This window comes from Anomalospiza imberbis, chromosome 3 (genome assembly GCF_031753505.1).
Source record: "Anomalospiza imberbis isolate Cuckoo-Finch-1a 21T00152 chromosome 3, ASM3175350v1, whole genome shotgun sequence".
Taxonomy (NCBI): Eukaryota; Metazoa; Chordata; class Aves; order Passeriformes; family Viduidae; genus Anomalospiza; species Anomalospiza imberbis.
Genome location: NC_089683.1, coordinates 32,333,000 through 32,621,357, shown reverse-complemented (window position 1 = coordinate 32,621,357; position 288,358 = coordinate 32,333,000). Strand labels below are relative to the sequence as shown.

General features: G+C 38.4%; 2 protein-coding genes and 2 long non-coding RNA genes across 5 annotated transcripts; 3 read left to right on the top strand and 1 right to left on the bottom strand.

Annotated features, from left to right (window-relative positions):
- Positions 1-81,304: 81,304 nt before the first annotated feature.
- Positions 81,305-212,104, bottom strand: MEI4 (meiotic double-stranded break formation protein 4). The gene is made up of 7 exons (XM_068183891.1): positions 211,702-212,104; positions 181,797-181,894; positions 174,648-174,860; positions 142,598-142,846; positions 129,920-130,479; positions 119,078-119,209; positions 81,305-81,777 (listed from the first exon to the last, which is right to left on the bottom strand). Exons 3-7 carry the CDS (start codon positions 174,682-174,684, stop codon positions 81,526-81,528), a joined length of 1,230 nt encoding a protein of 409 aa, XP_068039992.1. The 5' UTR covers positions 174,685-174,860; positions 181,797-181,894; positions 211,702-212,104; the 3' UTR covers positions 81,305-81,525.
- LOC137469873 (uncharacterized) lies at positions 197,420-208,245 on the top strand. 2 transcript variants are annotated; one of them, XR_010996738.1, is made up of 5 exons: positions 197,420-197,745; positions 198,327-198,410; positions 198,500-198,635; positions 203,056-203,133; positions 208,042-208,245. It is a non-coding gene; the product is annotated as an uncharacterized lncRNA (long non-coding RNA). The 2 variants fall into 2 exon arrangements; XR_010996737.1 differs by lacking the exons at positions 203,056-203,133; positions 208,042-208,245 and having other exon boundaries at positions 197,424-197,745; positions 198,500-198,702.
- Positions 212,105-230,534: 18,430 nt separating the features above from the next.
- On the top strand, positions 230,535-234,373 carry HTR1B (5-hydroxytryptamine receptor 1B). Its single transcript, XM_068183890.1, has 2 exons — positions 230,535-232,344; positions 233,227-234,373. Exon 1 carries the CDS (start codon positions 231,149-231,151, stop codon positions 232,280-232,282), a length of 1,134 nt encoding a protein of 377 aa, XP_068039991.1. The 5' UTR covers positions 230,535-231,148; the 3' UTR covers positions 232,283-232,344; positions 233,227-234,373.
- Positions 234,374-275,590: 41,217 nt separating this feature from the next.
- LOC137470470 (uncharacterized) lies at positions 275,591-280,053 on the top strand. Its single transcript, XR_010997077.1, has 3 exons — positions 275,591-276,319; positions 277,307-277,499; positions 280,013-280,053. It is a non-coding gene; the product is annotated as an uncharacterized lncRNA (long non-coding RNA).
- The last annotated feature ends 8,305 nt before the right edge of the window (positions 280,054-288,358 follow it).

Genomic DNA, 288,358 nt, shown 5'->3' with positions numbered 1-288,358 from the left:
CAACATATTCAATATGTCCATCCCAATTTTTGGACCTAAAACTGCTGATAAGCAGCCCACTGCTCTCATACTGCTATAAAAGTTGTATCAACAATTAAAGTCTATTCTAAAAAAAGGAAAAATCTGAAAATTACATACATCCCTTGATGACAGCCAGCCATGGCTATCTCCTCCTTGCCCTACATGGAGCTCAAAGCCACAGAGGCCAACAGCAGAAGTTAGTTAGGCTAGATCTGAAATGTGAATGGAAGTCACCTACAAAGGTAGCTTTTATATCTCTCTTTGAACTTCTTAAGGCAGTCTAACACTGCTTTGTAGGGGAAGGAACTCACATTTGCAAGTGCTGGACCCAGATGTGCAGAAAAAGGACTTAAACTTTCAGTCAAGTGCTTTCATAGAAGTGACTTATAATGTTAAAATAGAGGATTTGTTTTGCCAGAGATGTAATGTGAACACTAAAAAACATTCCCAATGAAGACTGATGAAAGAAGGAGAAGGACAAGGAGGGAATGTCACCCTCTATGCCAGTGACCAGCATGAAGCTTCACTTGGAGTTGGACAAGGAGTTGGACCTGGAGTTGGATCAAGAGTTTATAGGTCAGGATTAATGGGAGGAAGGGCAGGGACAGGTAATATTGTAGTGAGGGTAATGGCATCCCTGCCATGGCAAGTGGGTTGAAACAAGATCTTTAAGGTCCCTTCCAACAAAAATATTCTATGATTCTATGACCTAATTCAAAGAAGGAAACTAATATTATTCTTGAAGCCTCTCTAGGTTCATGGATCAGTTTTAGTCCAGAGTCATGGCTAGACTTCTAATGCTCACATTGCTGCGCTGAAACAGACTCTGCTCATATTCTTTTTCAGTAAGAATAAAACTCAGCTGTCAGCCTGGAACCAAAAGGTAAGAACTTTCCATTGTTCTCAGTATTTTGACAAAGCACTGATGTAGTTTTATGCATTTCTGATATACAGCTTAAGGAGTCTCCTCAGACTTTTGAGCAGTGCTAGCAAATACCATTAGCTAAGGCATACTTAAAAGTGGCTTACAGACATTCAGGAACTTTAGGGGATTTACTTTTAATACCAAGGGAGGAATGAAGCTTTTTCTGGCATGGAAGAACTCAAGAGAGTCCCTGCTCCATTCACCTCCTAATTGTCAAACTGTTGGGTTTTGTTCGTATCATAATTGCATCCAAGGACCACAATCAGGCCTGCTCTCTTGTGTCAGGAACAACATTAACAGGCAAGAATAAACAACCTGGGAATTATTATTTTAGTCGAAGTTACAACACAGCTCTGTGCTCTAGCTTACATGGTAGGTGCAGTGTAGGTGGAATATTGCTGTCTGTCCAAACACCTCAAATGAATACTCTGGACTGTAGCCACACAGTTAAGTTCTGTACACTAAAGTGAAGCACCTAAATACAGCAGGGTCTTTCTCTTGAGAACTAGAGTCACTTCTCTACCTGTGCATTTAAAACATCTGTTTTAGAAAAGCATTATATAGGTCTTTAGAGATAGGACATGTGATGATCTTAAATCAGAAGTGACTCCCAGTGTATGTTTCTGATGTATCTTACTTGTAAGGGATACGTTCATGTGTCTTAATGAACCACAGTTTATCCCATCTTTACACTAAAGTAGAATTCTCTATCCACTTGGGGTTAATACATCACAAATGCTGCACTGTGAATCTACTTTGCTGTGGCTAAACGCTTATTACTGTCCAAGAAATGAAATCCTTATGGAAATAAAGAACAATAATGAAGGAAAGGAAAAAAATAATTAGGTTAACTGTTCATGTGAGCAGGATAAACACAGCCTAGGAGAGTAAGATTCCATTCAAAATTAACACATCCAATTCCACATCTTTGTGTTTACAGACACATTAGGGAGCTGAACTCCCACTTTATTGAATGGAGATCCACTCAGTAGAAAAGTGCTTCTACTAGAACCAGAGCAAATGGCTGGCCAGATTGAAAAATCCCTAAATATGCTTAGGACCCAGTGGCGTGTTTCATAGAGTAAACACAAGTAAATTATAGAATCAAGGAATATCTTGAATTGAAAGGGACCTCAATGATCATCAAGTCCAATTTCTGGCTCTGCACATGACAACCCCGAAAATCACACCATGTATCTGAAAGTATTATTCAAACACTTGAACTTCAAATTCAGGCAATATGGAACTCACCTCTTTCTAATTGCCTGGCCTGGGAAAACAAACTGGCACATTTCCCAACACTTTACCTGCCTCTGTCAGAAACTTATCCTGTAATGGAAGTAATAAAACAGCATTTGTTTTATTTAGCTGACAACAGCTTACTTTTTCATTTTGTAAATAACCTCTTCAAAATCTCCTGCTCTGAGGCATCTTTTTCCATGAGTTTTATCATGCATTTATCATCCATTTCTGATGGCATTTGTATTCATTTTCCCCCACATCTTTTGTGCTCTTAAATCTTTACTTTATTTGACTTCCTGTACCATTCTTCTCCTAAAACTCCTTTTCTATTTGTTTCTGTAATCACTGTCTCTCACACATACCCTCTTACATGTCCCAAAATACTTTTCACTGCTCACGCCTTCCCAAGGGCCTTCCTCTCCTCCTGCACTTCCCCCATTTATGCAGGGAAACAATGCTCAGACTAACATCCAGGAGATCTTATCCTCCAGCAATTCGATTGGGTCGGCTACCCTCTTCTCTGAAGCGACTATCAGATAAGAAGCTCTCCTTCCAAGAGACTGCTTAAGTAGTGAACAATACCAGCAGAAATGAATTTACAGTACATTTTCTACTTTGACTAACACCCACCTGTGTCAGATACTTATCTTTGGAGAGGATGAGTCATCCCCCATCCCCGGAGAGTCTCTTTGCTCTCTGCTGCCTGTAGGTGGGAAACCAGATGATTAGCTAAGAACAGCTGTCTCACAGAAGAAAAGGGAAAAAATCAGCAGGCACAGCCCAATCAATGCCATAGGTCAGGAGTTCCTTGCCCAAATTGAAGCTCTTCACTCCCAATTTTGCTCTTAGAGAGAATAGCAATGCCAGTGAAACAGTTTGTCTCACCTGTTATAACCACCATCTGAGGATGAGTGGGATTGCCTTCTGAAGCAGTTTTGTCGCTGGCTACAGAGGGAGGGTAAGGTGCTAAGCTTAGGTCCCCAAGGCTGACTTTTAAACAGGGTATAAATAAAGCAGGTGTGCTACCACGCAGTTTATGTGAGGGTGAAAACATAATTAAGGAGCAATTTGGCATTTATTGCACATCGGAGGCCCTAGTAAATTTGGGTACTGGAAGTTCTCCTAAGGGTGACAGCAGAGTGACTACATTTTTGGGACTAGACTGGCCAGTCCTCATCACAGACAGCTCCAGAGTGAAGATGATCTCTGAGCTCTCAATCTATTTGCTACTGCTTGCATTACTTATGTTCAAGATTCAGGAGCTATTAAAATTCAGATAATGATGACAAACATATAATCAATTAGAGAAGTTTATTACTTTTTTCTAATACACGATATTAAGGATAAGAATTATTTATGACCAGCATGCATGCAAATCAGTAAAAGGAAGCATTTGATTCCCTCATGAGTGACTGAAGTGACAAAAATGCACTTTGAAATATGTTCGAAACAATATATGCTGTTACTGCATGTTTTCACCACACTCAAGAGGTTAATTGCAGGCAGGCTGGAAAATAATGAGATAGCATCACCATTTACAAATGGTGACAACTGTAATATGGTAAATAAGTATGACAACTGAATGAGTAATATGCTATTTCACTCTGAACCCTGCACAAGGTCTTTTTCTTGCAGCCTAAGATCATTTCTCACTCTATAACAGAATATGGTATCTTTATCCAAAGGAAGCATTGTAATGTGTAAGAAAAGCAGGTATCAGAGTATCAAAAAGAAGACTTGTGTTTTCTTTTAACAAGAAGATATGTTTGGGACTCAGGGGAAAAACTGCACATGTAAATGCCATCACTATCTCAAAAGCAATTGCTCACTCTGCTACACAGGATACAGAGGAGCCTGTAGATCCAGCTTTAAGCACCCAAACTTCTCCTGATACTAGTGTTTGAATTTTCTGTATTTTTACCCTTATTTCTGAATGATGCATAACTTTTTAAATTACCAGTTCATAGACAGAGTTCTTCCATCATTTTCACCAGAGATAGTCTTCTCAAATATGCAAGTTTATGCTTTAATTCACTATGAGAGACAGCTAAACCCCAAGAATTTTCTATTTTCACTGAGGAGGAAAGACACAAAATGGTTGATTACACTTAACTTGCCATGTGTACAATGTGAATGTTTACACCATCTAGCAATAGCATGAACAACCAAAGTGTGTCTGATTTAAAACTCAGTTCCAGATGGTTTTCAAATTGAACATATTATGAAGAAAATTAGAAGCGAAAAAAAGAGAATTGTTCTTATGTCTATCATGCATTTGAATAAGGAAAATCCCTCAAAAAGATAATCTGTTACCAGTGACAGTTTTTACTATCTGCATAAGCATGACCTTGATTAATGAGCATAGAATGATATGCATCATGTGAGCTGTCAAAACAGGAGGCGGATATCTAGTAAGTGTTCAATGTCACTAAAGTTTTGGCAAAGACTACCACTTTGGAACTGTTCAGTGGATGAGACAGTGAGAGGAATCCTAGCATCAAAAAAAAAGGCAAAATATTTCTCCTTTATTCAAGCATATAAAGAGCTTGGCTTGCACATGACCCACAGTAAACACAACTCTTTGATGAATATCTATTGGCACTGCAATAGCACTGAACTTTCTTAATGACCATTATGGTTTCAAAACCAAAAATGCTTAGTAGCAATATAGTCATTGTCATATAAAGGGGTAAAAGCACCCAGAAAGGATTGAAGGAATATTTTCTCTTATTTTGCATAGGATAGGTGAGGCAAAGAGGAATTAAATTACTCAGGCAGTGATTGTTGTAAATACAACCCATGAATGGAAGCTTCATCTTTTCACAATTCTGACCAGATCCAGAAGAACAAATATCCTCCCGGAAGACTTCAGAACAGTTAGGCACATTTCACTGATAGATAAGGAAGCGGCATTCAGCTGAAGGAAGAGTGTTTCAGCAGAAAACCAAAGCTACAGCTCTGAGCTAGGTATCTCAGCAGACTAAATCTAACCCGTGGTATCCTAAGGAAAAGACTGATGAAATCCCCTGTTGCTAGATGTGGTCAGGAGGGCTGTGATTGTCTTGATTGATAGGAAGAGGATCTAGGCCATCCTTTCTTGTGGCAGGGCATGCTGTAGTACACAAATCCTCTCTTTACCTGCTGCAGAGAAGTGTGCCGTGTCCCGAGCCACTGGGGACATCTGTCCCTGAGTCAAGGATTGTTGCACTCACCTGACAGCTGCTCTGGGCAGCTTTCCTCATATTCTTCAGAATAATATATTCTGCAGTATGGCTTAAAATATTTCCTGAAATATGGATATGTTATGACTTTTACACTCATTGTAACATGTACAAAAATATTCAAGCAAATTTCTGAAGTTTGGGCTTCCAGTAATGGATCTATGCTGATTAGCTTTTATTAAATTATATATTTTTGAGCTCTTCTGTCTCAAAGAAGACTGAAGTCAGAGTTTTAGTATTATATTCAGTGACAGTTTGGGGTTTTGTTATTTTCTTCTTGTCTTACACTTGGGAAACTTCATTTGCAGTCTTCCCTGTTGTATTGTCCTTCATGCTTAATGAATTATCAAAATCTTCCTCAATGGTATTTAAATTCCCTCAGTGCTTCCTTCTATGTAGCCATTGATATACCCAGCCTTGCAAATATGTATTATTCTCTGATTGTGATGTCTTTGGACTTCAGTGTTTATTCAATGTTAAATTACAGCACTGTGTTCTGCTTCACATTAGAGAATCCAAATTTATGTTGCAATAGAGTAGCTCATTTATGTTTTGTTATTCTCACTTATTAAGTAAAGGAACAGAACAGTACTCCCACCTTAGGAAACTGAGTCATGAAGATTATAAGATTATATGTATTATAAAACATAAACTTCATGAAAACCCATTTCACTGTATGAACAGGCTGAACTTAACGGGATTTGTTTTCCTTTGACAACTTTGTGTCTGCCCTACTTCTGGTTGCTAGAAATGCCATGTCATGTCATGGTGCCTCGTGCTCCTTCCTCTCTTTCAACTGTTAAAAAATTAGCATAACAAGATTACTTTGAAAAATCACTATGGATGACATATGTTAATCTGAAATGTGACCTCTACCTACCACCACCTTGATCAGACTGGAAGGAGTGGAAAAACAAGAGCACCAGAAATGAAGCAGATAACTGAGCTCCAGACACAGGTGCTGAGGCACTGCATGTGGAGAGTCACTGAGCCCCAGTTTGATTTCCGTGCTTGTGGATATTTTACCCCAATACTCATTCCCCCAGAGCTTATTGACAGGGCTGTGCTTACCCTGCTTTGGGACAAAGCTCATCCCATGGCATCGGAAGAGTTCAAGCCATGATGGCTCAAACCAGGGAGGTCTCAGCAGGATGTAAAAAAGGTGTTTACTTTTAATTCATAAGAATGTGGTACTAATTCTAAGATAAATTTCTCTTCAAAGTAGCTAAGCAGACTAGTACCTCTTATCTCAAGGACTCTGTGGAGGTAAAAATGATTTATAAGTTTTACATAGCAATTTTTTTCTTCTCTTTGCTATAGTTTTCTCCTATTTTCTGTCATCTATCTTTTCGTTCAACTAAATGGCATGTAATTATTTGCACTTACTACCTGGACAAAGAATGAGTTCTCTGTACAAAGAAAAAAGCTTATAATGTTTCCCTTGAACAGCACTAGCTTTTTATCATGCCCAAGTGGATACAAAAAGTTTCTCTGGTCAATTACTCACTCACCATCAGCAACTACCACAATTGTGCTCTTTCAGAAACACATGAAGCTAACATCTTCTGGGTAATAGAAAATGGATTTCCTTGTTCTGAAAAATGACCATAATGAATTTGAAATCTTAGTAGAATGGATAGCCTGTGGACAGCACTTTCAACTAACCACTGGAAGAGGTGTTATAAAAACAATAAAAATCAGAATCATTTCTGCAGGAACTAACCAAAGCTGTCACTTAAGGGCATATGTGCCAGGCTACCAAATGCACAGGATAATAAATTGCTTTTCCAGATTGTGCCTTTATACACCACTGAAAGTCTTTCAATGACCTCTCTAGTGAACCACCTTTTCTCAGTATTTATTTTCAGTAGATTTTTCTGATATTCCATTCGTTATGATACCTTGGAGGAGACAGTGTATCAGGGTGATTCTAGGGGTCCACCATCTCACAAAAATATGCTGCTCAGAGTTATCAGAGTATATATGCTGCTCACAATTATTAGTGAGTGCCAAAGACAGTGCTTCCATTAGAATACATCTGTGGTATCCCTTTGCCTCTGCTCCCTATTTCTTGAATTTCCCCTAAGGAATGCCAAAGGAAAAAAAATTGCAAATGTGTGAGTAGCAAGACATTGAGCTTTATGTGAAACCACAATCAGCAAAGGGGGTGCAAGGACATCTGCTTTAATGCCCTGACAATGATCTCTTTTAACACTTTGATTGCTCATGCCTATGTGAAATTAGCACCTGTATACTAATATATGCCACTACCTCAAGACAGAGATAGAAATCTTATTTTTTCTGGAAAATTTTTACTATGCATTTCATTAAAGGAGTAAAAGGCAGTTTGAGACGTTATAACTGGGAATAACTTAGAAATATATGTGTGATCTTAGAAATACCTACACAAGGTTAACTTGAAAAGAATATGATAATGATTCAGAAAGCCTAACAATTTAAGAAAAAATAAGTTAGACATTTGAACGGATGTGAATCACCCGAGTGAACTGCTGATAAGACATTAGACAAGCTAGCTGTTTACAAGGATTTACAAGCTAATATGCTTCACAGCAAGTACAATATACAAAATCATAAACAACGTTTGTATCAAAACTTGAATTACCACATTCCAGAGAAGCAAGAGAAAAGTGATGTAAATCGGAAAGTTAAGTCCTTTCATGCTAATGTATAATGTTAGTCAAATTCTCAGATATGTGAACACTCTGAATTTACTAACAAAACAAAAATAAATCTTAAGACTCAGTGGAGAAAAAGTGGTGTCAACACTCTACCCAAAAATAGTACACTCTAACTTCCCATTTTGCTAGAGGTGCAGCTAGGAAAAAAATAGCTTCGTTCATGGCAAATAAAGAAAGATGTTAAAGGAGAAAATATAAAGGGAGAATGAAAATAGATGGACTTATAAAGAGCTCAAAAAGAGGTTTAGAAAGGCATCTCTACTTGGTGGATGATGACAAACAAAGGGATTTTGCAGGCTGGTCAGTTTTCTGGGCTGGTCAGCCTGCCAAGAGCTGGCACAGTATATTAGTCATTGCTGTTCTCTCTTTCAGCAGAAATTACTTTCCAGAATAAATAATCAGATACATTATTTTGTAGCTTACTCTGTGTGATTAGTATTGTAAAGGGCACATGCAATACTCTGAGGGCTGTGACAAATGGTTTATAAAGCAATGATCATGCTGGCCAGGCTGGTTATATTTACAGTGAGGCACATAGCAGCTCTCAAAGAAGGAAGAGCTATCTGGCAGGCAGACCAGCTGCAGGCTTTGTGCACAGAAAGGTAAGGGCTCAGGTGGAGAGCTGAACAAAAACATGTGTTCCTTCCTAGGAACTAACTGCAGCAAAAATGTGGTGACCAGTCCAAAGAAATGGAAGTAGCAGAAAATACTGTAATCCCAGTTAAGCTTTAAGACTCTTAAATAGGTGTGAAACTCAGCAGGTCACATGTCCTCTTTGTGCCATGACTAAGTGCACCAAAGAAGGAGAAAGTAATAATTTGGTTTTAATTAGAGTGTAAGTGATGAATCTCTTCATGGCACAGCATGGGCTGACCTCCCAGTACATCTCCCTTGGGGAGATGTGCTTTGAGATAGATGACCTTATACAGATGAAGGGGAGTTCTTTGGCTTATCTGTTTAATCAACTGATGCTAATTATTGTTTGCCTAGGCTTATGGTAAAGCACACAAAGGCTTTAAACACACACACAGAAAAGCCTTTTCCTTGCCATACATGACAGCATAGTACTGGAAACTAATTAGAAGTATGAGATGGGTATGAAAAACAATAAGAGCAAATTCTAAAAGAAAGCCTTAGAAACACGAAACACCATCTTATAACCATGGTGATGCAATTCACAGATATTTGTCACTAACATCACCTACCTATTTTATTCCCAGAAGAATTGGGAACCCAGCTGATGAGCAATAACAAATGGCACAAAGGGACTGGGTACTGGTGCTGTCATTGAGTATAAAGGAGGATAGCAGAAAATGATGATAGCTCAGTTGTTGCTAAACCTTTATTTTGTTATGATTACATCTGGCTTGATCATACCCACTCATCAGAGACAAAAATCAGTCTAACTTTGAACTTCAGAGGAAAAAAGAAGAGTGATAAAGTCAATACACAGTATTAGAATCATGTACACTGCAGAGCCCTCTGTGGTGATCTAGTCCTTACCCCTTTCAAAACAGGGCCAGCTTCGACATTTTTCCATGTTACCCAGATAGAAACTTCACAACCTCACTAAGAAACCTGTTCAAGTGCTTATGAGAACTCTTGCTGTGATTTTTTTTTCCCCATTTGTCTAAGTGCAACCTGTACCTGTTTTCTCTTGTCTTTTTCTTCCACACCTCTGATTCTACCTAAGGTGCAGACTTCAAAATTGGCTAAGACTGATAAGCCTCATGGTAAAGCATTTAGAGAACTGACTGAAACAATCTCAAACAAAACCCACCAGCAATTTTCAGAGCTCACGGAGAACAGATGTGGTCCAAAAGACTGCAAATGAGCAAATATTTTACAAGTTTTAAAGAAAGGATAAAGGAAGTACTGGGAGTTAGATACTAGCAAGGATGGGGTTTCAGGAAAAAAATATAGTAATAAATAATCAAACTGTAATTTACAGACACCTGGATGATGACAAGTAGACCAGCCAGTTAAGAGTTTGCAAATTTAATTTAAGTGTTCCATAAGAGATAAAAAGCAGGAGCAGTGTATGTCATATCCTCACTTTAGAAAGGTTTGACAGTTTTATATAATATTTTTGAAAACAAGTTAGGAGAAAAACCTGTCATACAAAGATTTTTTTATTAAAGAGTATAAATCTTGAGCATTTGGTAACCACTAAAAGTGTTTATTAATGGTTGGTGTCAAAATTGAAGACATGCCAATCGACTTTTGAAGATGTCTCTCTTGAGATGGCTACTACTCAATTTTTCTAAGAACTTTCACAGCAGAATATGAAGTTTGCAGATAGTACTGAACTGGAGGGAGGGTGAAAGAACAGGGAAAAACAGGGTTAGAACTTAGGACAATTGTGTCTTAAGAAATAATGCACAGCCAATAAAGACATGAAAGATGTTATACTGTAGGTAGATAGGCTGCATGTGCAGAAGGCTGGGTAGTATTTCTGAAGGAAAGGATTTAAGTTTGAGAGGAAGGTTTGATTCTAAGCTGAATATTAATTAATCTAGTCATGTTAGGAAAAAAAGACAAGCACTCCACTAGGATACAAAAACACACACGCACACACATACCAATGTATATGTGTACACACAAGAATATAATCTACCAAATACAGCAGGATGTTCTCTGGGGATTTTTTTTTTTGCCTCAGCCATTAATGAGTAGTGTCTCCAGCAGTAATAAATATGGAAAAGCAAAAAAAAAAAAAAAAAAAAAAAAAAAAAAAAAGGGAACAAGAGTAGAGAGTTCAAAGTAATAAAACTGATCTCATAGAGAAAGACTGGATAATTTCAAATGGCTTAGATTACAGTGAAAGAATTTCAAGACCATATATCAAAACATGACCAAAATATTCCCAGTTCCCCATACCTTTGAGTGGATATGATATGAGGTAGCTTAAAAAACTGAAGCATTATGAGGAAAATCTCATAAAATGGATAATGAAGCATAGGACTAGGCTTGGAAGGGTCGTGAGATAGACAGTTCTGAAAGTTTTTGAGAATAGGTTAGAAAAACATCAATCAAGAATAACAAAGGCATGAAAAAAGCTGGGAAAGGAGAAGGACAAGGTAACATCCAAAGGTATCATGTCACCATTTGCCTTAATGACTGAGGAAACCAAAAACTAATGAGACATTTCTCACATGCAAATTGTTTCAGACTATTAAATATTAAAATTCTGAATTTGATTATGGTGTTACTCCTCAGTGTTTACTACACCGAACTAGCAGAATAAGGTATTAGCAAACAGGGACCCAAGCCTGGTTTCACTTGTTCAGACAGAGAGTACAAACAGCCAGGAATCTGGTATCTGAGTATTTTACTTTAAGCCATCTATACATTTAATGAGTACAGGAGCTAGTCCATAGTATTTGGGCTCATTTTCTCCTGTCTGACCTGTACTTTATTCTTTCATGAATAAAACACAGCTGTGGGTCTGAGATCAGCTCCACATTCCAGAATATGCTATCAGCTGGTAGCATCAATCCAATCTCAGAACATACAGCTGTAGTTTCTGCTTCAACTAAAATTTTTTTAGGCATAGAAGGAGTTGAATGTCCAATCCACAGAGGATCTGGATAAGGAGGGAAGGGTCTAGAACTTGCTCTGTCATGAGTGACAGTTCTTGGTAAAATAGACTCCTGGGCAAAAGGGGACTGTAAGGCATCTCCTTTTCCCCTGTGTGTCTCCCTTTGTGGTGTCTTAGTGTTGTGCTGGGTTGGTTCAGTTAGGGGTTTTAATAAATGTTAGTTATGTTGATTCTCTGTACCCCTATTTCCCCCTCACAATGGTCTGCTCCAAGCTGTCTACCATAGGAGCTCTTACATGTCCATCTTATAGCCACCCCCTGTTTATTCCTGAAAGTTCTGTGTCAGTCACCCCACCCTTGCAATCCCATTTGTCCCAGAACCCTGTACCCACCTCTGTAAAGTTCCCATATGTTGCCGTGGTCCGCGTCACTCCCCTGTCGTCTGTCCCCATTGGGTGAGGGAGGCTTCCGCCCCTGTCTGTCCACCCCCTATTTAACCCCATGCTTCCTTTGTTCAGAACCCCATTTTGTCCATGTGCGCGGTTGAGGACAGCCGCTCCAACCACCACTGCAGCCACGCGGGAAATAAACAGTTCTCAGCCACACAGGACAAGGTGTGCCTTCTCTCATCCCTTCACTTCCTCTCAGCTCGTACGGCTACGAAAGCTGCATTACCCACCCCAAAGCACTCAGCCTTAGAGCCTCCGAGCACGCGGCAGCCTCGGTCTCATCAGAAGGCAGTGCCTAGCCGGGCGCCCCAGCTGCCCAAGACCGGGGCGAGAAAAACAAAAGCCGCATCTTAGGGTAGATAGAAACACCAGCCAGAGCTAATCACATGGCTTGGAGAAGTCCCTGGTTTCCATAGTCTTTTAAGGGTGTGTATAAGCTGCATGTCAAGTCACAGTCAACACCAGCTAAACAGTGGTGCTTTGGAGTATATTGAGATAGAACTTTGTTGCTGTCCGGTTGTGGCCACAGTATGGAGATCTCCCGTCTAGCAAGCTCCCTATGGCCGGAGGGTGAAAGAGGAAGGGCTGCCCCCAGATCTCTCCTGAGACCTCTAGGGTGGCAGTGCTCAAAGGGAGTTGCTGCTCCCTGTGGTTGGCTGTGGTGTGGGTAGCACAGCTCTGAAGCAGGAACGAAGGACTGAGGCGAAGAAATAAGAACGGGCCACTTGTATGAATTCCAAGGTACTTTATTCCCCAGGAGAGAACAGGGACAAGTAAGCATGGGAGGGGGGGCGGGGGGGGGAGGTAGCACATTTTAAAGAGGGGAGGGGATAAGGGGTGGAAACAGCTCACATCCAATGGGGAAGTAGTGAGGGAGGAGAACACAACTGGCGCAATCCAATGAAGACAGCACAGGGGAGGGAGCAGGCTTAATAGTCCAGTGGGAAACTGTGCAAGGGGTAACAGACAGGGAACTTTCCAGAACAAACAGGGTGTGTTCAACTTAACAGACGGGGGCAAGGGGCGGTGCGCTGGGGATTGACATGGACATATAAGGGGACAAGGGGCAGTGCACTGGGGATTGACATGGACATATAAGGGGACAAGGGGCAGTGCACTGGGGATTGACATGGACATATAAGGGGACAAGGGAAGTACAAAGGAGGCACTGGGGAGACTGACATGGGGATTGACGGGCACTTGGGGGGAAAATACTGAAGTAAACAACTTAGGGCTAAACCATTAGGGGGACAGAACGGGGTACATGGAACAAACCATTACAAACTGATTAACAAAGAACACTTACAAAACAGCAAACCACCACAGAACTTGGGCAATTATGTTCTCATCTGAGATTTCAGTTATGTTTCCCACCTGAGAACCCAAAAGAACAGCTTAGTAGCAGTACTGACAACTCAGATTTTACACTTAGAATTATATTTTATTAAAACTTGGGCTCCTTTAACCTTTGGTTGATTTTTTCCAACTCCAGTTGTACCACAATATATTTTATTCTCCTTTGAGTAGCTATCCTGCAAGGATATTTCAATATCACTAATTCAGTGCAGGTTATGAGAAATACCGTAAATAACAGATGATACATAAAAATGAATTTTTTTCATATTTTGCAGTTTTATTAGTGTATATTAGTTGACCTTTAGGTACAACCTAATTCTTTAGCTCAACAAGCTTCTTTTATTATTAATTTAGAATAAAAAAATACTCTTAATGTTATAAAGGCTCAGAAGTGTTCAATGGATATAAAATATTAAGACAACTATGTATTCTGATATAGACAAAAAAATTCAAGGTTACATTTTCTTCACAGGTGACCCCTTTCCACTTCAACACAAGAGATTATTTGGTTTTGCTTCATATACAGAATTTCCATATTTTGCAGTGTCCTTTTATTATTCTGTGGTGCTTGTTTCAGTGTCTGAGGGTTTCACAAACTGTAGTCAGGCTTCTTAGCAATCTCTGGCATGAGCACAACCTAGCAGAAAGACCAGAAACAAGGCACAAATAATTTAAAAAATAACAATATATCCTCTGGCTGTGGATATTATTGCAATAAGCTGGCCTCATTTTAAAACAATTTTTTGGAAACCTCAATAAATAAAATCTCCTTTATTCAAAGTAAGTTACCGGATTTCAGCTGTTCCAAGGAGTTACCAAAACTTCTGCAAATGAGAACACGACTTAAGACCATAAACTTGTTAAAAGGGTTATGTTATTTACTCCTGGTACTCTTGGGAACTGTGTTTACAGGAACAGACAGTAAATACTCTGGAACCATGATTTAACCATGATACTATGGGAAAATGTTAGTTCCCTCTATTCAGCTTTTGTGAAGACACACTTGGAGTATTGTAACCAGGCTTTCCAGAGCAAGAGGGAGACTGGCAAATAGGGTGAGGCCAGTGAAAGGCTACTAAATTATCAGGGACGGGGGGACATGATATGTTAAGAGAGGCTGAGGTAACTGCATTTAATAAGTCTGGAGAAGAGAAGGCTAAAGGGAAAGTATACCCAGTCACTATCTTGAAGAGTGTGTCTTGCATTAGGAAGAGTGTCCCCAGCAGGTCACAGGTTTTCCTTCCCCCTGTGCTATGCAGGAACCCTGAAGAGAAAATTTCAATCCAAGTATTTGTCACTAGTAAGAAGTAGCTGCAAACTGATGATTCTAAACAAAATGTCAGGTTAAGAGGAAATTTGTTCCAAATTATGCAAAGAAACCAAATGCAGAGCCTTTTTGCAAGTGTTTTGTTCTCCACCTACATTTTCTGTGGCCATGGCATGCTCTTGCATGCAAGGATGAAGTCACTATTACCAGATTACTACAAGGAGGACTGAGACAACCTGTGGTGTTTACATTTGTTCCCCAGGCAAATTCCAGAAGGCAGACTAGTGAATGAGGTGGATCTTTTCCTGATACAATCTACACCTGTTAGATGTATACAAATTGCGATCACACTTTGTGTCAGCTTCTTGTCATGCCTAAAGCAATAAAAAAGATATAGAAAAAGCCCTTAATCTCCTGCGAAAAGGAAATGGCATGTGCAGTCACATTTCTGAAGATATCAATTCCTTAGCCCAAGTCACAAGCATTGACAGTGAAAAGCTTCAGAATTAATAAAGCCCTTCTCAATTTCAAACTTGCAGTCTCACTGAGCATTTAGACATTCTTTTATTTTCAGTGAGGGATTTAAAAAAAAAAAACAAATAATTTCCCCATAATTATGGAAAAACTATTGTTCAGTCCTTAGAAACCTGGAAAAACCTTGGTGTCCTACATGCACTGGTATAGAAACTTCCAAATTGCATGTGCAGAAAGTTTTGATTCTACCTGTGTTTTCCACATATGAACAAATCCAAACATTTTAGCCTATTTTTTCTGTCCAAAAATTTATTTTTTTTTTATGCACGAGGGAACTTAAGCCAGTACTGTCATTGAGGAACGTGGATTTTATGCCATCTTTTCCAAAATACCTTCTTCATCCACCATCCTAAATGCTCCCATTGTATTCAGAGGTACTTTTCTTCTTAGAGCTTTGTGCTGTGTAATTGTGTAGTAAATCTTGTGCAGCATATTTGTTGCCGTGCCTCAGGCAAAATTCCTGGAGTACTGAGATGACTTCACCTGGATTGCTAAATAGAGCGGTCTCTCAATGACAATAGTGCAGCAGTTGAAACGGATTAATGAGCTCCAGGTTTATTTACACCCCCCAGAGTGTTGTTTTGGGTTGTTTATAGACAGAATTAGCAATGCTCGATCCAATTCTGAAAGGCTGTTCTCACAATCCACGGACTAGAAAACAACGGAGATTTTGCAAACCTCATTGTCACATAAATCAAATAAATACTGCAGTGAGCAGGGTGTAGGGCTGTATACACAATTTCTTCATAGGACCTAAAAATTGATGCTTCAGCACTCTGAAATATCTATCCAAGCAAGAGTATTTGTGATGAAGAAAGGGGAAAACATTTGCAAAATTGATAACTCCTAAAAGTACAAGGTCCAATCCCATCAGGGACTGAAAAATGGAACCTACAATGCAGACTTTGAGCCACTAGCAAGTATAATGTTATATAGTCTGTCAACTGCGCAGAGCTAGGATCCTAAAGCTAGCATAGCCTAGGGTTTCCAAGGGCCATTATACTCGAGCCACAGGGAGGTGATCAAAAATATAGTTACAACACTTCATGGAAATGGTCTTTGCTTGACTCTCCTCAGATGGAAGTCAATATTCCTTGTCTTATTTCTCCCCTTGTGCATTGCTCCTCTCAGGATGGCTCGTAGTGCAATGACAATGTACAGCTGTTGCCATTTTGGTTCTTAGGAATTTGCAAGGCAGGTGATAGGTCTCCTGGTAAAACTTACATGGAGAGCTAGAGTCAAGAGAAAACCCAGAAATATCTAGAGATATAAGTGGATGTGTACATTATTTTGTCTCAAATTTGCTATTCTGAATTAAAAATATTGTGAAAATAAACTAACACATAGCTTGAAAATCAATGAACAAATCAACAATTACAATGCCTAGTAATGTGTCTCAAATAAAGCTGACAAAACATTTTCCATAGAAAAATAGTGTCAGCAGAAATAAACTGGTTATAAACTTATATTCAGAAAAATGAAAAATTCACTGTGCATTGTTTCAGCCATTCAATTTCTTTTTGACAATATGGAATTCAGTTCATGAAATAAACACTCAAGTAAATTTTGTAAATGGCAGATATAAATGCAGGGTGCAAAAATATCAATGCAAAGTGAATTAATGGAAAATAATTACATCACAAGATTATAAAATAAAACTTATATTTGAAAGATATGTCTTAGTTATCCACAGAAACAGAGATGTAACAATATTATAATACTATTTCTGATAATTTTAATCTGTCAGATTAAAATGATCAGAATCATAACCATGGGATTTTTCTTATTCTTTGAAGATGTGAAGTCTCAGAGTTAATTCTGGTAGGGATTTCCCCCCAGCTCCTTCCTACTTTTTCTATTTTACAACTTTGTGGAGAGAACTTCTGACTTGTTCCTGAAACAATGTCCAGCATAGAAGGGTCATATTGCTCAGGAAAACAGAGGTTTTTAGAAAACCATGTCAATATACACCAGATCTCCTTGCCACCTGCACTTCCCAACATTTCTGGGTATATACCTTAAGCCCTCTTCTTCTACACATTTAATTTCCCTCTCTTTATAAACACAGGTACAGGCAACCCCCATGTCCCAGCCTCAGACAGTCTTCTAATTCCTCTGAATAGGCCTTATAGAATAAATTGTTTTCATTTTTAATAGGTTTTTCCTTAAGCTTGTGACATACTAAGGAAAGCCAGAGTGAAGGGCTTACAGTTTGTCCTCTTCGCAGCTTTAACTGAGATCAAACATGTGGCTCTAGAGAAAGGGAGCTGGGGCCTGAGTGAGAAATTAGGGAAACAAAAGAGATGGACTGACATCCATTTAGGTATATCAGAACATCTATAGCTCTGTCTCTACAACCACCACCAAGGACAAGATAGAATTATACATTTGTAGTAAAACCAGAAAAGTAGGTACAAGTAGATGCAGATAACTGGTTTGGTTTTGTTGGTTTATTTGTTGTTGTTTTTGTAAGGAGAAGGGAGTATAAATGGCAGATAAACCACAAAAATTACAAAAGGGGGAAAAAGGAAAAATAGGAGGTGGATTTTGATCTGAACAACCCTTTTCTTTCCTAATAAATTCTTTCTTTGCAATAAGCAGCAAGCAGCTGGAGACACAGAAAACTATCTCTAACGCCCTTTTCTTCCCCAACACGCAGGCATGTTCCTAGGGCTAAGGTATATACCCCATTCATAAGGCAGAGACCGCACCTCTGCTGCTTCAGACAGACTGCACTGAAAACTGTGGGCTGTTCTCAGCTCTGTCTTCAAGGACGTGGAATCTGTCTCTCTCTCTTTTTTTAATTTTTTTTTTTCATTCAGTCACAGTTTCATTTATTAAAACTACAGGTGTTGACATCTCCTCCCAGTCCTTAACACTCTGCAGGTACCACTGCTCTCCCTGTACCAAGCCACATGCATTTCCAAGCATGAAAAGGATCTGAAAAGGATCACATAACAGGAAAGGAGTGGTGGTTTATGACTCCTGAGACCCTGTTTTGGGTGTGGGGATTGATATTTACAGGCTAGGATTATCTGGACCTCCATATCCTTGACCTTTTTCATAAGTGAGAATATTTTGACTTTTCATAAAGGGAAAAGCTTTAAAAGGAAATCAGAAGGCTCAAACAATTTTCATCTGTGATTTCAGCTTAAAGTGTTTGCTAAATTCGGGACACATTTGAAAATTATTTTAATGGTTGCAAAATTATGGAATGGGAACAAAATACTTCCCAAAACATATTATGTCACAAGGCTCCACCTTCTCTTCAGCATTGTGAGGCTCACAGGCTGTCAAAGCTGTTGGGGAGCATAAATGGGCTAAAATCTAAAAAACTGTTCTAGAAGTGTGATAAATTCCCACAAAGGACTTAACAATGGCTCTGCCTTCAAAAAAAAAAAAGGCACTGGGGAAAAAAAAAAGATGCCAGAGACACATATTTTTCTGGGAGTAAAGAGTCTGGGGCAAGGTCTTCAGGAGCAGAAAGAGGAAACCCACTCATCCAAACAAGGATTTTCATATTAAATGTCTGAGGGGCCTATGTATCTAAACAGGTACTACTACGCATTTAATTTCATGTATAAAACAGACATTTGTTAATTTCTACTCCTTGTTCAGACGGAAAGTATTTATTTACTCTCATTATAAAATAAGAATATGTGTTAAACTCAAGCAGTTTTCTGAGGTGGTCTAGACATTTTAAGGAACTTGAAGGCAGTTTTCTCTTGTCCAGGAGTACCTGTAAGTGCATTAAAGCATTGTAAAAATTATTTTTTAATAAAAATATAAAGTGGATGTTTTAATCACATGAAATGGAATACCATTGTTCCTTACAAGTTCATAGAAAACAATTATCTGAGACTGACTGGTGTGAAATAAAAAGGATTTTCACTACACTTTCACTCATATTAGCACTGCTGAGATGTTTACATACACAATAGTTTGTCTTTATAGGAGGTCTCAATTATCCACTACCTATGGTTCATATATATTATTTTTCTTCCTGAAACTCTGCCAAAGATAACCACCTGGAAAGCTGAAAACAAATTTCAAATACAAGATGATTTGTTGAAAGTGGTAGACATTTTAAATTTTTTTTTGCCTCTAGTCAAGTAACTACAATTTTGAATGCAATTATTTTTCCCTGAGATCATACTTGCAGATATGAGCTACATGCAGCCTCTTTTAAAAGTCTTGCTTTGAATACGGATGAGTGAGAACAATTTATGCAACAAGTATCTGAAGGTCATTTAATTTTTTCAGAACTAACCCATAACTCCTGGGAAATGACACTACATTCTAAATTAATGTCAAACATCCTGGAGTGCTATCAAGAGAAGATTCAGCTCTGTATGTTATCCCAGGCTATATAGTATTACATATCAGAAGCCATTTTCTGTTATAGCACAGGAACATGGCAGGAAAAAATACTATCAGAGTAGCTATAAGTATGTAAAAATGTGTATGGGAATGGCACCAGTTAAATTAAAACACTCCATCTGAGTATTTTTTTTACTAACAGGATTTTACTATTGCTAAGCTGGTGAATGTACTTGATTTGTTTAATTCATGGACCCTTGAAAGTTTGGTCTGATTTTCCTTTTTGTATTAACATTATATTTACAAAAATTCCCTAATGAGCCCTGCTACAGCTTCTGGTCTTTGAGTTCTGTTTGGATAGCTAGTCTCACATTGCAGTTATGCACTACAGAGCATATTTTCTGGCTGAAAACAAAACAAAAAAAACTTAGTAAAAACTACATTATTCTCTGTTTCAAAATTAACAATGGCAAAAGGAAACAGCTCTAAAAACCACATCCATCTCCTTGGGGCAAAAATAATAATGAAAAATATCAAACCAAAGGTGTTTTGCAGAATCACTGTAAGATGTAACAGAAGGAAGATGTGAATGAACTAGTTAATTGAACCCAGATATTTTCTGCTTCCTCTCCCTGCATATAGTTGTTGAAGCTTAATGTTTTTCCTGAGATATCCTTAATTTCAAGTTGTTAACATCTTGAATTGTTTTGCAAAGGCTGGTATACTCTGAATTATTAGGAATTGCAAAGACAGGTAAGATTAGATCTGTGCCTTCATTTCACTTCATAAAAATTCACTTCACAGCGGTGAGAACAAGGGTCATTGAAGAGCTTTGTTGAGTATTTTAAAGAACTGTAACAGAAGTATTAAGATTGGCAGGAACAGAGACTGTGTGGGTAGGTCTGGCTGCAGGAGGACCCAAGGGAAGAGAAGGGCCACAAGGCTGATGCATCTGGTGGTGCTCAGATGAACAGGTATCTTAGGTTGGAAGATGTAGCTGGGGATGTGTATTCTAACCCCATCTGTTAGAGGTGTGGCAGTTATCTTCTCATAAGTGGGCAGTTTTCTTTATCTCTTCCACAACAAATCCTCCCTCCGGGGAGACATCTGCTGTTAATGGGCTATTAAGTGTTACTAAATGACTGATAAAATTACATCATCCCTTTGTGAGGTGCTCCGCCCAGGGGGAGGAGCCAAGCATTCCTACCTGGATATAATCTGAGAATTGTCACAGGCACACCAATCCATTTCCCTACTGGATTCTCAGAGGAAGACCAGGCCCATCTACACCACCACTGGACCTTCAGAGGAAAACTATACCCTTCCACAGGATCACTGCTTCAACAGAACCACACCTGTCACTCCAGGAGGACTGCAGCCACCATCTAATCCAGACTGCCACAACCACCCTGACCAACAGGGTGTCAGATTGTATTCTGACTCTGTCAGTGTTCTGTATAACTGCATTTTTTATTTTACTTTTATTTTCTTCCCTAATAAAGAGCTGTTATTCCTACTCCCATATCTTTGCCTGAGAGCCCCTTAATTTCAGAATTATAATAATTTAGATGGAAGGGGTTTAAATTTTCCATTTCAGGGGAGGCTCCTGCCTTCCTTAGCAATCACCTGTCTTTTCAAACCGAGGCAACAGGTCACAGACTTCCCAGTGCAGCACAGCTACTTGCAATTTCTCAGGACAACTAGAGAACCAGGAAAAGCCTATACCCAAACTAAAATACACGAAAAGTAACAGCTCCCATCAAAGTGGGAAGATAAAGAACACACTAGAGTCCTAGGCTGCCAAAAGGAAGGGATAAAGGACGGTGAGGAAAACCCATGGACTCACAAAGGTGGCATGGGATGGGATAAGATGGAGAGGCAAAATCCATCATGTGCTCCTAAAGAGGACAAAGAAAGTCAAAGGTCAGTCACCCTCCCTAACCTAGGCAGCATGGCAAGGTCTCAGATTTGGTGTTCACCTAGAGGCACCTGTCCTGGTGCTTATGAGAAGCACAGCAGGAAAAAGTGAGTGAAGTAAGATTTCTTCTAAAACAAAACGAGATTTTCCTCCCATAGCAGCATTATTTTTTACAGCAAAGACAAAGTGATCCTTCAGGTGCCCAGAGCAGTAAGATGAACTCCCTCATGGAAACAACAGCAATGAACACTGTCACTGAAAATGCTTAAGTTTGCAGGGGGAAAAGACAGGTAAAGAAATCAAATGGTTACCTGAGAATTATCTCCCCAAGAACAATACACACCTTTAAAAATGCTGTGCTCTCCTAGGGAAAAAAGTGTATAATCAGTGTCCAGCTATTCATAGTGCAGCTAATGTTATGGACTTGGCTGGAAAACAGCTGATGAAGAGTGCTCATCTCCATCAACTGCAGGACTTAAGGTCCCTGGACCACCCCTGCACTGCAAACGAGCTGAAGAACTGCCCGCAGCCTTGTTACATTTTGCCTTGCTCTTGCTTTGCACTTAACAACTTTGTGTACACTAATTACCTTAGTTTTGGGTGCTAAAGAAATAACGACTTCTTCTTAGAGCATTTATTTGACAGATATAATTATAGCATTCAGGCTGATTCATCAGAAAGGATCTTGTGCTATTTGTCTATGGCGTGCTTCACAAAACTTCATATCAGTAAGTAGAAATAGTCTTTAATTTGGGGCTAGTGAGACTCAAGCCAATCTGGGAGGTACCTAGTGCAGTAACAGCAAAAGAAAGAAGATTTTTGTGCCAGGAAGCATTGGACCTATCACAATTCCAAGGCTGCTGTGCTTGAGAATGGTTTCTCCTCCCTGCTGCTGCTGGTGAGCCTGTCACGGCAGCAACAAGCAGTGATTCTGTCAGTGACTTTGGAACATGAGGTGAAACCTCTTCCTTGCAGCCTTTCCCATGCCACCCCCATTGCCCCTTCCCTCCAGTCCATCACTCCATCCACCTCCTTCCTCCACCTGAGTGGCCACTGCCTGCTGCAGAGCTGTGCTGGTACACAGCATGCTCTGAGGCAATTTATGGGCCAATTGGTTGTTAATGGGCCTAGTGTGATGGCCCCATTCCTTTTCAATCAAAACATTTGATTCCTTCAGGGGGTTTGCACTTAATGTGATAGGGAGTTCAGTTGCTCTGCAGTTTATAAATGTATCCTAGCAGTCACTGCTGTACTGAAGAATTATACTTTGGTTGTTTTACATTTCAAGGCACACATTTTGCTTAAATTCACCAGTACTTATTTCCTCAAGCCTGTTCTATATTCATTACGTGCTTCTGTTTTCCCTACTTCTATGCATTATAGGGATGCTTGCCATGAGATTGCCATATATTTCTTTGGATTCTGGTATCTTCAAAACACCTCAGGTATTTTCACAGAAATAATTTTATTTTCTTCCAAGTGAAGTTTATTAAAATATCCATTGCTACAGGCTGTAGTATGTGGAATGGAGCCATAACTCATACTTAACAACCTTTTACCAGTCTTGCTACTGATGGCCGAATAAATTTAAACTCTCCTTTTGACTGTGCTGATTTTTGGATGTGGCATTTCTCTTACTAACTGGGGTAATTTTTTTCAATGGCCATCGATGTTCTTACAGGACAGGTGATTAAGGATCATTTCTGGCCTCTCACAAGCATAGAATTCTTAGTGCCTGTTAGGTAGCAGCAATTGTGCTTCTGAAATACACACTATTTTTCTATTAAATTCCCCAGCACTTTATCTTAATTACTTCTATTTTCTCTATTCTATTTTCCCATTACTTACCAACACAGAAACGATGACCTGAGGTGCTTGGAGACTGCCATAAGTGCTGCCATATGTGCTGCCATCCAAGGTTAATTGATCTGTAACTCTGGACATCACCTCCAAGGCACACTTCTTGCCTCTTCTGTAGTGAAAGAGCTGTGAACCAAGCACTGCACGTGTGTCTCATAGGGATAATACTCAGTTGATTTCCTGTTTTTTCAAACCCTGTGACTGACCAGTCTGGGTTTTGTGATCTCTTTCCTCCACGCCCTGCATGGCACCAAAGCACCACGTGGCTGTCACTCTATGTCCACTTGGCTTCTTGGGGAAGAATACCTCTGTGTCAGCTTCGTGCTCTGCATTTCACCCCTTTGGCTGTGCTTCAGTCTGTGCAGTCAGTAACAGAGGATGAGATTACCATTACAGATACAAAGTAGTATTATATTAAAGATTCTAATCTCTTAGGAGAAGAGCATACAAAACAGTACCCCAACCAGATAAATTACAACTGAATTTCTCTGTGCATTCTGGAACAGAAAAGGTAGCTCACTGAGTAAGTGGGTTTTCCATCTCTAGATGCCTCCACATCAGGATGGGATGCCTCCTGAAAGACTGTTTTAAATGGGGCTAAAACTGTGTGGATCAGCATGAGGCAAAATGCATGGATTGCTCTGACTTCTGCAGTGAGGAAGCTATACCAGACTAACAGCTGCTTCTTTCTTTAAAATCTTGAACCTATGTTAATTTTCTACACTTTTAGCCTTTTTCAAATTTCTCGTTATTATGAGCCCTCAAACTTGCACATCACTTGGCCAAAAAAAATTGTTTTGTTTAAAAGAAATAGGTAGGGACAACAGCTAAGAAACTAAATTGCCAGTTTCTTATATGTCTGCTGATTGTGAAAGCCTGGCAAGAGGACACTGAAGAACCTCCATAACTGTAACTGGAAAGGCTGAAAAATGCTTGTCCCTTACTGTATTTGAAAATACTTCTCAGTATGATTTTGAAGACGGCATTAAAATCTGTAAGAAATAGAAGGGAAATGAAGGACAGAGTTTAAGCACTGAAAATTTTGCTTTTGCTTTGTTTCCCTTTCCCGTTATTTGTATTAACTACAATATTAATGTGAAACAGCAGTGGCTAGGACACTTCTTGAAGACTGTTCAGAAGAACTTTTCATTTTTGCTTCCAAGGACAGAAAGTTGAAGCAAATGAAATATGACTTGTATGAGAGTTGGATGGAAATAAACATATCTTGTATTCCCAGTACCTACTGACTAGGTAATATTATAAGACACAGAGAAAGAAGATCCTTAAAGCAAGAAAATAAGAAACAGAAGCCAAAGGAAGAAAAGAAATTAAAACCCCTCAAAATCTGATATTGTTTCATGAGTACATCAGTCTATTTAGCTTTGCAAATTACAGTTTTGATCTGATTGTTAATTTTGCTGAACAATTTGCAATGCATGTCATCTTTTTTTTGTGTTTGTGGAAACTGCCAATGAATCAAGACACCGTGTCAAGGCAAATCACGGCATTTGTATTAGGTATTTCACTTGTTTTAGTCCAAATAACTTTAGTGTATACTGACATCCAATATTCAAATATGCAATATAAATTTAATTTGCAGTCTCTTGCATTTCTAATGCATAGGGAATTTTTAACAGAGTGCAACCATTTTAAATATTTATAAAAACTCACAGGACTGCAAATTTATTGGATATTATAATTTGCTTCATACATAAACATGACAGTAAAAAGATAGGAAAAAAAGTAAGAGGGTTCTACCTCATGGCTTTATTATTAAAGGTTGTTTGAAAGAAGTTTCAATATTAAACAAAAAAGAGTTTATCAGAAAGGCACCTGGAAGTTCACAGAAGACAGGATGTACAAGCAATAAAGGAGAAGTGAGCTCTGGGAATCCTCTTCAGAGAGCAGTGATTTGGGACATGAAGTTGCACCTCAAGGGCTGCTCATTCCCTAAAGCATGACAAGTAAAGTGAATGTGGCTTTTTTCATGCCCTTGTTGTGGTTCACCCCAGCCTACAGCCATGCCTCACATAACCACTGACTCACTCACTCCCCTGCCAAAAAGATTGGGAAGAAAAGGGAAAAGGCAAAAGCAAAAAAACTCGTGGGATGAGGTAGGGACATTTTAATAGCCTAAAGCCATGCAGACAAGCAAAGCAATGCAAGGAATTAATTCCCTGCTTTCTATGTTCAGGCATGGGTTCAGCCATCCCCAGGAGAGAGGGCTCTATCATCTGTAACACTGACTTGGGAAGACAAACACCGTCACTCCAAATGTCCCCTCCTTCCTCCTTTTCCCCTCCACTTTACATATGGAGCATGATGTCACGTGGTCTGGAATATCCCTTTGGTCAGTTTGGATCACCTGTCCTGGCTGTGTCCCTTCCCAACATCATGAGCATTCCTAGCCCACTCCCCAGTGTGGCAGTACAAAAGGCAGAGGCCTTGGCTCTGTGCAAGCCCTGCTCAGCAATAACAAAAACATCTCTCTATTATCACCTCTGTGTTCAGCACAAATTCAGCCACTGTGAAGAAAAAAAAACCTCTACCCCAGCCAAAGTCAGCCCAGCCCAACAAACCAAACCAAACCAAACCAAACCAAACCAAACCAAACCAAACCAAACCACTCCTGGCTGTCCACCTGGCACTGTGCACCCTCCCAGACAGAGGGAGTCAGAATAGTAGATGGATGACCATGGCTACCCTCCTTGGCTCCAACTAAATTCTCTTTGAGCTTTGCCAAGTACCATTAAAGAATTGATCGAATATATGGATAATTTTAAATCAGCAGAGCTATATGTGGTTTCTAGCTGTAATCACAGCCCAGCAGTGGGTATAATGCCATTGGGTTTTTCCTGACTTGAGTTATTTATATAAAGACAGCAGTTCTCACTTCCTTTAAAATTTTTGGAAGAACTAAATGGTAATTCCCCTGGCTCCCTCCTTTAAGAGAATAGAGCTAGATTGGGGCACCAAGTGGTGGTCATGCAGCCTAATAGAAATGGAAGAGGAACAGGGTTTCTTTTTCAGCAACTAAAGCACAGGCTAATAAGTAAGAGACTCATGGAACACAGCCAAGTTCTGATAAGTTGCCTGGTTCTTATGCTCAGCCTAATGCTTTGTGATTTCAGGAGATAGTAAAAAACAACAAAAACATTTTAAGAGTTAATCTTTTACCCTAAGAGTTAGTGTTTTACCCTAAGAAATAGTAACACAAAAATGACTGCACTGAGTCAGAGCAATGGTGCATGTATCCAACAGTAAACCCCATTTTAACTAAGACTAGAGCAGGAATACAATTGTTTACATACCAGATCTTTAAATACCATGGTACTACAATGTAATTTAGCAAAATGAGTGGCTAATAATCCAATATCCAGTTCTGCATACCACCTCAGAGTACAATGTTGGTAATGTGCAAGTGCACTGAGGCCACAGTCAAAAAAACCCGAAATCACAGAAATTGATTGAAACAAGCATAAGAAATAGGCTGTTAAGCAGGGGTAAAATGCAAATAAGTGCTCCCCCTAAAAAAACCCAACAAGTCAACAAACAGAAAAGGTCATAATTAATCCAGAGGATAACTGAAATTTCTTTGTAGCAGAAATTCCATAATTATCATAATGCTAGAAAATGAGTTCCCTAGTGTTCGTACTAAAATGAACAACAAGAAAAGGAGTGTTAAGAACTTATTTTCTCCACCATTAGACAATTATCAATTGTTTTATTCAGCAGTTAAATTACCTGATACATTGAAACATAATATAAGAATACACAAGATATGTTGCATTACCCAGGAATGAGTCTCTGAAGGACAAGGAAAGGGGCAGGCACCTGGAACTACCTGCTTTTTTTTTTTTTTCTAGCAGACCTTGTTGTAGTTCAATTACAATTAGGAATGCTGTTTTATGTTACTTGTGGGCTAAGAAGTAAAACAGTAGAAGGTAAGGTTGTGTTTACTACTACTCCATTAGTGAGCTGCAGCATTGGCTACACACTGCTTGACTGGGCTCAAGGCAACAGGAAAATATTGAACCATTTTGTTCAGAACCAGGAGATGAATGATGCAGGACGGGGCCAGGTGTCTGCACAGGGCATGGATGAAACACTCAAAATCATGTCAGGGAAGCCCTAGATCCAGAGTTTCCATCTCAGCCAAGAAAGCCTTGGGGAATTTGTTAAGCCTTTGATAACTTTAAATACAATGCCTAGGAAAATAAATGCAAGCTTATATTTAATTTTGGCCTGGAAGTTGGCGATTGACCCAGCAATTCATAAAAAGTCAGTTAAATAGACTGGAATGCTGCTAAACACTCCAGTCTAACAAGTTTAGAGATTTTAATTACAAGTGAAAAAAACACAGTTACAGTTACCTGAGCAGTGGAATTTGGCTGACAGAAATAAAAGGAAAACTTAAGACCTGGCATCACATTCAAAGAAGGACATAGATAACAAAGTGTCTGCCTTCTTCTCCTTTACCACAGTATCATTGATCTCTTCAAAAAATACAGAACAATATGAATCTTTCACAATATCATCACTGCGGCTTCTTGCTCAGTGGTAATTCAACTTGAAGTTTGTGAAGAAAAGCCAATATATGAACTGAAGCAGTCCTGTACTTCGACATTTTTATCAGTTTTCAGAAACAGACCTTTTCAGCTTCAGCGACAGGAAGTATCACTTAGATACGAATTTTATCCCACAACAAATATAAATGATACAGAAGAACACAATGCAGTGCTCTAAAAATGGAAGCAATATAGTCCTCAGCAATAGAAAATTCTTCTGTAATGAACAAAATAAAGAGAAAAATTAACTATATCTGAAAGCAGGGGGCAGAGGCTGTACCACCCCACATTCCACCTCAGCTGGAAAATTATAGATTTTAGTTGTCATGATATGATATAAGGTTTATGCAAGAAATTCAGAAATACTTCCACAGACTTATACAAGAATTTCAGAAATATTTCTCAGACTTATCTGTTTTTTTGTCACAATCCTCCCACATTTAGTACGCAAACATATAAAGTTAAGTGAAAAAATACATTGTAAGGAACCAAGAAATGTAAGTATACATTCCACTATATATTACTAATTTTACAGCCCACAGCCTTATAAGAGTTATCACTCTAAGCGAAAGACACTCCACTGAGTACAAAATCAAGAACCTAAAACCATAAAGCCTTCAGTTAAAGAATTTTGTTTGCATTTATAATAGTTTCTCCTTCATTTGCTCCATCTGCCTGTGGGACAGGATTTTTGGCTTGTCCCTATGGGGTATAACAATACTGAGATACTTGTGAAAAAATAATTGTGAGTAATTGTTTGGGTAATAAAATAAACACCTTGAATTTACAAAGTTCACTTCTAGTTAAATGAAAACTGCCTACCACATTGTGTCTGCAGGTGCTGCAAGACCTATTTCTGGCAGCATTACGGCAGCTCAGCCCGCCTGAAACAAATGCAGGGAGCACAGCAGCCCTCGGGTGACCTCGCTGAGCACCCTGGGGTTTTCCTGCCAAGAAAAGCTTCACTGCCAGGGCCATGTGGCTTGGCAGCATACACACTGGAGCTGCTGATGGGAGCAGGAGGAAGCAAGCAGCACATTTGTCTCAGGAAAGCAAGGTCTTTGCTGGGACACGAGAACTCCAGGAGCACAATGGTGAGGTGCCCCAGCTTTTGTCACTAGCAGATCATTACTGCAGATCCACCAAGCCAAGAGGAGCATGACTTTTAAACAACTTGGTGCCTTTACAGTTTGTACAGTGTTTGGGTACCTTTAATGCTGCAAGACCTGGTCAGAGATTTCTTGGAATCTGAGTGGATCCATTTGGCTCCAAAGTGACTAAGGCTGCTTCCTCTTCGCATCGATCCATGCCCTTTTTAAAACACGATGACTTGGGAGATGTGCAAGCTCCTATTTGCAGTCTTTTGCATACTTCCTACAGAAGCAGAATGGATTATTTTCAGTTCCTTTTTGCATTTTTAATTCTCGCCTGTCTCTGTTTTTTCCCTCTGAAGGTTTGTAGGCATATGTTACTATAGCAGGGGAAGTTAGTTGCTGACTTTTTAGGAAGAGTGAAGTCATCCACAAGGCAGTACTGATGAAGTTTATGATTTTTTATTTATTTCCCTTACTGGACGTTCAAAGTTTCCTTTGGTAAGAGGTGCTTGGCTGAGGCCTGATAAAGTCTCCTGGGCTTCTGGGGTACTATGTGGCTCTGTCATTGACAGAGGTGTTCTTCAGTGCTTCCTTGAGGAGTTTCTTTTCCATCCTTTGATGCAAATCAACACATTCCAATTTTAAGCAGATCAGGTGATTAACATCAGGTGAGAATCTGCTATCCTCCAATTTAACTTCCTGGAAAACAGCTAGTAATTCAAGGCTTTTCTGCCTAGCAGTCAGCAGTCAGTCATATAAACACTTCTTTAATTAGATGCAAGCTCATGATCAAAATTTAAAAGTCCACCAAAAAGACCCAACTATGAAAAGAGATTTCAGAATGATAATCCTTATGTTGAAGTGAATAATGCTACTGAAATATGTATTCAAAGACCATCCCTGCATAAGTACAATAGCTGCTCAAATTCCCAGGGAAGAAAATTATTTGTATAAGAGTTTGTTATCCATTGGCAGCAACATTTTTTTTGCATTTTTCTCTCAAATAGCGTATACTGGCCATCACTGTCATTAAAAACATACATTTCTAAAATCCCTTAAGCCACTGTTTCTACTTACTCTCTTTGAGGATGTACTAGCTGGTAGCATGGGAACTTTCATCATATATCAATTAGTAAGTGAAAGAGAACTACCGCACATGTTAATTTACTGTTTTCATTAGATGGAGCTGAACAGTATTAACACTGATGAGCCTAATGAAATGAATATTATATCTCAGTGGATACTCTGACTCAAAGACAGAAAACTACCTGCAGGAATTTTCCACATTGAATTCTGAGTGGAAAACCAGGTCATACAGCTCACACACTCACACACAAATCCACAAAAAATCTTATAAATATAAAATTTAATTTCTTAAAATAATGTGTTTGGGAGAGATAAAATTTATTTTCTGAACAGAATGAAAGTGCTGCTTTTCTGGTAAATTTTTCATTACCTGCTTTGTATCACTTGTCCCAGAGCCTTGCTGTCACAGGACTTGTGTCTGTTCCCAGTGCCCCCAGCTGTCAGGCTGTGATTATGCAGCCATCCGTGGGAACACTAAATAATGTCACAAGACATGAAAACTGTATTAACTGTATTAACTTTGTGAGGGGAAACAGGAGGGACACTTCTTTTAGCTTATCATCACTTTTTCCTCCAGTTTGCATGAATTAAACAGTGATGTCTGCAAAAGGACTTGGGAGCTTCAGCTGGTATTTAAGTGGGACACTTCTGATTCAGCTTGTGGGCTCATGAAAACCAAAGGATGTCTGTATTTTCAAATTAATACAACAGAATGGAATCCTTTATTACTTACTCAAAATCCAAATTATTGAAATTTATTTTCTTTTGTCACTGTAGAAGGCAGAGCAGTATCAGCCAGAAATATATGTATATAAGGTAAACGATATTTAACTCTTTCTGAGCAGGGGCCATCATAAGAAAATTTGAGTTAATTGAGAGAGATAGAGGGAAAGACTGTTAAAAGGGGTAAAAAAAAGTAAGAAAAAAACCTCCTCACTGCCTAAAAACTGAGAAGCAAGAGAAAGCAGAAAAGAGGTGAAAACCAGAGAGGTCGGAGTGTGTCTTCAGCCAGATTTGGAGAATCATTCTTAACTCTACACTATGAATTCCAAGCAGTCATGAAAAAATGCAAATTCCTTGCCCTAAAGGAAAAGGTAAAGCAGAACAGTTCTGCCTAGTAATATCAAAAGACAGTTCAGGAAAAAGAGTAAGAATTCCACCATTTACTTGCAAATTAATCTTGCCCATCAGCCACCTTCAGCAGATGCATGACTCGGAGTATTTCTGACCGATCTGAGGCATGGGCTAGAAGCTGTCAGGGTTGCCTTTGGCGGGATGCCAGGTGCCCACCAAGTTGCTCTATTACTCCCCTTCTCAGCAGGACAGGACAGGGAGAAAATAAGATAGGAAAAAACCCTCGTGTGTCAAGATTAAGGCAGTTTATTAAAGCAAAAGCAAAGGCTGTGTACAGAAGCAAAGGAAAATGAAATTATTTTTTCTCTACTTCCCATCAGCGGATGATGTCCAACTACCTTGCAGAAGGTAGGCTTTCAGCAAGTGCTCTGGAAGACAAATGTCATAACAACAAATGTTGCCCTTCTCCTCCTTTCCCCTAGATTCTATTGTTGAACACATTTCATATGGCACAGAATGTCCCTTTGTTTAGTTTGGATCAGCTGTCCTGGCTAGGTTCTCTTTCAAGTTCTTGCCCCGCCCCAGGCCTACTGTTGAGGGGAGAAATTTGGGGAGACAGCCTTGGTGCAGCAATAGCCAAACCACTGGTGTTTTATCAGCACCTTTCTAGATACCCATACAACCCACAGCACTGTGAGGGCTGCAATGGGGAAAATTAACTCTGAGCCAGAACTCCATCCAGCCACATTGTCATCACCAGGAGATCTGCAGAGGAGTTGCTAAGAGAGAGAAGCTCAGCTGATTAACTAATGCAAATTAGTATAGCTTCATTACCTTTACAGAGCCCTGACACATGTATATCAGCTGAAGATCTGGCTTATTCCATCTTGTTCAGCTTCAAGCAAACACACTCCTTTTATCTCTATTTTAATGCAAAGCACCTAATAAAACCTTCATTTTGACGCAAATGGGATGCATGAGTGAAAAAGAGAGCTGATAAGTTTCCCAACAGTTGGCAACAAGATCCTCAACTAATGAGTAAAAAATCTGAATCATGGTCTTACTCTTCCGATGATGAATATTTCTAGTAATTGATGTCAGGAACACAGGCCCTGGAGAGGGACTGGTTTGGGTGGGAGATATAATTCTGCTGGAAGGAATTACAGACTCTAAGTCCATCTTCAAATAGCCATACAGAGAGACAAAGGCGTTTCAATCAAAGCTTTCACCTGGACTGATGTGAGCTGCACAGCTACAACTGTTTAATACTGTGCTATTCTTTGCTGCATTCCAACAGTACAAACCTACCCTCTTCTTGATCCACATGCCTCTTCCTGAGAAGCAGAATGCCTTGCTGAGAACTAAGATAAGGAGGGCTGTGCAATGTGGTCCCAAGTGGGGTCTACGTGACCTCCTGGCAACTACCAGGAAGCTTCATATTGACAATACAGCACATCAAAATGAGTTCCCTGGATATCCAATAAGAATAACTTTGCAGTAAGGTGTGTTCCCAAAACAGTTAATTTCCCTGTGAACCATATATGACATGCCAACATCCCATTCACATTCAGTATTTAATTCTAGGGCTCAGGCTGGGCTATCAGACAATGAGATAATGATTCAGATGCCATGGGTAAAACACCAAGTGTTTTCTTACATCCTCAGGTTCCTAAATATCTTCAAAATTTGGGCTCTAAATCCCCTTTTCTGCTTTTGGGAGAGGTCTCATCCTTTTCTCCTTGTCAGAGACAATCTGCCACACTGACAGTTCACTTTGCAGTCCATTCTGGGCACAAGTAATGGCCTGCTGAACCTAAAAAGCCATCATGCTAATTGCCACCATGGGCATGGGGAAAAAAGATCTAAGAGGCTGGCTTCACCCTTCTCAATTTCAACAAACATTGCTGTCCATTGTGTTGGTCAATGTTAAAAAAAAAAATTAAATGCTTACTATTAAGAGCCACTTCAGCTTCACATTTTCTTCTGTATTCCCAAAGTGGCACAAGCAAATGCTCAGCTGGTTCAGCTCAGCTGGTTCTAAACACCTGCTGCAACCCCTCTGGTGCCCTAATTCCTAGCACAAGACTTGGCAAAACACGGGAGGCAACCAGCTCTTCCCCCACTGCAGAAAGCCAGGTGGTGATTGCTGAAGCAGCATCGATGCTGACGGAAGAGTGAGTAAGGCTTCAGATAAATAAAATCTATGTTGGGATTTCAAGCATCCCACACTATAGAAGGATCCAGGAATCCTGCTAAAATGACACCATCCAGTTGATATTTTGCAGATATTTTTGAACTCCATTTCCTTATCACTTTTTTAAAGGCCAATTTCTTTGTTAACATGTAAAAGAGGATTTGAAAAGGTCTCACATCTATGTCCTATATGATAAAACAGCTAGTGGTTTGCATGACTGATTTAGAGATTGCTTCCATCTGCAGTATTCTAAATACCATGTCTCATTTCAGAAGAGAAGTGGCATAAATATGTGACTAAGTGACATAAAAAATTTGACACCTAAGGAATAGCATTTTCTGCATGATCTCAAACTCGATAGAAATGGAGCATATATTTTTCATGCTAAAAGATACTAATCTGAACATTCTGCACAAATGCGGCCCATTGACATTTACCTGAGAAAAAATGATACACAAATTCTATGTGAGGACAAAATAAATGCATATTCCCTTCAAACATTGTCAGTGATCTAAAATTAGTCTGGAATTTATTTTAATTGTAATTGGAAACAGAAATTGGTTCCAGTTAAACCAAAATATTTTTTATGAACCCAATGTATGCAATAGGAGTTTTCTTTCCAAGAAAGTAGATGAGTAGAAAAGATCCAGGAGAAATTTTCACAGCAAAACTTTGTAAACAGAAGAAAACAGTAATTTGCTGTCTCACAGCCAAAGGGAGTCCTATGAGAAAGGGGATTATCCTAAAATTTGTTACAATCCAGAAATCTCGGTTTTGACCCCTCAAGTTGATGGCAGTATGTTATTAAGAATAAACCTGTATTTGTTGAAGAAACTACCACAACAACAAAACCTAAGCAGAAATAACTGTGAGTGTATCCAATATGCATATATATTTGATTTTGTTGTTCACAAGCACCATCTGGAAAACCTCATCCACAAAAATGAAAGAACAAGGAAAAAAAAAAGTGTTTTCTTTGTATTTCATTAACATCTGAACTTCATGAGGAGATGGGTCAAACTGAAAGGCAAGTTAAATTTTGCAGCAGCCACACAAAACAAACACACACGAAGCTAAAATTGTGAATGTATTGTATCATCTCCTGTGTTTTGGTTTTGTTCGGAAAAGCCTGGAATAGTATTGCTGGATAGATTCTCAAATGTGCATCTGCATGCCTTATGGTTCTCTGGAGAGGTGCTTTTCCAGCCTGTTCAGAAACATTTCCTCTCTTTCCTGGAAATGCTGCTGAAAACCTGACTGAGGATTACAACAGGGATCTTGGCATTACTAACCAGGACTTCTCTATGTGCTGGTTGTACTTGTAGTTTATACATCCCGGAATGGTACTTCCCTTTCCTTCAGACCCATATGCAGCTCAAAATACAATATATTGTCAGGATATTCCCTGGAGAATGGCTCTGTAGAACAGAATAGTCCAGCTGGTGATGCTGAGCTTGATGTGTGCCTGGATGTGGGTGGCCCTCTGGGTTTCCAGGGGACACTGTTGTTTTGTGCAGGGATTGCTGCCAACCAGCACCCCCAGATTCCCTCCTGCAGGGCTGCTCTCCAGCCACTTCTCTCCCTATTTGTACCTGTACCCAGCGTTACTTCATCTCAGGTGCAGAATCCAATATTTGGACTTGTTAACTATCACGCCATTAATGATTGCTCAAGGCTCCAATCTCTCTAGATTGGAGACTAGAATCCTGTGCTCCCCAGTCCCTATTGGTTCACTAGACTATATCTGGTTGTGTGTAGCACTTTCCAGTTGTTCCTATTGAACGTGCAGATTGTTTCAGATTATTTCTCCATTTCCTTTCTTTCTGCCTTGCAGCATAACTATAGTCATACTCTCTTTGTTTATTTATTTATTTATTTATTTATTTTTTTAAAATATAAGCATCCTATCTGTTACTTCATGGAGACCACCAATGAAAGCAAACTAGAAGGCAAAATCCTGCAGAGTTGCATAAATATATCTTCCCCTTTTGTAAAGAATGTGCTGAAATGTATTTCTTGAGCTCAATTTTGCTTGCAGGTTAGAGTTCTTTCATCTAAACTATGATCCTGTAGCTGACTTGTGAATATAATGTTAAACATTGTGAAAAGCCTTACTAAGAACCAGGTGTAAAATATTCACACTCCCATTCTACCCACAAATGCCATTATTCCACTGTAAAAATAGTTTCTTGGATCTGCAAAGAACAAGTTACATGCTATAAGTCAGACAAGAAGAGAGTTTATGCAACTATTCTCATAATTTTCCAGTTACTTATGAATGTGTTGCTGAATTATCTGTTCCAGAGTTTTTCTGGGTGTTTAAGTTATGCTAAGTGCTATGTAGCTCCCTTGCTTCCCCTCACCTTTATTCCTTTTAAAGAAAGGGGGGAAAGCAAAAATTATGAGATCAATTTATGATGCTTCATCTATTTCCTCTTTGAATCCCCAGAGCTGGTTGCTGCTCGCTCCCACATCTTTTTAGCAAGTGCTTTTTCTGTCAAAGAATGGAGGTCATCAGGTCTAGAAGAGCTACAAACATCTTATCCACCTAAGTATCTTATTTACCTCTGAGACAGAGGGTTTATTGCTGGTATTAACTTTGCTAATCTCTCTTTCTTGCTGCCTCTTCTATTAATGATTGAAAGGTAACACTGCCTACCTTGCTTAATAGTTAATTAAAAAAACCTGAACCTTCTGCAACACTTCTTATCCTTTATAAAATGTAATGAAGGCAAATGTTTCCTGAAATTCAATTAGAAATTCAGTTTACAAAAATGCAATACCATTCATAATTGCAAATGGTTCAGGCATGCAATGGAATAAATTATTGTCTATTGTATTTCCTTTAAATCCTGGTTAACCTCTTGCTACTTCTAAATTGGAATAAAAGCAGAGAGATGTAGAATGAGAGTACCCTCAGAATACCAATACAAATTGACTGAAATACGTTGCTGAGGATGCAACTTGCATGTTAAAAAAGTCACTTCAGTTGTGATGCAGAACTTGAAAGTGGGGGAATAATTCAATAACGGTAATGAAATTTCATCTTCTTAAAATGTTATTAAATGTTATGTAAATCATTGTTAATTATATTCAGTGCTGAAAATATTGCTGTGTAGATACTGTTTCAGTGGCAATGAGCACAAGAAAGACAAAATGATGTTTTTTCTTGCTATACTTGTTCTGGAAAAGGGGAACTTTGACACCTTTTGATGAGTAGAAAGATATTAAATCTGAAGGGAAAAGTCAGCCCTAGATAAAACAAATTTTTGATCTGGCAACTTCTAAAAGGCAATTTGCACTTGATCTGACTCACATATTAAAAATATACAGTAGACAATTAATTCAAAGAGTAGTGCTTTCCAAAGTCTTATTTCTGAAAGAACTAACATTCCCAGAATTAAATTAAAATGCACTTCTAGAAATATGCAAGTTGAAAGCGCTTTTATCTTTAATATTGGAGGCCATGCTACTCTCCTTCCTTAATTTTTTGCAAAAATTCTTGTTTAAAGGTCTGGAGGAAAAGTTTAATTCGATTGATGGGGCATTATTTTAGCCTTTATTCATAAAGGCATTTATTTGAGCATGTCCTCAATTCTCATTTAAATCAATGAGAGTTAAGTGTTTTGGTCCAGGGCAGATCTGTGTTTACTTCCTTTCATGAGTCACCCTCAGTCTTCAATAAAAAAAGAACTCTAGAAGTAACTATTTCATATTTTTAAAAAATAGAGAAAACAGTCTGTAGCTGTATAAACACTTATTTTTTTTCCTGAAGATTTTGTGTAATTAGAGTTTGCAGTACTTGGTGAACATGGTGTAAGACGGGAGTAGGAGAAAGAGTGTTTCCTTATTATTGGAGGTGTGATAGAAAAATTGTTGCAAATACTGGTTGTGAGGACTGCAGGGCTGTGCAGTGCTCTGCTGAGGCACCTGTAGGGCCTCTGCTTCCATCTGGAGGGGAATCAACTACCAAACAAATACTGTCCCCAGAAAGAAACCAAAATGCTCTCCCACAACACTACATAAGTCTTCAATACACCAAGAGGCAAAACAAATAAGGCATGAAAAAGTGCAGTATTTTAAGGAGAGTTGCAGTAGGAGGAGATATTAACAGTAAAGGTTAGGAAAGTAGAATAGAAACTTTTAAGGGCACTTCAAATATTCACTGAAGCTGGAAGGTTGAGGCTGCTCAAGTTGCATCTCTCATTAAAGCTTCCACCGAACGCAATGAGCTCAGAATTGGAGTGGAGGGCCCCAGTTGAAGAGAGCACTCAGTCAAATTCTTAAGTGTTTTGTTGACAAGGGCTAGGTTGAAGGATGTGCTTAATGTGCAGGTGCCAGTGCTCACAGGAACAGAATTGAAAATGCATGTCTCATAAGGACTGCAGTGCCACGTTTCACATTTGCAGAGGTTCTGCTGGAAGAACCTTCTGCAAATATGGTTTGCAGAAAAGCAACATAAGCAGTGGCATGACAGTGACAGGAAAAATGATGTATCATTTAAATAAATACATAAAGCCACTTATCATCTGCTCTACCTGAAATCTCAATTGAGAGAAATTCAATGGAATACTGGCATCATGTGGCAAGTTGAAAACACTTTAAGTTGACTATTCTTTTTTGTCCTTGGACTAATACAGAACATGCTGTACTGTAGGGCAGGAAAATAACCCTTGCCTTGAGCTTATAAACAAATCATGAGGAACAGATAGTTTAAAAAGTATCTGTTGGACAGAAGAGATGGTGAAGGAAAATTGATGTAAACTATGTCTTGGCACAGAAGTACATGGGCCACTTTAGCATGTGTGAGGTTATTTAACCTTCTCAGCTTTCTCTATGACAAGAACTGACCCAGTGGCACAAACAAAATGTGTCCTTAAAGTGTTGAACATGCATAGCAAAGAGTAAGCAGAGCCTGCATCCTTAAAAGAATTTAAACTAAGCCTTCTAAACAATCACTTTTCAGGAGCTATTGGCTAAAAAACACAAAGTGTCCAGGGATCTGCAGCCATAGGAATGTCCCCACTGATCTTTGAATACCTACAGCACTGCACTGCAGTTGAACACCCTACTTCCTCTCCTCTCCTCTCCTCTCCTCTCCTCTCCTCTCCTCTCCTCTCCTCTCCTCTCCTCTCCTCTCCTCTCCTCTCCTCTCCTCTCCTCTCCTCTCCTCTCCTCTCCTCTCCTCTCCTCTCCTCTCCTCTCCTCTCCTCTCCTCTCCTCTCCTCTCCTCTCCTCTCCTCTCCTCTCCTCTCCTCTCCTCTCCTCTCCTCTCCTCTCCTCTCCTCTCCTCTCCTCTCCTCTCCTCTCCTCTCCTCTCCTCTCCTCTCCTCTCCTCTCCTCTCCTCTCCTCTCCTCTCCTCTCCTCTCCTCTCCTCTCCCACCACACACACGCTCAGAGTGAATCCTGCACTCAGCATCATCCTGACTTCAAGACAAGTGCTGTCACAAAAGAACTAGTGCTGCTCAGGGTCTTCAGTCGTTTGCTGAAAAAAAGGGAGTTGTTTATGAATGAGAAATATAAAATCAAATGGATTCCGACCTTCTCTGTAGTGTGGACTCCAGCCATTAGTTTGTTATATAAAATACTGGCATTGCATTACATTTGTTCCAGCACCATGTATGGGAAGAGTGAAAAGGACTTTTTTAATGGAAATGCAAGACTAAGAGTCAATTTTTAGCCTTTGCATTTGCAGTATGAAGCTTTTCCAACTAAGTACCAGGATTATCAAGTTCCTTGAAGGAATTTATTTCAAGAAATCAGCTGCCAGTAGTTAAAATCTAATAGCATAGTTTTTTAACTTGGAAGATACATGATGCCTTTCTACAGCTTAAGGGAAGTACAAGTGTTTCAAATTCATATTTTTGGATCCATTAATTTATCTTAGATCAAAGAAGTCAGCTAGCAATATGCCCTTTGGTACTAAGTAATCACTTCTGCATCTTTGTAATATTAGATAGGATGCTGTACTTGGAAAAAACACATTTCATACACTACTGATGCTATAAAGCTGGTGAATCCTGATAAGAAGTATTATTGTTTCCTTTTTTTTTTTTTGTCTTGGTATGAATGAAAAGCCATTTTACATTCACTTAAAAATACCTACCAGTTCAGAAAGAAATGCATTCACTTTTGGCTACCTTCTTTAGATCTGTGATTAGGTGATAAGGCAGAGACATACAAGCTAATATATCATATGTTTTCAATTAGGGCGACATTAATTTTTCAGCACTCTTTTTTAGTGAGAGCACAGCTTCAAACTTCTCAGCTTGATGACAGTAAAGCAGTGATACAGACTCCCAGCTATTCATCTTTCAAGGATTACCTATGAGAAACCATGCTGAGGCAAAATATCAGTATCTAGTTTCAAAATTCATCCCCCAGCTTTCAGATTTTGGTTGGGCATGGTTCTATCATTTCTACAACTCAGTAGGTCTTCACAGTAGTCTCCAAAGAGTAAGCATGTCAAATTACACAGCAGTTGGAGTTTAAGCCGACATTGTTCTGTTAGGGACCAACAGCCTCTTTAAATTCCTGGGAAATGTACCATCATAGTGTTCCATCTTACCTTTTCCAGACAAAAGCTTTTTGGAGATTTGCTTTTTAATGTAGATACAATTCCAGTTTCATGAAATTGTTTTAAAAGCCCTAAATGAAACAAAACCCATGTGTGAAATTTCATCACTGGTACAAAACTGAGCTGTGCTGAGATGGACTCTTGGCTGCAGTTACTATATTGAATCTAGATAGTCTCCTGTGAGAAAATGAGGATAGATACTGCCAATAAAAAGAAAATGTGAATTGTGCTTTAGCATGTTTAAAAGCAATCAGCACAGCTGGGGGGTTTGGTACAATATAAATGGTAACAGTGGCTATAAACCACAGTTCAAAGAGATACATCTTCAAGAAAATCAAGCACCTGCAAAAGGATATGAAAATCTAATTAAATGCTTATATTTTTTTCTTTATTTAGGTGTTCACTAGCCTGCTTGGGGTACTTCTGCAGTCAGTTCAGGTTTGCCTTAGCTGCTGCTGTCATCAGCATTAATTACAGAGATGCTAATTTTGCTCCTACTCAGCAAAACCACAATGAAGTGTAGTCTAAGATATGTCTCCACAACTGCAATTGTGCACACTTTGGTACAGTGATATTAACAGTGTGCAGCTGCTGTGGGCTGCAAGATGCCTTTGTCCCAATAAGTTTCTGATTAGATGGCCATGCATGATTAACTGAAGTCTGAAGTGTCCACCAGGAAAGGCAGAGCAGACACTTCCTTGAGATACGTTTGTGTCACTTGGTGTTAATAATCATATCCTTGGTATTTACACATCCAGTTTGTCTTTACAGCTTTTATCAAAGCTTTAATCTCATTTCCCAGCCTAAACCATATTTCTTCCCCTCTGGAAGATTGAATGAGGACAGGGACATTGCAGAACAGCTACTTGATTTGCTTACATCAGTGTCCTCAAAGCCATCACTTGAGGAACAGCCTGGTCCTTTATGTGACAAAACTAGGGGGTTTGCCCCCCTTTTTTGGAGGATTTGGAGAAGGGTCAAAGATTTGTAGAGATTCTGCTATAAGGTGACAGAATTCTGTGGGCTGTTATCAGAAAAGCAGCTTCCTGCTGCTGCTAACACACATTTGTAATAGAAAAATGTCCTTGCCTTCAGCTAAACTATAGAGCATTGCACACTGGGAGTAAAGAGAAGATTACTCTAGAGGAAGAAAAACAAGAAGAAAAAATATAAGAGTTAATTATCCAAACACAAAAGAATAATACAAACTTATTTTTTATTAGAATCACCAGCAAGCTGAGCTCTGAACTGAGTAAACCAGGGCTTCAGTCAGGGGCTGCAGAAGGCAGAAATTAAGCTTGACTGCTGCTCATGCCATAGGATGCAGCTGCAGGAAAATCGACTGAGCACTGTGATGCTCTCATGTGGGTGAAGATGGACCTGTTTCTACCCAAGTTAACTAGATGGCTGGAGCTAGAGACACAGGGTGGGACCTCTACAGCAGAACCTCCACAGAGAGGTACCACGTGGAAATGGGATGAGGCATTGCTGCAGACACAAAACGGTGGAAACCAGGAAACACAGCAGGAACACGTGGACAGCATTCAGCATGGCAGTGATTGCGAGCGAGCTGGAGATGTGTGCTGATGTGAACAGGCACGTTCCCCTAAGCCACCAAATTAACAGGATACACAAAACTTGAGGAATTTCAAAGGAGTGGAAAATGTTGCATGCCCTTGCTAGAAAGCAATGAAGACCAAAAGCAGACATGCTGTTCAGACATTAAAACATCTAGAAAGCTGTAGCTTTAAGTTTTCCTTTTTTCCACAAGGCTGAAGTTTTAGACAATGCAACGAGAATGCAAACTTACACACAGTTCAGCTACAGAGAATTTTTTATCAGTTCCAGCTCCAGCAGAAATGTTTCAATACACACCCACAAGGAAATGCTTGGAGCAGTAAGAATTCAGGCTGTCATTCAAAAAATCTCTCACTGCCAATTCTGTTGAATACCTTCACGTGATTGGGAAAAAACACCACAGGAACTGCTAAAGATAGAGTGTTGGGAAAGACAAAGACCTTCACAAGAAGGCAGAGCAGATGGATGGACTTTAAAACAATCTTCATTTCCTACTGCTGAGAAATGTTAAAACTTGAAAATCACTCCTCCACCTCTGCTCAAGGCTTTAATTTTTTTTTTTCTACAGAAGGAATGAATTTTACTGACTTATGCAATTACTTGTTTGCTGAAGAAGGTTAATGGGACCTCTCAGCTTTTCTTCTCCCTGTCACATCTGCTGACGTCACTGAGAAAAGGAGCCTGCAAGATCTAACACCTCTGTTTTGAACCACAGCGACAACGGGCACACAGAGACATCCCTGTTCCCACATCACTTTGTTTATGCTAAGCAACAGGTCTCCAGGGGTGGTCTGGACATTTGCCTTGCTGTCCAGGAGAGGAAATTATAGTCCCAAACAGTTCCATTGAAGAAAAAAGGTGTGGCAGAGGTGCACTGCTGAAAAATGGACAGAAGGAATATTTTGAATCCTGACAGTTCTCAGCTAAATAGAAACCTGACAACTCGTTTTGGGAAAATTATAAAAATCATCATAAAATACTCAGGCTGGGAAGGACTCTCAGAGGCATCTAGTGCTACCCACTGCACAAAGCAAGGCAAACTTCAGCGTTAGATCAGCTTCTTCAAGGCCTTTTTGAGTTTGGAAAATTTCTGGGATTGGAGGCACTACAGTGTCCCTAAGGAATGTGTTCCTGTGTTTAGCTAAGATTAGAGTGAATTTTTTTGTGGTGGTGGTGGGGATTTTTATTTCTGTTTTTTGGTTTTTTTTGTTTTTTTTTTTTTTTGCAAATTATAACAAATGGGGCCTTTTTCCTTTTTTAAATATGAGGGAGTAACCTGGAAAATCAATTTAACACTGACACAGGCCATAATGTAAGAGCTAATAAGTTAACCATCTGTGTTCCTCACTGCATACAGAAAGAATTCAGTTTCTCAAGAGGACTGTGGAAAGGTTATGGAGGACCTCTTGTAAGCTAAGGAGAAATTCTACCCCTTTGTGGTGGGATTTTCCAAATACACTACAGTGTTACATATCAACAAAAGGCCTCTGCGTTCTTGTGCACAAGCCAGCATAGCTGCTGTCAAATCATACAAGCTTCCTTAGGAAAAGCTTGGGAAAAGCCTGTCCTAGCAACCAGTTTAACATACCAAGAGACACAACCTCTGCTCAGGCATCGGGTCTGGATGGGCAACAATCAGGTGCTGAAGAACGACCTCAGACTTTCTGTTCTCTGTTAGCCAAGGATCCTCACCCAGCAGCACAAGCTGACCCTTACAGTCAGGCCTATTTCCTTTTCTTTTGAAGCAGGATGATGCCAGCACAGTCTAAATAAGTCAGTTCTTAAACTTTTTGTAAATCACAAAGGAATTCAGCTATTGTGTAAACAATAACTTAACAGTTAGAGAACACAATGAGATTGATGGCAGGGAAGCCCAAATGGTCTTGATGCGAGAGAAACCCAAAAAACCCCACCCAATTCATCACAGTGAAAGGACAAATATATCATTGGGCTAAGCAGACCTAGGGTTAACAGATGTCAAAATGTCCTGCCTCTGATAGGACTTTCATACTTACAGCTCTGACTTGGGTCCAGAGTGTCTGGCAAACACAGGTAAAACAGACGTAACAGGTACTAAACAACTGAGTCACAGAGCAGAGAGCTCAGAACACTGTGGTCACCTCAGCACACTGATGCTACCACACAAAAGGACATTCAGTACTTTTTCTTCTCTTTTTATGACTTGCTACAGAATAACAAAATTTATTTTATAATGCAGCGTCCTAATAGCCTTGGAGGCTGATTAAATGTTTTATTTCTGTGTCAGCTATTAATTTATCCCAGGGTTACCCATGGCTTTATGGGTTTCAAATCAATAGAGATTATCTGTTAAATAACCTTTAAGGAGATGAGCAAGCAATGCAGCACTACAGCTCCCAGAGAATGGTTTTATCTCTTATTTACTCAGCAAAATCACAACAGGCTTTCAAGGTATGCAGGGGTGAACTTTTTAAACCACAAGGGGAGCATTGATTATCTGAAGGCATTTTATTATGAACACAATGATAACTAACATCATATCAGTGACCTCTGGAAAGAACACAGAAACTGAATGTCACAAAAACAAAGGCTTCCAGAAGGGTACTCTTCTTCCTCCACTCTCATCACCCAACATTTGGGATTTGTACAGAGCCTTTCATGCAAGAGCAGATATGGAGGCCTGTCATAGGGGTCTTGGAAAAGAAAAGATATAGATAACAAAGCCACTCCAGGACTAGATCCACTCAGAATAAAGAAAATTTTACAAGGAAATGGAATGGAAGGAGGGGTTGCAAAGGTCTGACCCATCTTTATAGTCTTTGCGGTGCCTACACAGAATATCTGAAACTTTTGCTCAGGGAATGAAAAAGTCTTGTGAGATCAACTAATACACAACTATCACACTTCCTTTCCCCCTAAATAGTTCAGCTGTGGCTGTTTAAAAAATATAATGTGAAAGATAAAATAAGTCAGATATTATTATACTTTTATGATACTATATAATATGTGCTGTTCAAAAGCTTTCTGGACTTCCATTGTGCTCCCGTGATGTTAGTGCTGCATAGTTCTACAAGAAAGTTGCAGACAAGCAGCTATTTTGGTACAATAATATGTAAAAGAACCCATCTTCTCATTCTCTTCATCCTTTTCCTCTTAGATCTGTTCCTGGCTCATCATTCCCTAACCTAAATTCCCATGAAGTCTATATAAAACCACAGAATAATATCACAAGTTCTGATAAATACCAGATTTGAGGGGGTACTGCTTCACCCTCAGAATTTCCAAAAGTGGTGAAGAAACACATTTGTTATAACTATGATGTCATCCACTGCTTCTGTAGGCAGTAGCAAAGGCCTTAATGAAGAATCCAAAATATTTTTTTTATTGTTAACGGTACCTTAGACATGTTCAGCTTTCACACTTTAAAGATGTATTTATACTCAGTTTGCAAACAAAGCCACACTGTTAGAAAGATCAGGAGGGTAGGAATGGTCTGAATAAATGAGAATGGGCAAAAGTCACAGGAATGACAATTTAAGGACATTCAGTGAGAATTATGTCAGACTGCAGGACTTTGTGCATGCATTGCGTACATAAACCCAAGACCTGGGGCATGTAGGGAAATCCTTCCTCTGAAAATTTCTTTTTTTATTGTGTATGAATATAATAGCCAAGACACTTAGGTAGCAGCTTGTGAATGATTTGTCTTGTTTCTAATTATTGACAACTTCAATCAGACATTTTGCTATTATTTAACATGGTATTTGCTAATAATTAGTGCCAAGTTTTTTTTTCTTTCCTGAGCACAAGCAACATCAGCTCCTCAGCAACCAGAGCAGTCAGACTGATATTTCCTCCCCTTCCCACCCCCTTTAGGAGTAACCTGTCACACAAAAAACAATTATGCCAGAGGACTGATGATACAACCTCACAGCAGTGTAAAGGTCACTGCAGGGGAGCCAAGGCACCACAGACTCTGGAGACTGACTTTCAGCTCTGATGAGACAACAGAACCTGTAACAAAGAACGAGCAGGAGATGGATGGAGACGGACTGCTGGGAAGGTGACAGTGTGATGTCTGTACCTGCTGCACTAACAAGCTGGTGCCTGACTAGGATATCAATGAGTTTGTAGATAAAGGTGATCCAGCAGGTGTGATTTATTTGGATTCTCCACAACTGACAAGGCTCTTCCAGAGAATTTATTATAGGAACTAACAAGACCTAAAGAATGTCCTTTTACAAATTTTTATGTTCCTATTGTTTTAAAAACCAAGCTTGCTGGAAATCCCTGAAGACCTATCCCATCAAATCTGCTGCTCTTTACAACATGCTGAAGACAGAAGTTCCACTATTTGCCTTTAGACCATATGGAAAACCCTAAAAAACCCCCACATCTTCTATGAGGAAAACCAAGGCCCTGCAAAGTAAAGGAACATCAGCTACAATCTCAAATCTAAATTTCTGGAAAATCTAAATGCCTTCCCTAGGTACCTCTAATAGACCATGTTTTCAGATTAACATTTCTGTAAACTGTGAGTCTACATGAAAACTCAGCATCAGCTTAGGGAAAATAAGGTGTAACTCTCCATGGCAAAATCCAACTTTCCTCTTGTAAATGCCAACGGTAAGCAGTCCAACTCTCCAGCTCCTCACCCAGCTGCACATGTACTTGGTAAGTAAATACTCTTTTACTGCTCAATTTCCTTCCTTCTCTCTAACCATATTCCATTCACTCACAGCTTTAGTATTGGTGGGTATTGCCCTACCTACCTTTTGCATTTTTCCTGAGAAACTACCCAATCTTATGACTTCATTTATTCAGTTGTAGGAACCTCAGTTCATAAAGCTGCTTAGTAGATGGATGCTCAGCAGGACTCAGTCCTGCTGCTGTCACCCATAGCTTTTGTGAGTATTTAGCTGTAGACATAGCATTTTAACATAACATTTCTAAACACCTTGTAGAAACACCTTGTAGAAACACTGTGGGGTGAGGAGAACAGGAACACTAATGAGACTTGAGCTTCCTTCTTAGCCCATGAGCCTAAGTTACAGCAGCTTCAAATGATTGGTAGGGAAAAAAAATTATGAAACCCTCATATTCTTCAAGGATGAATCTTTAGGATGTTCAACAATAGGTAGGGCCACAGAGCTCTTTATATGCCCAGCCTGGTTGAATCCAGTCCTAAAGTGGTCTCCCTATGCCAAAAGCCCACAGAGGACCTTACAGCATGGAGGATGTGTAATTCCCTATTCCCTTTCAGAAACCCAACTCCCATACAATTCATGTAAGAGGAGGTGAGGAGGTGCAGTTTCAGCCTCAGGTCTTGGGCTTAGATTCCTCCATTTTCAGCTTGCCCTTTGACGAGAGCACCAATCCTGTGCTCTCAATCACGCTTTCTTCAGCTCTTCTCAGGCCTAATATTGCAGATGGCAGCAGGCAGGGCAGGGACTGGGGCTCAGGAAGCCACATGACAGCACATGGAGAGCAGGGAAAGAACTGATTTGGGAAGTGGGAGGACCCAGAAACACACAAGTGTCTGTCAGCACCGACACAGCAGTTGCAGAGATGGATTCACCACAGCGTGAGAAGAATGATTTCCTATGACAGGGGGTAGTTAAGCAACATGCACAAATTTTGGGTGGGGAAAGAGCCTGAACACTAAACAATGTGAAGTATTGGAATGAAAATTTGCAGTGGTATAAAACCAAAATGCTATTTGCCAAAGCTGTTCTGATTTTCTCTACTTATCTCAGGAAAAAACTTAAGGAGTCCACTATTGCTCCAGCATGAGAACTCTGGCAGCCTTCAATACTTTCAGGTGATTGTTTGGCAGCTTGACTAATATTGACTTTCTTCTGCCTTCTACAAGCAAATAGACGTTATTTTCCACTTATCTCTCTTCATTGCTCTTTTAGAATCTCTTTTCAAATAGAAATCTGTCATTTTTTTCCTAGCAAATTAAGAACTCATACATAAAAGTTATTTTGACAAGAACAAACCTACCACAAAAATCTTATTTGCAAGAATTACTGCTCTGAGATACAGTGCCTCAAATTTTTATGAGAAGTGAATGTTCAGCTATCACAAGGCCATTGCAATGTGCCAGAAACCTACTGACAAATAAACCTGATGTGGGTTCCCAGCCACACAGGCATAAATCCTTTGTAAATGACAGAAACTAGACAAGCATCTCAGGTGGAGCCCATTTTACCTAATATAGACATTCAAATTAGTAGTTACATAAGACTGCTAGCAGTTCCATCCTTTGCAGTCAGTAAAAAGAAATAACAAGTGAAAAATCCATGTAAAACACACCAGACAAACTTCCCTGTAGGTGTGCTTGTTACCCAGTCATCTAGAAAACTCAGGCTGACTAGAGAACTAAATGTGGAGTAAACTAAACCTATGAATCCCAACAGGAAAGGGGAAGGCAACCACCAAGCAATATACTCTAATTATAGAGATCTTCTGTCTATTTGTTGCATATCTTTGTGAGAGCTGAGCTGCAAAGGGAAGGAAGTTTCAACATCCTCCATGTTTAGGATCCTGGAGGATGTGTGGGACTGCAATGAAAATTATTATTTTAGACAATCAGAGATCTATTCTGGAGCTAGCAGCATTCATTGATAAATTATTTTTTTGGAGCTGAATGGCAAAATTGGGTCTTCACTCTTGCACAGAGGCAGGCACATTCCCTTGCCCACAGTGTGCTTCTTGTATGTGATTGTCAATAAACACATTAAAAAAAGTGTCCCCTGAAAAACAATTAACTTGTGCCAAAAGGCAAAGGATGTCACTTATAGAGCTGCCTTTATGACACAGAGCAGGGGCAGAGTAGCTAGAAGTCCCAGCACTACTCACACTGAGAGATGTCAGTCACCCCTCCTGGACAGCACCACTGTCAGGCTGGGCCCCATCAGAAACATGGAGGGAACACTGCTCACTTCTGACATCTGAGAGAAGGCATTTTATAAACTATCTTATTTCTCCTTGTCCTCCAAAGGAGCAAGAGAATTAGCAAGATCATCCTCTGAAACAAGCCAAACTCTGAAATATGTGGTCTTTCAGAGCCCTCCAGGTTGGTGAGGGCTGGCATTTAGGAGCAAGGCTGAGCTTTGAATGAGAGCTATTTACTGTCCCATGGGGAGACACAGACTGGTCTTCTCTGCTGTAACTTAGAAGCACGAACAATTTTTTATATTTAACTTCATGTTCAGAACACATCAAAAGCTGCATCTCATCCCTGGGACTAACACACAAAAGTCTCGATTCCAGGGATACTTCTAGAAGTACTACCCAGGCAATCCTCTGGTTGTAGAGCAGTATCAGAAGCTGCTATTGAGGTACTCACTTCCTAAGCTCTGCAGTCTCCTCCTGCCTCTCCTCTTTCCCAGCTTGCCCCAGCCATGATTTCCCTCTGCAGACTTGTGAGAAGCAGTAACAAGATTAGTGCTGCTTGAAAAGAGTGTAACTACAGAGACAAAGGATCATTTCACTGATCAGTGGGCTGTAATTTAGAAACAAAGCTAGTAATATCATACCAAAAAAACCCCAAACAATCCAAACCAAAGCTCTTTTGCTATGACACATATTAATTTATTATAAGATTACCATTTAAAAGCTGGGATTTCACACTGACCAAATTACATTAAAACTAAATAAATTACCCCAGGAAAAAGATAGTAAACACATTTATATTCAACTTATTTGTCTGGTTTTTATGGCAACTAAGATACAAAATTTGTAGACAAAGGATAATAAAATATTTTTTCAAAGCCTCAAAATAGAGCCTTAAGCTTTATACACACATGATTTTACAAAAACAGATCTTGCTATTAAATTCTGAATTTGAAAAAGTGCCACTTCTGTGTCTAGATGGCACAGAATCACAGAATAAGCTGAGTTGGAAGGGATCCACAAGGATCACTGAGTCCATCAATGTTCTGCACAGCACCATCACCAAGAGTCACACCCTGTCCAAATGCTTCTCAAACTCTGTCAGGCTGGTGCTGTGACCACTTCCCTGGGGAGCCTGTTCCAGTGCCCAACCACACTCTGGGTGAAGAAACTTTTCCTGATATCCAACCTAAACCTTCTGTGACACAACTTCAGGACATTCCCTTGGGTCCTGTCACTGGTCACCAGAGGGAAGAGATCAGTGCCTGCCCCCTCCCCTCATGAGGAAGTTGTAACTGCAGTGAGGTCTCCCCTCAGTCTCCTCCAGGCTGAACAGACCCAGTGCCCTCAGCTGCTTCTCACACAGCTTCCCCTCAGGGCCCTTCACCATCTTTGTTGCCCTCCTTTGGACACTCTCTAATAGTTTAATGTCTCTCTTACATTGTGGCACCCAAAACTACCCCAGCACTCGAGGTGAGGCTGCCCCAGTGCAGAGCAGAGCAGGACAATGCCCTCCCTTGCCCAGCTGGTGATGCTGAGCCTGATGCCGCCCAGGAGAGGGTTGGGCCTCCTGGCTCCAGGGCACTGCTGACTCATGTTCAACTTGCCATTGACCAGGACTCCCGGGTGCTGCTTTCCAGCATCTCATTCCCCAGTCGCTCCATACATCCAGGGTTGCCCTTCTCCAAGTGCAGAATCTGGCACTTTCCCTCGTTGAACTACATGTGGTTGGTGGTTGCCCAGCCTTTCAGTTGTCAAGGTCTCTGCAGAGCCTCCCTGCCCTGGAGGGAGCCAGCATCTCCTCCCAGTTTTGTATCATCTGTGAACTTACTCAGTATCTCTTCCAGTCCTGCCTCCACGTCATTTATGAAGATGTTGAAGAGCACAAGTCTGAGGAGCCCTGTGGAACACCCCCAGTAAGTGACAGGTCACCAGTCTGATGTCACCCCATTCAGAATAACCCTTCGTGCCTGACCTGTAGGCCAGTTGCTCACCCATGATGTGTTTATCATGGGCTGGACATTTTGTCCAGAACGATCCTGTGAGAGACAGCAGCAAGATATTTATGACACTTGCTTTAAGGTGAATGCTTTAAGTGGTATTAAGAAGAGAAAAAAAATATCGAAAAGTTTAAGTTCCATTAGAAGTTATAAGGCTTGATTGTTTGACTCTATTTTGCAGAAATCACATTTTCTACTAATCCTTTGCTTTCTATTAAAAATATTGAGCATTTCCAGATTGTTACTTAGATATTTTAACTAAATGTGAAGAAACCCACTGATGCTGCCTCAAAACCAGCAGGAAAGGATTTTTCCCTGGTTTCTAAGGCAATTAATACTTAGATCACAATCCAAAATCTAAAACAAAACTGTAAACCATTTTGAATAATAAGAATACTGAACTGCTGCAGTTCCACTCCAGCACACAAATTATATTGGCCATTTAGTGCAGCTTTGATGCAGGAGCTCAGCTCCAAGTCGAGATTATTAACAATCCCAGCAACTGCAATGTAATGCAATTTCAGGAAATATCAGGCAATTTCTCTCCAGCCAAGAAGCCCATCACATGTCCTACCTCAAGCTGTGCTCATGAGGTCCCTGCAAACAGAATTTGGGCGCTTGTGCACCCAAAGGGCCATGCAGATCTGAGGCTTAGGGGTACAGACACACTGTCTCAGTGGGGTTCAGCTGTTACACACACTAAAATGGGGCTGTTCAGCTTGGCTGCTGTGCAGTGAAATTACTTCAGTACAAAATAGATGAGCTTTGAGGGCCAGAATTGTGAGCAAGCAATGATTTGTATTTCTTCTCAAGGATAGAGAATAGTTATCAGTTTTTCAGCTCAAAGTAGTTGCTGTCATATAGGAAGTCATTAATTGTTGAGGAGATCAAATAGTTTCCTAAATATCTGCTAAATCTATCTTTCTTTCTTTCTTTCTTTTCTTTCTTTCTTTCTTTCTTTCTTTCTTTCTTTCTTTCTTTCTTTCTTTTCTTTCTTTTCTTTCTTTTCTTTCTTTTCTTTTCTTTCTTTTCTTTCTTTTCTTTCTTTTCTTTCTTTCTTTCTCTCTCTCTCTCTCTCTCTCTCCAGGGATTTAATCCATTTGATATATTAATTCATTATATAGAAGTAAAGCACTTGTTAATGGTGAACAAAGATGACAGAATACAATTTTTATCTAATAACACTAAAGTGAAGGGACTTAAACATGCTTTTGAAGCTGAAATATCTACTAAAAAATTTATAGTGAAAAATTCTCACTAATTCAATGCTGCTTTTTTAGTACACTGCAGTTTTTGTTTATTTATTTATTTATTGTAGAAAGAATGGGTTCACAAATAGATAGCAAATCTCAGAAAATTTTTAGGAACAGGTGAGAGAAATAATATTCATAAAATATCTGGTGAGCTTGCACAAGTTGGATGAGATGACTCTTGGGGAATCTTTTCAATACTCCATCTCTTTATTAATGTACTTAAAAAATTGGCACATCATAAGAAATTCTTTTAGCCCTTACAAAGGACGTAGTAAGATGACTCTAATCAATAACACTATATTCTAGCAATGCCAGACAGAATATTACAAGAGAATGAAACCAAGGAACATGGTTTATTTAAAAAAAAAAAAATTGAACTAACAGCACAGGAAGACACTTGAATTAATAAAACTATTTTACTTTTTCTTCCAGCAAGACCAGAATGATGAGATAGACCAAAAAATCCATAAATGTGTCGAAAAACAAGAGGGGAAACAAACCCTACAGATATTTTAGGGAGCTCCTAAAACTTTTATCATCTAAATGTACACAGCTTGCCATACTAGGTTTCTTTTCAGTTGTGTTTTAATTCACATTTGTGGATCCATCCCTCCAAAAAGGACTCAGTGTACCTTAGTTCACTTCCCTGGATCCCTGCCAAATCTTGTCAACCTCATCTCAGGTTTTCAGTCAAAACTACCATACAACTCATGTCTTCTGGTCTGTATTCTGATCACATCTATCATGCAAGTTTCAATTAGATGAATTATGAATTAACCTTTGGGCACCTTCTCCTTGTTCAGGAGTCAGAGCTTTGATCTTGGACCCAAAAAATCTGATCCTTATTACAGTTTTTTCCGATGTTTGCTTTCCTACTGGAGGGAAAAAAGTACTTCTTCAAAAATGACACACTGGCTACGTCTCTCAGTGGTGACATAAGATGTCTTGTGAATCTTCTAAAAGCCAAGGTGGTCAGAATCAGAAGTCTTGGGTCATGATTTTTGAAATTTTCTTTACTGCTTCTTGATGAACAAGATTAAAGCTGATGCACTAATCATTAATCTGGGAACAAACATAAACAACCCTGTTTAGATTACAGATAGAAAGGACACATCCCCTGTGTGACACCTTCAATGACACCTTTCAATAGCTGAGCACAACTTGGAACATGAAAATACCTCTGTATTGCCATTTATTCCTTCTTGTATGTGTCAAATTAACATTTTAAAGCATTAATATACTTTAAAATAGGTCAACAACCAGTTGACAGGGACTTCAAGTGAGATTCTCATTGTCCCTATGATCAAAATCAGAATAAAAAAAAGTCTTACCCTAAGTTCTTAGATAAGAAAATTGAGACCAGAATGAGTATTTGGCAATCATTTTTAAAATAATAAATAAGCTAAACAAGCTGACAAAAAAAGATTACGAGGGAGGGAAAGTGGAAACATATCTCAGTGATAGTCCTTCACAGCAACACTAGCTGGTGTGATTGAGACTCTCTTGAATGTTTTCTGCCATGTGTAAGGCAAATTATCCTTCCATCTCTGTAATCATTACTTTAGTCCTCTTTGTCAGAGAACTAGCTACATAAGCCTTGAGATTTTCAAGTCTTATTCAAAGATTTTTGGTTGGCAGAATCCTCTGTTGCCTGTATAAATTCTGTGTGCAAGAAAGCTTTAGCAGTCTTGATAGCACCAGCACTAGAGGGAAATGGACTCTCCATGCTGCTATGCAATATATGTTCACCTTCGTCATTAAAAACAGACAGGCAGAACTATCTGCACTTTGTACCATAGCTCCTCTGATGAGTTTGGATGACAAACACTACCAAAGAATGCATTTCAACCCATGGATTGCCTCATTGAGAAGGATCCTGGATTGGCTCCTCACGTGGTGCAAGTGACAGTACCACCTGGCCCATGGATAACAAGCCCCAGAACACCATGCACCAATCTCCTCAACAGAATAAGCAAACAGTGCATGGGTACATATAAAGTTCACAAAAGTAACTTTTTCATGTATTATTTTCAATAAGCTGAATTATTTTTCACTAGGTGCCTCCAGCTGAAAACCCTAACAACAAGAAATCACATCTAATACTTTTACATGTATCTATGACAAAGGATGACATTCAATATTAAGCACATTCCTTGCTGTTATTTTATTTGCTTTTTCCACTTGATAATAACCATGGTAGGTTACAGGGAAAAAGAGATTTAAGGTAAAAAAAAATCTATAGCTCTGCTGCCCAGAAGTTCCTACTTCTAACCACATGACTCTTAATATTAAATATTCTTTCATTCATCTTTCAAAAGATTTTAATCTGTTTATATTTTTCTAACTTGATTAGATTGTGTTGCCTGAAAATCCTGACTTGTATGTTAAATTGAACTGTCAGAGACAGTTTCTAGGTGGTGTGTGATAACTTTAATCAAGGAGGTGGCTATTTCACTTCAAAAGCAAGATTTATTTCCCAAAAAACAGAAGCACGTGTATTTTCCATTGGTATTATATAGCACTTATACCAGTATTCACAACACAAAAATTCTGAATTCCTCAGGTAACTTAATCTTCTTGTTAGTGTCCATTCTTGCCATACAAGCACTGGCTTGCCTGTTAGACAATCTTATTTTTTAGACAAATTGTATTGTCCAAAGAATGTAACATTTCTACTAATGTGAATTAGTAGAGATGTTATGTGAATAACAGTGACAAGAATAATGGGTTATGTGAAAAAACAGTGACAAGAGATTATACTCAGTACAGCAAACATGGACTGCATTTCATTTGCCAGGACTCCTTGTATCAGCACAGTACAGGTGCTCCTTTGGAGTTGCCCAGCTGTGGCTGTTACCTGCTCAGCTCTTACTTGCTTGGCATCATCAGTATTAACCACAAAGCTGATATTCCACTTATTTTGTAATGTTCTTTTTTGAAGTACACCATATGCCAACTAACATCTCATAAATTACCTTGTTATTTTCAATCTGTATTCGCCATTGTGGCTTAAATTTTGAATATTATACACTCCCAGCGAAGTGAGTTTGAGTCAGCAGAGCTGCTCTGCTGTGATTGCACCTGATGGACTCTGCAGAATGGTTCTTCTCCTAGAAAAGGGTGACTGCCTTGGCTACCATGACAACCGTTGTGGTGTCTGACAATGAATTTCCTACTCCTTTCAGTTTTAAAGAAGTACCTCTCTACCCTGTCTACTGTAACCTCTGAATTGGTAGTTAAGATAATCTTCATGACTACAGCCAGGAATACAGGGACTATGGAGAATTTTGAACCCAAGGCTTCTTTCTTTGAATATAAAACTTTTTGAATGTATATAAGAAGTAAGCAGTACAACCAAATATCTATTCTTTAAAAGAAAAGGGTAAGCCTTGTCCCCTATTAATACATAATCATACTCATGCTCTGAGAAGAGGGCTACAGATGGGGTGGCCAGACCAGAAAGAAGGGCTTCCATATAGGTATTTGTAAGCTGTCTGCTCTGGAATATCAGTGTGGGTCTTCAAACTACATTTAGGCTTCTTCTTAACCTTCCTAGATATCCAGCTTCAAACAACCACTCATCCAGTGTTCTACCTATTTAGATCTCATTCTGACATGCCTGGTAGTCCTCACACAAAGATTACTATGACTGTGTACTGAAGTGAGCTTAGGGTTGCTTTGACAGAAACAAAATCTAGACTAAGTGATTACAGTATCTTCATACAGCACATCAATATTTAAGTATTTTATTTGGTCTGTTTCTAATTTAGAGACATCTGGCTTAAAGGGAGCTGATTCTACTTCTGCCATAGTGCTATTGGCTTCCACAGAAAGCAGCTGTTCCATTTTATTCCAGTAATCTCCAACTTTTTCTTAAATAACTGTGTAATTCCTAGATCCTTTTGTCATCTTATTTCAGATGGTGAATGAAGAAACATCTGTGATAGCAGTGTGTCTGCCTTTAGCACCTACTCCAGACACATGGAGAAAAGACTCTCTTTAAAATGCAAGGCAAAAGATAGTACAAATTACTCGTGCTGCTGAGACTGGAAAAACTCTTAGCAACTAGAACACTGGGGAGAGATAGTAAAAGGGGCTGGACAAATTAAACATTCTTTGGGAAAATCTGAATTCTTGTTCTGTTCCAATTATTCTGCATGAAACTTAAAAGATAATAAAAAAGACACCTCAAACTCCACAGCTGAGACAGAGTTATCCAGCATGGCAAAAGTTTGAAGTTTGCCTGGTGTTGGTGTAGAATAGCATTCATGAATCTGAGGGATCCCTCCTCAGTTCTTTGAAAAAAGGACATATAGGATCAAGATAGCATTCAAGCCATGTATCCCAAAATGATGGATGGATCAGCAGCACCGAGCTTCCAGATTTTTATTTACATCATCTCCCTGTTTTATTCAGCTGTGCTTTCTTCTAACTCTTGGTGACTCCACACCTCACCTGCTTAAATTTTAAAACTGTGTTCCCCTTGCACTGCATTTGGGAGTGAACTGTCTAAATCTAGGTCTATTTTGAGTGGCAGGAACTTGCAGAGACCAGAGAGCTTTTATTTTATCTTCTATAGGCCAGATTTACTCTGTTATATCTCCTTCCCAACTAAACTTTGTTCTTGTTTATGCATCTCAACCAGATGAACTAGAGGGCTAGTCAGTCATAGGATATTATTATGACTTTTTCTTTGCTGGGCACCTTGATTATGCACTGAATTTCAGGCTATGACTTTCTTCTTAGAGCCCAATTATTAGGAAAATATTGAGAGTCTTTCACAGCTAATATATGCTCTTCCTTCATGTCATTTTTGCTATGAGAAAGCCTGTCCTCATCCTTGAAACCTTACTACAATTCATTCCTGCATTCCCATTGTCTGCTTTAACCATCTCCTGGAACACTTTCAGATTTGAAGTCCTCTTGTCTTGACTGTTGCTCTTCATCTCTCTAAGTCTTTGCAGTAGGTACGCCCCTCATGTCAGGTGGCGTATATTTTATATTCCAGAAGCTGCACTTTATCAATCGCTTTCCTTAGCCTTTGTGGTATTTTTAAATCAAATTAAAACTTTTCCCTCTTCTCTTAAGAATCTCAGTAGACTTTCTGACCTTCCTTCTATACTCTCCTCCATGCTTATTCTACACCTCTGATCTTGCCCTGCCCTCCCTCTTCTCTATTTGCACCATCCTGTATATCCTGAAGATTTTTCTCCTTATCTGAACCTCTGGTTTGTATTAGAAACCTGCTTTACAATTTAGCCTTTGATACTGAAACACTTTTTACTTTCCCTTTTGTTTCTCATCATGCAAGTCCACTCTCACTAGCTCACTCCTGAAAGTTTCCACCACTGACTCAGAAGTTGTTAAATTCCATCCTACTGTTCTGCTCCTCGCTGTGTCCCTATACTGCCAGAACCTTTCTGCTGGCATAGGGCTCCTACACAGCACACATTTAAACACACAATGTATGTTGCTCTACACACACAACACAAGGGCAATATGTCACTAACACAACACATACTTTCTTCTCATTGCTCAGATAATTTTGTCTGATTTTCTCTTCCTCATTATCCAGAGAGAAAAATCATAGCATGGGACAGTAAATCCTCTCACTATGGCTACTGGAATGATATCCATAAATAATTATGCTGGAACAAGTGACATTCACATAGAAAACCTGTATGAATTCTACATACTTCTGCAGACAAAAGCAAGCAAACAAAAAAACCCCAACAAACCAAACAAAATGAAATGAAAAAAAAAAAAAAAGCACTAGCTTTTTCAGCACAGGAAAATCTATTTCTCTGTAGCAGCTCATCAATTTTACAGAAATGCAAGCTCTCTTTACCTTACTAGACTTCCACGATACACTATGTGGTATACCCAATATTATTTTAAAACTCACCAGAGAGCCAATGCGCAAGTCCCTGGGGTCTGATGTAATTTCTTAACCAATTTGCCCCTTTAGTGAGAGTTTTAGTGAGAGTTTGGAACATGCAATAAACATAAAGTGGGTCTTCTAAAGCACAGTGATTTTTTTACCTACAGAATTTGGCAGTAATTCTCAAACATAACTAGGTGAGCTCTTGTTACATGCACAATTCACTGTAATTTGCATGCATGCTTCATATTGAATCTCAGTTTCCATTGCCACATAGGACAGTATTTCTGTAATAAAACAATGGCCTTTTATGATTTATAAAACAAAATAAGCCTCACATACATAGACTGGCATCTGTGCAGACACAATTAGAATAAAACCAAGAAAAAATACTATCCAAGGAAACTGAGTTGTAAAACAATCCTGTTGGTGAACGTATTGCAGTTTTACTCTGTATTTTAAGACGACAAATAGATTTTAGTAACGTTTTTAAAAGCACATTTGTTTATCCTGTGGGAGATTAAAGTTATTTTTTTGGTTGTTCCTTTGATTTTGTACAATTGAGCTATGTACAATTGAGCTCCCTCCTGTGACTCACTAGTGGGCTCTGGAGATACTTTACAGAAGTCTGTTCAGATCCATTGCAAAGCCCTGGCAGAGCAGCAGCAGGGGTTCAAGGGAGGGCTGGTGGGCTGGGCTCCCCACTTCCCTCCTCTGCCAGGGGCAAGGAGCCAGCAGCAAAAGCAGCAGAAGGGTGCATGGCAAATCAGTACATGACTGCCTGTGACTTCTTTTTCTTTACCGTCCATCAACAGGTGATTCTTTACATCTTTTTCTTGGCTCAGAAGACGGTAACTAGCTGTGATGCCAAGCACTGCAATAGGCTGCCCAGGGAAGTGGTGGAGCACCATCCCTGAGGGTATTTAGACGACGTGTAGACCATGGTGCTCAGGGAATGGTTTAGTGGTGGACTTGGCAGTGTCAGGCTCATGGTTGGTCTTGATCTTAAAGGTCTTTTCCAGTCTAAATTATTCCATTATTTGCTGTGGCTTCTGGGGCTTGAAAAGGTCTGGAAGAGAAGTTTGCAGTTAGATGCAGATGCTGCTGCCTCCACAAGTTCATTATAGACCAAAGACACCTCCATTTTAATTTACCAACAAATTTGCTGCAGCATTATCATCTCCACTGTCTCCAAAAATCATCTCTTCTCTATTTTTAAAACACAGCTTCCACAGAGGCATTAATGATAACAGAAAAGGAAATATCTATTGGTATGTGCCGCTAAGTCACAGGCAAAACACAGACTTAGTTAAATGATAGCATTTGAAATTGTTTCAAATTATAGCATTTGAAATTTGCAAATGCAGTCACTAGAAAACTAAGACTAATGAAGTAGGGCTACAGTAATTATGAATTCTGAAACAGCTCTACTAAAAATTTTGAAAAAAAGACATAATGTTTATTTGCTTTCCTTTGTAAGCCTGATCATATTTCATCTTACGTCAAAAAGGCAAATATATACAATTTCCCGTGATGAGGAAGAAAGGGTAAATGAAGTTATATGAATCAATAAGTTTCCCTATTGAAAATCCCATAATTAATCTAGTGGAAATAATTAAGAATATGGTGGTTTAAAAAAATTATATATTTGCTGTTGGAATGTAAAAAAGGCAGAGATATATGTTGAGATTCTGCATTATATAGAAAGGTTTGGGAATTGAGTGTGTTTGGAGTTTTTCCCCCTCTTCCTATGGTATTCAACCTATTGACTCAGTAACAAGACAGTTTTCCAGGTGACAAGCATACTAGATATCATTCCCTAGAAGAGTGGCTGTAGCTGTATCATTAATTGTGAATTAATTTCTGAAGTAATAGAGCTTATTAAGCTACTCATCAGATACCAGTCTATCCAATTCTCAACTCCTGCGTCACTGCAGTTTCTGACATCAGTCACAAAATCCATGTGGCTCTTGCAAGGGACACAAATAACAATAGCTTTGTTTTGCAATGTTTCCTAATGTGCACATTTACATGAAGCATAATTTAAGGGTTTTGTTCTTTTTGTCTCTTAATTCAATGCCTTTCAGAAATAGAATGTCTTCTGTGTAAAATACTAACACCAGTTTGGCAACCATTCTAAAGCACTTCATGCGTAACATTGTATAGAACACTTAGAAAAGCCTATTTGTTCTACTAAAAAACCTTTTTACTGCAGAAAGAAGGGGAAATTGGTTAAGCTTTTGTGATTTCTGCCATTAAGATTGCTCCTATCAAAGTCTGCTAAATAAAATATGTCAGTGTTCCAACACAAATGAGTTTTGCTCCAATAATCACAACACATCCCAGGTGGAACATGCTGGAAATGCTTAGAACCAAAAATTATCCAAACCTTTTGAAGATTACTATTTGCCCTAGGTTTGCCACATAAAAGATTAAGAAATAAGTTGATATTGGCAGGTGCATTTTTCTAAGACTGGAAGGAAAGAAAGTTTCTGAGAGAAAGTAACTTTTTCTTACTTCAGACAGAAGTAACCTATTTCAATTTTATCAAGAACCTATTTCAATATTATCAAGAAAAAAGAAAATCTTAACTAGTGTTTCCCAGAAATGCCCAGAGGAATTAGAATTTATAAATGAACACATGGCTTGATTACCACTTCTAAACCAAAAATCATTAAAACTTAAATTTAGATCCAGTTTTTTTAAATTCAGTTGTTAGTTTTGGGACCGGAAAAAGAAACATTACAGTTATCTTTGTTACGTGAACTTAACCATGTAAAGTTATTTCAAACCCAGCCTAGTAGGAGTAAATTTATGCTATTTAAATAGAGTTTAAACCATATAATCAATTACAAGCTTTTGAAACACTTGTGTATGTTTATGTCAAATTTATTCCAAATCCCTCAACCATCACACTAATAGAGAAACTTAATGCCCTATAATGTCTCCAGAAAACATTTCCTTATTCCCTCCAAGTTAATAACCACACCTATCCTTACAGAACACCCTGCACCATAACATCCCTTCCTTTCTCAAGGCAAGATTTTTGATTTCAGCCTATTGGAGATCTTATTCCCCAATCATATGGACATTTATGGTGTTTAGTATAAATTGTTGTTTTTTTTTTTTTTTTTTTTTTTTTTTAATTTTCTGAGGCCCTTGCAGAGTTGCAGTGTCTCATTTTCTCTGTAGGCACATAGTGCTGACTGGTAATGAGAAGGACAGGTTTGGCCCTTCTTAACATTAATAATTAGAGCTTTGCTTAAAATACCTCATCACCAGATGACGTTAAGAGGAGACAAGATGAACTTCTCATTTCTTATTTCACACAGAACATGAAATGTATTGTTAATTTTAGGTGCATACCCTCCTATAACAGGTTTACAATCCACCAAATGTAACGCAAAAAATCCCAGTGCTTAAAATTCCTGTTTTTTCAAACACATAGAAATGTGATTGAAATATTAAGAAGAAGACATCAGAGGTGGAAAAGGCTGTACAATTGATACAATAGTAAAGAATAAAAGAACACATTAAAATAAACTACCAAAATGCTTTTGCATGCATAATTGAATGAAAATCCTATTCAATTTCACTGAATTTTTATGCATTCAGTAAATCTACCATGGAAAGGCCATAAGTCAAGACATTTTACCTGAATGTTTCCAATAAACTTGTCATATAAAGGCAGGAATAATATGCCTAGAGAATATCACAGTATTGTTTCAGTGCTCAGTTTTGAGGCAGGCCAGATCTCCAGGTTTATTTATTTTCTCAGGGGGAAAGAAAAAAAAAAGCAATTCAGCATTTCTCAGAAATCATAAATAAGTAAATATCCTTGCATAATAACAGTAAAAAAGTAGTTAATGTATATATGAAGTTGGGTTCCCATGGTATTTCTTTAAAGTAAAGCCACAGCTATTGACCATTGCTCTTCCCTAATTATGAACGTTGAAAAATGGGAATTAGGAACAATGTCATATTTTTTGAAACACATGTAGTAAAACAAGCACAGTTGTGTGCAATTCAAATAAGCCATCAACAGCTGGGTAGAAGAAAATAATTGCAGTTGGACTAAAAGGACAGGTGAAGATTTCCTCTGAAGGTTGCTTTCTGGACAAAAGTTACTTGAGGGTTAGACTAGATGTTAAAGGATTTGTTAAAAGTCCCTTCCAACCCAAACTATTCTACGATTATTTAAGAATAGAAGTATTTTTCACAGATAATGAAAGGTGAAATAAATCAACAACAGACACAATGTTGGGAAGCATTGTCACAACAGAGGAACGTACCAAAATTAGAAGAACAGAGGCAGCCTTACACTTGGAATACTGTGCTAAAATGCAACTAAACCAGCTAGAAACCACAGAGGAGGCCCAGACATTAATTCATGATGACTTTATTTGGCCCAAATGTGGAGTATCTTACTTCCACATCTTCCTCAAGACACCTCACACCACTCAGCAGGCACGAAGAGACTCTGACTGACACAAAGACATGGTCTCTCAGCTTGGTATTCACCTATGGTATAGCTTTCCTTCAAAACATACTCCTTATTTGCTTTTAATTGCTGATTTATATTTCATTTGTGAGGGACACAGTATTAATTTAGAAAAAATGGCTTAAGTAACTGAAGTTATTTGCCAATTATTGACAAACTTGGAGTTAATGATGTAATTTGAAAGACCAAATCTCTTCTCTGTGTAGGGATTATGATTAAAGGAAGAAGTGAATAACAATAACAATGACTGGGCCTAAATGACTGTAAATAGTTCCACTAATTAAAAATAAACAATGAATATATCAAATCAAAGACTGAGTGAATCAACCAATGAATCAATAATAATTTACTCCTGAATTTTGAAATTATCAAGTCACTGAATTAAAACAAAGAATAAATCATGAAGCTGACATAAGGAAAAAATGTCTTTTTAAAAACCCCAGCAATTCATGCATAGAGATACTTCTGGAAGATGAATTACATACCTTGCTTCAGAAAACATAAAAGCCAAAGACCTGTCCATCTGTCTCCTTTCTGCCCAATAACTAATGCCTTGTCTGCTACTATGGCCTTGACTTAATAGTAGAAAAACTTGAATGTTCATTCTTAATGTAGCTCTTTTACTCAGGGAGTTCACCTAAACGGTCAGCTAATTGCAGAGAAATAATGAGACTTAAGTACTTTCTCTTCATTCAAATGCTAAAATCTCACTGCTGCTAAAATGAGTTTTTCCTCCTGTTTCCTTCACAGAAATTACCAGAAGTCTTAAAAAATAGAAGTAACTACAGAAAAATTAACAACTTTCAAGATTCTTTCATCTTAACTACATGAATTTAGATAGCAGACAATATAAAATTGTAAAAAAACCTCAAACCAATAAAAGAACAGGACAAGTAGATGTTTAAGATCTGAGATCCTGCTTCTTGTTGTTCATGGGAGTTGTTAGGTACAGGTTCATGGGATCCTGTGATGTTCTTCATGGGAGTTGTTAGGTACAAATAGGAGGAAGACCTTGAGGCCAAGATGAGAGTGGAGCCAGAAGAGGCAAAGAACATAGGAGATGCATGATCAAGCAGGAGTCTAGGCCAAGACAGTGAGAAAAGAAGGCACTAGCCTAAAGACTAAGGCAAGAGAGGATCTAGAGGCTGAGATGAAGATTGGCCAACTTTCTACCAGTCTAAATTCTACCGGGAAAGAGTGTGGGCCAAAACCCAGACATGATTAATGGAACAGAACCCAGAGATACACTGTAAAAAAGCATCAGACACCTTTATAGATGTGTGTTGCATCCCAGGTTACAGTAAAGTTCTCCAGCCAACCACGCGGACAGAGTGGACAATTCTCTTTGCCTCTTTGCCTTGCCCCTTGTGTGAGGCAGCAGAATGCGGCCAGCACATCCCGGTGCGCAGAACGCCACAGCACCCAGACCACGCGGTGCCCTGGGTCCCGCCGAGAAACAGCACCCTTAGCCGGGCTCTCCGTGGCTGCGCAGGACCGAGGGAAAGAACGCAATGCCACAGACGTGGATAAGAAATTTACTGCAATTATTGCTTAGGAATTTACACTGCAAACTATAACCTCACTCAGACTGCCTTCTTATTGTCTATCAAAATTGTTGCTCCCTTAAATCAAACTTGAGAAATATATTACCAGTGGAGCAGTCCACAGAGACACACACGACTGTGTCTTCACTGTGCATGCTCTAATACTCACTCAAGCACAATTCAGTTTTTTAAAAGTCTGTAAGGAAAAGAACAGAAGGGCATATGATCATGAATGTGCCAAATAACCTTTTTGCTGTACCTTGGAGTCATTGCTTGTAGGCAACTCTTCCCTGACATGTCAGGCTCAGAGTTGAACCAAAAGAAAGCACAAAGTACAGCTACAAAGTAGGTCACCCAAGGTCCTGAGGGATTATAATGCCTGATAAACTGCACTTGGGTGGAAGCAGCATCTTGGTATGTGTCAGTAATACACGTCCTGCATCATAAATACCCATGGCTATCTCTTAATGGAAACAGAGCTTTTATTGAATTCCAGGGAGTGCTGAGGATAGCCCTCATCCTGCTAGTCTTATATCGGACCTTGACATAACTCATTTATCTAGTTTAAGAACCTCTAGTTGGAGATAATCCTACATTTAGTGTTCCAAATTACCAGCAGAAACAATCTTGGAGACTGACTTCTGTGGTGAAAAGCAATGTGCTTTTGACAAAGGAGGTGCTGAAGAATGAGCCACTTTTGGGATAAGAAGTTCTCAATAGAATACAGGTAGATTAGCCCTCTGAATTAGATAAATCTCAGAAATTGCAGGGAACCGATGTATTTGCAGAGAGAGAGGATGAACAACAGAACTCAAACCTTTTCTCCCTTCCTGATGATAATACCAAAAATAAAAAGACACTTAAAAATCAGATGCAATGTTAACCTTGCCAAGGGATAGAAAAATGGGCTCTCAGAGTCCCCTATGTCTTGAAAGAGTCCCCAGAAATGGGAAGGCTGCCAGACAGCAAAATAACAATATAGATAATACATCCCCAGGCCATGGGATTTGTGAATTCATGGGACTATGCTGAAATAGCTCTGGCTAGAGTGTTACTCAGAAAAACTGAAGGGGTCCTGTTGCAAAGTCATTAAGCAAATGGCCTCTCAGGGGCTCACAGGACTTGGAACTTGGCTGTTGCTCAAAAGTACGACACATTCCAGACAAGGAGCTGAGGACTCATGGTCTCTAGCCATTTTCAGTCAGAGGAAAACTCCAAAAGCTGCTTGTGCAGCGTTTTTTTGAGTTTAGTCACATTTTCCTGAGAAAATGTTCTTTGGCAAAACATGCATAACACAGTGGATATGTTCAGCCATTGTACATGGAGGCTGGTGGTTGATGACAACACAACACAACAAAAAAAGATGATCAGTGAAACTTTTATGGCCAAGGCAAACCAGTAAGTGATGAAACAGAAACTACATTGACAAGAACAGAAGTGCTACATAGGAAATGTTACATCTGTCTTGAGCCACTGCTGACCAAAGGAAATGAGAATCACCACACAGTTTTTGAATGGCAGTCTTACACAGAGCATTAGAGAAAGGAATATTTGAAAAATAAACTAAAATATCACAGAAGTCAACAATCCTTCAGTCAGGCATGATTTGGCATATGCATTATCCAGAAATTTAATGAGAGTAGAAGGTTCACCCTGCAGAATTGAGAATGTCACTTTAAGTAATTTTAATACTGCGAAACTGAAGTTTTTTTGATTCTGAACATGTACATACTACATCATATCTTCCCTCTGGACATTTTTCAAACAATTTTTAATTCTAAAAATCTGAAAAAAACCCCCACTTTTTATTATGTCATCTGCTGTTATAACTGGTCCTCCAGCATTGGCATACTGTTGTATTAAATTTAATTTAAATTCAGAATTATTTAAGGCAGAAACGTACATTTCTATTTTTCTTTAAATTCAATGTTAACTTGCAGTGAAGTCTAGCAAGAGATGGTGATACAATTAAGAAGAAGAAATTGAATTTCTGAGTGAAGTTGTGTAGAAATCTATTACCCAAGTTATTGTCTGCTGACCTGGGGTTTTTCATATTTTACTTCTCTTGTAGCTGCAAAGGTTAAAAGAAGAAGTGGTGTTTTTCACTCCTATAGGAAAACAGTGTCAGCCAAAATATTAGACTACTCAGTTGAAGTCTGAAATGAGAAATTAAGTACACTTTCAACATGGACATCTGGGAATTGAGTGTACTGCTACAGAGATGAATTACTTCTGTTTCTCTCAGGAATGCAGCAAGAAAAAAAAATTACACAAATGCTACCATTCTTGAATAGCCTGTTCAGTAGACAGAGAGGTCTTCTCTTCCAGCCTTCACTTTCTCACTAAAACATGAAGATGCCAAACATAAATAAGAAGTTTGGATATTTTCTCTGAACAGACCTTATTCTCCTTCAATTTTTCTCTCTTTTAAAAACATTGGATTAAACAGAACAAATACCTCAAACTACTTTCTGCTTTTTTCCTTTTTTTTTTTTTTTATTTCAGCTGAAAGATCAAGTTCCTGACAGAGAGTAATGCATGACTTAGTCCTGTCTGTAGTTTAAACCAATCCTTTTTAAGCTGGAGTTCAGCTAGTGTATGCTACATCTGACAACTCTGTTCTGCCATGCTGATTCTTGCAAGCCACTTTATAAGTTTCAATGTACATATGAACCAGAAATTCAGAATCAGATGTAATAGTTAAATACACTTTTATGTACTTTAAAGCCTCTATTAATTGCTCCCCTAAATTTACTCTTTATTAGGCTAAAGAATTCTTCTTTTCCAGTGTTCCCACAAACATCACGGTAGACATCATGGTAGATGTCTAATCATGAAGTGTAAAAAACAAACAACCCCACCACCAATTCTTTGCCTACAGAGATTAACAAGAGGCCAAAGCCAGGCTTTTCACAGTGATTCTTGAAAAGAAGAGGGATAACAAGAATAAAATAAATAATAGTAATAAATAAGAATAATAGAAATAAAAGGCATTAAGACTGAGTAAGGAGAAACATTCTTACCATGAGGCCAAGCAAATAGCAGAATGTGCTGACCAGAGTGGTCATGCTTCCAACTGAGCATCCTTGGAATTTTTCAAAACTAAACTGGATAAATCACTGACCAACCTGGTTTATCCTTCTAGTTGATGCTGCTTTGAGCGGGAGGCAGGACTAGACATTTTGAGATCCTTTCCAACCCAAATTTTCCTAAAGTCCTAAAAATCACAAGCTTACCTTTTGGAGAGTCACTAAAACTCTGAAAAAAAACAGGTGTATCCAAAGCTATTTTGAGATGTTCGCAAGTTTAGCACATACTGCTTTTTTACTTAACTATGACCCAGTATATTTACCACTCATGCATGAAGTTGCATTTAAACTGTCAGCCAACTATATGAATGAAATGGGTTTTCTGAGCTCTTATTTTTGTTCCAAGGAAGGCTAGAAAAACAAGAGCTGAGTAAACAAAAAAAGCCCTACTCATAAAGAACTCTTTGGACATCTTATTTGTCCCTTAATCTGTCCTTTATTGCTTGCCAGTTGCATTTTTCTTTACATTTAACAAGCTCACTTGCAAGGGCAAACAAGTATTCTCCTAATGATGTTCTGATGGAAGAAACATAATTGCGCACCATAAAACCTTAGTAGCTACTTTAATTGCTCCACAAATTATCTTTAAGTGCTGTGGATGATTTATAAAAGCAAAGCGTTCCGCTTTTCAGCAGCTAAATAGAGCTGACTGGAAACTCTCAAGAAACCTTTTTTTTGTAGAAAAATGCCCACCAGACAAACCTATTTTTCAAGACAATTCTAATTAAAAAATAACTTTTGCTGAGTAAGTTTTCTTAAATTTAAGTAGAATTTTTAATCAGATTTAAAAATACCAGGTAAATGAGATTTTAATCACACCAAGAATATCCACGTTGTAAGAGACAAGTAAGAGACAGAGATGGAAAATTTGTAAGCTAAGGCAGAAAAAATGATAGAAACAGATTCAAGATCTTTATTCAACCGGACTGCAGAGAAGAAAAATCTTGAAATTGGGTCCAGGTGAGGGATTTCTCTTGGTTGAAAGTTTGTCTTTTCTACTGTACTGGAAGGAATTTAATGTGAAAGAAAAAAAAATCAGTAAATCAAGTTTTTGTTTGCTGATGAGCCCTATCTTCAAATAACACTTAGGCAGCTGTGAGACAATAAGAAAACACAAATACTTGCATAATTACAGCAATTTCCACAGTTCTTATTACCTCAGCATTTTATAACAGTAAATGAAGTGGCAACTTTGATACAGAGCTGCATCATTTTTAGACAGAAAATACTGATGAAAGAACTATGAAAAGATCAATATTTTAAAAAGTGAAAACTGTTTCTCTACAACAAAGCTCTACACTAATTAGGCCATAATTTAATGAGTAGGAAATAGAAATCAATGAGGCATCAGGAAAGCTTTTAGAAAGAGACAAACTTTCTAACTGTTCCATCAGAGGACTACATACTGCTATAATTGCAGCTTATGTTTTCAAAGAGGTGTATACTAGTGGGTTCCAGCTCATTAATGAAAAATGTTTGTTTCTATAGAATTAATTGTTGACATGTCTAAACAACTTTGAGCTGAACTTAATGCAATCTGATATGCTGAATGAAATCCACTTGCAGTCTAAAACCTTTTCAAACACAAAGTACTAGAACAATCTTGCTGTATACTTAGGTTAGATATAATTATTCTCTGAATGAGACAAAAATCGAATGTGATGTGAAACACACCTGCAGAGTTTAAGCTGAAACTATATACTAATGCTAAAACAAAACAATCCTGAAAGGTAACAGGTAACAGGAAATCTAGAAATCCAAGTAAGCTGTGCAAACTTTGTGAGCATAAACTTTATGTGAGAGCTACTGAAAAAAAAAATCATACTTACAGACTTTTCTTCTGTGCCCCAGGCCTGTCTTAGGAGACAGACTGCAGAAACATCTCGAGTTTCAAACTGGAGGCACCAAAGACAAAATGATAAACATATTTTAAGAAGAACTGAGAAACAGCTGCTTGTAAGGTTTAAACCAAAGATGAAGCAACAATTCAAATCATAGAAGTTTCAGTTGCTATGGCATGTCAATAGCCATTAATATGTTTGCATAATTTATTACAAAATTACAGCACATGAAATAAGTCTAAAACAAAATTAAATATACAAGTAAGGTGTATATATAAAGCATAAGTATATATGCATATACATTTCAAAACAGAAATAAACCCAGTCTATAATTAAAAAGTGAATTTCAAAACTAAGTTTCCAATACAAAAAAAAAAAAAAAAAAAAAAAAAAAAAAGAAAAAAAAGAAACTGGGGAATTGCAGAAATTGCATTTCATGTAAAGTAAATACTGTCAAAATTTCATAATTTACAAAATCAGAGAATCACTGGGTTGGAAGAGACCTTCAAGATTTTTGAGTCCAACCCATGCTCTAACACCTCAACTAAACCATGGCACCCAGTGCCACATCCAGTCTTTTTTTAAACACATCCAGGGATGGTGACTCCACCACCTCCCCAGGCAGACCATTCCAGTACTTTATCACCCTTTCTGTAAAAAACTTTTTCCTAATATCCAGCCAATATTTCCCTTGGTGCAGCTTAAGACTGTGTCCTCTTGTTCTGTCAGTTGCTGCCTGGTGAAAGAGACCAAACCCCACCTGAGTACAGCCACCTTTCAGGGAGTTGTAGAGAGCGATAAGGTCACCCCTGAGTCTCCTTTTCTCCAGGCTAAACAACCCCAGCTCCCTCAGTCGTTCCTCACAGGGCTTGTGTTCCAAGCCCCTCACCAGCCTCGTTGCTCTCCTCTGGACGTGCTCAAGCGTTTCAATGCCCTTCCCAAACTGAGGGGCCCAGAACTAAAAACAGTACTCAAGTTTACAACTCTAAAGCAAATTTTTATATCAGCACTTTCAATTCATTCCAGATTCATTTTATGCTCATCTTTTCTTCTTTCATATCATTCACAAGTCAAGTTAATGTGTTCACAATTTTTGTCTTTGTAATTTACAGAGTTTCTGTGCTAGAGGAGGATTATCTTTAAAATTTTGGGCAATCTGAAGACTTCAATATATGAAAGTTGTTACTGGGTATAGCTGACCTCAATTTTTAGAACTTGAAATTTTCAAAATCTGCTTAGTTCCATCTCCTAATTTTATGAAGCTAATTGGTTTTGAAAAAAAATCTATAAAACCAGATAAAAATAGAAACAGAATGCTTCTAATAAAGTCTAGATAATTCTAATGAAGTCCAGAATACATTAGTTTCATTACAAGAAATACACTACTAACTCTAATGTATCTACCTTAATCTCCACATCTGTAAATGATAATTTGCCCCTCCTGATTTCCTGATATCAGCACTGTAAAGGTTAATCTTGACAGTGCTGTGAAGAGAAATCTGCACTAACATAAATTCACAACAATCAGAATCACAATTTTATCAAAACCCTAATGAACGAATTAAAGCTGAAGAAGTCAATATTAGTTACACTAATATACATTTTATTTTTTTATTGTTTATTTACTTTCTTAATTTCTTGCACACTACTGAATCCATCTTCACTTTCAGCTTCTCTTTTTTGTAATAATTCAGCTGCAGCTATTTCAGGAGAAAGCTTTTATTGAAAAACAGGTATCTCCTATTGTAACTTTTTGAATTGTTACAGATTTTAATAAAAGTTTCTTTTTTCCATCATACACTTTGAGGCTCTATTCCCACTAAAGCTATTTTTCTGAAGGTCAAACCAAGATACTCTTATTTTCTGAGTGATTTACCCTCCCCTGAGTCTTAATTTCTTTACTGTCAGCTGCCCCCCCTTACATTTACTATTTCCTTCAGGATGATAAACACTGGAGTTGATAAATGGGTAAGATCAGTGGTGTTATCAAAGATTTAAACAGCTGCTGGAGATGGAATCTGAATATATAACAGGACTCTTAGCATTGATAATCCCCTCTTCTTAAGCTTGGCTTGTTGTCCTCTACCTTGGGGACCTTATGTGGACTGTCATTTAAATTTCCCCTTGGAAGCTTGCACATGGTTCAGACATGCTACTACTTGAGCAAAAAAAAAACGACAGAAGCAGCATTAGCATTTCTCTCTGCAGAGAGCTATCCTGGAGCGTATTGTGGAGGACGGTGATAGGACTGACAGTGTTTGATACTGTCAGAAGTGATCTGCAAGAAGGAGCAGAGATTTTATTAGTGACACTCTCAAACACAGAGAGGGCATAAGGAGAGACCTTGCAAATCACAAATGTGGCAGAAATCAATCAGAGGAATAAATAAAACACAGAAAATTTCAGTTAACAGAAAAAAATAATGTCCCCAGGAAGAAAATAATCTCATATATACTAGCAATTTCAGCCCATGACGGTATCTTGTCTCCAGCTGCTGATTTATGATCTAGCTGTCACATGCTACCTGCTTCAGAATTACAGGGACTAGCTCTACTTTTCAGGAATAATTTTACTCTGACTTCCCTTTGTTCTCCTTCCTGGAAGTGCAGGCCCCATGGCTTGTTACCCATCTAATGCTCTACTCTCCTGCTTCCTCTAGGACTTTTCCTGACACCCTCTGCAGATCTGAGAACCTCTGGTGACATTTCCTTCAGGGTAAGGTGATATTTAAAACAAAGGGCACAAACTCTGCTGGGGAATTGGTAAGCACACATAAGTAAATATTAGGCAAAGCATAACACATCTACACAAATTTCTGGCAACATCTGTGCAAAAAACATATTTCAGTTTCTGCATGACCTTTGAAACCTGAGGACTTTGTCTGTACTGGTGAATTAGAGAGTGTCAGGACAGAGAGGTTAAATCACCTATTGCTGAAATGTCAGACTGAACAGGGATCACTGATTTTCCACACTTGGATGGGTGACCCACCTGGATACCGCATAAGAAGAACAAACGAATATCCTCACTGCTGCCTTCTGGGGCCACCTTTTGAACCAGGAGACTGCAAATGCATTTTGTGAGAATGTCAGGTCGTTCTCACAGGTCATGTTGGCTTAAGATAATTCTTTGATAAATCTGTGTGGTGAGTGATGCAAATAGTACAGGATCTATAACAAGAAGAAAATTAAAAAGAGGAAGGGGGAAAGAGAAAACTGTTAAGCATGCAAGGAGGAAAGGAGAGCCCAGGAATCAGTAAGGTTGCAGACACACTTACTTTTTCCTGCCTGCAACTGAACTGACTGAAAAGGCCACTTCCAAAAATTACTTCTGGACTGCAGTTGCCTGGGATCATGACAGCCTACTGAACTGATCTTCTTCATACATCAAAACCATCTCAGTTGAAATGAAGAGTACATTTGTACCAGACTGAGCCGTCCTAACCAAACACCTATACCAGTGTGATCAGAGACTGGTTAGAAGAGTTTAGCCACTTCTTCCACTGAAAAAAAAAAACCAAACAAACCTCCATGTCTAAATCCTAATATACAGACCTGTCCAGTAGAGTTAGTGCACTTAAGTGTCTAATGTATCTAGCACAATGTACGGTGTTTTTGTAGAAGCAGCTGCAACATACTGAAGGAAGATTGCAATTACACAAAGCAGACCAAGTACAGTCTCAGCTAGAATTACTACCCTCCAAGCAGAATAATGTTATCAGAGAGTTATTATCAAATCAGTTCAGGATATCAACACAAATAATGCTGCCTGGAAAGACTGAATCATAGGGGAGAGCATAGAGAGTTAAACGAAAGCCACTGAAGAATATAAATCTGTTAGGGACATGGAATATTAAATGGATGTATTCCTGTTTATCAACACTTCGTAGCACATTACCAAGACAACATGTAAAATGTTCTGATATATTTATCAGTCTGGAAATCAGTAAGATATTTTTTCACTTATAATTTCTCATCTTCCTTTAAAGTGCTACTGATGTGAATTCAGTCACTGAGCTTTAAAGTGGATTTGATAGTTTGGTTATGATAAGCCCTTTTCCTCAAATGTTTATGAAAATAACCTGTCCAGAAGAAATACATAAAGCCCCCCTAAAAACTACACAGGCTTCTTCATCAGCATAATTTATAAGGTTTTTGTCTTTTCTGCACTTTGGGACAAGAGTGCTATGGGAGCTTAGGATTCATGTTTCTGCTTTTCTATGATTTCCTGCATCGTGGGTGCACCCTGAAGTTAAAATTAATAAACCAGGAACGGGAGCAAAAAACCCACTCTAAGTTACCCTGAGTAAAGAATGTAGAATCTAACCCTTAATTAGGTCTATGTGGCTGCAGCCACCAAAACAGAAGTGAAGATCTTGCAAAAATAAAATAGGTAAAAAGACCGTTGGGATTGTTTAATTTTAAAGGTGATCACACAATTTCAGAATTTCTTCCTTCTTATTAAATGCCAAACAGATACCGCTAACTCGCACTGTATGGGCTGCCTAAGCAAGGCTGAAGACATGAGGGAAGGTGTTAACAGTAAGAGTAGATGTGGTATTGGTGTGCAGTCTAGACACAGAACACAACAAAGCCTTTCAGCCATCAATATTTTCCCTTGTTAAAAATGAAACCCCTTAGTTTATTTCAAAATAGCCATAAGGGAACTTAGTGTGGAACAGGATCATTAACTTAGCAGTGAAATGATTTGAGTACAACCTGCCTCCAGTACCTTTTTCAACTTTACTAAAAACTAATGAATGGAAAAACCAGAAAGTGTCAAAAATAATTCCGGTGAGATACATGACTGGTGCATATTTCTTTAGATTATTTGTTTCACTTACTGCCTTAAGTGATTTTAATACTACAGCATAAACACTGTTAAGTAGATTTTCTTTCTACTTTGGAGCAAAAACTAGAAATGCCAAACAGAATCCTAAAGTTTTAGTCTGTTTACTTCTTACAGTTTGGGATGTCAGTTTTGGTTTATATAATCATTAGGAAGAAAAAAGTGTAGTTGAGTATGCTCCTCAGGAGTATACAATAATGTCACATGCTGGTGTTTGCAATCATACCTTAGTCCAACAAGGAATTTGTAGTAGTATCAACTTGGAACAGGCTTCCTTTGTGCTTCTATTAGCTTCTAATATATGAGTAGACTTTTGACAGCTCAAAGAGTACAATTTGTTTTCGGAAAAGTAGAACAAATTGCTGCACTAAAAACCTACCAAAAATCTATTACATTCTAATGGTGGTGGCCTAACATTTAAAGTGTTGCATAGTTTCTTATAAATTCTCTCTACTCACAAGAGCATTTTACATAAAAACAAAAAGAGAAAAACAAAGTCTCCTTTGAAATAGCATGTTTGCCTTAAGAAGTGATAGCTAACAGAAAAAAAATAATATCAAATGGGACATTAGCAATTTACATTGCCTCATTGCCTAGTTCTGAGGGGTTCCTTGATTTTTATTATTTTTTTTTTTTTTTACAAAACACACATGAAAAACCTGCAACTGGCTCTTTATTTAGGAAACAGACTATGCTTAGTTTTATAAAGAAGACCTATAGTGAATTACCTGCTAAGTGTCCAGGTGCCTGCCCTGGTGATCCAAACCAGCTGGGGGAAACTATTTTCTTACTGACCATGCTCCCTCCAGCCTAACAGCAAGGACCCTGAAAGGCATGATTTGTTCATGCTGCTTGGACCTTAGAAGGATGGCATGCCGCTGAAGGATTTTAGAAAATTTCACTGGCACTTGCACTTTCTGGGAGGTCTCATCAAAGTTTATCTTTTTGTTTCTTTTTCTCATCTGTCTCATTTCCATGTATTGCGAGGATAAGACAGACTCAGAATAGAGTTAATGTGGAATTATCTCAGCCCTTAGAATTGTTTTTGTGGATGGCTACTAAAATAAATTGAAAGATCAGCTGAAAAACGCTCAGTTTTTTTAAGGCCTGAAGAACCTTGATCTTGATAGGACTCATTACCACATGAATGAGGAGTACCAGTGAGGTGCCAGTGAGGTATCTTGAAATCCTGTAAAAGTCCTGAAAACAGGTATTGAGAACTCCCTTGTGCTGTCTTCTTTCCACCCTCATCCTATTCCCTCCAAAAGAAAAAAGAGTTCAAAGGAATCAGTCTCTAAGAAAAATAGTAAGCTACAAGATTAATCTTCCTTTCTTTCTTTTTCCAGCTCAAGATGTATTTCCTGATCTCTGGTTCAAAAGACAAAGCTCAGAATACACAATGGCCAAAAGTAACAACTTTGCAGAGGAAGGCAGAATGAAGAGCTGTAAAGGTCAGAAATGACCTGGTATCTTCATCAGAAAACAAAAGGTGTAGTACGGAAGTGTGTTCACAGCCTTCTGTGGTTTACAGCTCTCCTTCTTGTCAATTCTTTATGTCAAAAAGATAATAAAAAATTAGGCTGACACAATTTTTTCTTGCATTCAGCAGAAACATAGAGTAAATGCTTCACTAAAGCAATGGAGCACATTTATGTTGCAAGAAAACAGATTGGGCTCTGTATTTGCCTTGTAATAGTTCCTTTGCTTTCAATGTTTTATCTTCTTTCAGAACACAGAAGTCATTTACAGGAGTTTAAATTTCTGTTGTTTTCTCCAGAGATTTTACTTCATAATATTCCTCTGACTGTACAAGCTCAGCTGAATATATCAGAGAGTACACTTATGAAATTCATAGGTGTCATCATGCTGGGGTCCAGGGAGGTCAGCTACTCTGGAGGACAGAAATGAATTTCAGTCTCCACAGCCTGGAAAGAAAGTCTTCAAAGAATATAACTATATCCAGTAATTATAACTGCAAAAAAAAAAAAAAAAAAAAAAAACAACAAAGAAACCCTATGCTTTAGTAGAAGAAAACCAGAAACAGCAGCTAACAGAAGAAAGCAAGAAATTGCTGAGACATCTAGAGGAGTAACTAGCATCATTGCTAAAATCTGTAGCATACAGTTTCTCCTGTATGTACCAGAGAAATTCTTAATGAATGCGTGGGTGCTGCTTTTTAAACTGAATGTACTGAACAGCTGAATTCTGTAAGTGCCAGAATTGGCCTAAGTCACATGAATCGCTGGCATTTATGAGAATAAGCAAAGAAAAAAGGTTGTTCTCTTTTAAAGAACCCCAAACAAAGATCTTGTCTGGAAAATATTTCTGTTCACTGGGGGATGTTACTGGTTTGCAGGGAATGTTTCCTTAAGTATAATTTGGAAGACTGTCTCAAACATGAACTCAAGTCTGGTAAGCAGGTGATATGCAAACAGTGCTCTCAAGGATGAGCCTCTCTTCAGTATAACTATTTTAAGGGTGGCATAGCCCTTAAAAATTCAAGATGAATTTGAAATCAGCAAGTTTAGAAGAAACCATACTGAAAGAATGGCTTAATTAAAGCAAGGCTGTAAACTAACTTTGTTTTTTTAATTAAAGAAGCAGGTGCAGACTAAGTAAATTTACTTATATGCAAAACAGGGAAAACTAAAAGATAAAGAAGGTGAAACAATTTACATAAGGGGGAGCTGATTTAATAACGGCCTAAGTGAAACAGACCATCTGGATGAGTTGCAGAAATTGTCGCAAATCAAGGCAATTAAGAACTGCAGAACAGAAAAAAACCCTTACTGGCATGTGACAGACAAAAAAAGCACAATCCAGGAAAGCTAGAAGTAGATAGTTACTGAAGCAAAACAATAAAACTTCTTTGAGTTCTAAACGGAAACATACATACATGGACAGCTGCTCAGGGAACGAAAACAAACACAACAAACGTCCTTTGCTTTTCCTGTGTTCGTGCTTAGCATTATGAATAATTAAAAATACTTTAAAACTCACCCTTCTTTTCATTATTAAACTGAAATACAATAAGATGCTAATGTTAATTTAGTCCTCTGATTTTAACTGACTGTAATTTTTAAATACTTCTCTCTCAAGCTGATCACTGAGACTTGCACCTCAGGAAGGACCAATGCAGAGTGTCCAGCCTGGGAAAGAAATCTCCTTTTCAGTGATACAGTTTGGGAACACCTGGCTGGACAGCATTTGTGCAGGCAAAGCTCTTGGGGCCCTGGTGGGCAGTGAGCTGACTGTGAGCCTGCAGTGCCCGTGGCAGTGATGAGCACCAAGGGTATCCTGGGCTGTGTGAGCAGGAGCACAGTTTAAGGGAAGGGATTACGTCCCTCTAATCAGCACCTGTTAATCTGCAGTTATATTACTGCCCATTTTGGGCCCCCAGTAAAAAGATGTGGATAAACTGAAGCATATTCAGCACAGGGCTACTGAAACGCCTGGGGCTCGAGCATCTGTGCTGCCAGGGGGGTTAAGGGGGCTGGGCCTGATCAGCTGGGACCCAACAGCAGCCTCCAGTGCCTATGGGAAAGATATCAAGTGGACAGATCCAGGCTCTGGGTGGCAAAAAGACTTAAGACACTGATCATAAATGAAGTAACTGTATACCAGTTCAGACTGTACACAAGGGAACATTTATTCACTGTAGCGAGCACGGGACTCCAGGACGGTTTGCATGGATGAGAGATCTCTGAAGTCAGGTCTTAGAAAATGTGGTTTATTAAAAGGGGGAAAGGCCCTGCTTGGAGTTGCCAGGCGCAACTCGTGGCAGGCCCAGGGGGAGAGGGAGAGAGAGAGAGAGAGAGGGAACAAGGGTTCCAGGTGAGGGTCCCAGGGGAAGGTCCTAGAGAGGAAGGTCCAAGAGAGGAAGGTCCAAGAGAGCGTCCGGTCCCTCGGGCACACCTTATCAGAGGGCTTCAAGGTGGGCTGGAACAGGACTTGGGCCAATGGGGTCACAGATACCTGATACTTCAGGGGAGGGTTACAGGTGTGGGATGAACCATACATTGGGGGTGAGACAGAGCATTCCTTTTGACCTTTGGACCTATCTGCAGGTAAAGGGCATTGTTTAATCAGAAAGGGGGATTGCTTTCAACCTGGCTATACTATTGTTTTCTAGTTATTCAGTAGTCAAGGTTTGCTATTTCAAATCTAGTTCTCATCTCAATGTCTGTATTTTCCAAATCTTTTGCCAGGCAATCATATTTATAAGGTTTTCCTATTTCATCTTCCCCAACAATTCACCATGAAGATGGCCAAGCAAAAGAGCAGATCCAGGCTCCGTCTCCTAGCAGAGAGTTTTCAATACCTGACTGAATGCTGAAATAGCATCAGACAACATTGATTTAACCAACATTGATTTGATCCCACAATTAATGTTGATTGAAGCGGGAAGTTGGTCTAGAGACCTTGAAGTCTCCTTCAACCCAAATTTTCCTATGATCCTGTGAACATCAACTAATGTTGCACCACAGTAAACTACAAACTGTATCAGACAGTAATGCTGATAACTGAATGAAAAAAAAATTACAGGATTAAAATAAGCTACAACTTCACTTTCACTGTTACCAACATATATAAGCAATAACTTGTAAAATCAATAAATTATAAACAGATTATGAAAAGATTCCAAACTAAGTTTACAATAACATTATGAGACAGTCCACTTCAAAATCCCACCCACTGCTGCCATTTAGTAGGCATGCAAAACTCTTCAGGGAATATAACAGTCAACAGAGCAGCAATAGAATAAAAATTTATTTTCTTAGTCTCATAATTTTTTCATAAAATGAGACACTCTACCACAAAATTCTTTTTAAAACAGATAGAGACAGGCATGAAAGTCAGTAACCCAGAAAGCTACAAATGTGGCAGGACAACAAATTATAAAATCATTATTTGTTATTAGGCTAGTAATAAATAAGCATTGCTAATTCAACCATATAAATATATAATTTAACTGTGTGTGCATATATGTTGCATATATATGCATTTGTTTTTATAAGGCTGAACAATTTGCATTTGCAGAACAATAACATTTTTGCCAACATCTAAAGTACATGTATTTACAGAAAAAGATGTGCAAGACAAAAGAAATATCCTTGAACTGTTCATTTTAAAACTCCAAGGGTAAATAATGTAAAACACTCCAGAGAACAATGACAGGTCAGACCAAATTATTTTCAGTGCTTCCTATTTAAGTCTATGAGATGTTATGCTCAGCACATTGGACCTTGAGTTTGTTCTTTTGAGGCATCCTATAGTCTACACTCAGCAAAGAGCACTTTCTCTGGATTTGGTATTCCTCTCTGGAGGCCAGACAGGTAAAACTTGGACATGGTCAAACCTACTTAGTAAGTACTTGAAGACTTAGTTTAAACCTGCAGGCAGGTTTCTTGTAACCTGGTTGCAAATCCCCCAGGGACTATCTCAGTCATCCAGGTAACTTCAAAACCAAAGACAGTGATGTTTACTTAAATTATATCTAATAGTCATTGGATAAGAGCAGAAATTGTCTGAAGAGCAGGGATTTAAACCTACAATTTCCTACTCTAAAACATATAAGGTATCGCAAATGCAGGGTTTAGTTTTCAGATTAAGACACCTAAATGCATGTTTGTGGTAGTGAGTTACATACCTAAGCTCATGCTCTCATCACTGTTTGGTTGTCTAAGCGGACACTTTCAAGTGACAGTGCCACTAAAGATGCTTCAGGGTATCAGAGGCATCTACATGAAGAGAGGAAATGTGACACAAGACTTAGAGAAGATCTGCAGTCCTTTGGGGTAGCAGCTGGATACCCAGACCAAGACACTTTGTTTCATAGATTAGATATCTCAACCACAAGGAGACATCTAAATGTACAAGCCTACCATTGCACATTTTCATCTTGAGGCAAGTCCCATCTTAGTGAAAAATCTCCCAGAAAAAACAGACAACAATCTGGTAAGTATTCTGATCACAGGGGTTGTTGGCCACACCAAAGGTGAGGTGTTCATTAATGTGGTTCACTGCCCTATTTAATTCTGCACTAAGCAGAAAAGGAGAGCCCAGCTGACCAGCTAACGGCTCTTTTGCAGAGAGGTGAGTGTGTGCCTAGACTGCTGCAATGGCATTGCAAGGGGAACTCTCACTCTGCCTCAACACTTTCAAAGCGGTGCAACTGTTCCACATCCCTGTCACAGTGTAAGTGCCATGTAGTTGTCATCTCTGGATGCAAAACCTTGTCTTTCTGCATGCTGTGAAAAAAAATTTCAGAAATCATGTCTCAAGAAGGAGTTACTTCAAAATTCACCAAGGATGAATATATTTCCCAAAATATCCATTGCTTTTTCAGTGGCCTAGAGAGCTTACTCGTGAGAAAGTGCTACGATCTGCAAAGAAGAAAATATATGTCCCTTTTTGCACAAGTTGCTTTACTAACAACAAAAATGCTTTTTGCCAATCAATGAGCAAATATGGTATGCAATCTAGGGTTGAAATTTCTTTGAAATAACAGGCTTGAAACAATATGCAATTTGCTGTTATAAAGATGCCAGTATCCTTCTGCATTTTGTGTCTTTTGGTTACTTACTATATCTGAATGAAGCTTTTTAAAAAAATTAAAAGGAAAATTATTATATCAATTAAATAATTATTCATTTTGTTTATCCCTTTCCTTTCTGTTTTTGCAATCATGCTGTGGAGGGAGAAGGAAGAACTGATCCTGCACCAAAATGAAACAAACAAGTAAAGCAGCAACCAAAAGGGCACAGTAATTCCAGAGTGGCTACCAAACTTACACACTGATTTATTTTCTTTAGTTTGGCTAAACTTATCTGATTTTCTCATGCGACTAGTCAGGAACGCTTGTTTTGCAAATCAACCATTTCTGTTGGAATAAAGTTAGCTAGAAGAAAGCATTAAACAAACATATCAAATAAGAAGTTTAAGAAACAGAACAGGGGCCAGTGTCTTAACTAAGAAACACTCTCTGGGGAGCCAATTTACCATCAAAGCCACACGCTTTTTAAATACCAATGTATTTTACATATCTATAAAGAAAAGGTTTATTACAAAATAAATGCATTCAAATTAACAAGATACTGGTGTTTAAAAGAATTTTCCTGACACAAAAATTGATTGACAAGTTCAAGGGGAAGACAAGGACTAATGCTCAAAATTTTTGCAATTATAGTGAATATACATTTCTAGGAGACTTAATAAAACTAAAATCTTGTTTATCTGACAGAAAAAAGGGCAATTCATTATAATAGTTATTCTTTAGATTTATCAAAGGCTATGGTTCAGTTAAGATATTGTTGAGCTCACACTTTAAAGACCTTTTAAGATAATTTCTGTTAAAATAAGTTACTTTAATTATTACTATGAATATAATACCATCACACAGAAAAAAACCCGCATTAAATATCAGATAATATGTAAATATACCAAAGGAGATTTTAGAAATATTCATTAATATTGAACAGAAAGTTTTAAAATAGCTATTAAATGAGTTACACTTTTTAAGATTAAATCTCTGAAATCATTACTCAGAGTGAATTAGGCCTATTGTATCTAAAGTTGTGCATACACAAGTAAAGCCAAGCAGTATACAATGAATGTAAGAAAGTTGTGAAACCGAGCACCAGATTTTATTTTGCTCAAGTAATGACTCATTTGATTATCAGTAACGAAGTCTGTCCTGTAATATTTTTTACTGATAAGTTATCAAGTTTAAAATAAACATTTTTATTTCAACCAACCAGACACTGTCTCTAAATCACAGAGTAGCTATACAACTCTTAAAGGAGAGGCATTAGTCTCCTAGCTTGGAAGCTCTATACACATATTATGACTGTACTTTAAAATTCATAGTGTTTATTTTAAACAGCACCTGAAACAACTTTCCTTGTTTCATTTTCACTGTGTGCACAAACACCAACACACTGTTTTCTATTACAAGAAACAGCATTTATTGAAAATGGCATCTGGATTATTACATTTTTTCTATATTCAGAATTGGAAATAAATTGCATTGTCTCTGAAACTGCTGTATAGAATAGTAGTTTGAAGTAAATGTTTTTCAATAAGGACAATATCCCTGTCTGGCTTGAAAATTTTCCAATGCAACCCCACAACAAATGCATGGTTAAAAAGTAAGCTGCTTGTTTTAATCAATTTGCATTTGACCTGAGTTCAAAAGAACACTCACTCTCCACAAATATAAAGAAAACAAAGGGAATTCATCTGAGAGATGAAGAATAACTTGATCAAGGTTCTTCAGAAATTTGATTTTTTCTTCTCCTCCATAGTCTGAGCTTGAAATGTTACTTTCTTCTGTCTCATTTTGAAGAAGTTGTTCCAGAATCATGCACAAAAGAAAAATATTCTCATACTGGGTGATGTCATACACAGACTGGACCTGGGAATGAAGAAAAATCTGTACATAAGTGGAGTTTGAAAACATTTCTGCAGCCTAACATCTCAGATGACAGTTTAAGGAATACTGTAAACATCTGCAGTATTATTTATATTATCACAACATCTATACATTCAGTATGATTACTTCTAAAAAATGTTTTCCTTTTTGTGGTAACAGTCAAACAACTAAGACTGCATCACACTACCAAACAAAAAGTCAACCTAACCTCCTCTTCATGAGAGAGTTTGCTTTACCTAATTATCCACAGGCTGTGACATACCATAGTGATGTACAGAAAAACAACGACAATAACAGCTTTGTTTGTTTTGGGCATATAATTAGAGTTGGTGGATTTCTGAGAAATAAAATAATAAGCAAAAAAGAATTCTTTACTCCTAAATATAGACACTCATCTATTCAAGTGACACCTCCAAAAAGCAAATTAAAAGTCCAAATCTCAATCTCAATAGAAAATGCACAAGCCAGTTCTGAGCCACTTAAAGTGGAATATTCAGTTTGTCAAAAAAGCTGGAACAAGGGCACTGACCAAACTAAAATTTTTTTAGAAGTCTTACAGCTTTCTTTATCCAATATAAATTTACCTGTCCTGTATCTAGAAACTGGAATTTTACACAGAAGCTTTCTGTACATAGGAAATAACTGGTAAGATACAAACTTAAACCTTGAAGAATTGTCCCTCTGGAATGAAATTTTGTGTCCTTAACAGCAAAGTCTACCAATAATATGAGATGACCTTGTTCTGAAAAAGGCTGCAATTACAGTAGGGAAATGATCAGAACTGAAAGGTAAAATCATAGCTGCTAGAAAATTAATTATATATTTTAGAAAACACTCCAGCAAATCTCAAGAACTGTTTAGACCTGTGGTACAAAGCCAGATGGGTCACAGCTTAAAAATGGGTCTATGAAAACACATCAAATAATTTTCCTCAGTCTAGATTACTTTCTGTAAGACTTTCCAAAGTGTGAAATCTATTATACAGTCATTGGTTTCACAAAAAATGTAAGTTATTTTTGATTTCACTAGAATCTAAGAAAAAGACAGCACTTTACCTTCTCCAGCTAAAAATGAGGAAGATGCTGGCTCAGAGATCGTTTGTTTTGCTTTCTGAGATAGTAGTTATTAAACCTAAGATCTGTGTTGAAACACTGTGGGGTAATGGTTTTCAGGTAGCCTCCCACCTCAGAGACAAAATTAAGACACCAAAGCCATCCTATTGCAAAGCCTCAATGTAGCAAAAGAATTTTGCTGAGTTTTCTAGAAATCTTGAAAATTAAGTTCATTACCAAAACGTATCATCCCTAGCACTGCATACTCCTATTCTGTCTCTCTGGACCCTGCTGAGAAAAATGTACAGTTCCGAAGCTGTAGCCAAGAATTCAGTATTGACATTCTTATCAGAATAGACAGTGAAAAATGAAAAAGTATTACGTTATTTAATAAAAGTATATTAAATATTTGTATATTTCTAAAGTTCAGTTCTGCCTATCAAAGTGCCTAATTTGGGAAAGCCTCTTTCCAAATCACAGGTAATATGACAGTCTGTTTCTTCAAATATCAAACATCCAACTCTAGGACAATCATGACTTTACACTGATTGTTTTGACTGTTAACTAATAGCAAGGAGCTTAATATATTTACTTTGCTTATTAGACTAAACTACAGCTTTCCAAATTGCAAAAGTAAGAGTTATTAATGATTTACTGAATTTCTAGGAAATAGATGATTCTGAAGCCCTAGAAAGTCTGCTCCTAAGACTTTCAGTGTAGGGGTCATCTGACCAAACACAGGCACCAACAAGATGAGATAGTTATCTCTTATTCCTGTTTCAGCTGATGGAGGGAAGCAAGGGGTGGCCCACAGTTGTTTGAATGTAGATGTCTATTGCCATTTCACATGCCCCAGGGTGGCAGCTGTAAGCCAGGAGGAGTACCTCAGGTCTGCTATTAGATGCCTGAGTTTTTGCTACTGAGTAGTTCCCAGGGTCCTTCAGCATGCAATTCATCGCACTCCAAACTAGAACTACAGATATACCATGTCCTGGAACTCTACAGTGATAAAGTGTGACTGTACCCAGAAAAAAAAGTCTATGTAGAAACATAATAGGAAGTTCTATGCTCTTAGTTCCTGTAACTTGGAAATTAGATGTACAACATTACAAGCAAAAATTCTTTTTTTGACTCTCAAGTGTTGGCCTTGAAAATTCACTCCTTTTACATGAGTAATCAATATAAAATGTTTTAGAAAGGCAAATTATGTCACTTCACTTATTCCCGTAGCCTCAGGCTCTTCCAAGCAGTTAAGCAATTGTGTTAGTTTCGGAGGGTCTTAAAAGGTGCAACTAATTGCAGCTTAGTAAACTATCTGATTATGGATAATAGAATCCACAAGTTAACTAATTACTTTCCTCTACAAATACTACTGCATTAAAGGAAAATTGCTTTAATCACACAGAACGGACATTGAAGAGAAAGGGTAAGTATAATATCAAGAAGAAATTATTTTTTGAGATCATTATTTTTCTGGAGACAAACACGCTTTGAAATATTGCATTATATAACCAAGGGGGAAAAAAAAACAGTCTAGAACATTTTCTGGCTCAAGGCTTATTAATAACCTTTCTAATCCATATAATAATCTGAACAAAATGTGTCTCTATTTCTTTTGTTAGATGTCTTCTGTAGCACTGATTGATGCAACTACTACCAATATAAATTTATGCTGCATAATTGGTAAAGGGATGCCTTTATTGTTCCCTAATGGTACAGAGTCACATAATAGGCCTATTAATCTTGCCCACCAATGTGAGTGTGGGTAGCTGTGCACGTATGTGTACACACCAGAAAGTTCAGAGGGTGCATCTATAAAGCAAGTCTCATGTGTATATATATCCACACATATATACACACACATATATATGTGTGTGTATATATATATACACACACACACACACACATATATATATATATATATATATATATATATACATGTATATGTATATATGCTGCTATTCCAGAATATATTAATATCAATTTTAAGTAACTTTAACACTAACTCTGTTTTTCGGAATCAATTTTAAGATAATCAGACAGGTAAGCAATATGGATTTTGGACACTATACTTTATGAGATCAGTCCTCATCAATTTAAATAAATAAACATTTTAGGATTAAATAATTTAAAAAATATATTATTTATATAAAATTGAGCCTTATTTAAGATGGAAACAAGGATTACAAGGATCTCCTAGCTGGATCTGATTATCTGCTAATGAAAATTAATTGTATTTACATCACCAAGTTAAGAATGCAAGAAGTGTCAAAATGTTTGGTTGAAATTAATTCTCCAAGCTTCTTCTACATTACATGGTGACCATCAGGAAATGGACACATATTTACTACGTAATTTGAAAACAGGACAAGTTCTCTTACCTGTTTTCATTATAATGCTACCACAGTCAGTACTAATATGTTAAAGGAACTGCTGTGTTCCAGGTCCCTGGCCCTTTATTATACTACCTCTTTGCAAAACAACAGAGCAGGGGGCCCCAGATCAAATTCCAAGCTGCTGCTGTCTTCCTGGACAGATTTGGAATCTTGGTAAACAGATCAGGAAACAGTTTCCTAATTGTTCTTAGAATATTTTTGGTTTATTGTCTTAATGGTTTATGTGCATTTATACAATGTATTCAAATGCCGTTAGTAATAGCAATATAAAACAAGAAAAGAATTTGAAGGAATTCTCTACAGGTCCTAAGCCATGACCAACCACAAGTCATATTTCCAATGGTGCAGTCTGTTGGGCCTGGGATTTTCACATGCAGAAGGCTGGTGACACTTTCTGAGTAGAAGCAAGTAAGTTTTATTCCTTTTACATCTCAAAGTATGTACAGAACCGAGACAATACTTGACCAGTGCAAACAAAAATTAGATGAGAGTATGTTCATGGCAACTGCTTCCATGCAGCTCAGATACTTATGTAGAAGTGTTAGCAACACCTGCATGCTTTTCGGAATATAGGTGGAATGGTACTACCTTGGGAAAACTTCTTTTTTTGGTTTATAACCAAAGATTTAAATGCTGAAACTTCTGACAAAATGAAAACAATTAAAATTAATTTTGAAGCACCATTACGTTTGATTAGAGACAAAAAGCTTCCCTCCTTTTCTATCTCTACAAATAACTAACATCTGTTTAGACTTTTTAAGTCCCATGGCAGTATCAAGTTTAAATATGTTTCAACAAGTAGTTCTACACAACAAAATCCTACATAGAACACTGACGTACCAATATAAACTTTAATCAAACTGGAAAGATGAGTGTTTAGAAAGTCATAAATTGACACTTCTAGATAATTATTTTAGCAGAAAAGTATTCTGCCAGATCTCCCCAGTCCATCATATCCTTACAGTTTTGCTTCTTGTAATTTTTGTCTTGCAAGTTTTGCCTCTTCTATTTCTTGGCAAATCTCTACTATTCACCAGGGATATAACTTATCATGAAAGCAAAGTATCTTTTTATGTTTCAAGAAATTCTAAGTAAAATTTCACTGAAACATCAAGTGGTAAAAGGTAGTATTTCTCCTCTTTTACATGTGTATTTTCCCAAGAAGCATAAAGGGTAGAACAAAATACACAATAAGAACTGCTACAGCTTGGCTAGTTTTGCCTTCCAATGGAAGCACAGGGAGCAGGAATTGCAGCAGCATCAGCTCCTGGGCTGTGACTACTTAGTTAAGAAGCATGAAGGATAGAACAGAACCAAATCTGTCATCAAGTCATTTCCAGGAAAAATCCCCCATGGCCTGTCTGTCCCCTCCTCTGGCAAGAAAATATAGCCAGAGCTCCTAGAAATTTTCCAGAGAAGGTAGAAACAAGAGCATATATTTCTCTTGACATAGCCTATGAACACCAATGAACCCCATTTCAACAAACAGCCCCAGTGCCCCATGCTTCCTTGCAGGTGGCTACTACAGGCAGACTGAATTCTGGGCAAGAAAATTAAAATTCATGGGCCAGCAGGCCATAGAGCAAGTGAAAGCTGATGTCCCACAGGAACACAGGACTTACCCAAACCACTTGAAAATGTTTGAAGAGGAGCAAGCCTGATAGAAAGTGTATGAGCTTGATTTACATGTTCCTAGAGACATACAATCCTGGGTATGCTGTTTATTTTTTACCCCAACTCTTTTTTTGTTATTGTTGGTTAATTTAATTTGCTACCTTGGCTTTCTGGTAAGAGGGGATGCTCCATCTAGAGCTAAGAGGAAGGTGACTGAGACTAAACAAAAAGGAAGTGACATACTAAATGCAGTCACTGATGCTCACATAAATGAAAAACTTATTTCTGTGCTCACTATGTCTGCATATAGGAGGGAGACTGAAATGGTTTTTGGCATTTTAAAACTACAGTTCCAATGAGTATATAATTATAACTACAAGTTCCTAAATGGAGCAATATTTGACAGCATCACTTTCTAAGAAAAATGTTTCTAAATCAGCATAATGAAAAACAAGAAAAAAGTGACTGACTGGAAGCTATCAACAAATGGTCACCATTTGGTAAATTTTGTGTTTATGAAGGGAATGCTGAAAACCTAAGTTTTCAGTAGGATCGACACTGTTTTAGTCTACTCATCCCATCTAGGTCAGACGTTAATGGAAATATGTTTCAAGAATCACTGAATTGTTTCCTCAAGTCAATACACTCTCATTTTAAGAATAAGGAAAATTAATTCTCACAGAGAATTCTGTTCTTGACCCTTCAGTTTTCCTTTGAGAAATCCCTATCCAGGTTACTTATTGCTGTGTTCAAGTGCTAAATACAAGAGAAACATTTTTCAGAGTACAGTTAAGAACATTTGGATAGTAGGCATTTTATTTCAAAACAAGACAGAAATAATCTAAAGTGGATGTTCTGCAAACATGTAAATAACCTCTGATCATTAAAATTTACAAACCCAACAATATCCACAGTATACAACATCACAGTAGGATTAAAGAGATTATTTATAATTGTTGTTTAGTGTTTAAATAACATGCAGATATGCATCTCTAAAATATTTAAGGCAGGTACGCATGAATGTCTTTACTAGAAATATTTTTGTTCTGTTTCTAGTACTACTGTGTTAAGATAAAGTGTAATTACAAATTGTCATGATGCAGGGTTCAATTTTTAGCTGATTAGCATGTCTCTTTAGGAGCTTTTTGTTTTATGATTTGAAACGCCTAGTTCCTGAACAACCCTCCCAATAATCATAATCCTCATAACCATGTTAATTATTCACATGCCAAGTAAATTCCAACCAATATATGAACTCTTTGAGTATCTCAAATAAAATTCATATAATGTGAAATTCCTTATCTAAATTCATACTCTCACAGCCTACATTTTCAAAATATTTTCATCTTTTATTCCATAGGTTCTGAAATTCTATTTCTGTCTTTACTATTCTACTTGCAGATCAAGATCAATTGTGACTGCATAAAGGGTCAAGGAATTACCAATATTTGAAACAGTTAAATTCCAGAGGATAAACCACCAGCTAAACTCTTAGAACAATTTAATCTACAGCATGTGCAGTCACTAGTCCTGAGTAAGATAGTGCCAACAACACTTCAGAAGTCCTGGACAGCCTCATGCTAGAGAGGTTTCAACAGCAACAGTAAGAATCTTGCAGAAATAGTGTATGCCCAGACATAATTATTTGGCATACCCTGGAAAATACTTTGAGAGAGTTTAAAGTGTTTATTCTCTTTGCTGTCTCCCAAGGGGAAGATACTTATATCCCTGAGGCATCTATGCATTGTGCCTCTTTCACACACATCACTTAGCAGGGTCATCTGTTACTAGCCCTTAGTGCGACACACTGAATTACAAGAAATTCCCAAGACATCTTAAGCAGTATTATTCTTATCTAGCAATACAATTTCAACAACATATTGTAAAACATTAAATATGTCAGCAGCAGAGCACTGACATTTCCACTTTGGAGTAAGAATCACAATTGCCTTGCAAGCAACATAACATAGACACAGAAAGCTTTAAAACCCAAATTTCAATCCCCTTTATCCAATTAAAGAAAGCTAAAATATAAGACACAAAGCTATCTCAGTTGGAAAGAATAGCCAAAAAGTATGAATCTGTGAACTTAAGATAATGGGAATTTAGAAACATATTTTATTCCAATCCGCAAGGCATACACTTCAAATCTGACTTCTCACATATATGTTATTTTTAAAATTTATTCTAAAATTATAAGAATTAATTCTTCATAAGTTGAAATGTGAAATATGTTTGATTTTGGTTTTGCTTTTTTTTTCAGAAAAGAACCTGAAATAAAGATTGCGAATATATCCGTTATAGTGTGGGTCCTTCCAAATCAAATGGGCTACTAAAGAACATTTCTAACTTGAAAATGAAGTTAAATATCAGACAATCCCATGTAAAGTCTCTACCAGGAGAAAGCAATCAACAAAACAATCTAATAAAATTTCCCAGTTATTAACTTCAGCACTAGAGAAATGTTTTTTTTGTTGTTTTGGAGGACTTGCCTTCTTACAAGTGTAGGAGTACTACATGAAATAACCATATAATTGAAATAATGCACGCTGTTTGTTGAAAGAAATTAATACGAAATTAAATTCTCATCCAGCAAGAAGTGTTGTAAGTGCAGCAAGGCCAGTGATCTAAGCAGGTCTTTAAAATAAACATCATATATATAACATTTTATAGGTAATAGGACACCGAGGTAATAAGATTAAATTTTGAATAACAACAATAATTAAAATTCCTCAATTAATTAAATCATATCAGAAAACAATGATTGCTGAAAAATACAGCTACATTAGTTTCAAAGGATTTGATAGTTTACCTGTTTTGGAAAATGCACAAGAAGCTCTGAAAATAAATAGCAATCACATTGCTTTATTGACTCCAGCACTGGGTAGGCAACCCCGACAGTAATGCAAAATACACATTTATTTGTACTGAATCATAATTAATTAATTTTTGAAAATAAGTTTTTCAACATGCTTTTCATCTCATAAGGTGCTTTTTTTTTTTCCTAAAAGCATGATAACTTTGCTTCACATAGAGCTTGACTTCCTAAAATTATCTCTTCCAATGCTAGGGATGGAAAGAATCAACTGAACCTAGCAAGTGGCAGACGGCTGGTCCAAGAACAAACCAAGGCAGAAGGCTGTCACAGAATGTGCCCTTAAATTGCTTGCCACAGGACACTGTAAAAGCTTGTATGGGGTGAAAGAAAAGTAAACATTTGTACAACAGTAAAATCCATGGATACTCGTAATCAATCAATCAATCACTCTTCACCTGGAAAAGCACAACTAGATGGATACTGGGAAAATGTTCATGAAAACATCTCCAAACTCCTCTGAACATTTACTGTAAGCACTGCCAGAGGTAGAATGGCCATTCCCATGTTTTTCTATCTCTCAGTTTAATTTAATGCCCCACCATCTACCAATGGTAAGTTATTTTGGAGCAAATCTTCCATTTTTTAGTTGCAGCTCTGGAAGCTTACAACCATTGGATCTACATGCATCCCCTTCATTTTCAATGAGATCAGTCCTTGCTCCAAAGCCAGAGACAGAATCCACCACTCCAGGTTCAAAATCACACAGAAAAACAGCCCAAACATTAGCAAACCCTAGGTGGTTTCGGACTAACTGAGAACAAATCTGTGTTTGATGCTTGTATTTATCTGCTGCAAAAGAAAACAGAAAATCTAGGAAACAAACAAGATAAAACTAAACACTTAAGAAGGAGCAAGAGGAGCAAGTCTAGGCATTGCCCTGTGTGAGGAAAAGGACAAACCTGGTTTGAATACAAGCTTAATGTTTCTAAGAAAAAGAAGTTGACATCTGCTTTCTGAAACCCTTTCATCCAAGTAATCAAAGCCTCTGTATATTTTTAATAGATAAAAAAGATACTGCTAAGAAGACAGGTCTCCTTCTAATTATGCAGTTATTTTTCCTCTTCCATAATTAGAGGCTTAATATTCTATGACTGTTCAAGGCAATATTTTACTTAATATTGAAACAACCTTTGTCTTTGATTTATGAAGAAGTGTTTTAGCTGCCTATTTATCTTTCCTCTTGTTTTAGAAAAAAACTTGTATTTATTGTACAGATAAAAAGTCTTTAGGAAAGTGTTTATATTTCACATATATACGTTTCCCCAGACTATTTTCCTAAAATGGATTAATGTCTCCCTTAGATACAAATGAAACAGGACAACAATGGTTTTCAGTGATTCTACCATCTGTCTTAAACACCCATATTTCACTACAATTATATCACCAAATCACATAACAACCTCTGAATTTTCAAAGAATACCATGAGAGTCTTACAAACTTTAACTGTAAAACTCAAGAGACATGGGAGACATGGAAGACTCGAGATATAATTTCATAAACAGTTGACAAGCAGTGTCATTTTTCTTATTTACTGTATTAAAAACTAAGTGGAATATGTATGTAGAATAAATCTTTAGTGGGTTAATCAAATTAACCAACATGAAAATATTGCTTATTCAGCTTAAAGATGTGAGAAATTACAGATTCAACGTATTTAATTGAAAATCACATAAAATATAAAATGTCATGAAATCATGAGAACACTGCAGTGTATCTAAAAGTTTGCATACATGCATCAAAAATTAATTTTGGAAGGAATTAGACTTTTGACTAAAAACAAAACAGGAAATGGAACAGATTGCTCTCTACAATCTTTTTAGGCTTTACAGAAACCAGATGGGTTTGACTGTAAGCAAATACGGTTCTTCTTTCACATTTTACTTTTCCATTAATTATCTGGTAGACTCTTCTGGAAAGATCCAAACCGAGAAGCTGTCTAGACAACTTCACTTTTTAAAATTTGTTTGTTTGTTTCAACTGCTTTAGCAGCACAGTAGTGTAAAAAGACAGGTTTTTAAGATCTCCAGAATAGCAGTTTAGAATGTGTGAGTGTCATGGTGCTGGAAAGCAGTGATATGCATTTCAAGATCGGCCTTCTAAAGTTCAGCACGCCAGCAGTAAGTCTAAAGACAGTTACATTTAGGAAGATCATTTTGAAACTGAAAATCTTATGTGGAAATTGCAGCATCCTGACAGAACACAAAAAAGCAGAGTAAACTTGAAAGGGATTAAATTCTAAATTGACCGTCAGAAGCCAACTAGTTTTTCTAGCTTTGGAGAAGAAAATATAAGAAATACACAGGCAGGATTATGTACAGGAAAATGTGTATAATTCTAAAATTTATTATATCAGGTGAAACAAATAATGAAAGAATTATTGAAGAAGGTTCCATGCTCTGAGTACTATTAAATAGTGAAATTTACTAGGTCATACCAAGTCCAAGGGCTTCCTTTTCATAAAACCAGAATAGTTTGACTCCCATTTGAAGTAGTCTGGGGAAAGTTGTCTGCTATGCAAATAAGAGTTTCTACATGGCAAACCTGTCACCTGGATGATTCTGTAAATCTCAGTTATACCCTGACAAGGGTATTACTGGCCTTGACTAAAGGAAAATGTCTTCAAGAGTGCAGAGTCAAGCCAAAATTTGGATGTACAACACCACTATTTTCAGCAAGCACAGAGTTGTTTATAGCAGGCCTCATTCCTTGTGCTAGAAGGATACTATCAAGAAAGGAATCTGGGAACGGAAGGGCTTGAAATGACCTAAAGGAAAGCTGAAGAAAATTCAGGAATATTTACATATGGCAAGAGAAGCATGTGATTTTACGCTCTGGTATAATTTCTTATGCCAAAGCGTCAGCACAGTTCAGTAAAACTAACTACAACTGAAAAGTTTTGAGGAACTACAGACTTTTTTATTCTTCACAGAGTTTTTGAAGGATAATGTTCTGAGATTGAATTGGACACATTAGAGCTGAATACCCTAACAAAAATACAGATTACTTTATCAAATGGCTTTGCTAAGACAAATATTTAAGAAAAAAAGCTAAAAATGAGAAGTGCACTCTTTTGCACTGAGTCACCCAAAAGGAGGCTATTACAACCAAATGACAGAAATATTATAGAAGTTTAAAGCAATTAAATTTGAATCAGAAACATTAATTCTGGAAAAAATCACAATCAGAGGAAAACCAACTGACCTGGAGCTCAAAGTACATTCAAAGTCAAAAAGGAGCTGAAAGAAGCCCACTGAAACAACACTTGAGTTGAGAAACCCAGGAGATAGTGTTTTAGGTAAATGACTGAGGTGTCTGGTCAATCTGTTACAGAAAACTGACAGAAATGTACCTGTAGGGACCCTGTACTTACAGGACCTGATAATAGTTAGTAAGCCAAAGTTTCCAGAAACACACTGTCATTCATGTGCATGTGGTATGACAGCTGCATAAAAGAAATGTCATAGCACTGAAGAAAACCAGAATAGCACCAGAGAATAACATAAACGATGGCAACAAAAGAACTGCATGTGAGGGATGCCACTGGAAGTCAAGAACATACTTGCCCTTGTTGGAACTGAATTTTAGAATGGCTTGGTTTGGAAGGGACCTTAAAGATAACCTAGTTCTAGTTATTTGTAAAAAAAAGGAGCTGAAATCCACCTTTCAGCTAAGGCTGTGATTTCCTCTGATGGCCTGAACTGTGGATATTCTCAGTTCAGTCAGAGAGGAAAAGAGAAGGTTTTCTAACCAGGTGAGAGCCTGGGAGACAGTTGGGAAAGAATGTAAATAATTCTCTAATCTATCTTGTTGTTCACATTGTTTATAGATAGGTTCTGCCACCACGCGTCATTCACTGCACACTAATGGTGTGAGATGTTTTTACTCTAAGACCAATGAAATTAGTCCGCATGATGTCCTCTATATATAGAGCGGTGAATTTGAAATAAATCAGTTTATTCTCTAGCCTTTGACTTGGAGTCTTCTCGTTACCGTCCTGCTCTACAGCGACACCTGAACCAATGATAATATTACATGAACTGCATCTGAAAACCTCTCCTGTCTTCCTTAGCAGTTACAAACTGCTCTGTCATTCCTTTCCATGTTGTACTCCCATCACCATCCTTTTGGCTTTTCTCTTTTTTTTCCATCCCCCATCTCTAGAAAATAGAAGACAAATGTCCCACTGGCATGACCATGAGACTGGGCCATGTCTCTGATTTTGAAATCTGGACAAAATACAATTTTTTTTTAAATTTGAACTTCCCACAAGAACATGGTATTGGGGGAAAAAATGGAAGAGTGGAAAATAAGCAAATCTTCAATCTGAAGAACAAGACACAAATCTCTTTACATTCGCTATAAAACCATGGATATTTTGAAGCAGACTGGACTAGCAAAATAATTAGCATTATGTAAAACTCTGCAAGCTGCTTCTATGGGAAGCTGAGTTTAAAAATGCAATTAGGATATGGTATTTACCTGAATAATTTCAAGGCTTAATAGAGTTTCAAGAAGGTTACAGAAAACAGTCCCTAATCATCACCACCATTAAGACAACCACCCTAATCCTCACCACCATTAAGACATGACTTTTTGTGTAACACAACAAATAGCACAATTAAGATAATCTACATTCAGTAAAGATTCTCAGAGAGAACTCTGGTCTTTCTGCAGCTGCCAGCACACTTGTCAGGTTTACTGTGCATCAGAATGCAATGTTAGATATAGCGTGGTATTTATTAAAAAATTGGCCTGGAAAGATTAGAAAAATTTTAACATTTCAGAGGAGGACTAGCCTTTCAAAGAGATAACTAAGTTTCAGTGTGGCACAAGTTTGGGTTTTTTAAATTAAATGATCTGGAACAAGAAATAAAGCATGTTCCTAACTGTGGACCAGAGGGAAGAATTCAAAATACCTCTAGTTATTTTATGTACCACATTATTTACAATCAGGTAATAATTACCAGTAGGCAATACATACAAGAATTTAGCAAAGCTTTTTAAGTGCCTTCAGGAATACAATTCTTTCCTCTTTGCTGTAAATTTAATGCAATTTAATATAATTGCTTAATTTATCAAACAAGATTTAAATCACTGTTAAAGATATTAAAATATCATATTAACAAATCATACTAAACACACAGGCCATCTAGTTCTTCAAAATTATTTCAGCTGACTGCAGGAATACATTAACAAAAACATGACAGAAAATCATTAGAGACTGACTCATTTAAAGAGGAGAGAAGAAACAGAATCAAATCCTATCAGAATTGATGTAAATAGATCATCTTTGCTATGCTGTAACTGACTCCTAGCAAATTTCTAGTTTTTAGAAGGTCGGGACTATCTGGCATAGCAATTGCAGCATTACAAATGAGTGAAAGCCATCAGCTGCAGTATAAAGAAACCCTCCTATTTTAATGCTCAAACTTGTTTTATTAAAAAAAAATCACTATTCTTGTGCTTATGCTTTTGTGGAGAATATCTATACACAGGGAAAACTCCTGGGATAATACAGCAACTTGCAGAGTGAACAAATAAGAAAGAGAATACTGCTAGATTTTTATGGCTCTAAGGTAGCCATGCAATTAATTCCTTCAAGATTCTCCGATGACAGTGAAATAGCCAATAGGGAACTCATGCTCTGACTGTTCCTGCTACCAAGTTTAACTCATTTAAATTGAATTAAGGTTCTTCTATGCCATACAGACACATAGTAATTTATTTAGTAAAGCTTTTAAGATTCCAGTCTGAAATGTAAAAATTTCTCATTTGGTTTTGTCCCAGTTCCACCTCTCTTCCTTAATACTCTGTATTTTATAGCTCCTACCAGAGAGGGAGGAGATAGGATTATCACCATACAGAACTATAGCTCATTAAATGTCCTTTTTGGTTCTCAATCATCTGGACAATAAGAATTTAAAGACTTTGACTTTCTTCACTCTAAAGGGTTAATAAGGCTCCTTCCACCTACTGTTCCCTCAGTGTGATCTTAGTCTAGTGTTCAGCAAGGTCAACATTGAACCATTATTACTCTGTCTGTTACTTTACTTTCCCATGAAACTTTCTCAACTGCTATATTCTCTTTCCAGAATAAAATATGACCTATCATTTGTTCCAAACACTTCTTTCCCCAGGTGACACAGGATTTAGCAATAAGAAGGAAATCTATTTTGGGGTTTTTTTTGCCAACCCAATTTTTGAATATCTGAGATTGTATATACTCATGTGTACAAATACTCATGTGCAGATGAAGGAACTTAGTATCTTAATTCCACTGTCTTTTAGAAAAAATAAAAAGGCAAAAATCTTAGCTGAAGGATCTTGCACTTGTTTTTAGGATCAGAAGAAAACTTAACCTGTTGTGAAAGATCTTGAGGAGAAACGGAACCACTTCTGGCTTTGATAATACAAATGTACCCACAAAGATGTAGAGTAAATGCAATTCTCAAAAAAAGGGATTATAGTCAAAATTTGAAATAGTAATAAATAATAAGAGGAATGTATTAGGCCTCTTGGGTGTACTGCAATGTGAGAGTAGGTATCTTATAAAACTTTTCTCAAATTATGCTGTCTTGTGGGTGATGGTAACACCATTATTTAAGTGGACCCAACTCCAGCTGTACTTGTGGGACAGTGAAGAAGAATAGCCCCACTACGTATGATGCAAAGAACTGGATTCCTCTGAAAAGTAACTGTCATTAAGGCAAGGGATCTTAATATGGTTCTAAAATCTTTAATGAAAAGAAATACCTCATCTATCATTTGAAAGAATGAATTACCTAGAGGTAGATGACCATAGGGAAAGGCATTTTTCTAGGTAAGCATAGAGACTCAAACTTGAAGGTACTCCTTATGAAAACTGTACAACACCTTGCTTGACAGGGAATATCAACACAACCACTGCTGCCTATAACATCCATATGATGAATGAATAAACCTTGGAAGAAAAACTCTTGAAGACATTACAAAAACATTGGTCTGCCCATTGAGGGAGGGCAGTTTAGGCAGAACTTTAAATTTGTGTAAGTACCTTAATAACTAGCTAGAGATGATGATGCAAATCACTGCAACTTCTTCCCAATTCCAATGTCATGCTTCTGGTCTTCTGCCTAGAACTTAACTTTCATTCACATTTATATTCCACTTGCTCCCATGCAGCCACAGAAATATCAACAAACCTCCTTCACCCAAATTAAATGAAAAGTAAATTAACATACCTTGATTTTTTGTTTTCATTTTGGCTGGTTGGTTTGGGGTTTTTTCTCAGTTTTGCTTTGTTTTTGTTTAATTTATCTATTAATTACACAGGCTGAAACTGAAGTTTTTTATGACTTTGCCAAATTTAAAATAGCCTTGTTAACAGAGAGAGATTCTGGCCAACATCTGGTGAAAAAGGAAGCATTCTAGACATGGATGTGCAGTGATCTTATGATCAAATCAGAATGAATGGCAGGCTGAAAGATCTCAGGGATCGACCTGGGAAATGTAGGCTCATCCCAGAAGCATACAGGGTAAACACGTAATGAACAGTACAATATCCCCTCATGACCTTTATGAGGATGACGGCTATTTTTTTTTAAACAACTGAAAAAAGGAAGGAGGCAGAATCCCATGCTTGTGGGAAGTCAGAGATCATAAAAGGAAGTCAGTTGTGCCATCAAGAGGAGCATAACAAGTCTGAAGACATGGAAGCTTCGAAATACTACCAAATCCCCAAGCCAGCTGGTCTGGCCTGAGGTTGTCTGAAAGAATTCAAGCAATTGCAAAGGCAGCTCTTCTGACATACCACAATCTTTAAATAGTAATAATGAAGTGATGTCAGACACAGTATATGCATCTCCTGCTGGTGTTGAAACATGAAACTGAAGACCTCCTTCTTGATAAAGTCAATGCCTTTTGCTGCCTTTCTTTGGCTTCATTGGAGATGAATGACAGAGTTGCTACTAACAGCAGAAATTGTGCAAAGCTTCACAAATTTTTTTCCTTAACACTGAAAAAAGGTAGTAGAGCCTGAAAAGTCAGCTTTCTGCCTTCACTCATCAGTTGGAAATCATCATTGTTTGGGACAAACATCTTTCTTTTCACAGCTCTGTTTGAACATTAAGTTCATGCTGCCTAACTTAAGACAATGCCTTTTTGTCAAGCAAAACTGCTCAACAGCAAACAAAGTAAACTATATTTGGCGAATAGTGGGTCTGTAAGAATTGGGAGATTCCGACAGTCAATAGAACATTCTTCCCAAACCAATGTTTCCTCATCACATTTGAACCAAAAAAAGAAAAAAAAGGTTTAACACATCAGGTGGGTAATCCACATGCATTGCTTCTTTCAAAGGTGGGAGACTATTGCGATGATGGAAATTATATGATCATCCCATCCTTGCCAACAGGTACCACATTCTTCTTCTCAAAAACCAAAACAGTTTTGGAAGCATCCTCTAACAGTTTCTGAGAACAAGATATATGTTGGAATCTCAGTACTGCCAGAATTTACTCTTCTAACTCAGTCTTTAGGATCCATTAGATGTGGATCCTCAGAGAAGCACAAAGTATTGGCTGAAAATTCTGCCTTAGAGAGGAGCACATCTGCAGTGATATCAACAGCCAAAATGTGACTTCTATCAACAGATAAGAGGTAAATTAGGAAGAAAGATTACAGAGAATTAGCTCATATGACAAGAATTTTTATGGAATATTCACACAGTGAATGGAGCTAGAATGTTCTTGTGCAGGATCTGAAGATCAGGAAAGAAAATATACTAGATATTATCTTTGAACAAAGGTGTCTCTTTCTCAGATGCAAGGATTTTTCTTACCTTCAAATTTCAATTTAGTTCTTGCACAATGATAAAGGGCAGGAAAAAATACTCAGTTTCTCTTCTTTATATCATACACTGATTTATATAATTCTGTTGTAACTCTCACTTGTTTGCTCTTTAAGTCATAATCTTTTGTTCTCTCAGAATCAAGAATTTTACAAGTCTCAAAATATGTTGTGTTTATCCAAAACTCTCTCTAGTCTGTTACATAGTTTCTGAGAAGACATTATCATGTGACCAATTTTGCTGCAACTCTCATTTATATTTTTACTTGTTTCTCTTACAACCTTAATAAATATTTCAGAACAGTTGCTCTGCATTGGAACAATAGCTATAACCTTATTTTCTGTACTTGGTTAATGACATTGAAGAACTAACTCTTGAGGGTTAAACAAAATAATCAATCATTACATTAATGAATAAAAATTACAGTAACCACAATCTTCAAAATTTAAATTTACAATAACTAGTACCACCTTGCTACCTTAATTGATTTAAGAATAATGATAAAATGCTTGGAGTGGTTTTTAATTTGCTGCTCTTGCATGCAGTATGATTTACCTCAGGATTTAAAACTGTGCTTAACTGCATAGTAAGTGATGGCAGTATGTGCAACAAGTTTTTATTAATATCACTGCCTGACACACTTCACATTGAAAACAATCTACATTGGCTCACCTATAAATTGAACTTGCAACACAGGCCTACTTCACACTAAGTAGCACATTAGTATTCTACACAGACTGTAATTGCCCTTCTACTGCTTTTATAATACTTGTGTTTTGAAATGCTCTCCTTGCATTTATATTAAAAGCATTTGAGAAGACAGCCATTGAGTGGTGGGAATAATTTTGTAGGAACACAGGAACATTTTTAGATTTATTTTGACTTTGTGCATGTCTTGAAGTATTTCTTTGGCATTTGTTTTTAAAGAGAAGTTAACTAATTCATGTACAATGATTACTCCAGCAACTGCTGTACTCACTGCAGAGACAATCAAGCTCAAAATTGTTTTAGAAAGATATAGCATGATAGTAACATGATTAGAGCATACTGACACAGATGATTAAGAGACTCATGCAAATTCATACCCTCTTTTAATAATGAACTCTGGATGTTAACATTGTTCGAAGGCAAATGAAAGAGGAGGAAATGTGATACAAACACAAATGATCTATAAGAAAATTAGCATAACACATTACTTAAGGATAGTTTTGGTGAGAAACTGTGAGATAGCAAGATTGGGTGTCCTGGTTCAGAATTATATTCTCCAATTTAGTGCTCCCACTGAAACCACGCTGCCACTTGCTCCCCCTCTACCCCTTCCCTTTGGAGGGCTGGAGAGGCGAACTGGAGGCACAAAAGCTAAAGATCATGCTTCGAGATAAGAGCAATTCACTGGAAATAGCAAGGAGATATGAAAGTGAACAGTAACAGCAAAAATACTAATGACAGAGTGGACAAGAAAGAGGGGAGTGATTCACAGAAAAACACCACCACATAACTGCTCCCTCCCCACACCATGGCTATAGGAAAGAAACCCCTTTCTCCTCAGAAGAGATGTCCTTCCTCTTTCCCCTGGCAATGACTTGAGGTGGTATAGAATAACCTCCTACTCCTGGCCATGCCCCGTCCTGGCTACTGTAAAAATCAATCCTGTCATGGCTGGGATCAGGACACTGGGAAAATGTAATGTGTCTAACAGGAGACATCCTGTGCTGCTAACCCTATCATGTTGTTCAGGTGCTGTGGAAGGCAACACAACGACACAAGTGTTTTTCTTGTTTATTCCCAGACTGGTTTTACTGTTCTTATCATTCTTTATCAAATGTGTATGTTATGTAAGTGGTATGTCAAGTGGTATGGTAAAGAATACAGTAAACTGTAAAGAACAGCACAAACTGTTAGTCTAAGTCAGCAAGTAGGCTGTACAAATCTATCTCTTCGCAAAAAAGTAATTCTTTGTAAGAAAATGAGACATCAGGAGCACTTTTAGGTGTGGACTTCATTTAAAAGGACAGATATAAATCTTCTCATTTCCAACTTGAAATAAATGGTTTAGGTGCTTCACTATGGAAACCACTTAGGGTTTGCAAACTGCAATACTGCAGGTGAGATGCACAGAAAAACAAAATCTAAGATGCACCTTTTTTTTTTAACTAACAGTACAAAGAATACCTGTTGGGGTTTTTAAATCAAGACAAAAATATGAATATTTACTGAAAATTAAATGAATAGCTGTTTAGCTTCCAAAAGTAGTCAATCAAAAGTATGAAGTTCTAAAACTAGAAAAATCAACAGCCTTAAAGCAAACTGTATAGTGAAATAGTAGGGAAAATTAATAAGCCAAAGCTGATGGAGTTTCAAAAAGATTTGAGAAAGACAGCAAAAACTGGCTGGCAGCAAAAAGCCAAGCAATGACAGTGACTCACAAACCTACTCTGAGCAGTGCACCCTAAACATTATGCTGCTCAGTCTTAAACATTATGTACAAGCAGGCCCACAAATTAGGCACCAGAAACAGTTAGGTGGTAAGAAATCAGTTACTTTTAGAATTTACAACAGACAGAGCTTGGTTGTGTATTATGTGTAGCATCTCCTTAATTTTGTGACACGTGTTATTGCTTCTATTTTTGTGTGTGTATCAGACTGCAGAAGGCTGAAATTTTACACAGTCCATAGAATAAAAAAAAAAAAGTAGAAAAACTTCCTTGCTTATTTAAAAATCAATTCTCAAAGGCTTTCTTTTTGCTGTACTCATATCTTATGACATAAGACATAACCTTCCTAATTTGAAATTAATACCCATTCATTGGTATTTCTACAGCACAACTGCCCTTGAAGGGTTGGAAAGAGTAGGTAAAACCAAACTAAATGAACAAATTCAGATTTTTCCAAACAAATATTTTTACTTAAAGTTCTTACAGCAAAGAAATAAAAAAACAAACCAGAGAAGTAATTCTACCTCTATTAAAAAAAGAATTCCACGTTCTTAATGAAAGAACCAGAAAGTATCTGAAAGTATTAAATAATGTATTATGAAGTTTTTACATTGTCTGACTTTTAAGTCAAGAAAGGACCACAAAGACCACACTGCTTGATCTGAATGTTCCCAGAAAGTGAATTGAATTGTCTTTCAGAAATATACATCATTTTATCTTAAAGATGAAACTAGAGAAGTTGCTTTTTTTCCCGTGTATGTTGCTGGTACAACAGCTGAATTTTCCGAATACCAACACTGGAAATGGAAAAGTATGCCCATGTAAAAGTGAATCTATTAAAAGAATATGTGAAAGCACTGATAAAATGTTAAATAATCTATATGTAGGAAGTAGAACAGGTGGCAATGAATGGCACTGAAGGTAAGGTAAATATTGTCATGCAAGTAATTGATGAGAGAAGCTAAAAGGATCATAGAATATCATTAAGTGCTAGAGTAAAACACCATGTTCAACTGAAAAACCAACGAAAAAAAAAAAAACAACCACAAACCAGAAAAACCAAACCATACCAAAAAAAAGCCCCAAAACAAACACCCCTACCAAAAAAAAAAAAAAAAAACAAAAGAAAGAAAGAACTTTAAAAGATATTAGGAGTAAAAGTAAAGCTATAGATAAAAAGAAAGATATCTTACTAAATGTAAGTAGGAAAAAAAGTAGTTAGAAAAAAATCCAACCCAGATATAGTCCAGAATGGTCCTGCTTCAATCCTGAAGTGAAAGAAGAAAAGGATACTTCTATTCCATATGATAGTGTGGATGAAACTAAAAAATTGCAGATATGAAAAATCATCTGCAACAACACAAGACTACATTAGGAGATGCTCTCAAATTCCTCCCAGAGCACATTTGCAGTATTTCTCACAATGAATATATTTCAAAACCCATATTATAACATCAAATTTGTATATTAATTCTAGATTAACTGCTTGGAAGATCTGTTTCAACAGAATAACAGGCATTTGCCAAAAAGAAAGTGGGTCCTGTTTGCTAGTGCATTTCCTTTATTCTAGTACAGTTATGAATTAATTGGAACAGAATTCTGGCTCCATGTTCACATTGAATGTTATGAAAATATAAATTTTCTAGTGTAAAAAGTGTTATGTTCAATACAAACATAGTATTTCAAGGTTTGGATTGCAAATAAAGAATATCAAAGGAAGCAGACCTTTCTTCAACCCCAGAAAGTTCTTGGCACTAACAGATATTACATTAAATTAAAAAACATGTTTTTACTACTGCATAGTTAATTAATTTTAGAATAGCATGAAGAAATGGAAAAATAAAATTTATTATTATGGCTAATCATTTCAGGGACCATAATTATTTTTCAAACAGTATTTGTAAGATGCCAATTTATTTTAAGTATCACAGTTCACTGCTTATGCTCCTGGATACAACTGGCAACTAATATAACCCATCTATGTTTTATTTATTAGCTTAGCAGACAGATATGCACCTACTGAATTTCACGTTAATTGCTAATATTTCCCTATAGCAACAAAGCCCTGAAGGCCGTGTTAGAAATATGTCAGCTAAAAGTGGAGGTCTGTTTCTGAGTTTGCTTTTTACATGCAAATACTTTTACACTTAAATATTCAGACCTTGGGGGAAAAAAATATTTTGCCAATGATAGAAGCAATTATGACTGAATAAGAGAATTGTCCATTGTTGCTCCAGCATGACCCTCAATATACCATAAGGGCAAGAAAATCAATATGCCTCAATTTCAACATAATTAAATCCACAAAAATCCACAGACTGCACTGTCAACGTAGTTACATAACTACACTGATAGCTACAAAACTTCTGAAATTCTTTGCATTTCACATGATGCATTTTACTGAAAATCATCTGTTTTTTAAAATTCCTACTGGAGAAACAGGTTCCTTAGGAATAAGTTGGTATTTTAGACTCTTGGCTTTAGATTTTTTTAATTACTTTTTTAAAGTCTTCTTTGGAATTTGGAACTTGGCACAGGCAGGTAATTTACAAGTAAGATATTACTGATCAAATGGCTACCGGCATGTTATCTTTGTCAGTGAAATTCCAAAAGTCTGTCTCCTGCTGAGTCAATGGCAAAAAAAAAAAAAAAAAAAAAAAAGGTACCTTGCACACAGATTACAACAAAATTTGCCATGTTTCTTTTATTCCAATTCCTCTCTGTGCAGAAATTCATTGGGAGCCATCACTTCTGCACACATGAACTGCACTCAGTTGCTCACAGAGAAATCTGTGAAATCTGCAAATGGATACTGATTAATGTGGAAGAATAAAGTCACACTCTTTCCTAACACTGAACTGCTTATTTGAAGAAATAGAGGTCATGAGGAATGCATATTTAAAGACAGCAGAACCAGTAAAAACTTGAGATCTTTTGGCTGGAGAGGTGGTTGTGCTGTATGTAGAGTTAAAAGCAATACTGCATGCTGCTATTCTGACAGAATTTCTCATACTTGCAACAGTCACAGTAAAGTGTCTAAGGCTGCCAGCAAAGATATTTAAAATGCCCTGCATTGGTTCCTCTGCCTTCACTTTTCAGGCAAGAGAATCAATCAGGAAGCAGCTCAGGATGACGAAAGATGTGCCAGGGGGCCAAGTCAGCAAATGATCTTTTGGCTCCAAAGGGAGAATACTGCTCTCTGGCTTGGCAGCAGCTCACCCTGGTGCTGTCCCACAGGACCGGAGACTGATGGACTACCAGGGTCACATGGAAAAGCAGGAGCCCTCCCAGTTACTTCCCCTTTCACAGAAAGAATAGCTTTGCCATGGCAACTGTCCTATGAACTCTTCTATGTTTAGTACATCTTTTTTTGGATATATCTTCCTGGGAGTCGGGCTAAACCCAAAAAATTTCTTCCCCATTCCAACAGTGTAAAGAATCAATAAGACTGAATTGCTGGAGCAATCTCAAATACCCTTTTCTTTGTATCCTGGTAGCCCCTCAAAATCTCTACTTAATTTCTTCTTTGAATATCTTACACTGCAGTTTAAAACTGTTCAAACAAGAGCAGTAAGAGAAGGAAAATGTGGATGGCATGAAAACAATCATAAAGTAGTACAGATATCTTACACTACACTAAGATTTCTTTTCTCTTTAAACCAGACATTTGTTTTTGATACTGAATATATATTACTGTAACTGATGATTTCTTACAGGAATCATAACAAAAGTGGAGGATACAAAGTTTGAAAATGCAGTTAGAATACTTCAGGTTTGCTAAATGTGGTACACTTTGTGAATGAGGAGACAGAGGAGAGAATGGTGTTTCAGAGCATCAGGCAGAAGAGACAACCAGGGCAGACATCACTGATAAGTGCAGGTAGCATTAGGTAAGAGTTTGTTTCATAAACAACAAAAAATGATGAAGTCATGTCTTATATAGAGTCATAATAAAAATCAGTGATACAAATTAAGGCCTATGTGAAGAAGAAGAAGAAGAAGCAAGAATTATAAATCACTAGGAAGGATTTATAGAATCCTTCTGTATAGAAGGATTCTATATAGATTCTAAATAGAAGAAAAGGAAACTCAATTATACTTACATGAACAAATTATTAATTATTGTCTTAAATATTATTAATTCTAAATTAATCCTATTATTTCAAGAGTACCCAAACTCAGCAACTATATAACGTTATCACAGTATAAATCCGAACATTTAATGCAATTTGACTGCAAAATGTCCTCTAGTGATTGCAACAGGCTCTGGATCTGGTCTTTAAATTTTGAATTTAGTAGTGTTCAGAATTATTATTAAACCATGAGTTCTAGGAAAAAATTAGTTTCCTGTAGATAGATTTCTTCCTCAAATAAATATTTTAACAAATAGATAATACAGAGCAAAACAAAACAATATTTAGTCAGTACTATGGATTTGAGTTGATTCAACATAAACCTGGTTGGACAATTGCTTACAGTTCATTCATAATTTCTCTAATTTACTACACAATTATATTTTATATATTGCCCTATATAACTTTATGCAGCTATAATACTATTTCAGCATATTCTATCAATCTTGATTAGGGATTTTTCTTGGGTTTTGCTTTGTTTTGTTTTTTTATTAGCTGTTACTTAATTTTAGACAATAAAATTCAGACAGAAAAAGCTAAAACTCATAAGCTATTATTAAAGAATGAGGCAAATAATAATTGTAAACAATAAACAGATTCAATAATAGCTTTCAGATTTGATGTATTAACACATTCTTAAATTCAGCATCTGGAAAAATCTGTGCAGAATGGTGTTTGGACTAAATGACTCCCTCTGACCTCAGAATCCATGAATCAATAACATAATTTAACTTTCAAATGAATTTAAAATATTTTCCAAGGAAGTTAAAAAGTAGGTCCTGAAATTGAAATGTATGCTCAAATACATTTTGAAGAACAGCTCTAATGATAAATAGACATATTCAAACATGAGAAAAAAGGTTCTTGAGTATTATTTTGTCATTAGCATAAAAAAACCCAGAACAGCTGAAATTCTTTGAAATGCTATTCAGTGAACACAGCTGTAATCTACTCATTACTCAGATCCTTATGTGTAACTGTGCACAACTCTCTAAGGTCTCGATCAGTGGTGCAGGCCAGTCTTCAGCTCCTTTTTTTCCCCCAGTTTCCAAGCCCTCTCTTATGATTACCATTTCCTCCACCTTTAGAGATAAATTATATTATACACAGGTGTTACAGTGAATACTGAATATTAGCAGGGACATCAGAAGTAATCTGTCGGAGAAACACAGAATTCACAGGACTCCAAATATTAAATCCACAAAAGGCTTCCTCTGATGAAACCAGTCACTTTCATGCAAAAATTGTCTGTTTAACATGCCTGCCAGGACCCATCTAATCTACATCCTGAATTTGTATTACTGCCTGAAGAAGAGAGTTTTAACCTCCTGCAATTTGAAATCCTGAGAGTAGGCTGTGTTAGTAGTTTTCTAAAATGAGTCAAATTTTGTACATTTTTTGTAAAGCCTCTTTCCTGACCTACTAGCATTAATTATTACACCCTTAATTTACCAATCTCCCCAAAACTAGCATTCACACTCTTAGAACAGTATTGCAATTTCTTCTAGAACTCAGAAGTAGGGGAAATCTTCAGTGTAGTTCTGCCTCCTTTTTCCTCCTTTGTGAAAACTTTGACCATAATTATTAATGTTAATATAATATATAAAATGGCATTTAAGAGCTCAGATATATGGCTGAAAGGGTGCTGAAGTGTTTAATCCCACCTCTCACCCTGAGATAGATTCAAGTATACTTATGTCACCGCCAAAAAATACTCATAATGAATGTATTCCAGTACTTCAATAAGTTTGACATCTAAGCTTAATCACCAAGTAAGTTTCTTCTTGTTCACACCAGTACACAAAAGGATTACTCCTTGTTTAACAACTTCTCATGTTCTGGGGGACAATTGCAACTTCTCTTCCCCCTCAGTCCTCTCTTCTTCCACATTATTTTGTGGAAACTAACATTTTGTTAGCAAAATCTTTAAACACACTGAACATGCACACAAAGAATCCCATGAAGATTACTTATAAAAGATGGAAATACTCTATTCTATGATTTATTGTATTTTTAAATAGATGCAAAACTTTAAAAACAGAGCCAAATCACAAACTAACCAATAATAATTGGTTTTAGTAATCATAATTTATTTTTGACATTTTGATTAACTCTTGCTCATATATCATATGTTGCCTAGTTATATACCAGCACAATTATAAAGAATACTACTTTACGATTATAATGACTATTGGGCAAGATTTCACAATCCTCATCACAAAACACCTTTTACTACTTGGCTTATTTAGCAACACTATCTGTAGAAAACAAATGAATTTTGAGAAATATATTAATAATTTTTTTCATTATTTCAAAAGTTACACTTTAAAGGTGATTAGTTATGCTGTATAGCAAATAAAAAAGTATTATTCCATAAAAAAGATAATTATGTAAGCAGTTTAATTCCCATGTGACTCTCTAAAGTCATTACGGGAGCAGAAACTGTCTTCCTTTTTGTTAATATTAAATTATGTATAAGGTGAATCTCAGCAGCTTTATGCTTTCCTGGAAAGTTAACTTCTTCTACTTTTTCTACAGTGGTATCTACACTCTAGAGAAACAGACAGGTTTAGAAAGAAAGAGCTGTCTTTCACATGATAATTAATTTTTAAGAATCCATGACCATGAAAGACTGTATCTTGAATAACCCACAGACTGCAATTGGCTCCTACATTACAAAAACATAGGTAGGAACTTCTAATTAATTAAATTCAGACTCAATTAAATTCACACTCAAATTTAAGTAGATTCTTCTTCCAAGCTAAGCAGAGTTGAGCAGTTCTTGAGCAATCACCATGCAGAATTAAGTATTGGGACTCATTCCAAAGGTTGGCCAAAGCATTCACTAGCAGAATCGTGAAACATAGAGGAAATAAAGGTCTATGATTCAGACTATGTTCTTTAATATGCAAATAATGATGTTATTTATTTTATATAGTTCCTCAATGTACTACTAGCTCCCTGCTTTTACTAGGAATGGCAATTTTAAATCCATATAATGGCACTACAATCCTTATTTGTTTCTTTATGCCTACAGGTGTTCAGCTGCGATTTGGCTTTTTTGGTTTGTTTTTCTTTTTGAAAAGGGTCCTTGCTTCTGTTATTATAGAGAATGGATGATGCTCAGTTAGAAGAAATATTGTTCAGTATTTTTTCTGTTCTTGTTATATGCATGGGCATGAAATGTGTAGTATTCAGTCTCTGCTCTGAATACAGAATTAATACTTTTTTTATGACAATAATTTCTATAATCCCACACATACTACAAATATTACTTTAACTTCATAAATGCTTTTAGAGTGAGGTAATGCTTTCCTACTTTTAAGAAAGAATATTTTCAGTGTAGCTGCTAATGCATTCATGGCTGTCTCGGACATGATTTTACAATGCCTGCTATTGCACAGAAATGCATAAATTCAAAGCCCATGCTGACTTCTGTGAAAACTGTGGACACTTATGTCTTTCTCTTCACATACAAAAATGGTCTGAGAAAGAAATCTACAGAAAAAAAAAGTTTCAGTCTGAATGGTAAACATTTTCCAAAATTTACAAACTGAAAAAAAAGCTCTAATGATAAAAACCACTATCATTTACCTGATCTACAATGTGGGCGAATTTTATCGTGTGAGAATTGATTATTTTGCCTTGCTTCTGAGAGAGAAAAGTATTCTTTTCACATTATACCTGAAAATTTATTCTGTTTTCAGCAGATGGTACAATAATGTCTTTCAACAATACAGCATTTATCTGACAGAAGCACAACCCACTAGACTAATCTTGCTATCGATATTGGAAATACTAACTGGAATTATACACCATTTACTTTTGAGAAAAACATACCAATTATCTAGAATTACTTATTTTCAGTGAGAAAGAGTTTTCAAGCTTAAAAATGCCTTGCCCTTTTCAGCCCCAAACTTCTGGTGTTACCTTCTCCTGGCTACTCTGGAGCTAAGAGTCTGTGAAAGATATACAAGGTTTGATATGTAATCAGGTTTGAGAAGTAAAAGGAAGGCAGTTGTGATGGGGTTTAGGTGGCTGAAAGAGAGGTGTGATAACATCAAAGACCTAGCAGTAGCACAATTGTAGCAGACAATGAGAATATCTAGATGGATACAGAAGGGAGGTTAATCACAGTGAAGGATCACCATGTTGACGACTCCTGCTCCTGGCAAACAGTGCTCTAGATGTAATTTGAGTTCTCAGTAATCCTTGGTCATTTACCTGTTCCCTCTGCATGGCCTAAACAGCAGCACTTTACCTCCTACAGAAGCAAAAAAAAAAAAAAAAAAAAAAAAAAAAAGTATATTCTCTGATATGAGTGAACACAAAGAAAGGTTCATCAAGCTTATCATATAAGCTGCACACTTCACAACTAAACTACACATCCAGGTGAAAAACAAAACAGCTCCTAAAAGATCCAAGTGCTACAATTTCTAGATAAATAATTTTGCTAGGTTGCTCAAGTTATTCAAGACCCTTCTTAAATCAGGCAAGTTCTAAATTAAACAGAGAGAGAAACTAATGTGTTCCTTTCCTTGAAACTTCTTCCTTCATTAAAATTATTTAAAAATGACAAGAAAAAAGATACGGAACATACTTAAATATAATTAGTTCTAGCTGTTATTCAAGGTCCCTCTGAAATACCTTTCAGCCCTGGAAGGCTAAGGTCTAATTTAGTGGGTTATGTGCTATCTTCTAGGTTTCTTAAGTGTATGAGAGGTTTTCTACAGGATGTTTGAGAAAAATTAGGAGTTTCAGAGCATGTCTCAATATTCACCTTATGTTTCCAAAAACTGATAATTATACCTTCACTAGTTTGTAATTCCTAGAGTGTTACTGAAGCTCTGATAAGCTTTCCTGCAGTATTACTCCTTCGTGGGTAGAAAAATGACTTGTCTCTCTCTACATGACTTAACATCTTTTCTTTTAGGAAGTCAACTAATTTCTATAATCTCACTTCTAGAAAATTTATCAAACACAGTAGGTTTAGAGATGACACAACAGCAGAAGTGATGGATACACCAGAGGATTGTGATACCATTCAGAATGATCTTAAAAGGCTGGAGAAACTGGCAAAAAGAAATCTGAGTTGTTGCAAATAGAAGTGCAAAAAATGCTTTGAGCAGGTTGTTATACTAGATAATTTCCAGATGTTGTTTCCAACCTTTTCCATTCCATACTTTGACAATCATTCAATGAATTTACTCTGTTTAAGTTAATCAGTAGGACTGAATCATAGTTAAAATAACCAAATTGTGTAGGAAGAACTCAAAATGGTTAACTTATTCAGTTACTCTAAACTAAATTTTTTATAACTTATGCCAATAGGCAGAAATACTACTTAAATTTTTAACTCTATTACTCCACTCTCTCATATTTATCATACACAATTCACTATAGTATTCTGTATAAAATGTTGTAGCTAGGCTTAGTAAAAGATCTTTGATTAAATGAGAAGGCTCTATAAAGCATTCTTGAAAACTGCAAGTTCAGCTAGAAGTTTAATAATCTGAAAACTCAAGAGGCACTAGTACTAACTTTTAATGAAAGAATTAATTATAAAGATGAAACAGAGCCCAAACGATCTTGTTTCAAGACAATACACCCAGAGGTTTAATTGGGCTTTGCCAACTCAATTCTAGAAATGACAGATGCCAAGAAATTCTAAACATACAAGTTACATCTTCAAAGTCTGCACTATAATCATGCAACCTGGGGTGTCACTGTCTACGAGAAAGGAGAAATAAACATATATTTTTTTCTTCTATTTTTCTAATTTTTCTGCTCTATGCATTTGACTTCTCCCCATGTGAATTGCTATTGCAATCAAGTGAAAATAATCCTTTCTTATATAATATGAAGCTAAACTGCAGTGGATTCAAGAAGGTTATTTTCTAAAACTACTTTTAACTCTGTAACATTTGTGCTACATGCATTTCAAATGGATACTTGCAGAAAAGAAATAATTTTACAGGACATACTACACAAATTTTGCTGCCATAAATTCTTCTGTAATAGTATATGTGTGCAAGTGTGCATTGACAACTGTGGTTCAACTCAGCAGAGATATCTGGTTATCTGCCTTTTATACAAGTTCAAGACTATAACCAGCAATGTCTTAATCTTCAATCCAATCAAGCCATATAAATCATATATCCTGCCTGAGAACACTTCAGCTTCTCTTTTAGGAACACTTCCAACTTCAGCAAAATGTCCTCTGCTGTGCAAATCCTGGACAGCCAAGCCTTACACGAATCCAGCAGCTCACATAATTAACACACAGATCTAAACACACTTAGCTGCTGCTCTCTTTCTCCCTCACCACAAACCTAGTCCAGTATCCCATTCCCATATCTCCAAAGTCCCTATGAGTCCCAATAAACTCACTCTGACACTCAGGTCCACCACATTAGCTGCACTGAATCAGTTGTGGACTGAGGCTACATCATCAGTGCCTACCTAAAACTGAACCCTCAGATCCCTAAGTCCTCAGTACAACAACCTTAAATCTATCTCTGATACCTTGTATAAAGATGTTCAGCTTTAGGTCATCCCAACCTATCTCCCTAAATTAAATCTACACCAGAAATACTGTCAATGTAGCAATGAATAGGAGTTGCTGCTGACACCAGTTGTGGAACCCACTTTCCCCTCTGGGCACAGAATTAATAGTGGTTTGCTGTCTTGCCAGATCAAGCCTTAACCAGCCAGGCAAAGTGCTGTCATTCAAAATATATACTAAGTTTAAAATATGTTATGGAACCAGATTTCATCTTCCACATGTCTCAGCCATGCAAACCGTAATTTCAATCTTAGCTACAAAACAAACTCTATGCAGCTAATACCTTTCATCCCTGATATAAACCTACTCTGTTAATAACTTCTGCATCAGTTAAATCCATGAGAGACAAATTCTGCTTGTTTCAGAGCCAAACTTGGAAAAGCAGCTCCTTACGACTGTGGCAGCAGCACTTGAGCATTTTAGAAAGCACCAAACACACATCAGTTAATCTTCCTGGTCTTTAAAATAGTGATGGCTATGCATACGCTCTATAGGTAGATAAACACTGCTTTAAATGTATCTTTAGCAAAACCAAATGAAACCAACAAAAGAGGTTCCAATGGGGCAGGTTGTTGTTCTAAGTCATTATGCACAGATCTGTCACACGTGTTTAGAGAGAAAAGACTGTGCAAAACTAAGAAATCCAAGATATTGATGTGTTCTATAAAATGAAAAGAATGTTTTGAAAGAAAGATGAAGTTATAATTTTATACTAGTATCCTCTATAATTCCATAGTTTCCATTTACATTTTACTATATTAATCTAAGGTTTTAAAAAAAGGTTTAATTATAAGCTGTAGTTACTCTTCAAACAAAAAATCATTTTATCAGTGATTCCCAGTTAGAAATCTAGGACTACAACTCTTTATTTTTCCATTTTATGAAGATGTGGAATACTAAAGCAGCAAACAGACCGCAAAGCCACTGACACAGGAACTGAGCATTTAAAATGTATTCCAAAAAAGCATTTAGTGAAACTGTGTTAAAAGCATGCATAATGAAGAGGTTAAACAAGTCTCCAAAATCAAAAGCCAAAGGTAAATCTGTAACAAAATCTGTTACCTTTCCTGGAAATTGAACTTTAAAGAGCACATATGGTATATGTGCTGTTCACATAGACAACTGCAATACTCAAAAAGCATTAAGGAAGCAGTGTTCCATTTTCTGTAACAGCATTCCATTTTGCAAATCATTGTCTGTAAGCAGGAATGCTCAATGAGGAAGGGAGCTTAAAATGAACATTGAAACTATCTATTTGAAGGCACAGGTTTAAGTAAAAATCAAATGGTCTTCCAGACCAGCAGGTATACCACACATGTCACAAAAATCTAATGCTTTGTCCTTATTCATGTTGTGCTTTCAGGCATGCAAAAGAACTAAATGAGCTGTAAAGAAAGCAAGAGGAAAGGGACAGCATTAACACTGAGAATAAGGAAGCAAAAGCAGCATCAACCCACATTTTAAAAAAGGTGTAGTGAAAGCTTAACTGCACCAGAAATTCAAATGAGCAATTTCATTTAATTTATAAACATGTTATTTTTGGTTTTGTTAGGTTTTGGCTTATGGGATTTTTTAGTGTTTTTTTTTTTTTTCTTTTTTTTTTTAAAGCCTGAATGTTGTGCACAGTTTGAAACAAGATTTCCAGAGATATTACTTAGTAACTTTTTGAGATATAATATATTTTGGTATCTTTAATTAAGCCTTTTTTCTTTTCCCAGTATTATATTTCCATGAATGACCAGGATACACCAATATTAAGAGTAATAATACCCTAGTTGACAGAGTTCTCCTCATGTAATCGATATTTGCTGCTTCTGTTCCCTATCACATCTGAGGTTTTCTGATTACATGTCATCCACAATTTTGCCAAGCACCTAAGTGTAGTCAAAGCCCTGCTACCTTTTAGTTCTGTGGGAACACTTTTAAACTCCTTTCTCCTTAATGGTATCATTTCAAAATAATATGAGAGGGAAGAGAAAACTGCATGAACCATTTGTCATTTTCCAGTTCTGTCTGACATGCAAGCATCTTAAAATCTAATCTGTAATAGGGGATGACATATGCAGCAAAAGCAGGTATACACTTCAAAGGTGTATGGCACTCTTCTGGCATATACCAAGTCTTTAGGTCTACATAAATCCAATTTTTTTTTTTTACCTAGTAAAATATTATTAATCTGATGCATCAGCAAAAGTCAATAGTAGAAATTTTAAAAAGCCAAATATACTTGATAAACATTTTAGTACCTCAAACAACAGTAGATTGCAAAAGGTATTTAGCTTCTTTAGCTGCATAATATTCTCAGTCGTTTTTTCTTATTAACTATTTCAGCCATTTTCTATCATAGTTGGAAAAAAATAGTACAGCTTTTTTCCCTAACCCATAGAAAACTTTTATTGCAATGTATATAAACTTATGTTTGAAGAGATTAGACATACTGCATAAATTAAGTAAACTTCTTGGAAAGAGGAGCTTGTCTGAAGAATTATCTACATCACATCAGACACACTTGCCTTTGGAATAAAGCATGCGGTGTGTACCACACCTGCCCAGAGCAACCATTGGATACAGAATGGATAAATGGAGAAAGGCTTATGAAGACAAGCTCTGACATTAATAGCTCAGTTCTCAGTACTTTAAACCTTTTGATCATCTAGCTGAATCCAGCTACATGAAAACTGCATTTTCCCTGATGAACTGATTACCAGCTGAGCTAGTCCAACCTGACATTCACAAAGTCTCTAATTTGCAGGCCAGCTAGTGAAAAAAAAAGGCTCTCCAGCCACAGGAATATTTCAGCCCTTCATTTGCTTCCATATAGAGCTGTTCCTGTGCAGTTTGACATTCCAGTGACATGCCTGTTAGCTATACAGTGCTGAATAGCAATGAAAATCTTGGGAAATACTCAAAATCATAATGCTTCTGTGCTCTTCTTGGTTCTTCTTCTGCAGTGGCCTGCATAGACTGTTGTTTTACAGCTCTTCCTGTTTGGGGGCACATGCATGAGACACACCATGGCTGAAAGCATCTTACAAGAAGCTCCAATCCACATATCCTGTACAATCCATCATCATCAGTCACCAGCCTCTTGTGGACACGAATAGAATTCAAATAAATGATAACTAACTTATCTTAATTTATTAATTACAGTAACTAAAATATAACTTGTTCCAAACATCTAATAATGTTACGTAAGTTTGTCAGTGTACAGACAGAAGTATGCTTTGCATGACTACCTGTTACAATGCTCTGCAGGATCAGGTCTTTGCTCAGATAACATCTCTTGCCCAGATTATCCAAAAAGACATTCTTGCAGAGATATTATAGGATTTTCATCCCTTAACTTTAGAATTTTTAAACATAAATATCTATATTTCAGGTTATCAACTTATATTGTCCTTTCTTATAGCCAGAAGAAAGAAGCAAACAAGTCTAGGACCAATTATCATAATTATATATGAGAACATAGGTTGGACATGAAATTACTTTTCCCCTCCCTTGACTACAATGGAACATTAAAGTAATAAAGTCAGATGGAAATACCATAGAAATCTGAATTCAAGTGAGCCAAATCCCACTTTATGTCTAACTCCTTTGGGTCCTTTGAGTCAAACCTGTTTTGTTGTAATGAGCCCGATTCTCAAGAATTTATGTAACATTCAACAAAGCTTTGCATGACTATCTATCTTCATGTTGGCAAATTTTTAGCTAATCTTAGCTGCTTGGTTGGCTTTTACAAGAAGCAAACAGCAAGGTCTATTACATATACCTAAACTAAAGAGGATTAATCTCATCCTTTATATCCTCTGTCATTCACTTCAGGTGACAAGTCAGCACCCACATCTGAATTTGGACTTAATACTTACATATAATATTGAGAATTACATATAATTTGGTGCTTTGATTACAAAACCCCAAACAAATAGCAATATAGTGTACAGCTTTTGTGATAAAACTATTTTAAAGTATCAAAAAATAAAAATGGTATATAGAAAGTAATGTGATATAAAACTTGGGTAATGCGACCCAAGCTACCCAATTGCATCAGCAATTACTGAATAACAGAGCTTTCCAAAACCTCATAGTATGTCTTTCTTTCCTATTTCAAAATCAATTTTTTGGTTTCTAATTTTCTTTTACAGAATTCTTAGAATTAATACTGAGGGGTTAGCAATGAGCAGTAAACTACTATGTTCCTTCCACTTCTGGGCTTCTGTCTTTGAAAGTTATCATAAAGGAAGATCTAATATCATGAGAAGAGCTCAATTTAAAATTTAATCCATCTTCCACAGTATCTGAAATCTTTGATTCTGAAATCTTAGTATCTTACAGTTCTATCTGTTCTGCAGTAGAAATCCAAATGGGGATCAGAAAATTTCTATTTCATAGTAAGTTAAGGTTCAATTACAGTATTCTTATAAATTTTATTTATGAAGCGTGAAAGCTTCCTATTATAGATAAAACTCAAAAGACCATATAGAACATCTGTAAAAATAAAGAGATCCAACTGAGTCTATATTAATATGCTTTTGCCTAGAATTCAGCTTTACTTGGATCCCATGATGAAGTACTTAAATGAATTAAAGTAAATTACTAACTTTCTTAAGAGCTTAGTAACATAAAATTCATCTTAACTGTGTGGAAAATCAGGATAACTATATTGTTTTACATGCTCCTTAATTACTTTTACTTTCCATATTAATATGTGGAAATACTGTATACCAAAATTTTGATTCATGTATTTGACATTAATGTGCCTTTTGTAAGATTAAAGGATTTAACCAATTAGACAACAACATAAAAGTATTCAGAGTAATCTCTGTACTTCAACTACAATTTCTGTTGTAGTTTATTAGAAACACTCTCCAACAGACAACCTAATTTTTTAATTTGTAAAGCATGGGACACAGATAGTGCTTTACAATTGTGGGTCATAGACTGATAAGCTTGTTCCAAGAGAACACAGTTACAAACTCTCTAAGATCAGTCAGAATTCTAAAGTAAAATATTTTCAGTATTTATCAAAGATGTATACACAAACCTACAAGGGGTCGAGCTGAAGACATGATGGAATATAAAGTTGCATATTCTTGAATTCATGCATTTGACAAACTACTTGGAACTTAGTTCAAGTCTTAATGAGGAAATTAAAACAGAAATGTTGGGCTATCTAGATGATTCATTTAGAAAAATTAGAAGGAATGTTGCTTTTATTCCAAGTCAGTGTTGGAAACCATCTTCAATTTTAAAAAATTATTACTATAAAATATAAAACAGAAATTTGCTTGGATGAATAAGTTATTTTTCAAACGCTAATTGCAAACTAACCTGGATACATGCCTTAGATAATTCTTTATTTCTCCTATGTGCCAACAACAATAAAACGAACTAAGAGTGAAGCAAAGCAAACTTCATGTATTTCCACACCTCTAATCATACTGAAATTAAGAATCTCTAATTTGATTATTTTAAATGGGAGACACTCTTTGCAATTAACAGTGGTTTTGCTTAAGTAACAAAACACAATTAGAATACTTGTCAGCTAATGATTATATTATCTTTCTCCAAACTCTAATTTAAGTGTTTATGAAGCGTTTTTTTTAAGCTGGTGTTTTTTTTTAATTTCAAATGGATATTGTATCATTAGATTTGATTATAAAACAAGAAAAAATACTTTAATCATTTTTAGAATCATATCTACCAGAAGCCATGCTACACAAATTCAGAAACATCTGCAAGCAGGTCCATAAATCAGGCCATCAGAATTGAGCCCTGTTGTGATATATTTCCAGAATATTATCACATACAGAATATATGAGGGTTTGTAAATGAACACAATACATCTATTAGGACTAAATGCAAGAATGCATGAACTTCAAAAACATTGACTTCACCACAAGCTAAGCAAACCAGAACTTCAGTTACTTTCCATACAGGTACTGCAGCTTTTCAAAGTCCTAGAGTGTCAGCTACAGATGGACAGATGCCCAGCTCCTGAGGCTTCACCAAATATGAAAGCAATAAAAATAATTACTGTATGGCAAAGTTAAGCAGTTCCATAGTAACTAACTCAGCAAAGCACAGTGCTCAGTATGAGCTTGACATCACTGTGGAGAACTGAAAGGTTCTGCATTGCCACTGGCAAAATTCTGAAAAGAAAGAGGACTGGTTCTGTTAAACAGGTGAGATTTAATAATGTTAAAAATGAACAACTGCTTTAGCCTTAAAAAAAAAAAAAATTTTTTTTTTAATTACACACTTTCCTATCCTTACAGTTGTTAAAAGTCTGTTGACTTTTGGTTGCCATCAATAAATCTTGTATGCTAACAGTGACCTAAAATAAGGCATAACTCATTGTCTAATTCTTTCGAAACTGGCATTTTCAGACTATGATTCAAACGTACTAGAAATTTGGGTTGGCAATTACATACTCCCTCTCCAACAGTCCAAACTTTCTACTACATCATATCCTAGAGAGTAAAAGAAAAAGTTAAGACTGCTTGAGCAACACTTAAGCCTTTTGTTAAATTAAACCACTGCAAAATAAAACTGTGGTGAATGTTTTTGATATGTATCAATAAATTTTTTTCCCACCAAATAAGAAGTTTTTAGGATAGTGTAAAATTAAGTTGCAATCCCAAGTGAAGCTGAACATTTTCCATAAAACACATATAAACACATACAAATATATGAAAAATCTATGAAACCCCTATTTATTTCATATAATCTCTTTTTCAAATGTAAAGGAACATCCATTCTCTCTCTCTCACTTTCCTCTATAGTTTGCTGGAAAAAAAATTAATTTAAGAATAAATTTTACCAAAAGTTCTATTCTGCTCTTTACCTCCTACTCATTGTAACAAACTAAGTACAATACTATGTGCTGGATGACTTTTGCATCATGAAATTTAATAATTTGAAATAATGTGAAATATGAAATCTAATTCTGAAATAAAATAAAGTAGCTGACTTTCCAGTTTTACATGAGCTAGAGAGAGAAGACCAAAATTGCATTGTCTGTTTAGCTGAATACCAAAGTTACATTGCCTGCATAGTCAACAATTTATACATTGCATTAAGTCTTCTAACTCATTATTTCAAGTATTTTGCAAATTATATAGTATGATCTAAAAACCTATACAGTCTATTTATTATCCACTCTGATAATTTTACCTTTCTGTACAGAATTTTCTCTTATTTTATGCCTCTCTTTTTGTATTTGCTGTTTAAGGTAACTCCTAGCATTTTCTGGGTTCTTAAATTTGAATATTCTGAATATATAATGATGCTTTTTTTTACATTTTAAGAAACACATAAATACAGCCAAAACACTCCTCAACACCACTCTTTGGCCTTTCTCAAAAAGAAAAGATGACAGTACCTGGTGAGCCTGCAACAACTGCTCAGCAAACTGACGGACTCCCGACAGGAGAAGGGATATTAAAGAATTTCTTAGTATGCTGTTCCTTCCTAGCAAACCCAGCGTTTCTGATACAGAATGCAGTGCCTGAAACTAAACAGAAATAACAGTAAATTTAATCTTTCAAAATGCATCTCAATCTTTTTTTTATCCCAAACGATTACTTTAAGTAGAAATGGGATTTGCATATTAAAATGTTAAAGGAAAAAGTTCAATTCAAAATTTTAGTGTTTAAAATTCTATTGATTACAGACATATGAGATCTATGAGAAATCGACATCCATCCTCACAAGATTAACACTACAGGAAACTGTCATGGGAACAAACTCCTCCAAAAGTGTGAACTCCCCAGGACACCACTTTTCAGGATTAGATGTCATCATACCCATCTCCTCACATAGCAAATTTGTGACTACTCTGCACATACAATTCTTCTGCTTTTCACAACTAGACAAAAAAAATGAACAAATCCTTTGAAATTCAAACATGTAAGCTGAGAACTGTACTAGGGTGTTCTGTCAATATAGTATTTTCAAATTCAAACTATTCACTTTCACATTGTTCTTTAACAATGCATTTCTCCTGAACCACAACAGGAGTAATGTAGACTTACATGAGAATTATGTTAGTGATTTTTTGCCACAATTTCTTCTACTAAAAAAAAAACCCTGTTTTCTTTGTTCCCTGAAATTGAAATAAGTATCTTTTATGTAATGAAGCATACTTCTCTACAAAGTACACAAGATTTTTCTATATGTAAATATACTGGAGTTATTTCAAAGGAAAAAGAAGTAAGACACATTAATTACCATTACTATAATTTGTGTTTTTATATAAATTCGTATCCCCTACAACATTAATATTCAGTAACTCTTTGTAAATGAGTATTTTTGACTGACAAAAGGATATTCTTACACAAATCTGTATGCCTAAGAAAAACTATGATGTCTTAACCACTCAAAACAGGTCACTGCATCCTATTAACAATCTAGATTACACCTCCAGCCAACTCACATGTGTATACACATGCAGACACATATATAGATATAGATATAGATAGGTATAGATATTTATATATAGAGAGAGATATATACATGCATATATATGAATAAAAATACTTGCCCGCCATTTACAAGTTTGCATTGGATGAATCCTGCTGGAAAACTTTTCCAAACACACAAAAGGCAGGAAGGTGTTCCAGGAGCAGTTAGCATGATTTTATGTAGGGGAAGCATTTACCTCGACTTTACCATGGTTTTCAACACTGTCTCCTGTAAAATTGTCACTGACCAAATTTTGGGCTAGGTAAGCGGACAGCAAGGTGGACTGAAATCTTTTGTTGTAAAACCCATTAATTAGGCAGCTTCACACGTTTACAGTTCTTGCCTGATTGCCTGATCAGCAGTTGATGCAATGTCTATTTACCAGCCTCTTCCAGCTGAAGAGTTGAACCAGCTTGCTTATCATCTGCCAAACATGAGACTCCTATGCACAGTCTGAACAATCCAACTTTAATAAAACTTTGCTATCAGTCATCCCACTTCTGCATGCAATCCCAAAACAAGTATCAAAAAAATCTACAAAAGACACACAAGTTTCAAATTCAGAATCAAATCTGCATGCAGAGATACAAAGAAACTCCTCCTATTAAAAAGAATTCATAAATTGTGCACATACAGCTTTGAAAACCTATGTAATTAAAATCATTCATCAACACATACACCAAAGAGTCTATAAATATGAAATGTGAATGAAGATGTGATAAAAATAGGTTTCTGAACAATTAAAATTATACGAATGGATAATGTAATGCATGCACCTACCTATGCTTTCAGGATATGTGAATTAAAATGAGACTTTCATATACTGGAAATATATACCCTTCCAAACAAAACAATGACTTCTCTTTCTAAAAATAAAGTAGAAATTACCATTTTCAAAGTGTCTTCCACAGTATCAACCAGAAACAAGTTTGCAACAGCTGGGTAGTTCTGCCTTGACAGCACCCATGTTCCCAAGGGTACAACTGCTTCAACTCAAGGTTTAAAGGATTAAAAAGTTTAAAAAATGCTTAAAAATAGCACATTTTTCAATAAAGTTGCCATTCATTTTTATTTCTTATAATAAATTAAGAAGGGATACAAATTTTACAGTTCTGTATTTTCAGAGCATATCATTGAGTATACTTGCTAATTTGCCTTTGGCAAGTAATCTAGGCAATCCAGAGCAGTTTTTCAAGGTAACCTCTCCCAAAGGTCACAGTAAAATATGAATATTGTTGTTCTTGTTTAAGCTCTCTTCTATTTGCTTACATAATTTTTGATAGATAATAAAGCAATGAATTTTTTTTGGTGCAATTATTAATGCTAGCAGCTGAGATTTAAATAAATAGAATCTTCACAAATTTTCCGTATCTTTTATGGTTTGGCAAGAGTTGTCCTTTTCTATTTGGATTTTTTGAGGACTAGATAACAGGGGACCTTGAAATTTAAAGACTCAGCCTCTACTAAGAGAAGCAAATAGGTATTTTATATTTTGTAATCATGCCACTTAGGGTACTTGAGATATGAGTATCAATGGCACCAAAAAATGCCACTGGTGAATTTACTAATATTTAATAAACATTGTTAATAAACATATCCTTAGAATAAAAATACTTCCCAGTAACATATTATGGAAAATGTATAGTAATTATATTTAATAAATATTGATTTTTAAAATCCCGCTGACTTATTAAAAAATATTGGTTTTACATTGTATCTTGGTGGGACTCTTATGTTCCTAAAACAATATTTTAAGAAAATAAGAGAAAACCAAAAGGTTAAAATAACGCTCATAGACTATATGCATTAAATGCGTGCAGAACAAATTTATAGCATATAAGCAATGAATCTGCAAATAGCAAACAAACGTAAGACCTTGTTGTACAGTAATGCTCATGTATTGCTAATTATACTCTGGAATCATGAATACAAAAAAAATCGAATAGTATATAGTTTTATTAAAGATAAAAGCATATGTTCAACTCTCTACTCTATCCAATGTTAAAAAGGAACAGAAATCTTTTAATCCCTTGGGCTTTTTTAATGTTGTAGACAAAATAAAACCAATGCATTTCAGGAATCCTCAGGTAAAAGCAGTCACAAAATTAGATTGTAAAAAATATACCATTAGAAAAAGGAAATAATGGAGCCTGGTTCACTGTACAGGTCCTGTATCACCTCTCCCTAGCCCTCCTCCCACACCCCAGGTTCTACTGCCTCAGAACCCATGTTACTCAGGATGCAGAGCAAGAGTGGGCAATGCTGTGACAGCAGCTGGGAAGGATGTGTGCATTGTCAACCTGGCTGTTGCCAAAATGAATATATAATGTCATCATTCAGCTTATCTCAGGCATACTAACTTGGTCTCTCCTTCACCTAGCTACAGATTTTAAAGCCTACTTGAAGGTATTATTGACCTTTCACTTCTTTCCAAGTGATTTCAAACTGGCTATCAAAAGTTACTTGCAGAGGAAATGACTGATAACCAAAGCAGAGAGCACACACACTGTTTCCCAGGAAACAGCATACAAAACTTAAGGAATTAGTTTTTTTAGAACTCATTTATCCGCATGTTAGATTTTATTTAATAGTGGATATCTAAAATTTCTAAGTTTAATTCCTTTGTGAGTTGCGTGATTCACTACACCATGCAGCTGTGACAACTGCACCTTACTTTCTGTTTTGCTAATTTACAGTTTTTGCCTTAAGTAACCACTCTCTTTCCCAATAAACTGACATATTTGGCAATACAGAATACACAAATAATTATTGCAGGAATACTCAATTTGTGAAGTATTACAAACAAAACTATTTTCACCTTTGATTTCACATAACCCTTGCCCATTTAGTCCAACCTGACTTCCACTCCTAATCATCAATGCCAGTTGAAAAGCTCACTTTTATACAGAGAACATTAGCACCCCTTTTCTTATCTTCACATTGCTTCCTTTGTTAATTGATGGTTCTCATGTAACTCTCTCTTCCTGTTTACATGCCAATATTTCTTCTATCAGTCTCAAAAATTGATACATATTATTTCAACTCTTTGCTCTGTAGGCCACATTTCCAGCCCTTACTCTGCCCTTAGCCCTTCATAGAATCATACAATCATGGAATGTAAAGGTTGGAAGGGACCTTAAAGATGATCTACTCCCAAGCCTCTCTGCCATGGGCAGAGACATCTCTCATTAGACCAGGTTGCTCAAGGACTTATCCAGCCTGACCTTGAACAGTGGCAGGCCTGGCACATCCACAACTTCTAAGGGCAGCCTGTTTCAGCATTTATTGCCCTCACAGTAGAGAATTTCTTCTTAATACCCAGGCTAAATCTCCCCTCTTTCATAATCTTGTTCATGCTTTTCTCCACTCTTCTTAACCTAATGTTCTCCAGTAGGACCATCATTTGGCTTCACTGCTGTGGGCTGTCAGCATCAAGCTTGTCCCTGGCAAGCTGTGGGGTGATATGCAAAGATTAGAGCCATGGGGTGCTAGTGAGGATCCTCTGCTGCTGATTCTGAAATGTGCTAGCCTCACTGAAGCACACTTGCAGTCTTCGGGAGATGAGCCAGGGACTCCTGAGGTAACAGAAGCCAACAGGGAAACACCAGGGAGGCAAATGTCTCAAAGGAATTCATGACTGCTCCTCTAGGAAGGCGACATGACTGAGAACTCAGCTGAGGTGCCTTTACACCAATGCACACAGCATGGGCAAAAACTGGAGGAGTTGGAAGCCACTGTGCTGCTAGAAAGCTACAACCTTGTTGCCATTACTGAAGCTCAGGGGGAAAAGCCCCATGACTGGAGCATGATTATTGAAGGCTAAAGAGTGTTCAGAATAGACAGGGGAGAAAGGAGAAGTGGAGAGATTGCTCTCTGCCTCAAGAGCTAGACTGAGTGTGGAGAGTTATCTTAGAATAACATCCATGGGCAGCTTGAAAGCCTGTGGGCCGGAATCAGAGACTGAGGCAACAAAGGGAACTTTGTGACTGGGGTTTACTACATGCCCCTGATCAAGGGGAGTCTATCAACTAAGTCTTTTTGCAAGAGGCATTAAGCTCACAGGCTCTTGTCCTGATGGGGAGCTTCAGCCCACTCAGCATCTGCTGGACAAGCTAACTTTGTCCTGTATTTCTTCCATAATTTGTAACTTTAGTGTATGATCTGCATCAGCTGAGGCTAGCTGAAAGAGGAAGATGGACATTTTATTTCATTCATTCTTGTCTAGTTACTTCTATGATCCACTTTACTGAAGTAAATGGGGGTCAGTAAGTTTGGTGATTACTTTAGACAGTAGCAATTTTCAAGACAATGGATTCTGATTACCATTTGACTTAATTCTCTACATAATGAAAAGAGATTGCTGAGAAAATTTAATTCAATAATCAAGAGATTCAAACATTGACTCTTACTAGACCTCAAAATCAAGACAACATGCTTTAATATACATACAAATGAAGTGCTCTTCCCCTGTAAAAGCAAAGTCTTTTGGCTGATGAAAATGCACCCATAGTATTCCCCTTAGGACTCAATTAGGAAAACTGAAGCCTGCTCATTTTACACTTGAAAACCACCAGTGACATGAATAACTATTTTTACATCTTACTTGTCCCTAAGCAGGAAAGACTCTTGCAAACCAGTGAATTAAGTCCTGTCTTGGCTGTGGCTGACAAAAGATACTGCAAACCTAGATACAGTTGGGGAAATTTATTGTCAACCACAACTAGCTGCAGCATGTATTAAATGCATACTGTTGCATGTATTCAAGCATCAGAGTAAGTTTATGACTACTCTCTTCCAGGAAAATTCAGTCATTAATGAATCATACAAATTGTATCCTAGATAAGAAAAGATTCAAAACCATGGTTCTGATGAATGTGTGTTGTTTTAACTGCGTAAGCACATATATACATTTCATTATATAATTGCCACTGAGATTTAAACATTTCTCTTTCTGCTTTTCAATGTATTACTTTTCAACTTGTTATTTTCATTATGAATTGGGAATTCTTTCTCACACAAATACCCAGTAAAGGCAGTAAAATACTACTTCAGAACTCCCGCATTTGCTTTTCTGTTAAATGTTATCAATCAATAGTAATATTTTGAGCAGTGGCAAAATTTTACATAAAGGCTTACAGATGAAACATGAGAGAAAAATTAAAATGAGTAGTAAAGTCCCAAAAAGGATAAGAGAAGTTCCTAAAAATATGTTGATGTCTCAGTGTCCCTCCAGATGCTGTTAATGCTAGTAACTTCAAAACAATTACCTTAAAGGTAGCCAATTTCTGAAAAATAAAAAGGCTTAAAAAAGGAAGGAAATATCACATAACCTCTGTGTGTGTGTGTGTTGCTTGACTGGAGCAGCAATTCATGACTTAACATCATCTTCAAAGTCAGTACTGATGTTTTAAACATAGCATGAGAAGAAGCAAACAACAACAGACCACTGAAACACATCTCTCTTCTTTCTAGGTCTGGCTTGAAAGAGATTATGAGTGAGATGGGTCAAAGAGATGAGGTCCTTGTTGAACAGGAGCCCAACACAGCTCAGTGCTAGAATCACAAAAGTAGTGTCTTTGTGTTTTGGTTAACTCCTTAAAATATGAGGTCCAAGAAACACACACAGATCTCTGTAAAAAACCCAGGGTGAAGGCCAGGATCTTTTGGCCTGTAACAGATGCATTAACCAGGCTCTGAATTACAGTATCAACTGCACCTAAAGGAAGTACAACCAGTGAACTGAATTGTCTACAGTGCTGCCAAACTGGTGTGACACCACTAAGGATCACACCACAGAAATCCCACGTAATGCAGCACCCTGTGACGTACTTGGCCATGACAGCTTTGAACACAACTGAATGGCACTGAAAGAGGCTAACGATAAACCTATTTTTATCTCCAAAGTAATAAATGAGACTCTGCATTCCCTCACAATAACTGTATTGAAGTTTCACACAGTTGTATAGACAAGAGATGTAAATATGACACATATAAAGCATCTTAATTTCTGTTAGACAGATTTGAGTTTTAAAGCTAATTCCATATAATATGAACCTACAGCAAGCCTAGATTCACCACAGGAGGCTTCCAGGCAAGCTCCAGGATGTCATCTCTGAAGTGCTCTACTACCATGAGCAAAACATCCACTAGAAATACAAAACACATGTGCTACCCTACACAGTACAGGGAGCTGGGAATCCCCAGTGCCTCCAACTGTTGTATTTTTCTGATATAGGAGAAATGATCCCCTGTTTGGACACATTCTGGACGACAGATACAAACGTCAACAGAACAGGCACACTGCAGTGCCAGTGAGTGAGTGATGCAACTAGGAGCAGGAGAAACGAACATTTTGCTGTGCCTCTGTGGAGGTGGGCGAAGACAGACATTGTCAAATCCCAAGCAGGTAGATTAAGCAAAAAACAATGTTCCAGTTCTTCCTTTCTGAAGTTTCTACTCCACTGGGGCTGTAATTATGTACTATAGCTCCTACCAGAGTTTTCCTTGCAAAATGTTTCCCCATGTTTTGTCAGGTAGTAGAGTCCATTTGAAAGCCAGAGCCAGAGGCTCTGCCAACTGAATACAATCTCAATGAGTTTTATAGTACACTTTGGTCTGCTTGAAAGCAGGACTTGCAAGGAACCTACATAAATACAACAGTGCTTCTGCTGATATAGCAGAGTCTGTCAGTGGAGTGACTCAGCACAGATAAAGAACTTGCAAATTGAAAGGCAATACACACCCCTACAAACCCCCAAAAGTCTCAGTGCTGAGGACTCAAAAATTGGTGATGAACAAAGTACTTGTACCACAGATTAGCAATGACTGTCACACATTTTGCTGCATGAAAGCAACAGCTCATCTGTACCAGAGTTAGACACAGAATCCTCAAAAAACTTTTCTGTGGCAGCCATACAGGGATGCAAAACCATGCCAGCAGAAACTGCTAAGTTAGGCCTTGCACAGACGGTTAAAACTCTTAACCTTCATACTTCACCCTGAGCAGCTGTGACTTGAGGCTCCTTTCTTAAGATATTTCCAGAAGGTTTATTCCAAAAGATTGTGTGTCTAACAACTGTGTGCATATTTCTGAGCTGTTCTCCAAACATCGAGGGAAAAGAGAAAATTTAAAAAAAGAAAATCCAATAGGTTATTTTTAGTATTTTGATATAAATAATTTAATATTCTATATAAAATTACCTTTTATTTTCTGCTACACATCTTAATTGACTTTTTTTTTTTTTTATGCCTATGTCAGTTTGGAGTTTCAGGTCAGACTCTATCCAAGAGTTTAGGCAGCTTTAGGCAGCTGAATTCAGGAAAAAAATTCTGAATACACATCTTTGCTGGTTCTTACAGCTTCCAGCGCTTTATAATTAGAAACATTTAAAACAATAAGACTCTACAGTTACAGCAAGTAATTCTGCTGCTGTTTTTCCTTTACATCTAGGGTAGAGATAATGATTCCTTTTCCAGTTCTCGAAGATTATTTAAAGTTATTTAACTTGCTCTGAAAAAAGCTGAGATTGCTCTTGAAGATGTAATTAATTAATTAAGTATAATCCACAGCCACTTCTCTCTGTGAGGTTTTTGAAGGTGTTTCTCACAGACCTCTGTCCTTCTTGCAAGATCCTGACAGTTTTAATGATGAGGATGATAAAGGGAAAGCTGTGTCAAATACTACATCGCTGCATGGCTGTCTATACAAATGCTTTCTGACAGTAAGGTTAGATACAACAAAATTCTTAATATTTTTATGCTGGAGGGATTTAAGTATTTTCCTGGAACTGAAATTCATGCAGTTTGCAACTCTTTCTAGAAAATAGCCTTGTAAGTAATGGTAATTTTTTTTTAAAACCTGTAATTGGGATATTTCAATCACCACCTGTATAAAGTGTTCCTGGAAGATATCTAGTACACAACACATGAAGAATTACTTATACAATTTACACTACTAATTCTGAATGCTACACGTTTACTTCCATTTTCAATTCAGTTTAAAGAAAACCAAACCTCTAATCTGGGAACCTCCAAGATTAGCCCTTAGTAATTGGTTTATACAATTTTTAAACACTTTGGATCTGTTTGACTGAAGTAATGGCTGCCAGTAGTAATGACTCTTACGTCAATATTTTGGTGGAAGCAAGATACAACACATCTCATAAAAAGCCATCTGTTTTAGTGAAGTTATTCAGAGAAAATATGCCACTTTCAAATTATGTGGATGTACTCTATCTCTCCTGAATGATTCATAAAAATACTTTGCCGCCTTAAACACCTCTGATCTATCAGAGTATTTTCTTCCATTTAAGATGTGATACCTCTCACTTAGACTTTTCTAGATTCCTCCAATGAACAGAAAATCCATCTCCAGATAATCTCTGGATTGCTCTTCCACACTTAACAACCTAATTTCAATTATTTACTGACTTCCCATTCAAGATGGGAAATGGTGGAAACAGTGGACATCAATTATAAAGAAATCTTTAATGAAGGACTGTTCAAACTTTTTATTTTGTATCCAGTGATCGCACACACACACACAAAAGGAGTCACACCTGTATAACTCCATTTCTGATGCCATACAAAAGGAATGTATGGTCACATCCTTTCAAAACAATGATCAGGGACACTTCTAATTAAAAACAGAGTCTTGCACCATGCTGACACTAAAGTGGAAATGTTTCTGGTACTAGAAACACAAGGCGCTACTCCTGGAAAGATTTCAGTCTGAATGCTTCCTAACTGAAATACAGGTACATCCTTTTCACCCAATGCCCTCTTAATTTGGTGACAATATTTGTTTGATGCTCATGTTCTGGGGTAAATACTCAATACACAGTGAGTTGGATTCATTTTAAATTAAGACAAATGGGTACATCCATTCATAGGCATACCAGATGTCCAGGCTCTCATTTTCAGTGAGGCAACTTTAGAATTTATCCTAAAATAGGGACCTAGTACCCAGTAAACATTCTTTAGGCTCCAAGGATTACAGGGATGAGATAATTTGCTCTTATGGTAGCATAGTTACCTACATGGGGACACTAAACTGGTACATCTAAGTGTCAAAAATACCACCATTGCGTCTGTTCCATGATACTCTAAAATCCAGAATAAAAACCAAAAATCCTAAGACAGGCAATGAAATTCACTACCTGTAGTGCATCTTGTGAAGAAAGACCAGGGATATTTCAGCTGAATGAGGAAATTAACAAGATGAATCTTGGAACAACACACACCGATGAATACAAACAAAATGCAATTCAGGCCTACTTGCTGATTGTGCTGAGGACATAATTTTTGAACTCTTCACTCATTTGCTTATGTATCTTTAAAATAAAAATTTGCAAGTAGCTACAGAATGATGAATATCTGAAGAAAACAAATATTTTATTTAGATGCTTAAGAAAGAATAAAAGTTCATTACATATGAACGAATAACCACAGTCTATCTCCATATAGCAAGAGGAACAATGTGCTTTTCCTGCATATTTTCTGAAAAGTTGCTTTAAACTGCATTTTTATCAGTCATTTAGAAGTCCTGTACTTGTGAATAGGCTACAAGTTCTTGCAGGCATGAGCAAGAACGTTTTCAAGTGCTTCAGAGCATTTATTATCCATACTGCTGAAAAGAACAATCACAAAAATCTCTGGTACTCTTCAAAATATAAGACAAACGGGTATTTTGAAAGTGCATAAAACCAGGAGAATATTACAGTATATGGAAATGGGATATGAAAGAAAGTTTCAAACTTACCCTATTGACACTCCTATTTCTTAAAATAATTTGAATGAGATTTTTCTTAAATTCTTCTATCTTCTTGAAACACTTCTTCAAAACATGATTCGATAATTTAGTATCAGTTATTAAACTGATCAAAACACAAACTCCTTCAGTAATGAAACTTGGAGCTGGGAATTTAGGACTGTTGTAAAAAACAGTCAGTCCATCAAGCAACTGAGACACTGAATTGCATATGGTGAAGGAATCATTCTCAAGCTCTGAGAAGTCTGCTTGAAGAATTCCTCTTTCTGACAGTTTTCTTATTTCAAGCAAACATTTCAAAAAATGCATGGGAGCAGTCAGAGATTGCTCCTTGCTAGTATAGCAAAGATTCAGCGGGGGAACTCTTTCCAACCAATGTTTAGAAGTGTTGACATTATGCTCAGACTGGTGAAAATCTGAAGCTATGCCTAAAGAATCAAATGCAGAGTCATTACAGACATCACATCCAGAGTCTTCTAGTTGGCTTGAGTAACTTGTAGGGTTTGTAGATTCCTGACCCAGAAGAGTATGAGTAGAGGTATCCTGTTTTCCTGAAATGCAAATATGAAAATTACATTTGTGCAATGCTTAAATACATGCTTATTGAAAGTGCCATATATACTTTCTCCTTTTTACTTCCATGCAAAATTCATGTAATATATGTGTATGTTGGCTCCCCAAGACCTTCCCATAACTAGAATTTAGCTGTGGAAGAAGATATTTTTAAATAAAAGTAAAAAATTTCAGAAGTTAATGTCTATTTGTGAACAGTATGTTTTATGCTCATAGTAATATGAACAGTAATTCTGAGTTTAAAACTGTCATAAATTTTAAGTATTCCTATATATAATTTAAGTAGACATAAACCAAACAATTTAAGTGAATATCTATACTCCCATTAATTTCCAGGGAAGAAAATGCATGTAAATTTCTGGTCCTCCAAACATTTTCACTGCTTTTATTCTCAAAAACTCAGACTGCTTTTAAAAGGCAGTGAAAGTCTGTTACTATAACTGCATCAAATAAAATATTCTTCTTTATGTATACCCTCTCTCCCCAGTCAGGCAGGAAATTCTAACAACAGTCAAAGTTGAACAGAACATTGGGTTTGATTTTTTCATTGTTTAACAAAGAGGAACTTTCAGAATCAAAAGCTTCTTCAGTCATCACATATCCTATACCATCTCCTTCAAAAACACACAAAAACTACATTACAAGAGTATACAGTACATTCACACCAATAAATTACTTTTGTGTGCTACTGTAGAATCTCTTTCATCCCATTTCACACATTAAATATATTTAAGGCAATGCCTCTCGACATAAACTCAGCTCTAGGTGACAAAAAACACCTGTTCTACATGCCACCTATGCCAAAAGATCACAGTCAAAACAAGCCAGAGAGGTGAAGTGGAAGACTGTCGTGGTTTGACATGGAAGTGATTTTTTTCAGGAAGTTGGGTCAAACCAATCAGTGGTCAAGTTTGGATATTGGCACCTGAAGTGACCACTGAAGATAGGGATACGCCTCTGAGAACACAGCGGGTTAAAAGCAGGAACTCCCAAGAGCTCGCTCTCTTTGGTTCCGGTCAAGGTGCTGTGCAGACCTCCCCCGCCCAGCCATGAGGCTGGGTGGGGGAGGGGAAGCCATGAGGCGTGGTCAAGGTGAGCCGAGGGGTAGAAGGACTGGAACCGAGCCAGCTCCTGTGGACGGAAGGGTGGAGAGAAGCGGAGATGTCTTGGTCATCCCCCCCCAGAGGGAAGAGACAGAGAGTCCTGACGGCACCTGTAACTTTGCCGGCGCGGAGGAGAAGGGGGGGGGGAGGGGGGAAGGTGCCCAGCCTTGGCCTTGGGAATCAGCTGCTGAGCAGAGATATCAGCCGTCCAGGGAGTCTGAGCTTTTAACCCTTTCCTGAGAAATGAAGGCTTTGTAAAATATTACTCCTCCTTGATTTGAAGTAGAAGAGAGACAGTCTGGGATCCGAGATGATGGAAGAAGAAATTCTTGAGTTGGAAGGAGATGATGGAGTGGCTTGTGGCTGGACTTTTCTTGTTAGCTATAGACTGAACCAAATTCTCCTGACAGAAGCTGTACTTAGGGGGGTGCGTTGGTGTGCCAAGAGACCTGTTTCAGTGATCACCAGCAGAAGAGTAGAGAGAACAGAGGAGAGTTGGAAAAGGTGTGGAGAAGCCCTCTGTCTTCGAGGAAGAAGAAGAGAAGAAGACCTCTGTTCTTGAACCCTCAGCCCCAGGGGAAAATGGGGGGGACTGTAGTCCCAAAATGAGAAACTGAACTGTTGTCTCTTTTGGTCCATGGCAAAGCATCCTTAAAGGAGCCCTATGAGCAGTCTGTCCATGCACGGTGGTGAGAGCACTGTGACATGGAAAGGAGAGTGTCACCATGGCAGATTTTCTCCGGGCAGTTGCCATGTGTGACATGGAAACACAAGGGTGGCAATTGTGTTTCCTGGGGAGTCTGTGGCACAGGAGAGACTCCTGTCTCCCTTGAAAGATTGAGTATTTGAATATCTGAAGGGTAGCAACTTGATCAGGATCCTGGGTGGTGTCTCACTGTTAAGTTTGTTTGGAAATTAGGTGGGAGGAGGAGGGTTGTTTTGGAAAGTCTTCATCCAGGATTTAGTGTTTGTAGTTTTTATAGTAGTAGTAGTTTAATAAAGTTCTTTTCTTTGTTACTAAGCTTGGGCCTGCTCTGCTCTGTTCCTGACCACATCTCACAGCAATTATTTAGAAAAGTACATTTTCATGGGGGCGCTGGCATCGCGCCAGTGTCAAACCATGACAAAGACCAACACCCATAAACATCTCAGTGCCACGAGGCAAAGCTAGAACCCTCCTCATCTGACCAACTCCTGGCTCAGCCCTGCTTACTGGGGCAGAGTCAAAAACTGCTTCCCCTCTCACTTGTGGAAAACTTGCCTATAACATTCATTTTCCACAAGGATCCCATGCAGTACCATACTCCTCTTAAATTAATTAAAACAAATTGTAGATGGTTTGGTCGCACAAGAAATAGATGTTATATTTCATAGCAAGTTAAAAAAAGCATTCTTAACACAGAAAACATCCGTAAGCAGCAATCTACTGTATTCTGTATGTTAATAAAACACTACTCAAAAATTTTAATATGGACTTCATTAAATTCACCATTTCAAATTAAATTCTGACCATCAATTCAGTCTCTGAAAACATACCAGTACCAATGAAAGCACTATTATCGAGATCAAAACTGGAAACATGGTTTATTATTTATTGTTGAGTTTCATGTCTTTAACATTCAGACATATTTGAAATTGCATGGTATTGGCACACAACTGACTCAAAATGAAAGGGCTAACTGTAGGGAAATCAACTGCCATTTCCAGGAGGTAGGAAAAGGCCTGGAAGGCCTTTTAAGGCCAGCTTAGCATTTTATAGATTAACACTGTTTCCAAATGCCCTGCATACCTAAACAGGAAAAGCGAGCAAAGAAGGAAAGCACAGTTCCCATGGTCTGACTAACAACAACAGGAATCCATCTTTCATGTCTTCTCTCCCTAAGGTTTTGAGCAAAACATATTTCAGAAGAAAAAAGGAAAAGTGGTTTTTTTGTGCCATTTAAAGAAAATAAGCCCTTCCAAGGACTCCATCTACTGTGAGTTCCACTATGTGGTTATTTTGTTCCTGTTCTCAATCCCAGGGGACAACATGAAAATTGCTTATGAGGATTTAATTTCAGAAGCAACAAAGCAAGAACTATGTACAAAAACCCCATATGTATGTTTTCTGATTCTCTTGTGGAAGTGTAAAATGAAAAAAAGAAAAACAAAAACCAAACACTGAAGAGGTGAAAGAAAGGTGAAGTAATGAGAAGAAAAAGGGAAGAATAGTACAGCAATATCCATAGAAACCAAACTTAAGATATTCCCAAATAAAAGAGGTAGGGTATTCAATGAAACACTCCTTCCACTAGGAGACAATACTGCATTTATGGTTAGGTTCCTAGCCACTGCAATACCAAACTCCTGTTCCATGATGAGCTTCCAGAAAACCCTGTTACAGTAAGTCTCCAATATCAGTGTATTTCTAGCTAAATGAATAATACAAAATGCTTAAAATTGTTAAGCCATTTACATGTTCCAGTCATTTGGGGAGGAGGTAGCAGTTATGTTGTAAAAAAAACAACCAAAACAACGCACCAGGAAATACTCATTATTTCCCTCAAAATGTCTAGAAATAGCCTGTAATTTTTTTCTTGAAAGAAGCTAAACTCATCACTTTGTACTTACCTATTATTCAAATGAGAAAGCAGTCTTGCAGTCTTGATGTTCACACCATGTGGTAATCAAGTAAAAAAAAACACCAAAAAACCAGAAATGGCATTAAGCCTGCCTCAGACTAACAAGGATCTTTAAATATTTTAAATTTCAAGAACATTTTACTATAAGTGTATTGGAACAAGAAATATGAAAATTTAGTGTGTGTGATAAAGTGACTACAAATTTTACAACACCATAAGAAATGAAATATCTTGTCGTGAACAATTTTAGAGTCTCCTTAAATTTGTCACATCAAATTCAGGAAATATTTAAGTTCTTAATTCCTATTTAGTACTTTAGTTCCTTACTAAACTAAGATCCTGAGCTAAAAAACAAAGCAAGATCCTGAGCCCTAAACAAAGCACGATGTGGTCCCACAAAGAGCCTTGGGGTGCAAAGGCTGAAGAACTCACATCCCTCTACACATATCCACTGCTGCAGAAAAGAATATGAACTGAAAATCAGAAGCCACTCAAGGGATGAGGGAGTGACTTACACACGGCACAGTGTGTCAGCCAAGTGTGCAGGCACTAGAACTCAGAACTTACATATTGCTGTGGGACCACAAAACAGAGACTTTCATCTGAGCAGTGAGATGCCAACCAGCCCCATGATTAGAGAATAGGGAGACTTCAGCTAGTCCTAAAGAAACAAAGCTCTAGGAAACACCAAAGTCAGCCCCATCTCCCACATTCATGCTCTCACTACCCAGTGCAGAGCAGAAAAGGCAGCTTGTATAAGATCTGTGTAGTAGAAGCTGGGGTGGTGGAAGATGGTTTCTTAAGAAACTCTGCTGGTGTCTACCTCAGACTTGAGTACATTTGAATGAGAAAGGCCAAATGCTACATGTAGTTCTACATTTAAAAACTGGAAGAAGGGTCCTCAACTGATGAAATTGCTGTGAAATGGTAAAATGATCTTCAAGTCTTTTGAAAACTTAATCTACCTGCAGTTTCACCACTAACAGGGACTGCAGAACAGAAAACTGGCTTGAAGGTGGCAGAGGTGAGAAGGAAAGTGAAGACATGATCTGAATTCTGCAAAGAAAAAATTGCTTCAGTTTCAAGCACAGTTTCAAGCAAGACATTGTTTATATTCTCTCATTTCATGGGCAGACACATGGATTATCACTTGAAAATCAAAACCACTGACATCAGACATGTAAAGTTCTTTTAAAACTCAGTTACAGTTGATACTCTCAGTTCCACTTCTAAAAGAAAAAACAAGAGACAACTAAAAATGAGACATTCATAGCATTCTGCTTTCCAAGTAGGTGTTCAGTCAATAACCTCTAAAAGGAAATGAAAACATAAGAGAAATTATGTCCAGATCTACATTATTCAGGGCTGTTACTCTTCATTTAATTTTCATTGATTGGTTTGTTTGAAGTGCACTTTCCATGAACAATAAATCAAGTTTATTCTCTTATTTAAAAACTCATACATTTCTTTGCCTTTTTTTTTTTCATGTGTAACTCTGCCTCTATTCTGTTCTCATTACTAACCAAGCTGACTGGTTGAGGAAAAAACTACTCTCCCCTCTTCATGAAATCTTATTTGTTTAGCACCCCATTGTTGTCCTGACCTGGAACCAAGCCAAACTTCTATTGTCATTATTCTATAATAATAAAAATTCCAAAATATTACTATAGAATATTATTAGAATTCTCCAAATAAGAAGTCTTAGAAGCCTTGTATCCCACACTTTGCTTCTGCATCTTCATGGGTTTTTTCTGTAACTGGCTTGGAAAAGAAAGGTCCTTTGTTTGAATGCAAGGTGCTTTTTTATGCTTTTTAATGCTAAAGGTGCATGCTGACATATTTTATCCCATTAAGGGATAATTTAACAGAAATGAATATAGGACTGAGTATGTAAAATTCTCAAATTGTTCAATGCTAGGATTTAAGTGCTTCTCTAAAGGCTTAGAAGCATATACTTCAATTTGTTAGGGATTTTGCTTACATAAAGCACCTAAATGTTTAGAATTCACAGAAAGAACTGAGAAGGATTTTGAGGATACAAACATTCATTTTTAAGGGATCTCTGTAGATGACAGCACAAATCTTCTGTAGTTCCAGTCAAACAAAGCAAACTTGCAGTAAAGATATGAAAGGATACATAATCAGGGAAAGATTTGGATTGGTTAATGCTCACCAAGAAGCTTTGACAACAAAAGATCTGAAAAGCTTTACAATATTGACCATCTCAATGATGTGACTGAAATTTAAGTTCTAAGCCAGATAGGGGATATTTCAAAATACTAAATGAATAAAGATTATCTCTAAAGACAACCTGACTGAACTGGTAGTAGAAACTGTAAGCATTATGTCTTACTAAAAATGCTCTGCATTATGAAACAAACTGAGCTTTGCTAAGAGACAGGAAATAGCAGCCAACGAAGACTGCCATGATCTGTATTCAACTTAGTGAGATGAAGGCTAAAGTGAGGTGGATTCCTTAAGATGTCGGCTAAAGTGTGCCTTCCTAAAAACATCACTTTTCTTGAATACAACATAGTATAAATGCTTGGCTTTTCTGTCTATATATCCAGAAGAATGCAAACAAAGATCTGCTTGAGGAGCTAGATACTAAGTTTGAGTTGGGTTAAGGTTGTCCAGAAGGGTTGTGAAATCTCCATTCTCAGAAATACTTAGAAAATGTCTGGACACAGTCCTGCACAACTGGTTCTAGATGACCATGCTTGACAAGAGGCGTAGACAAGAAGGTCTTCAGTAGTCCCTTCCAACCTCCACCATTCTGTGATTCTGTATTTCCAGGAAAAAAATTGACTGATTCTTAGCTTCCCACAGTAGACTTAAAGGCAAAAGGATCCCAATTTCCACTTCTTAACCTGTTTTTACCATATACATTCAGTTTCCCCCAAAACTATCATTCTGTTACCCAGAAGAAAATAAATTAATCTACACTAAACTATGAATCCCACTTGCTTTTATGAATCTTATTCCTAATAATCACTACATATCTTATAACAAATTAATAAAATAATAATAAACCCTATCTCTTGCTGGAAGAAAATGGGTAGCTTTTGCCTCTAAATGGGTTCCTTACACAGAAATCTGGAAAGAAAAGGATGTTTCTTGGGTCCTTTTGCCCCAAGTATGTGCTTAGAACAGCTGTAGCAAAGCCACCAGATAAGACAGGCAGCACCTGCTTTCCAAGGGAGAAAGTTTCCACAACCAAAACAGACCTGTTATCCATGGGAGGAGCAGTTCTCTGAGATTTCAATGAATCATTACACTCCAGCTGGTGCTTTTTACAGATTGCAAATTAACTTATTTAATTATCCTGAAAAGGCCTCAGATTTCATAAAGTTCCCCATTGTGTCAATACAATTATGGAGAACAGATTTATCTCCTCATCATATTCCAAGAGCCATATTCCTATAAATCTGTGCTAAACACAATTTAACTTCATTTTTGCCATCTCACAGATCTGCTGCCATTTCTTTGTTCTCCTCATAAAAACATAAAATACTTCTTAGGTTGTGAGACATTCCTTGCCATGCTGCCTACTTGCATTATTACCACTGGTAGATGCACGGCGTACACCAGTACACTTAAGATGTCAAATTACATTTCTGAAGTACTATTTGTCTGACACCCCTAAGCCTTAGAGAAAAAATGTTGAGATGACACACAGGGCTGCCCTTATGGATCGGAATGGAGAGAAAGACACTTATTTTTATTTGGGGGGATGGGGAAGCAAGAAGTAGGGAGGTAGAATGTCTTTATGAAGAAACATCACATCCCTAAGCACTTGAAAAAATAATCAGAACTGTCTTCCATGGCAACATCAAATTAAGAGTTGACTGCTGCCCAATGGAGAATCCTCTGATCTTAGAAAAAGGAACATAGAAAAAGCAAGAATTAAAAGATACCCCTCAGAGGCTGACAATTCCTCTGTAATTCTCATGTTTTTGTATTCCTTCCAAATACCAGTGGAGGAAAGAGATGACAGGACACAGCAGTCTGTAACAGCAGATCATTTAAACACACCAACCTGAAAAAATAGCTTTTCCTTAAACATACCATGATAACTTAGACATTCTAGTCTGTAGTCCTCTACCTTAGTACCATATCATAGGAACTAGAATTGTTGCTAAGTGCTATTTACAACACATGTAAACATTTCACACTATTTCATCTACCTTCTGGGGAGGGAAATAATTTCCCCTAATAGATTAATGTGTCTGTATGATTATTATTCCATCAGATGTGGACTGCTGTTAACTCCACTAACAAGGAAGACTCTTTTATGAGGCTGCAGATAACATACCCACAGAGGATATCTTCAGGTTTTGGTCTGACCTTTCTGAATTCATCTGATGGGTTTCTCTTTGAAAATGAGCTTAAAAAATCTATTATCAATTATGTTCTCCCACCACTCTTTAATGTAAGGAGGCAGAGGAAACATCACAAGCTATATTACTTAAGTCATGATGGAGAGCTTTGCCCTTTCAGAAGTCTGAAATCCAATTATTCAGAAAATATTTTGACTGGCCATCATTTTCCCTGCTATCATCAAAGCAGGATGTACCTGATCCTGTCTCTGCCCACCAGGGAAATCCTGGGGTGTAAGATGGGCACCCAGAGTTTCTGCCTCTCCCTTTTGAGAAAGAAATTCCTAAGCCGTGACTTACAGGGAAGTGGAAAGGCTGAATTCTGTGGCTCAAAGCAAGGCTGCTGGTAAATTGCAGCTATGTAATGCTTATAATCATTTTTACTTCAGCTGTTGAACTGGCTAGTTCCAGTTCTGTAAAGCTCTCAGTGAGAAGAAATGAGATTGAAGTGTCTTCATTCATACTAATCTACAAAGGAAGTTGCTCCCTTTTTCCACATGTACAACTAAATGCCTCAAGAAACACCAAGTTATGGAGTAAAGCAGGAGATAAAAAATTCTTGTTTTCTCTGGGTATTATTTCCAAAAGAGATACAAGTTGCTTCTTTGACATGGAATAGAATTTAGAGGACACTATCCTGAAAGTGAAACACAGACCCAGGATACAGTTAAAAATGAGACATTCAGGTTAATCACATTGTGACTCAGAGGTCAGCATTTCCCTAAACACAGACACACTGTGGCAGGGTGGCTGGCACATGTGCTACTGTGGAGGCTAAAAACGGGAGGGACCTCCAGGGCATGGCAGAAGACATTGCACTGTAAATGACCTATAAAAGGAAGAGTAACCTAATTCTAAAAAGGAACAGAGTGAAGAGAATCTGGTTTTTATTTTAATTAGAGGAGCAAACAGTTCAGTAAATTCCTACCCACTGCATAAGAAGGAAGGAACTTGAACCAAGTTTGAAAGTGAAGCTAAGGAAGAGGGAACTCATACTTGAGACAAGTTTTGCTAAACATAAACCCTGGATAATCTATTTGTAACCTTCGAGAGTATCAGCTGGAAGCAACCAAGGTAATAAACACCTATCCTCCAAATTGTCATTCCTAAAAATACACGCTTGGCAAAAAAAGGGTAGAATACTGTATTTATGCCTTCCTGGGCTGGAGTAACAGCTGAAGGCTTTTCAGAGATCTTTAACACAGCCTGCCAAGAAACAATATGATCATTGATTTTATGAAGATTTTTATGATCATTTTATGATTATATGATAAGAGTGAAGGAATTTTTCTTAGAGGACAGGTACTTCAATCAATGAACCTATCAATTCATCAATGCTTTTTAAGAACTTTTCTCTTTTCTTGTTGCTCCAAAGCAAAGCGACAACAGAATGCTCAAATATTTAAATGCTTATTCTTGAAATTACACCAAGAAGTTTCTATCCTTTCTGTGAAATTTTAATCTGAGTCAAAGAAAGGCATGAAACTTTGATTTAACATGAGATTTGACTTTTTTTTCTACCCATGGACTTTGTTGTCAGGACAATACCATCAAGGTGAAAAATAACAGATAATTGCAAAAAGATTTGCTTCTCCTCCTCCACATATTATTGACATACAGCCAAAAGCACCACCAAGGAACAGAGTCCTTATATTCAGAAAGACAACTGAACAGTAAGTCAAATAAGGACCTTCCAGACACAGCACAGTCAGTGAATATTAACCACTGCACTTTCATAAAAAACACATTAATCTGTAAGAACTCATACCATCAAATAGTTTACCTGCAGCAAAGCATACTTCTCCCCCTAAGTTAGGAACCCACAACTTTTTTAGTGTCTCTGAGAACAAAGAACTATTCAGGTGGAACAAAGAAATTTAGGCATCATTTCTTTTAAAAATGAATTCTCTGTTCTTTATGCTTCATGTATTTGCACATCTGTACTGTGTTCAACTGTATGTGGAGGGGGAAAACAGGTACCACAGCTTCAAAGAGCTCACAAATTTCTCACATCAGGGAAATAAAACTCCACGGGCAGTTTCTAATCATTCCTGAAGTCTCTGAAAGAGCTACTACTATTATTACAAACAGCAGGTGGGAGAGGAAAGCTCTCACATTCGGGATGCAAAGCAGAGAATATACAGCTGCAAAGTGAATCTTGTCTGAAGAACTCAAACTCTTCAGTTCTCAAGAGGCACCAGCAGGAACAAATGCAGAGTTATCCTTACTGCATGAGATTTTCTGGTGGTGGATTTTGTGAAACCCAAATATGCCTGTATCTAAAGTTGTTAATCAAAACAGAAGAAAGCCATAGAAAGGCTGGGGGTTTGAAATATTTTTATGAGGCTGCATTATTTTAAGCAGAACACCAACTCTAGAAATGAGGCTGTAGAAATGAGTGGAGGAGGAAAAGGATCCATATCTGCAGATATCTGCTAAGAGCAATCCTAGTAATCATCCTCAGCCCTAAAGAGCATACCTCTGGTATGATATTAGGTGGTAAACCTGGGAAACCATAATGATGGCTTGATGGATCTATAGTAGTTTCACTTGAAAGGATAAAACACCACTTATTACCACTTTTTCTCCTTACTTAGATTCAAGCTCCTTGTGCCTTTGTATCTCAGCAGTAGCCACCCTTTAGTTTCTATTCTCCACAGCCTTGAAAAATCTCAAAACAATACACAAGAAAAGTGTTTTTTTTAATCTTGTTTGCTATGTTTTGCTAATTGATAGTGTTTTCTGTGTTCTGCTTAATCTAAAATTAGAATATCCTCTCCAGACATTAGATTTTTATAAATTTCTCCTGATAATATGCATCCAGTTCTTCAAAACATAGGACACCTGTTGGAAACTGAATCTGAAAAGTTACTTTTAGTCTTAAATATCATGTTTGCAATAGGTTGCAGAAAATAGACACACAGACAATAAAAAAACAAGAATAGTCATTAAATCACTTCTCTGTAGAGAAAGGTCTATTACACTAATTAAATACATAAAACATTAGAGCTTCTAGCTGAAGTCTAATGCTAGCCCCATCAGTCAACATTACAAATTAGAAATCTTTAGGCATGGCAATAAAGACGCTGTTTCAGTACAAAAGTAGCGTGGTAAAGCCTCATCAAGTTTTCCACCAGGGAACTTTCTAAAAATCTCAAGTTATAAAGCAATTAGCTATACATCTTGATTTTAAAGACAATTTTAGATTCTCTCCTTCAGCCCAGAGTATTTTGACCGCATCTCCCAGGAAAGTATCTCCCCAGAGGCTAGAGAAATTCTCCACAGCCTGATTTCCAAGCTCACACAGTGCCACCGATATCTTGAACTGAGCATGACCTACTACACATGCACAAGTCAGAGAAATAGCGCTGTTTGAGACCATCTTTTTTTTTCTACTCTGCTTTGACTAAAAGCTTTCCTGAATCTAATATTATCAGACTCACAATATTTTATTATATGTCATAAAAAACATTCACAGCATCCACTGTCTCAATACACTCTCAGAAACAACAGATGTACAGTCCTTTGTCTCCCCTACCTTCCTGTTACACATATTAGGGATTACTGCTTCCAACACATTAGGCTTAAATTCTGATTTTAAAATCTGTAGGGTGGTTAAAAAAATGCAGATTTTTAAATATACAATATGTCTTTAACACATGTTCCAACTGTAAATGCAAACTAGTTCTTAGAAACTAGTATTTCCAAGGTTATAGAGTAACATTGTGTATTGACAATTTTTGTCTGCAATTATTTTGCATAATACACATTGATTCTGAAGGTTAAATATATAAATTCTGCATAAGCATCAAATTCTCAAGCACAATCCCATTACAAATGAATTAAGTGTTCCACTACCTCAGAACTTTGGGAAAACAAAAAAATGTACACTGAAGGCTCTCACATCTAGGTACAAGAAATGGTATAGGCAACATGAAAGCTGTTTGGTTCCTTGCTATTGCAACATAGCCAGAAATTATTGGATGAACTTACTATTTTCCAAGCAGAATCTTGGAGAGATCCTGTTTAAAAGAAGTTCCTGTCGTAATCGAAGAACTTCAGCTTCCAGCACTTCCACTTTCCATTTCCATCCTAAATCTTGTTCGGATACAGTTCTGGCAAGGTCCTCTGTGTATTCTTTGGAACTCTTCCCTGGTGGTTTTGAGTGGATAATTGCAAAAGCCAATGCTAGTTTTGATATTTTCAAATATGAAATCTGATTTCCTCTTCTGCCTTTGATTTCTATTGCATTGGAAAAAACAGAAAACAAAAAGGTTACTTCACTATGTTTCCATTAAGGAAATGACACAAAATATTTTCTTGGCTTTGAAGACTGTTCAACAGTGAGACCAAGTCTTTAATTTCTAGTGCATTCCTAAATCATCAGGAACAGAAATACAAGCATCTGTGCACAATGTGAGAACAGAACATACATGAGCTACACTCAGCTATAAAAATAAAATTCAGCCGGTGTCTGAGAATAACTGTGGAAATAGTAAGCACTTCAAATAGCCTTATCCTAGCAAAATTTTTAATGAAAATGTAATCTCCACTAAAGCAGTAGTGAAGAAAGTAAAAATACTAACCTCAAAAAACCCATCCTGACACTCCCTCCCCCTCAAAATAATTCTGACATGACAGAAGAACTCAGAAGAATTCATTTGGGGTTATTTATACTTAAATACAATACATAAAATTTCTTGAAAGTGTACCAGAAGGTCTCAGTGCTCAAAAGATAAAACTTTGAGGTTGTGTCTGGTTTTGGACACCTGGTTTTGGTGCCCTTGTAGTTTTAAGTCCGTATTAAGCCTCAAGCCTGCAGAAAGTTAATAAGACAGCATCAAAGGGATGCAAGTGGCTAGTAAGTTAAGTGGAAAAGACAGTATTATAAACTTTGTTACAAACAGTGAGAATGGGGCAAAAGGCATTAAAAGAGTCAGAGAAATAAAATATTAAAATAGATCATTACATCATGTGCAACAGCACAGGGCCTAGGAGAAGAGAAGGAAAAAATAAATTAAAACCAACTAATATTAACCAGTCTATCTAATTAGCAATGTTACTTTTTTTTTCCTAATTCCACACCATTTTCATTCAGTTGTTTGATGTATTCTTTTCCTGAAAAAATATCACTCCCAAAATAATAATTTAAGAAAAAAAATCACTTTCTACACTTTTGCCCTGACCTTGACATCTACAATTTTTTCACAATGCTGTTTTTTTCTTGTTATCCATCAAAGCTGCAGGTTAAGCACTAATAAGTTGTGTTGAACAGCTCTGAAATAGTCACAGCACAGGTTTGAAAAAAGTTTTTTAAGTTATCCTTTCACCAGATCATCTGCTATCACTAAGCTGATTTCTTCCTCTGGTTCTACTCGACATTAGACAGTAAGTCATAAATCATCATATATTCATTTATCCATCAGGGACACTTACAGAAGGCACTGGTTTTTATGTATTTCTTTCATCTTTCAAATACTTCTGAAAGGCACAAACAATCCCTGTGCACTCCTTGCACTCTGTCCATTCAAACACAGCAGCCAGTTAACACTTTACGTAGAACAGAGCACAAAGGACAAGAGTGCAAAAATTCCTTGGGATCTATTTACCTACAGCTATATTTTAAGCTACTCTTCTCCACTTCAAACACTCCATTCCTGTCATGTGTCAGGGCAAAATCACCTAATCTAAGCCACCGGTGCGTTCTTAAACTAATTAAATAGTAAGCCTTTAGAAACTGAACTATACTACATATATCCCTTAAAGCATTTATACATTAAATGGTACTTTTGCAAAATTTCTGATAAAGAAAATCTATTTCACACAACTTTTCAATTAATATCTAGAATCTCAGTGAAGAGCAGAAGTTGATTCTCTCAATCTCAAAGGATTGCACCTCTGTGGGACGGCTAACTGGTGTAAGACTCTTGCTTGCCTTATACATCAAAGGAAATGTTTACAAATACAAAAGCATGCAAGTAATTGAACTGCCTTCAAAGCTGTGAATAAAATGAAATATGTGGGACCACACTGAAAGAAGATTAAATAGTAACAGTAAGGTATCCAAAATATTTTGCTTTGAATATGAAAGGGGCTTTCCAGATTATCTCATCAATAGAAATTTCACCCAGATATTGCTCAAACAGGGTCTGTCAAGCTCCATTCTTACAAAGTCTCTGCACAGAGCAGAACGATAAATTAGGGCAGGCAGAAAAATGTCCTACACTGTTCATTTAACATTGTGGTACCTCTAGAGACCACTCTGACAAAGCTTTCTGATTCATCTTCCTTTTAAGGACAAACACATATTTACTTTCTGCTTCATAACATGCTTTGTCAGTATTAGTATTTTCCTTTACATTACATTCACAGAAGTTGCAAAATGACCAACATTCCACTATAGGCCAGGGAGTGGTATTTATGCCAGCATTTCCTAAATGCTCAGGTGTCTTTTATCATCAGAGTCACCAACAATATCTTATTTATTGTATTCTATTTCTCCTTACAGGACATACTATTGCAAAGAAAATACAGAGTTTGCTGTCTGACCACTGACATATTACTACTATGCTACCAGTATGAAATGCTACTTTGCTATCATTTTTTGACCAACCATTACCAAAATAAGGAGAGTCACTTTTTCATTTTATTTTGAAAGGGACTACTGTGTTTTAAGCATAACAAAAACCTTAGTGCACAAGGCAACAGTACAATGGAGACAAATAAAAGGATCTTTCAACCGCAACCTTCCAAAATGCTATTTTCTAAAGTAGATGTATTCCTAGTAAGTCACATAAACCACATAAACCATTACCTCATTTTGTTTTAAGAATCTTAAATAGAATTCCAGCTTAACACTTAAGACATACATTTAATAAATGAATTAATGCAATTTGGAGTTTGAGGGATGCCTTTCCCTCTTTAATATTTCATACAGACTCACTTCTACACTAGGAATGCCTTATACTGAATGAGTTTAGGGAGATGTTCCTATTCTGGAGGAAAAAAAAGCACTGAATTCCTGGATGCATTTTCAGAAAGAATTGATTTCTTAAAGATTTTATGGAGAATAAAGAGCTCTTTCACCTGCTTTTTGTTACTGACACTATCACCATCTCTCTTTATTTCTTTTCTGATTAGGAATAGAGAAGTTTGTGTATCAAAAAACAGAAGTTCTAAGAGCTGATTGAGGCTTTTCACCATCTCCCTAAAGGGACAACTGCTCTCTCAGAAACTACTATGTAAGTCTTCTAGAAAAAAAGCACACCGGATGACACTATTAGAAATATGGTGATGCTGGCCAACTGTGCATTAGTAAAAATTGCACAGCAATCTGTTGGTCTCAGGAAGTGCTGAACCACCAAATATATTCCACTGAAAGCATATTGGCAGCTACAGAGTTTTATCAATAATGTTTTTGCTATCAGCACAGAAATTGCATCACTGGTTGGTGGAAAAAAATTTTAGAACCAAACCAAAAACTTTCCTTGATTGAGAATAGTACCCAACCAAGAGCAAAAAGGAGTCACCAGTCTAATTCTAGCTGCTAATGCCAAAATATGTCTGAGATAAAGAAAAAGGTTCAAGAATTATCCAAAGCTCCATTCCTGTGATTACTCAGCATTAAGGAGAGAACCAGCAATCCCTTGCAAACTCTGCTGGAGGCAGGGCTCAGCACCCTAACAACAGATACCACCTGGCGACAGGTTCCCTATGCAAACACCTCAATCCACAAACTGATACTGGAAGAGCACCCAGAGGACACGAGGGGTTAACAACAGTGTTGAACAGGGCTAAGTCTACAGATTTCCAACACAAGAATGACATTCCATGCTTCTAGCTCTCATGCAGAGAGAGGGTACTGAGAGCACAGACCTGCTGAGATCCTAGCCATGGAAGGCTGCTGAGCAATTATTCACCTGCTGAAATAATTACAAAAGAAGCGATGAACTGTCCCATACAGCTTTGTGTAACATAATCAAGGGGAACTGAGATGTGGTGTGAGATCCACTGAAGATCTTTGATATAAGCAAGAAATAGGGTAATAGGAAGAACCAGGATAAATCTGATCCATAAGCACTACCCTAATCCACCAATCTGCCAGTGCAGTTTTGCAGGTGCATTTGATGCAGCAGCTCATATGGAGAGATTGAAATTTTAAGAGTTAATGACTCAAAGAATCAGCCATTTGCAGAAGAAGGTGAATTCTCAGCTCTAAAGGTTTTAAGAAGTCTTTAAGGAATGTTTATAGGTAAAGGAGGTGAACTTTATATATTTACTCTTCTGAGTGGTACATACAGTTTTCTCACTGATCATGGAAACAGGTAAATCACAGAGAAATGGGGGGGAGGTAGTTAAATTATGGTATGATTTAAAATTACAGGGTACCTCAAACCAAACCCAAAACCTAAACTCACTTGGGATAATTCAACACTGGAGTAATACTCAGACCTTAGATGTGATTTCCAAGTTCGGCCATGAAACTCATGGCTAATAATGGAGGAAACTGCTGCAGATGTCATAGACAAAACCTTACTGATTTCATAAGGACACTAATTTGTTATTCACTAGACCACTATCATATGAATTTAAAAAATAATTTCAAAAATTAATACCATAAGATACAAAACAGACTGTAATTCATTTAACTTACAGGCCATTCCAGGGCTCGGTTTTCTCCACATGTGAAATTTTTATTTAAAAATAAGAGGATTTGTTAGGACAGAAACAAATTGCCATTCACCACTACTCACAGCTAAGAATCTTCACACAGCCCTAAATATACACAAAAAATGCTTTTCCTTCTAAATTTAAGACTATGATCTGTCCTTAAAGGTACATCATTCAAGGAAAAACTGTTTTGTTGCCATGATTTTTACTTTAACTAGTCTCTCAATTACACAGTGCAAATAAAGGTGAAAAAATTACCCACATCTTTATAACCTCATCTGCTTTATACAATAGAAACCAAGATATTGACTCATTATGATGGAGCACAAAATGCTGCAATTGCTGTAGTGGAACTGGGCTGAGCTCAGAGACATACGGCCACAATATTAAATAACAATAAAATAAACTTGATTTAATTGGTATGCGTAACAAAATATCATTTGTGTATATTATAAACAATGATAATGTGACAGCTACACAATCAAGAAGAACTGAAGTACTCCTCCAATTATGCAGCTTTTATTGTAAAAATGTGAATTAAACCAAGGCTACTCCATGGTGTCATCTTCAAACAACCTGTGCTCAAATACACAAAGATATGTAATGTGAACATACTCAGTGAGGGAAGAACTTGCTTTTCCTACAACAAGCCTAACAATAACTCCTGCATATTTTTTTAATGAACTCAAAATGGTAAAAAATACTGAAAATAATAAATATTTTAAATACTTTAAGTCAAAAGCACAAGGAAACGAAAATGTAGCATGATTTATTTCTTCAAACTCTAATTTCTAAATAATTTTAACTTCTAAAATCAAATCTTATAAATTCTCCAAATCCAAATAACACGAATGAGTTGAAAAAAAAACATTTTAGAACTTACTGATGTTCCCCAGTTATAACCATTTCAGAGAATTTAAGAACATAAGCAAGCATAATCCCTCAGGATTTCAGTAACATTTCTGACGTAGGATTTATCTCCTTTTAACTAGAGAAACCTACAGTTTAGATGGCTACAACTGAGCTAGCTATCTGGACTTCTTTTATTATCAATGGGCAGAAAGAGACATTTCAAATGTTAAAAATAAACCAAGTCATTTGTACATTTTATGGTAAAGTCATGACCCAGAAACATTTGTTTCCCCCCATGGACTACAAAGAGTGTTAAGATGACTACATCAGATGCACACACATGTATTGTGGACAGCCAACTGCACTGAGATGAGCTGGTGCACCACAGGCAGCTAAAGCAAAGACCTTCAAAGACCTATTTAAGGTACCTAACTAACAAGAGAAATTTTGCAAGGCTGAGAGCATCACCTCTTAAAAGAAGCTTGTAATTCTAGATCTTTTTGATACCTCTGGGGGAGAAATAATAAAAAAGGCTTTCTAGAAAAAAACCCAAAAGTCATGGAAAAAAAAGTTTGTAAGAATAACTTTGTGAACATATTACAATGCACAAAATAGCAGACAGGTGCAAATTAAAGACATGAGAAACATCAAGTATGCCTGGAATTATATAAGCATAAAAAACTGGTTTGGGTCCTCGAAGTTTCTTGGCCTCACTCTTCAACAAGATCATTTGAAAACAGTAATTTGAGCTTGACTTTTATGGTAGTTTAAAACTGTGTATATATTCTCCCTACAAGTGAAGAGTTCTTCCTTTTGCACTCCTTTTTCTCCTCCAACAGGAGAAGAAAAATTTTTTATGTGTCACTCACAACAATATATAGTGAAACTGGCACACAGTACCATTACCATCTTTCTCTTTACTATTCTGACTACTAAAGACACAAATATGTTTCCAGAATAGGGAATTTATTCTATAAGACCTGCTGTTCAGAAATTAAAGTATAACTCAGTGGTGTAAATTTATCTATTCTTATGTCAGAACAGATTTCTTCCGCTACCAAAACAGAACTGTGCTCATTTAATCAGCTGGGTGTAAATCCATTTGGTTTGGGAACTGAGGATGTACTTTTCATTATAGCTTTATGAGATGAAATTTATGAAACCGTGCAATTCAAACCTTTATTCCTTTACAAAGTTTCACAAATGCTATTAATAATTACATTAAGAGTAAATTTACAATTGGCATTAGGGACTGTGGAAAACAATCCCAGCCTTTATAAACCACCAAGTCACAACAATAAAGCAGCCCTTATCTCCCCAGTTTTACCTATTGCAGTGACTGTATTAGCTTTTGAATGCAGGATTTCAAAGCAGAGTTCAAAAAAAAGGCAATCATCAAGAGTTTGGAGTTTTATATGAAGACTCTTTTGCATATCTCCTCTTCCCATGTTAAAATATAGTGACTAAAATACCACCATAATTTCCTTTTCAGTTTCATACTATGAGCCTTTACCTGAAAAGTTCAGTTTCCACAAGTTTTCAAATCTACAAGATCAATATCTTTCAGTGATACTGATTCATTCAGGTAGCCTTCCAGAATGCACCCACTGTATTTTAAAAACCTTGGGTTTGGGTTTCTTACAGAATTTAACATAGGCAGAAAGAAAGATCAGATTGTTCAGAAGGAAATGTCTGTAATGGAGGACAAGGAAAAGAGGGACTACTGCTAGGAATCCAGTACTCTAAAAAGCATACATCATGTGATAAAGAACGCATCCCTACATGTACTATAGACACTGACATAACCACATTTAGATATGTAGTGTCTAAATATTAATTTATAAAGCACTGGAAGTTGTAAAAGATAGCGAACCACTGAAGAGACTTACCAAGGATTCACAGCCAAGTCTATAGACAAGTACTTTTTTACACATTAATTTGGCTCAATTACTAGTTTATTCAAATTAAGACAACATCTAAGCCCTGAAGATGATCAGAAAGCTAGAGCACCTCTCTGCTCTGAACAGGTTGAGAAATTTCAGGTTGCTAAGCCTGGAGAAGAGAATGCTCCAGGGTGCCTCTCAGCAGCTAAAGGGTATTACAAGAAAGCTGGAGAGGGACTTTTACAAGGGCAAGACAAGAGGGAATGCGTTTAAAAAAGAGGGCAGATTAGATTAGATATTAGGAAAAAATTCTTTACTGTGTGGGTGATGAGACATCGGAACAAATTGCCTGGAGAAGCTGTGGATGTAAGTCTTGGTTTTAGCTGGGACATTTTCTTCTTAGTAGCTGGTACAAAGCTGTGGGTTTTGGATTTAGTATGAGAATGATGTTAACAACATCCTGAAGTTTTGATGATGCTATGTAGTGTTTACCCTAAGTCAAAGACTTTATAATGTCTCATGACCTGCTACTGAGGAGCTGCACTGAAAGCTGGGAGGTGAGCAAGGCCAGGACAGGTGACCCAACCAGGCCAAAGGAATATTGGGATCTCTGTTCAGAAATGGGCTGGGCATTGGTTATCAGGAGCTGAACAACCATGTTCATCACTTGTTTCTCTTGGGTTCTTTTACTCTCTCTTCCTTTCCTTTTGACAAGTCTTCTTATTAATCATGTTATTAACATACTTAGTATCAGAATTATAATATTTTTATTTCAATTATTAGATTATTATCTCAACCCATTGGGTTTACCTTTTCTCTATGATTATCCCTGATGGGGTGGGGGACTGAAAAAAGGCTGTGTGGTATTTAGTTGCCAGCTGGGGTTAAACTCCATCCCTGGAACTGTTCAAGACCAGGATGGATGGGATTTTGAGCAATCTGGTGTAGTGGAAGCTGCCCCTGTCCATGGCAGGAGGGTTGGAACTAGATGATCTTAAGGACCTAGAACTCCAGGCCATTCAATGATTAATACAAAATTAATCATTATTTTCTTCTGTCAGTCAATGAGAGAAATGCAAGTTTCAAGGCCTATGGTTTCTGAATTCCTAAGGTCAGAGTGATCAGAAACTATCATTTCAATTCACTGACATTGGAAATAATCCGGTAAAAATATTGGTAACTTTGATAATTCTTTGATACTCTATTATATCTGCATATTCACACAACCTTTTTTTTAACAGGAGCACTAATAACATTAACTGAATCCCAGCATCTACCCAACAAAACTTCACAATAGTGTTTTTCTTCGTGACTTGGGTGAAATGGACAGGAAAAAAACTTAGATTTGTAACTAATAGAGACAAGTAATTAATAACCGATTATTTATTATTAATAACCAAAGCAGTTCAACTTTCATGAGAAGGTTCCCATTTCCTCATAAATTCAACCCTTCCTCAGGAAACCACTCTGATCACCTGAGGCTGCCCACGTAAGGCCTCCCCACGGAGACAAGGCAGGTGTCCCAGGGGAACCCGGCGGTTGTTCCAGGGGAACCCGGCGGTTGTTCCAGGGGAACCCGGAGAACCAGAGGGCTGTCCGAGGCAGCCTTTGCACATGAGAGATGTCCCCAAAGGCCACTGACGCCGGGGGCTGGGGGCATCTCCCGGGCCGGTGCTCCCGTCTCGGAGCCCCCTCCCAGCCTCCCTCAGAGCCTCCCCGGAAGCCCTGCCGGCCTGCGCTCCGACCCACCTGCAGCAGCGCCGCGGGGGCCGCGCCCCGGCTCCATGGCCCGGAACGCGGCCGCTCCGCCCCGCTGCGGTCAGGCACAGGCACAGGCACAGGCACAGGCACAGGCACAGGCACAGGCACAGGCACAGGCACAGGCACAGGCACAGCCCCGGCCCCGCGGCGCAGCGGTGGCCGCTCCTCGCTGCGGGCCCTGAGCTCCCGCTCCTGTTGATCTGGACCGAACGCGGCTGTTCCCTAAGGGAGTTGCCAGAGCCCGCGGACGCGCGGGCCTCGCTTCCCGCTGCCGGGGCTGGGATGAGAGGGAAGCGCAAAGGCCAGCTTGCTGCAAAGGCCGTCTCAGTCGGGAAGGTGCTGGAAGGGGGAAGCCGTGGAGCCCCGCAGGAGACATCTGAAGGCCCCTGCCAGAGAAGGAAGGGAGCGGAGCTGTGGGCAGGTTTTTAGGGAGCGTGGCCTGCCTGTCTCAGCCCTGGAGTCCGGCCGCACGCTGGGCCTGCTCAGGGTCTGGGTGGCAGAGCTCACCTGGGTCACCCAAAACCACCCCCCACGCTTTTACACTTCCTATTGCTATAAATTCCATGAAGGTCTCTCAAAGTGTTTTGCTGATTGACTTATGCCTCTTTAAGCTTTTCTTACCTAAAACATAGCCCCATACTAGCCACTGTGCAGAAAATTAACTCTATCCCAGCCAAAACCAGCACAATATCTTCAGAGGAAGTGGGATCATGAAACTTCTTTAACAGTGCATTGGAAATAGAAGCTGCCTTTTAGCAGAAACTCTGTAAGCCAAGCTCACCAGTTAATAAATTATATGAAAAATGACGTTCTCTACACAACTGTGCTGAAAAGGCTGTGATAAGCCTTCTTGGCCAGAAATGGAGTATATAGAGGCATAGAATCAGAATTATTTTGGCTGGAAAAGACCTTTCAGATCATTGATTCCGACCATTAACTCAGCACTTCCAAGTCCACCACTCAATCATGTCATTCAGTGCCACATCTACACGTCTTGTAAATACTTTCTGGGATGGTGACTCCACCACTTCCTTGGGCAGCCTGTTCTAATGCTTGATGGCCCGAAGAAATTTTAAGTTGGTTGAGGAGGCTGAGGAGGGAGGACAGGAGAGATAAAAAATGAGTAATGAAGTCAGATGCATTAGGTGCAGTTAGGCTTATCACAATACATCTGGTTTTTAAGTAGAGGGTGGTCAATCTTTCTGAACACAGAAGTATTCAGATGTGACAAATAATATATGCTTCTATAACCCTCATCCCCATTTCTTGGATAATCTAAGCAGCGTTATTTTTATAATGCTCTTCTCTTCAAAAAACTTTTTTTTTTGAAGATCAATATACATAGTGGAAAATTTCTGAGCTACTACACTTTTTTTTTTTTTTTTTTTGAAAGATTTGCCTTCTGAACTACAGAAGACTGTAACACACTGGAACTTTCATTTTAGACTTCAAATGATAAAAATTAATTAGATGGAATAAGAGAGCATTTTCATTCTGACAGCACTACTTATTTCTCAGTGAAACTCAAGGAAAAAAATAACAAAACATTCTCCAATCTTCTATAACTGACATTGCAGCAGCTACCCTGTCATTTTCTGTGCATTTTTTGTGCATGTCAGTAATGCAGATACTTTGCAAATGGGACACTCATTATGTAGACTGGAACATCCATGTTTTCTGTTTTCATTTAATCTTTTCAGCTGAGACTGAAATAAAAGATTCAGAGACATCAGTGCTTTTACCTGCAAACCTGTCACCTGTATACAGAGAGCTGAATCCAAAAAGTAGAATTAGGCAGGGGCAATATTAGTACTGTTCTAAAAAAGAAAGTGGCTTTGCTTTTTCTGAGAGTACCAGTTCTGCTTGCAATTATAGTCTTATTGAGAGGCACCTAAAAACACTGAAGCCTTCAACCATTAGGCAGCTGCCTGAAGAGATGTTTTTCACTTTATTGTTTTGTACTTAAACTACATTAAAAAAAAAGAGAAGAGGTGTATAAATTCAGTTTTAGATGCACAGTTCCCATTTTTATATTTTTTAATTTGGAGCTAGTAGTAGTTAGAAGGAATGTTTCTTAGACTTGCAAGTTTAAGTAACTTGCAGAGTTACTGTGCACCACTTAGAGAATACCAAAGTACAACTTACTACAGTTTTTAGGTTTGATTTTAAAATAAGTTGAAGCATCCCAATATCTTCAAGGTGGAAGAAAGCTGGTGTACCCCCAACATTAACAGAGCATCTCTAACAACTTTTTTATTCTTATTTCATCTGAAAGCAGCAAAATTTGGGCAAAATCAACTGCAGAATCACTGAGATGTGTGTTCCTGTTCTATTGAAGAACACTTTTCAAAAATAATGTATAGAACTTAAATTAACTTTATTCAGTGAGTATTCCCAGTAATTACATAGAATCGTAGAATCATTAAGGTTGGACAAGACCTTCAAGATCATCAAGTCCAATCTTTGACCAATCAGCACCCTGTTAATTAGACCATGGCACCGAGTGCCACATCCAGTTATTTCTTGAAAACCTCCAGGGACAGTGACTCCACCACCTCCCTAGGCAGCCCATTCCAATGCCTGACCAACTTTTCAGTGAAGAGTTTCTTTGTGACATCCAGGCAGCATAATCTAGCATACTTTTTTATAAATGAATAATGTCTGTGTGCACATGTATTGGTGTATGGTGCAAATTCATGTTAAATCCAATAAATAAAAAATAAGCTATCCAAACATGGGGTGATTAGCACTTATGTACTCTCAAGTGAGACAACAGTGAAATGAAACTTCAGTTTGAAATAAACAGTCTGTAGTTTGTGAAGGCAGATGATTGTACTAGTTGCACATAAATTACTTTGATCTTTTTATGAATATTTCTTTTGATCTCAAGAACAGTCAAAGGATATCTTTGTGCCAAAAGGTCATACAAAATAATTAGCTGCTTTTGTTATTAATTAAACATAAAAGCAGTGAGGTGTTTAATCACACTAGAGGTCATGAGTTCTCAGTATTTAACCAATCCACATGCTGAATGATTTCAAACAACTGAGTGGTCAGCTAAGAGCAAGGCCAAAAAACATGGGCTTCAATCAGTTTTTAAAAGTAAGAGGATTATATTACTGTCAAACAGGCATGCCCTGCTCTTAATGGATGGTTACAGTATCAGCAACAATTTGAGCATGGAAGAATATATTTTCATTTGGAGAACTACAGGCTGTTAGAATTTATAAGAGATCTTTATATTTTAATGCATGTATTCTTGCCTGAGAACTGGAAGTGTCTGAAAAAATATGAAACATGCTTTCTCAACTATCATAGCTGCAATTTTGTTTAACTTAGATGGGGCAAGAGATACAGTGTTTTTAACAAGCATGTGAAAATCATGAGCAAGAGCATCAAAATCTTCTTATTTGACCTTTTTTTATGTGTTTCAGTGCTATATTTAATTAAAAATTAAAAAACTAGGCAGCATGATTCTTCATTACTCAGCATCAAGCTATTTTCAAAACAGATTATGATGTGTTTTTGATGGCTCTATTTTCTATGTAATTCTGATGGAACCAATATGGCTCAGGCAGTCCCTTTGAGCATCATCTGCAATTCTAAACAAATCATCTGATCCAGGATGTTCAGTGAGTTATGCAATGACATCTTTTTCCGTTCAGAAACAAAGCATTCTCATCAGGAAAAAAAGGATCACATTTCAGAGTCTGATGCAATGAAAACCTCGTTCTATAAAAACAATATAAAAAGTTAGACATTATATAAGGAGAACAGGGGAACTAAAAGACTTATTACCATTTATAGGCATCATACCATCATACCACTTATGAATAGATACTTTATAGTGCTTTGTCATCACTTACATAAAATTAATGACAACAGATTCCATTCCTTTCTATACAGTATATCCTAAGAAAAGATAAAACCTTTCTCTCAAAGAATTTCACTCTCTGGAAATCAGTACTGAAGGATTCTTACTCCACTAGGTATTAAAAATAATAAAAGCATGTTAGCAAGTAGTCAGAATGATACATAAAAATTAATGTGACGATATAGCAGATAATTTTCTGCATTTAAATTTCATCATTTATCTAAGGGTAACAAAACAGTGTTGTGAGACCTTCCTGGTATGCATCAACAGATGTCTGAGAAGAAAGAAGAATTAAAGTAAAAACATATAAAGAGTTTTCATTTAATGTAGTACTTTTTAATGTAGTTCCACAAGGTTTTCTTCATTTAGTTCTTAAAAAGGAAGATGTAAACAAGTAATTGCTACGATATAGCTGTCCTAGGATATAAAAAATACAGGTTACACTTCTATACATAGAACTTTAACCAAACAACATATGAGCAGTCCTTGCTAACTGCCTCATAATGTAGGAAATTGAATTCATTAAAATATCCACATTATTGTAATTGAATCCTGAGACATTTTGATTAGCATTCCTCTGTGCAAGCATGAGGTGTCAGCTGAATCATGGGTTACAATGTCTGTTTTTTTCTGTTGGCTCAGCTGGATCAGGCATAAGTTTCAATGAAGTGAGTTTCATTTCCTGGAGCGTACTGACTTGATCACTCTTCACACAGTAGAAAAGCCAGGTGCCACTTAAGACACAGTGGTTCTGCTATTGCTTCTAGCACCTTGCCTGTGTAACCAGCTTAAGGCTTGAAGGATACAGAGTAAATTTTTTTCTTCAGGTGGTTTGCACCTTGTTTCCCAAAGGAGCATTGCACCCAGCAATCACAGTGGTGTTATGGCCATGAGATTTGTCTCAATACCTTTTGCCAAAAATGCTCTGCTTTGGGTGAAATTAAATAGTCTTTAGGCTACAGGGAGCTTTAATATGGTGAAAGAGTAATTAACAGGCAGGAAGATGAAGGCTCCAATTTTGATTCCCTGGTCCAGATATCATTTCTTTTTCGTTAGAGACAACTGAAATTTGCCCTATTTTCAGATAAGAAATCAAATTATCTTAATGTGAGGGGTTATGGATCATACCATATGACATGCAAATGTGGTACTTCAAGACATGGTTTAGTGTTGGGCTTGGCAGTGTTGGGTGAATGGTTGGACTCAATGATCTTAGAGATCTTTTCCAATGATTCCAAATGATTCTATGATCCTGTGCTGTCTCATCCAAAGAGTCATTCCTTTGATGGAAGAGCTGTAATAGCAGTATTGGCTTAGTGATAGTTTTAGTTGAAGTGGACATAGGACTGACTAGATGCCTTCTAGAGGTTCTTCCAAACCAAACTAAACCAAACCAAACTCAGTATTCTGCTCTGACATTCTATCTGACCACCTGAAGACAGACTGTAACCTGGTGAATTGGGTTGCAAGGTGAAAGAGGTGGGCTTTAACACTGACACAGAAGTGAAACGCGTTTGGGTGTGCCAGCCCTCTGACTACTGAATTATTGGACAGAAACTAGTTAACCTAGCTATTATCTGTATTTTGTAATAATTTTAGTATTCCAGATGACAAACCACAGGAGAGTTTTTGGAGGTTGTTAGCTATATATGGACATACATCTGATGTACACTAGAGGAAATAGCAAGCATGTGGTCTGGCAGTCTTACACACAGGTAAGACTTTTGATTAATGCAAGAATCTCCCCCATGGCACCTGCCTTTGCCAGTTTCATCCCTCCCAGGATGCAACTCTCTCAGCAGTAGTGCTGAGAAGTCCCCTACTAAAAAAATCAACCATCTTTGCACTGCATAGCAACATGGAAGCTGTTTTAAGGACCTGTGCTATATTGTGGCACTGTCATGGTCATGCGCTGGCATGTTAGGCTAGGTGCACACATAAGTAGTGCGTAATAAATCTATTCTTATAGGCTGTGCAGTCCAGCTTAGTATTTAAAGTTATGTTAATGTCTTTCTTCAAAACGACCATGTTGTACTGCTCTTGTAGGCGAAGAGAGGGAGTGCCATCTGCTCAGCCATGCAAATTGTTACCATTTCATTCACTTAAAATGAGTTTTGTCAGTTTGCTCTAATTGTAAATATGTCCAACTGAATTTAACAAGCTTAAACCATTAATTCATTCATTTTTCCTAGTGCAAAATGTAGGCTTCAGGTTAATTTTAAAAATGTAGATTCTTGAAGCCCAGAATTCCTTGTGTCTGGCAACTGTGTAAAGAAGATTGGAGAAGGAAAAAACACTCTTTAGAAAAACTTAAATATTTTAGGCTAGTAAAAGGAATTTCTGATATAAATGCTGTATAAATAGAATAGGTCATTTATAGATCTATCTATGTACAAACATATATAAACATACATGCTTTTAGACAGATGGATAGATAGGTACGGAAGTGACAAGGCAACCAGGTTGTGATTAAGAGGCAAAGAAAGTATTTTTATTTATATGATGAATATGTTTCAAACTGTAACAACAGGCTTCCTAAGATTTCCTTTACATGAAACTTTCCTTCCCTCAGAAAAATCCCTACACATATCCTGGGTCAGTGGTTACTCAGCTTTACAGCGGAAGGGCTGTAGATAATTCTAACAGATCGAGGTAGCTGTAATCAATATTGTATCTGCTTCAAAACTCTTAACCTGTGCTCCTGTGTCTCCAGGCACTCATCAGGGAAGGGCCACAGACCGACATAAATCCTTTCTCCCAGCAGCTGGGCTGTTGCTTCAGAGAAGAAGAGCATCTGCTTGCAGCATGAGAGGGTCACATTACCATGCTCGATATAAAATAGTGGTGATATACAATTGTGAGCACCAGTAGGTACAAATGAAGATGCCATTTAAAAGTTGCAGGATGTGACTCAAGTGATACAATTTAAAATTCAAATCAGTCTGTACAAGTTATGTCCTCATGCAGCTGTCCAGAAATCTGAAAGTCCATATGTGGGACTCAGGATGCACATTAGAACTGGAAAGATTGGGCTGTGCATATTTTAAGGAGAGAAAATTGCATGTGACCATAAGTTGCTAAAAATAGCCATTCTATAGGAGGTTTTAAGAGGTAATCACCCATCTGCTAAAATATCTCTGTTGTCTTTAATCATGTTTGTGCTGAATGAGTGGAAAACATAAAAAAAAGTATTTAAAAAAAACCAAAATAACATCCTCCCTCCCCCCAAAAAACCCCAGCAAACCAAACCAAAACCAGGATTGCTAAGACATGTAATTATGAGGAAAACAAGCGATTAAAAGGAATTGGCTGCAATAAAAGTGAACCTAAATTTTATTGCATGTGCAATTTTGGGACTAGAAATAGCTATCATGACTTACAACAACATAAAACTCCTATTAAAGGGAAGGACACTTCATTTAAATCCATAGAAACTACTGTATAAGTGTAGTTTATAAAATGAACTAAATTCAATTCTAACTAAGTTCTATTGAATTTAGTTCTAAGTAAATTCTAGACTTTTGTTAAAATAATTCACTGTTTGATCTTTCAGTTATGTAAAATAAATGCACAGTTCTTCATTTCAGCTGTGATATTCATTTGCTCTCTAAGCTTGATTGACTGTAATTCTTGTCTCAAGGATTTAGGAAACAATGAAAGCAGCAACTCAGCAGAGTAAAATTCTTATGTAGGTTACTTGGATAATTCATATCTGAGAATAAAGAAATATGAGTTCTGTGGAGTACATGTGATACTTGATATATGTGCTTTATATATAATTTCCTTAAGGTATGTAAGAAAATTAAATTGAAGTTTAATCAAAGTTTTGCTCCACACTGATCTGTGAGAACCTAAGGTGAAATTGGATGAAGAAATGTATTTATGGAGATGATCCTTTTGTATTCCCATGCACCTTGCATTTGGAGAAGAGTTGTTTTCCAATTGCATAATTTTTATTTCTTCTTCAACTCTAATATTTTATTTATGCTTTATTCCCATATCTGACACACAGATAATGTGCAGGAATACATTGAGAGCCATGCACATATGAATATCATTCTCTCAAGAGAAAATGTATCTGTCAAATAAATATGCAATATGGCACATTTGTGACCATGGCAGGCAGTTCATAGATGCATGACTTGATTATTTCAAAACCAGATTCCTTCAAACATGCCAAAGGCAGATATATGTCAAGATAAAAGCTACATGAATTGGAGTATAAAAGGACAACCTAAACATTTTTCAGAGTATTCAGAAATCTTTTTGTTTGTATTCCATACCTCAGAACTAGGCAGACTGGATTTTTACTACACTTTGATAATAATTTATAGTTGGGAAATGAACAATACTAGCACAACAGATCATGTTCTTAAACCTCTGTATGTCATAATAGAAATTAAATGCCTTCACAACCAGAATTGTGGCCATTGCAGGTGAGGTTCTATTAAAAAAAAAGTTTTCCTCTTTGTTTCCTCATTTGAAATATTCATCTATGTAGCCCTCAGAACACTATTTCTTTCTATTAAATGTCTTCAGACATTTAAAGAGCTTCAGCTTTTAAATGCTTCAGACTGTCCAGAGTTTTTGAAGTACTGTCAAAATTTAAAGAAACCTGTGCTGCCACTGGCATTTCTTCATATGCTAAGAAACCCTCTCTTCCTCATAAGGAATTACTTCTACACTTGTTTTCAGGGCTAAAAGTTGTTCTGCCAATATTCATGAAGATGAACTTGTCCTTGCTACTTATATTTTATTTGTGGAAAGCGGATCAGATAGACTGCCTGAATGCTCTGAGAGTTCGTTCTGTTTAAAGTCAATACGGAGACAAAGAGATGGTCCCAATGTCCCACAGATCATTCCTTTGACTGTCAATCAATACATTTCACCTGTGTCTCTCTAACTAGTAAGTCAAGTAGCAAGTAACACCAAGGAGGGAAGCACACGTTGGAAACATAATGAACACCTCAGTAAGTGAGACCAAGGGTCTATCTAGCCCAATTTTGTCTCTCATACAGTGCAGTGGGAAAGGCTATCAGAATGTTTTTTAGAGTTTATTTGCTGGCATGTATTTTCTCCATTGTGTGCTGTTTCATCTGGTAGACACTGGTGAGCTCTTCATTCCTGCTGTAATGATCAACCTTCATTCCTGGTCCGTATTTTTTTTCCTGCACTGCATCCAGCTCTGGGGTCCTCAGCATAAGAAATACATGGACCTGTTGAAGCAAGCCCAGAGGAGGCCACCTCTAAAGATGATTAGAGGGATGGAGCACCTCTCCCATGAGGAAAGGCTGAAAGAATGGGGTTTATTTAGTCTGGAAAAGTGAACACTTTGAGGCAACCTAATTGCAGCCTTCCAGTACTCAAAGAGAGCCTACAAGAAAGACAGAGAGGGACTTTTTATAACAGCTTGTGTTAATTGGACAAGGGGGAACGGATTCAAACTAAAAGACAGCAGGTTTAGATTAGATATCAGGATGAAGTTCTTTACTGTGAGGGTGGTGAGGCACTGGTACAGGTTGCCCGGGGAAGCTGAAGATGCTCCATCAAAGTCAAGTTGGATGGGGCTCTGAGCAACCTGGTCTAGTGAGTTCCAACCCCCCTGCCATACCTGCATATGGCGGGGGGCGTTGGAGCTAGATGATCTTTAAGGCCCCTTCTGATCCAAACTGTTCTACAATCTTATGATTCTACGATCCTTCTGTTTCGCTTGTATCTTTTTGGCAAGAATGCGCCATTGCTTCAATTTTATTGAACAGAGTGAGACAGTAGATCAACCACAGAGTGAGGGAACTAAACTTTTATCCCCAGCTTCTCTACTAGCACCGTATCTAATGAGGTCAGTTACCCTGTTTGACCCATGTGATTAAGACAAATACTGATTAACAACTAACTTGGACTTAAGTTTTGCCAACTTTTTTAACCTAGTTGCTTTCATAGATGTTCATTTATTTAGCCTTCTTCAGTGTGGTAATATTTGGTTCCAAGATCATCCACTAGGTTTTCTTGTCTGTTATGTTCAAAGAAAAAATGCAGTTTATACACATAGTCTTTACTAATATAAGTAATGTTTTTTAACCATATCTCCTTCCAAGTGTTACTGATCATAGTCAAGATGATTTCAGCTAATTATCCACAGGAGATAAGTCACCTGGTAGCCATTGGATGCTCTATTAGCAGAAAATACCAAACCCTTTTAAATTTAGATTGTAAGAGTAAGAAAGATAGTAAGATGAAACTGTCTTCAATAAAGCAAAAGAGAGTAGTTCAGTAAGGCTGACAGAGAACTTGAAGCAACAAAGAATTTGGAGACATCAAAGAGCAGTTGGTTTCTGTTAATTTGCCTTTCTCAAAAGTGGCTGCTTTCCATTTTTATTACCCTTAAAGCTGATCAACTAAATTTTACAGAGCCTTACTTCACTTTTTTGCTAGAGGACTTATTTTGATTGGTTGAAATTATGCAATTTTTTTTTCTCCTTCTTTGGTGAAATGACAGCTGTAAGTAAGGCTGCAGCCATATACAATATCACTATTTATATTTTCCAAAAATATATATATTTATGCATCAGAGATGTTAATTCAGTTTTGAAAAACTGGGTGCTTAATAAATTGAGTAGGTTTTTACATGTGTCCAAACCACTATTCCTCAAACCAAAATTCTTCGCGTGTTTCCAGGAGATTTATATTTTTCTAACAGAACTCACAAGATACTACACCATTTGTAATTGAAAGAGTTGCTATTGAGTACTGTGTCAAATGTCGTCCCATACAGATTTTCTATGCTTGCATTACAGTCGCATGACTTTAATGCAGTTAGTTCGCACCACAAGGCTAAGAAAGCCCCTGTAAAATATCTAAGTAGCTCACAGAAACCTTGCAAAATCCTGCCAAATATGGGAAACTCTAAAAAAATAATTCCGTTTTCTCTGAACGAATTAAAAGATTATGTAAATTTTCTTGAAAATAAAACTTTATAATTAAAAAACTGACAAGTCCTTCACTATAAAATCATAAATGCTACTCAAATTGGACTTTTATAAGGGCTTAGACAGTGAGATTTCAAAGGAAATCATTTAAAGGAAGTATTGAGTTATTAATATTAGAAAATCATGAACATTGGATTGCTAGGTGACTAAAACAGTTAAAACTACAATGAGAAAATGATTAAGCATGTATTTGTATTTTCAATTTAAAGAAACAATAAGATTATAAAATAATTTTGAGCCTCCACAAAACCTACAGCATAAATCTGTGCATTGGAAATTTTCATATGCTGTTCATTATTTTCCCCTAGTTTGATTCTTGATTTCTGGGATCACCTAGAAGCTAAATTTTCTTGCAGGATTATTATCACATAGAACAATCTGCTGAATATTTCAAAGAAAATAAAAAAAGGTAAGCAGTCATGCTTTTGGTAGCGAGTTCTTTAATGTCTTAGTTATAAATACTGCCAAAAAACATGTGACAAAAATTATAAGGGTAAATGCACCTTTGATTGTGAAAGATGCTAAAAATATTTTAGAGTTGTGATGGTTGATCTGGGCCGGGTGCCAGGTGCCTTCCAAGACACCCTATTTTCTTCCCTCCTTGGCAGGATGCAGGTGGAGAAAATAAGAAGCAGGAAAACTCATGATTCAAGGTAAAGGCACTTTTATTAAAGCAAAACAAAAGGTTGCACATGGAAGCAAAGGAAGACCAAAAGATTTCTTCTGTACTTCCCATCAGCAGGTGATATCCAACCACTTCACAGGTATGGTTTTAGTATGAATAGTAGTTGCTTTGCAAATGCTGTACTAATGAAGTCCCCTCCCTCCTTCTCTCAGCCTTTATTGCTGAGCAGATGTCCTATGGTATGGATATCCCTTTGGCTGCTTTGGGTTAGCTGTCCTGGATATGTGCCCTCCCAAGACCTTGCCCACCCTCAATCTATTGGGTGCAGCAGGGGAGTCGTGGAGGGACAGCACTGATGCTGTGTTATCAACAGCTTTCTAGATCCCCTACAATGCACAGCACTATGAGGGCTGCCATGGGGAAAGCTAGCCCTGCCTCAGACACACCCAATACAGTAGCATATCATTTTAAAGTATGTTTTTCAATCTGTTGAAACAAGTCATTGTCTTCTGATGTCTAATATTAAAATAAACCCCCAAAGCCTCATAAAAAAAGTGTTTTCTTGTTTAAATAGTCACTAATAATAATAACTGAAATTAACATCAAGACTCTGAAACTGGATAGGAGTAACTGTAGAAATTTTCTATAGAAACTGGAAACAAGAATTGTTACAATTCTTTGCATTGTTTTCCTTTATGCCAAGTCTCTGCGCAATATGTTTAAGCCCAAAAACATGCTACTCACGTACAATTGAACTGATTAAAAAATAATGATACACATTTGTAAGATCAAAGCAAGCATCCTTTCTTTTTAAAAATAAAAACATTACTACAAAGACTTAAATGTAAAGAGCCAGTTGGATGGAAACCAGCTGAACCTGCTTTTTTTGATACCATTTTCTGGGAGGGTGATTTCCAGTCACTTCAGCTATGGGTCAGTGAATAAAAAGGAAGTAACTTACTTGTTGACCAGTATCTGCCATGGTCATTACTTGTTTGCACCAGTCTCACTGAGACTGAAATGTAATCCTGAAGGAGCACAATTGACACAGTGGTTTGACTTCATTTCAGTCTTTGAGATATAACACTGTGAAAGGTACGCAGATTTTCTGAAGACTGAGATAATGTGTCCCCTTAGGTGAATGTTTTGGAGGTTAAGATGTTGCTTGTGTTATCAGGAGATGAGAAAAATAGACTCTTTTTCAAGATTTCTCATTGGTTTGATTCATCTCCTTTCACATATCCCTTAGAGCAATGGGCCTTTGGGTTAGTGCCCAGGAAACTGGTATGTTTCCTTCTGAGGTCAACAGAGGATCTGCTTCTTTCCAGCTCTTAGCTGGAAACTGTCAGGCTTCTGTGTAGTTGCTGGGCCAATCAAGCAGACAGACAAGTGCACACTGTGTGTGCAAGTTGTTTCTTGCAGTTTTGCACATACACCAAGTCTCAAACATCAGTTATCAGGGTTTGGACCCAGAAATGTTGGTTGGACCAATCTGTTGGATCCAGATGGAGGAAGTTTTAGGTCTCCTCAGTCATAGAATCACAGAATATGCTCAGTTGGAAGGGACCCACAAGGATCATTGAGTCCATCAATGTTCTGCACAGCACCATCACCAAGAGTCACACCTTGTGCCTGAGAGCATCCTTCAAATGCTTCTTGAACTCTGTCAGGCTTGGTGCTGTGACCACTTCCCTGGGGAGCTTGTTCCAGTGCCCAGTCACCCTCTGGGTGAAAAACCTTTTCCTGATATCCAGCCTAAAGCTTCCTTGGCATAACTTCAGGCCATTCCCTTGGGTCCTGTCACTGGTCACCACAGAGGAAAGAGATCAGTGTCTGCCTCTCCTCTTCCCCTCACGAGGAAGTTGTAACTGCAGTGAGGTCTCCCCTCAGTCTCCTCCAGGCTGAAAAGACCCAGTGCCCTCAGCTGCTCCTCACACAGCTTCCCCTCAAGGTCCTTCACTATCCTTGTTGCCCTCCTTGGACACTCTTGAATAGTTTAATGTCTCTCTTACATTGTGGCACCCAAAACTACCCCCAGCACTCGAGGTGAGGCTGCCCCAGTGCAGAGCAAGGGGGACAATTCCCTCCCTTGCCCAGATGGTGATGCTGTGCTTGAGTTAACAAAAGTGAGCTATTACTAGACATCTTAATTAAATCCCCCTTCAAAAATGCTCTTTATGACAAGTAAGGATCAGCTAGGAATCTCCTGTGAATTTAAGAGAAGGGGAGAAGGAAGAATACTGAAATTTGAAAAGTAATGTGAAAACAGGGATGTTTTTACTGATATTTTGGAGGCAAGCCAAATTACTCATTTGGATTCCTACTTGCACAATTTATTTTGTCAATCTTCTTTTTATATTGCATAAGATAAGAGATTAATGGGAAAAATAAGGACACAGAAGAAAGTTTTAAAGTATTTAAGCTGACAATCCAAGTATCACAGATGTTGAGTTCGCAGGCAGTAAATCCCTTCTCCTGCACTGGGCAAGTCTCTCTGCCTCCAAAAGAGCTTTAGGAGAGTCATAGGATGCTTTGGATTCAGCAGGATCACTTTCATAGCTTTCTCTGACATAAGAGAACAGTAGTGTGCATTAAATATAAGCTTTGTTGGTGGATTGGATTAATTTTACTAGTGACATAAACTGAATTTAGACATACAAACTGTTTAAAAGTTTGAGCTTCAAAGGTAAACCCTGGGGCCAAATTCTGGGGTTCCTGAAGTGCTAAAGATTCTGCCAGGTCTGGTTTAGAATATTTTATAGGCTGTAAAGACAAACTCTGAAGAAAGTCTTCAAGATTTAATTCACAGTACTGGTTAATATGCCACATCAATTCCTTTGGTACTGCATTCTTTATAAATGAATGATTGACTTCAAATTGAAGTCAAGTTTCTGGCAATTGCCTTTCTGAGGACAAATAAAAGAACCAATAAGGAGCCGTGCAAGAGCCTTTCAGGAAGTCATTTAGGAGCTTGAAATTCTGCTTGAGAGTTTTCCCTTTGTTATTGAACTGATTGCTTCCTCGTTTGTATCTGCTCTTCTGCCCTGCAAATGAAACATCCAGTCCTGTCTTTCTAGGGAGAGTTGATGGATGAAACTATGCACTGCTACCCAAGCTCTTTTTATCCCAAATGGATTCTGCATATGGCTGATTTTCCCCATACAAAGTAAGAAGTAAAGAGAGTGTGATAGATATTGGCTTTCCATCATCTGATCTGTCAGCTGCTGTACATTAGGAAGTTATCTATGCCTTTAATTGTGAGTAGGAGAGGGATTTAGAGCTTGCAGGAGCGTAATTGTTTCACAGTAAATCTACAGATAAGTCCCTCTTCCTTACTGCCCACACAGTTCCACTGATTTTAGAATATTAAATTGTCCTTTTCCCTTCAAACGCTGCTGCCTGAAGGAAGATCTATTATCCTGAAGTCTTTGTAGCTTAGACTCTAATGGGATGCTGATATTGCAAACCAATAACTAAAATGAGGAAATATTGAAATGAAGCATAAGACTTCTTTTATTACTGCCGTAGTTCTTTACTGCATTAATTTTGAAACATATTTCTATTTTCTGTCTAATCATAGTCTTAGAGTTAAAAGTTTTGATAACTGACAAGTTTCTTTCTCACGTGGTGTATTCCTGGAGACAAGGTGTCTGGGGGAGGTTAACGAAGAGGAAGGATTTCTACCTTTGACTGTGCCAGACACTGTGAAATTTTCAGTTTACTTTACCAGATAAAACAGACTTGTTTTGATGTCTAAGTCTCAAATTTCAGTGAATTGCTTATTCCTTATTGTGAATGGTTTGAATTCAAGTGAGCAAATGCCTTACAAAAATCAGATAAATGGTTCTGTGATTAAATAAATACCTGCGGTCCCACTAGATTTGTCTTTGTTTTTTTTTGATCTCCATCAATCTTGTCTTTTCTGTGCAGTAAGGATACAAGAATATTGCCTATTTAGCAAAGACTACTTGGGTAGATGAGATAATGAATAGCCACAGTTGCTTGTGTTCCTCAACCTGCCTAAGAAGACAATTGATGTTGGTCATTGATATTATTAATAAGACAAAGGCACAGGAGAAAAATATCTCTGTTTATCCATACTCCATTCACTGGCAGGAATTTACACTAAAATAACACTGCTCATGGATGTAATGTGAAGTGGTTTTATATTTAATATTAGTCTAATTACATTATTTGACTCAATGGGTGGCAAAAGGAAATCTTGATACAAAAGAAATGAGACAAACACTGCTTGCACCAGCCCCAGGTAGGACTTACTGTTTCTGTCCTACCTCTCTAAAAAAGCACAAGTTACTTCATGCTGACCTTGAAGACTTCATGTGACAAGAGTGACCAGGTCGGGGGACAGAGATGTGGATCTCCAGCTGAAACTAGAACTTCTTTCCAGGTGGACTTTGGGCTGCATGGACCTGAGAAGGCTGGAATGAAAGCCCAATGAAAGTCCATACAGTTTGTGGTGAGGTAGTGCCTCCTATATCCTTTGTCACAAAAAGCAGCTGATTATCTCAGTGCCAGGGATATTTGGCATTTTCACAGAGAGATGCTGATATACTATAATAATGAATAAACTACAGATAGTTTATTTTTGCCTTGATTTCAATTTTTATTTCTACTGTCCTATTTTTTTCCATTCATTTCATCAACATAAATCTTGTAACACATACAAACAGGCATGATGAAAAATAAAATGTCAGCTACATTTTGGGAATAAAACATTTTGAAATTGTGCATCTTCTTTAAAATCAGAGGGTAGAGTAATATTGTTTGGCTTGGTATTTCCTCCAACAAGGAGGTAATTTACTTTCACAGCTGTCATATAGAACAGGATGATGTTAAAGGAATAATTGATAATTTGTGGGATTTTTTTGTGCTTGACATTTGTGTTTCCATTTTAATTGAGCTTATACGATTTTCCTTTCTGTTCTGTGTGTATTTCAATAATCACTCAGTGCTAAAATTTTCAGGTAGAACTTCAAATAGAATGGAGTAACATTTTGTATGCTGAACAGTGATGAACAAACCCCACAATTCTCTTTTCTTAATTTTCTAAGATGGTAAAGTGGAGTGTATACTGTTACCAAACCCACAGAAATTATGAATGTGATCCCAGTACTCTTTTGAACACTCCAGTCATATAATTCTGTATATGTACAAACCTAAGTAGAAAAATAAGAAGACTTTGATAATAGCACCAGAGATTGGCTTGACTGCTTATTAACTGGCCTCTGAACACAAGCAATTTTTGTGTGCTTAAGCAAATATTCATAATGACACTACATTTTAAAATTAATAGGATTCATATTATTCTGTGGGTACTCGGCTATAGGGAACAGAAATATATCTGCATAGTGAGTAAACAGGCAAGTGGAGGTTCAATAAAGCATTAAGAAATCTTGCTAATGACAACCATAAAATAAAGCAGAGGGAAAAGACTGGAACTGACCACTGACATTGTTCAACAACCCATAGAAGTATAAGATTAATCTTGAAACACTGACTTGTGGACCAACCAGTAAATTGCATAAATTACTTTAAGGCCTTCAACATTAAAACATTTAATGATTTATGTCATTTGCAATGTGCAGCATGTCACATCCTATTGCAATACTCAGTATAGTATGTGTAATCATCTATCCAGAATATTGTTGCTAAACTTGCCTAGTTCCTCCTTGGTATATGAGAGAATAAAATTTCATTTCCTTATATAGTTTAAGGAAGCAAAATAAAAATTTAAAGCTACATGGAAACCATTTGTTATTTTGACATTGAAATTTCTCCTCTAATATCCTATCTAGACTGATGAGTTTTCCTAGTCTGACACCAGGGCTGTTGTTACAACTGGATATGCTGACTCACCAAACAGTGGATAGCTTCTGATAGTGTATTCACGCAGCTTAATAGCTTTTCAGTTTTATTGAGCACTGCTAAATTGAGAAAAAAAGGCTTTAAGAAGAAATCCAGTCTTCTAAAAATTTTGGAAGTTTTGGACATTTAAATTTAAATTTCTTCACTAATTCTAATTTTTTAAACCAATCAGTAATACTTTTATAATTTGATTTTTACCATTGATCTCTAAATTTTTGTAAACAGCCCAAATAAGATCTCCAGATTCTTTGATACTTTCTTCACAAATGAATGAAATCTAAACTGACAAAACTGGCTGTTTACTGAAGTATTATATGAAACTTCAGGCCTCCAAATCTTTTTAAATCTAGCTTTCACCTACAGCAATTAAAAAATTAATTGATGATAGATAGGAGAGCTCTGTCAGTTATATCAGTGGTGACAGTAAGAAGAACAGTTTAAAAAATATCTCCCCACCTTTTCAGTTCAGTATAGGCATTTATATAGTCTTGTTTTAAACAGTTCCTCTTTGCAATTTTGGGTGTAGATATTAGGAGCCTGACTGATGTTGCACGTATGTGCTAAAGCATGTGTGTAGATAAGAGTATGTGTGTGTGTGTTTGTGTGTGTGTACACATTCACATTCAGACAGTTGTTTTGCATCTTCTGAGATGAACACAATTTTTTTTGTTTCTTTTTTTGGGGGGGGGGTTTTGTTGGCTTTTTGTTTGTTTGGTTTGTGGGGTTTTTTTGGGGGTTTTTTTGTTTGTTTGTTTGTTTTGTAACATGCTGAAAACCTTTACTCTGATGCCTGGAACTGGCATTCTGCGTAGAGTTGTACACGTCTGGTACAAGTCTGCCAAGCTGAAAAACTGTATTTTGCAATTCCATTGAGATTTTGCCAACAGAGGTCTGACTCATACAAATTGATAATACACACTCTGAAATCTTTGTCAGTTGAACATTTTTACAGTAATAATCTTCTTGCAGCAGTAATCAACATAGTCATGTTGTTTCAGAAAACAGTACAGAGGAGCCAATGGAAAAAGCAAAAGATGTGGAAGTATTTGACTGAAGAACTATTTTTCCTCTCTTCAGTAAATGGTCCCTATGCTAACCCAACTCTGTCATCAATCGGCTCAAACCTCTCCATCCACAAAACACAAAGTGAGAGTTGGTCTCCTAAGGATTTTAAGGAGAAATGGTGAGGCTTTTTTATTGTTTTTTATTGGGTTTTTTTCCCTGCCTTTATCTTCTGTCACAGAGAAAACCTTTTGTTTTTTTCCTTCACTCCTAAATTCTTTGCTCATGAACAGGAAAAAAAAAAGGTTGATCTAAATGTTCTAAGAGACATGCTTTTATACTTGTTTCAGGTTTAAGAAGAAAAAGCAATGCCTAATCAGGGCTTCCACTTCAGTGAAACAGATTTTTCACTGACTTTTAAAATTGTGACACTAGTCAAAACAGCTCCATCATGAAAAATAAGGTACAGAAAGTGTATTTGTAAAAAAGTAACTGGTAGTGCTAGAAAGAAAGTAAGTAACTTTTTTTCTCCAAAAAGAGCTTAAAATCTATTCAATAAACTGCAAGGTCTTTAAAATTACATCCTGATAAATGTATTTAATAAAATTTTAGATTATTTCATATTTACAAATGGCTTTCTATTCAAATACATTTTTAACATAAAAAAAATCAAAGAATACTGACAGACAAAAACTGAGAAAGTTTAATTTGGCACTAAACAAGAACTTCATATTGGACACTGACAGATTTTTTTGTCCCACTGATTACCCCTGTCTTCTTCTGTGCAGGTTATAAATATGAAGAATTTGTTCAGTGGTTCACTTACTTATTAGAAAGCACGTCACATAATGAGAGCACAGTTCTCCTATGCTATATGGCTTTTAATTGAACTTATACGCATTGGAATTACATATGTAATTTTACTTTAAAAGTACTGAGATATAAATAATGTGATTTTCAATTTCCCCTTTGTACTTAGAGACATAAATATACATCCAGCAATTATCATTGAGAAATATACATAATTTGATTCTACTTTTCTTGGTTCCAAACTTTAATTTTGCTCATGTAATGTTAGTATTGTTTTATTTATGTTACTATTTTTCAAAAATCAATATTTGCAGTCCTTTTGAGTTAACTTAGTTTGCACCTGACCTATTGGCAAAATGGTTTTAAATGGTTTAGAAAAGTATTTCACTAGCTTCTAATGATGTTTCTTCATCACTGAGAAAGCTATTTGTTTGTATTGCTCTTGCATCTTATAATCTGCAACATTTGAAATATTAGGACCAAGTACTGAGAGGACCATGTGCAGATCTTTCCTTATGTAGAGCAATGTGCTTGCCAAAAATGGTTCTGTTAATGCTAAAATCGTTTTGGTGCACATTAAGGTCAAGCTGTGTCTCTGCAAACTCTTGAGACCAGGCAATGCCACATGCAGTTAGCGTTAGCCAGCTGATGTCCCTGTAGGTGCAGGACAGACACCTTTGGAGAGCGGTGAGGTCCACCCAGAGAAATCTTGGCCAGCTGTTCCTGTCTCTTTCCATTAGTTGGAAAGGGAATAGAGTAGTATCTATATTTCTAACCTTCAGAAAGCTGAGGTTAGGTGAGAGGAATTGCAGCCCCAGTGCAGACACTGCTGCACTCTGGGGTTCAGGCGTGGCCAGCAGTGTGGTGGTACCTCCGAGCATCACACAGAACGGGCACAGAAGGGCTTGGGTGAACATCACAGGTGGGTGAAGAGCTGCAGCTGAGTCACAGTGAGGGATGCTGGGGGGAGACCTGGGGACACAAATTGTGTATCAGCATGAGAGACCCATAGCCAGTGGGTGAGGAAGGAAAGGACAATGACGCATTTTTTCCTGCATGGCCTGACAGGGAACCTGAAATTGCTGTTACTGACACCCCAGATACTACTGATACTTGAGCAAATAACATTCAAAGTGACCTGCTATAATATTTGCCATGTGCCTTTCACTCCCAGAGTACACATTAGGACCAAAGTTCATTTTCTCTCACTGAAAATTCGTGACACATTTGGGATAAAGTACTGCATACTAAGATTTCATTAAATAACAAAGTATTTACTGCCAAAGCTGAGGTAATTATTCAAGAGTTGTGCTCTCATAAAAGGATTTTTTCTTGCCTTTAAATCTTCTTTTAATGATGTGCTTTTCATTTTGTTATAAAGAAATTACTTGAATTTTCTCAATAAAACTTTAAGCAGTCTTTATTCTGTAACTAAAAACATGCACAAGAACAAATAATTTCAGAGATATATATCAAGTATATGCAAACTCTACAGAATCATTTTTTTGGAAACAATTTTGTGAAACCACTTAAAATCATATAGTGAGACATGAGGCTTATAAACTGAAGAGTAAAAATTAATTTAAAATATAGAGAACAAACTTAATTTGTGCTTGCTTGTGAACATTTATTACTAAAAGATATTAAAACAGAATTTTAATTTTCGCAACTGACTCACTCTCATCCTACCACTTCCAACATTGCTGTAATGGAGACAATTTTCTGAAAAAATATTACTGTTTTGTAATTAGTTGTGTGAATATAGAGGAAAAAGTTGTTCCTTTATTCATTCAGTCATAGGATGGAGAGCAGGGTAGTCATCTCTATGTAGGCTCATGTACTTTACCAGGGCCTTATGGAGAAATCTTGCACAACTGTAGCATTGTAGCTCTGTCTGTAGTTCCAAAAACAATGGGAAGCATGCATACATGCCCTGCAATATAGCACTGAGATGGTCAAGGCTCCCTGCTGTGGAGGGAAGTCTTCACACAAACTCAGAGAAAGCCAGCCAAAAAGCCTAAGTACCAGACATTTTTAAATTATTTAGAGACCCAGGAGTCACTGGTAATAGGCAAAGGAGGGATTTTTGAAGTTTTTTGTGGCTTTATAACATGTTTTGTTTTGCCCAACATAGTAGCACAAACCACAGACTCAATACACTGTGTTAAAGCCTGAAGGTTTTTGTTGTACTGAACTGTGAGAGTTCTCAGGAAATTTAATGGTGCCCCAGACAGAAAACAAGAAACCAGAAGTGTCAGCAGTGCACAGGCCAGTGTAACAGAAGTGGATAGGCACCTGTGCTAGTCAGCAGCCCTTCTCTACTCCCATTCCTCAGCTGAGTAAGGGACTGTCCAATGTCTTCCTGTGCTAAAAGTGCTTTTGAATTCTGGAGCAAGTTGCCCTTGGAGGTAGATGGGCATGAGTAGCGCCTACGGAGAGCATACAATGCAGGCTCTCTGGTCATGCCTGCTGTAGCCCCTGTCTTGAAGGGGTCTTTGGCAGCCACATCAAACTAGTTTTTGGTACACGTAGCTCATGAGCAAAGGCTATGTCACTTCTAGACTGAATAAATCTCTCCAGCTGTGGCAAGTGCCTAGCGTGTCCCAAGACCTTGCTTGATTTTTCCAAAGAAAGAGAACATCCTCCGCCCCTGTGCACCAAGGACCATCTGTCACATCTCTGCAGCCTCAGACATGTCTGTGATGTTGGCAGTGCTGTACACGTGGCCAGCTGCCCTGTGGTCCTGTCCTGGAACCAGCTCTGTGTCTTTGTGAGTATGGCCAGCTTCATTCTCAGGTATGACTATCTCCCTCACAAAAAAGGATACAGAGGCAGGAGTTTAATCTCTTTGTATTGAAAAATTAGGACAGGCATAGGTGATCTGTTAGGTGCTACCAGGAGGTGAACAAATTAAAATGTAGGAGTAATGACCATGTCAGACTTTTGAGTCTAATTCTTGCCTTGAGCTGACATGTGAGCAATAATTATACTCTCTGCTGAGCTGCTCTATGGACACGAGTAATTATAGTCCTCGATACACAAAAACGTGTATCTCATTATAGTGAAGCACAGAAGTAAACAAAAATAAATGGACTAGAACTAAATGTTCAGAAAACCATTTATATGCTTGGCTTTAGACAGTCACCCCAGGTTTTACATTCAGAGGAAATTTGCCTGTGGAATTCTGGTCTTATAAGTAGAGCTTGTGTGAAGAGTATTTGTTAGAGATATTTGTTCAATACCTGAAAAGAAAATGGTTATTCAACTAAAATATTTTATTTGGTAGTAATCAAAGGGAAAATTTTGCAGAGATACCCTGCTTGTGAAGTTAAAATACAGTTCTCTGCTCATGTTTCTGTGGTAACTAGCTCAGTAACACTAAATAATTTAGTGTTCCAGCCCCATTTCATTAAAACCCTAGAGTACTTACAAAGCAAAAATATAAAAATATGAAATTCATGTGACTAATTGTAGTCATTTACTCCTAAGAGACAATGCACATCTAGGGAATAACTCAATTCATCCTAGAATAGATGTCTTAAATACACTGTGGATATGTGTATTTAACCAAAACAATCTAGCCTAGAAATATACAAAGTATAGACTTAGAAGTCTGATCTCCTTGTGTTCAGATTTCATTAAAGTAAACCTGCTACCAAACTTTCTAGGTATCCACAAAAAGTATAAAGCTTACCATGCAAAAAGCCGCAGTGGAAACCCATGCTGGCCATCCAACTTCCAAGACAGATGTGGTGATCACTCAGTTACATTCAGTCTGATTCTTCTACTTTGGCAGGGAAATTGACTACATGGCTTCAGAAATTCATGTCATTTCCAGCACTTCATTATTTCCTTATCTGAAAAAACATGGCACTGAAATATGTATGTGGTGGAAATCCTGGTTCCACTGAAAGAGAAAAGGGAAGATTTCTTTGATTTCTTTGACTTCAGAAATGCCAGGATTTCGCCTAAGGACAAGGATGGTTGTGCCACGTCACCCCAGGTGTTCACAGGAAATGAAGAGTGTGGCAAGCACAAGATAATTCCTCAAACTTCAGAAAAAAATCAAACAACCCCCCCTTGTCTGGCAGGCTCCTCATTGCATGTTCCATCAAGGCACCTGCAGGCAACTCTGTGGTAAGAAACAGGTTGTTTTGTGCTTGAAAGGTGAACAAAGAAACGAGTGCTGGAGTTCAGCAATGACTCAGATCTGGCAGTGCATTTTCCTGGCACTTCTGAGTGGTACTGCCTTGCTCTGCTCCACAAAAACAGTTTAAATGATGTGGGAGACATTTTATATGGAAAAGCAAAGCGTGCTGTATGGAACTCAAAAGGATCTTGTTATTATTTCATCCCTTATTCAAATTACTCTTTAGATCAAGATTGCATTAATGCTCATAATTAATTTGGCCTTACATAATGCATGTAATCCAAGTATCTCACAACACTTCTTGAGCATTCTCTAATTAAGCTAGTCACAGTCTCTCAGTGAAGTACTCAAAGACTTCACTGACTCCTTTCATCCAGTGCCAAAAGCAGTCACCTCTGGGGTCAAGTAAGGCACAGCAGCGTGTTCAATAATGCATAGCAGCATTGTGCCACACTTTGGGAGGGAAGTGAGAAGTAGAATCTCTAATTGGAACCACAGGGGGTTTAAGGAAGAAAAATGTATTTATCTATAATTTCATATTTAAAGGTGATAACTTGTTCTTTCCTCTGAAGATTGTCAAAGGCCCTTTCATGTCCAGTTGGCTTTTTTAGTTCACAAGTCCAAGAGGAATGCCTTACCATATCATGGTTTCATGACCTATTATACTTTGAAATTCTGTATCTACACGTAGCATTTGCTTGCCCAAAGTAAATAGCCAGTGTGATTCTTTGATCAAAGCTGTAAGCTATTGCCAATATTTAACATTTCTGCCTAAAAGGCTTATTTGAAGTAGTTTTATTATCCCCACCATACAGAAAAAAACTAAAGCATTGGGAAAATAAGTGATCTTCCTCTACATACTGAGAAAGTCAGTGATTAAAAGGTCATCAAATCTTGTTTTCCAAGCCTATATTAGTTTGCTAAGCTCTCACTTGTCATTCTTTCTGCCTGTTAAATCATTCCTAGCATTCAGTCTGTATGACACTCTATTTTTGATACCCTTAATTAAAATACAGCTTGAACACAGAGTCTATATTATTCTGCCTAACAGGAGAGCTTTCACATATCCATTCTCATTTGTTCTTCAACAAAAACAAGCTTTAAACCTCCAAAAAGCTACTAACCCTGCTGATGCAGAAGCTCCTCAGGTATCTTTTGGACAACTGCTCCTCAAAGGAGCACCCCTTTTCTGCCGCTGGGGCTTCATCCTCATGGAGAAATGCACCAGGCTCTTTGGGGCAGCACAGGATGAGGCCAGTGGGACACAAGCTTCAAGGGTCATTGGGGGACAAATTACTTCACCTGCAATTCCCCCATGACCAAGATTGTCAATGGTAACAGCTCTGAACTTTTCACAGGTTCTTGCAGCCAGATTGGGCTGTAGTGATCTCCTGTGATGTCCTCTCTAGCATGCAAAACAACAGATTCTCAGAAAGGAATTTTTACATAGGATAAAAACCTGTATTTAATTTAGATCCTGAGAGAAAAATGATCTGCTGTGTCTATAGGTGAAGTATTGTAATAGAAAATTACACCACTGAATAGCAGAGACTTTACTGTCTCAATTATAAGAAAACATTTCCCATGTTTCTTGCTGAGACAGGGGAGGAGCCTGAAAAAACTAGATACTTTTACCAGGGCTCAGAAAAGCCAAGAGGGCCAGAAAACTCACCTTTTTCCATCCTGCTTGTAGTGTAGCAGGAAATTTACATATATATACACTTTTCAAACCTTGACTTTCATGTGCATACCTTTTTTTAGTTCTCTGTAACATAACGTGTTCTTATAATGAAAATGGAGAAAAATTATAAGGAATGTGTTAAGGATTTCTGATTATTATTGAATTTTGAGAAAGCAAAGCCACTACTGTAGCACATGAGCAATACACATATTAAAATACATAGAAAACTATAGTTAAAAAATCTATAAACCCAGTGTTTTTACTATGCAGGAATTATATAATATGCAGTGATTTATACAATCCTCCATTCTATGAAAACTGTGAGAACAGATGTACATTATTATTGTCAAGGGAGCAGACAGCCAACATGACCATTCCCAAGATGAAAACACATTTGTGAGATGACACTTTTAAGTAGAGCTCCTATAATAATTAAAATTCCACTTTCTGAATGATTTCATTACTTGCCAAATCTTGATGCTTCCAGATTTCTTGTGCCATTCTTTTATGAAAGAAACATTCCAGGAAAAAAGAAAATCCATCAAAGTTAATTTTTCCAGTTTTCTGATCGTAGAATTATCACCATAATGAAATGATGTTATTCCTGAAGGTAAAAAAAAAAAAAAAACAGTTTCACATTTCACCAGAACATCTGTCAAAGTTTTAATAGCTTTTGTGGTGTTCTTTAAACAACTTTACTCACTTTGAATAATAATAAGAGAAATTAGGCTTTTCATTTCAGGAAAAATTCTTTAAAACAGAATTTATATTCTCTTTCTGATTACACAGAAAAGTCCACATCTCCTTCAAAGTAGATAATAAATTTCAGATAACTGTGTGAATCACATTCACTATGGTGTGCATCATTTACAGCTGTAGCTGCATGGTCACGATAGCTGCACTTATATTTTCTTTGTAGAAAGATCCATGCACTTTGTCCTCAAGAGTGAAAACAAGGTAGTCTCTAGAGTCGAATATTAATTGCTGAAAAATACTGAGTTGATCACATTGCAGGCCAAGGAAACATATGGGAGCAGTGAAGTTTACTTCAAGGAATTAAAAGAGCAGTTAAGATTGAGCTGTTCTTAGGGATGAGGAATGTGGGCTCCTAGATGATAGACCTCACTCCAAGTGAGTTACCCAGTTACACAAAAAATTACTACAAATTGGAAATTCAAATTGGAAATTCCTTGGTATTATTTGCTGACACAAAAGTGAGTGAAAGGCAACTCACTCCTTGATAGCTAACTGTATCTAAATTTTGGTGATATGTTTCTATTCTAAGTGCCTACAATTATCATCAAATACTAGTTTTAAACTCTTTATGATAACCATTCCTAAAACCAACCAGAAGCCTAGGAAAGTGCCAGGGTTTACATGCCTAAGAGTGATGCTAGGGCAGTGACATTAGTAGTGTTAAGTGTGCAACAGGGTGTCATAAACACTTATTTCATGTTTAATTTTTCAAACAATATTGCATTTAAATTAATAAGTGAATGTGTTTGAATATCGATATAGCTGTACTGTAAAATATAGCTGTAAAGTGGGTGAAATGTCAAAGAAAGCACAGTAGATAGGAAAACCCACATTGCTATAATCAAAACACAATGACCAGATGTCTTGTCTTGGCACAGATTTGTAAATATTTTGCTATGTGCAGAGCATAAGAGACCTTTGATCTTATTTGCATGAATTTATACAAAGAAGCAGAAGTATTATTTAGAGCCAGATTTAAGTTTTAAGTGTGTGTGTGCTAATGCAAAACTCTAGCTAAAGTCATCAGTTGTTGTTAGAAATGTTAAACAAAAGTATTGCTGCATGTCATTGCTCTGTTAGGATTTAGAGGCACTTAGAGGGAAAAGTGTAGGCAGCCAGCTGCACTGATAAAAAACGACTGAAATCTGCTCTTAAGGGTATTGGCACATCACAGCTGGCAGAGCAGCAAAAATACCTAAATTAAAAGTTAATTTGGGTGTCTCCACATTTTGCGGCAGTCTGGCATGTTCTACGTTACCTTTGGTAAGCCTGCACAGATGTTACCGAGGGGAGAGCAAGCCAGTTCTCATAAGTTTACAGCATATGTTTTGCTGCACTGCTCAGATCTGTTTGGCTTTACTAGCCAAATTCAAAATGCATAAAATGGTAGTGATTTTTCTCTAGTTGTAACCATTTATTCTTTGGCAAAATTGCATCACTGACAACAAAAGAAAAAAACAGGTGGGAAAATGTAAACAACAGAAAAGCAGTGGAGATTCTCCTAGAAAAATGTTCAAGAGAGTTATTTGCGCTGAAACAATAAAGGGTATCTCAAATGCTGAACAGTTCAATATCCTTCCCTAATCATACTTAACCTGCTATACTGATTAAGACCATTATAAATAAATTCAGTCCCCACCCCCATACAGAGTTAATCAAATATAGAATGAAGACAGACGGAATCTCCAGCACAGAAGGAAACATCTTATTTCTCAGTCATACTCAGTCATCCAGGAGAACAGATGGCCCTTAATAGCATGCCCTGAAACGTCTAATTACATGAGAAACTTTGTACAGCTTTTCTGGACTTTTAATTGGTCCCCCAACTGTGTGTGGAGACAGCCAAATGTTTTAATAGATTAAATAATAAATATCAAGATAGACTGTGTTACAACATGTACAAGACCTGGCTGATTTACTCTTAAGGTGGATGTAAAAATATGGCAATGCATGGAGGTATTCAGCCCTGTGAATCCAGACTGTCATGCAGACAAGCTCTTCTAATTTCTTTGGAAGTCTTCCTCATAACATGTTGGGTGCCTTGACATCTCACAATATACAAACAACAAGGTATGTATGATAACAGATTTAGGGTCACTAAGAATTTAGCCTATATAAATGGCATGAATGGAGCAATGGCCGGTAACTATAGCAACCAATAAAACCCTAACAGGAGAGGGGAATGGACATTACACATCAGCATGCCAAGCTGAAATGCAATACTATAACAACAAGATTGTTGTTGTTGTTGTTGTATTCCAAAAATATATTGGAAAGATATAATCTACTGAAAAAATGTTTTTCAAAAAAATTCTATCAAAAGAATTAGTGCATATTTAATGATAGAAATGTTATTAAGTACCTAAACATTAGTAAAGCCAAAGCATAATCAAGTTCACAAGTGCTGTTAATACACAACAGACATAGAAACTGTGCATTAAGTGCAAAAAACTCAGCAGCAACAAATGTGTTTTGAACGCAGAACTGAACTCAGAACCTTATCTAGGATATAGGAGCTACACATCTATTGCCCAAAACCTTGTATTATGTTTCCCTCTAATAATAAAGGCCATAGGAAAGCATAGGAGTTCTGCTTAGTTGGTCAATCATATAATTTAATCCAGGTTGTGCTTGTGCTGTTTAACCACATTAAATTTTGTGCTGCAACTAGAAAAGCTGTTCCAAAATGTTGTTGCTCTGATGCTTAGAAACCTTCTTTTCGGGATAAATTTATAAATAGATTATACACATTTGTTCTTGTGCCAGCAGTGGCTATTAGTTCAAATGGCTTTTCTCTGATGTATTAATATGCAATATTATGGACGTGCAACATTTTGTTAGGCTGTGAAAGCCAAGTTCCTTTTGAAAGATGGAACCACGGAAGGGTTTCTATTGGAAAAGGGCTTTAAAGGTCATCTAGTCCAACCGCTTTGCCATAGGCAAGGATGTCTTTTACAACATCAGATTGCTTTAAGCTGCATCCAGCTTGGGCTTGAACACTTCCATGGAAGGTGCATCCACAACTTCTCCGGGCAACCTGTGCCAGTGCCTTACCACCCTCACAGTAAAGACCATCTTGCCTAACATCTAACCTAAATCTCTCCTCTTCTAGCTTAAACCTATTCCCTCTTGTCCTATTGCTACTGACTCTGGTAAAAAGTTTCTCTCTTCTTTCTTATAACCCACTCCTCTATGTATTGAAAGGCTGGAATAAACTTTTCCTAGAGCTTTCTTTTTTCCAGGCTGAACAACCCCAGCTCTCTAAGCCTGTCTTCATAGGAGAGGTACCCCAAGCTTCTGAATGTGAAAACTTTCTTCCCTCTAAGCATCTTAGATGACTTTCTCTGTTTTCAGCATGCTTAATTCTCTTGTGTGAGCAGCTTTAATTGTACACTATACTCCAGGTAAACTCTTGCTTGAATACTGTTTATTACATTTCTATTCACGAGATGTTTTCATTTGGCTGCATCACATCAGGCTATCACAGGATCTCTTCCAGACTTTTTTTTTTGCATTGTTCCAAAAGGTGACTTGATTTGATGCAGAAACTCTAGATACTACTCCACTGAATGGTGTCCCATTTCTACTAACTCCATCAACTCAACTCATAAGGGTGCAAAAACCTCTATCCCACCTATGGTTGGCATTCCATTGTCTTTTATTCCTCTACATGTGGCTATGTTGTAATAACTGAGCTTTATCATTATTTTTTATACCTGTCCTCCAGCAAACACCAGGAAAATTGCAATCACAGTGATAAGAATTTACTGGAAATATAGAGATATCTATTCACTTGCCTGTGCAGTATTTCGGAGATTTCCTCAGTGAAATCACTTTTGCAATCCTTCCACAATACAACTGACCAAAATCCTTTCTGTTTTTATCCATATAATCTTTATTTCACTGTTGGTTATTACCACAATGATTGTCAGTCCCACACTTTAATCTTGTCTTTCCTGGAGAGCACAAACCTATTACCCATTAATGACTGTATTTTCATTATGCTTCTGGTTGTTGCACAGGAAAGAATCAGTTGATTTAAAAAGATCCAGACTGATCAGCAGTATTTTAGGCACATTTCCAAGAATGCAGGAGGATACAAGAAATGAAAGACAATGGGTGATCATGGCCATGCGGTCTGAAAGCAAATCCTGTTCTGCACAGGTTCCAAGTGTTGCAGATGTGAAAAACTATGTAGAAGGTCTAACATCTAAAAGATACTGTTTTCCCTTTTGTAGTTAGTCAGTATGACACACCTTATTAGCTGTCTTTGCTGTCTCCTTTTCTCTGTTCACAGGTAAATCTGGTTGAATCAGATGTATGTTTACCATGGTCCATAAATAGTCTTTTTTTCCTGTGAAAGAATGCAAAAATCTTATGGAGCAAGAAAATTTACAGTGCTAGGCCTGTTACCAGCCAGCAGTAACCCCAAGAGCTCCCTCTTTGGGTAGAACAGCAGATGTTCTCTGGAGCATCTGTGGTGGTTTGTGCCAGAGGTTCCTAAAGCTCACTTCCCAAATACAATGTCTCTTTATAAAGTCTGTTCCTTGCCCTTTCATGCAAATTCTAGTTGCTACCTGCATATTGCAGAAAGCCTGGGTTTTAGGCTCTCCCCTCTCATGCCCATTTCAGGGTGACTTCTACCATGAAAAGGTTACATTGCAGTTGCTGAGGTTGTCACATGAGATGGTCAGACCCCACTGCCCTGTCCTTCCTGGGGATCTTGTCCAGCTGCAGTTCTGTAAGGCATACCCAGGTGCTCAGGGGACACAATGGTTTTATACCACAAAACATACCAGTCCCACCCATATGCATATATTTTCCTTTGTACTCCTGAGAATTAACCCTTCTCATGGTTGGATATTAGAAGTAGTGCCAAAATCTTTATTTGCTGCTATCAGAAGGTCTGGGAGTTCAAGAACTTCTAATATTATAGCTCCTGAAGCACAGAGATTTATGTCAAGCAGTTAGCATTTTTGTGTCCCCAGACCTTTCACTGGCATACAGACAACCTACTCATGGTGCAGAGGCTGCTGTAGCATTTACCCCTTTGTGTAATGATTTCCAGATGCTGGAAAAGTTTCTTTGTATTTCAAAAATTCTACAAAAAAAGTACAAGAAAGATAGCCTCATTTAAATGTGTAAAGAGCTAAAAAGTAACTTCTCTGCTCTTTAAACATCTTGACAACTGCATTGCTAGAGGCAGAGCTGTACTGGAAGTCTTCCAGGGTGCAGAAATAGGATAAGAAACAGGATAAGAGAAATGGCATTAAAGAACTAAAAAACCCCATATTACTCACAGGATGCTGGCTCTGAAAAATATCCAAAGAAAAGTTTGCTGAAGTAATGACACAGGGGGAGGTATAGGAAAGTCAGGCTTGGGGGAAAGAAAACCAGGAACTACAATTCCAGGAACTTCAAAATACTTAGTTATATTGTTCAGGTTGTCCTGCTCTTATACTGAAGAAAGAGTCAGACCATAGGAATTTGAATAAGAAAATTTTGAAGCAGCCAGAAAGGGCCATGAGAAAGCAAATTATAGATAAGAAATGAAGAAAGTTGTTTGGAAACACTGTTTTGCATGATAATGGACAAGTCAAATAACCTTCTGGATGAAATCACCTAACTCAAATAGGGAAGTGAAACACAAAGTCCTGTAATTGAATACAGACCTAACCAAGATGACTACTGATAAGTATTCAGCACACAGGACTTCAAGCTCAAAAAGAAAAGAAGAGAAAGCACATCCTAGGAAGATCTGCATGCGTGATCACTGTTTAACCAATCAAGCAGATGAATAAATCAAGTGAAGATTAAGTACATTAAAATTCTTAGCATTAGATCAGGCAAAGAACATAAAAACAACCAAACCAAACTTATTTGCAAGAGAACAGATATATTTCTTTGGAATAAGAAATATGAAGAACTCTTCATGTAAAACTGTGAAAACAGTTCTAAACTAGCAATACATAGTATAGCTCTGCAATGTTATTCTGCATTTAAATTAGATGTATGTAGCAGTTAGGAGTTGCAATCAGAATAAGGGGTCTGGGTAGTGTGACAGTTTGCTATTTCCTATCTAGTTGTATATTTGCTTCACTGTTTCTTTGTTTTCATTCTGTATCTCCCCAATTTTTGCCATCTTCAAAATAAAAATAGGTAGATGGAGGAAGAAGAATTGTTTACTGGGAGCTTATTACAGGGTGGCTGTTAAATTGATTAGCGTTTTGGAAACCATCAAACAACTAATCTAGAACAACACACAAGGTCACATAGATAAATTAAGCTTTGTTTCCTGTGGATTTCAGTGGTTACCTCTGTGGTTTCAAATTAGACTACTAGACAAGTAATCCAGTTACTTCAACCTGTCATATTGCAAATAGATATTATTTAAATTGAAGCGCCTGTCCACTTAAAGGCACTTTATGCATTAGGATATTTTCCAGACTGGCACATTCTGAAAAATACTATTTCTTCCCTCATAGAAATATTGAAAAAAATTCAGTATGAGACCTTGGTAGCAGAGGTTCCAAAAAATAGTTTTGTATTCAATAAATTGGAGTCTATCATGACTTGGTATTGTGAAAGCAAAACATAACATCAAAAATCTAAAGTCAAATTGTCAATGCGTTGAAACGAAGTATTATAGACAAATATTTTAAAATTATTTGTTTGCCTTTCCTCAGATTAAACACACTTACTGCAGGCAACGTAGTATGCACAAGATTTTATACAAAGTAATAATTTCATTATATAGTGATTATAGGTTATAGACACTTAGAACAGAGAATGCTACAAATGCCATGACTACTTGACATAATATCAGTGTAAAAATGCATTATTTAATAGTTTTCAGAATATTCAGAGTGGTACTCAGATAACTGTTATTAAATCCTCTCCTAATAATTCATAATAGGTTTAAGATGTATATATATGGACATGTCTGTCTGTATACACACACAAAGTTATAAAACAGTTATGATTCTCTGGGTGCACATGAGGAAATAGGATATTCTCATTTACCTTTCCTGTATGTTCTTTGTTTTAAAAACTAAATAATGGGAAGGGGAAGGGGAAGGAGAAGGGGAAGGGGAAGGAGAAGGGGAAAGGGAAGGGGAAGGAGAAGGGGAAGGGGAAGGAGAAGGGGAAAGAGAAGAGGAGGGGGAGGGGGAGAGGAGGGGGAAAGGGAGGGGAGGAGGAGGGGGAGTGGAGGGGAGGGGGAGGAAGGAAAGGGGAAGGAAAAGGAAAAGGAAAAGGAAAAGGAAAAGGAAAAGGAAGAATGGATAGTAAAAATATTCCCATATACTTTAGGTTAGGAACCTATTAACATCCCAGCCATATCTCCCTTAAGTATTTGACCCTGCCTAAAACTGGAGAAACATGAATTACAAATCATCTCAACTGCCTGGCCAAAATGAGTTTGACCTTTAGCTCACTTTGAATCAATTCAGACTACATAATCAGGCTCTCAACCTACAAATAAATAAACAAGTAACAAAATGTGATGGCCAATAATTATCTGTGCCTTTCCCACAGTACCAAGGAGCCTTTCTGGATGACCCTGCCCAGACCTCAAGAATTCGTATTTGTGGTACTTGTGGAGTAAGTGGAAACAGCCACACAAACCTAGTGGGGAAGAGAGGAAATGCTGTCAAGGAGGAGATAAGGTGGGAGAACTCCAGCATAGAAGCAGGGGGTCAGAGTCCAAAACCAGCGCAGTTTTTCCAGAAATTGAAGTAGATCTCTGGTTTGAGAAGGCTACTGAAGCTAATAGTGTAGATTTTGAAATGCATGGACTTCATAAGTTACCTAATAACATTCACATGTTTGTAACAAAATACTTTACAAAGTCAATAATATTACAACCGTCCGGGGTGGGGGAGGGAGGAGTCGAGAGAGAGAGAGAGAGAGAGAGAGAGTGAGAGAGAGAGAAGGGGTAGGAGTATTTCTGTAAACGAAAATCACTTAGAATGTCTGGAGATTTTTCCCAAGTTCCTGGATGACCTAAGACTAAATCCAAATTAGAAAAGCAACCTACTGGGAGAAAACATAAATAAATCCTAACAAGAGTGCCTCATAATGCCAGGATTAAAGAAATATAGTAACTATTAAATAATCTGAGGAATTTCTTCACTTGGAACTTCTAAAATTAAGCTAAATATTTTATAAATGACATATAGACTTTATTGGGAGTTTTTCAAAACTAAAACCCAATGAAATGACAAACTCAACCCCAAAAGTAGGTGTTGAAATATTTCAGCTTACTACTGGGTGATTAAATAATTACTATGGGGCAGCATTAAACAACACTGAGACAGTTAAGTTTCACTTAAAAAACTTAGAGTTGAGTTAAAGTGGCACAAAGACCAGCTCTTCAGGAGTCAGTGCAGCAGCTCAAAATCCAGAGTAAATTAGAGGAAGATGAAACTAAAGGCTTCACTTAAACTCACAGTGAACCCTGTACATGAAAATGTCAAGAATTGTTGTTTAGCCTAGAATGACAATACAAAAAGAATTGCAAGCTGTGTAAAAAAAGTGTCAATGTTTCTTCTGCCTAACAGCACAAATTTTGAAACCCTGGCATTTTCACAGGATGTAAGTACTAATTTGCAGTCAATTATGACAAATTCAAATGCTGCACACTGTTAAGCAAAGGATGGGTGTGCAGTGGAGTGAGAGGAGAGACAGGTGAATCTCTGAGATGCACATCTCTGAGATCCTTGCCTTATGGTGGAGACCAGAAGACCAAAAGGCGCTTTCAACTCAAAGCCAGAATTTATTAAAATATAAACTAAAATAAGAAGCCTTTTAAAGAGAGAATACTAAGAATAATTAAATAGAACAGAAATAAAATTGTGTATAAGCAAATCTGTTCCAAATATCATACATTCACAGGCAAATTCTTGCTTCTTTGCTTGGCTGCTGCAATCCCAGTATATTTTGAGTTACAGCCGATTCATTCTCATCCCTAAAGCCTTTCTGTCTGCCACAGCAGGCTATGGGTGACCCAGGTCTCTCTACTCATTCCAGTACTATCTCTGTGGACTACAGTTCCTCCCTTTTTGCCATGTCTCTGTAACCCAGAGATACTTTTTTTCCTTGCCCTGGGGCAAGTGACCATCTCCCAAGCCTCTGGAGGGACAACCTGAGTCCACCACTCAGTTGAAAGGCACATCACGTTACAGGCTATCTGAGAACAAACTGTCCAGAATGTGTCCCACAATCTATTTCTATTTAGTTTTAGAATCTGGTATTTGGACCACAGAACTATACTGCTTGGCAAGATGACAGCTTTCTGATTTAATGAGTAGAAAAATATAATTTTTTTGACTATAAGAGAGAAATTTTGTTTTCTCTTTGTGACTTCATTCCAATACTAATTAGTTTTTAATGCATACAAGTGTTTTTCCCTCTAAGAAGCTCTTCAGATAAAGTCTTTTAGAAATATGAAGACTTTATTTAAGCTGTGTTTAATATTTAACAACTTTTACATGAGCACAATACCTTTTGACTTTTTTGTGGGTACAACTTTTTATAGCAAAATAATTAAGAGAAAGGTTTAAGAGCTTTCCACTCCAAAGGGGAAACAGTTTTAATTTTATTCAAAATAGCCCAAAGAAAATTGCCTGAACCAAGAAAAATTATGTAGATTTATCTGATGTTCATACTGGCAGCTTGGAGGTGATGACAGCATTGATGAGCACCAATATTCTGTTCATGGAAGGAGGCACTCAACTAAAGACTCAGAGACAGAGTGGTCTCCCTGCAGTAAAGACTTGCAACATTCAGGAAGATATCTTGGATCGATAACATCTAGGTTCAGTTCAGGCCACTTAACTACAAGTAGTGAATTACAATAAAAGCTGCATTTTTTTTTCTGAAGAAACTGGTTACATATGTTAAAAATGTTTTCTTTCTATTGTAGATTAACTCAGCAATTATTTTTAACTCTTGTTCAGAGCACAGACTAGAGCTGGTACTATTGTGTATAGACATCCTTAGTGAAACATTCTGCATGCAGTATGTTTAAATTAAAAAAAAAAGTTTCTGTGACATTATTCACATAAATAAATTTAAATATCCGAGTTGAAAATAAGAGTCCCAAACTGGGAACATATTTGTGCAGTCACCAAAATTATTTGCAAAATCTAGTGTTCATTCACACAGATTTCCGTTATAAAGGAAAATTCTGTTATTTCTGTATGGGAACAAGTTCACTTACTTTTGCCATCTGATGATGAGATTCGCATACATAAGATCAGGAATGTGATAGATGGAGAACTCAATCTCATTAATATTTTGCTCAGTGAATGGACAAACCTTTTGTGTGTCCTGAGACTATCTCTAGAATTTCTCAGAGGATGCAGCATTAGTTGAATAAGGTATCAGAATTACTTTTAAATAGACTATGAAAAAAAGACATTGGAGTATGAAAATGACCATGAATGGTAGCAATTTGGTTATTTCACTGTTTTGTGAAGTCATTAAAAAAAAAAGTTGTTTACCAAGTCTAAGTAATTAAAAGGTATAAAAAATGGACATATGATTATAAAATCCCATAATAAATATAAACAAGAGACCTAGGAAGCAAATACTGAAAAAAAAAAAAAAAAAGATTTGAAAAAGAGCTGTCTGTACAGCCATATGGTTAAAAGAATTAGTCATGTTTAGAATAAATCCAGTATCTATGAGCAGCTTGAGCAAACAGCTAACCTGTGCTCCAGGCAAGCATGTTGTGATTGAGTAAAATGGCACATGGAGATAGATTAGAGAAGCTTCCACTTTTGTTGCACCTAATTCTGTCAATAAATCCATTATGACAGTAGAACTAATAAATAAGTAGCAGTTTTATCTTAGTAAAAGTAATATTCTTTACTAGATTTTTCTTCTAGTGTCGTTCCACTGTGCAAATCTGGTTTTCTCTGTTAGAATGAAAAATGGAAGTTGATTTAAATTGTCTTTCTATATACACAAAGAAAATCTACACTTTGTAATAGAAAGGATTTCAATAATAAAAGAGGGAAATAAAGCCACACATTTAAAAAATGTCTTTATAATCAGTTAAAACCTCAAAATTCTTAAATTGCTAGAGAAATTTTATTCTCTCTTTGATTTCATTTTAATAAAGTCAGAAGATTCTCTTTAGGCTTTCTAGCATTACCTTATCATCTCAGCCTTTATGTGACACCATCATGTTTCTGTGAGTAATGTCAAAGACAAAATACAGTCACATTCCTGGCTGCTTCTGAGCCTGTATTTGCCATCTGCATCTGACATCCTCCTGAGTCTTTGCAGTGTATTGCCATAGAAAATTCTCCAGGCTGTACCGAATAGCAATGTCAAGCAGAGGTGCAAACTGAGATCCTGTGGTCAGACACATTGGTGCATTTTCAGAATGACTGTCCTATGAGGGTGGAATGGCCATTATGCTTCTGGTTTTAAGACCAAGCTGACATATCTGTGCAGCACTGCACAATGTAGATGTTTTGTTTGCTTTCCACAGTCAGTGAGGAGAGAGGTGCTTTCCAAAGGCAATGCACATTATCTGTCTTCATGCTTATCTCAAGATGGGTTGAATCATCCTCTCAAGGACTGTGCTTCACTCTAGGTCCTCCAGGACTTTTCCAAAGCTTAGGAAAGCTTGTCCCATTTGAAAGAAAAGGAAACCATGTGCAGAAAACTTATTCATTTCTTAGAATGAGATGGAGTAGAGCACTTTGTAATAAGATGTTCTGGCAATTCAAAATGTGGAAAATTTTTAATTGGACAAGAGCACAGCAGGGATCTGTAGAGATCAGCATATTGGGGTGACAAGTCTTGACCAGTTAAAATAAAGAATATGGGCCTTTGTTTACCCTTATAAAAATGGCCTATTATTATAGAGGCAAACTGTAGGCAAAGTGTGATCTAATGTTTTAATTTCCTACTTGGCAATTTGATTTTTGTTTATTCTGACAAGCCATTCTGCCAGTCTTTAAGACTGTTCAAACTGATGGTTTATAGTCATTAATGAAACTTTTTCTAATCAACACTAAAGCAGAGAGAGTCAAGCATTTTATACATGCCAGTGTGCTTTAACATGTTCTTCAGTAAGTGAACAAAAATAAAAGGCCCATAACAACTGAGGGGTCCCAAAGAAAATCTTTGCTAAATGTTAAAAGTATTTTTCTTAAAAGATTGCTGTAACTGAAAGAATTAGTAGTACTGAGTTCTCCCTTATGGCTATCTTGTTCTAAAAGATCAACACAGCACCATGTGCATCCCTTTTAATGACTGCACAAATGGCTCACAGAGGGGAAACATCCTCTGAATGCAGTAAGTTTCCGCAATGCCTATATTTTATGCTGCTTTCTAATGAGAAATAAATGAAAAGCATTAAATTTTCAAAAGCATTTATTCTTATTCAAATACAATGTTAGTGCCTCATAAATACATATTTCTATTAGAATAATTTCACCTGATTTAGTGGGGGGTTGGAACTACAGGATTTTTAAGGTTCCTTCCAAGTGAAGTTTTTCTATGATTCTATGAATTTGTACTTTGTGAATTGGTTATGGAGATAATATATGTCCTTTGAAGCTTCATGGCCACATGGCTCAGTAAGGGCAGATATGCTAGAAGGGAGATTGTTGCATCGCGGTTTGGGGTTTAGGTTAGGGGTTCTGATCTGTTAGCTAGCCGTGTTCTGTGTACCCCCGTGCACCCCCTGTGTCTCTTCCCCCCCGCGGCTGTTCACTCTGGGTCCCTGACTGTTGGAGCTTCCACTGTCACTCCTGTGACCACTCCCCGTCCTGCCCAGAGGGTTCGGTGCCCGTCACTCCGATCTCCCAACCCCATCCGCCCCAGAGCCCGGGGTCTGCCCTGGTCGCATCCCCGTTGGGTGCTGTGGTCCACGTCATTGTCACGGCGCCTGCCCCCATTGGGCGGGAGGGCCCCTGCTCTCCTCGCGCCACCCCCAGTATAATCCCGCGCCTCAGAGTGCTTGCGGCTGTTTTCCTCACATGCCAGCTGGGAGCGGGTCGCAGTGCCTCAGCGCAGCTCCCCGCGGCAATAAAGGACTTTCAGCCTTCCATGCATGGGGAATACAGACGTTCCTTCACTCTTTACTGGTGTCTCTCGCTCATAGTGGCGAGAATCCGCTGGCACCCCTGCCCGGACATAGGCACGGAGCCGAGTCCGGAAACACGCAGCGATCCCAGGTCCCGGAGAGAAGCGGTACCGCTCTAGGTGCTGGAGCTGCCCGGGGACCAGGAAAACACAGCGAGACGCTGTGGGAGATCATGTTCTCTTACATATTTAAGTCTTTCAAAAAGCCAGGAAAATATTTATAAGAGAAGGAAAATTAGTTGATGTTATTTATTTAGGTTTTGAAACTGCCTTTCATATCATTCCTCACATTGATAATGAAATTTAGAAGGATCAAGGTGAGAGGCAATTTGATATGAACTGAAAACTGTCTAGAAAAGGTGACTGCTGAGATACAACAAACATATCCATAAGGTTTGTATGGTTGTCTATGTGTAGCAGGTCTGGGGGGGTGATAAACAGCAAGATAGCAAAATTAGGTCAAGAAAACCCAGGCCAAACTAGGACCAATATGGGGAAATAGGCAGTGTAGTCAGGTAGCAATAAGAAATTCAATGCAACAATAACTCTGGATGCAGTTGTAAATTACTAATCACAGCTCTCTAAGGTTCACTGCATAACAGACATGAGAATCAGACAGTAAATATTAGGCTACAAATATTAGGCTGGTATGAAGAAAAAACAGATTGTAAGCCCATTATAAATTGAGCTAGGAATACTGTCCTGCTGTGCTAGGAATACTCGCCCTTAGCCTATCTCAAAATATAGTTATTCAAAGGGTACAGATGGGAATAATAGGAAAGATTAGAAAAACACTCAGAATTCTGCACTAAGAAAGTTAAGAACTGAAACTCTATGCTTTACTTCCTAACCTACATCATCTTATCCCAGTGAAGATTGGTGGCGAGGAAGATAAAAGGAATTTAATCTTACAAATAAGCATGCTTCTCCTTTTCATGCTTCTCACAGAGATTGTGGAGGAGAAATATGTTTTGTAAACAAATAAAATAATGTGATGATCTATACACATTAAATGCAGTCTCGTAACCAGAATTTTTGATAAAGGAGCATTTTGTCTTCTGATGAAGACTTAATCATTGTCCCTAATCTAGTAGGTACCATACAGAACAGCATTAAGTATGAAATACAAGTCCCCGTTAGGATTTCCTTATGAAATAGTGCCTATTTGGGAGATTCCCTGAAGGTAAAGAGGGTGAAACAACCAAAGTTGGACTGTGCAGGCCAATGATGGCAGGGAACTGACAGATAATCATGAAAGGTTGCACTCTGCCACGTTTTTACACAGAGCTGATCTTTTGTATTTGAGCTAGATCTTGCATCCTCCATGAGCTTTCCCATACTGGCATACACACTATTTCCTGCCCCTGGGTCATGTTTCTGCAAGCATTCCAAACAGCTGGCAAACTCTCCAAGAAACTCAATGGCCCGATTTCCTTCTTAACCTCTCTCCCTAAAACCTGCTTATGTCTTCAAAGCTGCCTCAGTTTAGTTTACCCTCACACTTGCCCATTAAAAAAATACCCCTCAATGTTCATTTCACTCAACTCATTTTTGTTTGTTCCTTCCCCAGTTAGCCCAAAGGTCAGGACGAGGTGAGTTCTTTCTGTACAGATGGTCATACTCCTCACATCAGGGGGACTAAATCAAATACAAGAGATCCTGGGGAAGACATGGGGGTTAGGATCCCTACTCTGGATGTCATGAGCTGGAAAGGCACACCAGTGGCTGCAAGGTGCTTTTCTTGCTCTAGTATGATATCTTGACATTTAACTCCGTAATTTACGAGGAGCAAATCCAGGTTTTAGTTCCTATTTTCTGGCATCATATAATTCTTCAATGGAAAATGAAGCTTCTCCTGAAAAAAAAAAAACTTAGCTGCATTTGGATAGAATTTTGGGATAATTCTAAACTAATACTGCTTAATCTTGTTCATTTTGCAGTCATAGTGCAAGAAAAGAAAATTTAAAAACATTCCTTTCCCCAGGCCAAATTTTCAAGATTTCCCTCTCTGCACGTCCCCTCTTTCTACTTCAACTCTCAAATATTTAAAATAGCCTCCCCTTTTCCAAAAGAGTGATTCTCCTCCCCAGCCTGAATCCTCAGATTTAGATTACAAAATTAACTGGAAGGAAGATGGTATAAATGACACGGAAAATATAATAAGTACATTAATGCTAGGATTGGCTACAAAACATCTTTATACTACATTGCTTCTGTGCTTCATTTTCCACTGCTCATTCTGCTGTTAACCTTTGTCCTATGCTGCTCAGAAAGTGGCCATATTATCTGAGTAGGGCTCCAAGCTTTAATAATTTAGTTATTGGTCTGAGCTGGCACAAAATGTGGCAGAACTGATGGCAGAAATAAGACCAAAATAGATTTGATGGATTGATGGATTTAATGGAGTGCTTGTGGACAAAAGTTGGCTTAACACATAAAAGATGGATTTTACTAGCTTGACAGCAAAATGAAAGACTGTATATACAGAAGATGGTGTTAACAGGGACTGATAATGTGAAGTGTAATGCAATAGAGAAAACTACAGCTACATGGGGAAGAGCCTGGGAACGTCCAGGACTGTGTAACACTTTGGGCAGTGCTGCTGGAGGTGCTCTGCTTAGCCACGGTGAATAAACAGGCAGAGACAAGTGTGCCCATAAGCAGCCCTTTGCTGCAAGCCACAAAAATGTACTCTTTTATTCCCACTGGAGCATGGGACAGAACAGAATTGAGCTATCCATCCCCTGCCCTTTGACTCAACTGCCCCATAGGCGTGGTGCAGGCATTTGTCTCTCTGTGAGCAAGAGCTGCAAGGGACATGGGGAGAAGGGTGAGCCACAGACTTCGACAGCTTCCAGATATCAGGCATCATATGGCCCCACACAAACATGGGGAAAGCCTCTGATTTGTCATATTTTGCTTTCTCTTCTCTTTGTGAGGTTGTTTCTTTGTTTGTTTGTTTTTTTGAGAGGGAAAGTCCTGGCTTAATTTCTGAGGAAAGTTTTACTTAGTTTTGTGGGAACTCCTAAATACAAGGTTACCCTACATAAGTACAGCTTGATGTCCAGGTTGCAGGTTCATCCAAAAAAACCCAAAATTTTAATTTGCATATAGTTTTATAAGTTAACCTGCCCCACATACAGATTATTCTGCAGAGAGACTTCCCTCTTGCCTTCTTCCTTTGAGTAGGAGAAGCAAGAAATAGTATTTCTAGCTTTAAGGAATTGCAACACATTTCACTAGTTTCAACTGTGACTCCCTGAGCTGCAGCTCCAGGACAAGCAGTACCCAGTCTCCAGCTTCTGGGTGACTCTGCAGCTTTGGATCAGTACCAAAGAGGCTCAGGGATGCTTTTTCAGGCATGAAATCCTCCTGCATGCCACAGTGAACTAAGAGAAGAAAGGTGTGCTTTGAAGGAGGGAGTTCTTTAGATCTACTTCTTCATAAATCATGCTTTCAGCATATTTTATTCTTCATAAATAACAAAGTAAAACAAAAACAGAATAATATTATACTCTGTCATTCAGACTGAGAATTTTGAACAAATTCACTTTGGTAAAATACCGCATCCATGCTGTGGCACACCACCTCAGCAGGCTGGATGGAAGGTGTGGCCAGTTTGAAACCCAGAACTTCAAGTGACCCCTGTTTTTCTGCTTTTGAGTACTCTTGTCTTATTTTCCTCACTAAGCAACAGTTATGCAGATTTGACTAAACACCATGGAAACTATTTTGCTGAGGTTTCTCCCAGTGTTTATTGCACAACACCTATCTCTAATTGCCGGCAAGCAAAATTACTTTGAGCAACAACAACAAAAAAAACCCTAAATCAAATTTGAGATAGTAATTAAAAGAATTGGAATACTCAAGAGAAAAACTTCCTTTTTATTTTTATTTTCTGTGGAGATGGAAAGCAGGGAAAAGGCTCTCCTATTTATTTTAATTATGAAAAAGTATTTGGAACAAGACCTTAAAGAATGTTGGTTAGAAAAATAGCAACAAAGCAAATTTAAAAAGTAAAGACTTTTTAGCAGAAACCAAAACTACAAACTACAAAGCTTCCAATAGAAAAAACCTGGACTGATGGAGTGACAATACCTGGATGAAGCAATGGTTTAATTGCTCCATTTTTACAATGAAGGTAGACTTTTCATATTTACTTATTCATACTGATAAAATATTGTCAATCAAAACCTGAAATTTCATATTGATCAAAACATGTCACAAACATGGGTGGTGTGAAGGGATGAAGTTTTTCTTGTGAAGAAAGGGTGAATGGAATTCAGTTCTGCTTCTCAGGGAGAATGCAGGTCACCACTTAAAGAGAAGTAAGAATGGCGTGTTAGAAAACAGCTCAAATCAAAATCAGTGATTCTCCTATTTTATTCCTTTTCAAGTATTTACATTCTGTATATGATGTTGAAATTGTTCCTAGCAGACATGGCAAAATACTAATATAAAATCTTCCAGTGGACTCAAGGAACCCTGGAAAGGAGGTGCTGTTTGACCTTCCTGATATCCTTTTATCATCTGGTGACCTGCCAAGTGGATGAGGGAAAGACTGTGGATGTTGTTTACCTGGACTTCAGTAAAACTTTTGCTACTGGGTCCCACAGTATTCTCCCAGAGCAGCTGGCAATCCACATCTTGGATGGGTGCATTCTTTGACAGGTTAAAAACTACCTGGATGCCTGGGCCCAGAGAGTGGTGATGAAAGGAGCTTCATCCAATTGGTGGTTGGTCACTACTGGGGTTCCCAAAGGCTCAGTACTGGGGCCACTCCTGTTTAATGTCTTTATCAGTGATCCAGATGATGGGATTGAGTGCACCCTTAGTCAGTTTGCAGATGGTACCAAATTGGGTGGGAGTGTTGATCTGCTGGAGGGCTGGAAGGTTCTGCAGAAGGATCTGGATAGGCTGGATCAATGGGCCTGAGGCCAACAGTATGAGATGTAGTATAAGATGAAGTCCTTCAGTTCCTGCATTTGGGTCACAACAATCCCCAGCAGCACTACAGGCTGGGGGCAGGGTGCCTGGAAAGCTGCCTGGTAGAAAAGTGTAGGCACACAGTTTGTGGTAATTGTGAGTGGGGCTGTGATCAAACCTCATCCCTAATGGGCTACAGCTGTGCAGGACAGGTGACCGGTATTGAAGGTAATGAGACATGCAGTGCCGAGGTGCACTGACCGATCACAAAAGGGTACAGAGGGCACACAGGGGCAGTGCATGAACATGAAGGGTATAAAAGGGTGCACTGAAGAGCAATGAGGTGCTGGTGCTTGCAGCTTTCTGATGTGTTGTTGCTCTGTATGGTAGGTACTTGAAGCCTTCTGAAATTCTGTAGTGTTACTCTGTGTATCGTGGCTGTCTCAACTGTGACAGAAAAGAACTTGGTGGTCCTGGTTGATAGAGGCTGAACCGGTGTGTGCCCAGGTGGCCAAGAAGGCCAGTGGCATCCTGGATTGTTAAAAAAAAAATAAAATAGTGTAGCCAGTAGAACCAGGGCAGTGATTTTACTTGGGCCTCTCACTTCAAGAATGACATTGACACACTGGAGTGTGTCCAGAGAAGGGCAATGGAGCTGGTGAAAGGTCTGGAACAGAAATCCTTTGAGGTGCTGCTGAGGGAGCTGAAGTTGTTTAGCCTGGAAGAAAGGAGGCTCAGGAGAGACCTTATCATGCTTTCCAGCTACCTGAAAGGTAGTTGTAGCCGGGTGGAGGTTGGCCTCTTCTCTAGGCAACAGGACAAGAAGAAATGGCCTCAAGCTGTGCCAGGGGAGGTTCAGGTTGAACATTAGGAAGAATTTCTTTCCTGAAACAGTGTCCAAGCATTGGAATGGACTGCCCAGGGAAGCGGTGGAGTCACCATTCCTGAAGGTGTTCAAGAAGTGACTGGACATGGCACTTGGTGCTATGGTTTTGAGACAGAGTGAAAATTTAACAGGGTAGAAATTCATTTGGATTTAGGTGAAATGTGCCACTTTAAGCTTGCTAATATAAGTAAAATATGCTGTTTAGTCTGGTAACTGCAGCACTAGCAAAACTGCCCCAGCTGAAGAGAAAGAATGCACATTTCCAAGCTAAAGGAATAAGAGATAAGAAAGACTCCTAGGACCTTGAAACAGACAGTGCAGAGTGACCCAGGAGTTCTTTCTGTACTTTCTGACAAAAACTGAGTACAAGTGTAACTAGCTGTAAGTGTAATGCGAAATCAGCATAATGAATATGCATGAACTATTGTGAAATGCTATGCATATGTAAATTAGTAAGAGTAATAAAAAAGGATTGGGAGTTCTCAGGGGCTTGCATGTCCTTTGAAGGGAAAAGATCCCTCACATGCGTCCAGTGCTGAAATAAACATACTGTCCCTACAAATCTTTATTGGAATTGTGGGGTCTTGATTTTTCACCACAATTCAGTTTAGTTCACATGATGCTGTTTGATGATCTTGGAGGTCTTTACCAACCTAAATGATTCTATGAATATACAAGCATTTATTGAACAAGAGAGTAGATCAGGAAACAAAAATATCACTCTTCACACACACTCCTATACCCTCTTGAAATAAGAAGAATTATAGGGCCTGTGCCTGAGACAAAATACCCTTATTTTGCAGGCTGAGCCTTCTGGCTATTTGAGTAAGTTGCTCTAGAGGATAATACTCCCCAGTTTGACTGTCCTTCAGTTCCTTATGAAAAGAGTCCAGAAGGCAGCAAAAGAGAATCCTTCCCTCCCCCTCCAATTCTGTGACAAGGTTTTTTTTATGATTCATGTGCTGTGCTTCAGGACAGGTCACAGCTGTGAGGTCACAGGCTGAGTCCATACATCCAAAACCCAGGAATATTAATATTACTGCCCAAGCAACTCAAGAGCCAGTGGGTTTCATCATCAGTCATTATTGATTTCTGTTTACACCAGAGCTTCAAAGAAACAACAAACAAATTATGATGTAGGATGAGTTCCCAGCCCTGACTGAAATAAAAGATTTTGGGAAAGCTGAAAGACTTCAAAGGAAGAGTTTGTGCCTCTGAGAAACCACTTGCAAAGTAACTTCTGTAGCTGTTCCCAGTTTGGCTGGAGAAGTGTTTTTAGCAGAAAGGTAGGACATATTCTGAGAAAAAAAAAAGTGGAAAAATAAATATGGCAGTGACAACTGTATTTGCTAACCAACAATTTCAAGTATATTTTTATGCCAAAGTAGTTAAACACTGCCCAAACCAAGGCATTATGAGGATCAAAAATGCCCATGACAAACAGTGTTCATTGTAAGTGTTCAATAACTTTGCAAGCTAGGGTATTTTTTCAGCAACTGAATGCCTAAATATAGCTTTAAATACACGTGTGCACAAAAGCTCACCCATCTACAGCTTGTAGAATCTAATCTGCCACTTTTAATGATGAGAGGTAATAGCTGAATACATGAGTGATCTTATTAAATATTTTTGCTTTCAGTTATCCTCTTAGGATCAGCTCCAAAGATATTACAATCAAAATATCAACAAATATTTATTAAAGTAGAACGGCATACAAAGAATCATGTAAAGCTTCTTGAGTATTTTAAGCTGACATGCAAGGCAAATGAAAATAAACCTAATCCAGGCCCAAAGGCAAAACTGGGTTTCTTATTGATACAACAAAAGCAATGACTAACAAGCCTCTATTCTAGTCTTTCATTTCTAGAGCATATATTTATAAAAGCTTGGCATTACTGAATTGCTCACAAAGCACTTAAAAACACTACTTGCCAAGGAACAGTTTGCTGCTGTGTGTTTGGGTTTTTTTTTTTTCCATTCTTGTCTCTTTTACTGATGAAATAAGCCTACATCAATGACCCTGCTATCTTGTAATCCTAGATGTGTTACCAGGCAACCATTATATGTAGCAGCACCTGGCTTGCCCCCCTCTATAAATAACCCAAACCTCCCAAATCCTTTCACTCCATGCACTAATGAAAGTGGCATTTTTTTCTACTGCTAAATGCTTACTCAGGTATTTCCTTATAAATTTCAGTGATAAAATGCTAGTTATCCTTTGCTGAAGGAATGTGATCAGTTAACAGTCTCTAACTGCACATAGTTATATTTTCATTCAACTATATACTTCAAACAAGGCTTTATTTGGGAACTAAAGTAAATTATTTAGAAGCCAGGAACAATGTCAAGAAATGTAGCAGAAGTCAAAAATCTATGAGCTCTGGATGACTATGCCAAAAGATTTATCACAAGCCAAGTATACATTCTTGTCCTCAGTGCTATACAACTCTGAAACAGTAAATTAGAATCATAGAATCATAAAATGGTTTGGTTGGAAGGAATCTTAAAAACCTTAGTTTCCAAACTCCCTGCTGTGTGCAGGGGATGCCTTCCACTAGATCATGTTGCTCAAAGCCACATCTAACCTTGCCTTGAACAGATCCAGGGAGGGAGCACCCACAATTTCTCTGGGCAACCTTTGCCACTGCCTCACCACCCTCACAGCAAAATGGCTTTCTAATAGCTAATCTAAATTTACCCCTTTTCAGTTTAAAGCCATTCGTCCTCATTCTATCATTCCACGCCCTTGTGAAAAGTCCCTTTCCAGCTTTTTTGTAGTTCCCCTTTATGTACTGAAGGGCTGCCCTGAGGTCTCCCTAGAGCCCTCCCTCCTCCAGGCATAGGAGAGGTGCTCCAGCCCTCTGACCATTACTGTAGCCAAACGTTTGTATATGGCTTTTCTGATGCATCACCAAACAATGCCAAAGAAGATCAAAGCAACAAGCATGAGGTGCCCCGCACCCCAGAGCAAGGAATAACAGTGCAATAAGCAGAGGCTTAACAAAAATCTTCAAGAGAGTTTGCAAGGATACTTCAGAGGCAGTTAAGCATGTCAGTGGAATGGCAAAAGGGACCTAAATGAGTGCCAGTATACACTTGAAAGCAAATCTGCTTTATGGTAAGTTTAAACTCCAAGGTAGATTATTCAACACAGAACAAAATTTTTGTTCTCTGAAGAAATTATACAGAAAAAAGCCCAAGAGGAATCACTAAGCACTCAAAGCTGCCATTATTTTTTTCATTGGTGTGTTGGTTTTGCACAGCCTGATTTTTGGTGGTGGGGGTGCCACAGAGGTGGCTTCTGTGAGAAGCTGCTAGAAGCTTCCAGCATGTCCAGCAGATCTAATTCCTGATGGTTCTGAAGATGGACATGCTGCTGGCCAAGGCTGGGCTAATGAGAGAGGTTAGTAATGCCTCTGTGTTGACGCAGTTCAGAGGAAATCAAAACAAAAATAGTGGCGCAGTTTTAATTCCAGTCAGAGAAGAGAAGGAGGTGAGAACCTGTGAGGGAAACAACATGGAAAAGGTCAGTGGAGAAGGATGGCAGGAGATGCTCCAGGCTCCAGAGCTGAGATTCCTCTGCAGGCTGTGGTGAGCCCATGGTGAAGCAGCTGTGGCCCCGTAGCCCATGGGGATCCACGGGGGTGCAGAGATCCACCTGCAGCCCGTTTTGGAAGGACTGCTGCTTGTAAGGTTGGACCTACTCCAGAGAAGTTCGTGGAGAACTGCCTCCCGTGGGAGGGACCCTATGGTCTCACATGGGAAGGACTCCTCTCCCAGAGTAGTGGAAGAAAACCTTGGGTGATGAACTGACCAAAGCCCCCACTCCCTGTCTCCCTGCGATATCAGCAGAAAGGAGGGAGGGGTTGAGGGGAAAAAAAGGTGTTTTTAAGGGCTTATTTTAATTCTCATTATCCTCTTCTGACTCTGTTGGTAATAAACTCACTTTGTACCTCTAAGTTGAGCCTATTTTCCTCTTGGAGTGTTTTCTCCATGTCTTTATCTCAACTCATGAACCCATCATTAAATTTTCTCTCCTCTACCCAGCTGTAACAGAGGCGGGTGGGTGAATGCCTTTTGTGGGTGCCTGGAGTTTGGCCAGAGTCAAACCATGACAGCTGGTCAATATTGTTTCATTTTTTCCCCTTCGTTAGCATATCTGTTAAGTGGATGGGCTCCTCACTCAGGCATAAACATGAGCAAAATGGGATGTTTACAGACTGGACTGTGCTTGAGAGGGCTTAACAGAATGCTCTGAGAAGCAGAGCTCTGCTATGGCATGGGGTACCCTGAAAGATTACAGCTGACTAGAAGGCAAAAGTAGTTTTCACTGGAAGCACCTGGCATCTGGAAAAACACTGCATCCACTGTGTAGTACAGGAAGTGTACAAATGAAAAATGAGAAATATCTCTTTCTGTGGAACAAAAAACACAATCCTTCTAAAAACTTATTTATAATGAGTAATTTTTCAGCACCAGGAACTATATTTCCTAATGTGTGATTTGCTGTCACTGAGCTCAGTGACAGCTCCTGATTCTCTTTAAATGACTAAATGATCCCATGAAGGACTTTCCTGCTCTGATTTTTTATGAATCTGTGACAATATTAGAGGTGACTAGCAAGGCCAGTTCTTAGCATTTTGAAATTGGTTAGATTTTCTAGCAGCTTAAAATGTCTTTAGTCAAGCTCTTTTGTCCTGAATTTTGAGATAAGAAGTCATTGAAATTAAAGAATTGTGAACACAACAGCAGGGAGATATGTTCCCAAGGGGTTTTATTCATTGTAGTACCTCCCTAAAAATTTGAATCAATGTATGCCAATTGTTATTTACAATAAGAGAGTTATTTAACTGACTAACAGGAATACATTTATCTAATTGAGACAATGGTAGAATTGTTCACAGTGTCATTTTAATCTATGGTTAAAGTGCAGAAAATTTTGAGTGTATTTGTAGCTGAGCTGAGATAAAAAATTATATGATCAACAGGCATAAAATCTAATATGCAGTTATCCATTAAATTTCTCAATACACAATTTTGCAATACACAGAAAGACAAAGCATTTGCAGTAGTGGCACAGATTCTGTCAGACCACACTAACAGCTGTGATATGAGTAGTACTCATATCTGTGTGATACTGTGATATGAGTAGTACAGCTGAGAGAAGAGCTGGGCAATGAGGACAGTGTCACATCAGGTTGAACTAAACTTCCTTACATGCATGTTTTCAGTAAGCCCAGGAAGCACAATTTGGTGTTAGTCCCACATAGCTAAACACCAGACTGTATTCCAGCTATACTCTAGAACAAGCAGTGCCTGCTTAGTACAGGTATGACCCAGCCTGTTCTAGAAGCCAGCACAAAATGTAGCTGCTTGTACTACTGTGTACCACAGTTTGGATTTCCCCCTGAGAAAGCAGGAGTACGGATCATTTCTGTAATGGAAAACCTCTTGGATCCTGAATCAAGCAGTCTGATATAGTGCCTCTGAGAATAGCAACTCATTTACAGTTTGAAGAAACTAAATTATATAAGATGTGCATGCATGGCACACAAGCACACATACACAAAGCATGTTCCATGGACATGGATTCCTGTTTGCTGATGTAATATCTATCCAATAGCTATCCAATATCTATCCAATTATTGAGTTGAAGACCATCAGCATTGTTGCAAGAGTATACATTCATAGGCTAAGTCAATTCACTATCTAATTGTAAAAGTTTCTCTAATTGTAAATAGATAATATTATTTAGAAATCATAGTGATTGATGAATTGACAATATTATTGATTGATGAATTTATAATATTATTTATAAAAACTCAAATACTATATTGTATATATGACACGACAATACTGTAATGTTTGGCTTACTGAAATCTAATACCACTTTGTCTCTGTCCAAAGCATTAAAAAATAAATGTACTTGAGAATGTGCATGAGTTTTTTAAAGAAAGTTTTACCCCTCTCTGACAGTATAGATCTATGGCTGGAATGTTACTTTCAGATATTGAAGGGAAGGAACAATCTGGTTTTATCATGCTTTACATTTACATTACTTTTTTTCTTTTTATTTTTTATTTTTTTTTTGTCTCCCTGGGACTTTTTCCAAATGCCAAAATTGTTTAAATGGCTTTATATTTAACCACTGAAAAAATGCCTTTGCAGATGGATGGCAACCTGAGTTTTTTGTTGCCCTTTTCATTTATTATCACCAGTGCTGGTCAAATAAGCCTTAGTAGCTGCATATTATGCAATTGACTTTTCTGTTCATGGTAAATGACAAGAAGAAATTACTTCTCTCACTTGTTTTTTGAATCAACTCTGAATATTGCTTGAGGAATGGCTATGTATATATATACAAATCTCTTCCAAAGGCATTAGCATTAGCTACCATCTGACTTCTGCACAAAATACTGTGATAAATAGGTGTTAATAGTTTACAGGCAACTTTCAATGCTTACAACAAATAGTGTAAATTGCAAAAAGCATATAAATGGAATCCTGTAAATCATTGTGAATGCTATGGAGGACTGCAGATATATTTTAAATAAAAACTATTATACAGTAAACCTACTGTGTGATTCCTCACACAGAATTTCCACTTTGTTGCTGTGATATGTGCTCAAATGCAAGAGTTTCAGCATTTATGCCTCTGTATCTAGGACACATAGGTAAGCATGTCTTCTCTGTCTTCCAAATAAAATGTCATGGTATTTATAACTCTATATAATAATTTGTTGGTTTTGCTTCTTATTGTCCTGTAAATCCAGATTTTTAAAAATGAAGATTTCTAGTGAAATACACAACTCAGAGCTTGTAAAACCCAAGGCACGGTTTAGCTGTGCCCCATTACCCTGCAAAGACAGGGCAGATATTGAGGAGATGCCATGCTGGCTCAGAAGCACAAACCACACAAAACTGTCAATACAATGAGTGGCCATCAATAACAAATCTACGTAGTTTTGGAAACTGAGCCTATCTCTTTACTCAATGTTCTCCTTTGTGTTAGGTGGTGTTTTGGTGTGGGCATACACTAAGAAAACTGCCTTTAGCTAAAGGACAATATAGTTCAATTATGCAAAAGCTCCCATAAGAGACAAAAGAATAAAACTCCTCAGATTCATCACAAGTTTTGTACTTTCTTCACTGAAGCCATCAACTAGCCCCAACAGACTGATAGACTGGTATTTCTTAGATTCCCTGTATTCTTCTGAAAGGACAAATGCTGAGAATGAAAAAAATGTGAACTTTTGAAATACCACACAGACACTAGGCTGCATTTTTTCCTGGAGCAATCCCACTGGTTTTTCTAGCAGGGAACTTGGTTCTGCAGATAATACTCTCAGTCTCTCTAGGGAGGCAACACTAAACTTATCTGTCTGCTTTCCAGAAGTAGGGGAATTTCTGTCCATAAAGCACCATCCATAAATGGAAAGCCACATCCTCCTTGCTTCCATGCTCATACTCTTTGTGTGAGTGCACACAGAATGATAAGGCTGGATTAATTAATTATAATTGTCCCACAATAGACATATGACAAACACTAATATCCAAAAACGACAATGTGTCATGGAGAAGAAGGAAGAAAAAAAAAAAAAAAGAAAGAAAATGAGGCCAAGAAACTAGGCATAAGGAACAACCAGGTTCAGTGTTTCTAAAAGATAATAATGTAAATTGAGAAAAAAAGACAGGATCCAATTACTCGATGAAAGAACAAAAAGCCTAGTAAATTAAATAGATGAAATAAAGAATGGCAGTGGTGTTAATCAAGCACAGTTACATGAGATGGTATGAACCCAAGTGTGTGAAAATGAATAGTGAAGTGGAACAAACAGAGAAGTCCTGGGAGCAATCCAGGGTAAAACATACAAAAGAACAGGTTTTTATGTTGTGTTGTTATCTTTTATTGCACAGATGCTGGTTACAAATGAATACAGTTGGCTTGTCTGTATCAAATCAATAAGAAGCGCTTTGCTGATCTCTTCCTCTCTAACCTCAGACTACTTAACCTTGTACTTCAAAATTATTAACTACTGCTACATCCTGAATTCTTTCTCTTGCCAAGGTCCAAGTTAGAACAACTCGTGCCATATTTGGCTTTGATGTTACAGAGCTCAAAAAATTGGAATCAGAAATGGGATAAATGTCACATTGGGACAGAAATAGTCATCCTAAGAGGGAGAAAAATTCAGGAGAATGGGGATCTGGCACTAGTGCAGCAGTGGCTATTCTATTTCTATGTGGCCAAATCTATTCCACTTCTCTTCTGAAACACACAGATATACAGATGGGACCTGTATGTTCTCCTATATATTAATAGCAACCATCAATCTTTTGCAGAGCTGTCACATCATTAAAAGCAGGAGCATTTAACAAAGCAGCATATCAAGAGCCCTTAGAAATGCAGATGAAGAAGTTTAGGACAAACACACAGCTAGGAAATTACTTTTCACTTTCAGACTCAACCAAATACAGTATTTCTAAACAGGCTCAGATTGCCTAACAAACATTCTATTTCAAGCCACTATTTCTAATTCAAAACATTTCATTAACTGAAGTGTTGTCACCACCAAGTTTGTATTTTCCTCATTCCACTGGTCTTGTGATACTATTTATGACTGTCATTAGTCTAAAATTGAATTAAGTCTAATATTAAATCATGCTTTGAAGCAGAGAGGCCATGGGTCCTCTGGCCTCAGGTGCTCCCTCAAAGACCAGGGCTGAAGGAGCACCCTGCAGAGCCACGTGAAGTGTTCAACACTGCCATTGTGAGAAATGGTGAAGACAGATGTGCTTTCCTGATGTGGTGCCAAAGGAAAATGCATGTGAGATGATCAGCTTTCCCTGTAGCGTGTTGGAGAATTATTCCTATGCTCCAACCTGCAGTTTCTTACTGGTCTACTTAAGGGGGACAGGAGGAAGAACTGACAGCCTGGAAAAAAAAGAAAAGTCCTTCAATTTTTGCATGTGTATTCTTACAAAGCTGGGGAGGGATATCTTGGATCAGGCAAGGGATGGAAATAGGAACATGAAATATGCCCTCCTTGGACAGACCAGTGGTCTGTCTTCCTATTTCTCTTTCTATTTCTCAAACAGCAGGCCTGTCCCCGGGAGCTGGAGAGGACACTCGGCAACCCACACCTCACCCTGCAGCTGCAGGAAGCAGACATTTGTGTCTTCCTGCATTTGCAACATTACACAGTGTCACCAGTGTGGCAAACACAGATAAGGCCGTGTAACAACATGGCCACGTTCTAGTGGTTTCCTAGAGTGGCTGAGAGCTGCAAGTAAAGAAGCAAACATGTTTCTCCAGATGCAGCCTGGACAGACCTGTGCTGTGTATGCTGTCTGAGCTCTGCTCTGCTGTCAGGTCACGTCCGTGCTTTTCATGCAGGCCACTACTCAACCTGTGTTGCTAACTAGCTACCCTGGCTGAGCTGGAAAGTGCTTGAGGGATGTCAGTTTGGTATAGGTTGGGAAGGGCCACAAATATCTCCTACAAGAGCTGACCACATCTAACAGGATTCACTGCTGACAAGCTAGAGGTAGCTTTCCAGTACTTCAAGTTTGTTTTATGCTCATAGGCAATACTAAAAGCTCTCTCACAACCCTCTCAGCTTCCCCATTCCTGGGGGTTATAAATATGCAGACTGTGATAACCTGGGAGTTTTCTTCATGGCAATCACTTTTCTGTTGATGTTGGATATATTTGGCACACACTGTCAGGGTCTTTTCAGTCCCTTGAAAAGCAATATCACGTTTCTGACCTCTTGATACAGCCAAAGTGGTGTAAAGGAGCAAGGCTGCAGAAGGTGACTTTGGCTGCTGTTATAAACATCTTTATGCCATGGCCTTGTAAAGCTGACTCCAACACGTTGACTTGTTAGATTGAAACAGGAACTTTGCCTTCCCAAAGGACAAGCACAGACACTGGGATTAGTATAGGATTTATTGTCCTCGTCTTTTCATCTGAAAAAAGGAATAAAACTTCCTTTTTTGGACAACTGCTTTTTAACATGTCTGTTTTTCTCTATGTCATAACTAATGTACACCCCTTAAGGCTTACAACAATAGCTGTGTGTACAGCTACCTCTGTTCATTAAGAGACTGACCTGTGTTCTATTAATATTTATAGATTTAAATTTTTAATATACAACAATTCTGCATTATTGAATAGGTGACTTCCTGCATTTTAATGGTTATGGAGTAGGAGTGGGCTCTTTGTAGTTAACATTGCAATAAATTTTTCATGATTAAATAAAAAGTTCTTACCTCTAACTTCCTCAAACAAAATCCTCTTGAACAACATGTTGGTGCAATGGTGAAGGATTCTCTTAAGAGTTTTGCGATATTTGTCGCAAAGTTTCTTAGGCAATTTAAATTTATGGTACATAGGGATTTTCTATATCTGGAAGTATTTAATAAGTTTCTTTTTAAAGTTGCTGAATTATTCAAACATCAATTTGGGGTTATTTACTCAGTTTTGGAGACAACTAGAGTCTTACTTTTAAAACTGACCCTCATGTTTTAGTAGATGCATACTGACAGGAGATTAACAATATTAACTTGAGTTGGCATCTTGGATCAGGACTGGGATGTAGATTCAGTCTTCTATTCATTAATCTTGAAAAGGCTTTAATAGCTGCATTGTAAAGAGCTCCTATTTTGAAAAACCATGTGGGATTTCAAGACTGTTGTGAATGAGTATTTTAAGGTGCTCAAAGAATCCCTGGCAAAGGTATCAGCAAAAGCAGGTTTAATATAAAAGGGAAAGTATGACAAAGGTCATTGGCAAAGTTCACTCTATTACTTATTCATGGTTAAAGCACATACAGAAAAATCAGACTAAAATGGTCAGACTAAACAATCAATCTAAACATAAAATCAACCTAAAATTATTTATGTGGAGGCTGGGGATAGAAAAAGGGTAAGGATGGGAAAGGGTAAGGATAAAAAGGAATAAGGGAAACTCTCCTGTTGAATCATAAGGTTCAGAGTGGACCCCCTTTCCAAACTTAGCCCAGGATTTGACCAAACCTCTCGGCTTAGAGGTTTTAACAGCACCTAAACTTAACAGCACTTAATTGATAAACTAATTTAAACAATTTAACAAAAGATTATTATAGAATTTACTAGCACAACAATAACTCACTGATAGGCATAACTTACTTATGAATCTAATATATTTAAGAATGCAAGAGATAAACATTCACAGTCCATTTGCTATCGCATATTCTCATTTACACTGTCCTAAAAGAGTATGTGCAGAGTATATTTCTATTATCTGCTTTCTTTTGCATATATTTTTTATTTGCAACTTTTCAATAGAAATAAGTCCAGCTCAGCTTATATAATTGTTGGAATATAGTTATGCCTGTGAGCCAAGGATTCAGCTGATGGATTTGCCACAATAATTCCTTATTTGCAATGTATCACAGCTTTATTTACCCTCAATGAATGTAAAGACAGATAAAATTGTTGCAATATGTGCAGAGGAGTTAGTGTTGCTTTGGCAGTATCTCACACTAGCTGAAGAAATTTGAGCATGTAAGCCCTATGGCCTATATTTCAAAATTCAGGAAGATCCAGAAGGGTCAATAATTCATTGCTGTATATTCTGAACTTGGATCAGGACACCATCACATAAGATGTATCACAAAAGATTTCTGCAGTTTTACAGAAGATTTCTCCATAAAAGAAGAAATGTTTAATGAGGAATTTGGAGACAAGGTAAGTCAAACAATTTTATTATCTATCCTGTGGTGTATCTGCGTCCTGGTGACAGTCAGATAAATGTACTTGCACACAGTATAGATAATAAACATTTCATGGCATTTGATGAAAGGGATTGTACTATTTTTGATTCCTTCCTAATGATGTTCTCATGTTGACTTCACTGAAAATATTGGTCAGGAGATAATTAAGAAATTAAATGTATTCCTAAAGCAAAACAACAGTACCACTATGCCAGATATGCTATACATCAAGCAATTATAATTATTAATATAATATGCAGGATGGAATGTTTAAGTTCTGATTTCCCAGCCTTGAAATCAATCCCATCCTGTGGATCTCAATTTAATTTCATTTTTTATCTTCATTTGCAAACTCTTTGTTTTCCCTTGGCACATGAGTCAATTTAATAACCTGATCGAAGACCAGAATTTCCTGTATAGATGGACTGTAATAAATGTATGCCATTTTCCTGAAATTTGTATCAAAACAGAGTACACTTCAAGAGAGGCATAGCTGTATTTCATATCTGAACACTATATAAAATAGTAAGACACCCATTCTCATTATACAGTGACATAAAACAAAAACTAGGCAATAACATTTCCTTGCATCCTCAAAAATGCAAGCTGGCAAGCTCTCCTGGGATATGGCTAACAGCTTTTCAGCCGGGGGTACTTACAAATGAAATTATTTCTTTAGCTATTAACCTTTGCTGACATCAGTAATTCCCACATTTAGGATACAAGAGGATCTGGTATTGGACACAGAGGAGGAACATGCACTGACACACACTGGAAACAGCCATACCTAAACAGAGTCTTTAGGGTGGCTTTAGCTTCCATGTCAACAGCTAGGCAAAAGCCATGTTTTCAGTAGCCGTCAGGAGCTTGTGGCTTCCACAGTCATGTTATGAGGAGATTTTCACATTCAGACACCAGCTCTTCTGAAAAATCTACTAATTGCTTTAGGTGCTGGAAACAGCTTTGGTCTTCTAATGAGCTGCCCCCCTTACAGCCATTTCTCAGCCCCAGGGAATAGTGGCTCAAAGGCTCTGCCTTACACTGCCATTTCTCTGCCATTATGTTCACTCACCCCTTCCCTCTCAAGCCTTTGGTGCTTTTACTCCTGTCACAGCTCGTTCCTGTTCTAGCAGTAAATGTGGACTTTTTTATTTTGTGCTTGACCAAGGTATTCCCTTCCTGCTATATAAAGCCCTCTGGGCATGACTCTTAACACGGGAATGTCTGTTTGCAAATTACCCTAGTGTTGGGAGACAATGATAGATGACCTCTTACAATATTGGGTGAGGTATTGATTAAAATCATTGATCCCATTTTTGAGTGACTGTTTCACCCAGGTAGACAAGTGAAATGAAAGATCTGTCAGTGTCTGCAAAAGCCTTTTTCAGAGATATCAGAAGCGCTTTTTTTTGTTGTTGTTGTTGACCTTTTGGGCTCAACAGGGTTAAAAGAATTCATAATATTGTTCATATGTGTGTGGGTTTTTTGTTTGTTTAGTTGGGTTTTTTAAGAGCCTTCTTCTATGCAAATAACTTGCTTATTTGCTTGTTGGGGTTTTAGATAGACAAGAGACAACATCACTCAGCCCTTTATTCATGAGCAGCCCTCAGTGAAAGGGCCACTGCTCTCCCAGGTAGGAAATCCTTTGCAGATGAGACCACAGGACCTTTGAGCATATTTTCTAAGGCTAGGTCTACACATTCCATACACAGTTTTCTTCTTTTGGAAGAAGCTGTTCTAGTTTTTTAATGTATGACCCCCTAAAGGAACCAGTTATTACTTCTTTGTGTTATTTTACTGGCACATCATTAGTGGTTTGTCTTCTTGACATTAACAGACAATTAAGACTGGATCCCAAACAGTAAGTGATAAAAAACATCACCTTGTAAGTCAGCTGTTAATACTTTCAGACTCACAACCATAACATGTGCTGCTGCCTGAAAATAAATGTTCCATAAAAATGTTTTCATTTCTGTTTGAGCTGTACTGCACACATGCTCTGATAGTATTACAGCTGGTTAGGTGAAGTTATATAATGCCAATCTGTTTCTGAGGGAGCTCATAGGCGAATTTCCACCAATGACATACAAATAGTCATCATCAGAAATTTGCCTATAAATAATGGATTTAGCATTCATGCATGCTAAAGTGGGGTAATGAAGATCCTGGCCTTGGCAGCTGAATTCGTGATTAAATGGAAAAACAACTCTGTATTTCATTCCAGGATCTGCAATAGGCAAACACATCTCTGGTATCACCTAGGAGGGAGCTATGCATCAGAACAGGTTGCTGGGATGGTGCAACAAAGAGTTTAAATAGATATTTTCAGGCAGAGAACACAGCAGTTAATGAGTTGGCTGAGAAAGTATCACTTCTGCAAAAAACGTGAATGTTGAGAAAAATCTTTTCACACTGAAACCAAACAAACCAATCAATGCTGACTCTGTACAAAGGGTTTCTTACAAGAGAATTGCTCAGTTGCCCAATAGCTCCATCTGCCAAAGGATAATTCTACTTTCCCTCTCATTCACAGTGCTTTGTGACGCCTGATGTACTGCTTATGAGACATGCTGTGCAGCAATTCCCCATTAACAAATCAAGAGATCACATTTCACTTTTTGTTGTCCCATAAACTTCAACACCTTTAGTATGGTAAAATAAAACCTTCTTTGTTAAGGTCAGCATCACCACAGTCAGCCTTCAGAAACCACTCCCCTTACCCCTCCCAGGTAACACTGTGCCTCATTGCTCTCCTTGTCAATAACTCAGGCTGCAAATCCTAGCTTAGGTTATTTGAGGCAAACCAGTCCCATTTTTGTGTCCAGTCAGCATTCCCCTTTTAGCCTCATCCCTAGGCTTCTGAATATTCTTGATTAGTTGATAACAATTGAAAAAGGAAAATATTCTAAGGACTGAAGCATGTGTCAATGGAGTCCTACTTTCTTTATAATACTCCATCTTTAGAACAAAACCAAGCACATCCCCCCACTGCAGACCCACAGTTTGAACATTCACATCTGGAAGTCAGCCATGAACAAGCACAGCCAGGTCCAATAGAAATGTTAGAATCTTTATTATCTCCTCTCCCCTGCTATTATCCCCTAATGCCTGACAAAACAGAAGTGTGCAGCAAGTTAATAAAGTTTCTCTGGTTTAGTAAATGAAGAGTCAGAGTTTACTTGTCACCTAGTTAACAAAATGTTAAACAGGAATTTGGGACTCCTGTGTCCCTGAAATCCCTGATTTTTAGTCTTGTTGATAAAAAGAGAGAAATGTGGCACAAAGCATAGTTCAATCTGAGCCTCCCCAGCTGGGACACGGGGTTCTCATCTCAGAGCTCTGGCTCCAGAACAAAGCCCAGACTCATCCATTCTGTCACCTGCAATGATTAAGCATTCATGCCAGCCCATGCAGCCTGGGAAGGTCATAAAAACCAAGCACGCTGTCAACTCATCCTCCTTAGGAGCAACTGCAGACTTCCACTCACCTCTGCCGAAGAAGGAAAGAGATTCCCTGTGTAGGCATCTCCATGGTCAACAAACACATCTGGTCACCTCTCACATCACTGTCAGGAAAATATGCTGGCACCAAATGAAAGCAAAAGCCTTTCCTGATCAGAGCAATAAAGTCTGACAATTGTCTTGTGGTGGATGCCAGAGAGATTCTGAATATTTTGGCAGAAACAGTGGCTTTTTCTAGGTGGGAATCTGCCTACATAGTATTTATGCAAACATTTCCTCACTTGGTCTGTAACCACCCCTTCAAAGCGAAGCAGAGCAGCGTTATCGCCAATTCTTAGATAGTTGTGAGTTTAAAATACTACCACTGCCTAAAATAAAAGGAATTTCAATCACAGTGCTCCCTGAAATGAAAGAGGTGGATGCCAGTTTGACAATTTAAGCTGATAGCTGAGATACTGCCTCTCCAGCATTTTTGGCACCTGGCCTAGGGAGGAAGGAAAGAGAACAAAGAACAAAGAGAAAGTAGGGATAAAGGAGAAGAAACGTGATCCAATTCATTTAATATAATGACAGAAATCCCTGGAGGGGACACTGATTTACATCTACAGGCACTTCAGAGCCAGTGTTAATAACAGGTACACAGTTGTACAACTGATACAGCTGCTCAAAGAGAGAATGTGACCAAAAGAATTATATAATTCTTTTAAAAATTCATAATAAAAACAATCAAGCCTGCAGGTCAGAAATGTAATGGAAAGATAGTAACTGCTGAGCCCAAAATTACTACCTTGATTAGCAGCCAAGATAAAGAGTGACTCGTAAGTTATCGGCAGGTAAAAGTCAGGAAATAGGTATTTCTGCATCCACACCTCAACTGAAAGCAGCAGTGTGTGAAAATGCTATGCACACAGGTATACAAAATACCTAGACAAAGATTCCTGAGCCCTCTGCAAGCACAGGTTCAGGCATATAGGAGAACAGCATCAGCATCAGCACATTAGCATCAGCAAATAATCCTTTTTTTTGGTCCAGGTACATATTCCTGAATTAGGCACTGGGGAGAACTGTTTTTAAAAGCCTCAAAGCATTATCTCAAACTGAAGCAGAACTATGTTCTCAGACTGAAGAAAGTAAACTGCTGCAGGTAGGGAAGTGTGGGAGTATCAAGGACTCAGAAAGTTACTAAGGCACAAAACTTGTAGGCACTGCTGGGCTGCCTAAGCACCATGTGAATACAGCTGAAGCAAGAAGATTGCAAAAGCTGAGGAACACGGAAGTATATGAAAGCAAACACTTCAAATCAGTATTTAGCTCACACTTACACCCAATCTAGCAGAACATTACAGAAAATTTAGAATGCCAGGCAGTGTTACTGTTCATAACAAGGAGGTTTGCCTTAGCATACTGGATATTGCAAGTTCTCCCCTCAGTGCAAACAGCCTTATGTAATCAAATGGGAAAGATGCAAAGCATTCCCAGGTGTTGTCGTTGAGGCAGGACGGGAACAGAGAGACTCCAATTCAGAAGGTGAGAAGAGAACTGAACTCAACTGATTTATTTCAAATACATCACTCTTTTTATAGAGAACAACGTGCAGACCAATTTCATTGGTCTTAAAGTAAAAACATCTCACACCATTAGTATGCTGTGAATGACACACGGTGGCAGAACATATCTATAAACAATGTGAACAACAAGAGAGATAGTGAATTATTTACATGCCTTTGAAACTCTTTCCTAGGCCCAGCTTGGTAGAAACCTCTCCTTTTCTCTCTGACTGAACTGAGAATATCCATACCCAGGAAAGACCATGTTAGTAAATGCATTAAGCAACATGTCGGAAGCTGGACAAAACATTTTGCCACAGAACCCAAACTGGCCAATATAAAGAACTGCTAATAACTGGAAAACATGTAATTTAGTAAACTAAGTAAGAATCACTTATGGATTATACTGTTGAGACCAACATATTCAGGGCCAAGATGGCAAACAGGAATCATCTGCAACAGCTGTGGTTCCAAATTTCTTACCCTCTGTTGACAGAGCCTTCTCATTTTCAATATGCAAGAGTTAGAGACAAAACAGAAGGCACTAAAATGCCTTTGCCCAAGCTGTAAAGATTGCCAAGTATCAGCTGTCTTTCTGTCCTTTAAACAAATGGCCACAGCTAAAGCAGCAAGTCGTCCTGGTATTTGGGGCTTTTTTCATGACCAGCTAGTGATGTGCCCCTTCTGGAACTGAAATGGCTCAAAAGAAACTGGCCAATGAAAGAAAGGCTCGTATATAATCTCTAAGGAAAGATGTTTTGCTTGTCAACTACTATAAATGTCACTTATTCAGACAAGGTGTGCGATAACAGAGAATATCTTTCAAACCATTGGTTTTCTCCAGTAATGCCCAGGTTTCCTCTGTAATATCAAACATGTTGCAGTTCCTGTGCAGGTGATGTGATTTCACTTGGTTGATAGGATCACCACAAGCATAAATGCTCGATTCTTCTGGAATGGCTATGGCAGTCTCTCTCTGCTCTTCATCCTCATATTTCCTGGGGATTAAAATCCTGGGAAATGTCTATTTACCTAGTGAGTGCTGGTTAAAACAGAAATCTATACACATTACACACCATGCACATCAATGCCATGGCAAAAACCGGTTCAAAATGTAAACCAGTGAGAGCAAGCTGCCCACAGAAACATGTGATTCTGCTTCAGGCCATGGTGCCTCTGCATACCAGAGCAAGCCACGTTGTTTGCAATGACTTCCTGTTTTTAATTTGCTATTATTTGTCTTCTAGTAATTTCTCTACGACTCTTTTTAAGAAGAATTAATCTCCCTGAACACCTTCCCTTGTTTTTTACAAATGCAGATCTTCACATTCAGTTAAAGCAACCTGCCTGTGCTCCGTGCAGAGACAGCTGATAAGTTCTGTATTGGTACCCTAATCTGAATCACTGTAGAACAGTGATTTAATATTTTAATGTAATCTTGTACACACCTACAATAAGCAAATGCATTTAGAAATAAAAATTGTTTCAAAGTGCCACCAACTGTTGTTTTTGCAAACTGCAGTTCAAAGAATGTATTTTTAAAATGCTTCTACTGGATGTTTTAACATTTCTGGTGTAGCACACAACTTAAAAGAACAAGTGCACATTATCCTTTCTCCAAACTAGACAAGCAGTAAATCCCATTATAATATCTCCCTTATGGCTGGGTTTCAAAGGCAACATAATGCAGTATACCAGACACATCTTTCTGTTGTTTATAAAATTCTGTATTTAATATTTGTTTTAATGACAAGTCAATTTTCAAAACTTTCAATTATCTGAGAGAACCAAGCACTAGAAGTTTACATAGCTTTTTAAATATGTCTGTTATTAGTGATGTGTGAGTTCCTAAGCATTGGGTGTGTGCTAAGAACAACATGCCCTAGTGGTCTGCTTTCATCTCCTCAAACTTCCAGTCTTCTCAAAATTTGCTTTCCGAAGTTCCCTCACCTCCTGAATTTTGCTTTCTTCTTATTCAAGCTGGACTTCTTCTGCTTTCATCTCCTCAAACTTCCAGTCTTCTCAAAATTTGCTTTCCAAAGTTCCCTCACCTCCTGAATTTTCCTTTCTCCTTATTCAAGCTGGACTTCTCACAAAAAGAAACTCTTTTATGATCTGCTGACAGTAAGCAAAGAAGCAGGATCATAAAGTTTACCAGGAAAGCAGAGTGGTCCGAATCTCTTGGTGCCAGAAACAGGGTAAGTAATCACATAAGTTTGTCGTGAGAGAGTCCTCCAGGAGACTGAATGGTTACAGCTCCCAGTGAGCTGATCTCCATAAATAGCAGCTCTAAATCAATTCTGTTTGCTTGCTGTGATTTTATGAAATGCATCAACTATTAAACAAATCAATGTGACCCCAAAGATTTCTTGGCTTAATATCTTATTATTTTGGGGCTATAGGCTGATTAGAAATTTAAATAATTTTCTGTAATAGCATCTGCATTATTTGAATATGCCAGATTGTGAACACAAACCTTTATATTTCTTCAGTGCTTTATTTGCCAGAAATGATGATAATAAAATTAACAGCCTTCCCTTGCTTTTGCTGATACCATTTTCCAGAGAGGTCAAAGTAGGCATTTTACTGGTTGGAAATGAAATGTGTCATGCAAGATTTGAGTTATTCAGCTATTGACTGGTGGGAGCATTCATTTCAGTGAATAGTAAGTTACTCCAATGTTCTCAGTCCAAATTGATCCAACAGAATGAGACCCCCTTTGAAGTCTGAACTCCTCCACAATTTTTCTTTCAAAACTGCAGCTCTGAACCCCTGTAGATGTAGTGGGTAATTGGTGCTGATTGATTTCTGAATGTGCAGATGGAAGAACAGGGAGAGGAATGACGCAATGACATGAGAGGATGCAAAGTTCAAGAACACCCTAGGCATGTGCCAAGGAGACTTTTCCTAAAAGCAATAATGTGACTGCAAAAAAGCCAATGAGGAAGAAAAAAAAATCAAAGACACAGCTGAAAGGTGAAACAAAGAGATTGTAGCCTGGAGGAAACTGTTGGTGAGATGGCTAGAGGAAGGAGGAGTTTTCAGCAAAACATGCTTAAATGGAGATGAAGCAGAGTGCAGAATTGTAGAAGTTCCTAACCATATAGAAAAAATCTGCTCAATTTGCTGTTCTGAGAAAGACTCCAAAGCAGCCCATATTGACAAAACAGTAGACATCTGAATCATGTGTCAGTTTTTTTCTTAATAAAAGTTTTTTAAAAAATAAATTAAGAAAATCAGTGACTTATGATATCCAGAATTTTCCTTACATGAGGAATTCGACTTTTTTAGATTACTTCAAAGGTTTGAAATATTTTCTGACTGCTTTGAATTATTAGAAATATACAGGTTCTCAAAGCCATGACTGCATTACTGTCACCATAGGAAGAAATACCTTTATTTCCATTCACTGTTTCACGAGTAACTGTGTTATTATCAGCTATGTAAATCTCAAGTGTGGTACACTATGACTTACTACTTTTGTCTGGTCTTACAAGCATTGTTCTGACTCTGATTACCACTGTTATATGAAAGTATTATATTAAATAAAAATAAGGCTGGAATTTGCAACTTGCATTCCAAAAGCAATTGAGAACAGAATCTCAGAATGACAATTGTCAAACAGAACAAAATCTTGAGAATTTGCAGGGTAAAATATCAGGTTTGCATGCCCACACTACTAAGCTTTTGCAGTTTTGTTTTCCTTTCTAGTTTAGATCTAAGAAAACCTAATTATGATTCATTAAATGACACTTCTGGTATCAATTTAGGTGACAACAAACAAACCTTATATTGTTTTCCTTAATGAGGAGTAAATCTGAATTTTATAGAGCTGCAGCCAGAGCCTACTGCCCCTATTTAACATTGCTTTATAAGAAATACTTCTTTTTAATTTTCCTTGTTTCCTGATCAATTGCTTTGGCATCCTTTCCCCACTTCAAAATGAATATGTCTCACCATTCATTAACACAATGTTCAATAGCACTGCTTCCTTTTGTAACAAATTGGCATTACTGTAGTGTGCAATGTGGGTTGAGTCTCATTTACATTAGGATTCTTTATATCATTCCAACAAGAGAGACATTTTTATAGGGAAAATCTAATGTCTGCCACAGATACTTAGTTGCAGAGGCAACCAGACCAAGGCAGCCTCCCTGGTTTTTGCTGCTGCAGCAGAGACTGACGTGCAGCACCAAGTCCTGTGTCCTGCCCCAGCACAGACGGTGACAGCAGTCACCAGCACAGACCAGGCTCTCTGCACGTGTTGCTGTCTGGATGTTGACCCCCACATTCCTCTTATCAGAGAGACTGTGAGTCTTTCATTCTCACTAATGAGGAGCAAGACAGGGTGAACAGGTTTGGGACTCTGCTGAGACTCTCATATCACAAAATTGCATTTTGCACCATACAGTCACATCACCCATCAGAGAGGTGGCTATCAGACAGAAGCTAAACTCAAATGTTACTTCAAGCTAATTTCCAAGCTTTCCAAAGATTTGAATTTCTGACTTTTCTGCAACAAATGAAGCGATTCTTTACTTCATCACTGATTATTCCAAACTCACTTCTGCTCAAGTGGCCAAGTATCCTTTAAACCCAATATAAATCTCATACTATAAGCCTCTTAATTTAACTTTCCTCATGGCTATTAGAGAAGCAAATAAATATCCCTCTGCTTTTCAGAAAAATGCCTCTGCAATTAAACCTTTTATTAAATCCTTAGATTAATAAGATCTGTACTGTCATATGAATACTCTATTAGCATAAAAAAAAAACTTAGAAAAAAAGGCATGGAACATTCCTGCTAAATGAAATATCTTATGATGATCATAGGATCCACAGGGCTTGCCTAGAACAAAAGGAATCTTTATCAAATTGTATTGTATAATTAATAGAACAACAATAATAATAGCAGAATTGCAACACTTGGCTTTCATACATGCTAAGGCAAAATTTTGCCTTGATCAGTAATTTAGCCAGATTTGTTTTAGTCCATCAGTTTTGTTTTCCAGCACATTTTATCCCTCCTGTGACCACACTTATTGGGTAAATGTTTGCTGTTTCCATTCATGCTGTCTTGAATGTTTTCTGCTGGGTTCTTCCATATTCCTGGCAATCCCTCATATTTTTTACTTAATTAGTTCAATCCCTATTTTCTCTAATTCCTTTGTTTTTACTATAATTCATTCTGAAAGCCAAACAGCACACTGCCAAAATCAGGTCACCCTTAATTTGTTAAATTCTGCTGGGATTTTAATACATATGGTGCTTCCCCTTGCTCCTGTTTATATACAATACTTGAAAGGGCAGGCCTATGTCTTCACTGCCTTGATAATAAAGCTACCTTTCCAAATTCAGTCATCACTATTTATTAATCCCTCGTGGCTGTGTCCAGAAATCTTTCTGCATTAATGCAAAGAAGCAGAGAAATGCTGGCAGGAGTAGGATCCTCTGGAAGTCATCCAGCCTGACATCCTCTGGAGAGCACAGGGGTGCCAGCGCTGGGTCAGGTCAGCCCGTGGCTTTGCCTTGCCAATGCAGCAAGGTTACATGCAGCTTCCTTTTGAAATTGTCCCCTACCTTGCTTCCATGGATTAGTTTATAAAATGATAGAGTACATCTGCAATTTACTAGTGAGCAGCTAGGCTATATATGTGTATTTTAAAATAAAATGTGTGGCTCTGATTTTATATGAGTTCTTATGCTAACCATCATAATCATGAACAACAGATTTTTCCCTTCTTTTTTGTGACTGCCTTTCACATATATTTATATATATAAGGATATATGTACCTATCATCTGATATCTATCTGTATCTGTCAGTCCTCTTACACTAGCTTCAAGTAGCATATGAGAAACAGCTTAGGAGAATGGTATAGGAAGAACTAATGAGACTGAGAAGTCAAATATCAGAAAATAGAGGCAGGAGAGCACAAAGACTTAAAGACAGCAGGTCTGTTTAACCAGTAGAAATGGGTTAAGAATGAACCTTGACTGCAGGCTATTTGATTGAAGGCTACAAAGAACTATACTGACAGAAGTTATTTGATACCAAGGACTCTTTAATTTAACGGACAGAAGCATGGAAGGACCAACTGTTGGACACCAAAGGCATACAAGTTCATGTTAAAAAGAAGATGGAAATTTTTACCAGATTTTTACCAGCATTTCACCAGTGGAATAGACTAAGAAGAGATCTGGAAGAATGAATTGGAATGGGTCAGAATATGTGACCTGCTGAAGATCTCTTGTGTCCCTGAGGATTTTTCTGCTTTTTCTCCTGCTATCTCAGCTGGGATGATAAAATCTATTGCTTTCCTTCCTTCTCTAAGACCTGATTCCTGCTTCAGTCACAAATTCTTGAGTCAGAGTACTGGTTGGTAAAATTGTGTGGCCTGTAGTTATTGGTAGAGATCCCTAACATTTCTTGGGTCTTTAAAAATCTGTTACTTTTTTCTGCCTGCAATAGGTGGATGCTCAAATTCTTTAGCAAGTTTTAAATATTCAAAAAAATGCTACCCAGTATGTAAGTAGTGTGGGTGGAATTTAATTGTAAATGTACATAGTTACATTGCTTAAGTGACAGCGGGATTTAGTCCTTATTTTGTCAAGATTTGGTTTTGATCCTTGAGTTAATTTGCTCTTAATTTTCTATATTTTCACATTTCTGGCTTTTGGGGTAACCCACACTAAACTTACCCTACAGAGACACATCTATTTGCAAATCACCTCCATCTGAATATTGTATAATTTAGTGAAGCTACTGCTTGTATAAGTTACTATTATCAAGATGCAAAGACTGAAATTATCTAAAACTGTTTGATAAATATCCTCAAATTTCTCTGTAGTTTTCCTTCATCTGGCTGTGCCCACCAAGTGTTCTTAAAATTACAAAAAGTAAAACTGTGCCCTTTAGCTTCTAATATATCCAAATGTATAGAATTTGACAATGGAGTGTTAGAACCATTTCATCAGGTCCTCCTGTCTCAAGGTCATATTAAACATGTGTATGATTAGACATCCAAGTAACTTGTTTCTTCATTTCTCTGTCTTTTCAGAAATCTGATTGGCAATCAATTGGAAATTTCTGATACATGAGCAAATGTCAGAGGGGCTGAAAACAGTTAACCTTTTTTTCAGGGCAGATCTTTTTCAGCCCAAATTAATAAGCAGCACTCTGACCCTTTTCAATGAAAGCAAAATTGAGTACAGAAAAGGGAGTGAGAAGACAGCAGACGATTTTAAAGTATGCTTAAAATCTCCAAAATAAATTTAACCCACTCCCTTCATTAAAGAAAGGAGGACCTCTAAACTTGCTTTAATAATTTTCATGAAAGAAATCCAAGAAAGGGAATGCACACAACCATCAGCTTCCAGGAATACCTTTCTTCATACTGTTTCAGCCAGATAATATTAGGCTGTCAACATCTGGCTGACCCATGTTTCATGGCTCCTCAGAGGATGATGCCTCAGAGGACTGTGTGTACTTACTGGCAATCAAAATGTCAAAGACTGAACAATGCTACCAAAATGCTTTTTTTTTTTTTTAAAGGGAACTACTGAACTCTTGCAGGTCTCTCTCAGAACATGAAACTAAAAATTCTTTTTCTCAGGAATTTACAAAGTGTAAATGTAAATGTGAGATGTAGGAAGTGGGAGCACTGCTGAGGTTTTATCAGATTCATTTTCAGAATAATGTAAAAGAGCAATCTACATTACTGGGTTTGTCACCACTGCTCCAAAGGTCATTGATAGGGCAGCACAGCAGAAGACAGGAGTAAATGAACTCCTAATGTTACATATAGTACTAAACCAGTAAAAAAGTCTGCTGAGGCAAGAAACATACCCCAGTAAAAGACATTTCCAACAATAAATGCCAATATTTGCACTACAGTCAAAGGAGAGAGAAAGAGGCCTGGAAAGTCACTGATAAGAGAAGTCCTGTCTGCCATGACCAGGTGCTTAAAGTTTTATATTAAGTGTATGCATCTTAGGCAGAGGTTAGGCAGATTCACTTAAGATGAAACACCCAATTCTTATAATCAAACTTTAAGTAAGATATTATCCTTTGAGGAGACTTTGGAGAAATTAATCTTTTAGGGCAGGTAAGAAGCAGATGCAGAAGGGAAAGGGTAATCATGTTCTCTATTTCTCAAAACCCCAGTCTTTAAGAACATATTTTCTAGCAGGTTAGGGTGTTTTCCCCCTTTTATCTCTATAACTCAGAATTCAGAGCTGCAATAGAAGCAAACAACCAGTTGCACATTACATCTTAATAGTCTGCTGTTTTACTTTTGTTTATTTCTTGCTACTTGCATAGGTAAACAAGGCACAGTTCTTATCTTTAAAATAAAACATATATCAAAACTCAAGCAGAAAATGAGGAACCTTTATATTTTGTAGGTTCTGGTTGATCTTATTTTGAACTGTCCACTGTGCTGATTCTGTCAGTTTATGTGGATCAGTCATTTGTCTCCGTATTTGGTTTGCATGGGGCAAGGCTTTGTTAGCAGGGGTGCTTCTGTGAGAAGCTGTTAGAAGCTTATCCTGTGTCCAGCAGAGCCAATGCCAGCCAGATCCAAGACAGACCCGCTGCTGGCCAAGGCTGAGCCCATCAGTGATGGTGGTAGTGCCACTGGGATAAGGTATTCAAGAAGGGAGAAAAAACCCTGTGGATCTGCAACTGTAGCAAAAGAACAGAGTGACAGAATATGTGAAACAACTCTACATTAAGCAACATAAATGATGGTGGAGAGGGCAGAGGTGCTCCAGATGCCAGGGCAGAGATTGCAACCCATGGAAGTCCACACTGGCGCAAATTTCCACTTGCAGCCCCTGGAGGACCCCACACTGGAGCAGGTGGATGCAGCTGAAGGAGGCTGGGACCCCATGGGAAGCCTGTGCTGGAGCCAGCTCCTGGATGAACCCATGGAGCCATGGAGAGAAGCCCACACTGGAGAAGGTTTGCTGGCAGGACTTGTGACCTTGTGAGGGACCCATGCTGGAGCATGGTCCCTTCAGGCTCCCTGGTGTGCCTGAAGGACTGCACCCTGTGGAAGGGATCCATGCTGGAGCAGTTTGTTAAAAATTGCATCCCATAGGAAGGGCTCACTTTGGAGAAGTTCAGAGAGGATGTCTCCCATGGGAGGGATGCCACGCTGAGTGGGGGAAGAGTGTGAGTTCTCCCCTGAGGAGGAAGCAGCAGCAGAGGCAATGTGTGATGAACAGACCGCCAACCTCATTCCCCATCCCCCTGCATTGCCTGGGGGGAGGAGGTAGAGAAATCAAAAGTGAAGTTGAGCCCAGGAAGAAGCAAGAGCTGGTGGGGAGGTTTTTTAAATTTGGGGTTATTTCTCATTACCCTACTCTGATTTGATGAGCAATAAATTAAACTAATTTCCCCAAGCTGAGTCTGTTTTGCACATGACAGTAACTGCTTGAGTGATCTCTCCCTGCCCTTATCTCAACCCATAAGCCTTTAATTATATTTTCTCTCCCCTGCCCAGCTTAGATCTTGACAGTGATTTCTGAACTGTACAGATGAAAAACAACACAAGAGAAGATATTAATAGCTACTATTGACAGAGAGTTTATTCCAAGCCACTCAAGATGTAGAATCAGGACCCTCAAAGCTATTTTCATAGTAGCAAATATGGTGTCTCTGCTCAAAAGAATTGCAGTCTAAGATTAGCACTAGCAGAGGCACACAGGTGGGAAAAGATCAGCAAAGAAAATACAACCAGGAAGAATAATAGGTAGCAGTCGTAGTTTAATCAACAGCCTGACTCTTGTAAAGTGTGCTTTGTTGGCATCACAGCAAGGGAGGATATCCTTTATAATGAGGATATCTGTACCTGCTACAGGAAACTTGTCCCAAGCCTGGAAGGGCATGAAGATGTCTGACTGAAATTGAATAATACTCTGGGAGGGGCCAGCATCAGAAGCTAGTGGGAGGCAGTAATTAACGTGAATATGTGATGAGAAGTAGATGAACTACCAAAGGCTTTGAAAGCCATGTAAAGAAAATGTGCTTGTTAGTGAGGTATTAATGGAGGAATGAGATAAGCAAAAGGATGCACAAAGAAGGGATGAAGAGAGAAGAGGGTCGTGGCCACAACAGCAGGCTATGAAATTGTGTGGTAGTATTTTAGGTAGGTATAATACAACTTCCAAAATCAGAAAAACATAGCTGAAACATTATAGAAACCAGGATGGCAGTTTTAGCAACTAAACCTCCCTAGCTTCAAGCTGCTTTTAAGCAGAGGCAGCTTGGGCAATGAGATAACTTCACCTGAGTATTTTCTAGACTCTTAGATGGGGGTTTATGGTGTTGGAGTGTAGAAATCCCCTAGGATTTAGGGCTCTGTTTTAAACATGACAGAGGCTATGGGTCTTGATGGGACATGCAAGGATATTCTCCCTCCTTCTTCCCAAGGACAGTAGTGGGAGCAGAGTGAGAGCACAGAAGGTCAGGCTGCCATGCAGATGTGTTCTAAGCTGCAGGGGCAAGATATGGAAAAGGCAGTATAGCAGATTTGAAATGAGGGGGAGAAAGTTCATCACAAGGATGAAAGTCATGAACTTGAATGGGGATGTGGAGACAGATCTGGGCCAAGTCCAGAAATGTTTGAGAATAATAAGAAAACCAAGAAAAATCCAGAGTGAGCTGCAGACTGCTTTTTCTTGTTGTTTGTTTTGGTTTGTTTGTTTGTTTTTTAATAATAGATGCATATTTTTATAGTAATTGGAAAGAAGCAGATTGCTTAGGTATGGAAGCCTTGGTTTGCTCTTAAAGAGATGAACTATGCACCCAGTGTGTACCTTTGCAGAGCTGCATGGAACTATGGAGAGTAAGAACTGGGGAAGGGACATAGCAGGATTTGCCTAAGGAAAGAAACAGAAATCCTTGAAATTCACAACTGGAATTTAAAAGCTACAAAATTAAATTATCTGATTCTGCTTCCACAAACACAGACATGACCATCTGGCAAATAAGTCCACATCTCAACTTTTTAAAAATACATTAACATTTTAAAGGCTACATCTAGAAGCCAAGGTATTTTTCGGATCAACTCAAAACCTCTTTATGGGCATGTTCTACCTGAGATCTGAATCCTTTAAAACTGACTTCTTCCTGTAATGAGAATTAAGACATACCCTTTTAAATTTGATAAAGATCCCATCTATCTTTTACAGTTAAGTATTCCCTTCTCAATAAATAACTCTAAACATGTGACGTAAGGACATACACTTTCACAGCTTCTATTAGGATGGTTAGTTAAACAATCTTTGGATAATGAAAAGACTGGGAAATAAGCAAAGATATATGAAAAGATGTACATCTGGGACAATGCTGATCCAGACTGCTGATCTGGCTCTGTAGTTCCACTTGGTTACTTTGACAAAAGCTAGATGAGACACATTCTGCTCCAAGTAGTGGGATGCACAAGTACCTTGTGTTTGGAAGAAGCCTCAAGTGACACCATTTTATTTACCTGCCTCTTCTGGGCCTTTGTTTTCTTCCCTAGGTGTTACCCAGAGAGCACTAGTGGATACCGATGGCCCTTGCTGACTCAATTTTTTTTAGTAGATTCACTCATGGATTTCACACTTTGCAACATGTACACCATCAGTTTCATAACAGCCTCTCTCCAAGATCAGATTATATTGGATTTAATTGGTTTACAGAAACTGTCCCTTGTGACCAGAATGAGATCTTCTGCTGTGCTCTACCTTGCAAAGTGCTGCTGAGAGTAACTATACGTACCCTGAATCTCTCAAAGGGCCCCTTGACCTTGCAAAGCTCTGATATTTGGATGATGCTATGATCATTCACTACTGCTTTAGTCTTGCTACACTAATCTGCTGATGAAAGTAAGCCTACAAGACCTTTGTGGCCTTCAAAACTGTTTCTGTTCCTGAATTTCAGCAGGTTCTAAGAAGCATCTCTCCATAACCCTCTTTGCTAAGCAGAACAGACAACTAAATTTTGCAATTCACTCTCATACTGCAAAAGAAACTGTCAACTAGTAAACATCCTAAAAGGACTCAAATTAATGGATGATGCATTTTATTAAATTAGCAGCCCAAATCTGCATGCCAGCAAAAGCTCCTAGCTTCTGATTACCTCCGGGAACAAAGACTAGAGCATGCTTATAAATAGTGGCAGTGGGCTTAGCATATGTTACCTTCTTTCCTAGATAAATATTAATTAGCCATGCAGAAGAAGCAGACCTCTAATAGGAAGGAATCTTTGTAGCTCCCCTTAAATCAATGCTGACATGACAATTTCATAAGGAAAATATCTGATTCTTAATTTTCAGCAGTTTTACTTCTTTGCAGTGATTCACTGCGTTGCACAAGTTTCCATCAAGCTTTATGCATTAGTAGCTTGTTGCTCTAAAATGTCTGCAGACTTTTTTTTTAAACTCAAAACTCAGTGTTTTATTTCTGAAAACTTGATATTTAGGACCCCTTTGAAATCAACTCTGGATCCTGAAAGGAGACCTTTAGAGATTCCATTCTCGAAATCAGACAGAAAGACTGGAACATACTGAAGTTAGACAGTGCTTTAAAACTGATATAGGTCCATATCGGAAAGCGGAGATTTTATCTTCTGCCAGATATGAGCAGATGAGAAAATTAGACCTTTTTTCATCTGAATCCCTACAAAGCATGAATGCATTGTACTTTCCCATTGTACTTTCTCTTAATGCTGAACAGGTGCTAAAGGTTATGCCATTGACTTTTATTCCTAGACAGCTGTACCTTTATGTCACACTGTCATGGCCATTTTCCACAGATCATTCCCCAATGGATATGAATGAATTTTATAGCAGGTTATAATCCACCCATAGTATAGCAGGTAGGTAAAAATCCCTTCAGGTTTAACTGGAGACAGCTTGAACTGGAGGGATGATCACTGAGCCAGATCCTCTAGCACCAAAACAGGCTTTTGCACTGATTTTAGTGTGAATTAGAGGCTCCAGCAACCTCAGACTGAAACTACCGCCCTTTTCACACAAGCAGTCAACTCTTCTGATTTGTGACAAAGCAGGAGAATTATGGCTAGTGTTCAAGGAGAGGAGATGGGGCAGGATTGAAGTGGTTTCCTCTGCAGTATCTCCAGGAACATCGTTAAAAATCAAATTCCTTGTAGATGAATGCGGAACAGCCACCAACCACAACTTCTACCTCCATGAACTGAAATGTGTGAGGATCAGTGCAATGAATGGAGAGTAACAGCTAGAGACACTGTAAGAGAGGACTGGAGGAGTTGTTTTTGCTTGACCTCAGTTGCCTACTCAGGGTAATTGAATGATCTTTGGAGGGCATCTGAGTGCATTTTTCAGCAACTGTGCCTGACCAGTATGGGTTCAGAAACTCAGTGTGTATTGTGCCTTCTGAGCCCATGTGCTTGTTTCTTTGTCTGGCTCCTTAGAGTAAAAATCAAACTAGGCCCAGCTGTTCCTTATAATTAAATTTCAGTAACTCAAGCTGGATGATTATATTTTGACTAGTGACTTAAAAGTGATGGCATTTAAATGGCCTAAGCTGTATTTCAAAGTTAACACTGAGAAACTTTACACAGACATTAGTATTATCTGCCTGTTGGCAAACTTAACAAAATACCACTGTGTTGATTTACATAGCGAAGGTTATCTTTGCTAACAGAAGGACTCAGAATTTCATTATTTAAAATATGAGTATGAATCTCATCACAGTGCAGGAGGCTACAGATGCCATTACACACAACCTACCAGCTGAGTCAAGAGCAGAGGTGAAGTTTATATTGTGCACTGAGCTCCATGTTCAAATATACCTAAGATACAAGAGCCAAAACCCACATGACATTATCTGTGGCCAGGACAGATCTGACTGTACAGTAAGAACTCTTATTTTCTGTACTTAGGTTTGTTTCTATGTGTCTGTCTTCTCCCTCTAATTTATTTATAAGATATTTATGCCATACATAGGCAATCTGTGAAGCAATAAACCAATAATAGTCTCAGTTTTCATTGCAGTTTCTATATTTGGGTATTTTAATACATCAGAATCTGGATATAAGAAGTATTAACAGTCTTATGGCAGCAGAAAGAAATTAATTTTATGCCTGCCTCTGCACAGAAGCCAAAAGCTTCAGGAAATAAGATCTCTTCTCATAAGCATCTTTTCAGGTCCAGTTAGGAGAGGAGAAAATAAACAATGAAATGCAAGCTTCTGGGCAACAGCCCAGCAGTGAGATATGATTGTTCATGTGACAATACATATGATACACAATACATGTCTGACTGGCACTCCAAGACTCCAGTACTTATTGATGATCTAGGTAGAATCTGGTGCTTTCATCAAGCCTTGGCCCCTGGGAGTCCAGTTGTGACAGGGGACTATGTGCAGCCTGGCAGAGCAGAGACGAAGAGCAGTCTTCTAAAACCTGAGCACCCTTTGTTGTGACACAAATCCTTGGAAGCAACATGCACAGCCTGAAGAAAGCAGCAGTTCCACTGCCTGGGTGATGACATGTTTTTTGCATGTCCCTCCAGCAGTGACATGCAGCACCATGACACGGACCGCTGTTAGGAAGCTGGCTTTACTTTCTTCCTGCAGATCTTCATAACTCAAGTCTGAAGCCTCAGAGAGAAGCATGGGGAATGCTTACTGAGCCTGCCCAGGAAGGCCAGGTGGTCCTTACAGGAAGTCAGGTGAGCTGAGGTCACCACAGCTAGACCTGTCACACTGGGTGAACATTTTGCTGATGACTCGCCACAGTGCTACAGAAATGAGTGAGAAACCAGCAAACACAACGGAAGAAAACAAATGAGGGAGGAAAAAAATCATCTTCTTGGCAAGACAAAGAGGAAAGCAATGAACAATAATTACTGATGAATAATGACCCAGAATTAATGGAGAAGGGCAACAGCAAAAGCTGTGCACAGAACACAAATATTTTAGAATGAGGATAAACAGTGACATTAGTAGGGTGGCCAGAACTCATTACCCATTCACATAATACTTGTCTACACTGCACACCCTGGCTGATGGCAGTGGCTGGGTCTAGAACATTGCCCTTGGAGGCGCTATAATTTTATCAGAAGAGCCTTTGCACAAGACGCAAGCTGTTCCAAAACAGAATGAAAGGCTAGGTTTTCCTCTTGTTATTATTGGTGTTTTAAATTTAAATTCCTCTCAGATATGTAGCCCTATTTGGGAAGAATGTTGAGCTACAGAGGCTTGAGGGCAGTTGCCAACTTAAGCACAACTAAATTAAGCCAGAAATGCTGAGCAGAAGTGAAAGCAATATCACACTGTATTAGAAGCCAGGATTATAAAATCTCTGCCTATCAAAGAGAAGAATGCAGACAGCTCTTACTGTTTTTAATGCAGTAAAGTCTAGAGACTTCAACCAATTATCAGGCACCAAAAGGAGGTGGTGTTTTCTTGAACACAAGGAGGCACCACAAAATAAAAACATGGAAACAGACCAAACCCTATCTCCATGCCCTTTTGGGAAAACAGAAAGGCTCATTGACATTTTATCTTCTTGTCAGTGCAATGAATGTACCCAAACCTTGACTGCCACCCTTTCTTTAATCCCATCTTCCCCCACCTCATTTCTTGAGAGTCTAACTAAAGATCTGGGACAGATTTTACAAAATCTCAAGCACCACCACTGTTTGGGTTGGTGTTTTGTTTTTTTTTTTTTTTTTTTTTTTGGGGGGGGGTGTTTTTTTTTTTTTAAATCTCAGGAGACCTGTGGGTCTTAGCACATCTCAATATCAGGGCACCTCGCCCTGTGTCAAAGCAGGGAGGAAGGGGCAGTCCCTGCAGTCCTCTGACTTTCTGACTTTTGCAGCCCTGGCTCTTCAGTTCAATGCTTCTCTTCCTAGACTTTCCTAGCCCCTCTGGGCCACAATGGATCCTCTCCAGCCTCCTCTTGTGGTACTTCCTTGATCTGCATCCGTTCGGGTGTGCCAGTCCCTCTTGCTGAAGGGTGACGAACAGTGCGCAGTGTTTTCTCACCCTGTCCATGAGCTCGATGTCCCAGGCAGAACACTGCAGTGCCTGCCCCTGTGTGGTGCTGAGCACAGCTCAGAAAGGACGGGGCCACACGGAAACTGACTGCTTTTTCATCACAGAGGGAAACAGCCAGGAGGAGATGTCCAAGAGGCAACTGCTGAGAGTTTACAGGGAACTTAGGCATGTAGCAGTACGTGGAGATGTGCACAAACATGCTTGCAGACTGAAAACGCTTATCTCAACTTCATTTGTCGTGGTATTTCGGGAGATTTAGTGGGGCTGGAGCATAGGCATTTCACCGAGCTTGGAATTATATTGACCCAGCAAAAAGCAAGCTCGCACTCCCTTTGTGTGCAAAACTTTCCTGCGGCTGCTGAGAACAAACGCTGGCAGGAGCTGCGGGACCTGGACAAACGCGTGCTCCCGCTGCTCCTGTCCCCGCCTGCCGAGCCATGGAGGAGCCTGTGGGGCACATCAAGGCTGCTCAACCGCAGGCGTGCCCCTCCAAGCGCACCAGAAAAATAAAGGAAAAAAATATAAAAGGAAGGAGAAAAATGGATAAGAATGCCTGAGCCCAGAAGACACGGGATTACTAGAAGGGTAAAGCAGGCGATGTGATCCGGTGGGCCGCGCACCTCTACTGCAGCGGGGCTTGCCGCGCTGCGCAGCCCCGCGCCCGGCGCTCAGGGCGGGCGGTCCCGAGGTGCCTGCCCGCTCCAGCTGCGCCCCTGTCCCGCACCGTCTCGGTCGCGCCGGCCCTTCCCGCACGGCCAGCGCCGGCACCGAGCGGCACTTGTAACGCCGCCGAGGGACGTGGCGGCGGGCAGTATACCCCGGCCCCGCCGGGCTCCCTTGGGAGCCTGGCATCGCCCAGCCACACGGCGTAGCGGACACGGTGCAAGACAGGATGGGAACAACGGCAGGACCAAGGAGCACCCGCATCCGCCCGCGCCGTGGCATCCGTCGTCGGGCTGGAAGAGGAGGGGCTGCTCCTCGCCTGGGCGGGGGACGAGCTCGGGCTCCTCCCGACACCTGCAGGGGCCGGGGCGGGGGGCTGGCGGTGGGGCGGTGCGCGGGGCCGGAGCGGGCTGAAACCCCCCCGTCGGGCGGCTCGTGGGTGCCGGAGGGAGGGCCAAGGGAGGCGGCGGCGGCTCCTCCTCCGCGGGCAGGCGGGCGGGCAGCCCGCCCGAGAGCGGCACCGGTTGCTCGGTGCCGGCGGAGCCGCGCCGCCCGCTATATAAGGGGCGGCGGCTGCTCGCCGCTCACTCACACCGGCCCCTGCCCGCAGCTGCCGGGGCTGGGCGGAGGCTGGGCCTCGACAGCATGGCCCGCGGCGGGGCGCAATGGGAGGTGGTCTCTCCCCCTGCCTCCCGCGGACCCTCCTCTTCCTCCTCCTGCTCCTCCCGCACCCGCGGCGGCGGCTGCAAACTTGCTGCGGCGGGCTGCGTGTGAAGGCACGGCCCGGCGGGGCGGCTCCGCTGCCCCCGCAGCCCCCGTCGTCGCGCCCGCAGCCCGGGGGGCGAGGCCGCCGCCCGCGGGCATGCGGCGCTGCCACCGCGCCCGTCGAGACACGGTGTGGAGCCGCGGGCGGCGGGGCTGCGCTTAGGGGCGGCCGGGGCGGGAGCCCCATGTCCGGGGCTCGCCGCGCTCCGCGGGCGGGCGGCGGGGCGATGAGCTACCGGGGCGAGCGGGCACGCCTGGCCCCCGGTTTGCCCTGCTCCCTCACCCGTGGGGAGTGAGGCTCCGCGGAGCCCGCTCGGAGCTCCCGGAAGGGCGGGCGGGGAGGTGGTGCCGGCGCGGCGATGCTGCAGCCCTCCCCCGGCGCCGACGGGGTCCTGCCGGGGTAGCGGCCCCGCCGTGCCGCGCCGAGCCCCGCCGTCTGCGGGGGCGGCGGCCGCGGAGGGATGGAGCCGACCGGCCCCTGCCGGGCGCAGTTGGGCTCCGCCAACGACTCTTACCGAAACTGTAGCGCCGAGGAAGTGATTTACCAAGATGCCACCCCTCTCTCCGGGAAGATCGTGCTCGCTGTCGTCCTGGCGCTGGTCACCCTGGCCACGGTGCTTTCCAACGCCTTTGTCATCGCCACGGTCTACCAGACGAGGAAACTCCACACGCCGGCCAACTATCTGATCGCCTCGTTGGCCGTCACCGACCTTCTCGTCTCCATCCTTGTCATGCCCATCAGTACCATGTACACTGTGACCGGCAGGTGGACGCTGGGTCAGATCGTCTGCGATATCTGGCTGTCCTCGGACATCACCTGTTGCACGGCGTCCATCCTGCACCTCTGTGTCATCGCCCTGGACCGCTACTGGGCGATCACCGACGCCGTCGAATACTCCACGAAACGGACTCCCAAGCGGGCAGCGGGCATGATCGCACTGGTGTGGATCTTCTCCATCTGCATCTCCATGCCCCCTTTGTTTTGGCGGCAGGCGAAGGCCGAGGAAGTATCTAACTGTGTGGTGAACACGGACCACGTCCTGTACACCGTGTACTCCACAGTAGGAGCCTTCTACTTCCCCACTCTGCTGCTCATAGCCCTCTACGGGAGGATCTACGTGGAAGCCAGGTCGCGGATTTTGAAGCAGACGCCAAAGAAAGCAGGTAAAAGACTAACGCGGGCACAGTTAATTACAGACTCCCCGGGGTCGACCTCTTCCGTCACGTCCATAAACTCCAAGGCTCCCGAGGGATCCAGCGAAACGGGCTCCCCCGTGTACATGAACCAGGTGAAGGTGAAGGTCTCGGACGCCCTGCTGGAGAAAAAGAAGCTGACGGCCGCTAGAGAGCGGAAAGCTACAAAGACTTTAGGGATTATTTTAGGAGCCTTCATCGTGTGTTGGCTGCCCTTTTTCATCATCAGCTTGGTGATGCCTATTTGCAAGGACGCTTGCTGGTTCCACATGGCCATCTTTGACTTTTTCACGTGGCTTGGATATCTCAACTCCCTCATCAACCCCGTCATCTATACTATGTCTAACGAAGACTTCAAACAAGCTTTCCACAAACTCATACGTTTCCGATGCACAGGCTGATATGTTGAATGCGATGTGCTCCCCGGGGCAGCCCCCATGCACGCCTGCGCCCGGCGCCACAGGTAGGTCCGCGCACCCCGCCCTGCCCGGAGAGCCGCCGTGCTCGGGGGGAGGCGGGGGGTTGGCAATGGGTGGTGGGGGTGCGACCCCACAAAGAGCTGGTGGTCAGACCCTCCGCAAGTGGCGGCGAGCGCTGGGGATGCTGCGCGCTCCTGACATTTCACAATATGTGTGTGCGCGCGTCGTGTGTGCCCCCCCGCCCCCCCTCCCCGATCGCAGGGAGTGACTCACGGCAATCTGCTTTTAATTCCACCTATTAAAGCAATCTGCCGCCATTTCGTATGCTAATGCCCGGGTTTCGGCCAATTAGTGCTAAACGGCACTTGCTTTCCAAGCCCGCAGCCGAGCTCCCCGGAGAGCGCCGGGCCGGGCCGGGCCGGTCCCCGCCCGCGGCTGCGTCCCCGGTTCCGCCTCCCGGACCCCGCCGGCAGCTGCAGGCACCGCTGGGCAGGTGGGCGTGCAGCCCCCTTGGAAGGCAGTCGATGCGGCCCCGGAACCAGCGGCGTGATGTTTTTTGTTGGTGTTTTTTTTATTTTGTTTTCGGTTTTTTTTGGCGAGGAAGGGAGGTAGGATAGGCCCCAGATGAAGGCTACTGACACAGTCCAGCCTTACTTTCTGCCCTCCTCACGGCTCCGGCCGCTCCTGCGGGATTAGAGCCGGCTGCCGGCAGGCGTCCCGAGGGGAAGGCTGTCCCTTAGCCTCCGTGGGAGACTGAACACCTCGGTGTGTCTCTTCACACGCGGCAGGGCTTTGCCTTTCCGCGCCTCTTTACAGCGCTGGCTGCCTGCTCATCACTAAACTCAGCGCCACTTTCTGCAGAATGCATACATGCCTTTATTGTGATACTTTAATAATTCTGCCAATCTTTTGCTTTTTGTCTGCAGAATCAAGTTGCTATTGTAAAGACCCACTGCTTGAAACTTCCCCAAGCCCAGTTGCCAGACTCATGATGCTGCAAAAACATCAATACATTCTGCCACCAAACTGCTCAGCTCTGCGTTTCAGTGTAATGACTCTGGCAGAGATGCTGTTCCAATAGGCACGCAGATCAGTTGCAAAAAAAAAAAAAAAAAAAAAAAAGAGGGCAGCCTCGAATCAAGGTCTATAATTCATCTGGAATGAAGAAAAAAAAGTTTGAGAGTAAACTCCATTTATTTTGCAGGCTTAACTTCTTAATTTGTTCTCCGGCCGGTTGTAGGGGTGTGCACAAGAGCACAGTTGTCTCTGTCTGTGTTGCTAGCATAGTTGTACTTCTGCACACCTGTAATTTCTTTCTTTCAGTGGAAAGAGATGCTCCCTTCACCCATGAGGCCAAGAGGAGACAAACTCACGTTTAAAATAGGAGCATCGAAGTAAATTCTGTAAATTACTCCTTTGGCTGAACATGTGTGAGAAGTGACAGTGTGCAAAAGTTTTATATTAGTATTTCAAAACAATAGTAAATGCAAATGCTCTAGAAACAAGAGTTGTAGACCTGTTCAACTGCACTGCATATCTGTAGTCTGTCCTCATAGTTGCCTTTAGAAAGGAAATACTTCTTGCTTTTACTCCATAAGAGCAGAAATCAAGAAGTCCAATGACCTTTTCCATAAACCAGCTGGGAATAGGAGTAGCAGTTTGATGCTGTAACCATGTTTTCCATTTTGTGTCAGTTGCACACCCTTACCGCATGAACCACTGCAAAATTTAGAATTCTCTAAGTACTTAACATTATTTAGTGTATTTTGTAAAGAAGTGAAGCAGTTTGCTCTTTCAGAAGAACTATTTCACCTGCAAAATAAATACCCATGAATCATGAATTAACTGATGTTAGTGAAATTTCTTGCCTCCCTAATTCCCCCCTATGTTTTTTTAGTTTTTCTTTTTTCTTTTTTTTTTTTTTTCTTCTGATTGGACCTTAAGACAGGTCTATGGGTATTCAGCAGAGTTTCAGGATATGGTCCACCTGCTGTGATGGAATTGCATTGATTGTTCCTCTTATGTGTAAATGAAAATGAGTATAAACAATAAAACGCTTGACCGTGTTCTCAAGAGTGGTAGCAATTGTGTGACTGAAAGGAGTTTTTATTGGTTTACCCTCTTTCTCAGTATTGACTTTCTAGGTAACACTGATTTGATGAGTCACTCAAGAAAGCAATTGATGAAGGTTGAAATTACAAGCTTCAATTGGTTGTCAGTTTTTTAACAGGCAGCTTACTTTCATTGTAGCTAGTTCTGTTAGGCATAATTATTACTATTTTCATGTAATGTCAGAAAAAATGTTTAGGTTTTTTTTCCACAAATATTTTTCTTATTCCTTTAAAAGTAAACAAAACTTACTCTAGCATCTGGTGGATAGTGTAATCAATGTTCTTTTAAAGCTCTGTGTGTGTATTCTAAATGGGGGTTGTTAAAAGACTGGAAAAATCTTACATGATTTAACTGCCTGCTATTCCTCAGAGTTATTCAAGTAATAAGGACTTACTTAACTTCACTGTACAGAAAGTGCATGACCCTTTGTGCTTATACTGGTCATAGGCAGGAGGAAGTCTGTAAGATACAAATTGAAGCAGTGGAAAATAAACATTTTCAGTAATTTGAAGAAATCCAAAAGAATTGCCTTGAAATTGCATACCTCTAAAAAAGAGAACTACCATACTATGGTTCTAGAAATTATGAAAGACAAATGGGATAAGAGGAGTTTTCTAAAATGTTATCTTATTTGTTTGAAATGCCTATAATAATTTTAAATTTAAGGATTTTTTTTGTATATGTGGTGTGAAAGCAAGGAAAGTAACATAAAACAATGCTTCACCAATTCTCATTTGTCGTTTTTTGATCTCATTGAATGAATTTTGTTTACCCCAAATTCTTTCTCACTAGGCTTCTTACACTTGTGAGAAATGGAAAATGAGATTTCAAATGAGTATTCCAGCATTTCCAGAGAGTTGAGTTTTCTGTCAGATTTACGAAGTTAGGGGGCTTGGAGAGCAAGGAGGTTCAGGAATTGTTCCTCGCACTGTTGGAGTAGGAGTATACCTTCATCTTCAGCAACGGGCAGCAAATACTGCCCGCTCCCTGTTGTGAGGATTTTGCTGAGAAGTTAGTTCATCAGGAAAATACCCTTCTAAGTTTATGCTGAGGCTCTGAACTTTCTGCACAAGCAGTCAGATAGCCATGCTTGCTCTTGGGAAGAAAGTGTGGAAGATGCCCTGAGTAACTTGGGGACGGAGGAGAAGAGGCTTATTTGTGCCCTGCTGAGGTACCTGGTAGTTAAAGGCCTTGTGCTACTGGAGCAGCAGCATCTACTTCAGAAAACTGTTCACACGAGGGGACAGGGAGAGTGAGGACACACATTTGTTCACAGTGAAAGAAGAAATGTAGGGCAAATGTTGCTCAGTGCTGGAAAATATAAATATGTAAAGCCTGTTCCAAGATTCACATAGAGTGTTTTAGGGTGGGAAGAGTGTCCCGTGTGAGCTTAGCATCTCTGTGACTGGCAGAGTGTGTCCTGGTTGAACCTAGACTTTAAAAGATGCTCAGGGATGTGGTAGTAAAGTTTTGATTCTCTCTGAAGAGGTCTGAGAATTTTGCTGTCCTGCTTCTCTGCTCTCTTGCTATGCCTGGTCACTGCACTCTGCCTCTGGGAGGATGGAGCATCTGAAATTTTTAGTAGGAGAGACTGTCCTTTCTGTCCACCCTATGTCTATATTCCTGTGGAAATGGCTCAGTGAATCCTGCCTCTGGGTGTTTTCTCATGGGAGCCTCTTCGTGACTCTGCAGGTAAACTCTAAAGGTGCTTAAACCCATTCTGTTCCAGTCTTTCATTACAGAAGCAGCATGCCTTTCTTTTATCTATTTCTTGCCTTGGGTTCAGACACTCAAATGATGCTTTTGATACAAATCTCTGCTGGGCACTGAGGTTTGAAGTTGAACACACACTTGCAAACCTTGTGTTTCCTACCTTTCATGGAAGGGATATGTGTGTCAGTGTTGCTGACTCCAGGTGCTGTGAGGCACATGACAGTTCAACAGTAGCTGCCATTGTGGTAGCAGCTGATTGCAGCCTCATAGCAGCTTTATTTTCTTAGTAATCCTCAATTTTATTTAAGAGGCATTTCTCACTTTTCCAATTAATAAAACACAGAATATAGAAATCAAGAGGGGAAGTCCCTTGCAATTAATCTTCATATGGCTATACAGCAGCCAACAAAGTTCTGCCTTTTCTGCGTGAACAGGACGAAGAAAATGCCTTGACTAATGTGCCAAGTCTCCATGTGATAAAAGGGATCTCAACTAAATGTCCAGACGTTTACACCATATTCCCTGCTAAAGCATTTGAGGAGGCTGGCCTAGCCTTCAACCTCCAGCAGGGCTGTGTAGAGTAAGGACAATTCCTCTTGGAGAAGCTGATTTCCATCCTCCATTGCCCCTGCCTGCAAAAAGCCACTCTGCAGTCCATCAGAAGAACACTCCAAGTGCTTTCTGACTTGAAAATGCTGCCCCTGTGTTCCCTTGGTGAGTAAGGACTGGATATTGTCAGAAGTAAGCACTTTTACATGAAAATCCAGATCAGTCTAAAGCTATTCTTTCTGGAAGCAAAGTGAAAATGACAAGTAGTAGTAACATTGGAGAGGAAGCTTTTGTGGTTTGTAGCAGCAAATCAGGTTGAGCAATGTGGCTGAGAGCAATTCTGCAGGCAAATAGTAAAATTCCATTTAAATTGAAAGGTAGTAGAGATTGAAGAACAGGTTTCTTCACCAAAGAGAGGCTAGAGCAAAGAAAAACTTTAAGGAAGTCATCCAAAATCTCTAAGCCTTGAGCAGAGTGTAAGGAAAAAACCAAGGTTACTAACTACTCCAGTATCTCATGACTGCAGCACACAGGTGAGCTGGCAGTTTCAGAAAGAAGAACCATGCCCAGACACATGTAAGAAAATTACAGATGTTCAGTTATGGAATGAAGTAAATGCCAACTCCATTTTGTGCGTTGGTAACTTTTTTGTCATTAGAGGAACCAAACATATTTGAGATATATCCTAAACACTCCTCTGTGTCAGTACACAATGATTAGTGGTTCATATTAAGAGTTTTTTTACATTCCAGCAGTTAATACCTAAAATACAGAAGCAGTTTAAGTGAACTCTTCTACAGCAGTGAGTCTGGCTGATAATGAGCTTGAAACATTTAAGCACAGAATAATCATATAGAAAAACAAGCAGAAAATGAGGCTTCTTAATCAATCACCTGTTAAGCTTGAAAGATGTAATACAACAAGCAGCTCAATAGATGAGATGAGGAGGAGATCCACAGGATATCAAATTTACAATATAGAGATCAAAATCTCATACTGAGTCATTTTCAAGAGCTGGAGAAAGAAAATCTTTGTTATTCTTTTCAGAGATCAAACTACTTGCAGTCATCCTTATAAAGGAACAAGACTTTTTTATTGTCTTTATACAAACAATACTTAGAAGGTTACAAACAGATGGAATTCATGGCTGCAGGGCTTTCACTGAGTAATCATATGTTCTATCTTTTAGGCTGAATGGTCGTAGAAAAATAGGAAAGACATAAGCAGGGGGTGATTATGTAAAACAACCCCTTTTTGGTATTTCTTTCCTTATGCAGAACCAAGGCAAAAATAAGAACAACAGAAAACTCAAGATCTGGAAAATTTAAGCATTAATGATGTTATGTGAGATTTCAGGAACATGTTTAGGGCTGAATGGGGCAAAAATAATAAATATATTTCCAGAATTCAGAAAAGTGAAAATTAAAATAGAATTTTCTTTCTATCCAGGCACTACTTTCATAATATTACTTGTATAACACCATTTCCAAAAATCTTGATATTCCTAAATATGTTCAAATTAACATTTTTAATACATTTGTGTCTGCTTTTACATTAAGGCATACACTTCCCAAGCTCATCCACTTTTTTTCCGGTAGATTTAAAATTTCAATTCATGCCCTTTCCTACCTGTATGTTGTATTTAGAACATAAATCTCATTTGGAGTCAGTGCTCTAATATCCAGTCTCTGAAAACATGAGCAATACTGTTTTCAAAAGGAATACTGGGATAAGTACATTTAAGAGAATAAGCGCAAAGCAAGCAAGGTTCCTTATTTCTCTCTACAGGGCATGGCTGTTTTCCCCTGAACTCAGTTCCTAGAAGAATCTGAGGTATATTTGGAAGATGCAGATATGATGGGAGCTGGACCAGAAACCAGTGCAGATGTAGAGAACATCCAGGTGTTTGGGCAGCAGAAGAAAAGCTGCTGTGCTAAGTTCATATTGGGACGGGTCTGTCTGACTCACAAGGGACATACCAAAACTCTGCATTTCATTGGGTCCAGAAATATTCAAAGGAGTGGTATGTGAGTGAGAGATGGTGAAGGAACATGCATTCCCTGGAGATCCCATGGGCTCTCTCTCCCCTGGGTCTATGTGGCCCTGGCTTGGGGCAGCTTTGACCCGGGAGCTACACAGCCATGGATCAGGCTGGGAGAGCGATGTTTGGGCAGCCAAATCCAGTAGCCTCATAGAGGTGAGGCTGCACAGCTCCTTGCCCCAGATCCAATCAGTAGTGAGGCTGCGCATGTTTCCCCAGCCACATGCAGATGTGGATATATGTGCAAAACACACACACAAACACATACTCATTGCATCATTGCAAGCCACACACATAATCAGCACAGACAGAGGCACTCAGTGCTCACACCAGCACAAACAGACCTCATGGTCCTCACCTGTCTGGCTAATCAGGCTAGAGGTCCAGTAATAATTATATATATATATATGTGCATATACATAGGATGGATCCCTCCAGCAGCTGGGTTCAAATACCAAATCCTAGTGTCCAGTTTTTTTTCACATGAACATAGGAGTCCCCAGTGCTGTAGCCCCACTGCAGCTGCTGGCACAGGTCATTGCATATGCACACACAAGCGCATGTTCATGCGCGTGTGCACATGCACCCAGTGGGGATGTCCCAGTAGCACACACACACACATGCATGCACCCGGCTCCCAGGGCACCTCACCCATTCTCTGGCTACTCTGACTTAATCTTTGCAAATGATCACACACTTACTCATGTTGCCCTTGCCAGTTTATGCACTCCAGACATGCAACTCCTCCCACCCACGAGCCCACTGCAGTTAGTGGCTTTTAGATCTCCAGCCTCACTTATGCACACAAGACAGAGATACAGGGTATGTCTAGACAATTGATACCAAACAGCCTTTGGTATCCACTTACACAGGGCCAGCCCATTTTCTCCTTTTATCACTCATCCTGTCATTTGTTCCTAGACTTATTCCTCTGCAAATGGTCTTGAGCCCTCCCATTCCTCAGCTTTGGTTTCTCCACCAAAGATTGAATTCTAAATCTCGTGTTATCCCCAAATGCTCTTCCCTTGCATCTCATAATGCATCCCATATCCATAGGGAATAATCTACTCCAGTCCTAAAAGTGCTCCTGTTGACTCCTTGTTATGGGTTTTATGCCTGGACACAGGCACTTGTGTCCCCCAGAACCACCTGCCTCTGTGCTCTTCTGGGCTTGTGGAGATGGGTCTTTGATGGCCCTTTGGCCCCTCCATGATGGGTCTGGGAGGAGCTGAGGGAGGATATTACTTGGCTTGCCTCACCTGCCATTGTCCCTGTGCTCCTTTGTGAGTTTGCAGATAAGCTTTTTACCATGCAACCAAACATTTTCTTTCTTTCAAGAAAAAAAAAAATAGAAGAAAAATAGCTGGCAGCCACTGTTCCAGATGTCAGAAGACTAAATGTCTAATTTAATTTGAACTAATTATGATGTCAGAAACTACTTACTAAAATATAGCAAGAGCATTAAAAAAATTCTCTTGTGAAGTCTTCATGTTGAATGAATGTACAGACACCATAGGCAATGTGTGATTATTTAGATGGCCACTAAGCAATCTTCAGCAGCTCACAAATGAGTATTTCAGACCTATTCTCTGTTTTGGGACCTTGAAGAATAATAGTCTTTTTGTGTCAGGTAAAAACCAGACTTTTCATCTCCCAGGTTTAGATCCTTTATATCAGACAGCTAGATCTGAAGTGCCTTTGTATAAGGTTCTCTACTTTGATACACACTAATGGAGAAGATGATTGAAGGAGTCATCATGATAAGTTAATCAGTCTCTTTCATTTATATATACTAGTGCTTTGGCTAAAATTTTAGAAGGAACCACTATTAGTTTCTTATGAGATTGCCAGTAAGGCACTGATCAAGTACTGGTACCTAGGTAATGTGCTCACATACTTAGATTTACTTCTGAGCAGTATATTTACATGCAGCTAAAACAAGAAACTAATAACTTCCTTGCTTTCATAAAAAAGGCAAGAGATGATCTCAAGTGTGTGATCTGGGGCCTCACAGGAACCTTCGGGAGAAGCACTGTCCTCCTCTTGGACAACAGCCAAGTCCCACAGATGTATATGAGACATAGAATATTCAACATTTTCACTGGAGAGGCTTGGAAAATCAGTGAACAAAAGCAAGTGATGCTGAGAAGGGGAAAATAATGTTATATGGGGGGAAAATCCACTTACAAATACACAATGAAATCATGAAGACTTTTTTTTTTTTTTAGACATGCTAGGAGCACTTCTCTGGGAAAACAGTCAAAAGAGCAAAAAAAAGATTGCATATAGAAAACAAGGCAGAAGACAGCATTGCTTCAACTTGTAGATTCTGTGTCCTGTATCCTGCATGCTACAAGAGGTCAAACCTGCCTCAAAAATGATATAGTATAATAGAAAACATTCAGTAAAACAGAGAGTGTCTTCAGAGTGTGTCTGAAGCCTCACTTGGACACAAGAAATCTCCTATTCCAGCTGCCAAGATAGCTGAGATGGTACTTGAGGCTTCCTCTTTGTACCATGCAAGGACAACTCAACATCATGCCAAGGGAAGGCACATTCAGAGTACAACAATTATAGGAAACAACATCTCTAAATGCAATTCTGCTTGGTCTGATTCCACTGGGTCTGAAAATCCCAAGGAAGGAAGCATTTCTGATGCTTTTCTTCTCTTGAGTTTTACTGATGAATGCTGATTCCCCAGCCCATCCTGCCCTGCTTCTGCATTAGGTGGAGAGGAATTAAGACACTTGACTATTTTGACAATTTTCCAGACATTGCTCCTCTATCACATGTAAAGTTGCAGCCAAAAAGTGGATACTGGATGGTGCAATAATGATTGCATTCAAAGAAAGCATCATCTTAGGTTTTGCAGGTTGGGCATACAACAATGAGGTTTCTGGAGCTGGGAGACTGCTTTGAAAATACATGGCCCAGTTCCTGTTACTCTGGATTATTAAGCAGATCTCTACACATACACAAGAATGAAATATATTTAAAAAAAAAAAAAAATTAGTCATTGTGCAATTTCCCAGAACTAGAGACGCCAGGGTATTGTAAGGAAAGAAGGCTCACCCGTGCTGCTCTGTATTCTTACTCAGCTATACACAATTAGAGGGCATTAGCTTTCATTTATGAAGGAAGGATTTTATCTCTTCTGTTTTTAATTAAATCACAGACCTTCTCACTAGTTCATAAATTGGCACTACTCTAAGTCAGCTTCCACAGAAAGAAGTTGGATGTCAACACCTTGTAGGATACTTTTGCCCATCTAGTCTTTAAAATTGAAGTTATTTATTTCAATTAAATAAAAGTTACTAGTACTGGGAGTTTTACATTTTGCTGTAGGAACAGTGAATTGATTTCTGCCTGAATGACAAGTTTCAGTCAAACTTCAGTTACAGTTCACAAAATATTCTGAGTAGTTTGTCTGCAGATATAATTGAGCTCCCTTAATCAGTCTTAGGGTAAGATCCTAAAGGGATTCCACCAGCCTTTTTCCAAGCTGCATGGTTACTAGTTTATTTAATAGAAGGAGGTTCTTCACATTCTTTCAACTTCCTTTGCATATGTGATTTTTGCCTGGGTAATACATGTGGGTTAAATCCTTGAATTGGCTGAAGACAATACTCCTGCTTATAAGAATTCAGACCTAATATTAAAAAGACAGTAGAAAGAATGATGTAGTGTTTCCCCTGGTGTTTAATGAAGCAGCTGTTCCTAAGCAGAGGAGCAATACTGGGGTTTATATAGCTGCAGATAGTTTTGTGAAAAAAAAAAAAAAAGTGGAGATTTTTAATGCTTTTAAAGTAATCCTCAGTGTTCTTGTCAGCTATTTGAAAGGTTGAAGTTTTTGAAGATACTTTTTTCAAATCAAAGAGTTGTGTCCTTCCCTTTCCAAATATCTTATGTATTTCTAAAAAATTACTTACTAAACTGAAAGTTTTGGGAAGGAGCAATGCAAACAAGTAGTGATACTGGCAAGGAAAATTATATCTTCTCTAAAAGATTCCCTGAATGTGGCAGCAGTTCTTTATTTGAGGGACCTGCATGTATCAACATGAATGTTTCCTAAGTCCCAAGGAAAACTTTCAGGGCTAAAAGTCTCCTTTAGCTCAAAACTTCATATTTTCAGACTCACTGTATTGGAAAAGAAGTACAGTTGTTCAGTACTGCTGTGGAGTTCATTTTGGCATGTATTTATTTCCTTTAATATCTGAAATTACTGCAATTTTACTTTCATGTACTGCATAAAAGGCTGCTGGAGGCAGTGGAGGATATACCACTTCCTTTGACTGAGGGATCACGGGCTCCATTAGTGACCAAATATCACTATTTGGGAAGGATTTTAGACCCCTGACTGCCAGTAGACAGTGATATTACATCTGTAAATCAGTCAGCTCTCTCTCCAGAAAGCTCTGGGCATTCAGGGGTGAAAGCAGCCATAGCCTCCAGTCAGCTGCTCTTGGGCTGCAGGTTACACACCACGGAGGGGCTGGCAAGATTCTGTGGGACCAATGGAGGTCAGGAGCTGGTCCACAGAGCCAGGCAGCCCCACACTAGGCTGGGAAGGGCCTGTGAGATGCTGGCAGGGGCAGGACTGGGACTGAGGGCACTGCCACAGCAGCCCATCCTGGGTCAGCGGAGTGCTGAGATGGCTCCTGCTACTCCTGGGGAAGAGGCACAACCAGCTCCCATTTCTCGAGAGAGAGTCATGAGGATTTGGAAAAGGACTTGGCAAGCAGCCCAGGAATAAGAAAGGTAGAGAAAAATGCTTTTTCCTTCATTTAGTCAGCATCTGGCAGAGGCAGGGTACGGGACTTCTCTGAAGGACAGCTGATGTTTAGTACAAACAAGCCTTGTGTTTGAGTGGCTGGACACTTCAAAATGTTATGATCAAAAGAAATAATAGACAGATAAGTACTTTTATGTTGCTTGACCTTGATGGGCAGCCTAACAGCTCACTTTCCCATCCTCACTGCATGTAAGATGTTAAATGAATTTCATTTTTCCTTGAAATGCTCAAATTCAGTGTGAGGCAATCTCTCTTCATACCGCTGAGACCTCTGACCCCAGAAAAACAATTTTTATTCTGCTCCCTGTCTGTTGCTGCTCTTCGCCTTCTCAAGGGGACCCAAGTCTTAGCTAGCCCCTGTGGTTGCCCAGGCTGTATTTTGCAGTGCTGTTCCCTTGCACCAAGGGCACATCAGCCACCACAGCACCCGTCTCATGGGCACTGCCCCACGCCATGGAGGCCCTAAGGCCCTGTACCACTTTGCTGCCCAAGAGGGACTGTCAACTAGGCATGGAAACAGAAGAAACACTGGGTTGGTTTTGAGTGTCCCTAAGTAACTCTGTGCCTTAGATTTCCTCTGTTAGGGAAACCAATGATACCAATCTTCTTTTGGTAAAATAAGCATTATTATCATCCTCTACTTTAAAGAACAAGTTTGTGTCAGCCCTAGGAGAGCTGTTTTCCAAAGGAGCATGAATTCATCAGAGTACTCACATGATTTGGCCCTTAGTGTTTCAGAAACAAAAATGATGAGTTGCAGCCTCCCACCCCACCCACAGTTCCAGAAAATGTGATATAAGATGACAGCAGAGATTTTCAATCAGATGATGTTGTTTTCTGGCCTGTTGTAGGCCAAATCTAAAGGTTCAGAACTCACATCCCTTTTCTCAAAGCAAGTTTCTCAAACCCTTTTCTGCAAAGCAACTTTCTCTTCTGTGAGCTATCTTTTTCCATGTTTCAGGATACAGTGCAAAATGATGCTGAGAGTAGCTGGTGATTTGCCTACAATCTGACTGAGAAACAGAAAAATACAGGAGATATCAGAACCCAAACCTGAGCAGAGGTTCCATCCAGAACCCAAACCTGAGCAGAAATATCCATCTTTAATGCAGAAAGTGATGGAAAGTTCAGCCTGGCTTCAATATTAGGCAGAACAGTCCACTAGTCCCCTAGCTTGTAATTCCATACCAATGCCCCTGATTTTCAGGGGTGAGTACCACTTGCTTCTCAGAACTCCCAGGGTTTGTGCATGCTCTCCTCTACCTTTATGGATGCTACGAAACTTTCTTAGCTGTGCTTTCTTTGTTACAAGCTCTCAAATCATCCCTAAAGTATGCCAGGAGCCTAATTTTGAGCAATGCCAAAGACAGAGGCATAAAATGTGTTGCCATTAAAGAGTTACATTTTAAACTCTAAAGGTCAAATTAACTATAACTGAAGTATTTTCATGTTTCTGTGTCAACAATAGGCAACAGAATGAAATAATAAGTGCATGTGTGCAGTGCCAGTAAATAACTCCACACTTACCAGTCCCTTTGATTAGTTTTAACACTCTTTTTTACCCTGCATATTTCAGACAGGAGACCTATAATGATCCCTGCTCTGGGCTGGCATCCACTTGCCTTTTGGCGAACTCCAAAAGTATCAGGTCCCACTTTTTTTTTGTATTTCAGACAGAGACCTGGACTCTGCAGTTGGGTCTGAGTTAGGCAAATGCTTGTCATTTCCAGCAGTTGGTTCATTCTAAACTCAGCCAGGGAAGAGTCCTGACACCCTTGTTCTTCCTGACAAAGCTCTTATCTGTTCCCTCTATCTTTGGAAATGCTACTCTTCTTTGGGTGTTGAGCTGCTGCAGTTCTTTTCTTGGTTTAGACCGTAAGTAAGGAAAATTCACTGGGACTTTTCTGCTAGGCTAAACCACTAGTGAATCATAAACATGCTAAGAGTACTCCTATTGAACGGAGTAAACTTGTTGCATCCCAGGTTTGGGTTCGCATTATGGGATTTTTCTTTGTTAGTTTTCCAGTTCTCTGTACCCTCGTGCATCCCCCGAGTTTTTCCCTGTTCCTGTGGTTTCCGTGCCCGTCTCCCCGTTCTCGCGGTCCCACTCACCCCAAAGCCCCGTGTCCGCCCCTGCTGTGTTCCCATTGGTCGCTGTAGTACACGTCATCACCACAACGTCTGTATCCATTGGGCGGGAGGGCTCCCCGTCCGCCCTGTCCCTTCCCTATTTCATCCCACTCCTCGGCATGCTCGAGGCCATTTGCGTCCGTGCGAAGCTGGGAGCGGCTGCAGCTTTTCCATCGCAGCTCTCGCAGCCAATAAAGCATCCAGCCGCCACGCGGACGGATTTGGACAAATTCCCTGCCTCTTTGTTTCTTCCCTCGCGCCGACGGCAAAGCGCGGCCAACAGCCCACCCCGGAGCGCGACAGCAAAAGCGCCCGGAGACTGCAGCGAGCCCCGGCCCCGACGAAAAGCTGAGACGCCCAAGCCGGGCATTCGGGAGCTGACCGGGGCAGACAAAAGTAAAGAGCAGCCACGTAAACTAAAGAAGTAAGCCTTTTAATCCATTAATCTTTGATTTTCTTATATATATATATGTATAATAACCATCATACTGTACCCAGCAATACAAATGTAATTGATATAGTAGAAAAAAATCCATGCAATCAAAAGCATGAAGCTGAATCTGTGTTACTCAAATTGTTACCTACTTTTATTCATTTAGAATAAGACTAATAGTGCTAAAAATGAATAGTCTCTATAAATATTTCCTCCATTCATTGGCTTACATATGTGTTTTAAAATGATTGTTAAACCTACAAGCTGAATGTGCTAATTGAGACATACACTGAAAATCTTCATGGAAACTTTGGGAGAAGAGGTGGGGAAAGAGTAAAGTAATTCCTTGCTCTTCAGTGTTGTGTGGCATTACTCACGAGGAAAGAGGAGGAAAACTTTCTTCCAGACATGAGAAATTCTGCTTTGAGATGAGTTGGAAAGGTTCTCAGCCTTTGTCCTGTGCTCTTCATGTGCAAGTGGATGTGAGTGTGGAAGGAAGGTCTGTGGAATATGCAAGAGCCATCATGACAAGATCATCCCATCTTAACTTGATAGTGATGGGTAAGTTTTGAATAAACCTAAGAGAAAATGTTGCACAACATAACTGCTATTGAATTCAGTTAGGGAGAACATCTTGTTAAATGTATTCTTAATGATGCCATTGTAATTTTATCCTTTGTGACTTTATTTCATGACTAAAATCCTATGTTTCTTAATTATGTTTAACTCAATAATCATGTCAAGAAATAAACCTGGCTAGTTCTCTGACATATAGCAAAGCATTCCTTACTCTGGCTGGTTACAAATCTGAAAACTCTGGCATTTGGCACCTTTAAAAATTGCTGAGTTACGCAGTACATTATGTTTCTCTTATCTAAAGAGCAGTAGAATAAATCCCTCTAGAGGTTCTTTGGCAATTTGTCACAACATTTAGGAGAGGAAACAATTTTTTCTTGGGACCAGTGATGTCAAGTGAAATTCTATGTCCGGTCGTAACAAGCTGGAAGTATGACTGGTGAGCTCCTTAATGGCTTTTAACTGAGAGCAGACTTGACAGTAACCTGTAAGTTTGGGGCAATGGTGCATTTGGGGTTAACTGTACACCCAGTCTCTCTCTCTCTCTCATCTCTAAGAATACTCTAAATCATCATATTGGTCTCTGTATGTCTTCTTTCTTTTCTACACTTTATTTATTATGACTGCAAAATCCTTTGACATGTCCAGTCCTCTTCTGTACATTATCACAGACATTACCCCAGCTGAGGACTGAATTTCAAGTGGAGATTTTAAGGGCCAGAATAGTATAAGCTCAAAGGGCCATCGACTGAGATGTTGATCTGGTGTGCCAGTTTTCTGGTGAGTAATGATGTCACAGTGTTAAGCCAGTATCATACTTAGATCCCCCTGACTGCACAACTTGCATGGCCACATGTCTGTTGTCACCTGGGAACACTGTGTGTTCTTGGAAAGAGCAGAACTCATGAACCTGGAGCCACAGAAAGAAGTCAAGAGGACCTCACATTTTTATTGATAGAAGAGCAGTGCTAGTAACAATTTGTGCAGTTTATGAGGGTTAAAAGAAATAAAAAAGAAAATATATTCTATCTTTTGGTAAAGAGGAAAGAATAAATGACAGTTTAAAAATTATTCAGGATGTCATCTGAAAATAATTACTTGGAGAACAACATATTGCAGCCACACTGCAGACACACACGTAAAACAAAAAGGAAATATTTGTTAGTGAATAAAACATCTTATTTTGGTGCCACTAACTGAAAGCGCTCAGATTTTTCTAGCTACTGCACTTCCCTCAAAAACTACTATAGAAGATCTATTAAAAAAAACCAAAAAACTCTGAAGTGAAAGAAGAGCATGATACAGAGAGGAAAGATAAACATTTGCCTGAATGTACCTCTGCCCATGAGTCAAACCCTGAGTAGGTGCAAAAAACAGGTGGCTTATAAATTTTTGTTTGTTTTTTTTGGGATTTTGGGGTTTTTTTGTATCAGTACCTACAGTTTACTTTTTTTTTTTCTGATCTCTCTTTGGTTGCAACCTCTTTGGTTGCATTTAGCTCTAGCCATTCTATCTTTATGCAGTCCTTAAATATTTCCTTCAAATTTGTTCTAAACCATGCCTTTTAATAAATGACTCTGTTTCAGCTGAACTCTTGCTCTTCTTATATTCTTTCCACCTAATAATAAGATGATTTTAGCTTTTTGTCTCATGTTTGCATTCACCATTTGGTTTTGGGATTTTCACCTAGAGAAACTGCTGTTCCCACTGAGTCAGTGGGAGGCTTGATTTGTATCACTAGAAAGATACCGTGTGCTTAAACCATGGGAAATACTGAAAACTGATAGCTAGTGGAGAGGAGTGGAATTCTAATGACTGAAGTGAATTTGTGCTAATGAACATAGATGGAAAATTGTAGGAATATGTGTGGTTTGGGTTTGGGGTTATTTTGTTGGTGCTTTTTGAGGTCAGCAAATTGTACTATGACTGATCTACTGAAGCATTCCTATCATCCATTAATCATTCTCATTACAGCCTTTGGTTTGACCAGTCTCAAATCAAGTGGCTTCTAGTTCAGGTGGAAAAGGTGGTTCCACACTTCATCCTGCCTAAAAGACACAGGAAGCAAGCTGGGCCTTGAAGCTTGGCTGCCAGCAATCTGGCTGCAGTTACCAATGGATAACTTAAATTGATCTATTTAGGTGTAGGGGAGGGGTGAGAATCCGTGGGAAGGTTGATTACATGAATGTGGCCTTTAAATGTGGCAATACAGTAAAGGGGAGAGGATAGATCAGTCACAGAGCCTTGAAAGCACTGTGAGCAGCTTATGTTTGTTGTTACAGAATACAAGGAGAAGAATGGTACAGTCAAAACAATGAGCTAAGAAAACTAACTTTGCTGCTGACAGGCTAGAAGCAAGGCAAGATGGTATTTGTCAAAGACAGGGAAACGAATATTGTGGGAAGCAAGTAATGAGAGAGTGAGTGATGTGGTTGTAAGTTTCTGCTGTGAAGAAGTGTTATGCAGTGAGAATTGAAAGGCAGACATGGATAAGGAGGTCACATCTAAGATTATTCACAATCATAAGTCTTTGTGGTATTTTCCAGTGGTAAGGCTAAAGGTAATGGGAAGAAAGACAGGATTTGGCTTTGAACATTTTGCACTTAATATTAAAGTCTTAAGTCAGAGCACTAAGAGGAAATGTCAGTGCAGCAGACTATTAGTTTAGCTTAAGTTAAGTGAGACATGTCTATGGATGGGTAATAAATTTGTTGGTCACTGACCTAAAAATGATAGATGATTTTTTATTTACCAGTATGGATTATTTATGGGCAAAAAGCATCGAGGGAACAAGGCTGCAAAGTTTCTACTGAGTGCTGGGTCATGGAGAAGATGAATAAGCACCTTCAGAGCTCTGCTACAGGAGCAATTGCAGAGGGAGAAGGTTAACTGTGTGAAGATTAAGTTACAGACATCAAGTGAGAATATTCTGCTGCTAAGAAGAAGACAGTAATAGGGTAGGTTAAACACCAGGTTTGCCATTTGATCAAGAAAACTATTAGAGGTTGTCTCAAAAGGGTTTTGAAAGGAATACAAAAGGCATAAGTTAATTTGTATGGGAGAGGAATCTCATCTAGATATTGTAGACAGCACTGAAAGATAATGGTGCACTAATTATGAAAATGTTGGAGTAAAGAGTGAGTTTCGCTAAAATGAAAGAGATTAAAATATTAGAGGCAACAGCACATTTTTATTCTGTCCTATCTGTGTTGTACATATGTTTGGCAAAGGTCTTTTTTGTTATGCATGTATGTCTCTTAAATGGAGATCTTAGATTCTGCTATAATATACCTGATAGTGAGGCTACCAAAAATCTGTTTCATACCTCAAGAAACTGTCTACCTTATATCCATATGTGCTGTCATCTGCACAGAGTGGCTTCAAAATTAAACATTTTTTACATAAATCTTTAATCTCTCAAGTTCCATTATATCATTTCATCAATGACATCTTCTAGATGTGGCCTCAGTGATGGGTGATGAATGTAGGACCATAGTACCAAAGGCATGGGTCTTCAGACAACAGCAGAGCTGTGCCGCAATTTGGGTATCTGCAATGAAAGCCTCGTGCCCTGTTCTGCATGGACAGAACTTATTACAATCACTGCCGCTCTCCTACACTGACAGAGATGGGGCAGCAGTATCTGCAAGGCCTCTGCTTCACGAAGCTGCAAGCAAAGGCTGCAAACTGGCCATGTTTCCCTTTGCTCCCTGATAGCACGCTCACCTCTCCCCTGCAGAGAGCCAGAGGGATTACTGAGGAGCAGTGCACAGAATGGGACCATCTTGTGCTGGGGCAGAGAGTCCTCTGGGAATAAGTAAAGCACACCCAGTCCTTGTGCTCCTGAACTTCAGTGTAGGGTCAAAGGCCTGTGGGAACAGCAGTTCTTCCTCCTTCCCCAGCGGCATCAGATTGGCAGGGAAGCTGTCTGAAATCCTATTGATCGCTTGTTCAGAAAGTTCAATAGTGTCAGGAATGTTGCAATACCTTTTCTTCTTTTTGAATTGAAGTCACGAAAGAATGAAATGCTTTTCTGCTCTGAGAGGTGTCCAAGCTCAGTGATTCTCAGGGATGTTTTTTTGTTGGCTTTTTGTTGTTGTTGTTGTTGGGGTTTTTTTTGTTTGAGTGGAGGCACTACCGTTTCCCTGGTTTGTGTTTACTGAATTTAAATGTATTGTCAACAAGTTTGCCTTTCTTAAATATTGTTTTGTGAAACCCTTCGAAATTACCACCCCAGCTACAGAGATCTACAGCTTCGTGGCTCATCAGCACTAGCCTGTGCAAAGAGGTAGTGTCCCTCCTGCAGCCTCTGCCTACCAAGGAGGTGAACACATTGTGGTGCTTTCTCTTTGGGGATGACTTGCATTGCCTGCCAGCTGCACCTGTTGGGGTGGGCAACACCAATCTGCAACATGATCATCTGAGCCACAGCATCTGGGAGCTCAAGAGATGAAAAGGGCATTACATGGTGCCTATTCCTGTCCAGTCCCTGTGGGGGACTGCAACCTGGACTTCTGCTTTGTCTGACTGTTAATGGGGGTGAGAGCAGGGTTCCTCACACACCTTCTTCACCGCTATTTCTAAAAGCAATCCGGCCCTCTCTGACATCCAAACGTGCTGCGAGTGTGTAAGGAGGAGAAGCCAAGTGAATTGGAAACTGGATGTCAGCTCCATATGATACATGACCCAACCACAAAGAACAACTGGCATCCAAAATCAATGTTACCCATTTAATAACCTAAATCCTGCATAGAATCATGTCTATAGAGATATAAATGGCCAAATCCTATTTCTGATTTAGAGGAACGAGAGCATGCCTGTTTTCACTGTAACAAACCAAGTTTATAGCATAAGATGGTAATATTTAAAGCATCCCTAACAAAGACAATAGAGCTATAAACCAGATTCCAAGGGATTAAAACACTTGTTTTGGGGCCTTTCAGTCCAAATATTTTGCAAGTACAGATTGTGAATTATGTGTTGTCCAATCCTATGTATGCTTCTGGTCCTCAGGTCCTGTGTTTCAAGATCTAGACACAAGACTTTTCAGAGTTTTTTATTTACTTGATTTTTTTAAAACTGATTTTCACTGAAGCAGTGGCTGATTGTGAAAAGGCTATGTCTTGTGTCAGAGCAGTCAGTGAGGCATCTCTCCTGGGGATCTTTTTGAAGCACTGTAGGAAGTACTGCCCTCAGGAAAAGTTGATGCCAGAACAGACAATGTCAGTGCCTATTTCAGCAGAAAGTCATCTGGGTCAGCTTAAATCACCAAGGTAGGTCATTCTAAAACCATTTCTGTAGGAGGACACCTGCTCAGGTCCCAAGGGTACATGTTTAGGTTCACTTCAAATTTAAATTATTTTGAAGGACAGCTAATCAAAATATGAAAATATTTGATGGTGATTAAATTTAGAATTCACAGGTGATTAGCTGGAGGGAATAAAAAAAAGTTATCTGAAGATGCTGAATTCAGCATGTGTCGGTAGAGCTCCAAAAGCACATCCTTCTTATAGTCTTCAGAGCTGCTTTTCTGGGGTTATCATGAAGTGTTTTGGGAAAACACTGCCTGGGCACAAAGTACAGTAAGTAAAGATAAGAGAACATCTGGGTCCTCTTTAGAGACATCTCTTATTCCTCTGACCTTGTGCAGCCAGCTTTACCGAGCTATTCAACTTCTCAGAAATCCATTCCCAGCTAGAAAAGAGCAGTTCCTACTGGGAGTTTTGCTGTGCTCCAAGAAACTTTTGTCAAGTTTCTGAATAGCGGGGAAGTTCCTAATTGCTTTTAACCATCTATCTCCTCCCCCCTGCTTTGTTACCTTTTTCTGCTTTTGACTCCCAAGATATTCTGGAGTGCCTCTCAGCTCTCAGAGGAAGCATTGAAGCCGATACAAAGATCTCCAGAAACAGCACTATTTGCGGTGCACATGCTTTATTGATCTTCACCCTAAGAACCATATTCTCAGGTTCTGCCTCCTGGTATGTTATCTCTTAGCTATTGATGTAACTACAAATAAAGAGGATTCCTGACACAGTTTATGATCTTGCCCCCACTATAAATTGTTGCATTTTTATTTAGATGGGATGAAATTCTGGATCATACTGTAGTTACCAAGCAGCACTGCAGTGGCTGAGCTGTTATTCTCCTGCAACAATCTCTGTGACTGGTATATATGTTGTGGAGCCAGCCAGCCCCACTTTGAAGCTGCTTAGCCTTTGCACTGCCTTGGTCTTCCCTCTGCAAGCTGCTTCTTTGTCTTTCTGGTAGAATGGGTTGGCAGCATTAGCCTCACCAGAACGAAACAAGTACAAAAGACTTTTTAAATAGGACACATCCACACACAGACTGAGGTGGCATTTAAGAAGGTGATATATCAATAAATTATCAAAAGAAGCCTGATTTCCCTGTCTGAATCCAAACAAAATGCTCTTTTAAGATGAAGGCAAAGTCTCCTTGGTTATATGGGCAGAGGGACAGAGGGACAGTAAGACCCTGTCTGCAGATTTAGCAATGCTGCTACTGGAAGACTGGCTGCAGTTCGAAAGCACGATGCAGACCTGAAGAAAATTCTAACAAGAGCTGTATAAAGGGTTTAATATCTGAAAAAGCAGCCTTTTTAATGAGAAACTAGGGATGCCAATACATTTTCAATCACCATCTCAAGGCTCATTAGTGGAGTAGGCAGATGTTAATTTCGACATCCTAAGGCTGAGCTGGTTTATTCCACTGTGGAAATCAGATGGAGCCTAAGCAGTGGTAGGAAGACAACTCTGGGGTTTGCTGCTCCTGCTCCTGGGAGATAGGAAGAATGGGGCTAGTGACTACTGCTCAGGAAGTAGGCTTTTTCTCACACCAATGATATTTTCTATGCCATAAACTGTCTTTTCTCAGGAGAGGCTTAAATCTGGAGGTTTTACAGTTTTACATGGTCCTAGACATGCAAATGCTAATTGTTGGGGTCTCAATGCTGGTCTGACCCCAAGATTGTAAAGAGTCTTTACTTCCTAGCCCGACGCAGCCAAAGAAAGAGTCCGGAATGCTTCGAATCTCATTCTCAAGGTTATTTATTTTTTCTTATCTATAACATTCTTTCTCTGACCTGCCAAGCTCTGTCTAGCAAGGAGGCCATGGCATCCTACCCTGCCCTCTCGGGCGGTGTTTACTTTTTATATCAAAAGTTACATATAGTCTGTTTACAATTATGTGCCAATATCTAACATCTATGTTGGACAGTGTGTCTCTACCTTAAACCAATAGAAAAGTGTCACCATCACACCAAGACATGGAGGACAAGATGAAGGAGAAGGCTAGGACACGCCCAAATTCCTCCACTTGTACCCCCTGAACCCTATTCTAAAAATCCCAAAATTCTACTTTTCCATCTTGTGTTAATTCAAATATCACACTACTCAAACCCTTGTGACTTGTACAGAGTACAAGTACACCTCATACAGAGTTGGCAACTTTCCACAGGCTAAAATCAAAGCCACAGGTGTTTTTTGACTTCATGCCAAGGTCTCTGAGACCCCTGCGAGGGTCTCGAGACAGCCAGGGCAGCCAGAGGGATGTCCTGGACTCTGACATCTAATGTCTGTGATACTATTGTCTTTTAGGTAACCTTTTCTGTACTGCTCTCAGAAACAACGTCATCTCTCTGAGCCTAAGAGGACATCCCCACAACTTCCAAGGGCACCAGAGTGGTGCTTACATCTCCCAAAACAGAGCTGGAACATGGTCAGGGCATATCCAGCAGAGCAGGCCTTCAGCACACCCTGAGAAGTGAGCTAGTCCTGTGGAATACACTTTTATTTTCAGTCCCTTTGGACAAAGTTTTGTCTCTTATAAGAAATTTATCTGGAGCCCAGATAAATCTAATCTTCCTGAAACTTATACTTTTGCTTCATTATCAAAAAAACCATCTGATCATTCTTCTCAATTAAAATAAGTATTTTTACTTCAGCTCCTTGGAGATACAAATGTCTCTTGCTAGAACAAAGTCCTTGACTAGCTAATTAATAACTTCTATGAGCTGAGAAAACTCTCTCTATTCCTCCTCGCTTTTTGACTCTGACATGGTGAAATTATTGTAAACTTACTTTATATTCTCTAACATTAGGTATACATCAAAAATGTCCAATACAAATATCTAACCATGATAAATGGGCCTTGACTGAAAGAAGACACAATGGTGATTAATCGCTTTGGGGTGATGTGATCCCAACAAGCTTCTTACTGACCATGTGTGGCAGTCGCCCATTACAGTTACTTCCAAGAAGGATAGAGAGTGGTGATGGGCTTCAGAGGTTTTGTTATTCCAGTGACTCTGTGAAGGCAGGTAACTAGCTATTGTGACATCATAAACAGAGTGGGAAATTCAGAAATAAGTTTATATCATTATGTAAGCCATAACCAGTTTCAGCAATGAACATTATAGCATCTTGCTGAGCTTAGTTAGCTGAGACAGCTTCAGGCAAGCATAGAAGCAGCTAGTCCTCTCTTTTTGGTATAAACTGTGTACTTTATGTCATGTTTTATACTCGTCTCATATGGAGATGTTTTTCAAAATTAGCAGGCATGCAATTCAGTAAACGTGTTACTGGAACCATTGCAGTGGGTAGTGCTTATTATTAATGGAGTTGCTCGGGGTTTTTTTGTGCTGGTAGTTTTGTGACATTGTTAAGAGCTTTATACCATCATCTATGTGCTGTTCTATTGTCATACCAAAGTTCATATTATTAAAAGAGTACTAAGATTCTGGGTTTTTTCCTCCAGATTTTTTTCTAATGTCAGTGGAGAAAATAGATCTTTTCTGAACAAAGTGCACCCCAGCACATCACTCTTCATACATGCTGGTTTTGGATAAAAACCTACCATCACCTCAGATTTCTCTGGATCTTTCCTGAGCTGAATCTCCTGAGATTGTTTCTTTATAGTCTTCCCAACTACTGCAATGTAAGTAGTACAACAATAGATTATTTGTCTTCTTCATGAAGTACTGAGTCTGTTTCTGCAAGAACTAGCAGAACTGTGTAGCAAGGTACCTGGAGTTCCCATTTGCTAGCAGGGACCACTCCAACTATGGGCAAAGCAGGCAGTGCCAGATGAGTTAAACAGCCATAGCCCACCTGCCCTTTTCATCTGCCCTAAAGCCTTGCAAATCCAGCTGTTTGCTGGAACAGGGAAAGCCTGGTGGTGATTTCATGGGACCTCCTTCCTGCAGCAATGGGAAATCTGACTCCTCTCTCTCTGCTTCTTGCAGCAAGGGCAGAACTGTGTCCCACCTTCAGAGGGACCAAGTTCTGCATGCTGAAAAAGTAGAGAAGACACACAGAAAAATCATGGACATGCACACACATATTAACTTTAAACCCAATTGTGACTGTCAGCATGCAAACAACATATAAAAGTATGATATAGCTGTCTAATTATTAAACAAGTTGCATATTTTCAAAGGCTGAATCTTGGGGAGATATAAAAGACCCATTGACATTTTTTGTCCTTTTTTTTTAAAGAGCAGCTAAATTCTCTTGACCTTTTTATGTAATTGAATTAAAAAGTTTTTTAAGCCCCAGAATAAGTTTTTTAAAGTCAATCAAAATTTTGGCATTTCAGTATATCTGGCATTTCAGCATCCTAATTTTCATCACCATAAAGATCAATACTGCCATCCTTCTCTGTTTATGGTATTTTATTTCCTTCAAAAATTGACTTGAGTGTCAAAGAGGATATCTAGCTCTCTGTCAAGCAAGGTTTCAATAAGAAATGGCGGGAAATATTTGTTGTAACAGATTATTAAATATCTTCCTTTTTTTTGTGACATCCTGACTTCATTTCTGTGCTTACACATTTCCCTCAAAGCTTTCACAGCAATAGGTACAGGATATCATGGGCCTAATAGCAAACATAAATTCTGTAGCAGATATGTGACTGAGTTATTGAGTTTTTAGATTACATGATGCTGTGAGATGGTTTTCTGACATAAAATGCCATCTGCTTTTATTTAATTTTCCTTGTTTTCTTCTCTAAGTAAACAATGAGAGAACATGTTTGTTCTGAAAGGTAGTTCCTTTGAGGCTTGTTATTTTCCTGCATCTCTCTAAAAAGACAAGATATGAATTTGTTAGTGAGTTACCAGACATTTCAATATACAGCACATACAAGCAGCCAAATAAATGCACTTCATTTGATACATCCTGATATAGCAGAAAGTTTGAATTTTAAAGTCAGATTTACCAGAAGACTTCTGGGGTTACAGTCAGGAGCAGCTAACAGCTTTATTCTCAAATTATCTTCTCTATTTTCTCCGAGGAAGATGTATTCATGTTTTGCAACCCTACAGTTTGTATTGCAGACCCTTATTAATGTTATAGGGGGTAAGACACATCAAAAAAAAAAAAAAAAAAGAGAATAAAATAAAGCTTTGCAACTTTTCCATCTTCCCACCAGAACAGGATCATTTGGCAGCTTTTAAACAATACTGGCTGGCAGCCAAAAGATACTTACACTAAATCAGTGTCAGAGCTTTAATAGCTCATAACATTTCTATGTCTTTTAATATATTAGATTATTATAAGGGTACTGTAATATACCAACATTATTCTCAATTAACACATAAGAAATATATTCTTTGCAATACTCTTTACTTGCATTTATTCTTTCTGTACTTAGTGGTATTTTCCAGACTCTCCCTTACACTGAGGGGAAGATTTGATTTTCAAATGGCTTTCACAATGTTTGCTTTTGGTTGAAAGAGAGCGGTAGTGTCTGCTGAGACATCATTAGCTGTGGGGCAATATTACCACACAAATACAAAGGGACCTGATTAGACAAGAGTTGCCTGATCTATAGTGTAGTTCAAACTGCAACTAATCCTATGGGTAGTTGCAATTAAAAAGACCTTGGTTCAGTGTTAGGTTTGGAAAGTTAGTAAATTGAGACTAGTTATTCATCTCAACTTACCTCTTGATTTCTGAAGTCTCTTTAGTATAGTATTAGAAATAATAATAGCTAACAATAATAATAATAGTATAGTAATTTAAATTTCAAGTTGTTTCCAAGGACTGCAGGGTTTGCCTTTTAAAAAGCTGAAATGAGGTCCATATTTTTTCAAAATTCAGAGCACAATGACAGCAAATTTCTATATTCCATAAAGCTGTTAAGGTTCTTTGATAACAATCTTACAACCAATATGCATGAGATACAGGCTTCAAATTATAGGAGAATGTGCCTGGGGAAAAAGGTAGCTTAAAATACTCTGCACTTACTTCAATAAACCTATTTTATTAAAGGAATGTAGTCAGTGGGACTTTATGGGGCACCTTGTGTGACAGCTGACTTCCTAATCCTTAGCTTCAAAGAGTTTGCCCCATACTGAGAGTCCCTTTGGCTTGCAGCCCTCTCATAGTGATAGGGAGATGACATCAGAGACTGCTTTGGTCATGCTGGGTGAGAAACCATTTTAAGGAGCCCCATGGCTGCAGAAATTGTCTGGGGTTTAGGAAGTTGAGGCTCAGGCCTGTTTCAGGGTTTTGAGCACATGCCCCCCACCCCTGCCAAATGCAGACACCGGGGGTTGGTGGTGACTGGGCCATGGGGGTCTCCAGAGCTTTGGTGGAGTCACTCCTTTACTTATGAACAGCCAGCACCTATTTGTTGGGTCAAAGGACACTCTACAGTCTAGGGACTCAGATGGCATGCGGGAACTCAACATCCAAGCCCACAATGCTAAATGTTTCATACCCACTGTCATATTTTGATACTAATTCAAGCCTTTGTTGGCAGGCTCAGCAGAATGGACATGGAAAGGCAGTGTCCTCTCACATCTACAGATGGTCTGATCAGTTCAAGTGCAAACAGCTTTGATGGGCTTGGAAAGTTTATGTCGTCTTTATGTGTACTCTGGATGTTCTGCAGTTAAATAAAAAGTTCAGAATTCAGCAGCTGTAAACAGATATTTCTCAATACTAAATCTACAGTGCTATACTTGAAAAAGTGCATTTATCATAGACAAAACTGAGTTTCTGAAAAACATTTATTAAAAAAGACTAACTACAGCTTCCAGTAGGCTTGACAAGATTTCATATTTCACTTTTCATCTTTACCACGTGCATTAATAGCTTTTAAGGCTAAATGACATGAGTGCTAGATATTTCAGCAGCAAATTAGAGGTGGAGAAAACAGAATTTTGTGTCTTTGTGTACATGCCTGGTGATCAAGAGAAAAAGCGCAGTGGCTAGGACTGTTTGAAAAAATGGGGGTTCTTCCCCTAGTCCAAACAAATTCATAAAGAAATTTCTTATTAACAAGGTGAAATTAAATTAAATTTCCATTGCTCAACAGATATATCTCACAATATACTGAATATTTGAATGACTCAGTATTCCTGAACATATCTTTAAAGCCTCTGAAAACGAAGAAGTCAATTCAGAGGTTCTTTGAGTTGGTATGCATTTGTCACTACCACTTTCACTACTTCACCATTTTTGCTTGCCTGATGAGACACCAGAAGCCAGAAGCCATGTGGTCAAATATTTAGTAGTGAACTGCAAAAGTGAACCATTTTTGAATAACCCAAGTCCTGAAATATCACTTATTCTCTCCAGCTTATGAACATTTACAAGCAGAGCAACTGACCTTGAATAACTAGATCCAAACTTCTGAAAAAGCCCAAGGCATTTACAACATATAAAACAGTAAAGCAAGTGATAAAAATTACAGCATTTCCTAAAATCTTTTCCAAATGCAATCACTGTTCAAAATAGGTTAATGTCTTTTTTTAGATGAATTTACCTAGTTCTAAGCAGCCACTCATGTCTTCCTGTTGTACCTGTACAGTACAATTCCACTGGTTGTCGAACACAGCTAAAAGAAATAAAAATAGCTGCAGGTAAAATAATTTTTCCCACTGAGTCCCACATGAGCTCTGGCTGATCTTTCTTTCACTCAAGTTAAGATAGTAATTTTCATGCACGTTGCATTTTTCATTCAGATGCAAGAGCCTTGTTTAATGAGTTGCCTGAGGTGCAACATCTTTACTTTGAAGCAAATTAAGCCACTTTCTACAAGATGTAGGGTTGGTTTTGCGTGTATGTGTGTGTGTGTGTGTATGTTTACTTTATTGCCATCACCACACTGCTGAGTGTACTTATCCTACTACAGGCTACTATTCCAGGCTCTGCAGCAACGTAAGGATTGGTGCAGGCCAGCAAGGGTGACTCACTCGCTGTGGAAGCTGAGAACATGGGAATGTGCCTGTCTTTCCGTACCATCCAGTTTAGGGAATTAACAGAAATTCCAGGCTGAACATTGAGTCTCTTTATACAGAACATGACTGGCATCTAGGAATAGGGCAGCAGAAATGAACTTCCAAGCTGAGTTCAAGTGATGCCTAGAGAGGCTGACCTAGAACAGAGGCTGGATGGTAGGAATAGAGTAGGTATTTATTGAAAGGCCTTCAAAAGATACACCTTGGGCAGCACAAGTGCCCAGCCGGGGCTCTGCCCAAGATGGACACAAGATGGATGACTGGTCATGAGTTTTCACACTTTTATAAGTTTTGGTACATGTTGGGGTCAAATGTCCAATTTCAGCTTCAGGTTATGAAGTCCCATCCTCCCAGATTGCTCTCCTCAATTTGCTGTTGTTTATACTTCTTGAGCCTAAAGCTGCAACGGTGTCCTTGGTTCTCAAGCTGGAAAAACATTGTTTTGTTAAACTACCCTGTGAAGAGAACTTGCTAAAACTTTATATGAAGTTCAGAGTTGCACACTAAGGCAGTGCAGAATCTGAAAAATATGAAAGCTAAAACTTAAGACATCTAAAGTAGGTTGTTTTGGAAGGGCGAGAAAGGTATGCGGACTTCCAGGGTAGCTGCTTTCTGGTGCGGTTTGCACCAGAGGTGAGTTATAGTAAATTATTTTAGCAGTTTAGCTGAACCAGAACAGAATGCCCTGCATATTCTTTAAGAGCTAACTACCACCTATTTAGTTTCATGATCTGCTTTTGTGCACTGTCTACGGGAAAAAGGAAAATTGCATGTGATTTTGACATTGAGCTCTGCCTAAAGGAGGTGCATAAAGATTACTGTGTTTTCATGAAGGTGCTCAAAGCAGATAAATGAGTGTGTTCTCCACTGTGACAGATCTGGTCTCAAACAAGGATAAAAGGAATCTGGTGGACATTCCCCTCAGGGAAGAGATTCAGCTTTACAGTGACATAATCATCAATCTCAGCCCACCAGTCACACCTGGCGAGTTGTTCAGAGAGACAACACAAAGGCATTTGCTGAACAGCACTAAAAGTTGTTTACGCTGTGAGAATCTGAAGTGTCCAGTGATGTTGTATTTGCATATTCCAAACACCACCTCCCCTGCAGCCAGGTACAGTGTATTGTGTTCTTCCTTTGTTCTCAACAACATTCTGAAGTACAACTTTGGAGATGGCAGGCACTTTAGCACAGCTTTACAGATGTTTTTCCTTCCTTAATCTTGCTGAGATAGGTTAGGAATATTTTCACATGTGAGCAACTCCATAATACACAGGCTGAGCCATCGGAAAGTATTATTAAATTAACCTCATTCCTCTCTGTGGAGTGCTTCACTCCGACCAGTTGAGTGCATTTTATTTCTATTATATTAGGATCTGCTGTAAAGAGTTATGTTAGACTGATTTCATTTTTTCAACAAACCTACTCACCATCTGCATTTGGCAAAACTCGTTGACATCAGTCTTTGTTGCTTAGCAATGAACACTTGTGCTGACTCCAGTCACAAAGAGTGTTCATTACTTTGTCATTCAGACATTTTACACAGCTTCCATGGCCTCAGAAATTGTTTGTTTACACTGGCCTTGGGAGAGAGGTGGAAGAGCTGAAAACCAGATGTGTAGAATGAGAGGAAAGGCACACCGATCGTGAAAGCTGTTGGACACAAATAGTAAAGAAGCTGTAGTAGATCCACAAGTTTGATAAGGAACAGAAAAATACCAAAAAGAAATCAATGCAGTACTATTACTATAAAATATTAAAGCAATTATAGAGCTTGCCAAACATCAACAGTCTTGAACACTATGAAAGTGGTTTGTAACAGCATCAGTGATTACATTCCATCAATATGTGCTATTCAAGATGTATTAATCAGCAAGAATATATGATATAAAAATGTACTTTGTGTTTATATTCTGTGTCTGTATGTGTAGAATACCTGGGCCATGTATTCTAACTTGAACAAAATACATAAAAAATTTGCATTTCTGTAGAATTCTATGGTAATGTCTTGTTACTCATAACTCTAGAATTAGTTGAATTTGACAATAACTTTTATAGTTAGTATTAGCTCAGAATTGATCCGTGCTGAAACCTTTGAGGAAAGTTTTATTTATAGAAAGTTAGTAGAAGAAATGCTTAAAGCTGCACAATTATAATTGCTTTACTCATTTAACAGTGCCTATGTCCCACTTCTGTTTAAATATCTAATTTTAAAACATTAACCTTTGGCACAAAGACTAGGAAAATTGAACTAGGAGGGTCCAAAAAGGCATAATTAGAATTGAAAATTAAATGGGTCACTTGTCATGGAGCGTGTTACATTTAATAGATGAACAAGCTAACAAATGAATATGACAATGAGTCATCCAAAGTCAGAAAACAGCACACTGTTGGAATGTCAGATGATTTATAGAATGCATAGGTTTTGCTTTAATTTGTGGATACATTGTGCAAAATAAGTTGATGGTTTTACATGGATAGCAGCAGAAATGCAGAAAAATTCAGAACACGCCATAACAAATCTGTTGTGGACAGGGCGTCCACTGTAAAACATACAAGATACTTGGCATATTTTTCAGGAAATGGCAAAGGAAACTTCCCTGAGGAGAACTTAATTCAATAATTTGGGACTCAAAATCTCTGCTTATTTTACAGGTGATGAGTTTGAATCTGGTATGCCAGTAGAAAATTTCACTTTCAGTCTTAATCAAAATAATAATAAAATTATCCAACAACTATGAACTGGGAATTTCGAGTTAGGCTGCTTGTGAAGCACAATAACCTTAACAGATACTCCAGTCATATCTAAGAAAGATTGTGCCTAAAATGCTGATCAGGCATGTTTAAAGACCACAGCTGCCATGCAACCTTCAAGACCAGAATGAGAGATTAGAATGTGAGCTTTGTTACAGAAGTCACACTCTTTCAAAATGTGCATGAAGCTCAAAGGAAAAGTGCCCCTTCTATGCCAGCCTTAAGTCAGGACATAAGCTCCCCACCTGCAAGGGACAACACCATGGTGTCAGTGCAATGCTGACCTGAATTGCTGTGGCAGGGGCATGATCATATTGTCCAAACACTGGCACAGAAATCCTGAATTTGAGTCTCAAAGTTCTGCTCACTAGGATTTTCTTTGGGAATTTGCAAGGCAGCATTGTGTTGCGTGGCCATGCTTAGTCTGCCGAAGGGAACTTCTGTGGCTGTCTGGGTGGATGTTCAGTTCAGACACTTGCAGCCGTTAAGTGCAAACTTGAAAGCCTGACCCTCAGCCTTTTTGGAAATGTCTCCTATTAAATACAACATGCTGCTGAAATAGAAAGCAAAACATAAAGGGACCGGTGCTGATCCAAGATAAAACTTTTTCCTTCAATATGAAGGATAAAAATGTAAAAGCAACTGGACAGAAGGGGAAAAACCCTACTCAAAAAGTCACATTTTTACAAGAAAATTGTTTGAAAGATGAAAGATGGTACTCTGAGGAGTCAGAGCTTGGGAATAACAAGAAATCTAAGGCTTGTCTTTTGGCAAGGCTGGTATTCTTCAATACCCTAGAGCATCTGTAAAACTTTTCTTATGGAAAATGCTGACTTTTCTAAAAATGCAGTCAATATAGGAAGCACAGTGTATTCTCAGTGAATGATGGGTTGGGCTCTGTGCTCCTGACAAATCCAAATTCAAGCTGAATGACCAATTGCCCTGATATAGGCTTGGAACAGCTCCATGTCTGCAGCACTGATTATATCGATAATTCCTTCCCTTCTCTGGTCCTTCTCTCTCTCTGTGTGTCTCTGGGATGTGTTTTTCTTTTTATTTCTAGCTACTTTTTCACTATTTTTAGATGGTAAAGAAAGACTTCAGCATCAATAGTAAACATTTTTTGAGGAAGAAATAACCCCCATGTCAAATTCTGAGTCCTGAATTGCTTAGACAGCTCTTGAAATGCTGTAGAAAAACTACCACCCAGCTAAGCCTGAGGTGGGGCAGAAGCCAATATTTTTCTCTCTTGGTTCAAACCCTTGAGAAGGTTCAAAGTGGATAAACTAATGGCGTGTTCTGGATTTTAAGGCTGCAAATAAGGCTGATGATGGGGCTAGTGGGACCCCAGGCTGTGGTGACAGAGTTAGCAGAGCCACATTTCAGCCACACAGGAGAAAGGATAGACACATGTTCCAAGAGGCAGTGGGTCATCAGTGCAATTTGATACTCTCCTTTCCCTGGTTCTCTGGCAAGCACCAGCTGCTCCTGATGTTTCTTCTTTTGCCCATAAATTTGTTAATCAACAGGTCTGCAGCTGAGCTTCTTGGGTAGGAAGCACTACATTAGGGTTATAAAGAGCTGTAGGGGATTCAAGTAGTGGCAAGAAAAAACACATAAGAGGCATCTTTACATACAAGTTATGCCATTGGGAAGCTGTGCCTATAGCTTTTGTATATTTTTCCAAAAGATAACTTATTCAGCAAATATTTTCAGCACTCAGTAGAATGACTGTGAAACTGGGATATTGTGTACTGCCACTAGTAAAAACACTAAATCAGGCATCACAAATATAAAATAAAAAAGGCTATAGGGGAAACAGAGCTGATTAGCTGTCATTCCTTTAGTATGTCTTTTACATTAGGTATTTAAATTCATAATTTTTACAGTGTTTCATGTGGTGTAACAATAGAGCTGCAGAAAAAGAATTTTGCCCCTGCTGCCAGTAAAGCTGCAAATTCTCCAGTTTATTTCCTACTTGAGGGATACTTTTTCCATACTTTTATCAACGAAGTGAATCAATGACTCACTGCTTGCCAATACAACTCACACTGCGTTTTCTCATTTCCCTAGAACCGAGACAGTCAGTATAAAAATAAATGTCTGTTCTCACCACTTCCTGTCCTGCTCTCCAAAAAGAGTATTTCAGGCATTTAATTTCTCATCTTTGGCTTTCCCAATCTCGCTCTCATTATTGATGGGAGTGTCTTGCAACAGGAAATGGCCCTGTCATTTAAGCTTCAAAGTGTTAAGGACTTCTTCCAGCTAAAAATAAGTACCAGAACTACCTTCTAGTTTGTTCTTCTTCTTTTGTGTTAATTTCCAAATGTCATACATAGTATAGAGCTTAGAATAAACTCAACCTTTTATGCCATTTAAATGCAAAAAACTGCTTTTAACAGTCTGCTTTGCAAATGTACTTGTAATCCTATTAAGCATTTGCCATGTGGCTTATGATGTGTCCATGCTTCAGGAAGAATTGGTGCATGATGCATCTGCTGACTTCTTTCAGAGATTAATATCTGCATTAGAAAAGCACTTGGGTGACAGTCAAGAAAAAGGCCACACTAGGGCTTGTATGGTCTTAGGTCCTCAGAGGGGAAATGCCTTTGAGATAATGCTTCACTGTCCCAAAATCTCAGTGGGTTAATGGAAAACCTTATACACTGCTAGTGTTGTTACCAATGACATTCAAATACAATTATCTAATTGTACATTGAACCACTTTTAATCACCCTAACATTCAACACCATGTATCTGGGTACATACAGTGCATATTCATCCTGCACGTAAAAAATACAGTCTAATTAGCTTCTTCTAATAGAGATTTAAAAGATGTCAAAAAATCACAATGCTTGCATTTAGTGTGTAAAATATTATATAATTAGATAATCTCTGATAGTGAATGGCTTGGGGAAAAAGACTCAGGGCTAAGAAAGTCACAGATTCTGATTTCAGCAGAATTGACTTTTATTTGGAAATAGTTGTTACTTGACCTCTCTCTTCTGTACATTAGTCAATATAACTGGAAAACCCATTAAAAACAAGGCTCTTTGGAATTGTTTGTTCAACTTGAAGATAAAAAAATCCGCTAAAACACATAAAAATTTTTTCCACTATGAAAAGAGTCTCTCTTCTTTCTGGCAGTTCCTTAGTCATGAGATTAAAGCTGTGAAAAAAAAAAGTGACACCAATGCCTTTTTAAAAAAATACCTATTAATAATTACAGTTTTAATGAATGGCATGCTGAACATTTAAAATCCAAACTCAGTGGAGCATCACTAACAGTTTATTCCTCCCACCAGCACAATTATCAGGTCAAGGCTGCAGAGAGGGAGAAAGGTTTAATTTTTGGAAGTGAGTGGGAGTGAAGGTTCTGACTGTGTGGTCCTGCAATGCATGACACTCTTGAGTTTTCTCTGAGAGTGCAGCTGAGGAAGAGGACCTGTTTTGGAGCATGGCCATGACAGTGATGAAAAGCAAAAGGAACTCTTAAGGGAGAAGGGAAGGTGAGTTTGACAGACACAGTGGGATGCCTTTGCCAGTTTCCTCACCGCCTGCCACGGCTGATGAGCATCATTTGGCCAACACGACAGAGACTTCCACGGCAGTATCTCACTTCAAGCCATTCATCACCAGTACAGCTGCTGGGGTTGGCTTTGTAAGGATTAGAATGTTGAGCATGTCAGTTTTGACAGGATCTCTCTGGAAGATTTCCTTTTAACTTTGGATTGACTATGGTTGAGCTCTGTGAATTTTTTATGACAGTGTGTCTAAATGCACCTTTCCCCATGCTAGCGGGATTGCCAGTGCTCCCTGCAAACCATCTCTTTGTGTCTCGTTTGCATTTTTGTCCTTCTTTCTTCTGCCCAGCCCTTATTTTCAGAACTGCTTGTTCATCTTTGGGTGTCAAATGTCCATATGTTTCATTCAACTTTTTCTTACAATTCACTTCTGTCAGAAACTTCTATGTAGAAGAGAGGAGACTATTATTCCTTTTTTACTTCTTTTTGCTTCCAAGTTTTTCTTTGGTGTGATTTTACTAATACTACATGTAAACGATAAAAATCAAAAGGGAAATAAGAAAAAAATAGGATTTGTTAAATCATGAGTACATTTTGATTTACAGGGTCAAGCAAGTGATCTGAAGCTATATTACACTTTCCAGCCAATGTCAGAAAAAATGCTTAATTACTTGCTTCTAGGAATATACCATTTTTATTGCATTAATTGAGGATTTTCACCTTCTTGACTTCATGAATAAGCAGATATAGATACAAGTACATCTCAGTCTGAAGATAATCAAGTGTGTGGTGGAGTGAAATTTGCTTCCCTCCTGCTATGCTATACCTAATGATGTTAAATCCTGAATTAAGATGCATGACTGCACAGTCCTTTTGCAGATAAGAATGGTTTCTTTCCCTGAATGCTAAAATGGTTGTGTGGCATCAGGTAGAAAATTTGTGGTACAAAATATCTTGAGAAAATAATTGACTCAGTGAATAATTTATTGAATTTGCTGAAAATATTGACCTAGATTTAATGTTTCCACTTTCAGAACATGGAAAATGAGTTAAATTGGTATGTGGAGTTAGCGTAGAGTGAGACTGTTGCAGCATGATTAATTTACAAGTGTGAGTTGTTACTCAAGAAAAGCCACTTAGCTATTAAACACTCTGCTTGGGTTAAGCTGACATTTTCTTCAAACTAAGACCGGTGGTCTGATATTGCCAACCATTAGTGAAGACAAGTTGTGAAAAAAAGAAATTGGAAGTGATTAGCAGACTTAGGGATAGGTAAGGACTGCAATTCTGAGCCTTCTAAGTCTTCACATTTATTTTTTTAGTCACCTTTGAACCTGATTTAATACCGTGTCTCTATCGGCCTGATGGCTTAATCACATCTTATCTCTTTCTGCATTCAAATTGCAGAGGCTATTAGAAAGTCTGGTGCACTGAAGTTTAAATTACCTTAAATAAGTACTAGCCTACTTCTCAGAAAAGTGGCTGCTAGACCTGCCTAGATTTTTGTCCAAAAAAAAAGCATCAAATAGCAGAGAAAATTCAGAATAGAAAATTTTATTTCATGTCCAGAAGAAAAGGAAGAGCTAGAGATGGACAGCAACACAGGTAATACAAAAGGAAAATTAAATAAAACTGATAGATGAATGTAGTTTTCTGTTCATTGTTTAGATTGATGTAGTTTCTTTTGATAGAGACCCCTTGTTTTAGTGGACATCAGACAGACAAGTTCATATGATGTCAGGCCTTTCTAAGAAGCAGAATATATCAGAAAAAGCCTTCAGACTGGACATGTACTGCACCTGCAGCCATCTGCTTGTGTAGACATACCCTTTCTCACCAGAAATCATTTTGTCTTGCCTGATTTACATGAATTGTGCAGTTTTTGGTTATGTAGAGCAATCAGTGAGCCAGCCTTGCACAGCACCGGACATGACTGTTGGCAAAAGTATCGAAGAAAAATCTGCTTGCTAAAATCTGTCAGCAGGCTGAAGTTTTTAACAAATCTTATTTTGCAGAAATGTTCTTTGCAGGAAGAAGTTCACAAAAGGGGTCATATTTTTTTCAAGAAAAAGACAAACTGTGTCAGCAAATGCTGGCTGCAGAGTAAGGGCTCTAAGGGGTGTTGGATTCAAAGTGTTGTGGTACTCATGAAAGGAATGGTGGAAGTGTTTAAGCTGAAAGAGAAAGTTAAAGGGAGATAGCACAAAATCTGTGGGGAAGTAGTAGGAACCTCCAAGATTGTAGAGGGATGGGAAGCCAAGCTTGGATGCTTGCCAAAAAGGGGTTTGATTGGGGTTCAGGCTACAATACCACTGTGTTTACACTCACCCTATGAACTGCTATTTGCAGCACAGAAGTCATTAAGCAAATTAGGGAAAACAATTCCCTATGTGCTAGCAGTTTCAAAATGATGGTGATTTAAAGAGAAAGAGAGGATGGTAGAAAGGGTAATGTTTTATAACAAGATCATGGGAAGGAGAAGGGAAAAGACATTTTAATCTTTACTTCATAAATTAGTGACCAGTAGTGGGAAGAAGAATTAAGAAATCCCACATTGTCCCCTACTTTTGACAAGAGTACCCCAAAGACTTATGTGTAGCACCATTAAATCCTAAAAAAGCATATCTCTTTCAATGCAATGACAATAGGAGATTCAGGGAGTCCTTCAGTTTGCAAATGAAGGCAACCCATCTCAGCCATCTACTTATGGGTGTTATGATTTTAGATACAGATCTCTCTTCAGAGTCAGTAGGGAGAGCCCAGGGAGTGAGACTTTACCTCAGGCTGAGCAGAGTAATTTAATAGACCAGATAGTTTTCTAGGAGACTGGTTTTGGGACACTGGACACCTCATTTGCTTGTAGACACAAATTAAGAATCTCAATATTCTTAATGTAAAAATGCATTATCAAATTAGACTTAAGATATCCATTTCTTGGGGGACGTTGAAATCTGTTAGAATGTCTATAATACTTATCAAATGCAGGAAAGCAAGAGCTACACTAGTGTCCAAGTTCTCTTAACAGTACTTTGCACAATACTCTCCTGCACCAGCAACTCATATATTTTGTATCTGAACTTTTCTGAACAGGAACTATTGTGTATAGGCAAAAGAAGTCTCCTCCAGAGACAGGAATATCAACCTCTGCTGAAGATTTGCAGACCCTCTTTCACTCTTTACCACTTTTACTAAAACTGTCACAAGCTGAACACTCATCAAGAGAGTCCCTGTAGTCGGGCTCTTGGCCCTTGTAACCAGCAAGAGCTGAATAAAGAAGTACCAGAGATAAGCCTGCTGGGTCCTTTCAATGTGTAAGAATCTCTTTTTCTCAGACTGTATGTGGGCCAGTCAGACTGAGAGGATCCTCACAAACCAAAGGGAACGACATACCCACGCTGATCATTTCCAGCACTCGGCGTCTTCTGTGCCACGGAACTGCTGATGGTGTATCAGCCAAGATGCAGCACTAAAAAAATTTCAGGAATAGCCAAGGAACCAACAACTGAGCATCAGGCACTAAATATCTTTTGGAAAGCACATCCTTTTTAGTTCACAGGTGGTGTGCGGAGGAACAATTGACTTGAAAATTACAGCAGTTCTGCAATTTCTTCAAATTGACATAAATCAAGGAATAACTGCTTAGAATAACCAACTCCTTACTCCAGGACATGATCAGAACTAGAAAATTATATTGAAGCTGGGAAGATGAAGAGATGTTTGGATATGCTGAGATCACAGTTTTCAGCTGTAAGCACAGGAGTGCACATTTTAACAACGGAGCAGATGCTTCCAATTATCTGCAATAAGGGACACTTGAAATTCTAGCTGGTATTAGGTGGCTGTCAGAAGGCTCTTGGATAAGAAGAAAAGGATGCAAAGTGCAGCAAAATAATTTTACTTTCATAACACATTAATTTTAAGACTGCTCTACAAGTTGAAAAACTCATGTGTATTCTGATGACTGAAAGCAAAACAATCAAACTGGAAATCTTAATGTAGAGTGCTTTTCCTATTTTAAACTATGACAAACTTTGCTCATGAAATATTTCCTTTGATGTTCTACAATGTTATTCAAATTTAAATAGATTTACATGTTTAACTGTGCCTACTGTTTGCTCATATAGTGCTTACATGTGACCTGAAAATAAGATTCCCACAGAAATAGACAGCTTGTAAAATACAGAACTGTACAACATGGAAGAGAATAAATTGTACAACATAGAAGAAATATAAATGTAGCCCTTTTATTCACTCTTTTGCAATTACTGCATGCCACATCCTGGGGCATGTTTTTGATTTGCTATGTGCTTAGCAGGCTGATGTTCAGGAAGGCTGAATTGCCTGCCCAAACCATGCATGTGCTGACAGGCAAATTCATCTTCTGTCATTTGTTCCTTGGTCTGTAGTAACTCAGGCTGCCTGCACTCTCTGCTGAAGGCCTGTTTTTTCCTCCTGAGCTTCATGAAGAAGACAAGAACCACAGGCAATCCTTCTCTCCAGTGTGTCAAGCCTGTGTTCCAGACACACCTTCACACTTCCCCATCTCTCTGATAGCTGGCTATCACAATCTTGTCCATACGGCACACAGATGAGTGAGGTGCTACCAGAAGACACAATGGTAATTGCAGATATGCAGGCTTTGAATAAGGGCACTCAGAAAAGCCAACACCAAGCTCAGGATTGCTCCACATTCACCCATGCAGCCAAGCGCTTTGACCATATCGACAGCATGTGCCAAATGAGCCAACAATGAAACCACAGTTGTGAGTTTGTTCTCCTGGACAATCCCAAATGCATTTTCATTTCTGAGTTCCAGCACTCGTCTTTCTTCTTTGATTATCGGGGGGGGGGGGGGGGGAGTGGGGGGGTTGTGGGGGGATGTCAATAAAACAGAAACCAGCTTTTGGTGAAAGATTAGCGCTCTTAGCCTTGTTCCTCTTTAAAATGCATCCATCGTGGCTGTAGAGAAAAACTGTTATTTCAGCTTGCCTCCCCAAAAAATATATGAGGAAAATTCATCATAGATAAATTTTATAGTAAAAATAATGAACTTATTGACAATTGAGATAATATTTTGCTGATAAAATAAATATACCTTTTTAAAAGGTCCTCTCTCATTCCACTGCTTTAAGATGTGATTGCAAATTTATATGCAGGACTTGCACAGAGCAGAGCTTATCCACGCTTCAGATGCAGCTAAAAAATCCTGCGGGAAAGTGCTCTTTTCTTGGCAGTTTGTGCAAAACCTCGAAAACAAATAACTGAAATTAATTTGAAAATCATTATTTTGGAACAATATGCACTCAGTACTACCATCTAAAACTGTGTCTACAGAAAGGAGTGTTGAAATTGATTTAAGGTAACACATTCTTCATTCAGCAAACTTCTTAATGATTACTTTGGGTCAGATAATTGTTCTTACTCTTTGTTCTGCTAAGTAGCCCAGATGATTTGACATTGGCCTTTCCTGGCTAATTTGTGGTGCTCTGAAGAAAGAGTGGATGATGAATTCTACATTGCAATTAGATGCCCCATTTCATTCTTCCTGAAGATCCACAGGAAGCTGCTCAAGTGATAGTGAGTTAAAGAAACTCTGAGCAGCTGAGCAGATAACATCTTCCTCCAAACACTGACCCACTATGGGTAAGCCAAGGAAAGGTAACTGCTTGCTTATTTGGATGTGTAGACAGAAGTCTTAGAGGTTATTATTAAGACTTTACTGCTTGGTATCAATGTCATTTTGTAAAGAAAGTGAGTCCAAGTCAGTAGACTGAGTACACCATGAACAAGTAAGATCTTACGCCCTCATTTACTTGCCTGGGAAAAAAGACAAGGAGTTCAAGGAAGGAAATCTAAAAGGGTGTGATTAAAAATGTTTAAGTCTTCCTGAAAAACTTTGGAATAGGTTTTTCAAACATATCCTGGTGTTTGAAGTTTGTTGAACAAAACAAAGTTCAAGAATGACTACTGCAGAAGGCGAGACATGTATGGTCTGCTGAAAGTGCTGCCAGTATTCTGCTCTGGCTTTGTGGGCTTTATACACCAGTTTCTTCTGCCTCAGTATACACTTCAATTTTTTCCCTAAGTATTGTAACTCAAGAAGTTAAAAATAACAAAATACGTGAAAATGGGGACAAAAATAAAAATGTAATCAATGATATTATATTAACTTTCAATTAAAATTTAATTATATTTTAGTATAATACCAAGAGTACAAGGAACACTTGGAGTAGAATTCTTAGGCCTTTAATGGCCTTGTAGACATTCTGGAGTATCTGAGACACCTGAACACAATTTACCAGATAATATAGGATATATGTGAGACTTCCATCTTTCTGGAACAAGGAAGTAGGAAGGATGTCTTAAAATTATGCTAAATATAATTTTGACTGGTAAATTTCACCCCTTTTGTCTGGGATTATATTTGAAAGGCAACTACAGATAAAGCTCTTCTGTGTATCTGTTCTTGTCTGATTTCTACCATACAAAGCTGCTAAGTAGCTTTACTGATATAGGTTAGTAAAATAGTGGAAACAGAAGTATCATATTTTCTTTTATTATTCCAAACTGGCAGGAGGTACATTACCTTCTAAAATTCTGCACAAGTGTATATATCATAAATCCATATCAAAGCTAAGAAGTAAATATCTGAATTGAAATAAGTTTGAGAAGCCAGAAGTAATAGAAAATGAAAATTTAGTAACTAACCAGATTCCTTCTAACTCAAGTGCAAGTGAAACAGTGCAAATTGACAGGCAACCAATTTTGGGACTAGATAACCTTGTTGCTCTATTGAGTAACTCAAGGAAAGGAAGTGTTGAGATCCATCTTCCAACTTCTGGGTTTGACTTCTAAATACTACAAAAGCTAAAATACTTTCTGAACCAAATTCTGTATTCAAGTGGATAGATCACTTCTATCGCATAAGAGTCAGGGAAGAGAACAGTAAATACTGTTAACAGTCACAGACAGATCATAGCACAGCTTCCTACATAAAATTGTCAGATTCAATAGAAGTTAAAGACATGTACGCAGTACTACCAAATTTGGGATTTTAAAACATATTTTTAAGAAAAAGTGGTTTTTTAAAGCCATATGAAAAACCCCTTGACTTCTGGCAGTGCCTGTAGGATCAAGATGTATTTTGGGTAAGACATGATGAAACTAAGAGAAGTATGAGAGCATCAAGAGACAAACTGAAAGCTGATTTCTGAGATGTAGCAGCCATTTGTATTAATAATTTTCTTAGTCTGCACACATCTTCAGTGTGCAGATTAATATCCTGTGTGAAGAATCGGGCCATCCCAAAGACTCTCTGGGTGGTTTTGGTGCAGAATTGATCAAACTATACAAGATAAGATGCTTGAAAATAGTAGAAAGTGTTCCTTCAGCTGTTGAAATGATTGTGTAGGGCAATCTTATGCAGATAGAATATCTAGGATATGCTTCTTATTTAGTTTAAGGTACCCAGTGATGGATCATGCTCGTGCTGCAGCACTCAAGACCATGGTTCAGCTGACTCTAACAACTGAACAGAACTGCACTTTGGGGAGTCTCCTGATCCAGTTGAAGGTGATACTAGAAGGACCCTTGCAAGAGAGACTTTCATTGCTGCCCAGACTGGAACCAGCCTGCTTGTTTATGAAATTTGTTTTTCACACCCTATGCCAAAATCCATCAGTGTCTGTGCTTCTCTGTGCTTCTCCAACAGCAAGTCGAAGTCAGTCTAAGTCTAGATTTTGTAAAATATCAGCTAAATGTGAACAGGCTGGCTCAACCTGAGAGAAGTTCAATTGTGTTAATAAGGTGCTTTCCCTGGGCTTAAAGTATTGCTCAGACAGGAGAACAGACCTGGGGGAGTACTATGCTAACACAATTAAAGCACTTCTAACATCTGTGCTGGCTGCTTAGAGGTAGCCTGGGAATTTTTTCAATACAGTTGTTCTCTCTGAGACATTAGAAAAGTAGGGCTACGTTTTCTTGCTTTGCAGGAATTTTTCCTTTCTTTTGGCACATAGATTTTTACTGCTTTGGCTTCAAAGAAGCAGGACTACAAGGGCAAAAGATGAGAGCAGATTTAGTCTACCTGAATTAACTTTATTCCTTTTCTTCCCTAAAAAGTCAATTATTATCTTTCTAACACCATCTCAATAACATCAAATGATTTAGCATGATAAACCTTTCTTTACATAAAATCATAAAGATAATAAGGTTTATCAGTTTTGGTGAAATGAAACTCTTATATATCAATTATTTTTATTGATGTATTTCTTCTAATTCTATATCTTTAACTCCATGTTACTCGTGGCAGTATCTTGCTAAAGAAAGCAGGCCAAGACCTCTGTGTTTAAAGACAGGAATCTTGGTTAATTTAGTGCAGTGACAGGCTTGGATAAAGACGGTTTATTCTTTGGAGCCAACTTCTTCCGCTAAATTTAAGACTACAGAGTGCTGTGATAGGGTTGGTTATAAGGACCACTGTGAACATCTTTCTGTGATATTATCATTAATGTCAGTGCTGTGTTTAACTTCCATGTAAACTTGCAATGAGTGAGAAGGGACAATCTTATTTTATATGTTTTGTATATAAAAGGTTTTGAAACTGTAACCTTGGTTGGAACCCCCCAGATAAAATTGGAATAGCATAAAAACAATTAAGGATGATAAAAGTACAACAGCAATTAGGGGAAATCACTGTACCATACCTTAGATCTCCAAGAAAGTGTTATATCCCTGCCTCTGTAACAGCATTGTTTTTCAGTTATTTTACCAACCTTATGCTATTTATTGAATACCTTTCTTTAACAAAGGGGAGAAAAGTTCCACATGGTACAACTATATTCTAAGTGATCTTCAGTTCTACTACAGTGTTTCCTCATACAAGAAAGTAATTTCTGGTCTGGATTAATAAAAGAAGAACAAAATAGCCTGCCTATTATCTGTCTTCAGCAGATTTTCCAAAAACAGCCTTCAGTTGCTCAGGTCAGAGTCCCTAACCTGCCCTTTCTCACTAAATAAAGAGCGTGAAACAAAAGGGAAGGGCAAGAGACTCTCACCTTACAGGGTAAAAAAAAGCAATTTTGCTGTCAGGTATCAAGTTGCTCTATCCAACTGGAAAGATATGACTAAAAAGGAAAATAGAAATTGGGGTGAAAGATATTGAAAGGTGAGTCCCTTGAGGACCTGGTCTGTTTGGAGAAGCCTGGCAGTGGGGGATCTTTTCTTAAAAAAATTAGGCTTATGCAATTGCTATGTAAAAGGAAAAGGCTCAAAAGTTTTCCAGTAAAAAGACAGCACAAACCAAAAACAGCTAAAGGGTTTATGAATCAGAAACTTTACAGCAAGTTTCACTCAGAGAAGGTGGGTGATGAGTAACTTCATTTATCCATGGCTCTGGGGAGCTTCCAACTCCTTGAAAGACCAGGATGCATACAGAAAAGGAGAATAGGGTAGACCTCCCTTTATCCAGGATTGTGAAGATTTTCCAGGTGCCTCTAGAACCCTGATAGTGTACAGACTGGGACTGTGTGTGTGTTTTCTTATCCTTAGGTCAACATCCTTTCAGAAACTTGCAACATTCTCCAATGGAATGTCAGAGGAGGTAGAGGATGGGGGAGTGACGTGGTCTTGTTTCACCCCTGTCCAGGCACCCAGATATATTAGACAGGAGAAGCAGCCACTCCCCATTGCCATGGGCATCAGCCCCTGCCAGTCCAGGCAGCCATCCTGGGCCTCCCATGTCAGCCATGCCCGCTGTGACACAGCCACCAGCAGCATTCTACCTGAAGTGCTCAGCCATGGCATCAAAAGGATTGGTGTCTGGATTCATCAAAAGGATTAGTGCTGCATCACTGTGACATGGCTATTATTTTTCACTGTTCAAGAGAGAAAAAAACAATTGATGAATAATCCTTATAGTAAAATCTGGGCAACTAGCAATGCTAGGGAGGAAAATTAAGTAGCTGTACCAGAAAAGTAAAGGACAGCAGCTCAGTAAAGGTAGAAAGAGAATTAAAAGAAGCAAATCCTACCTACTGCTCACCTTTGAAGATTTATGGGGTACTTGCTGCTGGGATTTGTAGGTTTGAAGACTAAATGTTGGAAGAATGATGCTTGCCAAATAGACTGAAGGTAATATTTTACAGTTTTCAAATTAAAGACATGTCCAACACCAAACTTGGATCTACGAGAGAATGACACTTCTGAGGAGGTTTCATCATGCAATTTCATTTCTTTGCCAGAAATGAACCAATGATTTTGACAGAGACTCTCATCTTTAGCCATCATTACATACTTCAGCTGGACACTACAATGAAATATATGAATTAGTTTCCATCTACTTGATTCACTGTAGGACATTACATTATCTTTAATTGACAGGACAAGAAGCAATGGTTGCAAACTGCAATAGGAGGTTTCATCTGAAAAAAGGAAATCCTTTTGCACTCCAAGAGTGACTAATCACTGGCACAAGTTGCCCAGAGTGGTTTTAGGGTCTCCATCCTTGGAGATATTCAAAAGCCATCTGGTCATGGTACTGGGCAACCTGCTCTAAGTGAACCTGCTTGAGAAGGGGGTTGGACCTGATGAACTCCAGAGGTCCCTTCCAACCTCAACTGTTATTTCTGTGCTCTTTGGTGCATGAAAACACTTTCCCCATATATAATTCCTCCTTAATTATTTTAGTTTGACAATTGTATAAGTAAGATTGGGAGCAAGGAAAACTGATTATGTACAGAAGTGAGATGACCTTTAAGTAATCAAGTTCAACTGCAAATTATAATAAACTTACAGTGAAATATGACGCATCCTTTAACTGCTTCAACTTTTGTGTTTGCCAACTGTACTTATTGTTGACATTCAGCAACAGGCAAGCACGGAAGTGGCTGGAAATTACAGGATCTTGTTGGTTAGAGATAGGGTACAGGAATATTTAAAACATACTCCCAGACACCCTTAAGGACACAGTATCCAGCTCACTCAGTTGGTGTGTAGAATATTTCTTGTTGGTCTCTATGCCCTTCCCTGCTGTGTTTGACATTGATCTGAGAGCAGATACTGTGGGCAAGGTTATTCCAGCTTCTCCTTTCATCATTGTTTTGTATTCTTTGTTTCTAGGATGCCTTGTCTAACTGTGCCCAAACAATTGCTGGGTTTCAAGATACTCCAGGTATTTTAGCTGCTATTGACTGGACTGTATTTTGTACATTCTACACTAGACAAGGCCAAAAAATGCATTAAGAAAATCACTTGTTGCTGTTGGCTACCATGTAATGGTTTCACAGTAGATCCTGAGAGCTCATGAGATCAGGTGAGGAAGTGTGGTGCTTTCCTTCCAGTGGCTGTGATGAATTCGTGAGGACCACCACCTTGTCAGCCCATTGTCAGTGACAACATAAAATAATCAGGTGCTTTATCTCCCAGCAAGCATCACACACTTTCTTTTTCTGTTTCAGTCAGGTTTTGTTTGTTTGGTTTTTTTTCAGGATAGAGTATGACAACTTTATAAAGAAACACAAACAAAACTAGAAATGAGAGAGCAGTAGCATCCAGTGCATTACTGCCATTCTTTAGTTGCTTCAGATGTGCTAACTTTATCTGTTGCTGGCATGTGCAAACAGTCTCTGGGAATGTGGTTGCTGCTCAGGAAGCAAGGGTTTTGTAAAAATAGTCACAGTAGTAATAAAATATGGTAGATGTCTTCAAAGGTGCAGAGAAATTTGTTTCTGCTATCCAGAGAAACTTATGTTCCTATAGATTCGAATGCTGCAGAGCTGTACTGATTTGAGAGAATTTTAAAACTCGCTTATCAGTGTGCAAAAAAGATAATAAAGTTCCCAGAAGGGAGAGGGTGGGACAGGATATAAACAAGAACAAAACACAACAGAAACCACAGAAACCTACTGAACAAAGTATTGGTCTGTTTATTTTGGGTTTAATTGGATTCTCATTTTCCTTCCAATCTATGGATGATCTGGCTGTTGAAGAGTTTGAAAGGACTGTCATGGTTATGTCACCAAAGACTGTGACCTACTTCAATCCTCCCTCCTTCCACTCTTCAGAAACTGGTGTTCTTTCAAAAAGAAATGGAAGAGAAATGGACCTGTCAAGATTTAATGATGCAGAAAAAAAATAAGGAAAACGTGTTTAAATGTGATAGTCTTTGTATTTTACACGGGAAATACAAAAAGGCAAAAAGGATTTAAAAGATCACCTTTAAGGCATCCAGTTCTAAGGTTTCAATAAACACACTGAAAAACAAACTCTTTGATTATTTTTCTAGCTCACAGAGAAGCAGCAGTAAAATCAAGGGTACCATTATAAGATGTGAGTAAGAAGCAGCACCCAAGGAAATGAAAAAAATATTAGAATTGGTATTATCTATGCTTACAATAGAAGTATTGCATAGTAGATAAGAACACTGGAGGGATGCTTTTCTCATATCTTGCATTATATCTTTCTGAACAAAACCCCTCTGTAGACAACAGAAGCTGCTTCTAATAACAAAAATGTTGGCTGAAATGAAATTCTTGACATACCAATCATTCTCAGTAGCAAAGCCATTTTTCATATAAAACATGCTTTGGAGTAGCCTTTAATGAAGGTCTCAAACCAACTCATGTAGCTTATTTTCTCAGGGATGGGAGTATTTAAATAAATTTAATAGAAAATCTACCACAGAGACACCACAAATGTGCCCTGCCAAATCAGATTATGTACTTTTAAAGGACAAAAGGGTTCACTCTTCCTTCAAACCTACTTGAACACACTTTCTTTTAGCTAAAATTGATGATGGTTTTGATTAAAATTAATTGCCCACTGTGAAAACTCCTCCCACTGCACCACAGTCAAGGAGAAAGTTTCCAAAATAACCAGGCTTCAGACCAAATGCTGTGGAAGGAGAAACTTTTTTGTGCTATAGCTACAGCTTCTCTCTCACTCTAAAGGAATACTTATAGGCTAACATAACATAGTTGAGTAACTCCTTATATAATCTGTTATCTCGTTCTCTGAATTCATTTGCTATTATAACTTAATGGGAAATTTGAAGGGATAATTTAGGAGTGAATTTTCTAAGGTCTCCATTTTAGCAATGGTAAAAGTGAATTTGTTGCATGTTCTTTGGAATGCCCTCAATGTACTGTTTTGCAAGAGTACAGTCTGCTTATCTGTGTTGTAGCTAAATCATAACTCATAAACCAGAAGTTGACAGCAAGTGTAAAAGGCCATATGAAGGATCATGTTCTTAGGTAAAAAAATAATCAATGGATGTGTTCCCACTTCTTTTTTGGAGGGAAGGGAAGGGAAGGGAAAGGGAAAGGGAAAGGGAAAGGGGAAGGGGAAGGGAAAGGGAAAGGGAAAGGGAAAGGGAAAGGGAAAGGGAAAGGAGTAAGGAAGGGAAAGATTAACCCAAACAAATGAAAAACCTGGTTTGCTTTCTACATGGATAAATAGAATGCCAGATTACACCTCAGAATGCTCCTAAAAATTCACAAGAAAAGTTTACCTATCTATTCACCAGCCACTCTGGAATGAACAAACTGCACAGAGTGATCTTTAGGTTCAGCTTCATTTTCTATCAGTGGGTGCTTCAGGAAACATTTGAAAACACAAAAAGAAAAGTAGAAAATAGAAGTGGAAGGCTTTTTGACTTTCCAGCCACCTCAGTGGTTTTCAAGAGACAGAAGTTAATTCCATTTACCTCATATTAAAAAGTAAATAAAATTTTTTATATTTCTCGGAAAATAAAGATTTTAGCTTGTAAACTATAGATTTTTTGTACCATGTGTCTCAGTGAAACTACACCTCCTGTTGTCTTTCTAGACACTTCAGCATTCCTCTGGAGGGAAAGAAATCAGCAAAGACATAAAGGAAACTTCCCTATAGCTCGAGGCTGCAAGGGGCACCAGGAGACAGCACTGACAGGCAGTGCAGTGTACGCAAGAGTAGCTGCAGCCTCCTGTCTCCACAGATTCAGGAAGCTGCATTTTTCTCATAAAGCAACACTTAACGTGATCTTTCCCCAGCCTGTGTTAAATAATAAAAACACCATTAAGACAAAGTAGCGGGCCTTTTAAAGACAGGGAAATTATGCCAATTTTAGTGATCATGCCTGACTAGTAGATTGTGGTATATAGGAAGGGCAACAGGAAAGGGTGGCAAAAGAACCAGAGGTTTATGCAGTATAAATCCACACAAAAAGGACCTAAAAATTCTAAGCAATTCAAAAGAAAAAATTGCTTTGTGTCACATTGCACTTACATTTTATGCTGGAAAATAAAACAGGTCTCTGAAACACAACAGTTGGCTGTAGCAGCAAGCTCTTCCTGAGCTGAGGAAAAGAGCCAGCTGTCTTATAGATAGGCAAGCAGCTGCTCTCCAGACATTTGATTGCTATTTTATATCCAATATCTAGCTCAAATGTGCCACACAGCTATCATTTATTTATATCGCATGGCTCATACTTACAGGTTAGAATCTGACTTTTAAGGTATTGTTACAAATTTGTGTTCAAACCTTCTTCACCTGCCATATTTTACATTCCATTTGTCCTCCTAAACCAGAAAACAAAACAATTATGTTTGCCTATTTAATAAAATGTGCAACTCAAGTTCTTATTCATCTTTATCTACCATTACTTCTTATTGGGTTTGGCTATTTGCAACCTGTTTCAAAATGTAAAAAATATCCTAGTGTAGCTTTTTTCCTTCAGCAAGTTAGTTCAGTCCCATACACCATATCCATTTATTAACTATTCTTCTAGTCTGAAAAATGTGCAGAAAGACACTGGGGAAAAAAAAGTGTAAGATTCAAGCCCGTTGCACAAATCGCTTTGTTGGCCCTAGGTGGCAGGTTCATTATATGGACTCATCTCAGAGGAACAGCCTGTCAGGTTGCAGATTTTTGGAGGTCATGAAGGTTTTGGTGGATGTGCTGCTTTTAAACATCTGCTGAAGCAATAAATAGATTTTCACGGTTGTGAAAAATGTATAGATTTCCTCAAAGGCCTTCATAAAGTTATTGAATGTTTCTGTTCTCCTTCTAAAAGTAAACATCAAAATCAGGAAGAAAATGGTATTAAAACATCTGCTTTCTTTGGAAATTCTGGTTTATAAGTGTCTTTCAGATATACTAACAGCACAATTTGACAGTACCTTAAATTTCAGGGTCACATGACACCAATTCATGATAGCACTTGTTCTCATCTGCCCACCAATCTGTCATCTCTGATTAATTTAACATCCCAACCTCTTAAGCAGCTTCCAAATGCTTCCACATTTAAAATGATAATAACAAGACAAATTTAGTGGAGTAGTTCTGCTAGAAAACATATTTCTCCATTTTCTTATCAAATATATGTTTTTTCCCAAAGATATCATGTTGTATTGAGGACTTGAAATGAAGGATTTAATGCAATTTATTAATGTTAAATCCATTTTAAGGCCCTATTTTGTTAGAACTTAGAAGCTAAATCCATTTCTGACTTTTAAGGTTGGGGGTGGATAAGGTAATGCATTATACAGTGACTTGGTCACACAGCAGAAGTGTCTCCCATTATAGCACTTTCATATTTCCTCTTTAGTGATGGACTTGTTCAACTGTGCCACAACTCAACCATCTTTTTGAGAGAAAGAAAGGAAATCCAAAATTATTCCAGCCTAAGTCATAAATACCTTCAAAACTTTCCTGAAAACATTTGTTGTACATTATAGCTCACAAACAGAACATGCTCCAACCTGGTGTGGAACATTAACACTCCAGATATCAGCAATACTCTGAAAGCTGATCTCACTTCTGTTACTATGATATACCTGGGTAATGGCAGTGGCAGCATCATTCAAAATTTCTCATATTTTTAGAGTGTATCTATCTGGTGAAAGGCTTTGCTGGAGTTTGGAGCAGTCTTCTTTCCGTTACTGAATTGCACCATGGCATTATTTTTAATTGTTCCCCACTCTCCCTGAAAATAGCATTCAGCCATGGTGGCATTTTGGGGATTGGAATGCCTGGAAAGGGACTTTCAACCAAAATCTGCTTCCAGAAGCTACTTAATGGGCAGGTCTGGATAATGAATATAGCTGGAAGGTAGTCGTAGGTGATGGTAAACAACTACTCAAGGACACACCTGAAAAAAAAAAAAAGAGTTAACTCCTTATAAAAAGTTTTAAGTAGTTCTTAGTAATTAAGTAGTTCAAGTAGTGAAATTATACACTTTTAAAAATGGCCATTTGCTTTTCAGCAAATCTGAATCCACTTCTAAGGCCCTCTTTATAATACACACTAGTGACATTGCTACTCAGTAGGACAATTACAGGATGCCACCACCCCTAGACAGGACCAAGCTACTGCATAAATATTGGAATAGCATGTTTTCCAAAGAATTGATAGTTCTCAATTTAAAAAGTTCAGGACTTGTTAGATCAGAAACAATAGGAGATAGTGCACAGGTTGCTCATGAGGATATCTGCAGTCTGAGGCATCACAAGATCTCACCAATGCCCAGCACCAAACTGCAAAGGAGGTGGGGTCAAACCAGGGCAGGCACAGAGCCCAGGGAAACTGATATCTTTGCTTCCAGGATTATCTCCACAATGCAGATAGCAAAAGGTTTTGTAGAGATGCATGTTTTACCAACTCATGCTCATCTCATAATTTTCTATGAGCTCCTTTTCTGAAAAAACACACAACAACTACATGAGGACTCTTGTCCAGTGCTTGAATAGATGGCTATTCTTGTCTAAGTACAGATCCACAGATCTGTACTTGATCCATTTTTCCTATTGAATTACCTCCTGGTTTGCCTCACATCTCTTCTCTAAATTGTCGTGAGTATTTTGAGTTTTAATCTGCTACGTGCATTCTCTCCTAACTAGGTATCATTTGCAAATATATAAGGCACCCGCACTTTTCAATCAGCCAAATCATTGAAGAAAATATCAACTAATTCTGGAACAAGCACAGATTATTCCTGAAAAAACCCCACTCAGTATATTGCCATAGTTTGATTTCTTTCCTTTGCAGCCTTTTTATCCAGACCATATGTTCCCAGCTTACTTACAAGAGTGTTCTAGGAGACAGTGTCCAGAGACTCACAAAAATCAAGACGTAGTATCCACTGTTTCTGTGAAGCCATGTGAATCATGTCCTATGACAGACTGAGTTTATTTTGGCTTGATGTGGATTTTATTGACCAGTCCTTTCTCTGTATATAGTATTTTCTAAATGTTCATAACTAGTACGTTATTTTTTTGACTACTTCTACAGGAATTAAAATTAACTCCTTGTCTTATAATTTTAACCTCACTCTTCTATTTCTTTTTAAATATAGGCACCTTTTCTCTTCTGGATTTTCAGAATATAATTTTGGACTGGCTGATCACAAAATAGCTAATTTGCTTGCATAACTTCAAGTACTTTCTTTCCCCTTATAAGTTCTTGCCCTTTTTGTCATAATACCATCATCTTATAACTAACCTTTTGAGTGAAAAAAGAAGGAGAGGAATCTATCAGCTTTCCAGGCATTGTTTGCAAATGTCCTTCACTCTGCAGAGAAGTGGGCTAAGTCTTTCTTTAGCTTCCTCTGCCTGTTGGTGCACCAACATGCTGAGAAGCATGCATCACCTATGCACCACATGGTTTCACTCTCTGCTTTTGATGTTCTCTCTTTGGTCTCACATGTTCATCCATTCATCTTTCTTTAAATTCTTTTCCTTGGTGAGTGATCTACAGCTCCTTCCCTTCCTCCGCAGTGTCATAACTTGTAATTTTGCATAGTTTTCTTTTGCATAGCTTTGCATAAACTTGCATTTAACATAGTTCCTTTAAAGATCTGCCTACTTCACTTAACTATCTCTCAGAATTGTCTCCCACAGGATCTCACTTACTAGTTCTCTGAATTCCTATAATCTGCTCTGCTGAAGCACATTGCATCTCTTCCTGTTTGTCATGAATTCTGCTGCTTCATCGTTGCTCAAGAAGTGCCCGAGTTGCTTTTAACTTTTGCTTTTTCCTTTATGTTCTACCAAATTAGGAGAATCGTATTTGGAAAATGTCATCTCTCTTTGCATTTTCCAACTTCTACACAGAAAATTTCCACTAAAACTTTTCAAAAATTAGCCAACAGCCTGAGGGCATTCCTTCCCCAATGTGCAGATTTTTGAAATCAAAGTATGCTGATGGCACTGAGTGCTGGAGTTTGGATAATTCTGCTTACGAAAGACTCATTGTGAATTCCTTGATAGCTGTCCGAATTTTGACTCCCATCAGGTTATCAACACTTTTTGTCCTTTAAATTGTACTCAAAAATCATGAGACAACTTTTGAGCCTCTTTATTATTAACCTCAGAGCAAGAGATGCCTATGCATACATTAACATATAAGTTAACACCTACATCCTTTTCTCTGTCTACTTGCCCTGAACAAATTCCGCTGTTTATATTAATGTTCCTGCTAGATGAATCATCCCATCAGGTCTTTATTAGGTCTATTAAGTCATAACTTAGAAATGTATTTATACTGCTTCTTCCTCTTGCATCTTCTCTATGCAACTGCTGTTCAGATATTCCAGGGACAGAAAAATGAACCTGACTACAGAAAACAAACTAAACCTCTTAGAGAACAGCAGACATCTGGCTCTAAGAGACATGCAGAAGAGAAAGAATATCTGGTGGCACTTTCTTGTATTGAACACTTGTGGAAGAAAGCAGCACTCAGGCTCCTGGACAGTCTCCACCCATTCAGTCCAAGAGGCTGGTGGAAGCCATACTGCTGCATCCAAAGGAGTACCTTCTACAATCTGCTCCACAGACAGATTCAATCCTTATGCCTACTTTTGATGCCTGATGTTCAGATTTTTAGTGGTGGCTCAAACCCCTGTATTAAATTCTTCTCCATCTGAGAATGATAGAATATTTTCTGTCAAGGACAGTGAGAAACATCTTCTGCAGATTAACATTAAAGAACTGGCCCCAGATCCCTGAAAATGTTGAATCATCCAGTAATCTGAAAAGATCTCTTATGTTAATTTATAATGAATGCTAGAACATCAGATAAATCTCAATTATTCAAGAAGTATTAATATTGTACAAGAAAGATTAAAGAGACAACAACAATATTTACAGGTTAGCAGTTTGCAAGTGGTATAGGAATAATAATGGAAAATAAGCAGGATTAGGAAATTGATTGAGAAATGAACTACATCACTGACTGTTAGATGTCTCACATATGTTCATGTATGAAAAAGACATGTTAATAACCAGGCCATTCTTGTAAATGAAAAGAGAGTTGTACCAGATTAATCCTAGGTTCACAGCATGTTCACTGTGAGAACTAGCTGACTGAATATTTTTTTTATTTACTGGCATAATCTGGTGTGATTTGAGAGTCATTCCTGTGACATCAAGAGACTGAGGAGATTCAACAGGGTAAAACCACACCAAGACTGAAATCAAATATAGACTGAGCAAATCAGACTTGCAGATTGATACTTGGAGCATTCCTGTATCACATGATGATCCTTAGCACTGAGGGAAAGGGAGATTACTGGCCTGACAAACAAGTGACTCAGGGTGACTGAGAGATTTCCTGTGCATTCAACAGTTTTTGGAGAGGAAACCATCTGTAAAGCCCAGTCTATAACACTGGAGAAAGGAATCCCCTTCCATTCTGGAATACTGGAATGTCACCAGTCCTTGTACCAAATGAAATGCATATTATGTTTCCAAATAATGAGCTTGCTTGCATGTTAGGAATAACACTATTTTGAGTAATGTGCATGAGAAACTGTTACTAACAACTTTCTCTTAAAAGTAAATTTGAGAATTGCTTTCATTCATAAAGAAATAAATACATGTATGAAGCAAAGCTTGCATTCTGCCTTCCAGTGACAGTTTTTCAAATTCTTTAGTGCTTTGGAAAAGAAATAAATGTTCTTCAATCTTGATAGTATTGATCTTACAATAATAAATTTTAAAAAATCTGTAATTCTGTAATGTTGATAACAATTCAATAGTTATACCTGGCAAAATGTAAAGATAGCATTTTATAAATTAGTAATTTTTCATAGCTGGAAACTGATGCTTACAAATCTTATTATATCTTTCCAGACTATCAGTTGGAAACAACCCAGACTTAGCATATCAGATTTAATTATTTATTTTGGAGATAAATTTGAAATAAAATACTGCTAAAACAGTCTCATTTTATTCACTAGATACAACCAATTACGTTAAAAGTACAGTAAGCAGAAATAAATCAAATATTCTAGAAAGAAACTGTTTCTTTCCACACTCAAGACATTTGAAGTACCTGTTAGCTATAAAAGTGGTGAAGTGGTGAAGTCAAATTTCAAAATGAGCTGTAGCTGCTCAGACCAATTTATAAGTTAAAATGCATCACTTGCCTTGCACTCTCTTACGTGTGCTGGACAGATGGTGAGCAGGCCAAACATACCAAACATACCAAACAGGTATGTGCTGCTAAAATATGTCCCAGGAATTTGCCCTCTGCTTGCAAAGGTGGCCTCACTCTCACTCTTTGGATGACTCTGAATGCAGTGTTGCTGGAAGGTTTTGTAGAAAAGTACCAAAACTGTGCCAGCTTCCATCTTAAGCAAAACAGAACATAGTGTTTTATCCTAGAAGACCTGACCACAGCCTTTATTTTTTTTGTAAATATGATAAGTATTTTTTAATTTAGGTGTCTTCAGTAACCTGTTCACAGTCACACAGTTCACACAGTCAGAAGGATAAAAATCAACACTAAAAACATGACCACTTCCTGAAACCACACTTGCCAGGTTTTTATATGCAAATAAAACCAACATTTTGCTGGCAGCTCTATGACAAAAATAAAAGTATGTAGGGTTTTGCACAACCCAACAGATGCTATGCCAATTTGAGTAGTGTTGTCCTTCTCAATAGCTTAAGTGCAGCACTACAAAAAAGCCTGTTTGATAAACAACCCATAGCACATGCTCATGGAGAGGTGAATATGCTGGGATATTTATTTCTACCTATCAATCACATTTGGAATTGATCCAGATAACAGAACAGGCTCTTTTTTGGAAGCTATATTAGATTCATTGATGATCATGGCTTTTGTAGATCTATATTAGAGCCACTAAGGTATTCAGCACTAGAAGACATCTGAACTTTTCTTATAAGGCAGTAATTCAGTGAAAGCAATAGAATTCATCTCTGGGGCAGTGCAAAGAAGTCTGAATGACCATCTTTCAGACACAACTTTTCTTTGGGTAGCCAAACACAGCAGTTTGGATTTCATTCTGGCATAAGGCACAAGCACCCACTTCACCATCATAAGTTCAACATTTGGTCTGTTACATAAGTCCATGCCACTTTCAGATTTAAATTTTATCAGCAAAGTTTTAAACATATAAAACTGTAGGTAAACATACAAAATTTTTAAGTGTTCTCTCTCTTTTTTTTTTCAATAAAAGGCTCTAGAGATTTGTTTCTTATTCTGTAACCACTGAGTGCTTTTGCCTTTCCCAAAATGTCTGCCTTTGAACTCTGCCCTTGTAACAATTTAGTAATGCAGCTCAGTAGCATCTGCAAAACTGTAAATACAAATTAATGTTGGCTACTGTAAAAATAAGTTGTTTAACATTTCTTAGATTTGCTGTTAAGTATTCCAAGCAGAATATTTATAATCTATTCCAAAGTCCAATCAAGTTCTTTAGGAACATCATATGAGCAAACCATCACCTCTAAATCACTTCCACTAAATTACATAAATATTTGTTGGAGAATAGATTTCAAGATTCCATTTATAGAAAGATCTTTCCACAGACTAATAATTTACATTATTACACAATAATATTATAATAAGGATGTAAAATGAAAATTGAAAAGACAACCTTTGAAGGAAAAAACATATTTGAAATTGGCCACAGCCTTGGACAAACCTTTTTTTACCCTTAAGCTGTCATGATCATTTGATGCCTGTAAAATACAGTAGGATTTGAAAAATGATCCAGTACATCACTATCCTGTTGATAGATTGCTTGTGGGTTGGTGATTCACATATATTTGTTTATCACCTTGCTTTTAGAAGGTATTTGCCAATTATATACCATATATCTCAGCAGATATACAGTAGGAGCCAAGAAAGAAAATGCAGCAGTCATCTCTCACTTTAAATGTCATTAAC

Coding starts and splice junctions, on each gene's coding strand:
- MEI4 (XM_068183891.1), bottom strand. CDS start 174,684: ATGGCCAGCATGGGTTTCCACTGCGGCTTTTTGCATG. Junction 142,847..174,647: donor CCACTGCGGCTTTTTGCATG/GTAAGCTTTATA, acceptor CCAATGCAATAG/AAATCAAAGGCAGAAGAGGA. Junction 130,480..142,597: donor AAGATTCTGCTTGGAAAATA/GTAAGTTCATCC, acceptor TTTGCATTTCAG/GAAAACAGGATACCTCTACT.
- HTR1B (XM_068183890.1), top strand. CDS start 231,149: ATGGAGCCGACCGGCCCCTGCCGGGCGCAGTTGGGCTCCGCCAACGAC.